Source organism: Miniopterus natalensis, chromosome 1, assembly GCF_054644295.1.
Source record: "Miniopterus natalensis isolate mMinNat1 chromosome 1, mMinNat1.hap1, whole genome shotgun sequence".
NCBI lineage: Eukaryota > Metazoa > Chordata > Mammalia > Chiroptera > Miniopteridae > Miniopterus > Miniopterus natalensis.
The window spans coordinates 187,066,442-187,354,265 of record NC_142081.1 but is presented as its reverse complement, the minus strand read 5'-3'; the positions used below and the strand labels follow the sequence as shown (position 1 = coordinate 187,354,265).

The 287,824-nt window shown below is 41.2% G+C and overlaps 2 protein-coding genes across 4 annotated transcripts; one reads left to right on the top strand and one right to left on the bottom strand.

Annotated features, from left to right (window-relative positions):
• Positions 1-74,758: 74,758 nt before the first annotated feature.
• STIM2 (stromal interaction molecule 2) lies at positions 74,759-210,559 on the top strand. Of its 3 annotated transcripts, none has more exons than XM_087827903.1 (13): positions 74,759-75,304; positions 136,633-136,763; positions 156,947-157,061; positions 184,620-184,731; positions 188,228-188,343; positions 191,253-191,430; positions 191,962-192,139; positions 196,358-196,525; positions 196,782-196,805; positions 197,213-197,313; positions 197,556-197,794; positions 203,648-203,921; positions 208,896-210,559. In XM_087827903.1, exons 1-13 carry the CDS (start codon positions 74,902-74,904, stop codon positions 209,371-209,373), a joined length of 2,517 nt encoding a protein of 838 aa, XP_087684029.1. In that variant the 5' UTR covers positions 74,759-74,901; the 3' UTR covers positions 209,374-210,559. The 3 variants fall into 3 exon arrangements, with proteins under 3 accessions (XP_087684029.1, XP_087684035.1, XP_087684037.1); XM_087827911.1 differs by lacking the exon at positions 74,759-75,304 and adding an exon at positions 105,024-105,122; XM_087827909.1 differs by lacking the exon at positions 196,782-196,805 and having other exon boundaries at positions 74,760-75,304.
• On the bottom strand, positions 100,336-101,307 carry LOC107541221 (C1GALT1-specific chaperone 1-like). Its single transcript, XM_016218219.2, has one exon. It carries the CDS (start codon positions 101,284-101,286, stop codon positions 100,336-100,338), a length of 951 nt encoding a protein of 316 aa, XP_016073705.1. The 5' UTR covers positions 101,287-101,307.
• Positions 210,560-287,824: the final 77,265 nt, after the last annotated feature.

Sequence of the window (287,824 nt, the reverse complement as noted above, 5' to 3'; positions counted from 1 at the left end):
TTTTAAATGACTATGGTTAATTCGTACAGACACCCCCATTGTTGGCCTCTTTTCTTAAGAGAATATTCTTAGGCCTTTTTGAAAGCAGCAGTCTAGGGGTCAAGCAGAAAAAAGACTAGACTGGATCGTTTGGTTCCAGCTACAAGTCCCTAGACAGTTGCTTTCTCTTATCTGCAACTGGGGGCAGGGAGGACAGGCAGCAGGAAATTATTTTATTTGCTGTTTACCTTACAGGGCTGAGTAAGAGCAAATGAGAAAATATATTTGAAAGGGATTTTTTTAAACTGCAAAGCACCAAGCAAGTATAATTCATTTTAGATATGGCATTTTGCGGTTAAGTGGTAGACGATTATATATGAAGACTGTCCACCCTCATTAGCTTTTGTGTGACTTTATTTGATATGCTGGGACTGTGTCTATAAAAACTGAATGTACCGTGCATAGCAGATCCTTGCGTTTGGTACCGGTGGCTCCAGCCGGTCGCTCTGGGTCTGAATCCCGAAGGCGAACCCGGACCCCCCAGGCAGTGCTGCTCTGCGCGGGCTGGAGTGCGGCGTCGAGGGCGGCGGGGCTGTCTTGCCCACTCCGTCTCCAGCTGCGCCTCCTCACACTACCTCTCTGGTCCCTGCCTCCTGCGTCCCCCGTCTCCCGCCACCTGACACCCCCTCTGCTCTGCCGGTGCTCACGGGACCGAGCGGCCTGGCTGCTTAGCGAACCACTCTGGCTACGCGTCGCGCTGATGGCGGGACAGACGAGGGACCCGTTGTGTTTGACTCTCCGGATTTCAGTTCACCCACTAGAGGAGTTTATGGAGCAGTCTTTTTGATCAGAATGTTGTGGTAACGCAGTGTTCCGGCTGGGTGAGCTGTCCAGCTTGTCCTAACTGCCTGGCAGCCCCTGCCGCTCAGCAGGGACGCTCCTTCACAGGCAAGCAGGGACCATTAACCTTGAACTCCCGCTCAGCCCTCCGCCCCTTCCTTCTAATCTCAGGAAACGTCTAATCCGTTCCTGCAGCTCTCTCTATACAGATTCAATGGGGTCACTTACGTGCTTAAAAGTTAAACAGCACTCACTCCTTGACGCTGAAGTCCAGGCTCTGTAGCAAAGCAGGGAAAGTTCTCTGCAGCTTGGTCTCCCAGTGCTGTGCTCCAGCCTCACCCAACTCCATGCAGGTCCCCAACCCGCTGTCCCTTCACTCTGTCTCTGCCAGGACCTCGCCTTCTCACGGCCCCACTAAAAAGTCTGTGTTGTGGTGCTGCCCCGGAGCTGTACATTAGAATTAATTATGCCCGTCTCTTTGTTCTCATCAAATGTTCATCCACTAAGGTGCTTAGAATATTGAGTGATAGCGTTTTGTATACATGTTCTGACATCACTTTACTCTCAAATCCATTTTCATTGACTAGTCCTCTGATGGAAGATGAAAGAAGCAATTTGTCCATGTGCATTTGTATCCCCTGACTCGTACTGAAAATTGTCAGGATCTATTTTTCTTACAACATCATTTCTCCTCAGAATCCAGTCTCCCTTCTTCCACAAAGGCTCTGTTTTTTATTTGTTAACTACCCCTCCCCCATGAACTTCAGGTGAAGCTGACTCCTACCCCCAGGACCTGTGGGTCCTGCTCACACCACTCACCTTAAGCCAACCTTCTAGCCACAGGGGTTGCTTCAGGGGTTGCTTCGGGATCAGTGCAAAACCTAAGGCCAATGAGGACCAGTGAAACTTTATTACAAGGCTTTGGTTTAATCTTTCAGGGCTGCTGGATATGAAAAAGGGAGGAGATAGGGTCTGGAGCTGCTGTGGCCTAGGAATGGAAAGACTGAAAGCTTTTCTGTTGACCTATTGATCCCCAGGTCACACTCCACCAGTCTACCCTGGACTGTTTCATCACATGCGCCAAAAGATTCTCATTGCAACAGAAAGCATCCTAACTGAAGGTATAGTCATTTGGCCATTCAGGTGATCCACTGTATCATGGATATCATTATTTCGGTAGGACCCCTGTCTATATACTTTAAACAAGAGGAATCCTTTCTAACTTTTAAAATCAAGACACACCCTGGTCTTACAAGCATGAATTCTATGTTTCAGACCTACTAAGCTACCTGAAGTATACCTCGAACACGTGGTGTCTCTTCTTTGGCCCTGCACCTATATAGCACCGTGTGCTTGGAATGCCTTCTCTTCCCTCTTAACCTAACTCTTACTTGTACCTCAAAACCCAACTCAGGTGTTGCATCATCAGGGAAGCCTGGTTCTCTTATGAATTCTCCTCATACCATAAATATACATAAGTTGTACCATAATCACATAGTAGCTTGTATTTCCTACTAGACTCTGACTCCTTAAAGGGAAAAACGGTTTCTTTCTCAGCTTTATATCTCTGGAACCTGGTGTAGTCCTTACCCCATAGTAGGCCTTAATAAATGCTTATTGAATGAATGAATGAAGTCATCTAATAGTATAATCCACTCATCGTACTGATGAGGAAACTGGCTCAGTTCAGAATAATAACTTGTCCAGTGTCACACAACTATTTTCCCCACTAAGTTGATTTTTGTAGTTGCCCGGGGATGTCCAAAAAGGAAAATTATTTTGAGATAAAAAAAAAATGTAAATGCTTCAGCTCACCCAACATTTTTCATTTATATCAACTTTATTAAGTTATAGTTTATGTAGAATGAAACATATGCATTTTAAGTATACAGTTCTCTAAGGTTTGACAAATTTTAACAGATATATGCCCTCATCACCACTATCACAATAAAGTATAGAACATTTCCATCACCTAAATCAGTTCCCTGCATACCCCTTCCCATTCAATCTCCCATATACACATTCACTCCAGGCAACCACTGATATGCTTCTGTCCCTAAAGGTTAGACTGGTCTTTTCTAGAGTTTCATGTAAATGGAATCATCTATATCAGGGATGGGGAACACCCGGCCCACAGTCCGCAAGGCAACCACAGGTGGGACTCAAAATTCAATAAACCTAGAGCTTTTCTCATAGCTAACTTTTAAGTTGATAATTTTGTATGACCCTTGAATGATGTTATAAATATTCAAATGGCACTTGGCAGAAAAAAGGTTCCCCACCCCTGATCTATATATATATATATATACTCTTGTATTTCTGGCTTCATTTGCTCAGCATAATGTTTTGAGATTCATCCATGTTGTATAATTAATAATCCACTTCTTTTTATCACTGAGTAATATTTTATTGTATGACTTTCACAATTTGTTTATGTATTCTTGTTAATAGACATCCATGTTGTCCTCATGTTTTGGTGTGTTATGGATACAGCTACTATAAACATTTGTGTATAAGCCTTTATGTGGACATATATCTTCATTTACTTGGGGTAAATACCTAGGAGTAAAATTGCTGGGTCATATGTAAGCATACGTTTACCTTTCTGAGAGACCTCCAAACTTTTTCTGAAGAAGTTAGTTCTACCATTTTACATCCCCACTAGCAGTGTATAACAACTCTAGTTGCTCCAACTCCTCACCAACACTTGTTCTTATCATGTTAGTCATTCTAATAGGTGATTGTAATTTTCATTTCCCTAGTTACTAATGATGTTGAGCATCTTTTCATATTATTTTCCATTTATACATATTCTTTTGTAAAGTATCCAAATCTTTTGCCCATCTTTAATCAATATCTTAAGTTATAAGAATTACTTATTCTGGATACTCTTATAGTTTATAAAATTTTCCCCCAGCCTATGGCTAGTCTCTTAATTTTCTTAAGTATTTTTAAAGAGCAAAAGTTTTTATTTTGTTGAGTTCAATTTAGCCATTTTTTTCTTTTATGATTCATATTGTGTGTCCTAAGAAATCTTTGCATAACTCAAAGTCACAGATTTTTTTCCTGTTTTCTTCTAGAAACTTTGTCATTTAGTTCTTACTTTTAGGCCTATGATTCTTTTATTTTTAGTTAATTTTTGTGTATGATACAAGTTGAGGATCATGTTTTTTGCATATAGATATACGACTGTTCCAACACCATTTATTGAAAAAACTATCCTTTCCCTTTTACACCAGCACCTCTGAATAAAATAAATCGATCATATTACAGGTGGGCTTATTTCTGGTCTCTCTTCTTTTTCATGGGTTTATGTCTATCCTGATTCCTGTACCACGCTCTTGATTTTTATAGCTTTAGAGTAAATCTGAAAATGAAATAGTGTAAGTCCTCTCATTTTCTTTACCTATGTCAAAGTATTTTGGCTATTCTAAGTTCTTTGCATTTCTAAATAACTTTTGCAATCAGATTTTCCATTTGTACTTAAAAAACAAACAAACCCAAAAATCTGCCGTGATGTTTATTGAGATAGCATTGAATTTAAAGATCACTTTGGGGACAATTGATACCTTAACAATATTTAGTCTTCCAATCCATGAACATGGTATCTCCATTTCTTTAGGTCTTTTTAAATTTCACTCAGCAATATTTTGTAGTTCTCCATGTACCAGACTTGCACATATTTTGTTAAAATTATTTCTAATTATTTTACATTTTTATGTTATAAATGGTATTTTTAATTTCAATTTTTAATGGTTTGTTAATATGTAGAAATACAATTGATTTTTAAATATTGATCTTGCATCTTGAGACCTTGCTAAACTTACTACATCTAGTACCCTTTTTTGTAGCTTCCCTAGGATTTTCTACATATGCAATGTCATCTATAAATAAAGACAAATTTACTTCTTTTTTTCAAATCTATATGCCTTTCATTTCTTTTTCCCTCTTTATTCACTGACTACAACCTGCAATGGAATATACAGAAGTGTTGCAGCTCACCTAATTTTAAATTAAATGTACTTCTTTTTTGAATAAGTACAAAAAATATTTTAAATATATAGCAGTTTAACAGTTTGCCCCATTTAGGGATAAACAGTGGGAGGAAAGGAAACAGACAAATGCAGAATGAGGTGTAGAGAGAGATTGATACACAAGATAAATTGTGTAAATTTTTTTGTTGCTGATTATCCAAATGGCTTCTTCAAATTATTCTTTTAATGTAAGCATTTGGCTGCAGGTATTACCAATGCCTTTGTCATGTTAATTGGGCAACTGTTTTTGTATTCTTCATTCGTAAAACTTTTTTTTTAGATATGTGCGGTGCATGTATATTTATTCAACAAACATCAAATGCTTGCTCTGAGCAAGGTCCTGTGCTGGGAATTCAGCATTTATATATATTTATGTGTTTGCTTTTTCAGTAACAAACGTGGTAAGAGACAGTACTGTTTATGGAAACAGAATACTGATACTTCCTTTTTGAAGTAATGATATCTGTCCAATGGTAAGAAAAATAATGGTCCCCCACCGATGTTCATGTCCCAGTCCCTCAATCCTGTGAATATGTTACCTTACATGACAAAAGGTACTTGCTGTAATTAACCTCCTCAGATACATAGGGTTTAGCATATCAACTATAACATGACGGTAAGTTCACATCAATTCTCTTACCTATAAAACAGGTGCTTCTACCTGTCCAGTTTCTCTCCTGTGGGTTTTTATAATGATCCAATAAGATAAAATGTGTAAAAGTATTTTGAAGATGAACTTCTACTGCTCTGGTGCCGAAAGGGAAAAGACCCCAGAAAGTTGGGCTTTTCATAAGGCAGTTAGGATGGAGGAATAGAGATGGTGGGGGAAACGTACCGCCAAGTCCTAATGTTTCTTCCCACGTAGAGGGAGCGCCCTGATGTAGTGCCCCTCACTCCCTCCTCCTGTGGAGAGGTGAGCTGTATTACTGATGAGGTTGGCATCAGAGTGGGGGCGCCTAAAGCCACCCCCTTTCTCTCATCTTTCTCTTGGGATCCAGCAGCTCACAGCAAACATGTTTTTACTGCTCCTCTATGCCCTGAGCTTGAGAAAGTCTGGACCCCATGGTGTGGGAGGTAACAAGGGGTGACAGACGGTAGCTGAGTGCATATGTTTGAGATTTGGTTTTGAAAAGCCCACCCTTGCTGCGAAACTAAGTCTTATTCCCCAGGATTAACTTTATCAGTAGGAAAGATGACATCTTCATCTGCTGAGGCTTTAATTTTCTCTCTCAAGAACTCAGGACTCAGGCTGGAAGAAGGGTCCTGTATATTGGACATCTGAATCTCATTCAACACGGCGAAGATGTTAAGGGTTGTAAGGAACAAACTATTGCAATCAGTCATGGAACATAAGATAGAAAAGGAGAAATGGAGGGTAAATGAGGGGTTGGTGATGGATATGAATGAAGAATGGGTGGATCGAAGGTCACAACAGAGAAGTAAAAGCACTTTTGAAGGAAGGCTACTTCTGCAAGGAATTTGGGAGGCTAGTGTTTGCAGTCAGAAAGAGACATTTGCATTTGGAAATTCGGTGCCATTTTGGTGGATGCCAAGGTCTAAGGCATGATGGGAAACTGAGGCAAAGTAGCAGGAAACATCGCTGAAAATAGGAGGAAGTCGAGAAACCAGAGTGCGTGGCGTTGGGTGAATCGTCAGCCTGCGCCTTGCAGTCACCAAGGAGGGTGGCAGGCTAGGGGTGAAGACTGAGCTGCTTAGAGAGCTGCTCAGTTTCACTGAGAGTGAGGAATGACCAAGCAGGTGACTAATCGGGGAGGAAAGTGGCACAACCAGATGGTGTGAGCCTGAAAGGAGCAGAGGGGCTTGCAGGAGGGCGGGGTGACACTCTGAAGCGGGCATTGAGGAAGGCGGGGACATCATCCATTTGAGAAACAGTGCCCAGCACACCCCCCTGCTGGGTGAGAGGAGGGGACCTGCAGGTGCTGATTGACCTCACTGGGGACCGGGAAGCCCAGAGGCAGGGGGACGGCTTACTGGGAGCGGAGGGGAGGGGGGTGGGAGCTAGGTCGGATTAGGGAAGGAGCTTCAGGTAATCCCTGAACGGGGAGCCTGGCATTCTGACGGGGGGCAAGCGGAGGTGCGGGCGGCTGCTCTCAGAGGCCACCGAGCCCCGGGCCTACTGCTTGTGGGGTCTGGACCGTTTCTCCCCGAGGTGGGGCGGCTGCCCCCTGGGCGGCCTCAGGTCAGTATGATCTCCTTGGAGGTCAGCTGCAGCTTCAGGCAGCCAGCGCTGTGCTTGTCTCTGCTCTAGCCCTGCACTAGTTTGGTGACTTAGCTATTTATTTATTATTTTTTTTCACATCTAGTTAATTTGGTTCTACACTCTCCTTTTGGCTTCTGCGTATTCATTGTTTTATTGTTTCAGCTTACTGCTCAGACAGAGAGTATTTTAATTACAGACCAAAAGGATCCCCCCTTAATAAATGGAATCATTGCAAAGTTTTCATGAAACAGAAAGCCAAAAATTATGTCCAATACGCCATTCAATGTGCACCCATGGCATGCACCCTGATGGACTGACCCATGGGGGCGGGGGGGGGATGTGATGTGAATGAATGAGAGCATTGGGATGTTAGTGGCAAGACACTGTGGGAAGAAATAGACAGGTCTTCTCCATCCTTTCTGTCACCCTCCATAGGACGGAGTCTGCCTTACCCTCAAAGCAGGGCATTCTGTTTTTGGTGTTAATGGGCTTCCTCTCCTGTTGTAGGACAAAAGTGGCTGAACGATTAAGTATTTCATGTGTGAGAGCCCAAAGGAAACGGAGAGGCCCGAATACATGTATGGAAAGAAAGAAAGATTTGGGTCTCTGGACAGGCGGATAGGATTCCATCCTGAGAGAGGTCCCAGCTCTCTCTGAGGCTGGATATTGTCCAGCTGGTGGCTAAGTGCAGAATGTTGTAAGGGGGCACTTTCCGAGGGGCAGGAACACCCCTGTACAGATGGCCAACCCAGGACTTCAGCCCTAGGACAGGGTCAGTGGCCTAATCCAGAGGGTAGGAGCAACACCCTCCCTGGCCTTCCAGACTTCTCTTACCAATGTAAACACTCAGGCACTGTGTGAGGCCCCCTCGCAGCATTGCCCTCAGGACTCTGCTCCTGAGGACCCACCTGACACCTAAACATTTGTACTCCTAACAGTTTCTAAATATAGGAAGTAAAACTGATAGAAGTGCAAGGAAAAACAGACAAATCTAAAATCATAGCAATTTCAGCACCCCTCTACCATTATTTATAGAACAAGTAGGCAGAAATATCAGTGAGAATATAAAGCAACATTAACCAACTTTATCTAATTATCTTTACACAGTACTCCAACAACAGCAAAACTCACACTCATTTCATGTGTATGCAGAACTTTTATAAATATAGAACATATTTTGGGCCATAAATCAAGTCTCGATCAATTTGGAAAGATTCGATCCATGTAAAAGTATGTTCTCTGATTACAATGGAATTATATTAAAAATCAATAACAAAGATGTCTGGAAAAATCTTGAACTATTTGGAAACTTAACGGACTGCAAAATAACCCACGGGTAAAGAATAAGTGAAAAGGGAAATTAGAAAGTATTTGAGCTGAATGAAACCACAGCATATTGAAGTTTTTGGAATACAGCTAACGTAGTTAGTGGGAAATTTATTCTATAAACGCCTATATTAGAAAAGGAGAAAGGTCTCAAGTCATTGATTTTAGCTTCTATTAAAAAAACTAGAAAATATGAGAAAATTAAACCAAAAGGAAGTAGAAGACGGGAAAGAATAAAGATCAGAGCAGAAGTCAATAAAATAGAAAACAAAAGAATAGAGAAAAATCAATAAAACAAAAGAGCTGGTTCTTTGACAATATTAGTAAAACTGATAAACCTCTATCCAGGCTGATCAGGAAAAAAATAAAAAAATAAAGATTATTAACATCAGAAATGAGAGAGATGCTATAAGTAATTATAGGAAATGTTACGAATAATTTCACGCCTAGAAATCTCCAACTTGGTTCTTTTTTAAAGTTGTTTTTGCTATTCTGGTATCTCTGCATCTTTTCATTTTGGAGTCTGACTCTGGGCCGAAAACCTGTGTGTGATTTTTTTTGCAGGCCGACCGTCCAGATCACAAAGCCCTGACCTGACCGTCATCGGGGGAAAGCTGCCCTCCCCACGCCCGACTTCGTGCCCAGCCAGGGCCCTGCGGCCTCTAAAGGAGCTGCAGTCACTGCTTGATTCTTGTGTGTGCCCTGACCAGGGGTCAACCCCAGAACCTTGGGGTATCAGGATGACACTCTCACCAGCTGAGCTACATGGCCAGGGCCCTGCTAATTATTTTGGATGCCCAATGCTTGTTTCCTAGTAGGTTCCTGAAGAAGGGCTCATGGGAGGAGCAATAATTCCCAAAGTCTGCATGTTGATTACAGCTTATATGCATCCTTCTTACTTGAAAGTAAAATTGGCTGGATATAAAATCCTTGGCTCATATTTTCTTTCCTTGAATATCTTAAATATGTTACTCTATTTTCTCCTGCCTAAAAAAATGAAAATGATATCTAATTGTCTTTTCCTTTTAAGTCACTTGCTGTTTTTGCCTATATTTGCTAAAGACTTTTCTTTTTCTTTAAAGGCAAGTAATTAACTAAAACATGTCTTGGTATTGGTTGTTTTATGCTGATCTTCTGAGGTTTGTGGTGTGCTCTTTCAACATGTAATTTCAAATCTTTTTTTAAATTTCAAGGACATTTTCTTGTAATGTAGTTTTTAATTTTAATTTTTCAATCACAGTTTACTTTCAGTATTATTTTGTATTGGTTTCAGGTGTACAGCATAGTAGTTAGACAATCATATAATTTACAAAGTGATCCCCCCCAATATTTCCAGTGCCCACCTGGCACCATACAATAGCTTTTGCAATATTATTGACTATATTCCCTATGCTGTACTTTAGGACCCATGACTATTTTGTAACTACCAATTTATATTTCCTAATCCCTCCACCTCTTTAAGCCAGCCCCCAACCCCCATCCCATCTGGCAACCACCAGTCTGTTCTTTCTGCCTATGAGTCTGTTTTAATTTTTATTCATTTATTTTGTTCTTTTAATTCCACATATAAATGAAATCATATGGTATTTGTCTTTCCCTGACTGATTTCACTTAGCAAAATACCTCTCTAGGTACATTCATGCTGTCACAAATGGTAAGATTTCATTCTTACCATTTTATAGCTGAATAATATTCTATTTTATATATGTACCACCATTTTTTATCCACTTGTCTACTCATGGACACTTGGGTTGCTTCCATATTTTAGCTATTGTAAATAATGCTGCAATAAACATAGGAGTGCATATATTCTTTCAAATTAGTGTTCTGGGTTTCTTCTGGATAAAAACCCAGAAATGGAATCACTGGGTCATAAGGCAATTTCACTTTTAATTTTTTGAGGAAACCTCCATACTGTTTTCCATAGAGCCTGCACCAATCTGCATTGCCACCAGCAGCACACAAGGGTTCCCTTTTCTGCACACCCTGGCCAGCACTTGTTTGTTGATTTATTGATGATAGCCATTTGATAGGTGTGAGGCGATATCTCATTATGGTTTTAATTTGCATTTCTCTGATGATTAGTGACACTGAGCATCTTCTCATATTGGCCTTCTGTATGTCCTCTTTGGAGAACATTCAGGTCCTTTGCCATTTTTAAATTGGGTTGTTTGTTTTTTTGGTGTTGAGTGGTATGAGTTCTTTATAAATTTTGGATATTAACCCCTATCATATGTATCATTGGTGAATATCTTTTCCCATTCAGTAGGTTGTCTTTTTGGTTTTTTGGTGGGTTTTTTTTGCTGTGCAAAAACTTTTTAGTTTGATGTAGTCTCATTTGTTTATTTTTTCTTTTGTTTCTCTTACCCAAGGAGATATATCAGAAAAAATGCTGCCAAGAGAGATGTCAGGGATTTTACTGCCTATGTTTTCTTTAAGGAGTTTAATGGTTTTGAGTCATACATTGAAGTCTTTAGTCCATTTTTAGTTTATTCTGTGTATGGTGTAAGAACACCTTCTAGTTTTGTTTTTTTGCATGTATCTGTCCAATTTTCCCAGCACAATTTATTGAATAGAGCTTCTTTACCCATTGTATGTTCTTGCCACCTTTGTCAAATATGAACTGACCAGACAGGCGTGGGTTTATTTGTGGGCTCTCTGCTCAGTTCCATTGATCTACGTGTCTGTTTTTATGCCAGGACCATGCTGTTTCAATTACTATAGGCTTATAGTATAGTTTGATATTGAGTAGCATGATACTTCCAGCTTTGTTGTTCTTTCTCAGTATTGTTTGTAATATAGTTTTTAGTTTGTTTTATTTCCTTGTTTTGGTTTTATTCTATAGGAAACCCTGGAATGGTGGGTCACCTTATATCGTCACACGGTTCTCCTAGATAGACCTTCTTGTCCCTATTTTTCAGTTAAGGAAACTGATGATCAGAAAGATTATGTAATTTGCCCTGGCTGGTGTGGCTCAGTTGGTTGAGCATCGGCCCAGGCACCAAGAGGTCACCTGTTCATCTTCCCGGTCAGGGCACATGCCCGGGCTGTGGGCTCCATCCCCAGTAGGAGCCATGCAGGGAGAGAGCCATTCGATGGTTTTCTCTCATTGATGTTCCTCTCTCCCCCTCCTTTCCTCTCTCTCAAATCAATAAAAACATATTAAAAAGGGGAGGGAGGGAGGGAGGGAGGGAGGGAGGGAGGGAGGGAGGGAGGGAGGGAGGGAGGGAGGGGAAAGAAAGAAAAAGAAAAAGAAGGAAGGAAGGAAGGAAGGAAGGAAGGAAGGAAGGAAGGAAGGAAGGAAGGAAGGAAGGAAGGAAGGAAGGAAGGAAGGAAGGAAGGAAGGAAGGAAGGAAGGAAGGGAATTGTATAATTTGTTCAAGCTTCCACAGCTGGTAGGGGACGACTAGAACTCCGGTCTGCTTAGCTCTGAATCTGCGCTCTTTCTCCCATACTACTCTGCTGCTTGGGTCCAGGCAACGCACAACTGGATTTTTTTTCTTTTGTTTATTTCACTGCATTTCTCTCCAGGTGGCCACTCTGATGTGTCTTCAAATCTTGCTTCTCAAAGTAAGGTCCTTGGACTAGCAGCTTTGGCATCCCCTGGGGCTCATCAGAACTGCAGAAGCTCTGTTTCTTCAGGACTATTGAATGAAAATATGAATTTTTACAAGATCCCCTGGTGATTCCTGTGCCCAGGAAAATTTGGAAAGCACTTGTCTAGGAGAAAAATCTGAAGGTACTTTAGGTATCGGCTCTCAAATTTTACAGCATGTTCGAATCACCCTGGAATCATTTCACAGTCCTGATACCTGGGCCACAACCCCTATCAGTGAAGTCAGAATCTCTGGAAATGGAGCCCAGCATCAGTATATTTTCAAGCTTCCTAAAAGTACAGCCAAGCTGGGAACCAGTGACTGAGGCACTGGCTCAGTCCTTAATGGGTCCAGGAATCTCCTGGGAGCATCTTAAATTGCAGATGTTGATTCAGTGCATCTGGGGTGGGGCCTGAGGCTCTGTGTGTCTGCCAGGTTCCCAGGTGACAGATGCTGCTGGTCTGAGGAGATTCTGAAGTAAAATGAAATTACTTGGAACAGTTTTATACCAATAAGAACAAACAGTAGAGAATCGAGACGCTTCGGAAGCACAGGGTGCCGCAGGCTCTCCCCGGCCTTCCAGTCGCTTCTCACGGCGTCGGCCGGGCGGCACCTCGCCGAGCAGGCCTCTGGCTCCGGCCGCGGGGCCAGGCCCGGGCGCGCCCTCCCTGTGGCTGCCTGTGCCTGCAGCGCTGTCTGTCTACCTTCCTTCCCTAGTCCATCCTGCTCTCCCGTGTCCCCGCGGTCCCTGGGGCACTGCTCCGTCCCCCGTGGCCTTGCTCAGGCCCTGGCGCTGAGGAACTTGGCCAGGAGCGTCGGGCGCGGGGGTGAGTGTCAGGCCTGACGGGACCTGACTTGTTTCCCGTCCTGGCTGCCTTGGTGACATGCAAGATTTGGTCTGACAACTGTAGCTTGACAGGACTTAACACGCACTGTTCTCACTCGAGCTTCTAATTTACATAATTTTCTCCCTTGGCAAGAGCCAAGCCACTGTCATCAGCAGGTTGTGTGGGCCTTGCCCGTGTGAGGCGGCTTGTGTTGGGCTCAGCTGGTGCCCAGAGGTCTGACTCAACCCCTGGGCCTGCGGCTGAGCGGGGACGGTTGTTTGTGAGGCAGAGGCTGGGCGAGGGCTTCCCTCTGGACGCGTGGAGGCCGAGGAATCCCCCCGACGCCTTCCCGGCCCTGTTTCTGACGCGGTGACACTAAGGCAGAATTCCAGGGAGCCAAAGTTAACCTCTACAACAGAGCAAACGAATTTACCTTTCTCTAGGTTGGACAGAAAGGAGAGAACCACGGGAAGGGAAGGGGAAGGGGAAGGGGAAGGGGAGGGGAGGGGAGGGGAGGGGAGGGGAGGGGAGGGGAGGGGAGGGGAGGGGAGGGGAGGGGAGGGGAGGGGAGGGGAGGGGAGGGGAGGGGAGGGGAGGGAAGGGAAGGGGAGGGGAGGGAAGGGAAGGGAAGGGAAGGGAAGGGAAGGGAAGGGAAGGGAAGGGAAGGGAAGGGAAGGGAAGGAAGACCTTAGGACTTCTCGTGCAAAGGCAGCCTGGAGGGGCCTCTTTAAATCTTAGCTCTGCCTTGGGATCACCCGGGTTTTTATTCGGGACTGGTGCACTGACATTTTCCCAAGCAGTACTTACAAGGCGTTTTACCACGTGCCAGGTAAAGCTAGTCATCAGAACACAACCTGTTCACCCTAAGGAATAACACCCCTTTTCTTCCCCTCCCCAGATTCTTAAGTCTCTTTAATTTCCTGCCAGTTACTAGGGATTCAGAGAAAGCCACTCTGGGACCTCAAAGAGTTAATGTAGCTTAAAATCTTCACAGGGTCCTCCTCTCTGCTGGGAGCATAATTCATCTTCCCCAAAGGATAGATAGCCAAGGGGACGCTTCCTTCCCCAGCTGGGTAGTCCAACAATCTCCCCGATACTCTTGTCCCAGGTAGTAAGTGGACAAGTTCTCTTGGGATCAGCGTCTGGTCTCCCAGGACTAGATTAAGTAGATTTTAAATTCCTCTCTTCACTCCCCCAAGCCTGATAACACCCCGCTGGGGGTACTATTTAAACGCAGGCATTTGAGGACTGAAACAGGAGAAATTTCCTGGCCCATAAGTGAGTAATTGGCCTAGAAAAACCTCACCTGGGGGAGTAACTATTTAACCAACCGAGCAGAGGAGGGAGCCACTGCGGCGGGGAGTCCCCACAGCAGAGGCAGCCACCGTGTGGAACTTGGCCACCTTGGCAGAGTGTGGCCACTCGGGCCCTCTGGCAGCCACGAGCGCCCCAGACATTAGAGGACCACCTTACGGCTGTAAGATCCAGGACTTGAACCGTCTGCCTCGAAAAGCCCCAGAGTTGAGGTCCTGCTCTCACCCACTGGTCGCCAGGAAGCAGCCTTGACCTCCACCGGGAACGTGTTAGAAGTACACGCTCTCAGGCACCATCCCGGGCCCACTGAGTCCAGATCTCTGGTGGTGGGTCCAACACTCTGTGTCTACACAAGTTTTCCAGGAGGTTCTGGTGCAAGCTCATGAAAAACAGCATCGTTGGTTCAGCCCCTTTCAATCAGGCTGAATCGGGAGCAACCAGAGGTAAGGGGGCGGGTCACAGAGTGGGGCTTTCAAGGCCAAGGGCCCAGCTCTGATCATTAGCTCTGAACCGCCTAGTCATGTTTTGCATGTATGTTTCCCCATGCTGATTTTCATCCAAAGAGTTTCAGAGATTAAATTGAGTCTTTTCTAGAAAGAACTGATCATGTGAGGCTTGATTTGGTTTTTCTGCGTATGTATTTCGGGATATGGTAAAGTTAGCAAAACGAATCAAAATGATTAGAGCATTTCCTTCTTTTCTTTTACTTAAGGCAGAATTTTTTTTAAATCCTCACCCAAGGATATGTTTTTATTGGTTTTAGAGAGAAAGAAAAGGAGAGAGAGAGAGAGATCGGTTGCCTCCTGTACATGACCCCAGCCAGGAATTGAACCAGCCACCTTTGGTATATGAGAAGATGCTCCAACCAACCGAGCCATGCGGGCAGGGCAAGGCAGAATATTTTTTACCCTTCATTGCATGCTATTGTTTTTTTTCTTACGTATAAAATAGTATATGTTTATAGCAGGAATTTTAGAAAAATACAGAGAAATATGAAGAGGAAGAAAACACCCATAGCCTATGGCTCAGAGATAATCACTGTCAATGCTTCAGTCTATTTCTTTGTGGTTTTGTTTTCTGCTCACAGGTATAATTATTACTATGTGTACATATATAAAAACTTTTTAACAGGATCATACTGTATTATGATCACCCTTCAGAGAAGAGATGGACACCCCCCCACACACACACACACAATTTAGTTCAGCTGCTGTCAAAACTGATGATGCCACACACATACCAAGAGGGCAGGAAAGGGGTGATTACTGGCATTATGAGGCTTCCTGGGGAGTGCGAGGCAGGCTTCCAAGGAGGTCCATAAATGTCTAGAAAGAGCCAGGGAAGGAGACTGGCTTGGGGTTTGCCTGTGGTTAGAAAGTGGGCCTGGGTGAGGGCCCCTGCACGCGGACCAGGCCTCACCTGCTGTGAACTTCCCAGAGGTGCCAAGAAGGAGGCACCTGAGCTTTCTCATCAGCTTGTCCAGATGTGGGGCGGAAAGGGAAAGGGGAGCAGCCACACATCAAAACTGGAGTGAGACTCTTTCTTACTTGCACAGTTTTACATCTTTGTCTTAAATTTTGCGTAGAATATTCTATGTTTAAGGGTGACCACAGGCTTTAATGTCAAATTTCTATTCACATCGGCATCTTGTGGCAATGCCAGCTTTCCCTGTAACTGATCACTGATTTATTTACATTCCAGAAGGATGTGTGGATTAAAAAGAAATTTTTTTTTTTTCCCCTTATGGCACAAAAAAGTCAGGGATGGATAAAATGTAGCATATATTCCAAAAGCAACGCATCTGTAGGTTCTCCCTGGAGATGAACACAGCTGGCTCAGGGAAGAGAATAGAGACAGTTTTCCTGTTTGTGAGCATATTTGCATTTTTTATGACCACACATGACTCTTAATAGCCTGCAGAACATGACTGCAGAATGTGAGTCACATATCTAATCTCCCCTTAAATATTGTAAATAACAGAGGTACTTGTAATCTTACAGTTGGAGCCCACATCTTGTGATAACAAAAGACAACTCAAGTCAGACTCAACCAGGGATCTTAGCTCACCAAGGGGCTAGTTTTTCCATCTGTAATAAAGAATGTTCTAACATCTTCAATGACTGAAGATAATCCTCTGTCGTCATCTTGTGCATCCAGGCTATAAAAATATATGCAGTGCTTTGAAGAAAGGTTCTGGTCCACTGAGGTCAAGCGAAGGCCAGACCGTGGAAAACTGGCCTTGTTATAATAAGAAATGAAGCCTGCTTGTGTTTTGTTTTGGTATTTTGAATAAAGGATCTCACTACAGTTTCCAACTTGAAGACTTAATTAAGGGCATGAGGAGTGATTGATTTTGGATGCTGATCACTGAAGATGACTTGCCATGTGCTAGAGAAACACCTTCTATTGAAATGTATGAGGGGGCGGGGAGGGAGGAGATCCGGGTGCAGAATGAAGGCCTCCTGAAAAACATTGGGACCAGGAAGATCAGAACATATTGGAGTATCTTATTCTGACATTTCAAAAAGGCACTTAAAAAAAAAGTCATTTGGTAGAAACATCAGCCAATCCTATTTTTCCCCTTTAATGCAAAAGAACTTGTCATCCCTCAGAAATTAAGTGGGTATGCTTTTTGAACTGAACTGTAAAGATTGGCAATATAATGTCAAAATAATAGCTAGATGGGCAGGGTGACTAAAAAGAAGGAACGCTCTTCCCAGTTTTTAATTTAGACACATCGGCACTCCACATACCTGCTCTGAGAGGTATGGCTCACCTGCCAAGGCACAAATGTGCCTGGAGCATGCCCTCCGGTGGCTGCCATCTCCGGGAAGCTCCCCCCAGCCTCTGTGCCTGGGAACCAGGTCAGAGCGGAGCACACACTCCTCCCCTGTGTGTCCCGGCTGCTAACCTCACTGAGCTGTTTAGCTGTTCAACAGCTTTGGTTTCAAATGCCTCTCCTGTTTCCCACCCTCAACAAGAACTCCTTCATCATCCTTACCAGGTACAGAAAGCAACCTGAATAAGCTTGTTCCCCCTAAGCTAGGGGTCGGGAGACTAACCTTCTCCCCTCTCCTCTGCCCAGGAGGAGACAAAGGCTGTGGGTGACTGACAGCCACAGAGCAAAGATCTCTAACAATCCCATGGGCCCTGTAGCCCTTAGTGGTTCCCCCAGTAAAGAATCTTGGGGGCTGTGTCTTTGCTAGCATCTTTAATCTGATAAAAGGAAGCCAGGGAGAGATTAAAGACCTTTGTTTAAGCCTCTTATCTCTCAGATCCAAAGCCATCTTGTGACTGCCCAAGGCACTTGGCAGGAACCCTGGAGCCCAGCCTGGAATCCTAGGCTGGGGCTGGCTTCATCATCACTTTATCGCTACAGGCCATGGGCAGATGCCTGGGCTAGTGAACAACTAGGCAAGCTACCCAGATACCACCTAAAACACAACAGAAATGATTGTTTATGAGCATTCCCAAAGTTTGTTTTTTGATATACCCAGAAGACATTCCCAAGGGCCCTCTGTCTGCCTCTGTTCCTGCTGCACACACCTCCTGAGGCCTCCAGCCGCTGTGGAGCAAGAACTCGCTGTGGTTGTGCAACTCCTGACCCAGAGCAGGAGTTTTCATGGTGACCCTAATCTAAAGTGGGCCCCATGAACCTTTTGAAGATGTAAAAGATCTTGACCCTAGACCAAAACAACATCTTTGCGTATCCTCATATCTCTAGTATGGTGAATTCCTGTTCTCACACTAAGCAACTTTGGGAACTTGATGGGAGAAGCAGTTCTCCGCCTTCAGGAACACTGGCTGATTGTTTGCAGAGAACTAAAAACTGCCTTGACATAAATTCTGGCTAAACACTAGCTTGTGCTACTCTCTAATATTGAAGGGTATCAACCAAAAAGAATTATCATAATTACAATCTATGAAACACTTGGGTCACGCACCGGGCTGGACACTGTGCCTATATTCTCCCCAGTTTTCCCAGCACCGTAAGGCAGTTTTCATCACCCCCATTTCACATTTGTTAAAACTGAGGTTCAGAGTGGCGAGGGAACGTGCCCAAGGTCACCCAGCCTGTGAGAGGCAAGTTCGCATCTGCGCCTGCCTGTCTTTTACTACCCACACTCCCTCGGTATTATTTTGACACTGCACTGGAGATCTTTAAAAACTCCTTTCAAAAAGTTTCTATCTCAAGGATGACAAGTCCTTTTGCTAAAGAGGGAAAATAATTCTCCTAAATAGCTTTTTTAAAGAGCTCTTACAATACAATAGACCTTGCTGAACATGCACGCTGGGACTGCAGAGACTCACATGGCCCCAGGGAACTCCAAGAGCACCTACCTCACTGAATTGTTTTGGCTGGATTCCAACAGTGCATGTGGAGCCTTAACACAGTGTCCGTCACACAGTTAGCCCTGAAGAGTGTGAACTATCACCGTGATGATGATCGTGACGACTTGGCTATGCTCTCAAGGAGTTCACAGGCTAGTCACTCAAGGAGTTCACAGGTTCCTGGAGGAAGCATTCAAGTAAGCAGGTGATCAGAATGCAGCAAGGTAAGAATAATGCACGAAGTGTGACCAGGACTGGAGAGAGGAGATCTCAACCAAGAAGGGGGGCAGGGGGGCAGGCGGGGACCACAGCATCCAGTCACCATGGAGATGCGCAGTGCGCATGTGGATGGACAACTGTAGAGTGAGCTACTGTAGAGTGAGCTGGCCTGTTCATCCGTCTGTGTCAGTAGGAACCGAAACAGGTCCAGACGACGGCTGCTTGGGTCATTTCCTGTTCTATGTGATACAAAGGGCCAGGATGTCCAGGGGCTTTTTAAAGTACCACTTTGGATGCTTGAAGAGTATTTAGGATTTACATTCCAGTCATCAGATATCCCAGTGTCATATAGAGGGACAAGCAGGGTGGAAAGAAAAGAATTACGGCTGCTTAGGAAACGAAACACTGCATGTCCTGTGATTACAATCTCAAGGCTAAAGTTCCATGCTCACTGCAAGATTTTCTTGACAGCGGTGTGTACCTATCAAAAGCTTTTGAAAGAGTTATAAAACGGGTTCTTTTGGGTTCCAGGAGACTCTGTCTGAGGACTCTGAAAAAAGGCCCTTCATCTGTCGACCTTTCTTGAAAGACCTTCCCTGGCACTGGTCACCTGAAGACACAGCATCTATTATCTTCCCAGCCTGCCCATAAAGACAGGGTAAGCCTTCGTGGTTTTGAAGCCAATTGGGTAGGAATTGCTGTTTTGTCTTTTACTAGCTGCATGACCTCAGGAGATTTAATTAACCCCTTCAACCCAATTTTCTCACCTATAAAATACCAGTAGTATTTGCCTTGTAAGCTTGTTGAAGGAATTAAATGTGTTAACATTGTGAAACACCTGGCATGTGGTAGGCTCACAATAAAGAGCAATTATGCTTATTTAAATTAGTGATGGTCTAGAGAAGTTTCCAGGTGGAAGCAGACCTGGAGACGGGATGGGCCTGAGGCAGATGGAAGGGAGGAAGAGGGCAACCTGAGAGAAGAGCGGGATGGGAGCATGTACCTAGAAAAGCTGGAGGCACACTCGGGGTCCTTAAGGGAGGCTAGCTGGAGCCCGAGGTCCGAGGTCTGTGGGGCTGGAAAGGCAAGCTGGAGCCTGACTTGAGGATTTGAAATGCTAAGGAGTTGTGGCTTTTCCGTGGAGGTCAGCAGGGAATACTAAAGGTTCTGAAAGCAGCAGAGAGTTTCCCTGGGGGCCCCTTCCTTCCTCAGCCCGACCTTGACAACATCCGGATTTCCTTTGAACTTGGAGGCTCTCCTTTTTTGCAGTATTTATAGCTCTCCTTACCTCTGACAATAGCCTCTGGACTTCCTGCGCCCAGGACAGCTGCGGGCCTCTCCCAGCCAGCGGCCCCTCCGTCTCCAGGGCAGCAGCCGAGGGGCCGGGCTGTGCACACAAACTCTCCCGACAGTTAGGAAGCACGTGATTTTTACAGATTAGCTGGCACGAAGGGAAACAAGGCCCCTTAAACCTCCTTAGTCAAATATAAGCTGCCTCTGAATCAGAACAGGGATCTGCCGTGACTCATGCCTTCATGAGGCCCGTGGAAAAGGCCATCTGCCAGCAGATCTGGGGTGGGTTCCAGGCAACGGAGGCCTTTGGCCCGTGGGGAGGCCTTTGGCCGTGCAGGCCTCAGGGGGGCTGACCCAGGAACCTGGGTGGTGCTACAGGTGTCCTTCCAGAGGAGGCAGCAGAGTCAAGGGGAGCAGTTCTTTCTTCACTGCCCTTCGGGAGCGCGAGTTTTAGAGCTGAGAGGCACCTAGCGTGCAGCTGATCTCCACTAGTAGTTCAGGGATACCAGGAAATCTGTAAACTCCTGTAAAATTAGGTGGTACGTGCATTTTGTGGGGAGAGGACCCATAGTTTTAATTAGATACTTTTGGTTCTAAGCCCCTCTACGTGTCTCCATCACACAAACCCCCTCATTTTGCCCAAAGACCATGATTGAGTGACCTGCCTGAAGCCACTGCACCAATGGTGGCAGAGAAGACAGTAGAGGCAGAGTCGCCAGGGCCCTTTCCGCTGCCCTGGCCCCATGAAAGCGCCTAAAGTAAGGACACAGGCCCCTAGACAGAACTTAAATGTGCCCAGAAGGACTACTTCGAAAGTCTTTTTGCCACTAGCCCCTCTCCTCCCTTCAGTTAACCCCTCCCCCATAGCCCCAGCCACCTGTCAGGCTGGCTTCCTATTAAGAGGACATGCTCTCGGTGACAGGCCTTGGCAATGGGAGGATTATGAGACTGGCTCCCTAATTTTCACACACCCAAGGACGGGGGGCGGGGTGCAGCTGAGTTTCTGGCCCTCTTGGCTGTACTCAGGGGAAACAACAGATTTAGAGCAAGCAGGAAATTGGGAGCATTCTGGGGGCCTGGGAGTCATTGCTGCTTTTTTTTTTTTCATTTACTTGGATGATCAGTTGTCACTTTGACCTAGCTTAGCGTCACAGTTGTAGAGATAAGGACACAGTACTCTGGAGGCTGAGCTTGGGTTTGAATCCTGCTCCATCTCTTATTACTGATACAACTTTTTGGCAAGTTTCTTCACCTTCTGGACCTTGGTTTTCCGGTGTGTAAAATAGCATACTCGTACCCACGTTGGGCAAAGACAGATATGTGCCAGCTGTTCACATACCCTGTGCTATCTCCCCAGCCCGGCCTCCCTCGCTCTCGGGCTTGCTGGGGACTGAATTCTCTAGCAAGTGGAATGAGAGGGGAAGTGGTATGCAGACATTCCAGGCCTGGCCAAAAAAAGGTCCCTGGTGATCCTCTGCATTCTCACTTATCCCACAGCCGGCTGAGGGTGCAGAAGGGACCCTGAAGTCCTGGGGAATGATGGAGCCACACAAAAGGGGGGAGCCTGGGCTCCTGAGTCACCATGGGGAAGGCCGCCTACCAAACACCTGCACGGAACTATTGCCAGGATGGGTTTCCAGCAATTAGCATACTTCATAAGGTCGTTGTAAGAATTAGATGAATTAACATATGCAAAGCTCCTAAAACAAGGCCTAGAATGTACATATAAATGAGCTATATGCATGATTGCTATTATCATGATGGATGGATAGATGGAAAGATAAATAGGTATTGAGAGGGGAAGAGAGACTGTATTACCTTTAACAATTACAAAGGTAATTGGCCACAGAAGGTCCCCCACCCCCACCAGCTTCACTGAGCTAAAATTGACATACAGCAGTGTATAAGTTTAAGGTGTATAGCATAATGATTTGGCTTACGTGTATTGTGACACAATTACCACAATAAATTTAGTTAACAGCCATCATCTCATATAGGTAGAAAAAAAGAAAAAATTGTGTGCTTTTTTTTTCTTATGATGAGCACTCTCGGAATCTACTCTCTTAACTTTCAAATATGTCAAACAGCAATGTTAACCATAATCATCACGCTGTATGTTATATCCCTGGTACTTGTTTACTTTATACTGGAAGTTTGTGTTTTTTGACCACCTTCATTGAATTGTCCCTCCCCCTCAACCCCACCTCTGGTAACCACAAATCTGATTTCTTTTTCTGTGAGTTTTGTGTTTTGTTTTGTTTCAGATTCTCCATATGATTGAGATCATACAGTATGTGTCTTTCTCTGTCTGCATTATTTCACTTAGGCCAGAGTCTTGTTCCTTAGATTATTGCCAAGATAATATTAAATACACACTCTTACTATACAGCTGTAGAGTTTGCATTTGGGGGCAAAAGATGGCATTGCAGAAAATTGTGCTGAGGCGTTTATTAGTACATTCCTACAATTCTTGAAAAACAAAAGACTACCCTTTTCCTTAGAGACAAGTCTGGATGAGACAAACATTTTTTTCAACCAAATATGGTGTTTATGCAAAAATAATCTTTTTACTTTTCTACTCAAATAATTATTAAAATCATTTGCTTATATGAGGAATAGGAAGAAAGGGAGAAAGAAGGAAGGAAGGGAGAGGAAGGGAAGGAGGGAGGGAGAGAGGGGAAAAAAGTCATAATTGACCCTGCCCCAGAGGTAGTTCCCTCTTCAGATGTTATTTCTCTTTCTGTCCCAGTTACAAAGGCTTAAACCCCAAAGTCATTGCAGTTCTTTTCTTGACTATTAAAATGTCCTCCTACTGGCCAACCGGCCCCCAGTTTCCTCCCCATGCCTCCCTGCCCAGCCCCAAGTCCATCCAGCACACTTTCTCCAGGACAATTGTCCCAAACCCTCTTTTGTCACCTGTTTCTCCCTTGCCCCTAACCCTGCATTGCTCTGGGCTGCTTCCTGCAGAGAACCTCAGACTTCTCTGCAGAAGAGTCATCGTGACAGAGGAGAACAAACTGGTATCATTCCTTCTTTAATCACTGATTCATTTCGCTCAAAAAACATTCTTGACTCCCTGCTGTGAGCCAGGGGAAACAACAGTGAGCAAAAGCAGACAAAAAAGGCTGCCCTCATGGAGCTTACTGTAGAGTTAGTAAGAGAGAGACTAAATGAATAAATTAATAAATTAATAAATGGAAAAAGTTAAATCATGGTGCATTAAATGGTGATAAGCCTAAGGAAAAAAGTCAGGGGTGAACAGATCATAGGTACCAGGAGTGGAGTAGAAGAATGTCATTTTAAATAAGGTAATTAAGGACTCACTGAAAAGTGACATTGAAGCCAAGAGCTAAGGAGGTGAGGGGGGGAAATATGTGCAAAGCTGAGGAAGAGCCTTGCAGAAGGAAGGAATTTGGGCCAAGGGCAGGCCTGTTGTGTTTGAGGGGCAGCCAGGAATGGAGCATGGCTGGGTGGAATGAGGAAGGCTAGAGCAAGTGAGGGCTTGAGGACCATCTGATGGAGCTTGGCTTTTACCCTGAGCGAACAGGGAAGATTCCAAACAGAGGAACGACGTGATCTGATTTATTGAAATGATTGCTCTAGCTGCTAGGTAGACAATCGCCTGGAGTGGGCAAAGACTGAAGCCAGGAGACTAGTAAGGAGCCTAAGATAGTAGTATGAGCAAGAGATGATGGATGATGGCAACTTAGACCAGGGTGGTACCGGTGGAAAATCTGGACATAGAGCCAAGACGTTTTCTGATTGACTGGATGTGGGGTACAAGGGTAAAAGAGGAATCAATGATGACTCCATAGTATGAAGCCTAAAAGCATAAAAGGTAGAATTGTCATTCAGTGAGATGGGAGAGGAGCAGGATGGTTGTGGGAAGATGAGGAGTTTCCTTTTTAGGTGTGTTGAGTCTGAGATGCATATTAGGTATCCAAGTGGGGATGACAAGCATGCAGCTGGAATTCAGGGGAAAGGTCCAGGCCAGAGATGTGAATTTGGCAGTTGTCAGCATATGAATAGCATATAAAGTCATGAAACAGAATGGGATCACCCCATCGGACACATGGAGAGGGCTGACACTAAAGGGCTGAGACCTGGGCATTCCCTGCCCCATACCGAGTGGTCTGGGAAATGAAAAGAACCAGCAGAGGAGGCTGAAAAGGAGTGGCCCCTGGGAGAGACAGGACCCTGCAGAATGTAGGTCTTCGGAGCCAAGTGGAGGGAGTTTCCAGGAGAGGCTGACGCACTCCATTCGATTCTGGAGCAGTCAAATCAGCGGAGGGCAGATGGCTGACCGTTGGATCTAGCAACGTGGAAGCTGCTAGGGACTTGACCAGAGCAAAGTGGGAGCAAGAGACGGATAGGGGTGGGAAAAGGAGAGACCGTAAATTTAGACACGACTCCATGAATGAGTTTTGCTATCAGGGGAGTTGATGAAAGGGGCCACAGGTGGAGAATATGGAGTCAGGAGGGGGTTTTCCTTAAAATGGGAGAATTACTTCATAAGTGTATGTCACCAGAAAATTGAGGGTGCGCTGGACAAAGCAACCTGCCATAAGCATGACATTTCTTTGAAATCATAGAAATTCATATCAATTTTTCTTTTTATTCTGAAGAGTATCTCTTTTTCATTTACAAGTGATCTACCCTCCCTAAATCTCTCAGTAAAATTAACCCCATCCCCCAAATGTTATTTTTGTCCTATTGCCCTGCAAATACTACAAAGGATATGTATCCATGTTCCATTCAGAGAAACCAGAAGACTTGGGAACCAAATAATGTGGAAGTTGCCTGCTAAAGAGCCCAAGGGAGTGAGTGTTTCTAAGAAGGAGGGGGTTGGGAACAGTGAGGGCTGCAGCTGAGAAAGCCAGAGATGCGTGGCCTGAAGTGTGCACAATGACTCTGTCAGGGGTAACTTGACCCTACTCTGCCCAAGGACATGCAGGAACCTGCATTCATGTGGCAAAGACCATGAAGTGGTCTGTGTCTATCAGGATTCCTCTTATGGTGTGTGTCAGAAGCCCAGTTCAACACACTAAACCAAAGTGGGAATTTACTCACATAACTAGAATGTTCAGAGGGGCTGACTCAGCTCTAAACATGGTGACCAAGGGTTCAACTGATGTCGTTAAGAATCCATTTCTTTATCTCTGTGCTGACTTCATTCTCGGACAGGCTGTTTCTTTCAAGTGCCAACAGACTGCCTCTAGCTCCTCCGTACTCCCTTGCTTCATAGCACCTGAAATCTCAGAGAGTGTCTTTTCTCGATAATTCTAGCAAACTTTGGGAAGAGCTTTGATTGGCCCATGTTGGGTCACCTGCCCATTCCTGGACCAGTGACTGTGGCCAGGAAGATGCAGAACTCTGATTAGCTAGGCCTAAGTCATATGCCTCCACCTTGAGTTTGGAGCTTGGATCTTGTTGACTGAAGTTGAAAAAGAGATTGTTCCAGAAGGAGAGTTATGTTCTGTTGCCAAAAAGAAGAGGGATGCATATTACAGGAGCAACAAATACTGATGTCCCTTTTACACTACTAATTTCAATTTACGTTTTAAAAAAAATCCTATTTGAGCTTAGCTATTCATATTTTGGGGGCTTTTTTGTTAATTCTTTGAGACTTGAAATTAAGTTTTTAGAAAGTAAAAAAATGAGCCAAATAAAACTGGGAAGATCAAATTAATGAAGACAAAATCAACAAAACAATAAAAGGGTAAATAAATCCAAAACTGAATTACTTAAAAAGGCTAGTAAACAGATTGCATGAGCTTTATTAAAGATAAAGAAAAGAGAACAAAACATGTAGGTTTATAAATAAAAGAAGAGACACAACTACATATACAGAAGAGATTAAAAGTCAAAAATGGATGCACAATTGAAAACGAAATGTATATTTTTTTAAACAAAATGCAAAATATAAAAATTAATCACAAGATAACTAGAAAAATCAAATAAACACTAATTATCATAGAAGAGATGGAAAAGGTAACTCTGAAGCCACCATTGAAATAGATACTAGTACTAGATGGTGTCACAGTTGAGTTTTAAGTTTTAAAAAATGGATAATTAGTGTAAACCAAGGCTATGACGGTAATCATCTTGCAATATATAAATGTATCAAATCAACACATTGTATACCTTAAGCTTACATAATGTTTTATGTTAATTAAATCTCAGTAAAAAAAATTATAAAAAAGAATAATTAAATGTTACTTAATTCCAGGCCATAAAAAATGTAAAAAGTTCTATAATTCAGTACTAAAAAGAAAATCAACCAACTTGGCATGCAAAATATTTTTAAAAATCAGCCAATAGAATCCAGCAATGAATCAAAAGAATAACTTCATGATCAAGTGGAATTTGTTTTTATAATAATTCGGTTCACAGAAAAGCAATTCCAGGTGGCCAACACATGTATGAAAAGAGGCTCAGACTCATGTACAATCAGGGAGATACAAAATGAGACATAAATTTACACTGGCCAGATGGAAAAATGAGAGAGCGATAAGCCCTGTTGCTAAAGGAGATGCGAGGACTTTAGTAAATTTCTGGTTAGAATTATGCAGTAATGAAATCTTTCTGGAAAGCAGTATGGCAACATTTGTTATGAATAAAAATACATACATTTTTGACTCTGAAATCCCACTCTCAGGAATCTATCCCTTAAGAATAAAAACCTAAGGACATATTTACACAGAAGTACACTAAATTGTAAACAGTGGTAAACAAGCAAACAAAACTGGAAAAAAAGTGAATATCCTCTATATGAGAATATTTAAATAAGTTATAGTACTACTACACCATAAAGTCATATGTGGCCCTTGAAAAGAATAAATTGGAGCTCAACTGGGTAGATTAAGGGGGATTCAGTCCATTAGGCATTGGAGGGAAAAAGTCAATACAGAAAAATATAAAAATAACAAAACAATGGTAAGCATCTTATGGATGTATCTGTATGGATGTACATGTACATTGATGTTTATAGGTGATTATAGGGACATGGAGGAAAAATAGTGAAAGGACAGTGTCATAGTCTGCTCCAGGTGCTGTAACCAAATACCACAGACTGGGTGCCTTAACCAACAGACATTTACTTCTCACAGTTCTGGAGGCTGAAGTCCAAGACCCAGGTGTCTGCAGATTTGGTTCTGGGTGAGGGCTCTCTTTTGGGCTTGTAGATGGCCACCTTCTATCCTCACACAGCCAAGAAGGGAAGTTCTGATGTCTCTTCCTCTTCTTATATGGATACTAATTCCATCATGGAGGCTCCACCCCATTCCCTCATCTAGTCCTAATTTTCTCCCAGTGGTTCTACCTCCTAATCCATTACATACAGAGTTAGGACTTCAGCATATGAGTTTGGCAGACATATCATCCAGGCCATAGCAGGTAAGTACTAAGTTGTCGACACAGGTTACTGGGGTGCTAAAGAACAACTGAAAAAGAAAAAGGGAAAATATAAGAAAACAATTCACAAGATTTGTCTGTTAAAAAGAGATTTTTATGAACAGATTCCAGGGCATCTGACAGATAGCTGTTGCATGGAAGATTTCTCCGTTTTCAAAATGGAGCAATGCAGGCTCAGGGAGGATTATTCCGAGCCAGGACCCCACAGCAAGGCAATTACATAAATACCACCCAAGCCTCCCGACTTTCCCATGGCTCCAATCGGAACCATTCCCAGATAATTATAACTAAGTCATCAGCATGAAATCGATGAACGCAAACAGAGAAATGAGGAAGGCTTGGCTTCACAGTGAGTGTTTGGAACGGGCCCTGTGACTAAAGAGAGTTATCCCAAGTCACTAAAAAGAGTTATCCTGAGTCACCTCGAGGGGTGGGGTGAAGGTGACCGCTTGCCTCTGTTTCTAAATGACAGTGTGGCTGGAGCCACGTGAATCAGCGTCATGGTCTCGCTCCCAGTTGTCTCCAGCCCATTTGTAGCGAAGAGTGCATTTGGAGGGATTAACAGGGAGTGGGAGTGGGTGAACAGATGCTGCAGATTAGAGAGGAAATCTGTTCCTGGGTGGCTCTTGGCAAACTGGTGGGGGTTCTGGCAGAAGGGAGGAGAGAGAAGGCGTTTGAGGAAAGGTGGAGAGGAAAAGGTCTCTTTCATTTTTTACTTTGCCTTGTGAATAAGGATCTTTACTGCTTGCGTGTCTTGGTAAACTGCAGTTCCCTTATAAGTAAAGGGAAGGGAGGAGTTGAGGTAGGACAGATGGAATCTCCTGAGTTCAATGGCTTGAAATGAATTCAAATGGAATTCAACGGGCAGTGTCAATTTCTCATTCAGTCGCTCTGTCTCTGAGGGCCCAGGAATGTAACTCCTAAAGAACAAAACAAACAGGAAACAAGCGAGCAGCTGCACTTTTCTGTGTTATTAAAAAGTTCAGCCCTGGCCCGTTTGGCTCAGTGGTTAGAATGTGAGCCTGCGGGACTGAAGGGTCCCGGGTTCCATCCTGGTCAAGGGCAACTACCTCAGGTGCAAACTCATCCCAGCCCTGATAGGGGCCTGTGTGGGAGGCATCCAATTGATATGTCTCTGTCACATCGATGTTTCTCTCTCTCTCCCCTTTCACTCTCTCTGAAAAGCAATGGAAAACATAACCTTGGGTGAGGATTACAAAAATAAAAAGTTCACAACCTGTGCTCTCTGACAGAAGATCGTGGGCAATAACCCTGGCATCTGGAAGCCGGTCTGGGACATGACTCCCTCTCAAGGTTTTTACCTGGGGGGAGCTGGCAGATCTCAGCTAAATTAAAGCTTGTGAAAGAGCTGGGAAGCAACCTTATTTCTCTAAAAGTGGCTCTGGCTCTGACAGCCTCTGAGGACCAGGCAGCACAGAGGCCAAGTGAGGTGAGCCCTGGCTTGTGGGGCCTTCCTCGCTGTGCCCTTGACTGCAGCCATCTGCTATTCTATTGCCAGCAGCTCCCTTCACCAGCACTCGAGGTGTGTGCAACAAAGGGCACTCTTAAATAAACGGGAAGCTGCAGACACAGTCCAGAGGGCAAGATTTATTTTTATTTGGAAAGGTTAAAGAGGAAAAATTTAAATCCTATTTAAATATTTACTCAAAGAGGAAATGGACAGACAGCTGAGATATTCTAACCCCCACTCAGGACAAGAAGCTGAGGATTGCTTTTCAGAGGTAAGCTGTGGGCAGTCCTTAGAGAAACTGCAGGTCCGAGGAAAGAAAGGGGACTGAAGATTCAGGAGATTTGTGAAATCAGTTTGTGGTTTGAGATCACATGGCCCAGCACCTCAGCCCACACAGGCGTGGTTGGACTTGCTCTGAGACTTTGGGCAAATTACTTAGATGTTCTATGTTACAGATGGGAGGGAAAGCATCCATCTCACAGAATTCTTATGAGATTAAAAAAACAAGGAATGTAAAGGGATTGCACATAGGAATTGCTTAATGAAAGTAAGCTATTACTATTTAAGTCTACACCGGGCCTATTTTAACTACAGATTCCTGGACCCTCTTATATTTAGACTCAATGAATGTGAGCAAAGGCCCAGGATTCTGTATTTTGAACATGGCCTCTGGGGTTTTCTACTGGGCAGTCAGGTTTGGGAACCAGACACAAGTGAGCCCCCACACAAGTGGCCCAAGCCCTGCAGTGGATTCCAGCAGGATTCACAAACCCGGGGTCCTCATTCAGATGCAGTCCTGTGGCTTCAAAGCTGAATGAACGTCTAACTGACATGCAGTATTAAACTTAGTACTTTTTCCACCCTCCCGCCCATCTCCCTGTGGCCTGTCATTCCCCGGGGTCCTCAGGCTTCAAGCTAGTGATTGTCCCTCCCTTTCCCCTTCACGTCCATCAGCAGGGCCTGGCAGCGGCCTTTCCTCCCGGCTCCACGCTTACCTGAGCAGGCTCCCAGCTTCCTCTCTGGCCCCGCACTGTTGACCGTTCTCTGTTCCCTGCCAGAGAGGCCTTTAGAAAGATTAAACAGGCCACAGAGCACCGTGCTCCCATCCTCGCCTCCTCGTCGGTGCCTTCCTGGGCCTCAGGCACAGCGGCCTTCCTTCTCCTCCTTGCACATGCCAAGCTTGGGATGGACTCAGGGCCTTGGCATGGCTCTTCCCTCTGCCTGGAACACTTGTCCTGCCCCCAGCCTTCCTGTAGCTGCTGCTCTCTCCCCATCCAAGTCTCTACTTGCGTGCCATCTCCTCAGAGAGATGTGCCCTGACTTCTTCAGCCACAGGAATCTGCTCTGTGACCTTTGGCAGATTACCCGGCTTCTCTGGAATTCAGATCTCTCGTCTGTACACGGGGATAACAGTACCTACCTCTTAGGTTCACTATGAAGGTTATGTGAGTTTAAATGCACATTAACAGTTTTTTAAACTTTCATTTTTTTCCAATTCTATTGAGATATCGACAAATTGTATTAGTTTAAGGTGTACAACATAAACATCTGATATATGTATATATTGCAAAATGGTCGCCCCAGTAAGTTAACATTCATCACCTCACAGCTACACATTTTTTTTCTTGTGATGAGAACTTTTAAGATCGGCTCTCTTAGCAACTTTCAAATACGCCGTATTGCTAACTCTGGTCGCTGTGCTGTGCATTACACCCCCGGAACTTATGTAGCTTATAACTGGAAGTTTGTACCTTGCGACAACCTTCTCCTGTTTCCAGACCGCAACTGCCCCCAGCACCTCTGGCAACTACCAAGCTGTTCTCTGTATCTACGAGTTCAGTCATTGTTTTAGGTTTTACATATAAATGAGATCATTCCGTATTTGTCCTTCTCTGGCTGATTTATTTCATTTAGCTAATGGCTTCAGGTTCCATTCATGTTTTCACAAAGAGCAGGGTTTTCTTCTTTTTTTATGGCTGAGTAATATCCCATTGAATTTATGCCACATTTTCGTTACCCATTCATCCACTGATAGAAAATATACATTGTTTAAAATAGTGGCAGGCACTTAGTAAGTGCTCAATAAATGTAAAGTATTAGCTCCTATTTATCTCACAGAATTACAAAAATTTGCTTATGTGCCTACCTCTTTATGCTCAGGCCAACTGGCAGGGTATCTGGCATAAAGAAAACACTATACTAGGTTGAATAGTTTTCCCCCAAATTCATGTCCACACAGAACCTCAGAATGTGACCTTATTTGGAATTAGAGTCTCTGCAGGTGCAGCTGGTTAAGGTGAGGTCATACTGGATTAGGGCAGGCTCTACATCCAATGGCAGGTGTCCTTATAAAAGACCATGTGAATCTACATACAGACACAGACACACACAGACACAGACACAGACACAGATACAGACACACACAGACACAGATACAGACACAGACACAGAAGGAAGAAAGCCATGTAGTGACAGAGGCAGGAATTGGACTGATGCAACTAAAGCCAAGGAACACCAGAGACTACTGGCAAATGCCTGAAGCTAGGAAGACGCAAGGAAGGATAGTCCCCCAGGGCCTTCAGAGGGCATGTGGCCCTGCTGACACCTTGATTTTGGACTTCTATCTTTCACAACTGTGAGACAAGAAATTTCTATTGTTTCAGGCCACCCAGTTTGTGGTACTTTGTGATGGCAGCCCTAGGAAGCTAACACAACACCCAGTAACTGGTGAGTGAGGGAGAGAGGGAGTGACCAGTTGAGACACCTCCTTCCCCCTGGACTCTGACTCCCACGAGAAGGCAAAGGCTCCCTTCTCCTTTTCCCTGTAACATCACCAAGGGTGTTGGCAGACAGGGTTGCCCCAGGAGACACAGCGGGGAGCCAGAGTCTTCCGGGTTCTTGACTTAACCACCTGCCTCAGCCAAGGTCAGCCCAACACAAACTGAGCTGCAACCTGCCATGGAGACAATGGCCTCTGTCCGGGGGAAGAAGGCCTTTCACAACAAAGCCATTTAAACCCATCCATTGGTTCCAAGATACTGACCAAGTGCCTGCCATGGGCCAGGTGCTGGGCCTGGCTTTGAGCTTCCACAACCACTGCTCTGCCCTCCCTTGGGAAACCTCTCACTTCCTCTCTGCATCTTGGCTATTTATATATGTGGATCTGCCTCATTTTCCCTAGGGGGTCATTTGGCAAAGATAAAAATGGCTCGGAGAAACCACAGACCAAAATACGTTTTGTTTTTTTACGAGAACCGCCCACCCTTCAATGTGCCACTTGCTTGGAAAGTTCATTCTTTTCCACCCACTGGGGACATTATCAGTTCTCCCAGGACACAAAGCACCTAATCCCTGTGGATTTCTCTTCTGGGTCCTGGATTTCTGGCCCTTTCAGGTCAACCATTGTCTCTAGGACAGGTCACAGGTTGAAGACAGAAATCATCACAGCTGATCTCACAGTTTACTTACTGTGCACCAGGCACCAGGAGTCTGGTTTCATGTTCCTCACATCCCTAAGGGGAAGGACTACCAAGAACCCTACTTTGGTGAGGGGGAAACTGAGGCACGGGGAGGTTACACAGTGAACAAGGGATAGTGTTGTGAGTGATGATGGGGGGGGGATCTGGCCCCAGAGCCCAGGCGCTCAGCCACTGCCCACAGCGCTGCCAAGGGACACGTCTTTGCAAGGGGCCTATCACGTCCTCATTGAGGACCCAAAGGGCGATTCCCTGGAGCGTGCTCAGCTTGTTTGTTGCGCTTCTAGAAATAACTAGTATCGGTTTTCTTAGCAATCACCCGCTAGAAGCCTCTACTGAAGCACAGAAGAACATGGAACTGGGAGCCAGCAAGACCTAGACGCCCTTCCTGGCTGGGCCTGCTAGATGTGTAGCCTTTTCAGCAAGTTGCCCGGCCTCCCTGGGTGTCGCCTTCTTTAAAGTGGCAACAGTTGCGAGTTGTCTGGTACGTACGAGGCCTTCGGCAGGTTTAGTTCTGGCAACCTCCTTCCGCCGAGGTTTTACATGAAACTCCGCTGCTGGTGAAAACAGGGTCACGAGAAAAGCATTTTGGGGACCCACACGTAGGAAGACGAGCTGTAGTGGTTAAGACTTAGTGGAGCAAAATCTAAGGGCCGCCCCCAGGTGCCCGCGGTCTCCTCCGCAACACGGCGGCTCAGCTCCGTCCTGCTCGGGGACAGGCCCGGGCTGGGGGCCGCGAGCCCCACTTGTCCTCGCCAGGCCCAGGAGGGCCAGGGCCCAGGGACAAGGGCCTTCTCCGGGTCTCGTTTCCCCACCTGCAGCCGGCCACCAGGGCTGCACGTGGCCTGCTCGGCTGCTGCAGAGCCGCGCGCACGGGAACCAGGTGCCCCCGCGCCCACCGCGGGCGCTGCCCACGGGCCTCGGCCCAGCTCTGCTCATGTTCCCTCGGGCCGGGGGGGAGCCGGCTTTCTTCCAGGCGAACCAGTCTCTTTCCCAACCCCTCGTGGGCTTGTGCTGACTCCCCCTCCCTCTCCCCCTCCCCTCCCCCCTCCCCTCCCCCCTCCCCTCCCCCCTCCCCTCCCCCCTCCCTCTCCCCCTCCCCTCCCCCCTCCCTCTCCCCCTCCCCTCCCCCCCCTCTCCCCCTCCCCTCCCCTCCCTCTCCCCCTCCCCTCCCCTCCCTCTCCCCCTCCCCTCCCTCTCCCCCTCCCCTCTCCCCCCTCCCCTCCCCTCCCCTCCCCCTCCCCTCCCCTCCCCCTCCCCTCCCCCTCCCCCTCCCCTCCCCCTCCCCCTGCCTTCCCCCTCCCCCTGCCTTCCCCCTCCCCCTCCCCCTGCCTTCCCCCTCCCCCCCCCAGCCAACCCGCCCTTTTCCCGGCTTTGCCAGGCCAGACTGTAGGTCGCCGTTTTGGCCCCTCCTGTGCGTACCCCAAGTTTTGCTGCACCGTCTGGGTTCTACTGCGCATATGCTTACGCCCCCCCTTGGCTTCTCCTGCGCATGCGCCTAGCGAGGGCCTTGTCCCGCTGCTGCTGCTGCGCCCGCGGTAGCGCGGCGGGTGGACCCGGAGCCGGCGCTTCCCGCCTGCGGGGCAGCTTAAGGCCCCTCGGCCGAGGGTGCAGCTGTCTGCTGGGGCCTGTGGTGCCGCCCGGCCCAGTGAGTCAGGCTCCCCCCCTTAACTAACCGGCCGCCTGCACAGGGAGGGCGCTCATAACCGGGGCGCAAAGGGGCTGACCCCGTTCCTGAGGGCGCCGCCCTGTCACCGGGAGACTTCCCAAAGGCCCTGCCGCTTAGTACCGGCTTCACATCGGGGGCTCGGACGTCAGCACAGGAATGTCTAGAGCTCCTCATTTAAATGGGATCGTTATTAAACTAAGAGATTTGAAGCTAAAAGGGACCTTCAGGAATCCAGAGGTTTGGTTACTAAGCGCCACTGAACTATTGGATGTATGGTGACACTCAGGATACGGTCGCTGCTGAGCACCGAGGACATTCTTTCCTGGGAAGATCTAGTGTGCTGGAGGGAACGATGGACTTTGGGAGAAAAGAAGGTAATATGTGGACTCCTGGCTCAATAGTCCACGGTATCTACGCCTGCTCCCCCAGCACACCCAGTTATTTTGAGGCAAAGGCAGGATGGGGCCAATGAAGGGTAATTGTGATTATAAGGCTTGTTGGATAGAGCCGTGACTGCAGTGGAATCATGAGCGTCCTGGCTGCACAGATCCTGACCTGAGCAGTGCGTGAAAAGCTACCCTCAGGCCCTGGTGCTGAGACCGCTGGCGCCTGCTCCGGGCACTTGCCTTGCCCGCTGCCTTGCCTGCCCACACCTCGGTCGCTGGCCCCTTCTTCCAACTCTCTTCGCTTACCCCTGGAGTGGGCCATCTCTCTCCTACCCTGACTCCGTCACCCGGCATGTTTTTCCAATTATTCTGTCTGAATCACCAGATGTAGCGGATGGTCATGTCTCCCCCCCATCCCGTGTCACGTGCTGGCCCTTGTCCAAGCACCTGCATATCTTCCCCGGCTGACAGCTCCCATGGCCCCACACAGGGCAGACCAGGGAGCTGAGGAGTCCAAACCCCTCGAGCAGCCCTTGAGCCAAGACCCAGAGGAGCTGGCCGAAACACCCAGCCTCCTTCCCCCTCAGGGGGAATGACTTCACAGGCTGTTCTACAGTCTTCCAGAATCCCTGCAGTGGCCGCCTGCCTTACCCTGACGCGCTTCCCCACTCCCCTAACGGTCCTGGGGATCTCCTCCCAATTAGCCTGCTTTCGTTTGAATCTTGATCTCAGAATCTGCTTCTGTAGAAACTCAAGATAGCAGGTAATCATATCTTGACCTGGGGCATCACTGTCTCATCTACACAGGTCACTCAGAGCCACCGTGAGCTAAACAAATTCCATCCCAAGGTTGATAAGACCATGATCGGGCTGCTGATCGCTGTCCAGATTCACCTTTCCCCAATGCTTTCTCTCCACACCCTGCTGCTTGACATCCATACACCAGTTATACTCAGTTATTTGCAGTTCTTGGAACATATTCCAATCGTCAAGCCTCTGGCCCCCGTGCCATGATGTCCTCTTTGCTAGGACCCTCCTTCCCCACCATTCATTCATTCACTTCCCGCTTGACTTGGAGGGTTCAGCCTTCCCCACAGGCACACGCGCCAGCTGGGTGACACATCCCTCTTACGTGCTTCCAGGCCACTCCGTTCTGATATTGCCTCTTTTCTCCAGCTAGACCAAGTGAGTTCCATGAGACAAGAAACCTATCCTATCTTAAAACTCCAAACCTAGCACCATACCTGCCCAGAGTGGGTTTTGAATACATGCTTGATGACTTAATGAAAATAAAACCCAACAGCATAGTACATAAGCAAAAATTTTAATTTTAAGTAAATAAGAGAATTCCTCTAATAGAAGGTGAAACACAGTGAGAATCACAAGGAGCGTCCATGCCACTCTGCGGCTGCCAAAGTGGAGAGAAGGCAGCGACGACTTCCTTGTAAAAGACGTGAGCCTTGGCTTTGAAGGTCGTGAAGGGCAGTGGGAGCTGGGCAGTAGAAATGAAGGGGCTGAGGAGCGGGTGGAAATGTTCCAGAGAGATCCCTGAGGCAGCCTGGGGAGTGAGGCGCGACCTGGGCCAGCTGAGCGCAGGGTGCCCGGGGAAGCGTTGGGCGGCGAGGAAGGCATGGGCGGGGGTGTTTCCTCTGACCACTTAGAGCGTCCCAAGGCTGTGACTTCGCTCATTGTTTCATTCACTGACCCTCCCCCCGCACTGCCATCTTTCCTTCCTTCCTCAGCTTCCTCTGTTAGTGGGTGAGGCTTCCTGTTAAGTTGTTCTGAGAACTGTGGTTTTCAGAGCTTTAGAGACCAGGAATGAACGCCTGCCAGCAAAATTACCACTAACATTCCCCACTGAGTTCTAAGAAACCTGTCCTCTCTCCACTAACCTGGGCCTTCCAGACAGCGCCAGCCCCAGGGGGATAGAGACTGGGTGGCAACCACTTAACTTTCAGAGGCTGTGTCCTTGACCTGGCTTTCAACGCCTCTCAGGAAAAGTAGTGCATCCCCTTGCTTTTTGTCAGCAAAGCCAAACGGTGACGACCAGGATGCTTGCTATTTAGAGTTGAATCCTGCTGTGAATCATTTCCAGGACAGAGACACTTCTGCAAAGTCAATGGCCATGCTCTTTTATTTAATTAATGTTTTTAATTAAATGATATATGGTAATTTTCTATTTTTCTAGGATCCAGAAAAAATACATATATATGACTAAATAGTAAAAGAAAGACTCTACGGTCAGCATTCATAATAATGACTATAAAATGCCACCAAATTTTAAGGTGCCTTCTGAAAACTGAACTACCCAATAATTTCTTATTCTCAATTCAAAAATTTATTTGGTAGCAAAAAATGACCTGAACTAACGAGAAGTTATATTTATTTATCGCATACCTTTTGCTGTGGATATGACTGTGTTTTAATACAGGGTGCTGCCTTAGATACTGCTGCATAGAAACAATATAGTTTATGCACACTGTTATCTTTCTAGAATACAAAATATTCTGAATTACAGAGCACATTTTACCCAAAGGGCTTCAGACAAGGGATTATGGACCTGAGTCCCTATAAGGTATGTTCAGCTCTATCTTAGGGTTAGGTGTTTTTTTAGGGTATTCCAACTTTGTGAGTTTGGAGTGCCGGCTGTTATTTTCTTCTTATTGCCTGTCTCTTTCCCATCCCCTCCTGATCCATACTTCACTGCCCCGCTCTCTGCCAGGGAAGCCTCTCACGTGGATGGCCTCGTTCTGGCTGACCCACCACCGTGATGGCCAGCAGCAGGGACTGGCTGGAGAACTGAGGACCAGGGGACAGGGAGGTTGGGCTGTTTCTTTTCTTCCATCCTTCAGCGCCTGTCATGGGCACTACCTGCCTCCCTCCCCGTGTCAGCACCTGCTTGGCAGCCCTGTCAGCTGGGGACCGGTGTGTCTTCTCCTTCCTCCTTCAGCTCTTGGGGCGGTGGCAGTTCCCCATGATTGCAGCAGGTGGGTGCACCAGCTTCGTGTTTGTTCTCTGTTCCCTGCCCACACTTTGTAGCAGCCCCTTTATTAGAGTCTCTCCACTTGAACCATCTGGAGCGAACACTTTCCTGCTCCCCACCGACCAATGCATTGACCAGTCAGAGTCCCTGTAGAGCCGGGTAAAAGGCACGAATCTTAAATGGGAAGGTCAGTGTTGGAGGATTGGCTACCTCTAGGCAAGTCACTTCACTTTTCTGAACCTCAGATTTTCTCTTTGTAAAATGAGATGGATGATGCCTGTTTCAGAGTGTGTTGTGATAGCAAAACACATCGATGTGTGTGAAAAGTCTAGGAAATGCTAAAGAAATGCAAAGGAATGTAAGATCTCTTAGGAAAGTAGAATAGTCAATTATTCCAAATCTCCTAACCCCTCAACTCTTTTTGATAAAAGAGTGTTTGCTTTGCGCCTTGGTCTGTGAGGACTGCTATAACAAAAATATCTTAGACTGTGTGGCTTCAACAACAAACATTTATTTCTCACAATTCTGGAGGCTGGGAAATCAAAGATCACATCTCCGGTACATCCTGTATCTGGTGAGAAGCTGCTTCCTGGTTTGCAGATGGCCACTTTCCCCTCCTATCCCATCAGGGTAGAGAGCAGAGAGAGATCCTGTGTCTCCTCCTCTGGTTTTTGGGTTTTTTAAAATCTTTATTGTTGAGGGTATTACAGATGCCCCCCCGTTTCCCCCCAGTGTCCCCCTCCACCCATTTCCCACCCCACCCCGGGCCTTCACCACACTATTGTCAGTGCCCATAGATTTTGCATATGCCCCAACCTCGTGACCTCATCTAACCATGAGCACCTCCAAAAGGCCCCGCCACCTACTGCTACCCATTGGGGGTTAGGGTTCAACATATGGATTTGAGCAGGGGGCACACAGTCATTCAGCCCACAACACTTTTTAAAGCAAAGTGTACTCTGCCCTGTGCTGAGACCAGAGGTGACTAGGAAAAGGAAAGCCCACCGTCCGCCCCCTCTCCTTCCTAGATGTCCCTTCCCTTTCTGTCTTTTTGCTGCCTGAGCCTAATGTGTCATCCACCTTCAGTGAGGGACTGGGGCAGAAACTTCTGTGCTTCAGTCTTCCACTAATCAATCTACATTTTCTTTTCCATCTCCTGCCACTCTGTAATCATTTGGGGCTTCATTTTCATGTTCTTCCAAATCGTCAACACTTTATCTGGCTTTTGGCTGCTTTATTTGTTTTAAAGTCACGTGCTTCCCTAGAGCGAAAAGTAATCATTTTTAGTGAAAACCTTATCACTCACTAAAATTCTCTTCACACCCTCATACCAACAGAAATCTCCTATGTATAGTTTTTATCAATAAGAAATTGTTGCTTTGGCTTTAGAAAAATTTAGATTGATATTTTCTTGTGTGTGTGCATGGCCAAAATTTACCAGAAAGATATTTAACTCTCTGCTTTAATCCTATAGCCGTGGCCTAAAAATCTGATCTTTTCCTGGAGCTGGTATTCCAGCCCTCTATGGGTGTTCCCCAGAAGAGGGAACAGTCAACAAGATTAAGTTACTTTGAGTTCTTAATTGATTTTCCAGAACTTCCTCTTCCTATCACAAAACATAGCCTTCTGAGCAACACATTCAGTGTAGCCTAATCCTGCCCAGAGCTTTAGTGAACTAGATATATTCTGGGAATAAAAGGGATTTCACATATAAATGACTAGTTGATACTTTTGCCCTCTCAATAACTCTTATTATTTATCTTTATCAAACCCAGCGCCAAAACAGGGTCTGTCTTCATGTTACACACTTTGAGAGTTGTTCAAATTCTTCTGATCCCCGGAGCTTTGTTGCACCAAATATTTACCAGAAGTAAAAGGACATTCTTACAGGACTTGGGAATACTTTGATATGCAAAGACTTTGGTCAGGCTAATTATGGTCATTGTATTTAATCACTATGACCTGGTAGGAATTTTTCCTTCTTTTTGATAATTTAGTTATACTTTTTAAAAAAAAGCAGAGTTAGCCTGGCTGGGTGGGCTCAGCGGTTGAGCATCCACCCAGGACCTGGGTGATCGGGGTGCGATTCCCGGTCAGGGCACATGCCCGGGTTGCGGGCTTGATCCCCAGTCGGGGGCATGCAGCAGGCAGCCGATCCATGACTCTCTCATCATTGACGTTTCTCTCTCTCTCCCTCTCCTTTCCTCTCTATGAAATCAATAAAGATATATTTAAAAAAATAATAAGTAAATAAATAAATAAATAAGCAGAGTTAATCTTTTTAAAGTAACACATAGCATGGCACCTCTGTAGTGTGTGTGGGAACCTAATGGGGAAGCCCTGCACGTGACTAGGTTCTGGGCAGGAACACGCGGGCTTGCTGTACCCCCACCCCCACAGTGGCTGCACCCCTCAGGGCCTATGGAGCGGATGAATAGGTCAGTGCTCCCTCCACGTGACTGAAACAGAACTGCAGTCCAGTTCCCCAGGGCTCTCCCCGCAGGCCTTTAATAGAGGTCAGCAAACAACTTCTGTAAGGACCAGGGAGTCAACATGTTACGCTTCATGGGCCGTGGTCTCTTTTGCAATGTCTCCACTCTGACACTGTAGTTAGAAAGCAGTCATAAACAATAGGTAAACAGCAGGCATGGCTGTGTTCCAACAAAGTGTTTACAAAAATCGGTGTTGGGCTGGGTTTGACCCAGGGGCTTGTGGCTTGCTGCCCCCGCTTTACCTTGTTACAGAGCAATCGCCACATTATACTATAAGTATCTCTAACCTGTCTGTCTCCTCCATGAACCCATGCACTTCTAATGAAGATTCTCCACTGTCCAACATTTTCAGAAATAAAGTCCAATCATTGGCAACCACCTTAAAAATAACTGCTTCAGGTAAGAGTCATCAATGGATACTAAAGTGGGAGAGTCCAGTGAGAAACAAGATATTTACAAAGTCTCCAAATATCTCCCCACAATATACTTATTCATTGCGAAGCGGAAAATAGTAACTTTACAGTGGGGAAACCTGGCAGAAAGCCTCTTAGTCAAGTGATCAAAGATAATATATCTGGCCATGGGATAAAGCAACACCAGGTGCCTTTCTTCTGCGGGATTCCTGCCAAAAACAAGTAACCTAAATGCAATCATGTGAGAACATCAAATGAACCCAGGTTGAGGGACAGTCTATGTAATATTTGGCCTGTACTCATCACAAATATCAATGTCACAAAAGACAAAGACCAAGGAACTGGTCCAGATAAAAGAAACATGTCAAGTTTCTACAGTGCATGACCTAGGAGTTTCTTTTTGCAAAGGACATTACTGGGAAGACTGACAAAATCTGAAAAAAGTTCTGAATATTTTGTATCAAAGGTCATTTCCAGATTTTCATCATTGTATAGTGGTCATGCCCTTGTTTTTAGTCCATACACGTTAAAGTATTTATAGGTAAATGGGCATCACAGCTGCAACGAAGGTGACTGATCATCTTGGTTTGCCTGGGACTGAAGATGTTCCCAGATGCAGAACTATTCATGTTAAAATCAGGAAAATCCCAGGGAAACTGGGAGGCGTCACTTATCCATGCTGCAACTGACTCTACAAATTTCAGGACAAAAATGTGTGTGTGTGTGTGTGTGTCTTTGTACGTGAAACAAATGTGATAAATGTTAACATTTAGGGGGATACAAGTGACAAATCTTTGTACTGTTCTTGCAACTTTTCTATGTCTGAAATGATAGCAAAATAAAAAATTGAAAGGAAAAAAATCCAACGCAGTTTGAAGAAACGTGCTCCAGAGCAGATGCAATGGTGTTCCCTGTGTCATGGCAATAAGCACCGTGGCTCAGGGGAGACTCACTGCTGTGAGTCTCTGCACTGTGGGGCGTTGCTCAGAGAGCAGTCGCCTTGACTTTTAGCCACAGCCCTGAGTCTCCCAGCTGGAAGATGGGAAGCCTTCTTAGAAGACCAGATTTTCAGATCCAAGAGTGTGAGCCAGTCAGAAAATGACTGAGCGTCAGTGATCTCATCACCGATTCTGTGTCGGGCCCAGTGTTACACACTTTCCCTCAGGTAAGCTCTTTCCATCCTCACAGCCAGAAGACTGGGAAGACTGTTCATAACTTTGTCTTACAGACGAGAGAAAAAAGTGAGCCACAAAAGAGTTAAATACTTGACCAAGGTTACAAAGTGGCCACAGAGGGATCCAAAACCAGGTCCAAATAATGGTGTCCATACTACTGTGGAAAGGGAGAGATTGTTTAAATGTATGAGATATCTCTACATATACTACTGACTTGGAAGTTTATCAGTGATATTGTTGAGTCAGATTAGCCCAGCTACAATCAGTCTGCATTGTATGAATCTCTTTGTGCATATGAGTATGTGTTTAATCTGTGTGCGTGTGTGTGTGTGTGTGTGTGTAAAAACTATATGTACACACAACTTTGTGTTAATGGAAAGGCTGGGACAATAGGCCTCTCAAACTTAAGAGTCCATAAGAGACACCTTGTGGACTTGTTAAAATGTATATTAATACCACACTCTGCTCCCACTGAAGAACTCGTCTGGGAGGGAACCCATGAGTCTTCATCTCCAACAAGCACTCAGAATCCGGAGGCCTTAAATCAAGCCATCTCCAAAGGTTTCACCTCCAGAGTAGGAATTTCTACTTTTCATTTTTCAAAAATTTTGTATTGTACGCATATTTTTAAACAGGCATGTACCATTTTTTATACTATTAACATTTCTTTTTAGCCCCTGCCCTGATACCAGACCCCTTACCCCACACCCACAGCCGCCTGGCAGCTACTGGACTCCAGACCAGCAGCCCGCAGCCGCAGTGAGACCCGCGGCCCAGGGGAAGCAGAGGGCTGCAAGACCATCCTGTAAAAGTGCGTCCTTCCTGATGTCAGGCTCAAGATAAAGCCGGTGCTTATCTCATATGTAGAAAAACCACCTGAGCTTCTGGAAACGATGTCTGTGGCATCCCCAAGGAAATGGATGCCAAGGAGACCAACACTCAACAAAGCAGGTTGTGACTTCCCAGGGCAGCTGCTGGAAGGAAGGAAAAAACGAATCCCCAGCAACTAACTGGTTCCTCAAACAAAAGAGTAGCTAGGTGTGTGTTTTTTCTTTAGTGTTTGTGAACAGCTTGCTCTCTCACCTTGACTTCTGTTTCCTCTCCCAGGACAGTGACCCATGGGGGCTCTGGGTACCAGAGATGGTGCATGGAGATCAAGGTGGCTGGGACTGAATCTTGGCAGCTGGGAATACTGACAGGTGTACTGGTGCTTCTGGGGTCCCAAAACACCCATTCTTGCTCTGTTTTGCTTCTGTTTCCTCTGAATAGAGTGGGAATAGTGGAGAGAGGGAAGAAGCATCCACACACACAAAGAAAGTATGAATTTAAAATCTAAATGGATCCAGCATCTTCTCGTTTGTCATCATTTCCGTCGCGCACACACTGATCCAGCTGCCAGTGTCTCGCCTACATGGCTGCGATAGCCATAGATGTGGCCATAGCAATAGCAAAAGCTATGATCACCCTGCTTCCGCTCTTTGTCACTTTCAGTCTGTGCTCAATATTGGCTGCCACAGTCATCTTGTTAATATATGAATTGGGTCACGTAACACTGTTGCCTCCGGTGGCTTCCTATCTCACTCAGAATAAAGTCCAAACCACTTACAGTGGCTCCTGAGGCCCTGCCCAGTCTGCTTCTCAGTCACCTCTCTGACCTTATCAAATATCAGTCTCAGCGTTGATGACTCTTCTAGAACTGTGCTGGCCTCTTGCTCTCTCTCAAACTACCCAAACATTTCATGCCTCTGGGCATCTGTCCTTGCCCTTCCCTCGGAATGCTTTTCCCTCAGATACCTGCCTGACTTCCTTCCTCGCCAATTTTAGTTCTTTGTTCAAATAACCCCTTCTCGGTGAGGCCTTCTCTTGCCACTGTGTCTAAAACTGCAACCTTCAATACACCCTCTCTGCTTTGCTTTTCTCCTTGGCACTTACTACCACCTAACTTATTAGACATTTAACTTACTTGGTGATAATCTTTGGTCCCATTAGACTGAAAGCTCCAGTCATGCAGGGATTTACTTGGCAGTGCCCAGGACATCTCCTGGAAATAGAGTAGGCACATAAATATCCGTTGACCAGCTACGACATGAACAGGCCTCACTCTGCTCAGCATTCTGCGGGCCCCAAGCCCTGTGCTGCGTTTTGGGTAGGGATGCGGTCCTAATGTGAGGCTTGGGGAGGGAGGACCTTTGGACCCTAAGCAGGATGTGAATAAACGCTGAGCAGTTTCCAGACTGAAAGGACTTTGAGTCCCAGCCACCGTTTCTCTTGAAGCTCCTACTTTACATCTTAGCGATATATTTAAATGCACCAACCTTGCACTTTAACCCTAATTTTGGCTGAAAAAAGACTATTATACTTTTGCTTTTGAAATCATTTGGCCGTGAGTGACACCGTTAACCTGCAATTGACTCTGTCAGGAGTCATCACTTGGGAGTTCTTTTGAAATGAAATCAAATCCAACCCTAAAATGATTTTCAATGTCATTCATAAAATTTTTATGAATAATCCACTTGACAGTTGATGAAGTTTGGGATAATTCTGTGCTTTGCGGGTCTTCATGGGAGTCCTTGTTAATTCAGGTCTTGTAATACCCCGTGTGTATGTTAGAGCTGGTCATTGTGTGTCTGGAGACTCAGCCATGTGTATGGACCCTTGGGTTCTCATAGGACTTAGGTCTTGGACCTAGAAACTCCAACGGATGAAACGGTCATGGCAGGAATCAGAGATCTGAAAAACGATGTCTCCCTTTACTGCCAGATAATGCGGGTCCTTGACACATGGTTGGTGCCCTGTGAGTGTGGAGGGGAGCCAGGAAGCTACGGCGGGGCTCGCCGTGGTCGTGCTGGATGTCCCTGTCCTGCTATGCTATCATGAACAGCCAGCCGGGTCCCCATGCTTCACGTGTGGCAGACCTCCAGTGGCCAGGCGGGCCACTTCCATCCACGCCCCCCCCCCCCTCCATCCTGATGGGAAAAACAAGTTTCACTGACATTTTATGACACTTTTGCAGAATTCTGTTGACTCATGTGAGACAAGATGGGAGGTTTTTCTGCAGCAGCTGCCACATGGGAAAACAGATGACTTAGTCACATCATATGCCAAACCCTGCTCTTGTCTGTGCGGAGCGTTTGCAACCGTGTGACCTTCAGAGCTGTCCCTCATTTGCAATGACATTCGCCTTGATGACTTTTCTCCCTCTTAAGCTGTCAGTTGCTGAGGCTTTCCTGTCTGTCTCTGGCAGAGGCACATTTATTTATCACAGAGGAGGCTGGCTCTGAAAGGAGTCGTGCAAACTTCCTTCTGCAGATAAAAAGAAAGCATCTCGTTCCTAGCCTGTGCCATCTCCTGCAAACCTCTCTTAACCCAAAGCTTGTGACTGTCCTTGTTCACAGATGTCATCCAAAGCAGGCATGGATCGTGTTGTTTGTTTTTCTTGCTAACCCTGCATGACTTTGAACCCGCTCTGTAAATAAGAGAGACAGGGGCCCAAACGCTCTCCGCTTCCTGCTTTCCTCCCAGTGTGCTGGCATTGCAAAGCCCCATGTGTTTCATGAAAATATGTGTTTTTTAAAAACAACTGTTTTCAGGTTAGTACAACCCGAGAGAAGAGAGGCCGGCGTGGCTGAGGAGGACCGTTTGCAGGATGCTGTCATGGTCCCCACTCTTGCTGACAGCAGGCACGTTGGAAACCTCTTAAGTGGAGATGTTGTTGGGGACCTGTCATGCACGTACGGTTCTTCCTTTAGCCGTGTGAGTTATTAGCAATATTCTGCAACTAAGCCAGGATATAGTTTTAATAAATACTCCTCCTTGAAAAATTAACAACTAACTAGAGGTTCAAGCATGTCAGATTCCTGAAGAGTTGTGGGCATTTGCTATGGCCTCTCCAGCACAGGTTCTTCCTTCTGATTCTCCTTGGGAATACACCTTCTTCCATGTACACCGGTGGTCTAGGTATGGTTGACTTCTCCCTAAGCTCTGAAAACGGCTATAATTGGCTCCAGCCAAGCAACGCATCCCAGGCCTCAGGCCACACAGATTGATCAGGGGCGAACTCGTGATTCAATTTGGGTCAATGATTCATAATGATAAATACTTACATTAAGAAAAAAAGAAAGACCTCAAATAAATAACCTAACTTGACATTTCAAGGGACTAGAAAAAGAATGAACTGAGCCCAAAGTTAGTAGAAGGAAGGAAATAACAAGAATTAGAATGGAAATTATAAATGAAATAGAGACTAAAAAGACAATAGAAAGATCAATGAAACTGAAAGCTAGAGTTTTTGAAAAGATCAAACAGACAAACCTTTAGCTAGACTTAACAAGAAAAAAAAAGAGAGGACAATCACAGGACTTGAGGGGAAAATACAGAAAGAGATTCTCTGTCCCTGGATCACTCCTGGTGTGGTGTGAGGATGTGAGGTGTGGGACTTCCAGAGCAACCTGCGACCCTGGGGAGAGCTCAGAGATGCCAGGAGCCTTTGCGTGGAATCTAGAGATGAAACCGTCATTGGAGAAACTGCAGAAGCCAGATACTTTGGTGGCTTAGACTCACCTGAAGCCAGCCCTACCTCTGGACTTTCCAGTTATATAAGGCAATAAGTTCTCTTTGTTGTTTAAGACAGGTCTGATTGAATTCTCTGTCACTCGCGACCACAAGAGACCTAAATTACTCAAGGCCGCTAATGCTAGTCCTAGCCATGCGTAGCCAGCATGTAAAGAAACTGAAATCTGTAGTGAATGTGTCTTTGTTTCTTTGTTCTGGTTTTTACCTCACCAGCATTTTCTTTCTTTCTTTCTTTCTTTTTTTTTTTTACGTGGAACCCCATTGTCTCCTAAGGACCTGACCTTCCCCCACCTACTTCATGCCGTCCTAGCCGACCCCAGCTCCTGTCTCCGGCAGTGGACATGTGACCCAGGCATCACCAGTTAGGGCGGTCTATTCAAGGGGCGATTTGACTGGGTCAGGAATGAGAACACATCCCAAGATGGCCAATGAAAATAAGATCCAGGACTTTTCTTTTAAGTCTTATTGAAAGGGCAATCAGAGGGTTTGTTGAGGGACAAGTGTATAAACATCTTCATAGACATGATGTCACCACACGGAGGGAACATTTCTGAAAATGAAGCAATAGGAAAGAGAGACAAGAGATAAAAAGATGAGAGAAGGACCACGTCCTAATGACATTGTCTGAGGCCTGGATGCAGCCATGCCTGAAGTACGTAAAACAGTATCTTCCTTCCTGTTAAGACAGTTTGATCTGGGTTTTCTGTTACTTGAGGTCTAGAATCTTGATTAATACAGACCTGAAAAATTTTTTATACTAAAATAAATATTTCTTTCTATTCATAATAATAGTCTTATTTTCCCCTAGTACAGAAGTAATACATGCTTAATGCTGAAAGTCTGGAAAACACAAAGAAAATAAAGCAAAATTTACTTTTAGTATTACCACTCTGAGATTATGACTGCTAACCTCTGGTGGATATTCTTTGAGTCTTTTTTTTTTTTTAATCTTTATTAATATGCATTTTTGTGGACTTCTACAACATAATTCCCAAATTATGTAGGGGCACTCCACTTAATTCTTTCTTTTTAACAGGTAAAGTAATTTCCTTTGTTTCTCTCTCTCTTGTACACACTATTATTTGCTATTTACTATATATTATTATTTACTATTTACTGTCGTGAACATCTGTGTTGATAAATCTTTGCACACATCCATGGCCATTTCCTTAGAATAGATTCACATGGCCGTAAACATAGTAAGTTCGTTAGGTTGTCTTCAAATTTTTATTATAAATAAAGATTAAATGAACATGTTTATGCATTCCTTTGTATAGAATAAGCTCCTGGAAGTGTGGAATTGCTGGGTAGAGGGTACATGCTTTTTTTTATTTTATTTTTTAAAAGTATATGTTGATTTCAGAGAGGGAAAAGGAGAGGGAGAGAGAGAGAGAAACATCAATGATGAGTCATTGATCGAGCCCACAACCCGGGCATGCGCCCTGGCCGGGAGTCGAACCCCGATCGCCTGGATCCTGGGTCGACGCTCAACCGCTGAGCCACGGCCGGGCCCACGCGCCTCTTGCCAGAAGGCGGCTGAGAGTGCGGCTCCGCTACCCCTCTGTACTCACACACGCTGGCCCTTACTGTTACCTCCATTATAATCAAGAGGAGCATTTTCTTCAGATGTTGGTTGGATGTTGGTGTTGCCGTTTTCTTGACTTGCCGCTTCACATCCAGAAATATGGAATTCTTTTCCTTTTCTTTCAGGAGTACCTGGATAATCATTATCAGTCATTTCAGTGATGTTTCCCCCCCAAAACATTTTCTGTATGTACAAAAACTCCAGGCCCTAGTGGGTGCATTTTGAGTGGAAACGCCCGTTGTTAGTTGCTCTGCATTGTTGCTGAAAATTTTCTGTCTCGCTTACCCGCCTTGCTCTCAGTACAGTGCCTGGAGAGGTGCTAGTGCGTCGTGTGCGAGTTAAGTCAACCTGTTTGGAGACAGACCTCCTGGGTTCAAAGTCCAGCTCTGTCACTTCGAAGTTATGTAACATGGACAAATTGCTGAAAATCCCTATTCCTCATTTTCCTTATGTGTAAAATGGGGATAACAGTACCTACTTCATAAGGTTGTTATTATAACATTAAGATAAGATGAGTAAAGCACTTGTAACTGGGCCTAAATAAAGATTAACTCCTAGTAATAGAACATAATAGCCGTTTTGAATGTTCACTGCGATGCGATGACATAAACATCCTGTTTGGGCGTCACCAACTCTCCAAATCAGTTTCTTCTGTTATGTTCACTTTTGTGAATGAAGAAACGGAGATGCAGAGGGGTTAAGTAACTTAACCAAAGTCTCATTAATATATGGGACTGGGACTCAAGCCCACCTATATTGCCCTCTCAGAGAATATAGAGGAGAAATTGTTTGCATTTTGTAAAGTTTTTTCTTAGACCACAATTTTGTTCCAAGAGGAACATTTTGTTCCCATTGCAGGTAGAACTTCACATTCTGCCTGCCACTAATTCTAGTATTAGAACATTTTGCCCAGCAACCTAATACATATTTAGCAGAGGCAATAATCATGAAAAGCAGGATATTAAAAACAGTTTAAAGTTTATATTCATTAGTGCCCTTACTGTCTGCTTAGAGTAGGTAAACATTATTTCAAAGAAAAAAATGAACAGCATTGCTACTAACCATGTTTTAAATCTCTAAACAAAGAGACCATCCTTATTAAGATAGTAGGGCTGCTACAATCATAAACGCTTCTTATTTCCCTTTTATAATATACCTTTAAAAATGCTCAGTTGGAGAGTCATTGATGGTTGACGTCCACATGTATTTTGCTAGGTTGGGTTCAGCTAGATAGTCAATAACCCAACAACAAAATCCAGCAAAGCTTGTCATGATGACATTTCAAGGTTTATAACCCTGCTGGTAGGCAGAAAAGGGGGGGCTCTTTTACTTAATAACAATCAGTGCCCCAGTGTTGGGCAGATGTTTATAATGGCTCTGGGTGTGGGAGGTGACGTAGATCGAGAGGTCCAAGCAGCAAAAGTGGAGGGTAAGTGTTATTAGCAATAAAAGATAAGCCCTTCCAGAGAAATAATCATAGTTATGAAATAGGAATGAACCTCCCAGTCATGTAATTCAACCCCCTACTGAGATGCTGGGTGAGGCAAGCCTCTCTGCTAAAGTGGTTACATAATATTTTTTTTCCTTAGGAGGTTTCACAACCTCTTTCATAAACTGTTAATGTGCTTATTCAATTGTATCAGGGGGAAACCTAAGTAATTTTTAACTTCAACCAGGGTAGCTTGACCTTCCCGTGGAAACTCTCGAGAACCAGCGCAGACTGCTATCCACACCTTTCTTTCACTCCTCATCAAAACTTCATCACAATAAATGACACATAAAAGACTGAACACCCTTTATTTTCACTTTCACTTGATTAAAATTCTCAGCTTCCAACGTATTACTGTTCAAATGGTCTCTCATCTTAGTCACCAAATCCATCATTTGGGTCAAAAACATTAGGCTGGCACCCACCTACCCCACCCTAAGTCCAAGCAAATGTTTTAGAGGATGGGACCATTTTGTTGGGCCCTGAGGAGAACAGAGGTCGCCCAGCAAGCAAATCCGTATCTGAAGATTCTTATTAGGAAAGAACTTTGAAACGATTCCTTCAAAATCCGATTTGTCAGATGCTTTGCCAGCTGTGGGGATAAAGGGTAGAGACAGAAACTGCCCAAGGCTGGCTATCATTAGGCGTGTGGTCCCCAGGAGGATCATCAGGTACTCTGAGCCTCAGTTTCCTCTTCTACAAAATGGGCTTGGCGGAGGATCAACAGGCTATGTGTGTGAACGCAAGGGGTGCCCGTTGTGATTACTGCTCCCCTGTACACTTGATGTACATCAACGAGGTAATTAATTTCCCCCTCCTAGGCTGTAGCCTCCCTGTCTTACGGAGGCCGCCTAACCTGTGAACTCTACCTTAACCTAAAGTAAATTCTTCTGGCAGTTTTTACAGAAATTCATTATGGGAGCGGAGGGAAAAAGAAAGTACTGAAACATCTTTGGCTGTTCCGTAATAAGCTTGGAGCTGTTGGTATTGTGCTGAGAGATTATCAAATGGAAACTAGCTGGTCATTCTAAATCATCTTTTGATTAGTCTTTGCTCGGATGCTAAACACTTGAGGAAATGACATTTGAGAAACTTCTGTTATAAACACTCCTTCCCAAGTCCACACATGCCCAAGTAGAGTGCACCATGGTCAAGCAGTTAAGAGCATGAACGCTGTAGCCTGACCACCTTCAGATCCCACTTTCCTCACTTATTAGCTGTGTGAACTTGGGTGAGTTACTTGACCTCTCTGTGCTTTCAGTTTCTTCACTGGTAAACAGGGATAATAAAAGTACCTGAAAGGCTCATAGGGAGAGTTAGCTAAATTAACAAATTTAAAGGATTTAGAATGGTGCCTGGAATATTTTAAGTGCTGTGTTTAGTATTAGCCTTTAGAACAGTGTTTGGCAATTAGAAGGCACTGCGTAAATGTTAGCTTTTACATCCTGTGATGCAGGAAAGTAGGAAGAGAGATTAAGACAAACCCATTTCATTTATACCCCTTAGTCATTGTATCTACAAACTTTATCAAACCAATTATCTTTCTTGAAAGCTATGAACTTTGCCTGGGCATCCACAGACACCCAGGACTCCATATTGAAGGAAACATGAAGCTCAAATAACAGGTAATTAGAAGGAGCTCACTTTGAAAAATATGTTTGCTTTTTAATGGAGCTTTAAATGAGCTCATGGGAAGTTTATTATTAAATGCTTGCCTGTACCGAGTGCCTTAATGGGAAAAACCTTATTGCAATTCAATCCTTTTAATAATACCCAGGCCATGTCCCTCTTGGGACTCTGTTCCCCGCTGTGGGAGTCAAAGGTTCTTTGAATGTCCCAAGGCATTTCAAAGCAATCACAAAAACCACATTGTAGAGGTAGGAGGGAATTTAGAAACCATCTCCTCCTAAGCCGTCTATTTATAGCCGAAGAAACAATCCCAAAGGGGTTAAGGGATTTGTTCAAGGCCACTCAGCAACGGCAGAGCTAACATCAACACCCACTGTCTTTACCTCCTGGCCCAGTCCCTTTCTATTAACCCATCTCCAATCTCACAGGAAGAGGGAGGGGAAGCTGCTACATAGAGGGGAAATTCTCCATTTCCCTCCCATCTCTCACAGAGAAAAAAAGATAGACTGGTCACATACCTGTAGAAACAACTATGATTTCTCAGAGAAAGCACCTAGGCTAAGCAATGCATCACCAAGTGTTCAAGGAGAAAGTTTATTAGAGGCAGGTAAGATTGTTTTGTTGGTTTATTTTTACTTGATCAGGACTAAAACCTGTTGCTATGTTGAGTCCAGGCAGTTGTGATGCCCCTGGACAAAGAGCATAGCTGTCTGCCTAGGTGGGGTTTTGCACTCCCAGAATTATTCTAGCAAACCATGTCGCCTGACCAGGGCCAGTCCGGAGTTTTCCCATATGCAGGGGAAGGGGTGTGTGTGGAATTATAGCTTATCTTTTGGCAATTCCTTCTGCACCTCTTCCACACCCATAAAACAGTACAGGGGCCATCTGGGAGTGGGACTCCAGGAACAGGGCCTCTGTGATTTTAGCCATTTCACCCCACGGGGGCCGTGGTCCACAAAAGGGATTTCTGTAAGAAGCTGGCTCTACCGCAGGAGTACTTAGTCTCACACTGAATTTGGCAGGAAAATTACATAACTATTCACTCAACTTGGCAGGTACCTTTCACCCTTGAACAACACCGATTTAAACTTAAATGTGTCTTTTTTCAATAAATACTGTAAATGTATTTGCTCTTCCTTATGATTTTCTTAATATTTCCTTTTCTCTAACTTACTTTATTGTAATACAATATCTAATACATAGTAACAGTATATAATACACATACAAAATATGTGTTGATTGTTTATATTATCAGTGAGGTTTCCTGTCAATAGTAGGATCTTAGTAGTTAAGTTTCCATGGAGTCAAAAGTAATACATGCCCAGGCCGGTGTGGCTCAGCGGTTGAGCATCGACCTAGGATCCAGGAGACCGAGGTTCTATTCCCAGTCAGGGCACATGCCCAGATTGCGGGCTCGATCCCCAGTAGGGGGCTTGCAGGAGGCAGCCGATCAATGACTCTCTCATCATTGATGTTTCTCTCTCTTTCTCCCTCTTCCTTCCTCTCTCCAAAATCAATATAAACATATTAAAAAAAAAAGTTATACATGGACTTCTGGCTGCACGAGGTCAGTCAGTGCTCCCAACCCCCATGTTGCTCAAGGCTTAACTGTACTTGCAAATCAGCCGTGTGTTCTGTCTATGGGTAAACAAAGCTTCTATGCAAATGATAAATGCTCGGGTTTGGCCAGGACTCCTTGGGTCAGCATGCCAGTGGCGACTTCACCAGCGTGTTCCTGGCTTCCTACTTTCAGTGGCTGAGTTCTCTTTTAGTTACATTAGGTACTTTAAGGGTATGTGACACCCTACCTCTGCAGAGCAGATGTTTCTGCAAAAATGACTTCTACTACACACTCATGGGTAGACAAAACTGAAAGAGACAGGAGATAGGTCATTGCAATTATGTGTGTGTTGGGGGGGGGGGGACTGTCAGAGCTGTGCAGTGTTTGCATACTTCTGGGACACTTATTGCTTCTGAACTCTACAGTTGTCTTCTGTTAATGGGGATACCCTAACCACCATATTGCAACTTCTGCAATTCAGAGGCTCACAAAGGTATTTGTTTGCACCTAAGGTCACATAGAACCAGGACCCAACTCAGATATCTGCAGCCTAAAATCCCTTTAAGACTTTAGTTTTATAAAACAAAGTGATTGCCTATGAGGTATGATTTTTCACGATACTAGGACTGCCCTGACACCCTTCACACCCCCCTCCACAAACTGGATTGTGCCTAGAGTTCTGCCTGCGGAGACTCACAATTTGGTAGAGGAATAATTTACCTGAACTGTACAGGTGGGCTTCAGACCTCTGGGAACTCTTGAACATATACATAGAGTTTGAGTGTATTTGCCCATTTTTAGCCCCGAAGAGAGAATCTTTAGATCTTTGCTGGTAGCAAAAATGTTAGTAATCCACCAAAGTTTAAGAATAATTGCTTTTCTGGTCAGTTGTTTTAAGTTATTTACTACTGAAGGTGCATGAAAACACATAGACACATGTCCGTAAATTTGATGTATCACAAAGAGGGCCAGCTGGAAACTTTGCCTGAGATATTTTCTAGGAAAGAAATCCCCATGAATTTTACTAACATTTTCCCTGTTTTTAACACAAAATAAAATATCTGTATTAGTGAGAAAGATTATCACAACGTAGATGCTACCTTTCCATTCTTAACTTCAAAAGTAAGGCCTGATGGATTCACTGACTATGGAAAATTTTATTTTCTTAGAGCTGGGATGGTCAAACTTCTTTTGTAAAGGGTCCAATAGTAAGAAATTCCACCTTTCAGGCCACATGGTTTCTGATACTTCACAACTCTGCTGTGTGGAAAGTAGCCATAGACAGTGTAAATAAATGGGAGTGGTAGTGTTTCAATAAAACTTTATTTACCAAAAAAACAGGTAGTGGGCCAGATTTGGCCCATGGCAGCAGTTTGCTGATCCCTTAAAGGTTTAAAGTCGCTATTGAATGAAAATAATAAGGCTCACATATTTGCCAGGTTTATGTTGTATACCAGCATGAAACTACTTTGCAAAAACAAAATGCCTGATCATGTTCTTCTGCTGGTTGTTGCGTTGGATTGAAAGTAATTCCAACAAGTATTTCTATATGCTAGGCAAGCATATAGGGTGATGTTAAACACCCAACAGTTAACATCTAGAGCTCCACATGTCAGATTTTGCCAGGGCATAAACAAAAATACAACTGGGTTCTTTAAACTGTGATTTGTCTTTCCAAGCAACTCAAGGAAATCTGATTTTTGGCAAATAACGATGGTAAAATAATCCTTTTACCCTAAGGCCTCACTCTGGGTGGGAAATCCCTCCCTTGTCCTCCACAGGTAGACAAGTGTGTTTTCTAGAAACCTGATATCTTTTAGAATCACAGGCTTCTGGGATTGCAAACACCAGCAGGCAGTGCCCGCCAGGCTTCAGGCTGCTGCTTGTCCACTTAGGGAGAAAAGAAATCCTTGCGATGCTCGGGAAGTCTGTGGCTCCTTTCATTTCCAAGGCCAAATGGTAGCAACTCTGGTCCTCTTTCTACTTTCCACATTTGAAATATCAGTCATTGTATCTTCCTGTTTAATATTTAGTGTTGCATGCTGTCTGGTTAGGAACTTTCATTTCTGTACAGGAACAGAAAGTGAGGTTTGAATAAATGAACTAAGAGGAAAAAGGAAAGGGCTGGGACTGACACCAAATGAGCCAGAGGGAAGTCCATCAAAAGGCAGAAAGTCTATCTGAACTGAAATCACTCCTCTGGGTCAAAACATAGCCCCTCAAAATTAGTGAGTGCTGAGTTACCTGCAGGAAAAAGGAAATGTAAGTAAGCTCTGCCCACTGTTCTGGGGAGCTTAAATCATAGTTGCAGACATGCAGACTGACAAGCAAGGAAAGACTTTACATTGCCAGGTGACAGATTTAAATGACAGGAGTAATCAGACTTCACAGATGCCAAGATAGGGGGTGGCAGAACAGAGTAATCGGGTGCAATGCAGAGGTATTCAGGCATAATTTACAAGTAGTAAAATCACCCTTAGTGTATAGTTCTACGAGTTCTGACAAACACATACAGTTGTAAAAGCATATTTCCATCATCACAAAAAATTTCCTTATGCCCCTATGCTCTCTGGCCACTCCCAGTCCTTGGCAACCTCTGATTTGGTTTCTGTTTCTATAGTTTTGCCTTTTTCAGAGTGTCAGATAAATAGAATCAGAGAGTCAGTGGCAGAAACGGTGAGATTTTAATCTGAAACAAAGAGGAGTTTTATAGAGACAGATGGGGCAGCTTGTGCTATAAAAACAGCCATGAATAGTGGAACTTGTGCAGGGATGTTATTTACACACAAACTTCCTAAAATGAATACCTGGTCATGTCGCATCCCTACAGTAAACCTTCATTGGTTTTCCTTTGCCCTCGGATATAGCTTGCGTGGCCCTGCGTGATATAACACCAACTGCCCCTCAGCCCTTTCTCTCCTCATTCCCCTCTTTCCTAGTTCCCACTTAGAAATCTGAGGGCTGGCTGCTCTGCTCTGGTTCTTCCAGGGGAAGTGCTCTCTCTCTCACTGCTGGGCCTTTGAACACGGCTTTTTTCTATCAATGGCATTTGACCCTGGCCCCTGCCTCTTTGGCTTCAGACCTTGGCTTTCTCTGGGAGCACTTCCTGACCCTTCCCGTTTGGTTTAAACATCATTCCTGTGGTTTCCAACACGTGTACTTCCCCATCTTAGTGCTTATCAAACTACATTGTAATCGCATGTTTAATTGTGTCTCCCCAACTAGACTTTTAAAAATTAAATTTATTCGGGTGACATTAGTTGATAAAATTATGCAGGTTTCAAGTGTAGATTTCTATGACACATGATCTGTATATTGCATTGTGTGCCCACCACCCAAAGTCAGATCGTCTTCCATGACCAGGCATTTGGCCCCCTTGAGCCTTTACGACCCCCTATCCCCCCTTCCCTCTGTTTTCTGTGTCTATGAGTTTCAGTTTTATGTCCCACATATGAGTGGAATCATATGGTTTTTAGCTTCTTCTGACTTTAAAGTCCATGAAGCTCTAAGGAAACAGAAGCCAAGTCTGTCTTACTCATAGTAAGCATCTAGCACAGTGTTTGGCACAAAGTGGTTTCTCAATGGTTATACTTTAAACTGGGTCAAAGAGACAAACCAAATTCAGACAAAAGTCAGAAGAGGGAGGAGATTCTTCTAGCTGAGGGTGGGAGAGGGGCAGGGCAGAGTAGGGAATCAAGAAACACGTCAGGAAACACATGGTGTTTAAATGGGGCCCTTGTCCAGTTATTCCCGTTATCTCACAGTCCCATCTGTCCTGTATTCAGCTTTGTGTGGGGCAGGGCTCGGTGTCTGAAGACTACATCTCCCAGGCTCCCTTGCCAGCAGGGCCCAGAGGGAAATCCAAAGGCAGAAGAAAGAAAGAAATCCTACCTCCTGCCAGGTTTGAGGAGAATAAAGATTGAAGAAAAATCCCAGGAGTTTGCAGATATCAGTTTCAATGCTGTAGTGGGGACAGAATATGGACTTCTGGTGGCTAAAGAGTGGTTGAAAAATAAAGAAGAGTGAAAACAGCCTATTTTACCATCCTCTTGGCCCCTTTAGCATCCCTTTCCTCTGCCCACCACAAGCCCTTCCCTCCCACACCCTCAGCTGCTCGCTCCTGAGCTCCCCATACCACCTTTATCCAAGCCTAGGATGGGCCAGTTGTTGGGATTATGCACACAGAGCTAGCTCGCCAACTTGCAAGTTGGGACTTCATGTAGATACCATCAGCTTACTGTGGAAGCCAAAGTTATTGATTAGCATCAAAGAATAGTGTCTGAAGTTGTAGATTAATGGTGCTTAAAGTTATGCTCAGGGATTTTTCTTAAAGATGTCTAGCAATTTATTAAATAAAGGCTAGTTGCCTTCTGTAACTACATTAAACAAACTCGAAAGAATTATATAATCCTGCCCCTCCCCATCCCTTGTAAATAAGTGTAGCTTGTCTTATGGAAGTGACATCCACTCAAAGTCACAAAATCACATGAACACACACCGTAAGTGTTCAGAGCTGTATCTCTCACAGGACCCTGGTGAACTATGCAGACCGCGCTCTAAACAGTTGGCGAGAGTAGGCCACAGAGAGAGTGAGCAGGCTTCCTGTGCTTTGATAGACTAGTGAAAGCCAACGTTAAAATCTGATTACTTTGCAAGGATTCCAAAACTTGACCTACATTGTGTCACAGAGATTCATGAACAGATCAGAGCCTCTTTAGTAAGGCCAGGCCAGAGGCGTTCAGTCCTCACGATTCTGGTGGGTTCCACTTTGAAGAGAGGGCATACTCGACCAGGTTAGGCATGCTCAGTCGTTAGAGGCAGAGCCTGCTAAATCCAAACCTATTCATGCTCATGATGAAATACCAGACTTCTAAATTACATTGTTTATGAACCAAGAAACCTGCAAAACATCCAAACAACAGCGCAAGGGGTAGAAACAGATGTCACCATTATTTTTGAATTAATTTATTCAGCAAAGGGGGAATATTGCTTGTTTTACACAACAGCTTAGTATTCGAGTAGTTTACCTGTTATTAACAAACAGAAAAACTATTAGGCTGTCAAAAGTTTCCTAGATTTTTAGAGTAGTGCCTAAACTGTGTAACTCTGCGTTGTTCTAACATATAAACAAAACAGATTTTTCCTGCAATTTGCCATGAAAACTATGTTGTCATAGGATAAAATCGCTTAAAATAAATGAAATAAAATAATAAGTAAACAAATAAAATGAATAATATAAAATAAAATAAAATAGGATAAAGTAGCTTTCAAAAATCACCCAGAAACCTTTGAACAGCCTAAATTAATTTTTTTCAAATCACCAATACTGGCAGCAATAAATACTCATGATTGGTATCTTTGAGGATGGCAAATCCCAGTTAATTTCCACTTCTGGTCTTGAATTGGTTTTCCTCCTCTAGTGTAACATTTCTACAGAGATCTTGCTTCATGTCATGTTGCTTTACTGCTATATTTAGTTATAGAGAGCGTGTGGGAAGCAGGATGCGAGGAACAGGGATAGCTGGGTGGGTTCAAACTACTTTTGCATCACCCTCCTTTGTGTGAAAAAAAAAAAGCTTGAAATATTAGTCTCTCCCCTCGCTGTCTCAACTTCATCACCTCCCATTCACTGCGCGGCCCACCGCCATCTGGCGTCCACCCCATCGCTCCATTCAGACTGTTCCTACTCCCATCTCACCAATGCTCTCCTGCTTGCCAAATCCAATGGCCTATTTTTGCGGCCCCTCTCACTTGACCTTTCTGCAGCGTTGGACACGCAGTGCAGACCCGAGTATCTGAACTCAGGCCTCCGCAGTCATCTCCGTGGGCGAAGCCGGTCCGGTGTACCTGCCCGTGTAGACGCTGAGTGAGTCACAGGAGGCCTGTTGAACAGTGGGCATGGGCCCTGCTAGGGGAGCAGCTACTGCTTGTCTCTGGTTTTTACTTTGGCCATAGAGGAATATAGACGCGGCGATGTTGAATCTTTCGACTTTTTTTCTCTAAAGAAAAGCTTGGTTTTTATGAGAACGCTTTCAATTTTTAAATGTTGGCTCCAATTTTTTAAGTGCTTGTGGGACGAGTAAACATAGCTGCAGACCTCCCAGGAGAAGCCTTAACTCTAGATGACCCTCCGCTTGCCTCTGCTTCTGGGTCTCTCTCTCCTGACTGTTCATGTCTGCCTGGTTTTCACTCTCTTTTTTCCCTTCCCCACCTACCTCTCTCATGTTGGGGTTCCCTAGTCTCCCCCTTTTCCTCTTCTGGTTTCTCATCCTCGTGGGCGATGTCATAGGTACAGGGCTGGCTCCATGGTTTGTAACCGGGCACAGGGCCCCATACTCAGGAGGGCTCCATGCTTGAGGCTTAGTGCCATGCACCTGAATTTCTTATAATATCTTTGAATTTTTGTTTTAGAGTGAAGTCTGATGGGCAATGGGAGCATGTCCTGGGGGCTTGGCATCTCATTTTAAGAGCAGCTCCTTCTCTGCTGCCTTCCTGGGGAAGGTGCTTATCTCTGGATTCCTGACCCTTGCATCTTGAGTCCTGCCTGCTTTCCTTCTGAACCCCGTCCCCCAAACTGCTGCTGCCCTCCATCCTGGCAGGGATCTGAGCACAGGTTCCAGGAGGGGTGGGGTCACAACCAGCAGCATGTCGGGGCAGGGCCTGGCAGTGGTGGCTGTCCTTCCCCCAGGCTGGCAGTGCTGCATCTCATTCTCGGGGCAGGTTGGCCGAGGCCAGCCTCTCGCCACTCTTGATCCAAATACCTAGTGCATCCTGGCGCAGAGGTTGAAATACCCTTGGAGTCGCCCATCTGCTGTGGGTTGGGACAGCTGGCCCGTGGAAAGGAGAGATGCTTGTCTTGACTTCCCAGCTCCCTGCGGAGTGTGAGTCATGGATGGGGGGGAGGGCTGAATGAAGAGGAAACATGCAGCCATCAAGGCCAAGTGCATGCAGACCTTGCCAGTCCCAGGCTTGGAACTGACCCTACAAGTACCCCAGAGCCTCTTGGCCTACACTGTGCCCGGGGACCCTTTTTTCTCTCTTTCTGACTTCCCTAGGCTGGCTTGTATTCATTTCTTCTGACCAGGGTCAGGCCATGAACTATGAATTGCATAATTTCAGAGATTCCACATGCAAGTTAAATGTTCTGATATTTACAATTTGAACTGGCATCGAACAATATAAAGATAAATGGTAACACTCATGCAATTATTTAACATTTTTATTTATTTTGAGCAACATTAAACAGCAAATAAAAGCCACCATGACATGTTGAGAAACTATGGAAGAAAGGAACATGCTTTGTATTTCAGGAACTTGGCGCATTTAATAACTTTAATGGCACCTTTTCCTGCTCCTTGAACAAGGAGGCCCGGGTTTCTGTTTTTCACCCGTCCTATTTTTCACAAATTGTGTGTCTAGTCCTGCCCGGTTCTTTGTTTGCTGATGGCTCCACCCCTTCGCCTTCAGGTTGGGCCCTGCTCCTCCTCTCAGACCCGTATTTCTGCAGGATACTACGCAGGTACCCCTGGAGGTGCTGCGGGGAACTCAGCCTCAACATGTCTTCATGTCCCAAGTCTGCTTCCCTTTATATTTCCTTTTCCTCTTGGCAAATAAAGGACAGGATGTATTTTTTATCTCTCTATTTTTATGTCTAGCATAGTGTGTTGGAGACTCTCAGTGAATAATTAAGTGGTACAGGAGAAAGAAGACAGAATTTTGGGGTACCAGGAAAAAAGCAGACTCTCGTTGAGGATAAAACTATTTTCTAGAGCTCCCTGTGCCCAGGGGGACAGGAAGTGGCGGCAGACGCCACACCTGGATGGCCAGAGGCTCATTTCAAGTGCAGACTTGTGAAGAAAAAGGAGGGGCAGGAGCAAGGGAAAAGTCTTTACTACTGGCAGGACCGTGACATGGTGGAAATTAATGAGTTTGAAATAATTTCTGTATTAAATTTTCTGGGCAGTGTTAAGATGACACTTTCTATTTTAAATTCTTCTTTCTTTGTTATTATTTTTTTTAACCCTCACCTGAGAACATGCTTAGAGAAAGGAAGAGAGGGAGAAACATCGATGTGACAAACATCAATGGGGTGTCTTCCATACCTGCCCCAACCGGGGATTGAACCCACAAACAAGGTATGTGTCCTGGTTGGGAATGGGTGCACGGGGTGACACTCAGTTAACCGAGTCGCTCCAGCTGGGCACACACTTTGTATTTTAAAAAATGTTTTGACGTATATAACAAAGCTGTAAGTTCATACAGAAGCTGTAAATAATGTATATAACTTGATGGGTTTGGAGATAAGTGTACACCCATGAAATCATTGTCATGATCTACGCCATAAACTTACCCATCACCTCCAAAAGTTTTCTCCTGCCCTCTTATTATTATAATTATTACTGGATATGGACACTTAACATTAGATCTGCCTTCCCAGCAAATTTTAAGTATGCAATATAGCATTGATAACCACGGGCACTATGCTGTGCAGGAGGTCTCTAGGACTTACCCGTCTTGTATAACCGAACTTACACACCTTTAATACCTCCCTGTTTCCCCCTGCCCCCAGCCCCAGCAACCACCATTTTACTCTCTGCTTCTAAGAGTTTGACTATTCTGTATTCATCATATAAGTGGTATCATGGCACTTTTTAAAGCTTCATGCTTATTTAGTTAAAGTCCACTCTGGGGGAAAAATATCAATGCCATGTCCAAGTAAATTCATTCATGTCTCCCCAAGCTTTTTAGTCATCCCATACGTTTGATTAAGACTCCTTTGTATCCACTGCATGTTTTTCCTGGTGTCTAACAAACAACCCACCCTCCATCTAGGTATCAGATGTTGGGATGAAATATCTAAAGGACTCGGAGAAAGGCAACATGGTGTCGAAGCATTCTGCTGGAAAGATAGTGATAAAATATACTGACACCAGGGACCACTAATACATACACTATATTACATTTTTATCAACATTGAATGTAAAATCTGGGATAAGGTCTATTGTTAGCCTAAACATTAAGCATTAGCAATAGCAAGAATAGGAGTTCTTTAAAGTTAAAAGCAGAACCATAAAATCTTAACTAAAGTCGTACAGGCATGATTTGCAGCTGCCTTAAAAATGCAGCAGGCTGTTTCGGGTAGGTTAGTATTTTCCTTTAATCTAAGAAGAGAGGCTATTGACCTCCTTCATGCAGAATAGCAGGCATTAGTATGTTTTGGGCTGGAGGCTTGGTAAAGCAGAGAAATCATTAGCAATTCCTAAATTAAGCCTTCATGGCTTGATTCCATTGTTTCAGAAAGTCCAGAGCAAAACACCTGGGTGATTGTTACAAATGCCAGTATCCCAATTATGCCCCATCCCAAAATGCCCATTACAGAATGCCCCACCTTAGACTTACTAAGTTAGAATCTAGGGAGGAAGAAGTGAGGATATTGCATCTCCCCCTCCCCTCCCCCTCCCCTCCCCCTCCCCTCCCCCTCCCCTCCCCCTCCCCTCCCCTCCCCCCTCTCCCCTCCCCTCCCCCCTCCCCCTCCCCTCCCCTCCCCTCTCCTTTCCATCACCATTTGGCCCCTCTGCCCTCTTCCACCTCCGCCACCCCCAATCACCATGCTGTTGTCCATGTCCCTAAGCTCGCTGGCTCTGTTTTGCTCAGTCCGCCACCCCTCCCCCCAAGCTGTCTGCCTGCTCTCTGTCTGTGAGTCTGTCTCTATTTTGCTTGGTTGTTCAGCGGTTCATTCATTAAATTCCACATATGAGTGAAATCATATGGTACTTGTCTTCCTCTGGCTGACTTATTGAGGAAACTGCATTTTAAACAAGCCTTCTACCCTATCTCAAGTGATTACTAGGCCCTCTAGATTTTAGGAAAACTCAATTTCCAACATAAATACAAGAATTTTAGATTGTCAAATAAAATAACTTCATTTCTCTTTAACAATTTGGGAAAATGAGGAGTTTTCCAGCTAAGTTCGTTTTCCAGAAGAATTAAATTTCAATTTACCCCCATAAGCCCCGAAACTTTTAAATGTTTTAAACATTTTAATGAAAATCCTTCTAAACCATGTTATAGAATGTGTGCCACCTTCTGAAACAGAATATATTGCACAAACTGAGCAGTTATTGGTGACTCAGAATCATTATTACAAATATCCATTATTATAACAGTTGCTTACAAAGTTTATGAAGTCTGTAAAACTGTCTGATTGCACACTAAACGCTCCAGCCAGCTGTGTTTTTATGATGCTGCAGTTCTTTTCTGTATTTTGTTTAAATAATTTTCCTGTTTTCAATCCTTGCTGTCCGGTCAGTTTTATTTATGGTACCATTACTTTTTCTACTTTCCACTTTTCAATAAACTTTGGGCAAGCATGAGGAACTCTTCATGAGTAAAGTGTTTGTGTGGGTGGAAGGATCAGTTGAGATGTTTACAGGTTGTAATAAAAAGCCACAGCTCAGGTTGGCTTGAACAGTAAGGGAATTCATTATCTCACCTAAAAATCTCTGTTTCACATCGTTGAAATCAAACTGTACACACAAGTTTTACCTTCTTTTTTCCACTTATTATATTAAATAATTTCCTATACTGTTATAAATTTTCTTATATATAACATTTCACCATATTAATTAACTCAACAAATATTTGTTGGGTGTTTTTTTTTTTCTTTTTTTTTTCCTTCTTCTTTTTTTTTCCCCTCTTTTTTTTCTCTTGTTGGGTATTTTCTATGTGCCAAGCACAGGAAGGTAGTGAGAGGACACGGAGGGCAGGAGCAGACATGGTTCCCCATGTCTGGGAGCTCCCAGGTTAGGAGTGTGCCATTGTTTATTTGACCATGGTTTTCTTTCTAGAGAGTTGTCTTGCAATTATAAATAACATTCTGACAAACATTTTACTTAAATTTTGGTTTATTTCCACAAGAGTAATTTCTGAAAGTGGAATTACTGTGTCATTTTAGGGCTTTTATTATATATACATTTTGAGATTTGTTTGCATACAAATAAACACCATTTTAACTATTTTACTATTTAACGAGTAACTATTTTACTATTAGTTATATGTAATTATTAGTTATTAAAAAGTTAATGATATTTTACTAGTGTTAATAAAACAGTATTTACTACTGTTAATAATTATTTTACTATTTAAATTTAAACGCAGATAAAATTTACCATTTTGACTGTTTTTAAGTGTAGAATTCAGTGGTGTTAGATACATTCACAGTGTTGTACAACCATCACCATTAATCATCCCCAGAGCTTTGTATCATCCAAAATTAAAACTGTACCCATGAAACAATCACTTCCCACTCCCCACTCCCCAGACCCTGGCAACTACCATTCTACCTTCTTTCTCTATGACTTTGGCTATTCTAGGTACCACATATAAGTGGCAGTCTACAATATTTTTCCTCTTGTGTTTGGCTTATTTCACTTAACATGTTTTCAAGGCTCATCCACATTGTAGAAAGTATCAGATTTCATTCCTTTTAAAGGCTAAATAATATTCCAGTGTAAGTATATCTTTATTCCTTCATTGAAGGATGGACATTTGGATTGTTTCCACCTATTGTCAATATCTCATTTTATTTTTAAATTGCTTTCTAAAATGGATTGTGCCTAGTTAGGGCTACTTTCACAGTTTAGTTTTCATAATTATATTTTTAAACTTTGTTAATAGGAGAAATAAATCTTACCATTGTTTAAATTGATAGTTTTTATTTATTAATCAAGCAGACCATTTCTCACTGTTTATATTTATACTTTTGTAAAATCTATTCCTGGTTTTCATCTTTCATATATTAGAATTTTAAGACTTTTCTTATTGTAAGAGCTTTGTAATATAAAATATTTTCTCATTGTCAAATTTGCTGCACATATGTTTCCCAGTTTATGTTAGCCTTTTCATTTTGGTTAGGCCTCTTTTTGGTAAAGAGAACATTTTCATCTTAATAGAGTGAAATTTATCAGTTAGTACATTTGTAAATTATATAATTTAAGCTTAGAAAATTCTTTCCCATCAAGAACATATTTCTTCACTGATTTTTTTTTGCATTCAACACTTTATCCATATGGAGTTGGATAGGTGGTGTAAGAGGATCGACATTTATTGAGATTTTCCACATAGCTAAGTAATTTCTACAGACACTTTTTGTTGCCAGTCTTCACCTTTCTGCTACATCTGACATTGCTAACCACTCCTTTTGAAAGTATGTCTACCTTTTACTTGCTCACTCTCACCTTGTTCGTATTTATTTTACTTTTTAAATTCATCTTTTAAATTTATCTTTATTGTTGAAAGTATTACAGATGCCCCCTCCCCCCTTTACCTACTCACTCTCGCCCTGTTCTTCTACGTTCTTGTTACTTGTTTCCAGGCTCCTTCTATTGTCCTTCTTTCTCTAACTGCTCCTAAGATTGATTTCAACCCTTTATTCTTCTCATGTTGTCCATACTTTCTGAATGATCTGCTGCCTGGACACAATTCCACCTTCCCCCATGTGTGAACAACATCCCCTTTCGTTTTAATCTTCTGCAGGAACTCCTATCCGGGTCTCAGATTATGTGTTTAGTCATTGATTCCATCAGTATCCACCAAGTAGTAGTTGAACACCTACTCTATCAGGCACTTTTCCTGGCTCAGGAGATAAAACGTCTGTCCTCATAGAACTTACAGTCTTGTGGGTGAGACTGACAATACTGTAAGTACCTACAATATGTAGTATTTAGGTAGTCATAAAGACTATGGAGAAAATTGAGGCAGGGAAGGAAGTCAAACCGAGTCTGTGGATAGGTGTGAGGGTTGTAATGTTAACCTGCGTGGTCAGGGAAGGTCCCACTGAGAAGGGGACATCTGTGCAGAGAGCTCACGGAGATGGAGTAGGAAGCAACCATTGCGGGTATTTGTTGAAAGAACGTTCTTGGCAAAAGGAAAAGCAAAAGCCAAAGCCTGGGGCAGCATTCCAGACAGAAGAAAACGCAAATGCAAAAGCCTGCGGCTGGAGGGGTGAGGAGGTTTCTGCAGGTGGAATGAAGAGAGCAATAGGAACTGAGGTCAGAGAGGTGATGGAGATCACGCAGGGCCCTGTCGGCCATTTCATGGCTTTTCCTCCAAGGACGACAGCCTGTTTGAGGGTTTTACTGAGAAATAACACGATCTCTGGCAGATATATCAAGAATACGCTGTGGGGGGCATGGGAAAAACAGGGAAGCCAGTTAAGAGACAATTGCAATAACCCGGGCAAGAGTTAATGGTGCTTGGACCGGAGTGGTAGCCGTAGAAGTGGTGAGAAACGGTAGAGTCGACAGGATCTGCTGAGTGATTAGATGTGAGAGTGAGAGGAAGGGTCTCGGTCATTGAAGACAGTGTATAGAGCGTGAGCAGAGCGGACTTTTTGGACACCTTTGACAGTCCAGTATGGAGTCACTGTCAACCATGCCAGTTAAGTGCTACGTCAAGACTGAAGTAACGCAGCATAATGGGAATGCCCTTAGGAGAGCCCCAAACGCTCAGAACCACAAGTCTGGGCACTTGGATAAGGACTCCATCTGGACACCGATATGAGTGGGACCTTCACCCCTGCTTGGCTCCTGACCACTCAGCGCCTGAGCCTGGCTGCACCAGGGGTCGCGTCCGGAGCCCTGCCAGACCCACAGGATGCTGCTGACGCTGCAGCCACCTGACGCTGTAAGTGTGCTGGGTGCCCCTAAAGCCTGGAAAGTGACTTAGGATTTAAAGTTGACATGATATGGACTTAAAGTCAACCCAACAAGAGCACCTTAATTTTTCTGTGTGGTAATAAGGCTTTTATTTGCAATGGGCTTTTTTCTTTTTTTTTTAACCATATATGTATTATTAATTACAATGAATGCCAGTCATTGTGCTACTTGTTAGGCATCAGAGGTTAAAAAGACTGATTTTCTGCTCCCCCGAAACTTTCCATCTAGTGACGGAGACATATAAATAAAGATTTATAGTAAAAATATGACAATAGGGATATAAATAGAATGCTACATCACCACAGTCCACCTCTCCACCTGTGGACATGCAAGTGACCCAGATTTGGCACTGGATGCTGGCTCTGCTCGCTTCTGTCGCTTACACTCCCCCTCTGTGTGTATAACCTGTGGGTGACTCTATGGCTTATTGGGGGGGGTCTCCCCTAATAAACCTGGCACTGTGGAAAGACGTAAACGTGTCTGGGGACTCTATTCAGGGATGCTCCCTTGCTCATGACAGATGGCAATGGTAGAGAGAAGTTGTTTTGGGGAAAAATAATGGAACTCAGTTTTTAAACATGCGTATTTGAGACGCTAATGAGATATCCAAGTGGAGATGTCAAACTGAGTCTGAAGTTCACAAGATAGATCTGAGCTGGAGAAATGAATTTGGAAGTCATTAAAATATGATGGCACTTAAAGCCAGGAGATTGGATGAAATTATCAAAGAACAGATATAGCTGAGAGGAGCAGTGAGCTCGGAGCACTCTGCCATGTATAGAAATGCTTGCTGTATTTTTGCACCTGTACGTACCAAGGCTTTTCAAACTAACCACATCCCACATCCAGAGCTGCCTCTCTTGTTCTATTCTCCACCTCTATATACAGAACCACCATTTTGACAGGACAGAGAAATAAAAGCCAGGACGAAAGAGTAAGTGGTTATATAGGTTTAAGTTCCTATATGAGAATTAAAATCTTGCACCAAATTCAGCTTTGAGCTTCCTGGCAGCCAAAGAATGAATACCACTTATAAAATTCTCAGAAACTTGGTTGCCATTGTTACTTTTTCCTTTTACTTTACAATAATAAGCCACTAGCTTTTCCAAAGATTATCTCCCACCCATATCTGCTCCTGTGGGTGTACATTACTCTGGCTTTCTCCCATCTGTCCAACCACATTGCTTGTGAAGTAAAAGTTAGCTCTTAGGTTTAAATCTTTCCAACATAATGCAGTATTCTAAGAACTTCCCAAGTAGTTCAACATTAAAACGCTCACACACTCAGAGGTACACACACGCATCATGAGTTTGAGGCCTCACGATGCCAAGATCTACTATTCACCAATATATACGGCTGATGTTGCACAAAATATGATTGTTTTCCAAAGGGTGTGTATTTACTCATCTGTAAGAAAGATTTTATTTATTTAAATAAATGTTCTGTTTCTATTACTTCCAATTAGAATGTCTTCCCCTTTCTCTTTGTCTACTAAGCCTTTAATTTGGTAACACCTTCTTGTCCTTCAAAGCCATTTCAACTGTTAGATCCTTAAGTCTTCCCTAGCACCAGGTGGACTGTGGTGATGTAGCATTCTATTTATATCCCTATTGTCATGTTTTTACTGTAAATCCTTATTTATATGTCTCCATCCCTAGATGGAAAGTTTCTGGGGAGCAGAAAATCAGTCTTTTTAACCTCTGATGCCTAACAAGTAGCACAGTGACTGGCATTCATTATAATTAATGATACATATATGGTAAAAAAAATAAAATAATGCCCATTGCAAATAAAAGAGCCTTATTACCATACAGAAAAATTAAGATGCTCTTGTTGGATTGACTTTAAGTCCATATCATGTCAACTTTAAATCCTAAATCACTTTCCAGGTTTTAGGGGCACCCAACACACTTATAGCATCAACTTTTGGTTGGCTTTGAGGGAAGTGACATTTTCATTATTTTTATAGCCAACTCATGTCCGGTATCATGTTAATGAAAGGTTCTTTTAGGGATTGTACTTAGATTGCTATTTTTTGTTAAAGCATATTTTCTGTCACCTCATAATTTGATTGCATAGTATGTGCAGGTACTGTATCAGATACTGTATTTATTTAAGCTTCAAGGCAACCTTGAAATTTAGGCATGGTCATGGGTTGAACTGTGTCCTCTCCCAAATTCATATTGAAATCCTAACCCTCAATACCTCAGAAGGCGACCTTATTTAGAGAGAGGGTCTTCACAGATGTCATCAAGTTAAAGTGAGGTCATTAGGGTGGGCTCTAATCCAAAATGACTAGTGTCTTATAAAATGGGCAAATTTAGAGATAGACATGCATAGTGGGAAGACAATGTGAAGAGACATGGGGAAAAGATGTCCATCTGCAAGCCAAGGAGAGAGGCCTGGAAGAGATCCTTTTCCCAGAGTGCTCAGAAGAAACCAGCCCTGCTGGCAACTTGGTTTTGGACTTCTAGCTTCCAGAACTGCATGGCAGTACATTTCTCTTGTTTAAGTCACCCAGACTATGTGGTACTTTGTTATAGCAGCCCTAGAGAACTAATGTGGTCATCTATTAATTTTCTCAATGACAAACCGAGTAGACTGATCCCAGGTTGATTGGTTCCAAAGACTTCCTTTTATTGTGAAATAGACTCCTTGACATTTCAAACTTTGGGTGAGGGGTGCAAGAGTGTAAGCTTAAGTTACTGAATTTCCCTTAATAAACACACTTGAGATCATTTGACCATTAATTTAACTAATCCTTCTTTGCAATAATACTTCTATGGGTAGTGAAGTCTATAAATTTGTGCCTTGCTGTGGTAAGTCCTATTTCTTTGATTTGTTCCTGTTTAGTGAATGAAGAACCAGACAGGAAGCGTACTTTTGGGGAATGTGTGAAATCTCATGGCTTTAAATTCAATCCACATGCTGATGACTCATAAATTTAAATCTCCAGCCTGGGCTTTTCCTCTGAACTCGAGACCTATAGATCCAGCTGCTCACTGATGTTTCCACGTAGATGCCTAATAGTATCTCGAATTAAGCCTATCTAAAACTGAGCTTCTAATCTTGTCCCCATTCTCTCCCACCCCTGACCTGCTCCTCTCAACAAGCTCCCCTATCTTGGTTGATGACAACTCCATTCTTCTAGTTGCTTAAGGCAAAATTTTCAGTATTCTCCTTAACTTTCTTCTCACACATTATGTTGGGTTGGTCCATAAAGCCTGTTGATTCTACTTTCAAAATTTACCAAAGATTCCACTTTTTACCATTACTTCTGCCAGTATTATGGCCCAAACTGCCATCATCTCTTATCTGTATTATTGCAGGAGCTTCCTAATTCTTGTCCCTGCTCCTGCCATGAAGCAACTAGAATGATCCTATAAAAAATATGTCATATCACACAACAGTATTCAAAACCTTCCATTGATTTATAAACTCATGGGAAAAGCTGAAGTTCTTACTATGACCTGTAAGACCCTGCATTTTCTGGCCCTTATGACTTCTCTTACATTTTATTCTTTCCATTGGTCTATTCTAGCCATGCTTACCTCCTTGCTATTCCTGGCACAAGCCACACACACCATTTCCCCAAATCTCTCTGCACGCTGAGATCCTCTCTCCCCAGGTATCCGTATGATTATCTCACTTTGTCCAATTCTTTACTCAATTTGTTAGTCACCTCCCTTCTCTTTGCCTTTGTTTCCCCTTTAGCAATCTAGCACGACTTATTTATCTCAAAGATTGTAATTCCATTATGTGTCTTTTCCTTCTTCCCCTCTTTTTTTTGACCATGTAGTAAATTTTGGCCCCAAAGCACTAGTTTGTCTTAGAGAACATTAACCTCTCCTCTTCTTCCTCCTGGATTTGCAATAATGCTATGAGAATATGCTCCTTTATTTCCGGGCTCTCTGTTTTCCTTCCTTTCTTTTCCTTCCGACAAAAGGCTTGTTTCCAAGCTCTCCTTTATTCATTCCATTCCCCCAACTGCAAACACATTCTGGAACACCTTTGTGTAAATATTATAACAGTCAGACAAATGCCTCATTTCACCAGTTCCTGGCAGCTGCATTATGTGAAGTATGAGGTCATTCATAAGCTCACTTGATATTAATTTTTTGAGGCAAGAACTTCAACCAAACTGTTTTCTTAGAATGATTTAACCACATTAAGTGACAAAGCATGAATAAGTGAATGAAATAAATATCTACCTTTGTACTGCTGTTGTGTGACTGTGAGGATTATCAGTCTTGGACATAGGAATCATCTTACTCATCTTGGATCCTAGCACCTAATATTGTACCTGACCCTTAGAATGCATTTAGTATTTGAAAGCACAAAGGGCTTCTCTTAGTTGCCTTTTATATCTTGGTTCTCCTATGTCTCTGCCCTTACTATTATGTTGAACCTAGTTTATGTATCTTTCTGAGTTTGCCTGGCCATAGTTTTTGGTCTGATGCTACTGCTACCATTCAGGAACATTACTACACTTTAATAGCACCTTTCCAGATTGCAGAAGGGATGTTTCATCTTTATTGGAGGGAGGTTTGTTGAGCTCTGTGGCTGCCCTGGTGGCAGTGGCCAAGATGTGATGCTCCGGTTGTTCCAGGCCCCTCGTGTTGCTTTTGGGCATGACTTAATGCCTTGGACCCCCAGCCTTTTTTTTTCTGGGGCTTCTTCGTTCCTGCAGAAGTGGTAGACACTGCTGGAAGCTGCAGGCTGCAGGTGGACAGTTGGGAAGGGCTATTGGCTCCCTTTCACTTGCTGGCTCAGCTCGTGCATGCATAATGCCACTGCTGTTGAGGGATCTGGCTTCCCTGGCAGCTGCGGAGAAAGGCAGGTGGCATGACTCAGAAGTATGAGGGGGTTTATGTCTTCCAGCATATAACCTTTCACTGATGGGAGCCAGGGTCTCCATTGTTCCCCTTTTCTCTGCTCCCAAATGCCATGATCTCCCAAGTCCTTTATGGAGGCATCATGTGAGACTGAGCAGCCAGCGCTCTCTGCTGCAAGGGGGGGCCGGCTCAGTAGTTCTGAAGAGGGCAAGGGGGGGTTCAAATAGACGGTGACGGAAGGAGACTCGACTTTGGGTGGGAAACACACGATGCAATATACAGATGATGTATTGAAACTGTAAATATGTTTATAAGTTACGCATGAATATCCCTACTTTTGTTTTCCCCACAAACTTACTCTTTTTACAGAAACTGTCAGGCTCTCCTACTACTTTATCAGGTATTATGTGATCGATAATATTAATGGAACGTCTCAAATTAAGCAGTAACATAGGAAACAGCCTCTTTAACGGAAGTGACCCCGCGCGCCCCGACTCCCTGGGCTTTGGTGGGCAGAGTTGACTTACTTTTGCTCTGTGTGCCTTTTAAAAAAAACCACTATGTTATGAAGTTAAAAATTCTTAATGAGTTTCTGATTTCCTACTCTGGGTGTAGGGCACTTCTAAAAGGCGTCCTAAACTCACCGAAAGCCGTGGAGACGCGCCGCTGGCTGCAGGGAGAGTCCTGCCCGTGAGTTACTCCCGCGGCGTCTCTTCTCTTTTCCCTAGCGCTTTAGTTCATGCTACAGTTTGAGGGCCCTGTTTACATGCTGAGGCCCGTCATGTCAGTGGATTTTGGGGCCGATAACGTCTCCCTGGAGATGCTTCCGGAGCTCTCTGAGCCTCCGCTCCCTCGCAAGCTAGTGTGGGAGTCAGCGGAGAACATCACGGGCTGGTCTCGCGCTCCGCGGGCCTCCGCGAGGCGCACCGGCCGCGGCGCGCAGATGGTGACACGGGGTCCCGGATGCCGCTCCCTGGGCCCCGACATGCCGGGGGCACGGAGTGGAAGCCGCGACGCTCTACCCGCGGCCCGCCCTCCGGGTCAAAGGCGGGTCAGAGGAGCTCCGTGGGCGCGCGTGCGGGCGGGATTTAGGAAGAGGCTGCTCTCGGTTTACCGCGGCTGGAATTCCCCGCCGCTCTGGCGGCGACCCAGCCCGGCTCACGCCCACCCGCAGCCCGCCCACAGCCCGCCCGCGCTGTGACGTCACCGCGCGGCTGCCGGGCGCCCCGACGTGCCGCCCACGGACTAGGAAGCCGGAAGCTGGGCGAGCGGCGTCGCGCTGCGTCCCGGAACCGCGGGAGCCTGAGAGCCGGCGCACCTGCGGGCAGGCGGCGGGAGGCAGCGGGCATGCGCGAGGCTGCCGGGCCGCGCAGGCGCTCTGCCGGCCTCGCCCGCGGGCGAGGTCCGGTTCTGCCGGTTGGAGTGGGTGGGGTGTCTCGGGCTGTCCTAGCTGCGGGGGAGAAGGGAAAGGAGAAGGAGGTGGGGAAGGGAGCCCGACTCTTGGAGAAGGGCGGGTTTGCTTCTGGGGTGGGGAGGGCCCGGGTGGACGGATCCTGCTGCTGTGCGTCGGGGCTGGCGGCCCCCCACGGAGTTAGGGAATTATTTCTGGGAAGATGAAATGAAAGCACCACGCCAAGTGCGAGGAGTTTATTCTAAGCCGAGAGCACTGGCAATACACGCCCAGAGCAGTTATCCCCCAGGGACGACAAGGAGCCTGTGTGGCAGGCACCTGCCGTCATCCCCCTCTCCCGCCGCCACCAGCCACCCTGTGGGGCAGGCATGATTTCGTGGTCCCTAATTTCCCCTCCGGGAACCCAGGGCAGATTCATTTTTCACAGCTGAAAAGGGGTGGAGCCGCCATTTCCACCGGGTCTGTCTGATTCCAAAACTCAGAGCTGCCCACCAGACGCTTGCAGTCATGAACGGGCGCCGATCAGACCTCACAGACTTTGTGTAAATAAACGGCCAGCCGCGAACCTCGGGTGTTAGAGACGTCTATATAACCCGGGCCGTAGGAGACAGGCGGCCGCAAGGAAAAGGGGCTCAGGGTAGATTCTGAAGGGTATTTGGCATAAATGCAAAGGAGAGAAGGAAGCTTTGGGGCAGCAAGGGAAGGACATCAAAGGCTTGAACGCGGGAGAGGAGGCCCGAAGAGAAAGGGGAGCGACTTCCTTGAGGGGAACCTGCTCTGTTCCGCTCGCGAATAGATGCACCTGTGGTTCCAGAGGCGGGCTCGCCTTCCACGGCCGTGGGCGTCCCCTCTCATGCTCTGAAGTGTAGGCGCCATGCACAGGGCTGCCTCGCTCAGCCAGAGGCCTCACTCGGGCCGCTCACCGCACGGCCGGCGGCTCCTGTGCGGGCGACAAGGGTGAACCGAGGAGAAGGCGAAAGGTCTCTCAGGGCTTGCGGGCTCTCCCCTGCGCACAAACGCCGAACCCAAACCCAGTGCCCCTCAGTGCCAACATCCCCACTAGCTTTCAAAGAAAGAAAGAAAACCACCCCCCACATCATGGTTGTCTAAAGAAGGTTGGCCTCGGTGATTTGTTAATTTGTTCGTGGTCTTATATTGCTGTTATTGCTATGAGACAGCTTATCTGCCCAATTTAGAGACTGATTACTACCTCGTGTCAGCTTCTCATTGTTTAATGGGTGCAAATTTTATCTCCTAAGCAAGGCTGTGTTTTCCCAGACTCTGTTTTCTATCTGAAGTGTCTCTCTCATTCCTGGTGGACTCCTCACCACTTAGTACTCTGCCCGGCACGTGCCTAGGGACTCGGTCGTTACTGAACGAAACGAGACGCTGGAGACAGCATTCGCTCTTTTCCTGGTTCTGAGGCAGAACTGGGTCCTTTGGGTGGACACTCAGCAAACGTGTGACTTAACTGCCGTGCCCTTCGGCAGGGGAAACCTAATCTCCCTGTTGCCCTGCAAAGAATTGCCACCTGAACATCGTGTCCCCAACAAGTCTGTCAAGAAATAATTGTTGATAGGTTGGTTAGCCTCAAAGGAATTCTCGCTTCCTTTCCTCACTGTGCATCACACTTCCACGGAGGTGCTTCATTCGAGGTGGGGAAGCCAGGTCAAGGCCCACGGCAAGGGCTCCGCGGGGCGGCGTGGGGTGCGGGCGAGGCCAGGCGCGTCGGAGGCCGGAGCGGACGCCTTGCAGTGTTTGCACTCGGAGGTCCCGAATCCGGCCCATTAACCAGCCGTGCGCGCGCGCAAGCTATTTAACACGCCTGGGCCTTAATTTCCATTTGTGAGTGGGCTTGATAACGAGGATACCACCGCCTAACCTCATGATGTGTAAATTTGTAAAGCGCTTAGAGCAGAGCCTAGCAGCTCCCCGGCCAGCGTTTCGAGTGTTGACCTGCGAATAAAACGCGAGGCGAGGCTAAGCCCCCGGAGCGCCGCCGGCCTCCTGAAGCCCCGCCTATGCTCGGGCTCTGCGCGGGAGGCTGTGTTTCCACTGACGCCGTTTCCAACGGCCAGCTTTCAGGACCCCGCAATGATTTCTGCCGCGGCTACCACTTGCCCAGACGATCTGGAATATCCGCGCCCTCCCGGCCGGCCCCTGCTCCCCAACACGCGCGGCGGGGGCCGGGGGCGGGGGCCGGAGGCCCGCGCGTCTTCCTCCCCGCCCCTGTTTTCGAGGCTCAGCCGCGTCGTCAGAAACCTCCTCGCCGCTCCCGGGTCCTCCCCGGAACGCCCCCGGGGGCGGGGCGGGGCGGGGCCGCCGCGCAGGCGCCGTGTGGCAGCGCCGCGCCTGCGCGGAGCAGGGGCTGAGGGAGGCGGGGGATCGGTATGCGAGCGAGAGTGTGAGGGGAGGCGGCGTCGGGCGGACCGCGGTACTACGACAGGCGCGGGCCGGAGGGGGCGGGGGGATGCGCCGCGGCGGCGGCGGCAGCGGCGGCGGCACGGGCGCTGGGCTGGTGTTCGGCGGCGCCAGAGCAGCGGATCCCGGTCTCGCTGCCGCAGCAGCGCGGGTGTCGCGCGCGGCCGAAGGCGTCTTACCTCTCTGCCCCTCACTTTTTAAAAAATTTTAAATAACCGGAACCCATGAATGCAGCCGGGACCCGGGCTCCGAAGGCCGCCGGTGCCGAGGGGACCAGGCTGGCGTCCGGCGGGAGCTCGAGTCTGAGGCGGCGGGGGCGGCCCGAGGAGTCGCAGGCGGCGGCGCCTCGCGGAGGGAGCGAGTGGCCCGCGGCCCGGGCGCCGCCGCGATGCCTCCCCGCTCCTCCTCCTCTCCCTCATCCCGCCACGACGCCCGGCCCGGCCTCGGGCTGGCTGCGGCGGCGGCGCTGGGCTGCGCTGCTGGTGCTCGGGCTGCTGGTGGCCGGCGCGGCGGACGGATGCGAGCTGGTGCCCAGGAACCTCCGCGGGAGGCGGGCGTCGGGCTCCGGCGCGGCAGCCGCCTCCTCTCCCGCCTCGGCGGCGGGCGACAGCCCGGCGCTCATGACAGGTGAGGGCCGGGGGGCGGCGGGTGGGGCTCGGCCGGTCGCTGCGGGGACCCCCATCCCCGGGGGGGGGGCCTGGCGCCCGCTATTCGACGGCCCGGGCAAGTGCGCGAAGCCGAGGCGGACGCCCAGACCCCAGTGTCCTGGCCGCTGCGTCGCGGTCCCCTGCACTTCGACGCCTTCCCTTTACCCCCGACACCCCGCTTTCGACAGAGCCTCTCCGGGGCACTCGCCTCGCCTCGCCGCCCCGCGGCCGGGCTCCCCGGGGTTCCCCGCCGAGCCCTGCGGCGCTTCCCTTCCGTGCTGCAGGAGAGCCAGCAGGGTCTGCAGAGTGCTGGGCTGTTTTTTTTTTTTTAAGCTGCTAGGAAAAGTCAGCAGCGGCACTGCGGTATCGAGTCAGCCTCTGGTGCTGCTTGTGCAAAGGCAGCTGGCAGCGAGTTTTCAGGTTCAAAGCCCCGCTGAGCACAATGCCGCGGGGGGGCGGGGGGGTTGCTGAAGGATTCTTTGAGAGTCATAATACCTAGTGGCATTAGTGGTTCCGTATTAGTATGAGGAAGCCTCTAAGTCTAATGCGTGCTTTCTGAGCGGTGGGAGGAAGGCCGTTTTAAAAGCTGGAAAAGTATTTGCTGGTGGGAGCATCACTGGGTGAGAAAGGGTGCAGAGTGCTCAGCAGGTAACCAGAAATGTACCAAAAATTTACCAAGTGCAGGATATCCAGCGCTTGTATCTGAGCAGCACAGTTCTGATAGACTGCCCCAGCGCCTTCCAAATGTAGAACGTTCTCGAAATTATTGAAAACTTGCAAACGTGTTTGGTAAGTTTAGGTAGAAAATGGAATCTTTCTCAGCCTTCCAGTGTCACGTACAACTGATACGTTGTGGATTAAGCAATGATGTAAGGATCTTAAAATGATTTCTTTTGGAAAAGCAGTGTAGCTGGTGTTTGCTTTTTTTTGTACTTTTTAAAAGAGTAATCTTTAGGTTTTGTACATTAATTGCAAGACTAGGAAGGAAAAAGTAAAGCAGAACAAGATGACACATCGTTAATTTAACTCAAGTGGTAGTGGGGCAGGCATCTGAGAGCTGCTAACAGCTGCTCTGAGAAGTGCTCAGGAGCTGGGTTCTTGAGAGCAGAGCAGAGCAGCTATGCTCTGGATTCTGTGACAGGATGTTTACTATTCTAGAGAGGAGGGCGTGGGTAAACTTCGGAAGCTCTTTGGAAGTTGTAATGTATAGGACATAACGATCAGAATATTTAACTTGCTCTGCCCTGAAAACATATCAAGCCCTTTCAAATGGAACTTGAAACAAACCTATCACTGGGGAATTTAGATAAAAATGATTACAGAATGGTTGGTATGAGGCGCATGATGTAGTTTGAGTGAGAGGATAGGTTTGATAGTCTTATGCTTGAGTAGTCTTTGTTCTCTAAATAAAAATGTGGCAAAATAAAAATGTGATGAAAAATAGTGACTGTTAGGAAAGTGGCAGGATAAAAGTATAATGCCTCATGCAGGATGGGAGGGAGCAGAAATATTTGCGCTTCTAGGAGTTAAAGTAGTATGGTTCTTGGTTTCTTGAGTAGAAAAGATTAAAAAGAAAGACAATTGACTGTTTCATCAACATGTAGTTGGTAGAAGGGCACGTGATTCAGAAAATTTAGTCTTTATTAACCACTAACAGTATATTGTATACTATGTAGATTATGTCAAAAAATTACTTCAGATGGAATTTTATCATAATAAACTGCTTATAATCCTTCCTTTTGAAAATTTAAGTTTCTGAGATATCTGTGGCATTGTGAAAAAGGAAGGCTGATTCTTACTGGATAAAAAGTTTGATATGTCACACAAAGTGAGTTTGTGCTGCAGTGCTTTAAAATAGGTTTACTAAAATAATATTAACCCTGGAATTTAATTTTAATGTTCTTATTCTTTCCCTTTGGTAGAATATAGATTTTTAGCAAGTTAAGCATGTGCATTTAAAGTTTAAGGTAATCAAACTACACAATGCACAAGTTAAATTGTGCTCATTTTAATAAGTTGATGCACATACAGCCGTTAGAACTGCTATCTGGGAAAAAGTAGGTTGAAAGTCTGCAATAAATTAAAAGCATATTAAACATTTCTTTAAACTGTATGGCTTATATAGAGTTCCTTCCTATTTGGATTGTATGAATAGTGCTTTCTTTTATGGTTTCCATTGGTAAATGTTGTGCTAAAGCCTGAATATAATTATTGCTGTTACACACTTCAGGAAGTAGACCCATAGACTGAACTTAAAAAATACTGTTATGTTCTAGGCAGTGTTAGTGGATAGAAATGGAGTAGAGTGCATCAAAATCCTTGAAAGAATTCTGAGAAAATTGTTCTCTCTGGTTCCATATTAAAGTTGTTACTTAGCGGTGATTATTCTGAATAGCTCTGAAAGTGACAGCCAAAATCACTTTATCTTCTCTCTTCCTCTGCAGATTGGTCTATTTAATACTGACCTTTAGATCTGCATTAGTTTGCGTCTTACTAATGAAATCTAGAAAACATTCTTTTCCACTGAAGTTTTGCCTCTCAAGAGTTTTACTTTAGACCTTTAGTGTATTTTAAGTATAAGTTGCCTTTAAATAATTTATTGCATACTTAGTTTTGAGCAAGCAAGTGTTCTTGTGGAGAGACTATGACAACTCATCAAAATAAACAGACCGCTTTCATAAGGAATGTTTATATTTCCTTTTCTTTTTTTATATTACCTTTTCAGGATTCATTGTGCAAATATTTTGATAAGGCGAAACCAATATTTATAATACTGTGTAGTAAGGGCTTAAATTATATGTATTAGGGCTCTTTCTTTGAAAGTAATCGAAATTTAAGGCAGATTAGGGATTGATGACTGAGAGCTTGTTGATTGTGATGTAAAGCAGTGCTTTAATAATTTAAGAGATTACTATATATTTTTCCTTTTTTTTGCCTAACAGATTTAGAATCAGTGATTTGATCCCAGTCTGGAGTGATTGATCTAGTCAGATATGGTCCCTGAGAAATAGTTTATGAAAGGGCAGTATGTACACACACACATACACACACACACAAAAATACATAAATATATCACATATATAGGGCACAATTCTTTATTATTGCAAAATAGGCAGAATAATTTAAATTAAAATTTTTTCTTAATGTGGAGTTACTTGTTTCATAATTTTTTAAAAACATAACTTTGGAAATATTTGTGTCTATTTTTTTTTAATGAACGAATGCAACCTTCTTTAGTACCTATATAACGGTATAATTTCACTAATTTTAAAAACATGTCTTTTGGCCTTGCCAACATGGCTAAGTGGTTGAGTGTCCAACTATGGACCAGGAGGGTACAGTTCAATTCCATCATCAGGGCACATGCCCGGGTTGCGGGCTCCATCCTCAGTAGAGGGCGTGCAGGAGGCAGCCGATCAGTGATTCTCTCATTATTGATGTTTCTTTCTCTCCCTCTCCTCTCCATTCCTCTCTCTGAAATAATAAAAAAAATTATAACATTTCTTTTGAAAGTGTTAAAATTTCAATGAAAATTTAAAATAATCCTTAGTTTGAGAGAAATTCAGAAGACCCATTTTACTCACTAGCATTAAACACATCTGTGTTGTGGGTTTTTCATAAATTTAAATGAAAATATCTCACATGAACATGATTGTCACTGGAAAAATTTTAAGCATCACTTTTAATTATCTCATCTTGCGTCCCTAACATTTACTCAGCAGATGTCATTTTTTTTTTTATTAATAGTTTTTTAGTGTAGTTTATATATGTTGCTTTGAGGAATATTTTAGGATGCATACATATGTTAATGTTTATAATGTGACAATATTAAAACTCAGTGCAGTTCATACAGTACTAGTAAAACTGCTTTTCTTCCTTTAGTGAAGTTACTCTTTAAAAAAAAAATAATCCTCACCTGAGGATATTTTTTTATTGGTTTGAGAGAGAGAGAAACATCTGTTGGTTGCCTCCCATATGAGCCCTGACTGGGGGTCAAACCCGAAACCTGGATATGTGTCCTGACTGGGAATTGAACCTGCAACCTTTTGGTGTACGGGATGAGCCACCCAGCCAAGGCTGAAGTTCCTCTTTCTGAATTTAGCTCATATTTCCTGAAGCTGTCTTTTGATGGCTAGTTTATTGCTGTACCCTCTTTTTCCTTCCCTGTAGTTATGATAACTGCAGTTCCTTTCTCTATCAGTCTTTGGCCATTGCTGTAGGCTATTTTTTTGTTGTTTTTGTTTTGCTTCTGCTAATTACAGGATTAAAGAATCTACTCATCCATTTAGATCTAGCCTATTGTGAACATTTAAGAATTAGTAGGAATCTTGTTGGTCTGGAAGCATTGTATCCCTTGGTACTCTTCTTGAGAATACCATGGCAGAGCTGATTGGTCTCTGCTGGAAGTCCCCTGGCACAGGAATAACTTAGAGGTCCAGTTGGAAAAGTGGGTTCAGGATTTAGTGTAACTTTAACAATAGGAGGATCCACACAGGAATTCTTTAATTTGCTAAAGTCTTGGTTTGTATCTTGCTAATGTTTTTAGATTAACTTAGACTTATAAGTGACCATATCAAGCATTTTGGATATTGGCCTGCTCACGATGATAATGCAGTGTGGAACACTTTCAAGGTGATGCTTCGGGGTCTATATGGTAGCTAGAGTATAAACTGGTTAAGCTAATGTTAAAATTAATAGCTAGTAATATGATAAGTGAGCCTTTTTTGATATTCACTAGAATTTGGACCTTATTAAGATCCGTCTAGGAGATTAATTCTGAATTGATCAGATTTCATCAACCAAGAAATTATTAAGCACATTCAGAATACTACATGGAAAAGAATACAAAAATGAGTAAGACCTGGGTCTGCCTATTGGAAATAATAAGTGTATTTATTAAACTATTACTGGCTGTCAGTGTTGTGCTAAGTGCTTTATATATATCACTGCTTTTGATTCTGAGATTAAACCTGATTAGCTGCTATCTTCATAAAAGAGACAAGGAAACCAATACAGGATGATTCTTAAGTAACTTGCCCAAGGTCATACTTGGTTAATAGCAGAGTCAGATGTTGACCTGAATTTCTCTGACTCCAAAGCTTTGGCTCTTAACTGGTATGTTGTATGCATCCTTATACACACAACTAAACATAATGAGACAGACTGATTAGTACCATAATGGACTGCAGAATTTTTGGGAAAGGAAGGCTGTTAGGGAATACTACTTGCAGGAGGGCAGGGTTTGAGCTGGACCATGATGTATAGATATGGCTTCCTGTGGAGAGGAGTGAAAGGGTTTTCTAGGAGGAGGCATATGCAAGGGTAAGGAGTAAATTAGAAGATTTTATTTTATTTTATTTTATTATTTTATTTTATTTTACTATTTTATTTATTTTATTATTTTATTTTATTTTATTATTTTATTTTTTTATTTTATTTTAGTTAAGCACAGGGTGTATATAGAGTAGTGGGGAATGAAAGGAAAAAGAAGATTCAGGCCAAATTATCGAGGGCTTTAATATTCCCTAATTTATTCCCTATGTATTGAAATGTCAGCACATCCAAAACTGGATACTCCGCCATGTGCTGGGGAGTATGGAAAGCCATAGGAATATTATGATGCATTTTGTTGACATAGACATTTTACTAGATTATTTGGGAAACAAACATTAAATATTTCATTGATAATAATTTAAAATATTTAACATTGACTTAATTACCAGTACTAAACATGGATATGTAATGGAGAATATAATTTTTAAGGTAAAACAAAAGGCTTGAAAGGTATTTTGAAATTTCAGTGTGTTTTGTTAATAAACTTGAGTTCTAAATCTATTATCCTGTCGGGTTGAGAAGTATGGTGGTTTTGGAACATGGGAGTGTCACAACCTCTGTGTTTGAGAAAGGTCTGGGCAGATGGAATTGAGATAATAGAGATTTAAAAAAAGAGGCCAGTTAGGGGGCTGTAAAGAGCAGAGATAAATTATGCATTAGCTATGAAAATATTTAGAGGAAACTTTATAAAATTTTATTGTTAGAGTTGAAAGGAATTAGAGGTTTAAGAAACAAAAATTACCTTTTAATTTTAAACACCTGGAGTTTGTAAAATGACTTAAATTGGTATAAGTCCTTGAAAATATGCAAGAAGAAACTGTTTTGTCTTTCTTCAAATTTGCCTATTTAATATAAAAATTATTTTTGATTGGACTTCATGTAATGATTTACAAAGTTGTTTATATAGAGCTTTGTAGTATTCCATCTTTAAAAAATGTGTTTATTCCTTAAAAAAGGATAGCAAGTCCTCATTTAACTAACATTATAATGCATCAGAGTTGAATTCTCCCCCTCTTTGAATAATGATGTGTCAGAGTGCTGGCATATTATTTGTTTCAAAATTAACTTTTGAGTTTACTGTGTGAATTTCAGGCTTGATCTGTAGATGATCTAACTGGTTTGTTCCTTTCCTTATCCTTCTAGATCTTTATTTTAGTAGGTATTAGATAGTTAATCTTTCTTGACACTTTCTAATCCTACCTTCTGTAACTATTCTCCTTGTCTGGTTTCATTGTTGCTGCTTTTAAGGGTGGTTCTCGCCTCAGTCTGGTGTTCCTCTAGGCTCGCTGAACATTTCCTCCTCAGAGAACTTCATTACTAGGAAAGTTCTAACTTGGGGATAGGGAACCCCAAGCCAATGATTGATTTGACTTTTGGCTTTATTTCACTTGGCCCTTGAGGTGGTACTGTAGAGCCATCATGGCTGCACACCTGAAAGTGATTTCCTTTCTTCTAGGCTTCCTCAGCTGAACTGTCTAAAGTGAAACAGCTTTAGGATTAAGGCTAAAGCTAGATTTAGAATGTTTGATAGTGGCTTATTCAGTGTTTTCTTAAGATGTTGGTAACACCCCGCCTCCCCTGCACCCCCCATTTCCCCCGGACTAGGGAACCACAGTACGAGAACAGTTTACTTGGACTGACATTCATCTCAGAACCCAGGTGCCTGCACCTGTCCCAGTGTTTCTTGCAGTGAATTTGTCTTTATGTGTGCTTATGGATCGTGGCCTCTGTGTAACTTACTCTTTTTCCTCTAGTAGTTTTCACTTTCTTTCTCTGCCTCTTTGATCTTCCTCAGCTTGCCCTTATAGGGAATTGTAAAACTTCAAAATGACTTGACTGACTTAAGTACTGGATTTTTAATTTAAAAGTACTTGAAGTGAATATTGTATTTATGTGATTAAAAAATATTAAGCTACCTCATCACAAATCCCTAGAGTAATGGAAGTGATTCATGGTAGTTTCTTAAATGATTCTCAGTAAGTGAAAAAGGTTTTTTAAACCTTTATTTGAAAAATTTACCTGCTATCCAACACAGTACATTTCACAGACCTGTTATTGTACTCATGTTTTCTTTGCACTGTACTGTTTTTCTTTTAAAAAATATATGATGTTGAGTAATATATAATTTTAATCCCTCTTCTTTTTTTTTCTTATTCTCCAGCAGTAAACCTCTGACTTTTCCATTAATGACAAGTATGCCATTTTCCTCTGTTTCCCTACTGTGTGTCACCTTCAGCAGTTCTTTCTACTTTGTCACACACGTTCAGACTGTGTTAATCCTTGATATTTCTTTCTTCTGTATTTCTGGGTACCAAATTTAAAAAAATTTACTTTAAGTTACTCTTTGCTCTTTTTTGAATTTGCTTTTTAAAATATACCGTTTGATGTGCATCCAGTGTTTGGTTCTAGGTTTGTCAAAATGGATCCTAAAAGAGAACTATAGAGAATAATTTAAAATAGGATAATCTAAAAGTGAAAAAGTCAGATTTTGGTGAATCTTTGTGTGTTCATGCATATAATTTTAAGTATTATTAAGTGACTGTTTTGTGCCAGAAGTGATGTAAGGAATTGAGCATATAAAGATGCTGAAATGACCATTTTTATCATTGTAAGAACAATATAAACTTGAAAATTACCCGAGAGTGGACTGCATAATCTAAAGAAAAGTATAAGTATTACTATATTTGCTTTTTCAAAGGCGACACTTTAGTGGCTTACTAGTAGCATTACTGTATTTATTAAAAATTTAGGCCCTGGTCGGGTGGCTCAGTTGGTTGGAGCGGGTTGGATTCCTGGTCAGAGCCCATGCCTAGATTGCGGGTTCAGTTCCTAGTTGCTGCGCGTACGGGAGGCAGCCAATGGATGTTTCTCTCTCACATCATGCTTCTCTTTCTCCCCCTTCCTCTCTCTAAAAATCAATGAAAAAACATATCCTCAGGCCCTGGCTGGTATGGTTAAGTGGTTAGAGCATCGGCTGGAGCACCGAAGGGTCACAGGTTCGATTCCAGGTCAAGGGCATGTACCTCGCTTGCGGGTTCCCTCCCTGGTTGGGTGCCTGCCGGAGGCAGCCTTTCGAGATGTTTCTCTCTCTCTTCCCCACCCCTCCCTTCCACTCTCTCTCTGAAAAAAAAAAGCACTGGGAAAAAATATCCTTAGGTGAGGATTAACAAAAATAAACCAAACCAAACCAAACCAAAACATAACATATCCTTGGGTGAGGGTTAAAAAACATACATATTTATTAGAATATTTATTAGGAGTTTTTTGTTATATATTTGCAATATTAAAAATAAGCCTCTCCCTTCTTTAGAACAAAGTATGATATAAATGTAGTGGTTTTTTGGTTTTTTTTTGGTACCCTCGTTTGCATCACTTTTATTCTTCATTAACAAACAAAACAAACAAAAAAACCCAAGTAAACAAGAAACTTTAGTAACTGTTATGTGCCAGTCACTAAGTTAGGTCTTTGGAATTTCAAGATCAATGAGATACTGACCCTGCTTTGTGTTCCAAGAGGGGATACACCCACTTAACAGGTGATGATCCGTAGGGTTGCGGGCATTGGGTGTGTGCTGTATTTAACAGAATTACAGAGATGGAGTTCTGAACTTCGATGTGAAGAGGTGGGTTATTAATGAAGGGTTTTTCCCAGAGTAGCGGTATTCACTGAAATGTGTAAGAGTTCGTCTGATAGGGAAAAGTACAGCGGTATGAGAGGAGGAAGCTGAGTGGGGAGTGGCATTTCTCAAAGACATTGGCATTTGAGGATGCTAGATGGAGACTGTGGACTACCAAATAAGGCAGAGTCAATGGTCAGCCCACTCGTGGGGCACCAACGTTCATATTTGCATGTGGGATTCAAATTTATGCCAGGTGTTTGTATATTTTATCTCATTTAACCCTTGCAGAATCCTTGTGAGGGTACCATCATGCCCATAATAGGTTACTGCATATAATGGAGAGTTAGGGTTTCTCTCAAATGGTTTATATTTTTAAAAATTCTCCAGTGCCAAGGATATAATAAAGCACAGGGTGTAATTGGAGTTGAATTAGGAAATGAACTGGATAAGTAGCAGAATTACACATTCTAATGTTAAACCCTAGATTTTTATCGTCTAAGGAACCTCATGAGTTCTTTCTTTTATTGTTGGTACATCACAAATTTTTCTTTTTAAAAAGTTTTTCTATTAAATATTCTGAAATCTTAGAAAATAAACAGTGATTTAAATTATATAATTCCTGCCCGGCCGTGTGTGGCTCAGCTGTTGAGCGTCGACCTAGGATCCCAGCGATCAGGGTTCGATTCCTGGTCAGGGCACATGCCCGGGTTTCGGGCTCGATCCCCAGTCGGGGCAGTACAGGAGGCAGCCGATCAATGATTCTCATCATTGATGTCTCTCTCTCTCTCTCTCTCTCTCTCCCTCTCCTTTCCTCTCTCTGAAATCAATAAAGATATATTTAAAAAAAAAAAAAAAATTATATAATTCCTGGGGCTTAAGACAAATGACGTTTTAAAAAATGATATCAATAAGTGGGGAATTACTATTTGTGCTTTTTTAAATGAATGTTCCTTAAGGATGGGATGTAATTTTAAGAAGCATAACGTTTTGTATCTTGAACTTTTTCTGGGCCCTAAGTCTGTTTCCACTTAGGCTTATAGAGTGATTTTTTTCAAAATGTGAAATCACTCAATATTTGAACATTCAGTATATACCAGGCATATTACAATTACTGAGGACACGATGAACAGGAGTGATGAGGTCCTTGTTCCCATGCAGCTTGCATTTCAGTTGGGAAGATGTTTTTAAAAAGTACTTCAATTTGTGAGAAATGCTATCAAGGAACGAAAGAGACATAAGAATGGACATAGTGTGGATGGTGTGGGGACGCCTACTAAAGAAGGTAGGCTTGTTAGGGGAAGGCTTCTGAAAAGTTTACACTTGAGATGACATCTGAGGGAAAATAAGGAGCCACGCTGGGGCAGAGTTAGGGACTGTCATTCCACATGGGGCACTCACTGTAGGTGGACAGAAAGACCTCAGGGAAGAAAGAATTTGAATTATTTGAAGAAGTGAAAGAGTGTCATTTTGACTGAACATCTTGAGGGAAGGGAAGAGTAGCATGTGATCTGGTTGTACAAGAGGAAAGGGCCAGATGGTACAAAGCCTTATAGACCTTGTTTGGGGTTTTATTTAGTGGGTGATAGGAAGCAGTTGAAGTGTTTTTAAGGAGGGGGTGAAGTGATATGATTTACTTTTTTTTTTTTTAAAAAACATAAAAATTTACCATCTTAAGTGGTACAGTTCAGTTGCGTTAAGTATAGTCACATTGTTGTGAAATAGATATCCAGAACTTTTTCATCTTGTAAAACTGAAGCTCTGTGCCATCAGAAAGCTCCTCCCAGCCCCTGGTAACCACGGTTTTACTTCCTGTTTCTATGAAGTTGACTACTTAAGATACCTCATACAGTATTTGTTTTATTGTGACTAGCTTATTTCACTTAGCATAATGTCCTCAAAGTTCATTCTTGTTGTATCATGTGACAGGATTTTCTTCCGTAAAGCTGAGTAATATTCCACTGTATGTATACCACGTTTTTTATATTTAGTCATCTGTGGATGGACACTTGGGTTGCTTTTACCTCTTGGCGGTCGTGAGTAGTGCTGCTGTGAACACAGGTGTGCAGATACCTCTTTGAGACTCTGCTCTCAGTTCTTTTGCATGTATGCTCAGTGTTAGGATTGCTGGATCATAAGGTAGTTCTATTTTTTAATTTTTCGAGGAACCTCCATACTATTTTCCATGGTGGTTGTACCTTTTTACAATTCCACCAACAGAGCACAAGGATTCCAATTGCTCCATGATTTTCATTTTAAAGATTTCTTTGGTGGCTGTTTGGGAATGAATTATTGGGAGCAAGAGTGACTACAGAGAGTTTGCCTAGTAAAGTAGTTACTAGGAGTCCAGTTGAGAGTTAATAATGGTTTGGACTAGGATTGAAGAAGAGGAAGGGTTAACAAGATATTTTAGAATTAGAATTCATTTGGCTTGCTGATGGATTAGGAAACAGGAGTGAAAGAAAGGGAGAAATCAAGGACAGTTCTTAGATTGGGGACTTCAAGGTTCCTCAGGATCTCCATGATGCTAATGCGTAGGAAAGTCTAAACCCAGATGCCCTCAGCATACTTCTTCTCTGTCTCATAGGTCAGGCCTGGGTTGTTGGACAAGGGAAATGTTTAGAACAGTCAGGTTTCATTCTCCCAGGGCTGGGGCCCATTTTTTGAGTACATTGCTGCCCCATATTTGAAGAAAATGGACGTTCTCTTTGGAAGGAAGAAGGGAGGGAATTACACAATTAAGTTAGCGTCGTTGAGCCTCGGGCAAGTATCTTGACCTCTTTTGCCTCATTTGTAAGATGGGAGTATGACAACTTCACAGGATTGTTGTGAAGATTAAATAAAAGAATGTGTTTGCAGTGCTTATGCAAGGAATAAACTCGCAATAAATGTCATTTTCTTTACCTGACTCCCCCTCCCCCCAACCATCTTTTTCTTTTCTTTTTTTTTATACTTTGTATTTCTTTTTTTGAGGGGATAAATGATGATGGAAAAAAATACTTTGTATTTCTTTTAATGGTGCCACTGTTTTTCTTTTTTTTTTTTTTAAAATATATCTTTATTGATTTCAGAGAGAGGAAAGGAGAGGGAGACAGACAGAAACATCACTGATGAGAGTCATTGATCGGCTGCAGCCCACAACCCGGGCATGTGCCCTGACCGGGAATCGAACCCTGATTGCCTGGATCCTAGGTCGACGCTCAACCGCTGAGCCACGCCCGGCCAGGCTGCCACTGTTTTTCTTACCAACCAAATTCTTGGGGTTACATTTTACCTTTTCACCATTCTTTCCATTCTTACTGCTACCGCATTAGTTCTGAACTAAATCATTTGTGCTAGACGAGGCAATTCACCTTGCAGTCTCCTATATATTACTTTCAATACTAAAACTTTTATTATTTTTAATTAATACCAAGTTAAGTTTAAACTTGCTATGTAGCTCAATGCTGACACAAACTCCTGCTGATGTTTTGCATTTCCTAAGTATGCTCCAGCAACATTAGGTTACTCTTTGTTCTTTGAAGGCACCTTATATCCTCTAGTCCTTTGCTTGAATGTTTCCTTCATACTCAAGTGTTCTCTCCATCTCTCAAGGTCCATTTCAAATGTTTATTCATTCAGTTGGTAAATATTTATTGAGACTATTCTGTGTTCAGTGTACTGTTGTACAAGTTGGAGATACAATGGTGGGTAAAAATTGACATGATTCGTGCTCTTCTCTGTTTCTTTTGTTATAAAGTCTTGACACAGTCACATTCAATAAGACTGGCTTCTTCTGCCTTGGAACTTTCTTAACAAATTGTTTATACCCTTCTTATTGCAATTCTAACCGGTTGCATCTTTCTACTTACGTTGTACCACAGTGGTTCTTTCTTTTTAGCCATTTATGGTGATCTATTGTAGCTTTCTTATAAAAGCTGTACCTTACATCTGTATAGTGATTAATGGTTTACAAATATTGCTCTGATACAGTGTGTCCAACACTTTAAAATATATGGGTGACTTTGTCTGAAATATAGTATGAATTAATCATTGGCATCTGTTTTTATCTAAGATGTCTTTGATGGTACTGAAAAATTATATGTGTTAAATACTTTTGGGAAGAACTATAGCACATCTTTATTTGTGATTGCTGATTTCTAGAGGAAAACTGCTACAGGATAAATTTTCAGTTTCATACATAAACTGAACAGTTATGTGTTATGATTAGTTACTATATTATTCAGTTGGCTTAAATCATGAACTCTTTTTTTTTAATTTTTATAAAATTTATTTGAGCCAAATAGAAGATATACCTGGAAGCAAGATCTCAACAGACTGAGATAAATGCTTCAGAGAATAACAGTTTACAGTTTCTTTTATGCATTTGAGATTAAGGAGGGAATGTAAAGAAGAATACACGAAGGTGGTAGGAAGCAACTCAGGGTTGGGATTACACATAGTTAAGATTTTGGGCTCTCTTGGAGGCAGTTATTTATTTCAAAGGTGTGTTAACCTTGATGCACAGAAATAATGGACAGGGCTTGCTTAAGGCAAAGATAAATCTTTTGCTAAAAAGTTATATGCCTCAGGTATGACTACTCACCATGACCTGCCCCGTTAGGAATTTATGATCAGATTACCCTGTGAGGTTACTTTCTATAGAACCCTCCCCACCTTTTTTGTCCACAGATTTATTAGTCATAAATCAGTTTGGAGGATTATTCATGACCAGCCTTTTGATCTGGTAGTGTGGTCTCACAGTGCTAGGAAGGCTCATTCCTAGGAAGTCTCAGTCTTGACGTCATCTTGTTGACCACTGTGGATGGGGCAATACTGTAACCATGGGATCCAAGTTGAGGCTGAATTTTCCCCAAACTTGGAAGGGCAGGTAAATGCAAAGTATTAGTTCTTAGGGCCTTCATTGTGAAAAAACACTCTGGAATATTTCTGTCCTGTCAAATATCATGATCTGAGTTTGCGTTCTGTCTGATTTCTCTGTATTGGGCATCTAGTATAACATTTCCCTAAACCATAAAAAGGGCATTAAAAGTTGTCTTATACATCTCCTTTAGCTTAGCACTAGTGGAAAATATCTCCTTTCAGTAATGTCAATCATAAATTCCTTCATCTAATTAAAGGCCAGCTTAAATGCATTATGATGCATGAAGGAATGTAAAAACCCAAAAAATGAGGTGCTAGGGAGCCAGGAAGAACTAAACTGCCATCTTAGGTTTCTCATAGCCTTGACCATTTAATTTTCAACCATTTTTTACCCATACAATGTAACCTAGAAGTTTTTCTATATATATTGAAGTTTTTAACCTTTAAAACCTCAATGTCTAATGAAAATTAAGAAGAAATCAATTATTCTTTAGCTTGGATATTTTTCATAGATATAAAAGTCAGTTATTGGACTTAGATTTGTGAAACCTAGGTGAAATAAAGACATGTTCATTTTACTTGAACCAACAAACTGAAGCTAGCTTTTATTTATGAAGAATTAACCTTAGATCATGTTAAATTGAAAAGCATTTGAGCTAGTTTCTATTTTTTTTTGAGAAGTTTAGAATACCCATTTTTTACAAGTGCTTGCTATTAAATTAACAATACCATCTGGAGGTAGAAAATTATCTCATATTTACTCTCTATATATGTACATACACAAACAAATCTTTTAGCCATTAGAAAAATACACTAGTTTATAAAAGAACAGTTGGGTCCAATTTTGTCCTGGAGGCATTTACAATTTATATTTGTCCTTGACAAGTCAAATTCCAAATGACCTTCCCCCTTTTAAAATAAGGACAGCCATTTTTAATATCGCAAAGAATTGACACCTAACAACAACATAGGTGGAGCTGTTTATTTAAATCCTCTTTTTGAAACTTTGAGAGAGCAATTAAATATACTTTTCATTCATTTTGCCTAATTTTATAGCTGGCTTTTTTCTAATTATGCATGCAAAAATTAATTTAGAAGTATCAAAGGATCCTCATCTCAGCCATCTTAGTTATAAATGGGAGGCGGACTGTTGTAGGCCTTGTTGGCTTCAGAGGCAGCCCATGTTAATTTTGAGGTGGGTAGAGTCTGAACAAACTTCTAGTGAAAACCAGCCCTTATGTGCATGTCTGTAGACTCGTGGAATGCTGTGGATATCTCTTTAAGACTGATTTATGCCCTAGAGGAAATTTTTTCTCAGGCAACCCCACAAAGATTCTTAGTCACCTAAGAATATTCGAGCAAGGGCCAGCAAGAGCTTACCTGGCACTGCTGGAACCTTGTCGCTTTCCAAGGCACGGGCCCCTCTCAGTCAACCTGTTCCAGGGTGCTGCGCCCTTCTCCCTGAGGGTCCTGCCAGCTTCTCCGGCATTGGCTGTTGTTTTTGCACTGGGTTGACTTCTAGAGCCCATCTCTTCCACTCTTGGGGATCTAGACAACTATCGTCACCCTGTTGGACAGTTATCATCACCTTATTGGCTCTTCGGGTTGGGAAAGCAAGTGTTCTTTCTTTTTCAGAGCTAAAGAGGGTTCATTCAGACTCTCATTTAACCAGCAAAGATTTTGTTCAGACTCTGAGTAGGCAATCTGATTAAAAAGCTGAAATTAAAAGTAGCAGCCCATTTTCTCCCCCTTTCCTGGGGTTTTCTTAACCTTATCCACCTCGAGGACTTTGTAAGAAGAGCTCAGTTAAAGTCATGGCCTGCTTATTTAAAGCAAGGAGGCCTGAGATTCTGAGGGAAACACCCAGTTTCATCAAGTGTGAAGAGGGGAGCCGGTGGGACACGATGAACCCTTGCTTGTACCTTGCACCTGGTTCAGTCTGCAGGCTGGTTCTGCGTAGATTTCTTTAGAATCCTGCCTACTGCGCCAGGTAAATGTCCGTGTAAGAAATGTCCAAACGTGTAGAGAATTTTATGAGTTCATTTTAGCCAAACTGCCAACACATGCTGGGGAGCAAGATCTCAAGTGCTCCTGAACTTTTCTTTAATTGATAAATTCACGTTTTTTAAAAGAGCTTAGAGAAATCAGAATGGTATGATTATTAAAAAGGCTGGAATTTATTTAACTTGTAATCTCCAAGACTTTGAAAACATTTAAAAATGCTGGCTATTGTGAAATTAGTAGTAAAGTCAGTAAGTATTAGGCATGGCCTGGTATATTACATTGTGGTATTTAGTTGGGGAATAAATTTATTCAACAAATGTTTGAATGCCTACTGCTTGACACTTTTTCGATGCTGAACAAGTATTAGAAAATAAACAAATGAAGTTCCTATTGTTGTGATTTTACTTTTAATGCTCTGGTCATTTGTCGGGCATTTACAGTTTAATTATATACAGAATGTGGTCTTGGAACAAATTGGCAACTTCCTCATTTTATGATTGCCACTGATCCCAGTATTCACTAGTTCCTAGACTCCTTTGTAATTGAAGCTGATTTATTAATCATTTTACTCATTTATAATATCAGTTACAGAAGTCATGATAAATTTCTTTGAGTCATATACAAAGCATATATAAATACATGTATTCTAAGATTACCTTTGATGTAATATAATTGACCTAGAATTAAAACCCAAATCAATTGACTCCTAATTCTCATTTTTGCCATATGCTTTATTATATGTCTTTATGGGATTTCTTTTGAAATGTCATAGAAACCTGCAAATATGTTGGTCTTCTGAATTTAGTCAAATGTGAAAATCTATGATAAATTGTTTAAACTTGTTTATAAGATTATCAATTAGTTTTTATAGTGTACTGTAAATTTACATTTTGAAGACTTAAAAATTTTTCTGAATATTAAACTGTACATAGTTAGGACTGTTTTTTACTTTCATATTCTAGATTAGTAAAGGAGTAAAAAATCATTATGATATTCTAGGGCCTCTAATTTATAATGAAACAACGTGAGAATAGAACTTTGCTTAAGAATTCAAAGATAATAAGATAAATAAGTATTTTTTGCCTTCAGTTTTTCACAACTTTTGGATAAACAACAGCTGTTTTTGATTGAATGCACATTCCAGAGCAAAGCATGGTATGTTTATAGATAATTTCTTTCCAATGATTGTGAAGATTTACCCTAGCAGAATTCAAAGTCAAAGGACTACTAAGATCTTATGGGAAAGAAATAGTCTGTGAAGTGAGGATCAATAGCCCATGGAAATCTTTATTAATATCTAGATTTGCTAAAAGAAAATACCATAATAAAAAATCATTTATATGTTTTGAATTAGTAATTCAGAAAACTTTTTCATTTTTTATCCTTTTATTATAAGGAAGCGTCTAGAATTTCCTTTTGTAGATTGTGAAATGCTTGAAAAACCATTTTATATTGTAGTAAATAGTATGTACACTAAGAAGCATATTAGTATGCTACTCAGTATTTAGTCAATCAGGAATTTAGATATCCTTTTTTGTTATTTGGAATTGTTGATTGATACCTCTTAGGGTCCACAGTGGTTTCAGACATGTTGTTTAACTTGGATGAATAAAATGGCAAAAGCTTTGGGTAAATTTATTTAACAAGTCTTTGAATATCTGCACTACTATGGCTCAGACATCTTCTGCAAGTCACAGGGTATTGGTAAAATTTGAATTCTTGTAAGGACCTTGTATCAGGAGACATGAGGATGTTGAATATTGTAACTTGGTTCTGTTCCCATCACTTAGATGGGTCTTTGGATCTTAGCACTTTTCCAGCTTTCAGACACAGGGGAATACTTAAGAAGCTAGGTAGACTTTACCTAGATTTCCTTTAACTCAAGATTGCATTTTAAAAGTCTCAAGTCTGGCTCTTCTCTGCTTTATTCTTGTCAATTTCTAGGTCCCTCTTTTTTTCCAGTTATCCCTGACACAAATTTTCATTTGAAATGATAAACCATAAATAAATTTGTAATACAATTTTTACAAAGTAGAATTTTCCTACAGGATTTACTAAATTCATATACAATATTTGTTTTTACAACTCACAACTTTATTTAATGTACTTGCCAAAAATTAACATTTGTTTTGTCTAAGTAATGTAGTCTGATGTCTACATTTGTTTGGTAGCTGTTGGAAGGAAACTGTAATCTGTGTTTATTGGGCTATACTTTACAGTTCATGTTTTTTAAACCTTTCACCTTTTCTTTTATCCATTTCCTCTAGTTCATTTTTATGTGGGTAAATAGTATGTCACTGTATTTTTATAGATAATGGAAAATATTTTTACAATACCTGCTAAATACATACTTTTCAGTAGTTAATTATTTAAAGCTTTATCTTTTGTCTAAACCTTTTGCTTTAACTTGCTTTATTTAAGGTAAGGATACCTTTACAATTATAAGACTTTTCTGACCTCCTTGACTCTTTGGTTTATTCACTTTAATTAATTTTGGAAAATCTCAACCATTATCTTTTCAGATAATTCTTTTATTTTTCTCTGTTCTCCCTTTGGGACTCCAATTAAGTGTATATTAGGCTATTTGACATAGTCCCACAATTGTGTGCTCCTTTCTGGTTTCTTTTTAAAAAACAAAACAAAAACTTTTTTCTTTTTTTTTGGTTTCAGTTTGAATAATTCCTATTGATCTATTTTAAGTTCACTGATAATAAGGGATTCTTCAGCTTTGAAATAGTCATTAAAAAATTTTTTTTATTGCCATTTGCCTCTCACAGTTTCCATATCTCTGCTGAAATTCTCTATCTGTTCATACATATTGTTTGGATCCTTTAACATACTAATGTTTTCCTCTAGATCTTTTAACATATTAATCATAGTTATTTTAGCATCCCTGGTCTGATAGTTCCAACATTTGGGTCATCTCTGTGTTTTTTTCCTTTGTGTGCTTTATATCTTGACAGTGAGGTTTTTGTTTGTTTGTTTTTTTGCTTTTTAAAATGTGTCTCATAATTTTTTATTGAATGATAGAACAGTTGAAGCTGAAGTAAATATTGTCTATGCTTAGAAATGGGTACGCTTCTTCTGTCAGACTGTTTGTATGGTAGGTTGAGTGAATTTTGTCTCTAGTATGACTCTGTTGTTACCATTGTCACTTCTAGTGCACCACAGACTTTAACTTTCCCAGTAGTGGATTGCTGTTACTTTGTGTGGCCTGAGTAGTATTCCTGCTCCATTGTCAACTGTAAGCAGCATGCATATACTGTAGAGGGGCTCTGTGTGTGTGTACTAGGTTTGTGTTGGGAGCAGGGGGATTCTTTGTTCTTCTGATCTACTCTCAGTCCTAGGTTGGGCTTATGAGCCTGTGCCTTCAAAGTCCAGGTTTCTCTGTCTTTTTTTCCCTTCCCCCAGTGGCAGTGAAACTCTGCCTTGTATCTGAGGGAAGAATGAGGTCAGAGAGAGTTTTCTGTCCTTTGCCCAGTGGTAGCGCACTGCTTTGTCTCTGTCCTCAAGTAGTGGGTTTTTACTTCTGCCTATCCTCTAGGAGTAGGGGTTCTTTGCCTGGGCCCTGGGGGTGGGAGGTTTTCCTAACCTGTTCCAGAGGTAGATTACTGCTTCTCATGGTCTTTGCTTATGTCTCAGACTCTGACTAATCCTGGTTTTTGGCATATGTCTCTTTTTGCCATTGTTTTCCTTCCAAGTTTTAGATTGTTTTCTTTTTTTCCTGGCTCACTTGTATTCCTTGTGTTGCTTTTGACTTATTAAAGATAAGTCCTTGCTGCCTAGACCCCTATGGTCTACCTAAATTCCTTAGTCTTATGTTCCCTTTGCTTTTCGTTCAGGTTGACTCATCAACCTTACTTAAAAGTAAGGTGCTTACTGAAGTCAGTAAGCTTTTCAGTTATTTTTGTGATTCAGAAATTACTAATTATTCTAGTTAATCTACTTGACTATGTATAATACTAGACCCTCTAGACCTTGGGTCATTGTATAATTTGTACCAAAAAGTCTCTAATGAGGATTCTATAGTTCTCCTTAGTTGATTTCACAATCTAACGGTTATTACAATTTTTAATTTTCATTACTCACCTCTGGTGAAGAGTGCATGGTTTTGTAGAGGTTGAATCAGATGACCTGGTTTTAAATTCCTGCTCTACCATTTCTTTTATGTGCCTGTCTATTTATCCACAAAACATTTATTGACAGCCTTCCTTATTCTGGAGGCAGAGTCATTATGCCTTCCGGCAGCTTTAAGTTATTGATCATAGTCACTTTATTATTGTTTTTCATAGGTTCACGTTGGATCCTCCTAACAAGTCTGTGAGAGCAATAGGTATTTTGTAGTAGTTAATTGAGGAATTATTTTAGGAAACTGAAGCCCTGCATAGTCACATATCATGCCCTTTCTATCATAGATAGTAAGAGAAGTAAACCTTCCACGAACATTAATAATGTCCCATCTGATGGATACTTCGTAATATATTTAATTTGAAACACACTAAGTTTTAGTTCTGTAAATAATGATTCAGCCAGACTCCTAGGAGCTGTACTTGATTGTTCTGGGTCCTCATCTCCCATATCCTGACCATCTTTTAGTAAATACATATATTTTGAGTTTATCTACTTTTCTTTATTTCCATTGCCATCACACTAGTCGAGGTTGCCCTTATCTCTCACTGGGATCCTGTAGTAGCTTCCTAACTTCTTGTTATTGCTCTTGACCTTCTATAGTCTGTTCTCTCTGAAGCTTGTAAAAATGCACATAAGATCATTACCTTCCCTGTTCTGTGGCTTCCCTTTGTAATTACAATAAAATAGAAACTTTTTACCCTGGTCTGCAAATCCCTACATGGTCTGGCTCCTGTCTACCCCTCTAGATTTCTCTCTTTTTACCACCCCTCCTCCCCACCAACTTCCTTTCTGCTGCTAAAATATGCCAAAGTCTCTGTTTCTGAGTCTTTGCACTTGAGGTTTCCTATGTCTTGACTGTTTGTCTCTTCCTCATCAGCTTTTTGCATGGCTGACTTTAGTTTTTGGTTTTGTATCGTTCTCAGAAGTACTTTTTTTGGTGACCACATGTGAAAGCACTCTTCCTACTTCCTCTCCTAATAAACACACAAAGCACTTATAACACTGATGTACACTTATAAGTAGAAATTATATTTTATATATATTTACTAACTTGCTATCTGTACTTACCCATAGAAATGTAAGCCTTTTAAAGAATTGTACCCTTGTCTGGTTTGCTCATATATTACCTAGATAGTGTCGAGTACGTCATAGGTAATAAAACTTTTAGGATAAAGAATGTCTTAATTAATACATTTTGTGCATAAACCTTTTTTATATTTTGATGACCCCCAACCTCCCTGAGGTAGAAAGCCAAAGTAGAATTAAGCTAAGGAAAACATTTAATGTATTTTGAACCATATATGCTAATTTAAATAGTTCATAAATGATTCCCTGCCCTCCCCCCCATTTTAATATCTTATTATACTTAAAATGGGTGCTGTGCTACCTCAGTTTTCATTCTTTTATATAAATAGTCTTTTTATTATTAACTTGGAGAATACAGACAAGTATAGCAAAGAGAATAAAACAAATTTCACCCCTCAGAACCACTTTGGTATTGTTCTCTTTTACATATAGTGTTATGTTATAAAGTTGCAAACATCTTAGATATAATTTTGCATATTGTGTTTTTAATTTTTTAAATTTAATTTATTTAAAAAATTTCTTCATTGATTTCAGAGAGAGGAAGGGAGAGGGAGAGAGAGAGATAGAAACATCAGTGATGAGAGAGTCGTCACTGATTGGCTGCCTCCTGCAAGCCCATGACTGGGAATCGAGCCCGCAACCTGGGCATGTGCCCTGACTGGGAATCGAACTGCAGATATTCTGGATCCTAGGTCGATGCTCAACTGCTGAGCCATGCCTGGTTGGGCACATCTTGTGTTTTTAAAATCTAACATTCTGCACTCTTTCTTAACTGTTAAATGGAATAGAAGATGTGAATTATTTATTTGTTTTTGTAGGAGTTCAGAACGAATTACCCCAAGACGTGCCTCTGTGGTATACAGATTGTTTTGAGCTAAAGGCAACCAAGACCCTGTGAGCTCAAGAGAAACTTCTGCCCCTCTTAACTACCTAGAAGAATTTGAATTAGAGGCCTTGACAATAATTATAGATTACCAGAGATGTATAGGGCAGGGCAGACTTCTCATTTCTAAACGTGCTCTTATCATCCTACAGTGACCTTCTTTCCCTCTGAGGCCCCACAGAGATCCTTAGCTCAGAATGTCAGATATACCTCATTTTCCCTTTTTGTCTTGGAGCGTCTCATGAGGTTTCTGACTATTATATATGTGGGATTCCCATGGGTACATCAATATTAAATTTGGTTATTTTCTCTTGTTAATGTGTCTCATGTCTTTTTGGTTATTAGACCAGCTGAAAGAACCTTGAGGGTAGAGAAGAGTTTTTTCCTCCCACACATTCTTATAGTTGGATAGATTCCTATTGTTGAATAGGCTGTTTTCAGTTAAAAATATTGTTATAAACGCTTATGTGTATAAATCTTTGCTGCACCTTCCCAAGAGCGTACTATTAGATTAAAATATATGAATATTTTAAGATTTTCAGCTATTGTAAATAATGCTGCAATAAATATTACTTTTATTAATATACATTGCTGCCAGAGTGCTTTCTGGAAGGGTTGTATTTTTATTTTATTTTAATTTAATTTAATTATTTTATTTTAATTAATTGATTTAATTTTATTATTTTATATTTTATTTATTTTATTTTATTTTTATTGTTGACATTATTACAGATGTCCCCCATTTTACCCTCCTTTGCCCACCTCCATCCAGACCCTGCCTTTCCCCCCTCACCTCACTGTTGTCTGTGGCCATGGACTGTGCATGGACATAGACAACAAACATGTGTATGTTCTTTGGCTATTCTCTTCACCTTCTTTCATCCTGGCTACCCATCCACCTCCCCTCTAACATCTGTCAGTCTGTAACATGTATCCATGGCTCTGGTTCTATTTTGTTCATCAGTGTATTTTGTTTATTAGATTCCACATGTAAGTGAGATCATATGGTATTTGCCTTTCTCTGACTGGCTTTTTTCACTTAACATAATACTCTCCTGGTCTACCCACACTGTCATAAAAGGTAAGAGTTTGGAAGGATTGTGGTTTTGAGTGCCCATTGGTGTTTTTATTGAAAAAAGAATCTTTGCTATTTTGGGTGAAATGTCATGTTTCATTTCTTTAATTATTAGAGTTTGAATATTTTTCCTTTTGTTTATTGTTAAACACATTGTCCATATGATCAAGGGTTGGAGTGGTCCTGACAACAGGTCTCTTAAACAGATGATATGATGAAGACTGATTCTTTCCTGACATTCCTTTGTGGTTAGTCTTGTGAAAATGTGGTATTGAAAGGGTTTAGCTTTCCAGTAGTTTAATTGTGCTTCCATTTTCTCTAATTTTGTTAAAGTTTCAGCTGTTGGTAGTTTTTTTTTTTTCTTTTTCCTTCTTTAAATTCTGGTTTAATCCAGAAACCTAGTTTCTTGAATTTTTTTTTTTTTTTTTTTGCATTTATTGATATATTTATTACAACTATACCATGATACACTAATGTAACCGAATGTGATATAGTAGAAATTTAATATATTGGTGTTGGGGGCAAGGTGACACTTATAAACTGGGTGTTATAAGTGAGATACTGTTTATCTTTGGACTCACAGTGAACATGATTTGATTTGTAGTAATTGCATCTGAGACCACATATTAGGTTGCTTGATAAAGGGGTTTATTAATTTTCAAAATAACCCTTCATTTTAACCAAAAGCCCCAATGAGGAAAATCAGATAAATTAAAACAAAAGGTTTTTAAACACTACTCTGATGACCAATAATTTGAAGTCCAAGGTCCTCTTGAGGTAATTTCTTTCTGGTTTGCAAAAGCTGTGGGAGATCATTAACATCATGAGCCCAGCTACAGGAAATACTGATCTCTAAAATGTCATGGTCTCAAACCCTGTGGGGCCTTATGGATCTAACTTAATACAACATGTGCAGGCTCAATTATAGGACAAGTTAGCTCCAAGTATTTTATACATTTATAAGCACAGGAGCTGTTGTATTCACCACTGGATAAAGCTTCTGGGTAGGCACTGAAATTAGGTAAATTGGTATAGTAATCCAAGGTGAATGGTGAGGTTAAGGCTTCCACACCAAAACCAGGTGGAATATGGTACAACCATGAACATGGGGAAAAATTTCAGAATTTGAACAGGTAAACAAAACTAGGAAAGACTCAACTCAGGTAAGTGAAACCGTCTGATTTCCAAAAGAAGTTTTTCAAAGGAGACTTCCACAAAACTCATTTGCCCAGCAAGAGTAAATAAATCTCAACTTATATAGTTTTATCCAAGTCACAGCTGAGAGCTTGATTAACTGGGGAACAACACAGTTAAATGACATTACATTCTTCATAGTCACTACTCCAATTTCAATATCTGCATAGAGAAGTACAGAGAGTTACATTGAAATTGTGTATGCTGAGGAATGCCACTAGATTAGCTCCCAGGAAAATTATTAAGCTCTATAATTGTCACATTTTCTCTCAAGGATAGATTTCAACTTCCACTGTTACATTGGTTGGGAACATTTCCTTTGTTGGCTGTGTATTTTAAGAAAGCAAAATCATTGGCACTTGCGGAGGCTTAGAACATAAACCAACATTAAAAGTAATGGAAACACAGCTAAAAGTTTTATCTTAATAACAAATTCACAACTAGAGATTCATTTGCATATCTTAGAAAGCTAAAAAGACATGTTACATTTTTTAACCAATCAGCAAAAATATGTGCCACAGATTTTAATGTTCATAATTTAGTTTATCACATAAACATGTTTATAAATATGTTTGATTTGCAAAATTATTACATCTTTCCAGCATGTTTGAAATTTTCATATGTGTTTTAAGGAAAACCCCCACCCTATTTAAAAATGTACTACTAAATTTTAATCTGTGATTAAACCAGTGTCACCAAACTGAAAAAGAGAGAAAAACAAAACAAAATGAAACATACTGCTGTGTTGGATATGTAGTTGTTACCACAAATAACGACAACACATGTCTTATACAGTGATCATATACATGCTCTTGTTTTATTTCTCAGTCATTGTCAGAACCATTTGGAGGTAAGAAAACCAATGCATCATTGAAAATATGCCCAAATGGCCTAAGACGGTATACTCCATACATCATTGCATGCATCTGATTAGGAGTCAGTCCATTAAAAGTAACGGCCATATCTGAACAACCTCCTCCTACTACCAGGTTGGGTTGATTAGCCGTTGCCTCCTTAATTAAAAGCCCAACAGATTTGGTATTAAATAGATCTTTTCCTTCAGAATCTTCTGCATTTTCTGCAAACACTCTAGCATATTTCAGGCAGACTGCTAGCTGCTTATCTTCAGATATCTTCCAAATCATCCCTCCCTGTTCAGGACACTTTTCAGGGACAGAGAGAAGTCTGTTAAGTCTTTTCATTGATTTGATACTTAAGACAATTCCTCTTTCCATATTCACATAATCAAGGTCTCCAGATTTTACAGTGTCACCTAGATAGAATGGTTGTGATGGATCCTTTTTTAACAAAAAATACTTTAAGTTTTCAATAATAGCAAACGTTGAGGGGCGTGCAAGGAAGAACCAGTTGTAATGGTCTCTGTATTTATCAAAGGCATAAGCTTTTCTCATCATCAACCACATGTCATTTGTTTCCATGTTAATTGACTCAAATACTTTAACTTTTTCAGAACTGAAGAACTCTGCTTTGTCACAGTGTTTGGTCCAAGTCTCCTTCACTGCAGCCCAAACACTCACATCTTTGGGTTTTACAAGGATGACGCAATATACCCAAAAGCTCTTACTGAGCTCCATGTGTTCATGCTCTGAAATTTTCAAGATACCTTCTTTATTAGGAGCTTGTAGGTGATGATGCTTATGGTGGTACATTCTATTTCCATAACCAATCCTAATGTGTCCTAGCATAGTGATCAAGGTACAGAAAATGCTTCCCAGCATCATACCTTTCAAAAATGAACTGCTTTCAGAAAGCATTTTTCCAGAGTGGCTTTTGAGATGAACCTTTTTAGGTAAAGATAGTTGGGGTGGAGTATGGGAAGAGGAGGAGGGGGAAATGGAGACAAGTGAGCGGGAGGTCATGGTCACCTCAGACCCCATTGAAGGACCAAGAAGGGCCTCCAGGAAGGCTGCTCTCAGTCTCTCCCGGCCCACCACCTACTCCCACCACTGCACCTGCCCGGGTACCCCGTGTAGAGCATGCTGGGAGTGGGCCAGGGCCCAGGCCATTCCCAAAAGAGAGTGGGGATGGGCCCCTCTGGGGGTCACTCCGGACATAGGCCGATGCCCAGGGACTCACCCGCATCTAGAAAGTCTCAGGGGTGGGCCGAATTTCTTAATTAACAACTCAGATGTCTGAAGAGTAAGTTACCATGAGTATTACAAATGTTAGCTGCCTTTCTTCTCTATTTTTTTTTTGAAATATGTCTATTGATTTCAGAGAGGAAGAGAGAGGGGGAGGGAGAGAGATAGAAACATCAATGATGAGAGAGTCATTCACCGGCCGCCTCCTATAGGCCCCCTACTGGGGATGGAGCCCTCCGCCTGAGCATGTGCTCTGACCAGGAATCGAACCTCCATCTCCTCGATCATAGGTTGGTACTCAGCCGCTGAGCCAAGCTGGCCAGGCAGCTGCCTTTATTTTCTATTGCAAGTTCCTTTTGAATATTGACCCTTTTCTCTAAACAGTGAGGTCCATGATACCTAATTGCATAGTCTGAAGTTTGTCTTCATCTTCTTTTATGGCTTGAACTATATAATAGGTAAATTCAGGGACTGTTTCTGTTTTCTTTTTTAGATTCCATGTATAAGTGAAATCATCTGGCATTTGTCTTCCTTTGTCTGACTATTTCACTTAGCACAGTACCCTCTAGGTTCATCCATGTTGTTGCAGATGGCAAGAATCTTTTTTTGTGTGTGTTTGGCTGAGTTATTGTTTATCCGCTCATCTATGGATGGGCACTTAGGTTGCTTCCATATCTTGGCTATTGTAAATAATGCTGCAGTAAACATATGGTTGTATATATCTTTTTGAGTTAGTGTTTTGGGTTTCTTTGGATAAATAGCTGGGAGTGTAATTGTGGGGTCCTCCTTTGTCTCTTGTTATAGTTAAAAAGCTACCCCCCTGCTTTTTTTAAGTGACTGTATCTGTGGTATATATAAAGAGTTGTGAGAGAATAAGGTAAAGGAGATAAATGAAATAAAATGGGGCTCTGAAGTAAAGTGAACTTACGCGATTTTAGTCAGAGTGAACATTAATATACCTATGTAATAGGGTTCTTGTCAACAGTAAATAAGACCAGTATAGGAAAAATGTGTAGCACGATCTTTGCCACATAGTAACTCTTACAGAGTGTTAGCTTTAGTGTTTTAAATTCCCACAGTTTCTTCCTATGATGGTACAGTGCTGTAACTGGTTTTTTATTTAATTTTTAAAGATATTTGTAATAAATGATTCAAAAAGTACTAGAACAGGACAGGAATCTGATTTATTGCTACTATAGCCACTACTTAGGGAAATTCAAATATAAAGAAAGCTAATAGTTAATGATCCTGCTTTATATAAAGAGAGCTGTGTAAGTTTTTTTAAGAAGGGCCTCTTTGTTGCCTTTCAGTGCCTACCTATCAATTGGCTATGGTAGAAACACCCTGTTTATTTAGCGTTTTGGGGAGATTAAGTATCCCACATGAATGAAGAGCCAGCATTTATTGAGTACTTATGTGTCAGGTGCTGTTCTAAATGCTTTATACAGAATAACTCATTTGGTCCTTACAACAATGCTTATGAGTAGATCTCTATTTTATAGGAGAGGTAATGGAGGCCCTGAGAGGTTAAGTACAAGTTCACACAGCTGGCAAGTGGTAGAGATGGGATTCTACCAATAGGACTCACAACCTTAACCAGTATTCTTTTGACTCTTGAATAATTGCAGGTCAACACCTTTGGATTATAAATGTTTTATTGCAAACATTTTTGAAGCAGATTATTTCTAAAATTTGTCACTTATTTCCCTTCCTTGTACTGAGTGTGGTTTGACAGGCACAATGTTACTGTTAGTGCACATGCAAAAAGCACAGGTATTCTTCAGGACTATGGATTTGTGTAGAGCTTTTCAGCCTTATCTTTCATAGCTTTGAACTCCTGTAATAATTATTTCTTCATAAACTTTTTATTTATAACTGTGTGTAGAAAAAGGGCACAAAATCAGTCTATAGCTCACCTCTTTTTCACAAAGTTAATATTTTCATATTACCAGCTCCCAGATCAAGAAACACATTGCCTTCCTCCCTGAAGTCCCTTATGCGCTCTGATAATCACTGCTGGCCTCTGCCCAGCATTAATCACCGTCCCTGTACTTCAATATCATAGAAAAGCTTTCTTTCCTGTTTTTGAATGTAATATAAATATGGAATCATCAACATGATTATATCCAGGTTTTTAAAAAAAATTTGTTTGTTAAGGCTGGAAGATAGGTATCAAAGCTTGAGTTGTCATAACTCTTGGTAGTGCGAAGGATCCTCCTTTACACTCAGTAAAATGTATAGAGTTTTAGTGTGATATTTGTGACATCGTTTTTATTTCTGAGGATTTGTATTTTTTTCAGGTTTATCTGCGTTTTGCCAAGGTGAAGTCAGAAAGCGCTTTCAGATAAATAAAGTGTTTACTGTGCTTATCAGACTTTAAGGAGTTTAAGAGCAGAGAAACTTAAAATATGAAAAAAAGCTAAATTTAGTATCTCAGGTTATAGATAGGTATACATATATGCAGTTTATATATACATATCCAATGTTGATTTATCCTGAGTACTGAGAAATCCTATGGTGGTTTATTGAAAAATTCATACTAGATACTAGATCTAGATACTAGATCTTTAGAAGCTGACTACCACGGACCAGTTCCTCTTATTTGACAGATAAGGAAGTTGAGACTCTGGAACCTCATAATTTGTGGTAAAGTGGAAAAAAAGAAAAATAAGATAGGTGGGACATTCACTTTCTTTTTATATTCATTGTAAAACCAAACCAGTGAGAATGGAAGGAGAAGTAGGGAAGTGTATCAGGTTTTTCTGCTTACAGCTTTTACTGTTTACCAGCATATTCACATAATTGAGAAGGTTGGTTGACATTTTAATTTAAGGGTAGTATTAATTCAATGTATATTTATTGAGCACTTATAGACATGTTCTGCACTGGAGCAATGAGTAAAAGAAAACAGAACAATGAGCTTACCTTTAAGTAGGTAAGAAGGACAGTCAACAAGTACACAAGTAAAAATATCATATGTTAGGAAGTAATAAATGCTATGGAGGAAAATTCAATAGAGGCACCAGAGAATGTCAGGACAGAGCGTATGTGTTTCCTGTTTTGTACACAGTGGTTGAAGAAAGCATAGGTGACAGCTGAGAAGAGGGAAAAGGGGAGGGACAGAGTGATTTGGATACTCCTTAGGTGGAGGGAACAGCAAGTACATCATGGGCGCTGATATGGAACAGGCTTGGATTTTGGAGAAACTTCCAAGGACACCACTGGGCTGGTGATGGAGTAAGCAGTGGAGAGAGGAGTAGGAGATTAAGTCAGAGAGTAGCCAAAGCCAAAATTTATAGTGCAGGGTTTTGTAGATTTTTTTTTTTTATTAAAAATATATCTTTATTGATTTCAGAGAGAGGAAGGAAGAGGGAAAGGGAGATAGAAACATCAATGATGAGAGAGAGTCATTGATCGGCTGCCTTCTGCACATCCCCCACCGGGGATTGAGCCCGCCACCTGGTCATGTGCCCTGACTGGAAATCGAACCGTGATCTCCTGTATCACAGGTCAGTGCTCAACAGCTGAGCCATGCCAGCCGGGCAGGGTTTTGTAGATTGATGTGAGTACATTTTTCTGAGTGAAATGGGAGCCAGTGCAGGGTTTTCAGAAGAGTTGCGACATGCTCTGACTTGTGTTTTAAAAGGATCACTTTAGTTATTTCATTGAGATCAGACTGTAGAAGGGCTAGTCTCAGGGAGCAGGGAGACTAGAGAGGAGACTTCTGTCCATGGGAGAGGGTGATGGAGCTCCAGGGCTAGCTGTGGAGGTGTGGGAGGTGGTGTGGTACAGGTGGTTCTGTGTGCAGAAAGCTTTTCTGTTCTGTTGTCCTGAAGATCAAGTTCAGTGTAATAGAAGCATTGTGATGTAAACACACAAAATTTTATGCTTTGTTATATAATTTAAGTAGTTAAGACATTGGAACAAACTTCTTATAGTTTTCAAGTGCTAGATATTATGAGGTAGCATAAACACCAAACCATTGCCTGTTTCCATTTCTCCAGCCCCTTTAAAACATAGGGTTTCTTTAAGTTCATTTTCTTACTTTTTTGATCATTGTTGTTTTCATTTCTCATAACTTTCCTTAGTGTCTCATTTTTAGCCTTTCTCTTATGTGCTGATGTAATTACAAATAAATACCTGATCTTTTCTGGTTTTCCATACTTTCACTTGTTTTCCTTTTGTAGTTTATTAGGTTTTTGACCTTTCTTTCCTGATTTTGTAAATCTCTCAGATTCTCTGAAACATATTGCTGTCTCTGTCACCTACCTTCAAGTTTTACTTCGCTTGATTATCTAACTAGAGCTTATTTCATTTTGAAAGGCAGAGAGTGTCTAGCAGGTAAACGTACTTAGTAAATGCTTGATTTCTTTTGCTTTATTCACTTTGGGTTAATTTCTCTTTTTATTAATAACTTTGTTTATTCACTTATTTGTTGTAAACTATATTCCTTATTTCATGTACACATTTAAAAATTCATACATATATCTCCCAGTTATTAGTCTGTGATATTTCACTGAATTTTCTTTTAGTTGGTACTCCCTTTGCTTTTTTTTCTTTCTGTTTCATCTGGTCCCTTTGGAAGAAACTGCAGAGATACAAATGTGGCCTTATCTGGACTTGTGATAAGTATATAAACATCAAATAATGAAGCCTTTAGGAACTACTTGTGAGATGAGCAGAAGGAGGTAACTTGGATTTAATAAATGAGACTGGCAAAGATGGTAAAAGTAATTTCTACTTCGGTTGAGGTTTTTACTCTTGCTAGTCTAAAATCAGAGCATGCCATTATACAATTATAGACTTTGAATTGGAAGAGATGGACAAACCTTAATGATCAAATTTTCTACTAATTATAGGAATCCCTATAGTGCATCCTTCATTCATTAGTTTCTCAAATGCATTCAGTGACTGGGAGCTCACTGGTTCTTAAGAAGTCTTTTTCATTAGGAGACAGCTCTGGTTTATGAAAACTTCTTTGTTATACTGAGCTGAAATCATTCAGTACCTTCTATGGGTTCTAGATCTATTCTTAGAAGCAAAGAATGACTGCCTTGTCTCTTAATATTTTGAAGGACCTTGTATCTGTCAGGATTCTCTAGAGAAATAGAACAGAAGACAAAAAAATATATAAATAAATTATATTTTAATTAATATTTAAAATTTAAATATTAAAATTAATATAATTGAGATTAATTTTAATGAAATGACACAGATGATTGCAGGGACTGCTAAGTCTAAAATCTATAGGGCAGGAGTTGAGGTTTCAGCCTTTGAGGCAGAATTTTTCTTTCTCAGGGAAACCTCAGTTTTGCTTTTAAGGCCTCCCAGCTGATTGGATCAGGCCCACCCACATTATGGAGAATAATCCTCTTTCCTTAAAGTCAACTGATTGTAGATGCTAACTGTGTCTACAAAATACTTTCATCGCAACACCTAGATTAGTGTTTGGTTGAATAACTAGATACTGTAGTCTAGTCAAGCTGACACATAAAACTAACCACATTTTATCCTGTGTCAACTTTTATCTCCTAAAAACCATATTTAATCTGTGAATAAAGACGATAACAAAGTCATACTTTACCCTAACATGATAACAACTCTCCTGTGTATAACTGAGAACATGCTAAACCTTTTTTCTCAGGAGAGGATGCAAAGTTCATGTTCATTCTTCTCGATATCCTGTAACTTAAATACTGTGATGTAAAGTTAACTATTATTAATATATCTTATGTTAGATTTTCCTTCTTTGCTCATTGATGCAGTGGCCAGGTGGTAGGTTTGGCAGAAACATTGGATGTAACAAGGCAGATCAGTATCTAGAATGTCTATTCCACCGAGAACCAAACTTTTCCCTTTCCATGATGGAAGCAGTTCAGTGTATTCAACCTCCCACCAGGTAACTGGCTAATCACCATGGAGAATAGTGCCTTTTTGGGGACTCAGTGCTGATCTCTGCTGCTGGCAGATTGAGCACTAAGCAGCTGCTACAACCACGTCAGCCATTGTGAGTAGAAGTTCATGTTGCTGAGCCCATGCATGACCTTCTTCTCTCCTATAACCATTCTGTTCATGAGCCCATTGGGCAATGATAGGAGTAGCTGGGTAGGGAGGCACACCTTGGAGATACAGATTTGGTTGCAGACCACCACAATAGAGCAGATATTGCAATAAAGTAAGTCACATGATATTTTTTGTTTCCTGGTGCATATAAAAGTTGTGTTTATCTTATACTGTATGTTTAGTATGCAATAGCATTATGTCTAAAAAACAATGTACTACCTTAATTTAAAAATACTTTATTGCTAAAAAATGCTAACCATCATCTCAGCCTTTAGCATGTTGTAATTTTTTTGCTAGGGGAGGGTCTTGCCTGTATGTTGATCAGGGTGGTGGTTGCTGATGGTTGGGGTGGCTGTGGCAGTTTCTTAAAATAAGACAACACATGAGGTTTGCTGCATTGATTGACTCTTCCTTTCATGAACAGTTTTTCTGTAGCATGCAATGCTGTTTGATAGCATTTTACCCCCAGAAATTCTTTCAAAATTGAAGTCAGTCTTCTCAACTAAGTGTATGTAATATTCTAAATACTTTGTTGTCATTTTAACAATCTTCACAGCACTTTCAACAAGATTAGATTCCATCTCAAGAAACCATTTTCTTTGCTCATCCATAAGAAGCAACCCCTCATCCATTAGTTTTATCATAAGATTGCAGCAATTCAGTCACATCGTGAGATACTTAATTCTAGTGCTCTTGCTGTTTCCACCACATCTGCTGTTACTTCCTCCTGAAGTCTTGAACCCCTCAGAGTCATCCATGAGGGTTGGAATCAACTTCTTCAAAACACCTGTTAATGCTGACATTATGACTTCTTCCGTGAATTACAAATGTTCTGAATGGCATCTAGAATGGTGAATTCTTTCCAGAAGGTTTTCAATTTGTTTTGCCCAGATCCATCAGAGGAATCACCAGCTATGGCAGTTACATCCTTACAAAAAGTATTTCTTAAATAATAATACTTGAAAGTTGAAATTACTCCTTCATCCATGGATCGCTGCAGAATGGATACTGTGTTAGCAGGCATGAAAACAACAATAATGTTATTATACATCTCTATCAGCTCTGGGGGGACTGAGTGCGTTGCTAATGAGTAGTAATATTTTCATTTTTCTGAGCGGTAGGTCTCAATAGTGGGCTTAAAACATTAAGTAAAGTATGTTGTAAAACAGATATGCTGTCATCTAGGCTTTGTTACATTTATAGAGCACAGGCAGAGTAGATAAATTCTAAGAGGCCTAGGATTTTTGGAATGATACATGAGCATTGGCTTCAACTTAAAGTCACCAGCTGCATTAGCTGCTAATAAGAGAGTCAGCCTATCCTTTGAAGCTTTGAAGCCAGGCACTGAGTTTTCCTCTCTAGCTGTGAAAGTCCTAGATGGTATTTTCTTCCAGTACAAGACTCTTATGTCTACACTGAAAATCTTTTGTTTAGAGTAGCCATCTTCATTAATTATCTTAGCTACATCTTCTGGATAACTTGCTGAAGCTTTTATATCAGCACTTGCTGCTTTCCTTGCACTTTTATGTTATGGAGGTGGTTTCTTTCCTTAAATCTCATAAACCAGCTTCTGCTAGCTTCAGACTCTCCTGCAGCTTTCTCACTTCTCTCACCTGTCATAGAATTGAAGAGAGTTTGAGCCTTTCTCTGGATTAGGCTTTGGCTTAAGGGAATGTTGTGGCTGGTTTGGTCTTCTATCCAGACCACTACAATTTTCTCCATATCAGCAATCAGTTTGTTTGGCTTTCTTATCATTTGTGGGTTTACTAGAGTGGCACTTTACTTTCCTTCAAGAACTTTTCCTTTGCATTCACAACATGGCTAACTGGTGAAAGAGGCCTAGCTTTTGGCCTATCTTGGTTTTCAACATGCCTTCCTCACTAAGCTCAATCATTTCTTGCTTTTGATTTAAAGTGAGAGACGTACGATTCCTCCTTTCTCTTAAACACTTAGGGGCCATTGTAGGTTTATTAATTGGCCTTTTAAATAAATTTTAATATTGTTGTGTCTCAAGGAATAAGGAAGCCCAAGGAGAGGGAGATAGGACCAGCCGGTCGGTGGAGTAGTTAAAACACATACAACATGTATCAATTTAGTTTGTAGTCTTATATGGGCCAGTTCGTGGCACCTCCAAACAGTTACAGTAGTAATATCAAAGGTCACTGATCACAGTTACCATAACAAATGTCATAATAATGAAAAAGTTTGAAGTCTTGTGAAAATTACCAAAATGTGACAGAGAAACTAAGTGAGCAAATGCTTTTGGAAAAATGCTCAATGACTTGTTCAATGCAGGGTTGAAAAGGCAGTATTTGTGAAGCACCATAAAGTGAAGTGCAATAAAATGAGGCATGCCTGTATACAGAACGGTTCATTCTATCAACTCGATTACTAAACTCCTCCTCTGAGGTGACCCTTTGGTAAGCATTCATATGGAACACAGATATTTTTATGTTCTTTGCCCATTCAGAGAGATCTATTCATATATCTCTTCTCCAGATCACTTTGTCAACAGTTTCCTAATCATGTCCTTGCAAGTTCCTGACCATCAAGATAAACCTTTGGCTGCATCCTATGAATTGGTAACTTGGTAGCTAATACTTAAGCATCAGTCTCTGCTGAGTCCCAGTAACAAGCCAAAATGTGTTTCTTAAAGGGAGAATAGCTGTCTGCAGATGATTTCAGGGCTTTACTCCAAAATCCTAAGAGCCTTTACTGTGATTAATCTGCATGGGTCTACCAGAGGCTCCAAACAGCATCTCCATCTATTCTGATACTTCAGGCACCATTGGATCTTCTGGATCATATGGCCCAAGTTACAGAACAGCTTAAAGGCCTGACTTGTTGCAGAGGCTTGTTTTCTTCTGGGCCAACTCAAGACTACTAGCTTTTTGAGTCACCTGGTGTGATGGATAAATTTTATGTGTCAGCTTGGTTGCGCTATGGTGCCCAGTTGTTTGGTCAAACACTAGTGTAGGTGTTGCTATCAAGGTAATTTGTAGACGTGATTAACAGTTGCAGCCAGTTGACTCTCTGAGTCAAGGAGATTATCCTTGATAATGTAGGTGGGCCTCATTCAATCTCTTGAAGGCCTTAAGAGCAAAAACTGAGGTTTCCCCAGAAAACAAGGAATTCTGCGTCAAGACTCTAGCCTAGAAATCTAGTTGTTACTCTACTGCTTTGGGAACCAGTGTGGGGATTTTGCCAGTTGCTGAGTATGTCTGTTCCAATTGTGAATTCTGCAACTGGGGAAATAACCACAGGATGGATTCAGGGGGACCCACTGGACCCATTGTGAGATGGACCGGAGTTAAAACTCCATTGATTACCCGACCTCCATAATTCCCTACTCTGACAGGTGGACCACAGTAAATTTTGGATCTCTTGGAATTAGTGTCATTTCAGAGCCAATGGCCAAAAATCCTTGAAAAGTCTGATTACAGTTGATCCTTGAACAACAAGGGCTTGAACTGCACAGGTCTCCTTGTATATGGATTTTTTTCAATAAATGTAGTTGGCCCTAGGTTTTGCTTTCACAGATCCAACTAATTGCTGATTGAAAACAGTACTTTTGATCTGAGGTTAGAAATCCTTGGATATGGAAGGCTAACTGTAGACACTCTTCTACAGCATTTTATACAAGGGACTTGCACCTGCAGATTTTGGTATTCATGGGGGTCCTGGAACCAATTTCTCTTGGATACTGAGGGCCAACTGTAGTTAAGTTTTTGGGAGTCAAAAGTTATATGCGGACTTATGACTGCAGGGGGTGTCGGTGTCCCTGACCTCTGTGTTGTTCAAGCATCAACTATATTTTCTTCTCCCATTGCATAGTCATGCTGGTGAAAGGCTGTAGATCCATTTGGGGAGGGCTAGCAGAGAATAGCAGTGTGAATTTTGGCTGTGTATCAGGGCCCTTACTCAGGGAGAGCCATCATCCCCTTTATTGCAAGGTGTTTTTAGTCTGTAAACTGGCTCAGGTTTGGGAATTTATGGAGGGGACTTAACTTTGTCTCAGTAATGCAAGTTAGTCTTCTGTTCACTTGGTCTAGAACTCTTGCCTGTTTAGATCAAATAAGAATTTAATGGACAGCCCATCTATTTATCTTCCAGAGGCACCATGATTAACTAGCAAATGCCAGAGGTCTCTGTGAGTCATATTGCTCGGATTACTGTTTTCACTCTACTGTCCATTATGCTGACCATGTCCAACTTGTATTTGGTGATTAAATACTGCCACTTGCCCTCTGTCTCACCAGGATCCACTTATTCCCATTGCATTTAAGGATCGAAGTTGAGTGGTAGCGATTATCTCATTGTAATTTCTGACCTGCAGGGAAGTGCAATCACACAGTTCTTCAGTGATGCTGAGGCTCACCTCACACAATTATTTTTCAAAGTCCTGGTGAAATGTATGTCCTCTGGACCCTCCTGGGGTGGGCGAACAAGTTTTACATGATAAAACCATTTTAACATTTCAATTCTTCAAGCTTTTGGATGCCTTCCTCTACAATATACCAAGTCAATTCTGGCATTTCAGCTTCATTTAGTGTAGTCCACCTTTTGGTGCATGCTTCAGCCAGCCAACGAAACTGCTAGAGGCCTTTCCAGCCCCTTGAGCTACAACATTGAATCTAGATTTTCTGCTTAGTGGTCTCATATCAACAAATTTGGCCTTATCCAACTTTGTGTTTTGTCCGTTTTATCCCACATCCTTAGTATCAAATCCTACACATTCCCCAGGTTTCTGTACAAATTGGAAAAATTATGCTGTATTTCTGGATTGTAGTGCATCTCCGGAGGCAAGGGGTGTCACAATTTGTACCTCACTTTTTGGGGCCTGCTGGGACTTGAGTCTAGTTACAGGTCTAGAAGCAAAGAATTGGTGTAGGTCCTGAGGAGAATCAGTTGTGTCTGGCAAAGCAACTACTTCAGGGAGGCCATTGCAGATTCTTCATGCAAAGCAGACTTCACCCCAGTTGAGGGTAGAAGGTCTGCTTCTAGCAAAGAACACCCAGTGTAATTCAGGAGTTAATGTCCCCAGCTTCACTAAGAGATTTGCCCACTTGTTCTGATTTCAATGTTCAGGGCCCCATTTCTTTCTAATGAACGCCCTTACTTTAACAGACAATATTGTGTGAGGTTGGGAGTTCAGTTTGTGTTGTAATTCAGCCACTCACAGGATGACACTTTTTGGTGTTCAGAAACCTCATCTCTGAGTCATCAGTAGATAAGGGTTTCTCTTAGAGCAGACAAGGCTCTTAGGTCATTTATGTGGCATTTGAGTTGAGCATATTAATCCCTGAGTTTATCCTCTTGTTTCCCAACTTAATCCAGCACAATTAGTCACCAGCAAATCTCAATAGTTGAATAGTGGCTAGTTTGACAAATGTTCTAAGATATCAATTGCGTGTTCGCCCAGAGCCTTGCTTTTTATAAGTATTTGATTAGGAGTACCCAGTGGTTATATTTTGTATATCTCTATTGCTGTATCATGCCATGGGCTACCAGTGCTTTCTTTACCTCTTTACTGGAAATGAAGTCATTAGTGCTTTTAAATCTAATCAGAGTAGAGAACCAATTTCAGAAACCACTTCAGGAAACTCATCCTTAAAATTCTTTGCCTTTAGAACTACACTTGGTACCTAAATCAGTATCAGTCAGGACTCTTTAGTGAAACAAACAAGTATATATGTGCATACACACACACACACACACGCACAAGTGCACACACACAAATAAAAGATACCTTTTAAGAAATTGCCTCACGAAATTGTGAGGTCTAGAAAGCTTGACATTTGTAGGGCACACTGACATGTCACCTTGACCACCATCAGATCAAGAAATAGAACTTTACCAACAACCCAGAAACTCCTTTCCTCCATGTTCCCTTTCTTAATGATAACTTACTGCTGAAGGTACCCTTACTTTTGTGATAATTATTTCCTTCCTTTTCTTTTTACTTTTACCATTTGTGTATGTATACCTGTTATTTAATTTTGTCTTGAACTATATATTAATAGAATCATTGTATATACTTTTTATCTCTTGCTCAGGAAAAGTGTGTTTTGTTCATTTTGTTGAAGGTAGCTGCAGTTCATTAATTTTATTACTACATTTCAGTTTTGAATACTTTACAGTTTAATCAGTTTTTCTAATGAACATTTTATTTGTTTCTGGTGTTGGCTTTTTATGAAAAATGCTTCTGTGTATTGCACATCTTTGTGAGTTTCTCAAGGGTATGTAACCAAGGAGGTTGCTGGGTCAGATGACATCAACTTTACTTAGTAATGCCTAATTATTTGGCAAAGGAGATGTATCAGTTTACTTTCCCAGCATCACCAACATTGGTATTATACGCTTAAAATATTTCTGTGGTGGGCATATAATGGTATCTTCTTATGAGTTTAATTTGCTCATTATTATTAAAATTGAGCATCATTTCATGTTATTGGTTATTTGGATTCCTTCTTTTGGAGATTGTCTATTCAGGTCTTCTGTTTTTCTCTTGGGTTGGTCCTTTCTTTTCCTTGTAGTGTTTTTGAATTCTTTGTATTTCTATATTTTGGTACAAAGTATTTTCAAAATTCTTTGTATTTCTGTCTTTTAGTTACTAAGTATTCTTTGCAGTTCCTTATATTTCTGTCCTTTGGTTACAATTGCAATATCTCTTTTCAATTTGTGGTATGTCTTTTTATTTACTTTATGATGTGTTAGTGAACAAAAGTTCTTCATGTGAGTATTGTTAGATTTACTAGACCTCACTGTTAAGTGCTTTTTGTGTCTTAGTTAAATTCTTCCCTACCTTGATAATACTACATTGTCGTCTCAAAGCTGTAGTTTGTATTTCAAATTTAGGCTTTTAATTTGCTAGGAATTGATTTTTGTATGTTTTGTGAGAATCAAGTTTGATTTTCTTTTTTTTTCTATATGTGGATGTTCAGCTAATTCTAGAACCATTTATTTAACAAGTTTGAATTTTTCCCATCAATTTGCATTGTTAATTCTGTCATATAGCAAGTGTCTGTATGTGTGTGGATCTGTTTCTGAGATTTGTTTTCCTCCCCACTGATTTATTTGTCTGCTGCTTTGACAGTACTCATCATGTTTTTAAGTTACTGTCATCCTATCTGTCTTAATATTTGTTATAGCAAGTTTTCTTACTTTGTTCTTTTTTTAAGACTCTCTGGCTATTTTTCTGCCCTTTGCATATTCATATAGATTTTACAATCAGCTTGTCAAACTCTAGGGGAAAAAAGCTTTTATAAATTTGAATGGAATTGCATTGAGTCTTTCAAATTGACTTGGAGACAGTTTATATCTTTATAACATTAAATTTTCCAATATAAAAATTTGGTATTTATCTTCACTTGTTTAAGTATATTTTCATGGCTCTCATACAGTTTTATAATTTTTTTTCTTAGAGGTCTTTCACATGTTATATTTATTCCTAGGTACTTTATGTTTTGATCCTCCCCTTCATTTTAAAAATACTATTCAAGTTGTTTTAGTTTTTAAATATTTTTTTATTGATTTTTTTTTTTTTCCCAGAGAGAGAGGAAGGGGGCAGAGAGAGAGAAACATCAATGAGGGGAGAAACATCAACATCTATTGGCTGCCTCCAGCATGCCCCCTACTGGAGATTGAGCCTGAAACCTGGGTACTTGCCCTGACTGGGAATCAGACTGGCGACCTGTTGGTGCATGGGGTGACGCTCAACCACTGAGCACACTGGCTGGGCTGTTTTTATTTTTAAAATGGGATTGTCAGTTCCCGTTTTTTAGGATAACAGGTTTTATCATGAGATTTTTTTTTTGTACTTCAAGAAGCATGAACTTGTAAATAGTCCTTTTCTTTCCTGAGATTTTTTTAGTATGGTTAGGAAAAGGCAACAGTTTAACTTTAAGTTGGGTTTTGAAAAACCACTAGGGATCAGAAATACAAATAATAGAATTTGGCTCTAACCAAATTTCATTGGCCTTAAGTTACCATCTTGCTCTGTTATTTATGAGGCCAAATAGAGAGTTGCAATCCCAAACCGTGGAACTCTTCTAATAGTTTATTCTTATCAAACTTTCAGCCAGAACATGAGGGCTTAAGGTTCAGACATATTTTGAGTTAGTTTGAAAAAGTAAGTGAACCTGTTTTTGGCTTTGCCGACTACCCCAAGTCATTCTCTTTGTAATCATTTTTGATGAATAATCATTGAACTTAGTGTATTAGTTATCTATATTGCTACATAATAAATTACCACAAACTCGGACACGTAATTATATTTATTACTCAGATACATTTATTATCTTAGAGTTTCTGTTGGTCAAGTCTTGGCATGGCTTATCTGGGTTCTCTGTTCAGAATCTCGACAAGACTAAAGTCAGTGTATTGGTTGGGCTGGATTTTTATCTGGAGGTTGGAGTTGTCTTCCAGGCTCATTCAGATTGTTAGCAGAATTCAGTTCATTGTGGTTGTATTACTGAGGTCCTTGATCTCTTGATGACTTTTGGCCAATTGTTGCTCTCTCCACAACATGGCAGTTTGCTCCTCCTAGGCCAGTGGGTGAATCTGTCTTCTACTTTGTGCTTCTTTGAGCTCTTTTAAGGGCTCACTGGGTGAAATTATGCCCACCCGGGACAGACTTTTTCTTGAAGTGAACTCAAGAGTCAACTGATTAGGGACCTTAAGCACATCTGCACAATCCTTTCTGCCATGTAATGTAACATAATCATGGTAGTGATATCTCATCATATTCACAGGTCCTCACATTCAAGAAAAGTGGATCATACAGGATGTATACATATACCAGGGAACAGAAGTCTTGGGAGCCATCTTAGAATTCTGCCTACCCCACTCTGATCCATGTATGCAAATTTCAGTTTCTCATACCAAATGATGCCTTGGTTCTTTTTTACACCTGTTTTGCAAAACTTTTACAGAACAAGATCATGTGTACTCATCCTAATATTGAGTCATCCAATCTAAAAATTGGAAATTTCCCCCAATGGTGACATCTTATATGAATATAGCACATGATCAAAATCAGGAAATTGATATTAGCATATTATGATAAAGTAGACTACAGACTTTACTGCAGTTTCACCAGTTTTTGTATGCATTAATTTTGAAAGTTTCATATGTCTTTATGTGTAATTCTATGTATAGGTTCGTATAACCACTGCATTCAAAACATAGAATTGTTGTTATCACAAAGGAATTCCCTGCTCTCCTGTATAGTAACACCCTACTCCTTAATCCCTGGCAACTGCTGTTCTGTTCTTCACTTCTGTACCTTTGCACTATGAGGATATATATAAATGTAATCCTAGATTATGTAACTTTCTGCGATTTCCCCTTTTCATTTAGTATAATATCCTTAAGACCTATTCAGATTGTGGAGTGTAACTATAATTTATTCCTTTTTATTGCTGAGTTGTATTTATTTGTATGGATGTACCACAGTTGTTCAGCTGTTCACTTATTGAATGACATTTGGGTTGTTTCCAGTTTGGGACTATTACAAAAAAATTCCTATAAACACTTATGTTCAGGATTTTGTGTGAACATGTTTACTTTTCTCTAGAGTAAATGTCCAGGAATGAGATTCTTGGGCCATATGGTAAGTGTATGTTTAACTTTTTAAGAAACTGCCAGACTGATTTCCAGAGTGGCTGTGCCGTTTTACATTCTTATCAGTGAAGTATGTGAAAAACAGTTTCTCTGCATCCTTGTCAGCATTGGTTTCTATTGGTATTTTTTTACTTTGATCATTATAATAGATGTGTGGTGGTATCACATTGTGATTTTAATTTGCATTTCTTTCATGACTAACAATGCTAAGCATCATTTCATGTGTTTGTCATCTCTAGATCTTCTGTTCATGGCTTTGACCATCTTCTAATTGGACTTTGTTTTTAATGGTGGACATTTTCAGATAAATACAAAAGTTAAGACAGTAATATAATGAACTCTTGTTATCGAATTTCAACAGTTACCACATTTTGCCCTTTTGTTTCTTTTCAGTATTTCAGAACAATCAGGTACTTAGATATCATGACATTTCACTTATAAATGCTTCATTTATATCTCAAGGACTTTTGAAAACTATAACCACCATGATATTATTATACTTAATTTAACAATAATTCCTTAATATCTAATACTAATACCTAATAATAGCATATACTTTATACATTATAATAATGGCATATATTTGTAATTAGTATATAGGTGTTAGATATCTGATATGTAATACTTAGTCCATATTTGCATTTTTCTTTTTCAAAGATGTATTTTAAAAGTGGTCTGAAACAGAATTCAAATCAGCTCATTTAATTATGTACTCTTTTTAACAGCACTACCTCCTTTCCTCAGGCATTTGATTTGTTGGAGAAATTGGGTCATTTGCCTTCTAGACTAATTTGGATTTGACTGATTTCTTTCCCCTATTATTTAACTTGTTCTATACCGTATTTCCTTTAAACTAATAGTAAGACTTAGTGGCTTGGTTAAATCTGATACAGATTTTTACATGAGTACTTCACAGGGATATTGTATACTCCCTGTTGCATCACATCCTGAGGCACAGAGTGCTTGGTTGTTCCAGTTTTTGGCTACTAAGATCCATCAGTTGGTTGAGGTAGTTTTAGCTTCATTCTTACTTAAAGACATTTTCCTTAATCTGTTACCTGTGGTTATGGCTCTCATTGATGATTGTTGCCTGGATCCAGTATTGCATTTGGGGCTGCAGAATGGTGGTTTTCCAGTTGCGTTATTCCTGCTTTTATTTGTTGGACTGTCAAGAACATCTATCAACCTTTTGGTTATCATGAATTACATTCATACAGGAAAGGCAGGAAAAATGCTCAGGTCCCCACATCCCCTTTATTGATCAGCATCCAGAGTAATGAGTTGGCGCTTGAGCAATCTACAGGAGACACCAATGAGGTGCACCCCCATTATTTTCTTTGTAAATCATTCTGAGTTTGTGGATTTTAAAGAAAGGTATATTATGCTTTCCAATAACATTTCCTTTAAAATTACACTTTCTACCTGTAGGTATTTAGAAATATAATTGATTTTTGCACATTGGCCTATTAAATCCAGCAACCTTACTAAATTCTTGTTTTATTTACATTTATTTTTAGATTTTATCTTCTGCAGATGGCAGTTTTGTATTTTGCCTTTCAAGTCTTTATACCTTTCATTTCTTTTTCTTTCTTTACTCTAGTAGTATAGAACTCTAGTACTATTTGAGTAGAAATGGGGTAATACAACCCTCCTCTTGTTCCTTACCTCAGAGGCAATGCTTTTAATATTTCACTATTAGGAATGTAGTTTGCTATAGTTTATCAGATTGAGGATGTTTCCTTATATTTCTATGCATTTCATCATGATTACTGTCTAATTTTATGGAATGCTATTCTGCATTTTCCCCCCAGGATCATATGAGTTTTCTCTCTTTAATCTGTTAATATGAATTACATGAATTGCTTTTCTAATGTTGAAACAATCTCCCATTACTGTAATAAACTCAACTTTGTCATGATATGTTGTTATCCTTTTTGTAGTTTGTTGAATTTAATTTGCTAATATTTTCAGATTTTTACATTTATGTTCATGAGTGAGGCTGGCTTTATTATAATTTTCATTTTTAGTACTGTTTTCTTGGTTTTGGAACTAGTGTTAAGCTATCTTTATAAAACAAGTTGAGGAAGTTTCTTGTTCCTGTTCTCTGTATTAAGAGTGGAATTCCTTCTTTCTTGATTATTGCTAGAACTCACTAATAAATCAACCTTGGGCTTGGAATTTTCTTTGTGGGAAAAATTCCCAGCTGGTTTGTATTTTAGTTCCTTGAAGAATGTAAGGTAAAAGTAGTATAGTATCTTCCTGTAGTGACAAGCTAGTAGTTATAAGTGAAAAATTCAGTTGCTGATTAATAGTTTTTACTGAATGGTTTGAGTAAAGCTCGCTTGTCTTTATTTTTTGAGCTATATCCAGCATACTTTTTGTCTGTAAATACAAATTATATTGAATACACTTACAAATTTTACTGAATACAGTTACATTTTTAAAAATAGGTTATCTGTCATATAATGTGGGGCAAAAGTAGGTTTTCAGCTGTGAGTACAGGAAACAGAGTTTATTCTTGTATTATTATTTATTAATTATTGTATTATTTTCCATATGAAAAACTGTAAACTTACTTTTGCCTCACCCTGTATTGCTTTAATACAGTTGTTTAAATTTATGTTTTAAGCTTCTTAAGGTTGTAAGATTTCCTAATAATGAATATATAAGAAGTGTTTAGAGGACTTTGAGTTAGGTATCCAAGTTAAACTTCTGGCTCTGCCAGTTACTATCTTGGGTATATCTCTTACTTTCTGGGTCTCAGATTTGTCATTTGTAAAAAGACTATCTACTTCACATAGTTTTCATGATGATAAACTGAGAAGTGCTTTATAAACCATAAATTATATAAATGAAATGCTTTAAAGATAATGAGTTGAAAGGAACCTTTGGGATCTGTTTGCATCCCTTCATTTCACAGGAAATAGAAGCTACTAGTGTATTGTATGTACAGAACTGACTGCACAACCCAGGCTTCCTGCTTCCCAAATCATTGGGCTTTTTCTGTTTAGCCTTTGTTCAAATTAAATACTAGGTACTTGAGAGAAACTTTGACTCCTTTAGGAGCATAGCTGAGTGTATCTTTCCCAAGAGGTTAGGTAGAAAAGTACATGTGACATTAGGGAAAAAAAGGAATTTTAAGACTTTAGTTTCTTAAGTTACCAGTAATTAAAACTGCTGTCATAGTAGTTATTGAATTTCCCCCCCCAGAATTTAGACAAAGAGAGACTTGTTAAACTTTTCAGGGATTAAAATTCATCTAATTCAGTAAGAAGTAAGGCCCTGTGTGGTTACTGCATAACTTTGTACTTGAAATTGATTGAAATTTTACTTTCAAAACCATTGCTGCAGTATAATTTTAATAAAATCTTACCTTACATTTAACATGAAAACTCTTAAACTAATAGTGTTTATAAAAGGTAGTTCCTTGAAATCTGTCTGTTTATTACTTTCTCTAAGTCTAATTTTTTGTAAATATAGAAAAAATAGTTTCAAGTTTTTAAGTTGATACTACTAATGGAAAGGTTTGTTATCATTTGAGCTTTGAAGATTCAATATATCATATAGTATTTGTGGTGTCTTATCCCCAGGAGGGAACTCCTTTCTTCTCTCTCACTGCTGCTGCATCCTGGAGATCCTAGACTGCACCCCACTCCTTTACTCCAGCATGGACTCCTCACCCCCTTCCCCTCCATAGGGTACAGCACTTATTTCAGTTGTTAATCCTTACCTCCAGTTCTGTTGTCTGCTCTCATGTAAGAATTTCCTCTTAATGTCCTTTCTTACCCTTCCTCTCCTAGGAAGTTTGTTTCCTGTGAAATGATGAGACACATAGGGACACATTAAAGGAAGGAACCCAGGTTTGCTGAGGCAATTTAAAAATCCCAAACATCTTTGTAGAAAATATGTATCCCATATTTTAGATGAGTTTATAAAGTTTACTTAAGTCATTATAATACCACTTATGTATATATTTAGAGATAATATCTTCAAATGCTAGATTTGTGAATAATTACCTTGAATAAAATGTTTCTAAGAATTGAGGCTGTTTTTATTTAGTTTAAATACTAATTTCTATGAGGATTCAATAAGGATTTATATAAAGTGAATTATAATTTTGTTGACTTAAACTTAAAGGTCAGATTTAATGTTAGTTTAATTGTTATATAGGCTTGTGACATTTTTCCTCTGAAAAACAGGATGTTTTCTTTCTTTTTAAAATTTTTAAAAAATTTTCTTGATTCCAAAGAGGGAGGAAGGGGGGAGGCAGAGAGGCGGGGAGAGAGATAGAGAGAAAGAGAGAGAAAAACATTGATAAGGAAGAGATACATTGATCAGTTCCCTCCTGTACATGCCCTGCCCGGGGATTGAACCTGCAACCTAGGTATATACCCTGACCGGGAATCAAACCCAAGACCCTTCATTGCATGGGACGACTCTCCAACCAACTGAGCCACACCGACCAAGGCAGGATGTTTTCTTTCTTTCTTTTTTTTAAAATTTAAATATATCTTTATTGATTTAAGAGAGAGGAAAGGCAAGGGGGAGAGAGAGATAGAAACATCAATGATGAGAGAGTCATTGATCGAGCCTGCAACCCGGGCATGTGCCCTGACAGGGAATCGAACCCCGATCGCCTGGATCCTAGGTGGATGCTCAACTGCTGAGCCACGTCCTGCTGGGCAGGATGTTTTCTTTCTTTCTTTTTTTAAAATCCTCACCCAAGGACATATTCACTGATTTTTAGAGAGAAGGGAAGAGAAAGAGAGAGAGCGACATTGATCAGCTGCCTCCCACATGCACCCCGACTGGGGACTGGGATGGGGATTGAACCGGCAACCTAGGTATGTGCCCTGACCGAGAATCAAACCCTTTACCTTTCAGTGCACAAGGACGGTGCTCCAACCAACTGAGCCACACTGGCCAGGGCCAGGGTGTTTTCTTTAAATATTTAAAACTCATTACAATGCTACTCAACTTATAATAGGGTTATGTCTAATAAACTCATTGTAGGTTGAAAATATTGCAAGTCAAAAATGCATTTAACATGCCTAACCTACCAAACTTCATAGCTTAGCCTAGCCTACCATGAACATGATCAGAACACTTAAATTAACCTACAGTTGGGCAGTTATCTTGAATTTCACCTCCAGAGTTATTACCTTCCTCCTCCCACCAGAAGCAGGAGAAACAGGTGTTTTGTAGACAGGATGGATGTGAAAACACAGTATCCAAAAAATGCTTGAAAACAGTACAATGTAGCACAGGGGTGGGGAACCTCCGGCCCGCAGGCCGTATACAGCCTGTGAAATCATTTAGTCTGTCCCTGCCAAGGCAACCACAGGCAGGACTTGGAATTCAATAAATATAGGGACTTTTTTCATAGCTAATTTTGAAGTTGATAATTTTGTGTCACCCACAAATAATGTTACAAATATCCAAATGGCCCTTGGCAGAAAAACAGTTCCCCACCCCTGCTGTAGAGTATCAGTTGTTTACCCTGTGATCGTGTGGTTGACTGGGCGCTGAGGTTTGCTGCCCCTGCCCAGCATCATAGTGCATATTGCTGGCCTGGGAAAAGATCAGAATTTGAAGTACAGGTTCTATTGAATGCATATTGCTTTTGCATCATCATAAAGTCAAAAAATTGGAAGTCAAACCGCCAATTAAGTCAGGGATCATCTGTGCACGTATTCTCATCACAAAGGTGGAACTTGTACCTCCACAGAGGAAAGTTTTTGTTCCTTTATATAATAAATGTTAGTTTATTGTTGTTTTTAGGTTCTGTGGGTGTTATTAGTTGCACTGTAGTTCTATAGGTTTTATAGAAATAGGTATTTTTTGCTTACATTTTTTCATTGCTATTCATAAGAACACATGAGGGTATTTCATTACTAATTTTGCAGCTGAGGAAACTAAGAACCAAAGATGGTAAGAGGTTGTTGACGATTACATGGTTAATAAATAATGGAATTGAGATTTGAGCTCAGGCCTGACTCCAAAGTTGGTGGTGGTGTGATTATTTAGGGAGAATGTGCGTTGATAGGTAAGCAGTTATTTGCAGTTATAATAGTTATACACAGAGGACCTTAAGAGTGTAGAATAGGAAATGTCTAAGGAAGGTCAGGAAGGCTGTGTAGAGGAGAGTCACTGGTGAAGTGATTCTTCAGGGATCAGAATGTGCCTTGAATTTTTACTGTGCAGTTTGGGGGTTGGGAGGTACTGAAGGATTTCAGCAGGAGCAATGCTGTGATCAGCTTTATACTCTAGAAAGATATGGTGGCCATAAAACGGGACATATTTGTAGTGTGGTGGTACTCATGATAGGGAGACCATATCATTACAGGAAAGCTGTGCGAGAAGTGATGAGGTTGTTTTTGATGACAGTGGAGGTAAGGAGAGGAGGGAATTGGATTTGAGCTTTTAACAATTAGACAGTATACAGATGTTCTAACTTATTCCCCCTCCCTGTCAAAAGTACTAAGATCTAAAAGTTTGTGTTTAGAAGATGGACTCAGTTCTGATCACCTTCAGATTGCTGATCTGGAAAGAACTTGCTCTTAATTGTTAAGAGTATAGCCACATTTAGGATAGGAATTATGTTGTTTAGTTACAAAGCCATTGAACTTTAGATGGAAGTGAATTTTATACCTGGATTATGGTAGTAATGTAAGTTAGACTTTTCAGTAACACAGTCACATCATTTCAGGAAGCAAAGCTAATATTACTTAAAATGATCAGCACTGTTTTATGAATATCTTCTTTCATTCCATTCTGGATCATTCTAAATAATTTCTTAGAAATTTCTGATTCAGTTCTGCAGGCAGGAAGAATGCAGTAATTGTCAGTCTTTTTGACAATGTGTCCTCCTAGGCAAATTTCTGCCTATTTGATGCCACCCTGCATCCTGTCTTTTCCTCATATCCTGAGCTGGACGGGAGCTGTTGCAGTGTTCCAATCTGTCATGTGGTAGGTGGAGTTTTTTGGATTGTCTGTAAGAACAGTCTTCCTCTTGTTAATGAGTTCAAAAGAGTTTATAATGTGTTTAGTTTTAGTATCTAATCAATCAGAAATTTTGTTTGTATATCTAGATGTATCTTTCTCTAAAATGGCAAAATCCAAAGGAAAATGATAGTTATCTTTATGTTTGAGAGAATTGAGGATGTTTGCAAGGGAATGATTTTAATGAGTGGCTGTGGATTTTGAAGGTAGAGCCCACAGATTTCCCAGGTTGGATGGGCTGTGTGAGAGAAGTAAAGAACAACCTTAGAGTTTCTCTCCCTGAGCAGTTGTAAGAATGGAGTTACTGACAGCTTAAATGTTTGGTACTTTATCACATTCCATGGTTTGGTAATATTTTGTTGATTGTATCGGCTGGGTAGCTCAGTTGGTTAGAGCATCATCCCAGTGTGCCAAGGTTGTGGGTTTGATCCCTGATGAGGGCACATAAAAGAAGCAACCAAAGAATGCATAAATAAATGGAACAACAAATTGATGTTTTTTCCTCTCCCTCTCCCTCTCTCAAATCAATAAATTAAAAGTGAGGAGTATAATTAGAAAGTTTCTAATAATTAAGCTAGGCAAATATAAGTGGAAATCAGCTTAATCCATGACCACTCATTAAATTTCTATATTGATGCACTCATTTAGTAAATAGTTATTGAGTGCTTGCTATGTTCTGGGTGGTCTAGGTGATGGGAGTATAGCACTGAACAAAACACATGGTTAAAACAATAACTTACATTGGTTTTAGTTCAAATTGAGAAATGATATTTTGGAAAACGTATGAAATAAAAGGAATTTTTGTATTTTAATCAATGAAAATTTATATTTGTATTAAACTGCTAAATAACTAGTTCAGTTGAATGAATATATATATATATATATATATATATACATATATATGAATATATATATGGAGCCAGTTTTGTATCTTTAATGCTCTTCCTCCAGGAACTTACATTATCACACAGTTATTTTTTAAGTCATAATTATTTAAAATAACTTAAAGTATTCATGGCTTATTCCAAAAAATAAAGTTTAAGGCTTAATGAGTTGGAATTTATTTTATATTTATGGACTATATGAGAAAAATCTTTTTCTTTACTGGACGTGATACCTTGTTTGGACCAGAAATGATATTCTGCCAGTTAATTTCCTAAGTTTAAATCCATCCTAAATGAAAAAGTTATACTGTTTTTAAGAATATACAGATAACATTACACATATTTTTGGGTAATTCTTTTGGTTAAGTCATGAGTGTCATGAGTTTTGGACAATGGCAGTTGTTTGAATCAGCTTATGTACTTTCCAAAGGAGAATTCTTTGAATCTGAAGGAAATATTAATTTGTGTGTGTATATTTTGATGTTAATGAAATAGTTTCATTACTTTTATTGTTATCTTCAGTAAAATCTGGTGATTAGAGAGAGAGAACCCCTAAAAGCTGATGATGACACATCATTACTACTGAAGAGTTGAAGCAAATACTGTCAGAAATGCCATTACTCTGAGGAATATCTGGTTTACCATACTTGTTATAAACAGTATTTGCTACATGAGAGGAATCTTCAGTAACCTCTGTGTAACTCTGAACTCCCTTCACTTTTACTTATATATTTTAAAGCAGAAATAGGTGCTAGAATGATATGGTATCAAAAATCATGTGACAAGGATAGAAAAGACTGTTAGAGAATGAAGTTAATGATCTTCAGAGTTAGGTGTCAGTTCTTTCATAAACTATTAAATGGATGTTTTGCCTGATTCTGCTTTTTTATTGTTAAATTTATTGGGGTGACAATGGTTAATATGAACATACAGGTTTCAGGTGTGAGTTTCTCTGTTACAAGGTCTATATATTGCTCTGTGTTCCCACCACCCAGCTATATCTTTTCCCATCACTATATATTAAGATCCCCTTTTTAAAAAAAAATATTTTTATTGATTTTAGAGAGGAAGGGAGAGGGATAGAGAGATAGAAACATTGATGAGAGAGAAACCTCAGTGGGCTGCCTCCTGCACGCTCCCCCTACTGGGGATCGAGCCTACAACTTGGGCATGTGCCCTGACCTGAAATCGAACCAGTGACCTCTTGTTTCATGGGTTGATGCTCAACTACTGAGTCACACCGGCCCAACTGATTCTGTTTTTTGCTTGAAGGCCTTTTGAAGGTTGCTAATAAGCACTGGCATCTTCAATTTCTCCTTGCTGCTTTTGGATATATTAAAGAGGCTATTTTTAAAAATTCTAGGAAGATACTGTCTTAAAAATTCAGAGACACCATTATATTTTCTCCTTTGATGTTCTAATTATCAATAAGGATTTCAATAAACTTTGTAACTACATTACTTTGGAGTCCTGTGTGTTGGAAGCTGAGTTTTCAAAACTCTAATAGAGGATTTTATGAGACTTTCCCCTCCCAAAACAAAATCAAGCCAAAGCAAACCAGTGCCTATTTTTAGACGTTATTTCTATAGGAAAAACAATTGGTTGAGTGTTTCTTTCTACATTGTATAGGTGTTCCCCAACTTAGAAGTATTTGATTTACAAATGTCTTAAACATCAGGTCTGTGGTTGTGACCTCATTCCTCCGCTGTGGCCATCATCACATTGCATATGTACCTGGCTCTCCCCCTTTCCATTGAGTGAAGCATAGCTTTGTGCAATTTTCTTCTGTTGTTATGTAATGAACAGTACATGGAACGAGAATCATCCCTTTTTGTTGCTGAGACCAAATTGGTGGGGCAGTGAACTCTGCTTCCCAGTTGGAAACATGAATTTGTTTTCACTTAGAACCTTTAAGAACTTCCTAAAATAATTGTCTGAACAAATAAACCCATAGAAAAACTTATATCTAAATGAGCTTTTTGTTTTTCAAAATAGTAATCTTTGGAGATCATATATTTGCATTAAGTACTGCTTTTAATGAACTGACTTTTAGAATTCCTGGTTTGGAATTTGCTTTCAGAATATTTTTCTTCTTTTTTTTAAAAAATTGATTTTAGAGAGGGAGGAAGGGGGGGAAGAGAGAGAGAGAAACATTGATTCGTTGCCTCACATACGTGCACGGATTGTGGATCTCACCCGACACCTTGGCATGTGCCCTGATGCCCAGACTTGGAAATCACATCCATGACCTTCTAGTGCATGGGACAATGCTTCAACCCACTGAGCCATACCAGCCAGGGCTTGGGTATGTTTTAAACCAGAAAGTCTTTCTTTTGACAGATTGTGGGATATAGGGGAAAATAAAGTCCTTTGCAGTTAGGCAAACCTGGGTTGACTTTCAACCAAATGATTAAGCAGTTACTTTAACCCTGGGCGAATTACTGCCTATGAGAATCATGCTTTATTCATCCTGAGCAGCAGCAGCATGACTGCAACCCTACAGGATTGTTGGGAGACATTTAGATAATGAAGTAAAGCACCTGGTATGTAGTAGTTACCCAATAACACTGTCTTCTCTCTTTATCTCTTCTCTTTGTATATTAGGGTGTATTTAGTTTGGAATCAGCCAAAAGATATTTAGAGTTAAGTTTAATTAAAAACATGATATTCTTAATATCTGTTAAAGCAGTAATATAATGGAAAGGCTAGACTTAGATTTCAGGAGACTTAGCATTGAATTCCTACTATGCCATTTATTAGCTAATTTCCTACAGGCTCTTTACCTTTTTGGATAATTATAATAGATTATCTTTTGAGTGTTGCTTATTGAGCTCCAAATATGTGCTGCATACTGTGTTAGGCAATAAATACATAATTTAATTCTACAACACTCTTGTAAGGTTGCTATTAAATAATTTTCGTGAGGTTGTACAATAAGTGGCAGAATGAGAATGAATTAAAAGTTATTTTCTTCCCAGTATAGACTGTTCAGACTTTCTTATCAGTAAAATTGGGGTACTAATTTTATTTTATGTAATTGTTGTTAAGTTCTTGCACTGATAGAAAAGTGAAACAGTGTCATGGTCTTGGATCAGTGCCTGGCAGTAATAACAACTTTCTCTTTATTTCCCAAGTGTTGATATAGGTAGAATATTAATGATCTTTGTTCATTATAGCTTTTGTTTTGGTTGTAGTTTGTTTTTATTGTAGTAATGTATATAACAGAATTTACTTTTTCAACCATTTTAAGTGTACAATTCATTGGCATTAAATACATTCACATTGTTATAGTTGTAACTTTGAATTACTATATTATTCCCTCCAAAAAACATAAATAAAAATAAGCAAAGCTATTCCACTATTCTGTTCACATAATGTTGCTAATCAAAATGTTAGTGGCATGAGATATTGTCTCAGAAGAGGCTGGGATTCTTAGAATCCTGATTCCTGATTATTTTGGTCATATTCCTCTTTGTCGTATATGCCTATAAGATCTTTGCAGAGAAGTTGGGAATCGCTTCTGTGATTTTTTGTGTGTGCACGCCCAAATTCTTCTCTTTTATTTAGAATACTTTTGTTAAGTTTTTATAGCATCCTGAGAAAATAGGAGTCAATAAATAAGTGTATTCATGCACCTATTTACTTTTTTTTGTACCTAGTCAACAATATTTTTCCACATACGACAGATGCAACAATATTATAAACATAATAAACATTGATATCTAGGAGTTTATAGTATGAAACACAATGGAAAAGAACTTGGCAGCTGTCAGTAAATATAGAGATAAATACAGGCACATAAGTACTCCATCTGTTTACATTCATTGAAGGAACATATTGATTAACCATGAATTTATAAATGTAGATACTTTTTGGATAGAGGATTGTGTTGGTAAATGAATTGGATATCACGGTAGTTTTGAGGCACAGGCATTATCTTGTCTTCTATCCTGAAAGAGGCTCTTTGAGAAGATCAGCAGGAACTTTTTCAAGTGGCAAGGACATGATGCTTTGTATGGGTGGGGGAGTAAGTAGGAGTGAAATATTTTGAAGATGGTAAATTGAAAAATGTCCCAGGAAAATGGGAAGGGACCTCAGCAACTGAGTTTGTGTTGGATAGTCTATTTAAAACATTTGGAAAGTATAGTTGAACTGCAATTTTTAGGGAAAATTTTAGCTATGAACAGGGGAAATGTCTTTCTTTTCACAAGAGTTCAGACTAATAGTCTTTTAATACAGAGTGATTACAGAGATTTATAACTTAAAAAAGGCTATCAGTCAGAAGTGGTTTCAAAGTAAAGGCCTTAATTTTTTGTTCAGTATAATACCTAAGCCATAAATAGATAACTCTGCAGTGGTTTCTCAGCCTTTTATTGGTAAGGTCTATCTCCTTTAATTGTTGAACTTTTCAAAAGTTTGAGTAAATATTAGAGATTCTAGACTTCTCTAAGACATGCACTTTATACCATCCAGGTATAGCATTGTACATACTAGTTACAACTTTCCCTTTCTCATTTGTTGTTTTGGCATGTAATATGCTCTCAATAAATGTTAGCATATTTTGAATATCTGCTATATACCAGATAATGTAATAGCTAATGGGTTGAAATTCACTTCTTTCTAAAAATGTATGCAGTAGCTTTTATTATTTATTTATTAGATTTTTTGGAGAAATAGTCATTCATCCTACTATACACTAACTAGGTGTTGGTCTTATGCTAGACACTGGGAATATAAGGGAATAAAACAGACTCTGCCTTAAAGAGGATATCATAAGAGAACTTTTTTAGTTGAATCAGATTGTTGGTTATTGAAAACTGACACCAAAGAATTATCTCTGAAGATTTTAGAGAAAATTTACTTTCAAAGTATTCAGATAAATGCTTGACTATTAATGGAAGTAATAAATACAAATTATATTTATTTAAAAAATTTCTCAGTGGTAGTAATTAAGAAAATCCTAATCATGAGACTCCTAAATAGTTGTCAGTGTGCAAGCCAAGTTCTTTGCAGTATATGGTGCTCCTCGTTGTCAGTGGCCTCGTTAGTGGTTTGTATTAAGTCAGCTGGCTCCCCTTCTTACTTGCTCTTTTCTGCCTGAAATTGGCTGACCTCAAAGGTGTTATAGGGGGGAAGCTAGCTCTAAAGACTGGATATACTTCTTTAGCTTCATTATTTCTTAAGCCGTTATTTTCTTACGTTTCTGAACATTATTTCCTACACATATTAATTGACTGTGATGACAAAATACAGAATATGGCATAAATATTTATTCCTCTAGTGAAGGCTTAATGGAATCACATTTGACATGTTTTCTAACTCTATGTCGTTTGTTCTGGGTCAGCGAAATGGAAGGGAAAGGTACCTTTATTTTACCTACAGTTTTAGGCCTAAAATGTCAGTCATATTTGTCTCCTTTTGTTACTTTCAGTTGTCACTTCAGTTTGACCTTTTTTCCTATCCTTACTGCCATGGTTACAGCTTATGTTGTGTTACTCTATCTGTATGGTTGGAATAGTCGTTTTTGGGGAACAAACATGTAATAGAAGGCTGTAGTTTCTTCTCTAGATTAAAATGAAATTGACCATATGGGAAAATATTTTTTGAACTGAAAGTACTACACAAAATAGATGTTGGAATTTCTCTTTGTTACTTATGTTATAGTCCTACTTAAAAATCATTAGTGGCTTCTTTTAGACTCCTTCTGAGGTTTATTGTGCTTCCCTGACCGATAGCCCCAGGACATCTTTCCAGATTCACATCCTACTACTCTGCCACCTGTTACCTACTAAGGTTTTCTTCCTCCCTTGAGGAGTGCTAGTGGTATAGCAGAGGACAGTTCTTTGTTGAGTCGGACTGGCCTTATAGTCACTTAACATCTTTGGCCTCCCCACCCCTCCCCTAAATGCCAGAAGCACCAGCGGGAGGAGAGGTGAGCAGGAGGTAGAAGGGAGAAGCACTGAGTAGCCCTCTCAATTGAGAACCAGTAGACTAGCCAGACTATTCTTTGTGGATCCCAGAGCTCATCTTATTTTTAGTTTGTTCTGTTTTCTCTTTTTCTAACCTCACTAATTAAAATCAAATTTCTCTTCCCTAATGCCACCCAAAATGCAATCACTTGCATATAAAAACCAGGCATGATTACTTATTAGATCTGGTAATGTACAGTAATAATATACATATACTACGTAATAGTAGTAATAATATATAGTAATCAATAAAACAGGTTTGGTCCTTGCCCTCATGAAGTTTTGTCTTTACTGCTAGAGCATAAGAGACTTGAGGAAGACTGTCTTAAATATTTTAAAGTTCCCCTCAATTATTTTTGCCTAACATGTATATTTTGTTCAATAAATACTTAAACTAATATTTGACAATGAATAAGTAGACTTTATACTTTTAAGCTCTAGGAGGCCATTGAATAGTTTTAATCAGAGGAATTAGATTTCTATTAACTACTTAGATTTAACTTTGGTGTCATAAAAAAGTGAGGAGTTTTATTGTCAGTTTTACATCTTACTTTTCTAATTAGCCAAGTAATTTCACACCCAAGTGTAAATATCACGTCCTTGTTTAAGCTTTTCTTGCTGTGTGTGTAGACAGGGCCACTCCCTCAGTTTTGCCACCATTATATATTTATTACATATCTTTCAGTATACACCTATCATATTTAACTTTGTTTTTATTTTTTGTATACCTAGTTTCTAACCTAGAGTGTGGCATTTATATATTTGCTAGGTAAATAACTTGTATTTAGAAGTTAATTTATTTGGCTTCTTATATTTACATATATTTAAACCGTTCAACAAATATGTCAGTCTATGTGGGAATGATATACTTATTATAAAGGTTTGTTCAAGGCAGTGTGAATTGAAGACACGTTATTATCAAAAGGAAAAGTAATGTGGCAAGTATAGATTTGTATTCTAGATTGTGAATATCATTTCTGAAGTGTCTAGTGATCCCCTTCCCTGGGACACATTTATATGATTCTTGGTTCTCTCAGCTCCTCAGCCAGGTCCTGGTAATATCTACGATAGCAAGACTTTATTCTTCTCCGACACTGGTGACACCCATTTGTGTTTATTATACTGACACTTGATCATGAATTGGAGTTTCAAAGACTTGGAATCTCAGTACTGTCATTTTTAGGGTTGAGATCTTAAGCCTGTTATGCGTGAGTCTCATTTTCTCATCTGAATAATGGAGGTAATACGTGCCTCACACTGGGATGTAGGGATTAAATTATGTACATAAAATGGCATTGGCTTCTATAGTAGGTGCTTATTAGGTGAAATCACTTTCATTCATTTGCCTATTTCTGCATAATCAGACTGAGCATCTGCCTTTGAGTAGAGGAAAACAAGGTGGAATTTAACATTGGTGTTGATTGCTGACTTGGATTAAGTCTTATTCTGTTTAGCTGATTCCTTTTTTCTCAGTGTAAAGCGCTGGCTTTGATACAGAGAAAAGACGGGAATGCTCAGAGTATAATGTTGAAAAGATGTATCACACTATGTTGCATTTAACAGAAGGTGAGGGCACCAGGGGAGGAAATTTGTCTTAGTTGTGATATTGGGTGCCCCACACCAACCATAGGGCCTGGCACATTACAGGTACTCCATATCATGTTTAAATGAAATCTGTTTAGAGGAGAAACATGTTATGGTATAGAATACATGATGTGCACTAGTGTATTGTGGGTAGCTAAGGTAGATGTCTAGGAGATCTTGGCATAGGAGAATGATTTTGGTATTTTAGCCATTGTGTTTGTAACCATTATACCTGATTATAATTGTACCTGTGCCTATTCATTATAGGCACAGATCTTTTATAATGGTTCATGTATTTTTAAAAGAAATTTAAGTCAACACCTTGAGTTCAAATGAGCACTTGTGTTTAAGATAGAAGGGAAACAACTGAGAAAAAAATGTAAAAGACTTTAGAACAGGTATTAGAGTTCAGAATTTTCACCTATTCTAAGTTAGATTTCTAAGCCTTAAGTCATTGTATCAAAAGGAAATAAAATTTTATGTGGAGAAATGAATTACTCTGGCCATATCCTCAACTCCTGTCTTTTCTTTCCTTCTGCTGCTTTAACTTGGCAAAACACCAAACCCTAGAGCAATCTTTATCATTTACCTCCTCCATCCCTTGGAGGCATGGACAGTTGAGTGCTTCCGGGATTACTGTACACAGTCTGACAGCTATGCCTCCAAGTCTTGCCTCCAGCCTGTCTGTTTTGCACTGTCATCGCAGTGGTATTCCTAGAATGAATCTGATTGTGTTAACCCTCTCCTTCAAATCCTTTATGGGCTTCCTACAGTCTGGGGAATTAAAAATCAGAATTCCTTAGACTGGAAAATCACTTTTAGAGATGTGGCCTCTTCTTATCAATGTCCTACTTGATCTCTTGACTTTTCCACATTTTCTCTGTATTCCAGATATATTAACCAGTTGCATTTCTCTGAATGTTCATGTTGTTTTCATGCCACTGAACATATGATGTTTCTTTTTTCTAGGCATGCTTTTCTCTCCTTCCCAGTGCATCAAGTACAGGTCATTTAAAACTCCCTAAGGTTACCTATAGAAAACTTCTGACTTTCCTTTCTCAGTCTGGAATAGATAATACCCTACAACTAATGTTCTCAGTGGCGCCTAACCCAGTATGTTGTCCACATGCCTTTCTCACTAGACTGTGAACTTTTTTGAGTACCGAGTACTCTTATTATTACTTTAGTTTTTAATGCTTGTTGTTTGTTTGAACAGTATAGAAGTCTAGAACTCTAGTTAATGTATGATAGTTAATTTACCAGAGGCCCCAAATGTGCCCAACTAAGACCTGGGTATTATGAACATTTGAGAAAAAGAAGAATATGGCGCCAGCCCTATTCATAAGCTTAATTGTGTGGATAAAATGATTCATAAAGTACATAGAGATTAATAAAGTACATTAAATGAGAATTTAGGTAGAGTGGTTTGAGAATAAAGATATAATTGAAAATTTCAAACCCCGTGGCATTTTATATCTGCTCTTTACTGTTTTTCTCCTTAATACCACTACTAACATGCTCTACTACTTGTTTATCTTGTTATGTTCATCTGAGCCACTAGAATGTAAGCTTTATGAGGACTTTCTATCTGTTGTTCACTGTGGTATTTCCAGTGCTTACCTTGTCTGACCCAAGGTAGTGTGCAATGCATATTTCTTGAATGGATGGAATGGGGTTCAGAGAAGGAACTGATCACTAGGAGATGGTATTTATGAAATACTTTATGGAGAAGTTACATCGTTGAAAGATAATGTTTTACTAAATAAATAAGTTAATTTAATTAAAAATTACTAATTTTATTTTTATAAGAATTTTTTTCAAGTCATATGTTCCTCCTAATTTTCTCTTAAAGTTTTATAAGGTTTGTATAGCCCTCACTTCTTTTAGAGAGTTTGGCAGCAAGCCTATTTAACCATAGTGAGTGATGCTGACCCTTCACTTACATACTTGTTGCAATAACACTTTAACTTCATATGTTTATTAGCAAAATAAAATGTGTTTGAAAAATAGGTCTGCTGGAAGCAATAACACATTGTATAAAAATCTTCTTTACACAATATGTTGTTATGAAACCTGAGAGCTTATATTTTACTTTGCATCCACTCAAAATGGCTACAAATGAGTTCAAATTTATAGGCATATCAGGGTCCTGGTTGTTTTATGAATTAGGGATCATAATTGACCATTTGCCTATAAGTTTTTACATTTTAGCAAACCTCGATCAGAGTTTTAAATATATACACATATGCATATGTCACATAATTTATAATCCCATTTTCCATTTCCATGGAGTTTCCTTTTCTGTTTCTTCCCATTATAGGACTAACAAAATTAAAATTAGATTTGGAATTAAAACTATTAATAATGTTCACTCACTGAAAAGGGCTGTAACTGGAACATGTATGTAATACTGGTTTGCATTATTTTTTAGAAAATAAAATTATTAGTTGGTCTCTAGTACTGGCTTCTTTTCTTGCATTTTTTCCCTAAGCACAGAATTAGATATTCTTAGGCTCTTATAGCTGAAATAGATCTTATAAGTAAGCATCTAGTCTACTCACTTTATTTTATTTTTTTTAAAACTTTTAACCATTTATTTTCCATAGGTGCTACTTGAATGAAATTTATTCTACTTTTTATTTCAAAATTACAAACACATTATTCTTATATCAGTGCAATATTTTATATAAGTCTTAAAAGCAGTTAGTACTGCATTGCACAAAACATCAGTCTTCATCTTGAGGGGTGATAGTTTTAATGCATTGTTTTCCTACAAGCCACCATCCAGCTACAGTGTCTCAGCTTAACTTCTATGTGAAATGTACACAAAGTGATTTTGTGTATTGTTTTTATTTCTTCTTAAACAGTTTCTTTTATTTGCCTGTACTCGCTTTATTTTAGAAGCTAAATCCTCTATTATGCTAATAATCATTTTAAATTTTAATGTCATACTATTTCTAGAAATTTATATGGTTCTGATGACATTTTAAAAGGATATTATTTTAGTGAACTGGTGGAAGTAAGTTGCTGAAGTTTGTCAGTCCACCAGTCAGCCAGATTGGTTGTGAAGTTTTGACAGTGCTTTTCCATTTTGGTTTACTAGTTGAGTCCACAGGAGCTGATTTTTATCAATCTGATTTTAAGCCATGAAAAACCCTATATTCTCTCAAAATTGTTAGTTTTTGACAACCTGAATGTGAGGATTCACACATTTTCCATTGGAAGAGGTTTAACCAGTAGATGTATATTAAAGAAAACAATGAGGAACAAGATTTTTAAAAATTCAGTTATTTTTTTATTTTTTATTTTTTGGCTTTTTCTTGTTGATCTAAGAAGTTACGTATTTTAAAATGTCATATGGGTTAACACTGGAATTCTCTTAAGTAGGAAAATGAAAAGTTTTTAAGGATCATGCAAATATTCCACATTTCCTTTTCTTGTGTTCTTTGTGATCTTTCCCTAGTACTTATGTTTTAATTAAGCTGGATTATACAGAAAATAGCACTTTGTATGGTGTGATTCTGTGCTGTTTTTTTTTTTTGAAAGGAGGAATTCATCTGTTGTTTTTTGTGTGTGTAGAATAATTGGTAAATACAATGGGTTTCATACGAAGAAAATGATTAAAGATGTGGAAGACTGTAGACAGCCCGAAGTCACTCCTGGTATAACTTCTGTTCGTTGTTGCCTACATCAGTTAGGTTGAATTATTTATTTTTAGTCAAGTTTATATATTACACTTTTGATTTGAAGAATACTCTGCTAGACTTTTAAAAGCCTTTTAGTTTGACTTAGTCTGAAATTTAATTTGTTGGGTTTTAAAAAAATTATACCCTCTAACTATAGCCTGCGTATTGGTATGGCAAGTTAGTAATTGTTCTTTGTTCTATTTTCAGATCCCTGCCTATCACTGAGTCCACCGTGCTTCACAGAAGAAGATAGATTTAGCCTGGAAGCTCTTCAAACCATACATAAACAAATGGATGATGACAAAGACGGTGGAATTGAGGTAGATGAAAGTGATGAGGTAGGTGGAAAACCTTTTTCCCTGCTCTTCTCATAACACAGTGAAGTTTTAGTCTTAAATTCTTTCATTATTCCTCATATGACTCAACTCCTTCAACATCTTTTGTTTTTCTCTTTACATTTTAATTTTACCCTATGTATTTACATGTTTTTTCTTTTTCCTTTTTTTAATGTGTATATGGAGTCCTCCCAGTTTTATAAGAACCTTTAGTCTCATGTTCCTGAATTTCTCAAACTTTTATCTTATTGTCTCTATCGGTTATCTGTTGCTGCTTTACAGACCACCAAAAATTTAATGGCTTAAAACGACAACAGTTTATTATTTCTTCTGATTTTCTGGGTTGACTGGGCTTAGCTGGGCACTGTTCCCCTGGGTGTGGGCTGAGGTCCCTATGGCAGTTCCACACAGTTGGGAGTCTGCTGGGGCTGGAAGACTTAAGATGACCTCTTATACTTCAGAGTCTCTCTCCATGTGACCTGTTATCATTCAGGACGCTAGCTCAAGCTTGCTTAGAGTATGGTAGCTGGCTCCCAGGTGGCAGTGCTGCAAAAAAACAAGTTCCCATGTAGAAGTGCTTATCACGCCTCTGCTTGCTAGTAGTGCCTGTTAATACCAAATTGGCTAAAGCAAATTTTGGCTAAGTTCAGAGTTCATGTGGGAGAGGATTATACAAGGGCCTGAATACCAGGAGATGTGATTTATTGGGGGTCATCTATATAATAATCTCTACTCACTGTACAAATAAATAATGCTTTATTTCTTAAGCATTCTCATCTACCCCCGTCATCTGGTGTCCCTCTTAGTTTCTCCATAAAAGTTGTTTTCTTTTTTCCACTGTGGTCTCATTTTAACCAAATCCCTTGGTTATTTTTCAGTCCTCTTTAACCTTTGTTATATTTGTCACTGTTGAAATGCTTTTCTTTTGATTTATATGATACTAAATCACATTATTTTCTATACTATTATCTAATGTTATATAACAGTGATATCCTCTAACCATATTGTTATTTAATCACATTGCTAGTTAACAGTAACATTCTCTAACTATCAGTTCTTGACCTGGTGTATAAAACATTGACCTTGAGAATGCTTATTCATTTTTAGGTTACTCCCAATTCCTCCATCTCTAAGCCAGTTCAGATTCTTGTACATATATTACTTTCTGCCTGAACATCTTTCGAGGGCTCTTACTTTTGCTTTCAGCTTAGTTTGTCTAAAACAAAATCCAATCGCTCTTTGAAATCCCTCACTGTTGAATGACACGGCTGGACCTACTTCTCAGTTCTTATTCTTCTAAATCAGGAATTGGCGGAATTTTTCTCTAAAGGACCAAGTTACAGATTGAAATGTGTACTCTCCAAAAACATATTTTGAAGTCCTAACCCCCATTATCTCAGAATGTGACCTTAATTTGGAAATAGGGCCATTTTGGACATACTGGAGTAGCGTGGGCCCTTAATCTAGTGATTGATGTCCTTATAAGAGAGGAGAACATCATGTGGAGACTAGACCAGGGAGAAGATGACCATATGACGGTGGAGGCAGAGATTAGAGTTATGCAACTACAAGTCAAGGAATGACAAGGATTGCTAGTGACACCACAAGCTAAGAGAAAGGCATGGAACAGATTCTTTCCCTAGGGCCTTCAAGAGAGCATGGTCTCACTGACACTTTAATTTCAGACTTACAGCCTCTAGAACTGTGAGAAATTAATTTCTGTTGTTTTAAGCCATTTAGTTATGGTACTTTGACACAGTAGCCCTAGGAAACTAATATAGACCAGATACTAAATATTTTATATTTTTGTGGGTTATATCATCTCTGTTGTAACTACTTAACTCTCCCATTGTAGTACCAAGCAGCCATAGACAGTACGTGATCTAAAGGGCATGTCTGTGTTCCAATAAAACTTTATTTGTAAAAATAAACAGCAAGCTGTAGTTTGCCAACCCCTGCTATAAACAAAATCTTGTGTTCTTAAAATTTATTTTCTTTCTTTCTCACTTATCTGTTCTAGTTATTTGCTTGTTCTATTTTAATCTAGGTCAGCAATTTTCAACTGGTGTGCCATGACACACTGGTGTGCAGCAAGAATTTTTAAAACATGCTATACCTGACCAGTATTTAGTCAGGGACACTTACCTCTTTTCCCTTGGGTTTTCAGATAAAAAATGGATAATTGCTAACACAACAGTAGCAGTCCAGTGTGAATGAATCAAAATCATATCTTTTTTTTTCTTCAAATCGGCAAAATATATGTTATATTTTTTGGTGTGCCACAGAATGTTAGTAATTAGTTTATATATGCCATGAGATAAAAAAGGTTGAAAATTGCTCATCTTAGTATTTATTATCTGGTGCCTAGATTATAACCTCTAAGTTTTTCCTCTCTAATCCATCATGAACATCACTTTGAGAGTGTGTTTCTCTAGCTAGGAAACTTAACAGTGATTTCTTAGTGTTTATTAGATCAGATATTAGCTATTCAGTCTTATACTTAATGTCTCTATATTAGTTATCTGTTGCTGTGTAACAAATTTCTCCCAAATGTAGTGGTTTACAACATTATACATTTATCACCTCATGGCTTCTGTGGGTCAGAAACACAGATACAGCTTACCTGGTTCATCTGGCTCTGAGTCTCCCATAAGGCTGCAATTAAGGTGTCAGCTGGTATTGCAGTTACTATGGAAAACAGTATAGAGGTTCCTCACAAAATTAAAACTGTAACTACCATATTACCCAGCAATCCCATTTCTGGGATTTATCTGAAGAAAACCAGAACACTAATTTGAAAAGATACATGCATCTGTATGTTTACTATAGCATTATTTACAATAGCCAAGATATGAAAGCAAGCTAAGTACCCATTGATAGACAATTGGATAAAAATGTGGTACATATGTACAATGGAATATTGCTTGCCATAAAGAAAATAAATCTTACTATTTTTGACAACATGTATGGATCTGGAGAGTATTATGCTAAGTGAAATAAGTCATACAGAGAAAGGCATTAAATACCATATGATTTCACATACATGTGGATTCTTAAAAACAAAATAAATGAACAAAATAGAAATAAACTCATAGATACAGAGAACAAACTGATGATTGCTAGATGGGAGGGGGGTTGTAAGGGTGGATGAAACAGGTGAAGGGGTTAGGAAGGATAAATTGGCAGTTACAAAATAGTCACAGGAAGGTAAAGTACACCATGGGGAACATAGCCAATAATATTGTAATAACTGTGTATATGGTGCCAGATGGGGACTAGACTTTTGAGGGGGGATCGCTTCATAGGTTATATAAATTTGTAACCACTATGCTGTACACCTTAAACTAATAAAATATTGAATGCCAACTCTAATTGAAAAATAAAAATTTTAAAAAATTAAAAATTGTATCTCATTCCTGCTCCATTAATTTTGAATTTACCTTACCAAGAGTTTCATATTAAATACTGTTACAGCCTGGAAGGGGGCAGAAGAGTAGGAGTGTGAATCAGGACCTGCATCTGCACTCCGTCAGCTCTCGCCTGGCTGTACTGCCAGTCCCGCGCCTCTCCTCCCCCTCCTTTTCTGAGCCTTTTCGGGATCACAGGATGGCACTGCATTTATGTAATTTTTTTTTTTTTTTTTGAGAGTTTAGCACATTTCAAATATTGTCTCATCTTCTAAAAGATCTCTGAGTTGGGGTGGGTACAGAACCCATTTATTGCCGTTTCACAAATGAATTAAAATTGTACCTTTACTGTAACATTAAATCTTTGCCTTGTGTTGTTGTCACTGTAGATAGAGTGATCACCTAATTCATCATCCAAATTGGAACACTATTGAGCACAAAAGAGGGGGCTACAGTCACACCAGGCCGACAGGCACATGTGAGGACGGTCCCGGGCAGATGGGACTTTGTACTTACCTTTATCTGGGTCCTGCTCCCTCACTCAGTTGTTATTAAATTGGTCAAAGCGTTGTGCTAAGGTTTGTGCTATTAGTAAAACTTAGACCTACTTCAGTTTAGTTTGTTACCTTGTCTTTAAAATTTTAATCCTCACCCAAGGGTGTTTTTTCCATTGCTCTGCAGAGGGAATGAAGGGGATGGGGGGAGGGGGGAGAGGGAGAAACATCGATGTGAGAGAGACACATTGATGTGAGAGAGACACATCGATGTGAGAGAGACATGTTGATTGGTGGCCCCCCAGACTTTCATGTCTGAAGACTTACTTAATAGTCTGAATTTTCCTGTGGACCTATTCAGTGGTTGGCCTGCCAGAATTTCCCCCGGACTTAGTGCTGTAGTCACTAACCACACGGTCTTCAGAAGACTGTTTTGCTTTAGGAAAGCTGTTTTTGTGGTCTTAAGCCAAGGTCAGGCACTGTGCTGTATCAGGGAGGTGTAAAGTAAATGGTTTTATTTTTTCATAGGGTTTTTTTTTTTTAATCCTCATTAGAGGATATGTTTATTGGTTTTAGAGAGAGGAAGGGGGGGCAGGAGGAGAAACATCAGTCGGCTGTCTGCTATATATGCCCCTACCCAGGGACCTAACCTGCCACCTAGGTGTGTGCCCTGACTGGGAATTGAACCCACAACCTCTTTGGTATAGGGGATGATGCTCCAACTAACCAAGCCACCTCGCCAAGGCAAGGTAAATTGTTTTTAGCCTTAGGTAACTTCACTGTATGTCGATTATAACATCATGGTTTATAAAGCATATATGCTGTCTCACATTATCTTTGACTATGTTTTTTGTGGGTTTTTGTTGTTGTTTTTTGAGATAGGCAGGACAGGTGGAAACCCTATTCTATAGGTAAGGAGACTGAGGTTTAGAGAGATTATGTTCTTAGGTCACATAGTGTGTGTAAGGAGAACTGAGCTAGAGCCCAACTTTCCCAGCTCCGGTTTACTCTACAGAACATGTTTAGACACAGCTCCTAGGTGTTTTTTTGGTGTTTTTTCCCCCCTTAACTTGTTTTCAGTTTTGAGCCCTGGACACTAATAGAATCTCCCTGAATACATTCTTGAAACAGTGTTTCTAATAATGACCTCAATTTTACTTGGAAACCTTTGGCAGCTCTTTCACTAGGACCTCATACCTATTTGTTCCCTTTATTTGGTTTGAATCAGACTGACTTATATCTTGAGTGTTATTATTTTTTTAAGGGAAAGCAAAGTTTATTGAGGGAGAGGAGAGACAAAAGCTCCCACCAAGGAGAGGGGTCCCAAACAGGTAGCCCTTGAATGTTATCTTAAACTTGGATGGAGACTTTACCTTACCTCACCCTAAAGATGACTGTTTTCCCTTGTGCTTTATTTAGGCTTTTTATCCTGCCCTTTTGAGTCAAGGCTGGCTTGATATTGCTCATGACCTAGTATTGGTACAGCCAAAGGTTGATTATTCCCCCCAACCACCCTCCAGCCTTTTTACAGTGTTATTAAGTCTGGAGGGCTGGAATTATAGGGCTCAATTGATAAAGAGCACTTTTTTTAAACTGAAGGAATATTTTATCTTGATCCTGAAAATGTTTAAAATAATTATAAAAATATTTAGAGCCTTTTATTTTAATCACTCATCCTTGCCAGCTCACCTTTAAAAATTTTTTATTTTATTCTTTTATATTTTTTAAAATTAAATTTATTGTGGTCACATTGGTTAATAGGATTATATAGGTTTCAAGTGAACATTTCTTCCTTTTTGTTTCATATGTTTTATTATTGATTTTAGAGAGAGAGGGAGAGGGAGAGAGAAACATCGATATGGGAGAGAAACATTGATCTGTTGCCTCCTCCATGCACCCTGACTGGGGATCAAACCTGCAATCTGGGTATGTGTCCTGACCGGGAATAGAACTGGTGTCCTTTCAGTGCATGGGGCGATGCTCAAGCCACTGAGCCACGCCAGCCAGTGCTCCAGTGTACATTCCTATGATACACGGTCTCTATTGCGTTGTGTGCCCAGCCAACTGACTTTTTTTTAAAAAGAAAGTTATATCTCATAAGTAAATTAAAATTTCTTTCAGATCTTAACCAAGGAGATACAGTAATTTTTAAGGAATTTTAAAAACTATTTTTTTGTTTTATTCTTATTTTCTTTTTATTTTATTGTCCCTGGTACCCTTAGGGGTTTGAAAATATGCCTGCATTCTTGACTTGGGGCATTGTTGACCATTCAGTTAAAAACAAAACTACATTTAATATTTTAAGTTCCTATTTATATATACAGCACTATACTAAATATGGGGCACAATGAAAAAAAACGATCATAGACCTCCATGAATTTACCATCTAGTGGGGCATATAATGTCATAGATGTATAATACAGGACATACGGCAAAAGAGACTAGGAGCACACATGAATCATGGAAGAGCGCTTGTGTTTCCGAAGATAAAGTGCACATATGTTTTTCAGAGCATCCAGAAAAACTTGGGTGGGAGGCGCCCTTGAGGTGGACCTTTGGAGGTGGGTCTGGTTTTCACAGGTGTAGGTGATAGGTAGGACATTCCAAGATGAAGGTAGGTCAGGGCAGGGAAAAAGCATTAAAGCAGAATGTAGGGTACTAATTTATATAGTAGTGAGAACTCTTGTCTTGAGTATGGTGTTGTGGGGGATGGGGTTGAAATGTGCTTGTTTGGTTTTCCTTCTTCCTGCTCCTTGCCACCTCTCCGATTTCTTCATTGTTCTTGCATTTCTTGCACCCTTAACTGTATGTATTCCATACGATTTATTTTTTAAGACTCAACTTTTAAAAAAGCAGTTTTAGGTTTACAACAAAATTGAGAGAGAGAAACAGAGATTTCCCATATACCCTGTACTCCAACGCGTGCATAGTCTCTCTCATTATCAGCTTCACTCAGCAGATTGGTACTTTTTTTGTTAACCAAGGATGAACCTGCACTGATACATCATCATCACCCAAAGTCCATAGTTTACTTTAGGGTTCATTTTTGGTGTTGTAGATTCTGTAGGTTTGTGCAAATTTATAATGACATATCATTATATGATTATAATATGAAGTATTTATACTGCCCTAAAAATCCCGTTATTTCGGATATTTCTTCTGTTCTTTTATCTTGCTTCTCCTGGGATTCCCATTACACATACGTTATACCATTTGTTGCTATCTCACAGTCCTTGGGTATTTTGTTGTCCTTTTTTCCATTTTTGTTCTCTTTGCTTTTTAGTTTTTGAGGTTTCTGTTGGTATATCCTCTAGCTCTGGAATTTTTTCTTTAGCTGTGTTTAGTCTGTTAATAAGCCCATTTAAGGCATTTTTCATTTCTGTTACAATGTTTTTGATCTCTAGCATTTCTTTCTGGTTCCTTAAGATTTCCATCCCTCTGCTTACATTGCCCATCTGTTCTTATATACCGCCTACTTTATCCATTAAAGCCCATAGCATCTTAATTATAGTTGTTTTAAATTCCTCGTCTGATAATTCCAACATCCCTGCTGTGCCTGGTCTGATATTTGCTCTCTTTCTTCAGGTTGTATTTTTTGCCTTTTGGTATGCCATGTAATTTTTTTCTTGATAATTGGACATGATGTATGGGGTAAAAGAAACTGCTCTAAATAAGTCTCTAGTAATATGGTGGTGAGGTGTGGTGGGAGAGGAAGTGTTCTACAGCCCTATGATTAGGTCTCAGTCTTTTAGTGAGCCTCTGTCTCTGGACTGTAAACTTCACCATTGTTTCCCAGTTTTGTTTTTTTTTTTTTCTTCCACCGTAGGTGAGACGGGATACCTAGAGTGGACTAGAGTTGGGTATTTCCCTTCTCCCACTGGAAGATAGAGCCTAGTGGAGTTGAGTATTTCCCCTGGTCAGTTAGGCTCTGATAATATCCCTGCAGCTTAGGCTCTAGGTAACTGGTTTCCCTTGAGGGCACATCTTGTTTAGAGGAACAGAGTGCTCTGGAGTATTTTAAAATGGTTCTTTTTCCCCTCCCCGCTACTAGAAATAGGAGGGGATCCCCCCCCCCCATACTTACTGTGGGAATCTGGTCAAGTTCGTGGAGGAAATTTTTACAATATCATGGGTTTCCTTGTGGGGTAGGAAGAAACTTTCCTCTACCCACCTAAGTTCTTTAGGCTGGTCTAATATAATAATTAAATCCACATGAGACAGAGCAACAAGAGAAGATAACTGAGTTTAATTACATACATACGCATGAGAACCCTACGTACATGAGAGAGTGAGACACCGCATACGAACGAAAGGTTCAGAGACAGGAAGGGAAAATGAGGTGCGCAGGGCGTTCTGAGCTAAAGAAGAGGTAAGGCCCCGTGGGGCTCCAGAGGGTCTTCGCAGGCTGATAGAGAGCAGATAGATACTTGGTGATTGGTAGTTTGCCCTGCCATCTGGACAGGTAAATAGCATTGATCTCTGATAATCTCCTCCTATGGGCAAGGCCTCAAATTCAGACTCTTCTAGGTAGGTGAGGAAGGGGGCACAGAAATTTCTCTCGTGCCTGCAGGGTCTCTATTGTCTTTAGCTCAGAATAATTTGCATACCACAGAGGCACATCTTGGAGTGACTCCTTCCGAACCTCTACACCCTCCTTGTGACTGGATATCCCTGGAGTTTTAAATTCTCAGACTTTTAATTCTCTGCACTGAATCTCCAGCAATTTGTCAATTATAGTTCAGATTTTCCTACTCCTTTCAAATGGATCCAAGAAGTTTTTTACTTTTCAGTCAGTTCAGGTTTTTGCCTGTTAGAATGAAGTGACACCTTCCAAGCTCCTTACATGCGTAACCAGAAACCAGAAGTCTCCATAAGATTTTTGATTTTTGTTCCTCTTTTTTCCTTTCAACTAGGAAGCTTTATTCAGGCTCATGGCTTTAATTATCACGTTTGTGTATGTTTAATTTGGACTTTTGTCCTGAATTTCATTCTCACATTTTGTCTGCTAGGATCTTGAACTCTTTCCTAAATTCTAAAAAACTACATTGATGTCTCTACCTGTTTTCCTGTTTAGAAAGTCTCATGCTGAACCAGTCACTCACTGACTTTCTTAAAAACCCATTTCCTGTCTCTTCTTAACTACATTGCTGTTTTTATTGATGGTATCACTATTTTACTTATAACTCAGGCTCAGTGCTGCTTCTTGTTCCCCTCTCTGAGTTGTTGAGCTTTATTCATGTGATTTGATTTCCAAGTGGTCTTCCCAGTTGCTAGTCTTTTCTTCCTTTAAAATCCATTTTGACCATTATTACCTAACTAATTCAGAACAGAGTATTTTGTTATTTTCTTTCCCTCCTCAAAAACTTATATTGGATCTTCAGAGTCCAGTGGTCTCAACCTTTAGTGTGTATCAGAATCACCGGGAGGACTTGTCAAAACAAAGATGACGGGGCCCACCTGGAGCTCTGATTCAGTAGGCCTTGGGAGAGGCTGAGGAATTTGCCCTTGTTGAAGGAGGTCATACAACCAGGGGGGACTCATCCTCCTGTGTTGGTGTCGGTAAACTGTGTTCTCTCCTGTTTCTGTGTGTTCATCGTGCTCCTTGCAGAGGTGAATTCTTCCATTTGTGTGCTCGATCTTATCTCCCCTAACACTCTAGGACAGTCATTTAGCTTTTTCTTCTCTTCAACAACCTTATTTTTGATTTCTAGTGGGTCTTTCCCATCTGATGCAAATCTGCCATTATTTTTCCACATTATAAATGCAGCAAAATAAAAACTTCTCTGACTCCGCTTCTCCCTTTAGTTATTTCCCAGTTCCTTTATCCCTTCCTTACAACAAGACCCTTGAAAGGACTTTGTATACCATTTCCCTGCCTCATTCTTTCTTGAACTCACTCAAGCTTTTGTCTCTATTACTTCACCAAAACTGTTCTTATGCTCACCGGAGATGTCCAGTGGTCAGTTATCAGTCTTCATATCACTTCCTGGCATCATGATATAGTTAAACACGCTTTCCTTTTTAACGTACTTTTTTCATTTGGCTTCTGGGAGACGTTTTCCTTCTGTATTGGTTGCTTCCTTTCAGTTTCCTTGCGGATTTCCTCCTCACCTCCCTGACCTCCCAGCACTGAGTGCTCCAGAACTTAGTTCTTACACCTCTTTGCCTGCTTACCCCCTTGGTGATCTCTCCTAATTTCAAGGCTTTTAAATACCCTCTATTCATTGTAGTCTGGATTCATATGTCCAGTTGCATCAGTATCTCCATTTGGGTATCTGATAGTAATCTTAGGTTTAAAATGTTCAAAATTGAGTCCTGATTTTCTACTTGACCCAATTTCTCTTTCTCTGTTATCTTCATTTCTGACAGTGGAGTTACCGTTTAAACAGCTGCATTATAACACTCTGTAAATGGGCCAAAAAAATTGACGTTATCTTTGACATTTTGTGATTTTATCCACCATTGTTGATTATTGCCAAGATTATTAATCTACTAGAGGGTGCAAATGCCAATATTTTAATTCTGTGCTTTTTCTGGTTAGTTGGAATACATCTTTAAAGAGAAATTTTAATATATCAATTATTTGGTTTTCTATTTATACAGGAAAGACAGGACAAACGGATGATTTTTTCCCCTTTATTTATAGCTTTCCAAAAATAATTAGGTAGACCCTGGCTGGGTGGCTCAGTTGGTTGGAGCGTTTTCCCATGCACTAAAAGGTTGTTGGTTCGATTCCTGGTCAGAGCACATACCTCCGTTCTATTCCCAGACTGGGCATGTACGGGAGGCAACTGATTAATGTTTGTCTCTCACATCAATGTTTCTCTCTCTCTCAAAGAATAATAATAATTAGGTAGTTCCCAAAGATCCTCCAAAGGAGAGAAAAGAATGTGTGTCGCTGTGGGTGGCAGTATATGGATATGTGTGTATTACTATGTACTCATGGATTTAAATATTATGACTTATTTTCTTGTTTAAATTGTCCCATATTTGGCCAGCAGAAGCTTATTTTAGCTTGCGCCTGGATCTTTTTGACCCAGCCTTAGTAGTCTTTGATAGTTTCTTGCTTTCTACTGTGATAAGATGTTCAGGCTCAGCTTGTACATTTCTGGCTCCAGAATTCCACTTTCTTCAGCCATTTTCCTAAGAAGCATTGATTAGTTTTACTGGAGGAAAACAATAGCTGACAGACCACAATCAAGGTGCTAGTAGTGCTGTTAGTCATTGTTTCCTTGTCTTTTCTGTGGATAGAGCTAGGAAGTATTTTGTTCTGTGTGTGTGTGTTTTTTTTTTTTAAAGATGATGATATACACTCTGAATTCAGCATGATACTAATGATATAAATTTAGTACTACAGGTTTTTTATTTAACTTCACTGATTTTACCCCTGTATCTTCCTACAATCACATGGAAACTCTTGGTGCTTAACAATGCCAGCATTATTACTCATTAGATTTATCCCACAGTATGTGCACAACAGTCTCAGGATACACATTACTAACATTAACATCAATGATATGGTTACTGAAAACAGTTTAACCCCTCCCTCCTTTTTTTTGAATGAGTTCTTTTTGTTGTTGTTGTTCATAGGGTATATTCCACTAGGGATATATAGTTCAAGTCAATGGAGATAGTTCCTAACGGTGTGATTACATTTCTAACTAGATAGTACAGTTAGGTTCATTTGTTAATTTAACTTGTGACTTTTAGTGATTACATTTAAAATTAATTTTGTTTTATAATTATAAAAGTATTTCTATGGTTCCAGAGTCCTATCTGTAAAACAAAAGCATACGCAAAAAGTATACCTTTTTTCTCTGTCCCATATATCATATTTCCTGTATCCCTTTAAAGGTAACTTTTCCCCTCCTAATTTTATGGTTTACCTGTCCTTTAATTTTTTAAATATAAGCAGATACTTACATAATTTTATTCTCTTAAAAAATCAAACTTGCTTATTTCAAGTGACAGTATACTTTTTAAAACAAATCCTCACCTGAGGATGTTTCTTCCATTGATTCTACAGAGAAGAGGAAAGGAGAAGGGGAGGGGAGAGAGAGAGAAACATCCATGTGAGAGAGAAACATCAATTGGCTGCCTTCCGTATGTGCCCCAACCGGGAATTGAACCCTTAACTCTTCAGTGTGGGGCGTGATGCTCTGCACTGAAGCCAGACCAGCCAGGACAGTAACAATATACTTTTAATTTTACTTATTTTATTAATTTCTGGGTTCCTTGTGCAGGAAAGTGTATTTTTTAAGGGTAGGGGCTTTGTTTGCTTTATTTTGCTATATTCTCACCACTTAGAACAGGGTTAGAATGTGTTGTTAAAATGTGTGTCATTAGTAAATACTCTAGTTGAGTGACAGGATGCTGAAGATAGCATCCAGAATTTTATTTTTACTTCCGCGTCAGAATCTTGCCCAGTAACTAGTGAAAATAGTTTCTTTACAGAAGTAACAAAATATTCTTTTAAAGTTAATAATCACTGAATGTCTGTTTTTTCATTGATTACCCAAATAATATTTCCTCAAACTTTTTGTTAACTCTACGCATCTGTGTGCGTCTGTGTACTGACTTGTGCGTAATGGCTCAGCATAGCTTTTTCAACCTAACAGTGCATAGAGAATGTTTAAATTAAAGAGGCCTGAACTATTGGGGCAAGGGGTATTTGGGAACTCTCTACTTTTCTGCTAAGCTTTGCTGTGAACCTAAAACTGTTCTAAAAAATAATGTCTTAAAAAATCATGTGCTATTATAGTACTCTTAGTACTGGGACTCATGGCAAATTTACAAAGTTGCAGTGATGTCAATTAGATTTGTGCCAGAAGCCATATATAAAATCATTGTATTTGTATGTGATGTCATTGCAAAAATCATCATCGATTTTCTTTTATTAGTATTAAGGTTAAAACAAGTAAGTACACTCAGTAGAATGAGTATACCAGGAATAGAACCATGCACGTGTATGATTAGGTAAGCCATGCAACAATACTGATATCTTATTATGTTTAAAATATATAAAGGTAGCATTGCAGATCATTGGGAATATTAAAGTTATTTCAGTAAGCAATGATTGGATAATTACGATATAGAGAAAAATAAAATTAGATTCTAACTTTTCACCTTATGTAAAAAATAAACCAGAATGATTAAGAAATAGAATAATAAAAGTGAAACCACACAGAAGTTACTAGAAAATACAGATGAATACTTACTAGAAGTTATTTGAACCTCTGGTAAGAACCTGTCAGTTTCCTTAATGTAGCCTAATTATGCACTGGGTCTTTAAGATGGGCAAGGGTAAATGTATGTCAGATGGAAGAAACTGCTCAATTTATAGCTCTGACTTTTATCTCCAGATATTTTTTCTTCTCTCCATACGAAGGTCTCTTACTATTTGCTGCTGTAATTACAGGCATGCTTCTGTGTGTGTGTGCGCACACGTGTGTGTGTGCGTGTGCACTGTTTTTCTTTTAATGCTGATGTGGAAATATTTCTTTCCTTGAGTCTCTACAAATCAGAAAGAAAGAACAATTTTTTATAAAAGGATATACAGACATAATAAGATGTTGGATAATCTGATTTATAAAGTCTATTTATTTATTTGCTTTTGTGAATCCTTATATTTATAATTTCCTATTTGTCTCTTTTTTTTGTTTTCCTGTGTCAGAAGCCATCTTTGCTTATTGCCAGCCATTAAATGAGTCTAGACTCTGGAGACTATACCTAATTAATGGGGGCCAGTAAGCTAAAGGAGTTTTGATATTTGAGAATGGTACAGTAGGGCCTCCTTATCCACAGTGTCTCTTTCCATGGTTTCAGTTACAGGCTACCATGATCCAAAAATATTAAATGGAAAATTCCACAAATAATTCATAAGTTTTAAATTTTGCACCATTCTGAGTAGTTAAACTCTCTCGCTGTCCCACTCCATCCCAGGACATGAATCATCCTTTTATCTAATATATCCATTCTGTATAGGCTACCTGCCCATTGTCACTTGGTAGCCATTTCTGTTACTAGATCAGTTATCAGAAAGAGAGAGAGAGAGAGGGACCACATTTACATGTGCCTAATTTATAAATTAAACCTTATCACAGATATGTATGTATATACAGAGTTCAGTACTACCTGCGGTTCCAGGCATCCACTGGGATCTTGGAATATATCCCTCATGATAAGGGGAACTGCTGTATATTTTAGGATGATTTTGGGTTTTTTTGGCTTCAAGTAATAGAATACCTGAATTAAAAGTAGCTTAAACAGTAGCAGCTTGCTATTTGAAATTATATTATCATAAGTTAATTCAGAGGTTCAGTAATGTGAAGGGCTCTGCATTAGCTTTTCTTTTGCTGATTTTCTAATTACTGTTGGAAAGGATGCAGTAGCTCTAAGCATTGCATATGCTCCCGTGATGACATGAAAGGTGGAGGAGAATGGAGAGATGTTGCTCTCCCTTTTTCTGTCTCTCCCTTTGTTTTACCATAGAGAAAACAGGGCTTGTTTCCCACATGTAAATTAAGTATATAGTAGATATTTCATAAAAGCAATACAAATGGTTAATAAACACATACGAGAATTTTAATCTCAATAAGACTCTTGGAATGCCATATTTAGTTCTGTATTTTTCCTGGGAATGATTGAACAGTGCCTTGGTGAATCCAGGTAACCCCTTCTTGCATTAGGTTAGAAGTTAAGAGAGTACCTTAAAATATGTCCAGTCATTTCAAATATGTTCAGATCATTTCAAATGATCTAGAGTGTACAAGTCAAGGCAAAAATTTAACTCATCATTTAAAATAAATAAGTGATTTACATGAAATAGTGTACATTGTTGAGTGTTTACTATATACCAAGTGCTCTTCTTTACACTTCATGTGAAATAAATAATCCTCACAACCCTTTGATTTAGGACTTTTATTACCATTTTGCTGACTAGAAAACTGAAGGACAGAGAGTAAAGTAACTTACCTAGGTCATAACAGTAAATAGTAGATTTGGGCTATATATATATGTAATTTGGAGACTAAGCCTGTGCGTTCAACCACTATGCAACCTGTTTGATATAACAATTTTGGATTGAAGAGAGAAACATGGACAATTCATACTTTGTTAGCATGCTATCACCTTTAAGAGTTTGGGAATCAGTGCATTTTTACAGAACATCCATGTTAGAATGGTGGTGAAGAACTGGAACTTTGGAATTCTTTAGAATTTTCTTCCAGTATTAGGCCTATTAAATAGCTGTATAAACTAGAATAAATTGCAAGCTCACCCTTAGTCTTAGCTTTTTCATCTTTCAAAGTGAGATAACAGTAGTATCTTTCTTGTTATGCATCATTTCTTCTGAGATATTATGCTGAGTAATTTAATATTGTTTTCAAGACAGGAAGACCCTGCAGGTTTTTCAAGGAACCCATCTCCTTCAATGACTCACTCACATATCAGACCTTGGACACTGTGTTGTTTTGATGACAGGTGTCCTTTGGGAAAGTCTCTGCTTACATTGTCAGTGAAAAAGCTGTATTTTTCTATTTCTGTGTTATGTGTTTTGTTTCAGAATATCTGAAATGGTACTTTAAGAATATTGGGTAATCTTAACTTTAGAAATGTTTGATATTTCCTCAAATGTGTATTAAGCCTACCAATATAGTCAGGGTGAGACTCATTTATTCAGGCTTTAAATTTCAACAGCAGTAACAACTTTGATATATAAAAACCAATCAAAATAATTTGATTTAATGTAATTTTATTGTCTAACACTTCTATGCACTATGCGTTTTTAAGTTAATCTTCATAACCATATGTGGTAGACAGTTTTATTTTTCTCATTGTACAGAGGAGAAATATGAGGCTAAAGAGGATTTAAGTAATGGTCAGGTTTTAAATATAGTCTATCAGACTGCAGAATCTGAGTGCCTAACTGGAATAATAAATCACCTGTCCTAGGTATTGAGGTCTTAAAATTGTTTATTGAAAAATAAAAGGAGAAACAAATTTATCATTGTCATGTCGTGGAAATCAGGACAAGAACTGTGTAGCGCAGGCCTCCTGAGGCACTGAAACTGGAAGGTCATCAAGAACTGAGGCAGTTCCTGGTGCCATTTCTTTCTCTCTCCTCATCTCTTTTCACTTTTGTTATTTTCTCTGAATATTGACTTCCTCTGTTCTTCTTATCACCTGACCCATTTTGACTGCTCATAAAATGGTACCTTCAATACCAGTATCTTTATCATCTTAAAATTCTGGAGCCATGGCCAAGTGACTCTTTTCATGGTCTGAATTATAGTTTCCTGAGATAGAATCCTGTCATCCTGGTCAGGCTCTAGATTGTTTTCTGTTGCGTCAAGTGTCTGTCCTTTGATCAGATAGCTGTGACAGTCGGTGATACATTTAGGGAGGGTTGACTGGATGATTTCAGGGATTTACACTAATGCTGGTAGGTAGGTTCTCAGGGAAAGAGGTATAGGCTGAATAGAGCCCCAAAATATGCAGGTCCTCGAGTCATGTCATTTTATTCAACCTCATTTTGTTATAATGTTATGAGATGCCATAGGAATCTAACTCTTGTTTATATCAATTAGCCTGTGGTAAAATTGGTTTCATTATACATCGTTTTGTTTAAAGTCACAGATCCTATTGACGATATTAAGTGAGGACCTACTGTACTAACATGTATCAGATAATATTAAAGCAGTGTCATAAAAATAATAGCACAAATACAAAATACCAGTACAATAACATAACAAAAATAAAATAGAAACAACAAAAAATAAATGTAAAATAAAAATAACAGTACAAATACAAAGTACAAAATAATAATAGGTACAAGAAACTGAAACTGGTTGATTATTTAAAAGCTACCTTCATGACCCTGGGTATGTAATTCCTATAAGGATATTAGAAGAATTTATTTCAAAGAATCACCTGTGTGAATGTTTTTGTAAAGTATATTCAGTAGCCATTATTTACTGAGCATTCTTTTATTTGTATTGTCAAACCAGGTTTTCCTGTAGTAGGTTTGCAGAATTGGATATGCTTACCAAGGAAGTCTACATTATTTGAAGATTTGCTTCATAGAATTTAAGGCTCTGTTTCCCAATTTCTTAGTTTACTGTTTCAATGAATAAGAAGTATTTGTAATTTGTCATGCATTTTCAGTTATTGGTGACTGTTTTAGAAATTTCTCTAGTAGCCTGTCTCATTTCTGAAATTTTCAGTTTTCTATGAAGCTTTTAAAAAGTCTGGTTAGAATGGTCTGCTCTTCTGTAGGATTCTGGGAAGAAGGTTTAATGGAAACTGATGATTCTAGTGTATTTGGTACAGTTAAACATTTTCCAACTTAGTGTCAAGGTAATTTTAATTATAGTGTTTTCTAGTCATATTTTATGATCAAAATGTTAAAGATACATATATGAGATATAGAATATACTTTTACATGGTTTATTATGAATTGTGTTATCTTGGGCTTATATTTTAAAACAAGTATATGGGGAGGGGCAAAAGTAGGTTTACAGCTGTGAGTACTTGAAACACAGTTTATTTAGATATCATTATTTATTAATCATTGTATTATTTTCCATATGAACAACTGTAAACATACTTTCACCCCACCCTGTATATTAATTTTTAAATGGTAATTCCAGGGAAAATGTAATTCATTGTGTTTTTAAGTTTTCACTCAACTTTCTTAGGAGCCAGATAATTCTTTTTTTTTTTTTTTAAATATATCTTTATTGATTTCAGAGAGAGGAAAGGAGAGGGAGAGAGAGATAGAAACATCAGTGATGAGAGAGTCATTGATCTGCTGCCTCCTGCACGCCCCCGACTGGGAATCGAGCCTGCCACCCAGGCATGTGCCCTGACCGGGAATTGATCCCCGATCGCCTGGATCCTAGGTCGACTCTCAACTGCTGAGCCACGCCCAGCCGGGCCAGATAATTCTTTTACATCAGATGAGTTATAGATACCATCATAAGCTTAAAAAAGTTTATGTTCTTTTATTTTGTTAAGTTCATACTTTGGCAGGTAGCTATACACTTATTCTGGGCTTCCTAGAGTTCAAGTAACTAGAATGCTGCATCTAGTCTGTATATGGAAATCAGCTTTATTTTCTGAAATATTTTGATCATGAAACCACAGAACTCTACTTCTGTGGTGAGAAGAGTTTCCTAGGTGGTGGTGGTGTTTTTCAATGTATCGTGTAAGTGAAACAGTTGCCATTTATTTTAACTTACTGGACTATTTCCAAAACAGCCTTCCTCCCTGTTCTGCCAGTTACGATTTTCAGTCTAGAATTTTTCTCTAGCTCTTGAACTCCGTCAAAGATGGGGCAGCCCTAGCCGGTTTTGCTCAGTGGCTAGAGCATTGACTCGTGGACTGAAAGGTCCTGGGTGCAATTCCGGCCAAGGGCATATGCCTCGGTTGCAGGCTCGTCCCCGGCCCTGGTCAGGGTGCATGCAGGAGGCACCCAATCGATGTGTCTCACATTGGTGTTTCTCTCTCTCCCTTCCATTCTCTCTGAAAAGCAATGAAAAAATATCTTCAGGTAAGGATTAAAAAAAATAAATTAAAAAAATCATAAGAAAAAAAATAGGGGTAGTTTTTGGGTATCTTAGTGGCAGTGACCAGTGACTTCTTCAGGTATATGTACTGGATTCCAAAGGCATCAGTCAGGAAGAGCAGGAGGGGTAGGCAGAAAAAGATGAATAGAAAATAGGAATAGAAATAGACAAGGAGGAGTTGGGGTAATGAAAATTAAAATTAAAATATTAATTTAAAATTTAAATTTGTATTTAAGATAATGTTTAAAAAGGGCATTTAGAAAAAAAGAATAAGGCATTATTTTGAACAACAGAATATATGTGCTAGAATAGACCTTTTAGGTTAGTGCTTTTCAGATTATCTGTGGTGAAGGAACAGATTTTTCATTTTAATTCATTATGCATAAGGCATGCATGGTGAGTACATTTATCACATGCTTGGGTTAGATGCTTTGAAAACATTGATTGCTATAAAGGTTTCTAAATGGCTGTTCTCGATTTCTGTCTATACTGTAGATTGGTATCAGTTTAATGACTGACCACAGTGTGCTGACCACGTGTGGAGTAGTGTTGTTGATCCTAAAAAGCTTCTTCATTTTTGCACCCAAGGTATTGAAGCTTGGAAAAGTGAAATGATTTGCTCAGTATTATACAACTATTAAAATTGTATTTTTTAGTTTCAGTAGAGAACAACTCTACTCAAAAGCAAAAGTTGGTCTTTTGTCTGAAGGTGATGCCCATTGTCAGTATGTAAAAGTCAGAAAAGTGTACCTCTGGGGATTTTTGCTTTCTGCATTGTGGATTTCTGCAGTAATCTTTCGTATGATCTCATATTTTTGGAATCTCAATAAAAATACCAAGAAAACCCAGAAATATTGCAGTGTAAAAAGCATAATAATTGGAAAAAACTTAGTTTCATATAATTAGATGAATGAGTTTATATGAGAAAAGTGTCAAGAGATGAGGCCTAACTGTTTGTAGGGACAGGACTGAGAGCGGCATGCAGGCCATAGAAAGGAGATTGCTTTTTATTTGGCAGACAGTGGGGAGCAATTAAAAATTTTTTTATAATGAGTAATATAAAACAGGTTGGTTTTTAGCAAAGAAAATTTTAGTGCTTTCTCTCTATACTATTAATGTAATCGTGTGAATAATAGCTTAAAAGGTAGGAGAATATAGAAATAGGATGCAGTAATTGAGATTAGTATTTAGTGTCTTTTAAAACACCCTGCCACTAAGTAGTTGGTAAAACTGTATAATATTGAGGCAGGATATTATGCTGTGGAGCACAACCAAATTGCTTGGGTTGGAATCTCATCTCAGCTTTTCATTATTTTTTCAATCTTGGGCAAAATCCTTAACTTCTTTGAGCCTTGGTTTTCTCATCTATAAATTGGGGATAGATAATAGAACTGAAGTTAAATGACTGTCTCTGTATGTGTGTGTGTATTTTATTATAGGTATATAGACATTTATTAAATAATGTAGAATTGTTCCTGGCAAATAATGAACATTAAGTATTTTTGCTGCTATTGCTGTTATCATGATTAGTAATAGAAGGCATTTCATTAAGTAAATTATATAAACATGCAAGAATAATGTGAGTATAAAATACCAAAGTTATACCAGTTATCTGATAATCACCACCCACTGGATTTCAAATTTTATTTTTTTCTCAGTTTATAGAGACTAAAATAGTGAATTTAAGTATATTTAACTTAGTGTTTTCTCTCTTACAGTTTATCAGAGAAGATATGAAATATAAAGATGCTACTAAAAAACACAGCCATTTGCACAGAGAAGATAAACACATAACTGTTGAGGATTTATGGAAACGATGGAAAACATCAGAAGGTAAGGCTGTTTTAGTGATCCAGATCCCTTCCCTGCTCTTCCGCCCGGCTTAGCCATTGTTAGCTCACTAATTGCATATGATTTTACAAAAAATCAAAATAACATTTCTGTGAGAATATTTATAATTTAGTAAATAATAATTTTATCATATAAACATATGGATTCCAAAGTTCTCTTTTTAGTTATAGTTTAGTTACAGTTTCTAAAGTGTTTATAAGTAAGGCACAGAACTTTTAAGCTTTTCCTTAAGTGAACCATTAATGAAGTATTCTAATATTTGCATGATAAAGTTGTGTAATTTATGTTTTATTTCTTTTTCTGCTCTTAAGTCCTCAAGCTTATTTGTGGACAGTAGTTGTTTAGGGCAGGAAAAGTGTATTACCTAAAACCTCAACTTGATCCCTAATACTAGAAAGCTGCTAAAATTTTATAAAAAGCCCATTAAGCTTATTATTATTTTTTTGAGTAACAGGGTCAACCAAAATGTCTAATGTTTTTGTTCTTTTACGAAACTCAGATAATGTTGTAGCATATGTTTTTCTCTTCACATTTGAATAATAAAATGAAATTAAAAGGATGCTGGGATAGATTACCAAGTAGGAATTTAAAGAAATAATAAAGTTTACTAAACTGTCAATGGTAATGTTTGGAAATGGGAAAAATACAGGAAACTATTCCACCAATGCTCAGTATTTTTATTAATGTAAAAGGTTTATAGCTAGCATGCATATATACACACACACACACACACACACACACACACACTTTTTGAAAGAGGCATGTGTTGCAGTATACTGGAAGAAGAAGAAGAAAGAAGGTAAAAAATACCACCAACTTAAATGAAGGATATACATAGACTTCAGAAATCTGTCTCTCCATCTTCCCCCCCTTATCACTTTCAAGTAATGTGAGCTTGAGTAAGAATAGGAACACATGAATATACATTTTATGGGGGAAAGTGCTAGAATAAGACTATCTACATGAAATATAGTAATATGCAGATATTACTAAAGGAATCGGAGATGCATTATTGCCACTAGTGTATTTTAGATTTTGTGTGTGTGTGATAAGTTGAATGGAACACACTAACCAATTTTTGAATGAAGGAAAAAAGATTTGACCACTTCTCATCAGTTGTTATGCTTCACCCTGGTACAGCCCCCATTTCTTGCCTGGGTAATTGCAGTAGCCACTTAATGGTCTCCCTGCATATACTTTTGCTCTGCTCTAGTCTATTCTTCATTTAGCAGAGTAACCTATTTAAAATACAAATCAAATCTATTCAATGCCCTATAGTGTCTCAGAGTAAAAGCCAAAATCTTTACAAAAACCTATAAGCCTCTACACGACCTGCCTTCCACTCCACCCTGTTAACTCCCATCTCTGTCCTGTCCATCGTCCTCACTCACTGAGCTCTCTTCTAGCTGGACTCCTTGCTATTCTGCAACTGCAGGAATGCAGAATAACTCCATTACCACTTTTATTAAAGTCTGTCAGGGCAATTCTCTCTGAGGCCCACCCTGACCACTTTTAAAATTGCAACCCTCCACCTCCCTACCCTGGGTTTGTTAGCACTCTTGTTTCCTGTTACTCAACTTCATGCTTTTTCCCCCCATATATTGTGTATTACCTTCTAATATATTAAAAAATTGACTTATTATATTTGTCTCCTTTCTCTCTCTCCCTGCCTCAAGAATGTAAGCCAGGGGGTCTTTGTCTATTTTGTTTATTAATGTATCCCAAATTCAAGGGAACTCTGTCCTTAAACCCCATTTTGGCTTCCTGCCCTAGTGAGTTTGGTGAGATCTTTTGTAATCTATGAGAATGTTTATTTTTCTTTTTTAAGCTAAATGCCTTTAGCTTAAAAAGCCTAAGTTTTCACCTTAATTTCCACCCTCTTAAGATTTCACCGTTATGATGATGAGAAAACTTCCCTCTAAGTCTCCGAAGAGTTGTCCTAAATGATCTATTCTCTTCTTCCTTTCCTCTGAAGCCCATCTCTTACATAACCTTTTTAGGGGATTAGGACGTGGGAGGAGTTGTCTTAGGGCTCCTACTAAAACAGCTTCATGAAAGGGGAGAGAGAGGAGTTCAGTAAAGTAAACCTCCACCAGAAGCTTTATAGTGACCTAAGTTATATGCTCAACCCATGGCACACTCTTTTTACATATTAAAGGGGTCATGTAAAGGCGGGGCATTGTTGCAAGATCACTGGTTTTTAAATTATAGCCCGACAAGCCCCAGGTTTCCTGGAGTATCTCAGGAATGGAGCGTGCCGAATGTGTAGGGTTCTGCTTTTATTTGGTATGTCTGATTTCTGTTTAAGAGTTCTTTTGGGAAACAAGAGATATGATTCTTGTGAAAAGTTTTGGAAAGTGCTGATATAGAGATTACACTGTACCTTTAACAATAATATGTAATTCAAGGTTATTTAGTTAAATATGAATGCAAATATAAATATACACATGTGTGCACACATATACATACATCCACCAACATACACAGTTACACTTTGCACATCATTGTTGTGTCTCTAATACTTAGAGCAGTGCCTTATTTACTTTGATATTTAGTAAATATTTGATGAATGAATGAATGAATGAATGAATGTGTAATGCTGAACATCAGTATTTAGGTTCATCAAACATCATTTAAGTTCAGGCATTTCTGCCAAAATGAAATACATGTACTCCTGAAAAACTTATGTCTTGCAAAATTACAAACTTAAAAATTACAGAGTTTATGGGAAATAATGGGGGTGAAGCAGACTACTCAAAACCTATGCAGCTTTGTAACCAGAGCACTAACAGTACTAATAAAAATACTAGCACAGATAAAGGTGTGTTAAATTTCTAATCAACAAATACTATAGTAGATATTGGACTTTATCTTAAAATATAAGTAAAGATACGTTAATGGAAGGAGGTTTTAGGTAGGGTTGAGGTTGCTAAATTGTGAAGACAAGGGCAAAGTGCCCGAAGATGAGAACTGAGTAGCAAACATTTCTAAGACAGAGACTGTGGCCAATTGAGCTCAGGGGAAGAAGGAGTGGTAAGGGGACATTAAGTTCATAGTTTGCTGTTTTGGCATTCTGTAAACTTTGTGTCCATTTGCTGCTACTTGGCAGTGTAAAATGATAACATTTGAGGAAAAGTCATATATGAAATGATGTGGCATATATTATACTGACATGATCCCTATTTACCAGTTACACATAAGCTAATTCATGTTACAGAAGTGCAAGTAGAATAGGTATATATCTATTATGTGGTAAGCAGGCATTGGAGCCTGGGTATTAGATGAGTTAAACAGTGTCTGGGATATAAGTGTAAATAGCTAAGTAGGAAAGACAAAGTACACAGATAATTACAATATATGGTGATATGTACAATAATAGAAGTAACTGTAGGATATAGAGATAACTCACTGAGAGGAGTAATTAACTCTCTGAAAATGGTGTTTGAGATAGGCTGTGCGGGTTGACCAGAAGTTCTGGAGGGGATAAAGAGGTAGACCACAAATGGTAGCCCCTCAGCGCTCCTTCTTCAGTTACCTGAAAACTTGCTGGAAGTGGAAATGGAGGCGGCAGGCTATAAGAAGTGTATGCATTTTCAAGCTCTACAATTTTAATTCCTGGCCCTTCTATTTATGAACATTAAGTCATTGGGCACGTTTTAAAATTCACATATAAAATGCAAGTCCTGTGTGATATGAATGAGTAATGTAGTAAAAGTGACTGGCATAATTCCTGGCAATACCTGGTAGGCAGTAAATGTTCACTTCTCTTTATAGTAAAGCTAAATAATCCAAAATGTTCAGCTGTATTTAAAGTTTTGTAAAGTTTTTGATTCAGCCCTCCTTATTAATAAAATGAACAGATCTATTAGGCTAAATACTTATCACTGTAGTATGTAATTTTCTTGAGGGTGAAATGTACCCAAGATCTTTATGGAATGTTGTCAACTGATGAAAATTAAAATTGTGTTATGCAGAAATTGATCCTGATTTCAATATGAAAATTTCAGTGTGACCAGAATGCACTTTTTTTGGTTTCTGTAGAGAATGTTTGGGCAGTTTGCACATAACAGCAGTCCAGTGCTAATAAAAGCAATTTTAAAAACTAGTATTAGTACCAGGTAGATTTTGATAAACTGAATATGTTGTTAGAATTGCTGAATACAATTAATTAGTAGCCAGATACCTAATGAAGGAAAATGTAGATAGGAAATTACTGGTTATATATAAGATTTAAGGATCATGGTGGATAAAAAACTGATTAATGTACTGTTTTTAAAAAGTTAACTCATTGGGTTAAATATTATAACATCATAACCATGAAGTAATCTTTCTACCCTGCTCAGCTTGGGTTTTAAATGTGACCTAAGGTCACATTTAAATTTGGGCTTTACAGATTGAATAGATATTTTAAAATTTTGCAGAAGGTTTACTTTTTTTTAATTAGAAATTTAAATGAACTGCAGTTGTCTGAGAGAAGAGAGAGGTAGGCACTTAATAATAGCTGTTCAATGTAAAGCCTAGCCAGAAAGAAATGACTAAGTATTCTGTTTAGGAAAACAAAAGTGTAAATGTTATATAATAGGAAATATAAAGGGGAAAAAATTCCTGACCATGGATGTTAAATCTCTATAAGTAAGGAGGATTTATAAACATTTTCTTTATATAAGTCCTTAATAGTCATAAGAATTTTCTTCTGAGTGTGACAGTGTAAGTGGGTCTTTAAATACTGATGAAATGTACCAGCCTTTTTAGACGTACGTTATTGGTTACAATGAGACTGGAATAAAAAAAAGTTAAAGGATCAGTACACATTTTGAGCATTATCAGAAGAGGAACTCAAACTGTAGGGCTTGCAGATAATAAGGTCAGATTCTCTTTGTGATACCAACAACGCAATATTTATTTGTGTATTTACAGTGTGCATAACCATCACTGTGGTAGGATAAAAGGAAGTATAAGATAAGGCCTTTCTTCTCGTGGAGCTTATATTATTACGATCACAGATGAAAGGCTAAATAACAATTAATTATTAGAGTCAGAGTCAGTATATGTGAGATAAAGAATAAATGACTATTTTAATATTTGCCTTTTGCTATTAATATGTAGTGCTTAACTTTTCTGTGTCATAGTTTCATCATCTGTTAAATGGAGATAAAAGTCATCTACCACATCCAATTGTTGAGGAGGAAATGAATTTGTACATGTAAAGTGCTTAGAACAGTGCCTAGCACATGGCTAGTACTCAGTGACTATCTCTTGTTACTACCGTTCTTGTAGGACAAATGCCAACATGGCACATGTTGGAAATGTTGGAGACTGACATTGCTGGAAGAGGCATCTGAGTTGGGGAATAGTGGACAATAGGGTCAGTCAGAGAGGGAGACCAGACTAGTGAGCCTTGATTCTTAACCCTGTTAAGCTGCTCCAAGAGTGGCAAGTAAGATTACACTCTTATAGTAACACTACCAGTTGATAGTGGTTGCCTGGAGCACTGTATTAAGGGAGCTTGATCTATGTCTGGTCTCAGTAGCAAAGAAGGATATATACTGTAGAAATTATTGGTTAATAGTACTTATTACACATGTGAGGGGTGATAGCATATTTTGGCATTTTTATTATCATTGCACTAAGTATTAGGAACTATTATAGCTTCTTGTTTTAGAAAGCTTGATAATATAGAAGAGTTATAGGAAAATTAATTCACTGTAGGTAGGAAGACTAGCTTTGAGTTTAATATAATGTAGATTGGAGTGGGAAGAATGAAAAATTATGAATTCTAAGAACTGTTGTAAAGGAGCACTTGAATCCACTTTTCCCCTTTTTCAGTGAATTCTATTCTTTTTCCTCCTTGTGATTTTGGACCCATCTGGCTTGAGATGAATCATTTAACTGATTCATATAGGGAACATTTTTTAGTAAATGCTTATTATGAGCAAGGCATTGTCTGAGGTACTAAAGATACACAGGTGAAGAATATGTTTTCTGTCCTGCACCTGTCTACAGTTTTATTGGTGAAAGGTCTCTTAACAAGTAATTAAAGGATGTGATATGATCAGTCGTTGAGATACGCTGTAAGCACTGTGTGCTAATAGAATAAGAAGTGTGTTGGTGTGTCTACAGAGGTCAGGTAAGGCCAGAGGAGCTAGTTGCATTAAAGGCAACCTGCTTTTCCTCTTTTGTTACCTCTTACCAGGAGGCAGTCTGCTGGATTAACAGCTTTCAGGATATTTGTGTTTTTGTGTTGTTTTTTTAAAATATATTTTTTTATTGATTTCAGAGAGAGGAAAGGAGAGGGAGATAGAAACATCAGTGATGAGAGTCATTGATTTGCTGCCTCCTGCACGCCCCTGACTGGGAATCAAGCCTACAACCCAGACATGTTCTCTGACCGGGAATCGAACCCTGACCTCCTGGTTCATAGGTCAATGCTCAACCACTGAGCCACGCTGGCTGGATAGCTTTCAGGATATTTATAATTAATATAGCACATTAAAAAAACACAAGGCTCTTAATATGCTTTAAATACTTGTGCTCTTTCATTAACTCAGGTTTTAACACTTTCCAACTTTTCTACAATATTGTTAGTTCTAGGAGAAGCTGTTGTTAGCTATCTATAAAGGTACTGGGTTTTTATCATCCATAGGAAGCAGTTTGTATAAGGGAAGGCATGTTCTTGAGGTAGTCTAGTTTCATAATGACAGTGTCATTATTTGCACCACTAACAAAAGTCTTTTATAGGCGCAGTTTCTTGTATGCTGAGAACAGGTGATTCAAGTATATTGCTCATTTACTCTATCAGCCAATATTTATTATTTTTAAAATATATCTTTATTGATTTCAGAGAGAGGAAGGGGGGGAGAGAAGAGAGAGAGAGAGATAGGAACATCATTGATGAGAGAGTCATTGATCATCTGGCTGCCTCCTGCACGTCCCCAACTTGGGACCGAGTCGGCACCCCTGACATGTGCCCTGACCGGGAATTGAACCGTGATCTCCTGGATCCTAGGTTGATGCTCAACTGCTGAGCCATGCCCGGCTGGGCTATCAACCAACATCTAAGTGCAGGTTTTCCCAGCTATCCGAAAGTCAGTGTTCCTATGAAAAATTTTATAAGCAGAAATGCAGTGAAACAAAGAAGCAATTACCATTAATTTATATGAAAAAGTTTTTGAAAGTTCCCAGACCCAGAAAATAACCTACCAAATCATACCAAATATGTGCATTAAACCTAAATAACACTAACAAAGAGTAAAAATAGAAATGATTTGATAAATATGCGCAATGCTTTGTACGCCCACCTAGTCACTCAAGCAATAGACTTTCCATTTTAGCTATTACTGGATGTCAACTAAAAGAGCTCGCTTTGCTACTAGCAGAACCAATAGTAACTTTCAAGATTTTTTCTCTGCGTGTAAGTAGTACCAGTGGTAGATGCATGCAAGTTCAGTGCATGCACAGTGTCTTTATTTTATTCACCATAATTGAAATGCCTAATTACAAGCCCAATTTATGCTACGTGTAATGCCCTTACGAGATCTTTTAGGGTGTCCTGATACCTTAGGACACATCTTGCTAATGGATACATGGAATAAATCAAGATAAAGCACAGAAGGGGCCATCTGTAATATTGTCAACAATAAAAATTTTAAAAAAAGATAGAGCACAGATGCTCATAGATACAGTTCAAAGCTAGGGTGGCCTGATGCTGAGATGTTGAGTGTAGTTCCTGGGGAAGGAGCTTGGTGGTGCCAGTCTCGCTGCTCCAGGTACTTCTATAACAGTTAGCTGCCAAGCAGCAAACACTATTTTTGTTTTTTGCCTTTTTTCATAAAAGTAAAAATCCTCTTTGTATTTCTTTTGGTTATTGAAAACAGGTGCTCTTCTAGGTCTTTCATAAAAGCAAAGTGGTGTGATGTGAACTTTTGAAAAACTGGGGATACCATGGGTTTTTTCCAAGAAGAGTAGCGTAGATGTTACTTGACTGATGTGCAGAGTACTTTATCAGTTCGCAAAATGCTGTTCTGTATTAATCAGAATTGATTTCTGTATTTTGTATAAAGTGTGTCCTTTATTTTTTTTTAATAAAACAGCTTTGTTTTTATTATAAAATTATCCAATTGAGTTCAGGGTGCTCACAATAAGTTTCTAATCTTTCTTAGTATCACCCTGCATTAGCATTTCAGTCACCGTTCCCTTCATTTCAGGTCTGCTCATTTAGGGCTAACCGGTTCTGGTTTTGACAGAGTAGTTCTTTTCTACTTCTCCTTGATTTCTGACACTCTTATTCTTCTACTTCAGGACACTTACTTTCGGAGAGGTGGGGTCATTGCGTATGACTGATGTGCTAGGATTAATTATGCCTTTTTAATCCATGGAAGATACTTGACTTTGAGACAGCTTGTCTTCCTTTTATAGATTTTTTCTTGGTTTTATTCTGAAATAGACCACCTCTCAGAATAGGATGCAGAGACCAGCCGCCTATCACATTTCTCTGTACTTCTGGTCTGGAAAATTTGAGTTTTTATGCTGTGGGAACACATGAAATAGGTATGTTATGAGCTGCACTTTCTCGAATAATGAATTTTCCAGTATGTAATTCATTATGTGATGAAGCTTTTCTTATAATTTAAGGAAGTACTACTCCAAAATTGTTTATGAATGTGACTTCTTATGGTTTTCTATACAACTGAATTATTCTGCGTTTCTCCTCTGCTATGTTCACAGACACAAGGGATACCTCAGGTTTAGAGTAAGTAACAGAGCCTTGTGCAGAGGGTAGAAATGGGGGCCTTCCACTTCTCACTGTGATGGACTATCTAGAAAACAGGAGGCTTCCTTGAACACCTTACTGTTCTTTCTTCCCTCTCCTCACCTGTTGGGAATCAATTCCATTTGGATATCTGGTAAATTTTGCTTTACCAGTCTTTGGTTTGGAAAGGGGTTGGGTAGCAGGGAATTTGGTTATAGTTCTGGATTTTAAAATTTATGTTACTGCAGAAGATTCATTATATTAAATTCTCCTTTGGGTGAAACAAATATTTTATTCCTTCTCTTTTGGATAAGGGATTTATTTGTTGATAATAGTACTCTCTTCAGAGATGGTCAATTTTACAAAATTCTTTTTTCTTTCAAACAAATCTTATTTACTTTGGTCTTTTCTATTACATTGAATATTACTTAACAATTTGGAAAAAACTGTAATAGAGATAATGCAAATTACAAATACAATGAAAGTAAAAATTTCAAAGATATTAGTTATTTCAGTTTGAATATGAACATGGCTTATTGGCTTATTTATAAAAATTCTAAACATTTCCATAATTCTGGAACACACACACACACATTATATAAAAGTATATCCCCATGCACATGTACATATGCATATATGTGCTGTATTACATATATAAATACATGACTCAGAGGGAATGAGTGGTTAAAAATAGGATGGATCATGTAGCATGTAATAACGTCTCATACTTTAAAATCTTTTCAGTCTGTGGATGGTTACTCTATTTAAATAGAGTACTAAATACAACTAAAGGTTATTGTCTATCTTTCTCATCTGGTTAAGGTGCTCTTCAGTAAGAGGTCCTTAATAAGCATTCTTCTGACATTTGGCCAGCCTTCTATTTCTCTTTGCATTAGTGTGAATTCTTTCAGGATGTTGAAAATGGTAGACTATTTAGATACTTTTGATTCATAGTATTTAAAGTGAGCTGCTTACTATTAGTTTAAAATTAAGAGTATAGATTTATTTGATATGAAATAGCAAATGTCTGTCTTTTTGAAGGAAATTAAGTTTTTACTTCCATCATCAGTTTTTTTCTTTACCATGTAATTAGTTTAAAAATTATAAAACAGATGTTTATCACTGTAAGCTTATGACTGACTGTATTTATTGAAAAAATTCCATGTGTAAGTTGACCCAGACAGCTCTAACCTGTGTTGTTCGACGGTCAACTGTATCTGAATCTTTATAAGTCACCTTTTCTCTCTCTCTCATTGGGGATAGAGAGAGGAGTGATGAAAAGTAGCTAGTAGTTCTGATACAGAGAAATGTGTTATATGGGGGAAAAGCCATTAGATTTGGCAAAAAGAAAAATCATTAACTTTCAGGAAGTCAGTTTAAATATTTGTTTGGGTTATTGAGTAACCTACACACACAAAATAAGTCTTAAGAAAAATTTAAGTGGAAGTAACCCAGATGTTCAACAGGTAAATGGATAAACAAAATGTGGTATAGACACATACAATGGAGTATTATTCAGCTTTAAAAAGGAAGGAAATTCTGACATATGTTACAACATGGATGAACCATGGAGACATTATGCTAAGTGAAATAAACCAATCACAAGAAGACAAATACAGTATGATTTCACTTATATGAAGTTCCTAGAGTAGTCAGAATCATATAGACAGAAAGTAAAATAGTGGTCACCAGAGGGGCTAGGGAGAGGGAAAAGGGGAGTTATTGTTTAATGGGTACAGAGTTTAGTTTTACAAGATGAAAATAGTTCTGGAGTTGGCTGGTGGTGATGGTTACACAATATGAATACTTAATACTACTGAACTGTACACTTAAAAATGGTTAAGATGGTCAGTTTTATGTTATATGTATTTTACCACTATAAGAAAATTATTTAAGCGAATGAATAGTAGGAAATAGAAACAGTGAGTAACCCTTCTATGTAAGGGATAGGCAAGAAAATGGAGGGCAATTGAATGGTAGTTACAAATGGGTAGTATGATCAAGTAAAGGGTTTACTTAAGAACTTGTAGATCTGACTATGCTTAAAGAAAAAGGGAAGTGCTATACTGACATTTTAAAAAGTTGAACATTTAAAAAAATTTAATCCAGCAAGTACGTTTTAAAAAATATATGACCCCTCGTCTTTTTTAAATAAATATTTTTTTATTGATTTTAGAGAGAGAGGAAGGGAGAGGGAGAGAGAAACATCGATGAGAGATCAGCTGCCTCTTGCAAGCCCCCTACTGGGGATTGAACCTGCAACCTGGGCATGTGCTCTGACCAGGAATCAAACCCACTGGGAATCGAACTGACCGGGAATCAAACCTGCAACCTCTTGGTGCATGGGATGATGCCCAACCAACTGAGCCACACTGGCCAGTGCTAATTCAACAAGTACTTTGTTCAAAAAGTACTATCACTATGTATAAGAGTTGTTAATTGGGATTATATCTTAGTACATCTTTCCATTTAATATCTGCATTTATTTTTTTTATGGATAATTGTGTTGGTTTATGGATTGAAAAGATATTAGGTTAATTAAAAATGAATTTAAGCTAAGATAGACCAAAAAATCTTGTTGATAGAATAATTTCTTTGTTAGCAGATGACACTGACTTACAGGCCTGTCATTAACCATTTTCAAATCCTTTGTAGCATTTGTTTCTTAAGAAGAATTCAAGCCAGTTCTTTGAAAACAATGTCTTCCACTTTTTGGGAGGGATGGAGGTGGGCCTGCAAAAGGGAAAAGGAGGGTGGGTAATAGAGACGGAGGCCCCAGAAACTCCCTACCTTGTAAGTTTACATATGTATTTGTTTGGTTCCTGAATTATATATTGTAAGAATATAGAATTCTAACGGCATTATTTTCCATGTTTTGCCCAGTATCAAATATTTTGTGGTAGAATTTTAATCATAGTGCTACAGCTCTACTACAGTGAATAATCATAGGTTTCTGTGTACTAGCTGCATACCCACTGATCCAGAGCCTGTCACCTTAGCAAAGGTAAGCACATCCCAGATTGCAGTGTGAGACAGTTGAAGACTGATCTGCTTTGGTAATTGTCTAAATTTCTCTTATCTGTTTTTAATGAGCATGCTCAATTGCATGAATCTGGCCATGACATTAGGCTGCATTCTCTTTAAGATGTGTAATTGGAAGCTTTTAAAAAAGGAAGGTTGAGTTTTAAGTTAGTGGATATATGTTTTAGGACTGTGCCTAGATTTCTTGAGTGATTTTCAGGAATGTCCCCCAAAAGTAATCACTCCAGTTTTTAATGGAACCTGCACTATATTAAAGTCTGAAGGCTGAATTTATCACAAAACTAAACGCTTAATAAATTCCTGTGCATAACTGATTGTTCAACATGCTTTGTTGAGTGGCTTGAAATGACAATAGACTATGTCTTTTTTTTTTTTTTTTTTTTTTTTAATTCAGAGCTTTATTTTAAAGTTTGAGCCATTTATCTGTTTTAGTAACTCTTTCTTTTAGTGACAGAACATAAAGAGACTCAGATTACCTCAAATAGTGGGAAATTTATTGTAAGGACACTTTCATCAATTATTTGATTAACTGCAAGTGTCGAAAGTCAGACTCACTTGCTCCATTCATTCTTTAAGTCAACAAAAATTTATTTAGTTCTCCCTCTAAGATAGGCATTATTCTGAGTTTTGGAGATAGAGCATTGAACAAAATAGATATCCTGCCCTCATGAAGTTAACACTCTCCTAGGGAGACAGATAGGGAACAGTTTGCATGCGTGTATGTAGCTTTATACACACTCACATGACTGCTGGCAAAGATAAGTGATATGATAAAAGTAAGCAGGGTAACACATAGTCAGTCAGTCACCAGGTAGGGTGAGGGCTACTTAATGTAGTCAAGGAAGAACTCCCCAAAGAAATGATATTTGGTTATAGATCTGAGTGATGCGCCTGAGCCAAGGAAATATCCGGGTGAAGTATATTCCAGGTTTAGGGATCAGCTAGGCTAAGATTCTAAGGCTAGCATGACCTCCAAGTATTTGGGGGACTGTAAGAAAGCTGGTATATCTCAAAGCTCATAAGGGTTTGGAGGGGTGGGGAATTGTAGGAGACAGATGGATCAGTGAGATATACAGGGGCTAGGCTGGATCTCATAGTATCTTACAGGCCTATTAAAAAGTTTGGGATTTTTTGTAAGTATAATGCAAGTCTAGCTCCATTTAGGAGTTTTGAGCAAAGTAGCGATGTGACTCGTCTTTTGAAAAGTTTACTGTAGATAGTGTACGGATGTCGGACTCTTGAGGAAGAGGGGCAAGAGTAGAGTTGGAAGGCCTGCTGAGGCTTATGTGGTGACCAGGTGAGAGGGAGAGCAGAGAAGTCTGATTTATGATGTAGTTTGAAGGAATAACTGATAGGATTTGCTCTTGGGTTGGATTCAGGAAGTTGGTGGGAGGAGGGGGAAGGAATTAAGGATGGTGCCTAGGTTTTATGTACCTGTGGTATTAAAATGTCTTGGAAATGGAAGTAATAAGGTAAAAAAAAATCTGAACAGTCTCATTTTGGGGATGAGGGTCAATAATGTTAAAAGGTTGAAAAATACTGCGCTCATGATGCAAAGGGGTGAAGGGCTTAGTGCTGAGAGGTCAAGAAGCAGAGGAGGAGCCAGAAAAGAAGACAGAAGAAATGATCAGTTAGATATGAAGTGTCCTGAGAACATATGAAGGGCATGTTTTAGTAAAGAGGGTACAGTCAGTGTCAACAGCTCAAGAAATTCAAATGAGAAGATGACAGAGACCTCACCATTGGATTGCAAAGTACAAGTAAAGATTGTTGGCAAAAGTAGTAGCACTGTAGTGGTGGAAGTGAAAGTCCGACTGAGGCGGATTAAAGAGGAAGTGAATCAGAAGACAGAGAGGAGAAGTGGAACTCTGCTACCTGAAGATGGATTTGATGTAAAGGAAGATTTTACAATGTGTTTATATATTGATGGAATGACCCAGTTGAGGAAAATTAAACTCTCTTAATTTGAAAACTATCCTTAATGGGATAGTGTAGGTGTGTAGTCAGGGGCTGAATCTACTCTGGTTATCTGTTTCTCTGTTTCTTTCTAGACTTTGATTTTATTTTTTTCTGCTGCATTTCCTAGAGAGTAGTACTGTGGCTGCTGGAAGTTTCAGGCTTATGTTTTCCCAAGCTCATGACTAAAGAGAAATAAGGAGTCTTTCCTGCCTGCTCTAGTTAGAAAAAATTCAGGAAGTAACTGGCTTAGGTTATGTGGCCATACCTAGACTTATCACTGTGACCTCCAGAATGGAGTCATATGATTTCTCCCCTGGCTGCCTCTCACTGGCAATCATGAGCCTTGTCTCAGAAGACAGAGGGAAGAAGGGGTACCTAGAAGAAAAACAGCCATAACAGATTGATGAGCCAGAGAAACTAGACTTTGAGAAGAGTAGCTAGAAGAAAAGCTTCAAAGGCTGTTCTGGATCCAGGGGTGGGCTTGTGGGGTCTGGCAACATGGGTCACATGATATAAAATGTAACTACTCCTTCAGAAAAATCTGATATGTTCTTGACATTTGCAGTCAAAAACTTCTGGACTGTAAATGGATTTTCTTATGGACTTTTTTTAGTCCTACTCTGAATTTTATGATAATTGAATATGTTATTTTCCAAATATAGATGTCTTATCAAATCCCATTTTGGTATTTTAATGAAATAAGTTAGTATATATCTCAACACTGGAAACTATATCAGTAAATTTTGCTCCACCTCGCCTCTTTCCAAAATCTTCCTGGCTATTATGGTTTTTCACTGCAATGGCACTTTTACTTTGACGGTGAAACCCTGACTGCATTTGCCTAGTATCACAAGGCATGTCTGTACTGTGTAAGAGGAGCGTAGATATTTTTAAAAGCATCATTAGAGGAGCAGAAAATTGAATTCAAGGTGGTAGAAACTAGACACAGTCTACTCTGAGTTAGTTTGGAAATCTTGTGAATGAAATAATTATTTACACATGACCGAAATGTCCCCTAAAGGCAAATAGTGTTCATCACACTTAAGTAATAAGAATACAAATTCTCTTCCCAGCTGCTGTGCCCCTTGGCTGTGTCTGAGAGCGTGGGAGGTGTGCAGTGCTGCCTTCGCGCTGTCCTGGAGTTCCTTTCCTTTGAGTTACTCATGAGTGTTTGCAAGTGAGGTCGTCTCAACAGGAAAAGAACACATATAACACTAGAGGACCAATGCGTATAAAGTGTATACAGGAATTAAGAAAGTTGGCTAGGAGGACATGCCTTTATGAAATTACAGAAAGTTTTATTGACTTTTAAGATACAGTTAATACCTTGCTGTTACCAATTCCAGGAAAGGCAGTACTTTTATGTGACCTAGGCTACCTTAAGATATGGTAGTTTTGTAGTTTATAGTGCTGTGTTTTTTTATATTTTTACTGAAAAATTTGGGTAGTATTTTTTCAATAATTAATGTGATATTACTATCAACGTCTTTGATTTTTATTTACTTTAATAGTAAACGAGGAGCAGAATTCTCTGAAATACCAAACTGCTACAATACGTCATAGCACTTGTGTAGACTGAAGGCATGTATAGACTACAAATGGCTGTAGTATTTGTCTTCTAGAATGTAAGAATTTGTTTATATTGCAGGTAAATTGGTTGGGCAGGATTTATTTATTTATTTAATTATTTTTTAAAATATATCTTTATTGATTTCAGAGAGAGGAAGGGAGAGGGAGAGAGAGAGATAGAAACATCAATGATGAGAGAGTCATTGATCGGCTGCAGCCCGCAACCCGGGCATGTGCCCTGACCCGGAATTGAACCCTGATCGCCTGGATCCTAGGTCGATTCTCAGCCGCTGAACCATGCCCGGCTGGGCGATTGGGCAGGATTTAGAGATCACTTTTATTGTTTTTGGTTTGTCAACACTTCTATTAAAATAAATAATCATTACTTACTAGAAAATAAAGTTGTTTGCATGGAAAACACATATAAGAAATGGCAATTTATAATTTAAGAAGAACTCTGAATTTAATTATTTGTTAATAACTTGTTGGTTTGTCTCCAACGCTGTTATACCAAAGCAAGCAGAATTACTTTCTTCCCCCTTGGCATAGCTAGGGCCTGAAAAAAAAAAGTTGAAACAAGAAAACACTTTTGGATCCGGGAAATAAGTCACTTGTAAGATAACAAAAAAATACAATAGAACAGAACTTGGAATTACCAAATAGACAGTTAGAAAAGGCAAAACAAATATGAAACAGGTTATTTCAACTCCAGCCCATAAAAGAGAAATAATAAAGTGTAAATGTTTTAGTATTTTAAACCAATTGAATCACCACATTTCTAAAAAAGACTGCCAACACTTTAGGTTATTACTGAATGCAACCAGAGCCAAGAGAATAATTGGTTTTCCTTTAAAGCCTAGTTCTCAAAAGGTATCAAATATTTTTATAGTAGTTTATTCTTTACTAGATAATTACCCTAAATCCTTACTAGAAGTTTTCCAGTCTTGGAATTTAATCTTACTTTTATTTTTTAACCTGGTACTATGTGAATTTTGAACAAGTAAACTTATTTTGGGTTCTGAGACTTCATAATCATGGAGGCTTCTCATCTTTTAGACACTGATATATTGAGAAACCTTTCGTAGAGAGACAATATCCCAAAGTATGCATGGAGCTTGACTAACTGCCTGGATTCAAGTCTCTACATAACACTAGATTTGTGACGTTGGGCAAGTACCTTCATCTCTCTGTCCTTAACTCCCCCATCTATAAAATGTAGCTAATAATAGTACCCACCTTTGAGGTCTATGTTAAGGGTTAAATGAGTTAATGAATATATAGAATTTAGAACAATACTTGATAGCTAATAAGGGCCTAGTGTTTGCTTTTTTTCCCCTATTGTTGAAAGATTACCTTACTTTTATGAAGAAAGGCACAAGCTAAAAGTAATAGAGAAGTTAACAATTATTAGAACTCTCTACTCACATAATTGAAAAAGAATTGCAAGATTTAAATTTTAATTTCTTAATTGAATTTCAAATTTAGTGAAAAGTTGCAAGACCGGAACGAATTACGCTCACACATACTTTGTCCAGAGACCCTCATTCCAGTCTTGCCATTTGCCCTAATAATGACCTTTATAGCCAACGGATCCAGGATTGTGCATCATACCCAGCTGTCCAGCTCTTTTTAAATCCAGAACAATTTCTTAGTATTTCCTGGACTTGCATGTCTTTTGTCACTAATTTTCAAAAGAGTCATTTTGTAGATTATAACTAAATTAGGATTTGTTTGATTTCATATGATTAGATCCAGGTCATGCATTTTGGGCTGGACTGTTGCAGAAGTGATTCTTTTCATTATATTCTTTTGAGTGGCACATGGTGTCAGTTTGTCCTATTTCTGGTGGTGTTACCTTTGATCACTTGATTAAGATACTATCTTCTACATTTCTGTAACTATAAAGACACTTTATCCCCACCTTTGTAATTAATTTTTTGTAAGTGAAGAGAAACTTGGAGACTTTGTAAAATCACATTCCTCATATCATTTTACCCACTAGTTTTAACATCCGTCGATATTTTTTGCCTGAATTTGTTATTCTGATGGTTGCCAGATTGCAATTTTTTAAATTTCATCATTCCTTCTATTTATTAATTTGCATTCTACTGTAAGGAACAGATTTAAACAGTGTATTATCAACACCTTGTCCTGTGAAGAGGTAGGGGATAATAGACATATCTTGAAAATAGAAGCTGGAGAAATAGTACATCTCAAATCTTATGATTATTCTGAAGATTGATCTGCATTTATTTATTTACATCAGTGTGTGCTCCTGGATTTCTGTTTTCCTATTTTATTCAGTGGGTCGTAATTTGCTGTTATCATTATTTTAAGGCTTAAATTATCCCAAATGTGGCTAGTGAGAGGCCTTTCAAACTGGCTTCTGTGTTCTTTTATATGTGTATCTTCATCATTTTTGAGCCCTTCCTTACTTTTAGCCAAAAGGATGTTCCAGGCTCATTTTGTTATTTATCATCCCTGGCCCTGGAAACAACTGTTTCTCTAAGGATTCCTGGTTACTTTTAGTTGAGATGATATTTAGAAACCAGTATTTGTGTACTAGGTTTGCTCATTGCTACTGGGGTGTTCTATCTCAGGCTCTCTCAGGGAACAAAGTTAAGAAACACCCCGATATTTATTTCTCTCTATATATTAAAAGTTATGAGTTCACATTGATACCAACACTCCTGAGTTAATTCTAGCTTAACCTCTTTCTGTCTTTCTAATTCCTTTCACTGAATGAAAACCTAACTCTATTATCTTCAATATATTTTCTTATTTGCTCAGTCCCTCTGCCTATAGCCAGTCTCCTGACCACATTGCACTGTTACTTCATTCAGGCGACTGCCTTGTAGGGACCTCTGCCTTCACAGAGTCATACCCCAGGGTCTCCATTATGCAGATTCTGGCCACTGCTAGTCTGTCTTCCCATCCTGATATGGAGCCTGGCAGTTGCTGCGCAATTAAAAGGTGTTTTTTTTTTAACTTTTTTGTTTTTATTTTTTAAATGTTTTGTTGATTTGAGAGAGAGAGGAATGGAGATGGAAAGAGAGAGAAAAACATTGATTGGCTGTCTTGTGCATGCCCACTACCAGGGATTGAGCTTGAAATCTGGGCGTGTTCCCTGATCAGGAGTTGACCTGGAGAACTCTTGGTGCCTGGGATGATGCTCAGCCAACTGAGCCACACTGGCCAGTGCGGACAATTGAAAGGGTTTGAAATGAATTTGAGAATTGGAAAAAACTTTGGAAAGTCTGAGTGAACACCATATAGTGTCATTGTGTTAATGAGTCTATTTTTATGCGTTAATTTTTATTACTGAAGCACATTATTCACATTTTCCCTTCCTCATATAACTCTAGCTATTGACAAAAGTCCCCTGTGAGTGGGGAGGCTATTTAATATTTTACTGCTTTAACCATTGTGTCAGTACTCACACAGTACTTGGGGATTGTGTGACAACGAGGTGTGAAAGCTCAATTTTTAACTGGCCTTTTATATCCTTTAGAAAATATTTATTAACTGGGCTTTGTGTTCATTTTTTGTTGAACTCCCTCTTAAAGTCAGTACTTTTTTTTTTTTTTTTTTTTTACATCGAGCGTTCTGCTAGTCTTGGCAGTAACTCCTTGACTCTGATGGTTTACATTTATTTTATTCATTGCCCAGTAGTAATTACCATGCGCTCAGTAAATATTTGCTGAATAAAAGAATCCCTGGTTTTACTTGCATAGAAAATCTTTTGAAGAAACTTTCAAATTCCAGGAGAAAAAAAATTGAGCATTTTTGACAATTTTAATAGCAGTAAATTAAAGGAAACATTTGTAAAGCTATGATTTAGAAGTAGAATTTTTGTTTTTAACATATTCTTTGAAAAACAGCATCCTCTCAGTTATGTGAAACTTAATTGTACTTCTGAAAGAGTTTATTTCTTTATCTAGAAATTCCACTAAAAAGAGCGAATGAAGGTGGCGTTTTTCTAGCAGCCTTGGCTAATATAGTTATTTTGCCACCATTCACTCATCCCAGCACTGAGGTCTGAAAAGGTAGCTGCCATTGCACACTTTAGTGCCTGCTGTGCTTTTGGCATTGTATAACCGGCAGGGGACATAGACATGAGTAAGTATTATTTGCCCTTAAAGAATTTACTTTTATTTGATGTGAAATGTTAGTTTTCTTCTCAGCTCGGTGTTGTTGGCTGCCGAGGGACAATGAAATGAGAGAATGAATAACCAGAGACAGCCTCTTTCCCTAAGGTGGTATCTTCAGTGACGGTAGAGTGACGTAATTAGAAAAACCGGGTTAAACATTTAGCTCCCTTATAGCCATTGAGCCCACTGATTTTGTTGAATCACTTATAAAGAAAGTATATTTCTTGACTTTCCTTAATTACAAAAATTTCTGATTCTATATTTATTTTATTATGATTATAAATTTACGTTTGTAGAATGCCTTTACCATTCCTAAGAGTCTTTTCCAAATACATTTTCTTAGCTAATCTTTAGAACAGTCATAGTTTTGAGACTCAATGTTTCTCTAATTTCTATTTTTAAGATATGTCTTTATTATCTCTTGTCATCTTCATGAAACTAGATGTTGATAGTACATTCTGTTTAATGATAATAAGATTGTAGTTTACAACAGAAAAAGTAGTAATGCCTTCCCTTGGTGACCAATGCACCACTGTTGGGAGGAGAATGCCCTGATAATTTTTAAGTTCTGAATGTTCAGACATTTACCAACATTTACCTAGTCTGCCTAAAAATTTCACATTCTTCTTGCATGGCAAAAGGTAAGGAGCTCATGAAAGAAAGTGTGTTTCCTCTTTGGCACTACTGCTAATATCTGGACTTCCCAAATTCAGACTGTGACTTTTAGGTGTCCAAATATAGCATGTTGCAGGAATTTAGTCCACAGTACAAAGACATGCTCCGCTGACCTGTGTGCAGACGAGGCGCTCGCATTCTGGCACTGTTCTAAAGATAAGCCTGTCTTGACTGTGCTGAGCAGCTGAGCAGTAAAGTCTCGCTTAGAAGTGACACCACACGTCTATAAACTGAGCTAAGATGAAATGTGGAAGGCTTAAACTTTCATCTCTTATATTTTAAAAGATTAATTTTAATGTTTATATTACATTTAAAGTTGCTTTTTATTGAAGTCCTGCTATACTGAACTTTAGTTTAATGGCATTTTCCTGTGATAAGTATGCCTGTCACTGTACAGAGAACTTCTGAGGCTTTTATATGGCTTAAAATTCTCAGTGGAAATGGAATTTAGAAAAGTGGTGGATACTGCTGTGTATTCATATTTTAGAATACAGTAGTATTTCATATTAACATGTCAGTAATTTTTTAAACTAAATAGTTTTTAGCTTTTATAACAGAGAAGCTTCAAAATATAGAACTTTTTTTCAATAACCATTTCATATGGCCAACTTTAAATATAGTTACTTTCATTAATAATGTTTATTCTTTCTCCTTCCTGACCCTCTTACCAAACCTTTGGTACTTATAAGATGTTTTCATGCTTTTTTGGAAAGTGGTATGTATTTAACTGTACTGTATTAAACTGTATTATATCAGAGGTTGATTTCTCTAAAATACATTATTTATGCCAGTGGCTTTCTTAACATTAATAACATCACAAATGGTTTTTTATCATAAATTTAGGATTATAGCAGTGTTTCAAAACTAGTAAGAGAGCTATTAAGAAATGAAATGCAGAATAAATGTAGTGATGTGTCTATTATATCCAAGGTCTGACATGGCTGATGGTGAGTTTGGCTGTATTTGGAAATTTTGTCAGCATATGGGGGAAGGACAGGAGAAGGAGCTTAATGGTTGAGTTGGGGCTTGAAATCAACAGACATAGTTTTGAATCCTATCTCTACTACTTACATGGTGTGTGAATTCAGACAAGTTACTCAATACTCTCTGAGCCTTGGCTTCCTGATCTGTACACCAAGATTATAATATTACTTTTAAAACCTACTTCATAGCGTTGTTGAAAGAGTTTAATGAGATAATTCATGAAAAGCATTTCACAGAGTTGCTGGAAAGTGTCAGGTACTCACAGAATATTAGCCACTGCTATTATTAACATTTCTACATGCACACTAATACTTTATAATAATTAGAAATCCCCCCCCCCCCCCCAGTATGTAGGTGATTTCACAAATCAACTTTGAAGGTGTTTTAGGACAGCATGTACTTATATTAAATATAACAGATGAAAACTTATATGGTGCTACTTCACTAAGCTGCTTTGTATTTTTAGGCCTGTAACTTAATATAAGTATATGGCTAAGTGCACTGGGTGCATTGGTTTTATAAGATTGCCTTTTATAGATGAAAGGAGCAAGTAAATATGGATATTTTAATCTTTTGACGTTTATCTTTCATACTGATTTGTGCTTAAGGCAGGGATGGACTGGAAGCACACACAAATTCTTATCTCATTCTGCTGTCAAACACACAGCTATAAAGTATTACCTTCTGACCTCCATTATGTTATATAGGTCCTAGTGATCCTGTTAGGGAGTCAGGGATTTTCCAGTGCTGCTGCTTTGAAATGAGATGTCATGAAAACAGTATTGTTTGTCTATCACACAACTGTGGGAGAACAAGTAGACAGTTCAAAACAAAACAGGTGCTTGTCTGTAAGGAGGAAAAAAGTCAGTTATACAGTCAACTAATACTTAAATGACAACTCTATGCTGAGCTGCATGGTGCCTGTTATGGAAGTTTACAATATATAACATAGTAGGGACATAAGATGTCATGAAGCAAGTAGTTACAATGTAAGGTAGCACTTAGGATAATACCTGTTTGGTAGAATAAGCAAGTACTATACAGATTAAGGGGAAGGAGAGAGCACTTTACTTTTTCCTACTTACAGCTGGAGGGTGTACCTGTGTATGACTTGTGTATATGCCTTAGAAGGCTGCTTCAGCTGGTGGCCGCAGGAATACTAGTTTCCCTATCTCGGTGGCTGGCTAGTCTAGCTCTTACTGTCTCTTCATTCCCCCCATTCTTGCTGATCCAACTGCTTTTTAAAAGCATTCTCCACTTAGGCCCAGTTATCATTTTTTATCTTTGCTAAGCATCCAAAATAATTATATGATAGTGGAACTGACAGTAGCAAGTAGGAAGGGGAGAAAGGGAAACTATTTTGGTGCAGAATCAAGAGCATCATTTCCTATGGTAGGAAGAGCCCTGTTGATAGCAGCAAGGGAGAGGGACAATGAAGAGGAGACGCCTCATCTTGCCTCTGTTCCTGTGAAACCCATAAACGTGCCCCCACCAACCCATCCACCATCCTCACACTCTTTCATCTCCTGGAGCTTTTGTTCTGTTCACCACCTGTCCCCACTCTCCCCTGCGCCCATCACCTCCTTTGCCCCTGACCCCTTCTCCAGCTCTGAATCCCCTGGCTGTTTGAAATCTTGCCTTTCAGTCTGTTAGAACCCCTTTTAAGTCATAGGAGTCACCCCTATGATGAAGAACTGGCATAGCTCCACTGAGCCATTGTGTTACTACCTTCAGGCCTTCAGTAGGCCACAGTGTGTACTTGATGTGTCTAGTGGAATCCTGCATCCATTAATTCACTGACTTGTGACAGATAACTCATATATAATGTTGACTCTTGTGTTAGTATTAGTATTATATGTCTGAAAGATTTGTTTCTAAGAGAAATTGTGTTTCAAGTTTTAGAGTTAACCAGTGAGCTATTATTCCAAATCATGAGCCACCTGTATTGGCAGTGAACTTGGAACCAGAAGATTAGAGTTCAGATGCTAGCTGTCCCAGTTGCTAGACACGTGTGATCACATGTGTGATTCCTTGGCCTCTCTTGACCAAGGGTCTCTGTATACATTGTACAAGTAACAGCTATCTCTCTAATGTAGTTGGTGGGGGATTAAATGAAAATATATGTGAAAGTGTATAATAAAAATGTAAAGTCCTATATCAAGTGAATGTGGCATTATGGTGTTAATAATAATCACTGTATTAGGTAGAAGAACAAGTTCCTGCCCTCTAGGAATTCATCATCCAGGAGGTGAGACAGGCATGGACAATTATATTAGGGTATATGAAGTCCGGTGGCAGATGCACGTACAGGTGATCATGGAAAGGGATGGGTAGGGATGGGGTTCCTGGTCCAAGTCTTACAGGCTAAGGAAGAGCAAGCCTGGTGAAGAAGAAGGAAGGAGTAGGGAAAATCATGCCATGTTGAAGGTGTGGCATGGAGGAGTATGGTGCATTCAGGAAGCCGAAAATAAGGCAGCAAGTATGGCTGGAGCATAAACTTCTACTTGTAGGGCCTAATTTGATTATCAGGACCACTTACCTAACTAAAGAGGCAATGTTACTGCACAGTGGTTAACAGCTCTAGAAACAGACTTGGTCTAAACCTGGTTGGGTCATTTACTAATCAGTTATACCTAGTTAAGAAATTATACCTTCATAAACTTTTAGTATCAATATGATGATAAAAGTATCTACTTCAAAGGGTTGCTGCAGTAGTTATTCCAGATAACGTTTGCAAATCTCCTGGTGTTTAATCAATACTTTATAAATGTTAGCAGCAGTTTCTACTGCTGTCCTGAAAGTCCTTTTTTCCTTTCAGTACTCTAACCTACTGTTCTAGGGTAACAGTTTAGCAATATTTTAAATACCAATTCTCGTTCATTATAATGGAATCATAGGAACAGAATTTGAATGAATTTTAAAGATGGCCTAGCTCGTTTTCATTAGTTTGTGTGTTAAGAAACTGAGTCATACATAGTTAAATAACCTGGCTGTGATGTCACAGTGAATCAGCACAGCTGGGACTAGATTCAGGTCTCTTTCCAGAGCTCTTTCTGTTGGCCTCAGAATCAATTGCCCCAAATCACTTAGAGACACCAGCCTATAGCATTGGCACAATTCATTGCAGAAACAATATCTTAAAAGTGTAGAAGTTGGCATTTCAGTAGCTTTGCAGATAGGAAAATATATCTTTTATGGGAATATCATATCTTTCTCTGCCTATCCTCTGGTGGAAGTGCTGTTTAGCAGCAGTACCTGTGAAAGGGCAATGAGAGGCAGATAATAAGGAACCAGATAATTCTTAAATGAATAACTCCTAATACTGTCAAAAATAAAATAAAATAAAAAAGAACTCTTATACAGACAAATGTCCACTTCTGTTTATTAGGGTCTCCTCACTAAACTGTGCAAATAGATTTTGATAATACTTGTCAATTATACATGTTCTACTTCACTTATTCAAGAGGATAGATAAATAATTTGTTGAACACTCTTTGTGTACCAAGTGCTAGGGATAGAATGGTGAGCAAGAAGCTTGAAATAATAATCATAAATATAATTAGTTAAATGCTATGTATAAAAAGTACAGAGTGATTTATGATCATATAGCAATGTTTGGGAAGGCTCCCCTGAAAGTTTTAACTGAGATATGAAGACTCTGTAAAGTAAATAGGTATGAGTCATAGGAATGGAGAAAAGGGTCTCATACTGATAAAACAGCATATGCCAAGGCCCTGAGGAAGGCCATAGAATGATCTGTCCTAAGAACTGAAAAACAGCTAGTGTGTTTGGGGCAGAAAAGGCTAAGATGGGATGCAAGTCCTGGTCATGAGACAAGAAGTGAAGGTGTTTACTAGGCATCCCAAAGGAACCAACTGGCACAAGAAGTGAACCTCTCCCGAAGTAAACTGTGATCAGTATTAGAATTTTGTTGTTTTAAAGAGTCATTGTAAAGAAGATTACTTTAGAACCACTATAATACTCAATTTACTAGGTAGAGTAATACTAGGATTGGGGCACTTTTAACTACATACTATTTTTCATTTGATTTTTCTGTCTTTCTCTCTGGGCTCATTGGAACTGAAGGAATATTTTGATGTCCTGGTGTGTTTAGGGTAGGGCCTTTTGTTGTTGATTAATTGAACAGCCTAGAAATGACAGAGAGAATTTTATCCTATTTTCTGGCTGAGGTTTTTGTGTGGGTTTGTGATGCCACTGCCCTGCTGGTTTTTTGGCAGTCAAAACAGGACAGTTCTTAATGCAGTTCTTCTTGAAAAGGAAGAAACTTAAGAGTAAAAAGGCTACTTTGTATTAAATTTAGTGGAAGGTACCCAGGGCATGTATCTTTGGCTGATATTGTAAGTTATTTGGCTAAATGGATATAGTAGCCTCAGGCACATATCCAGGCTTATGGCAGGAATACATGAAAAAATAGTAAAAGCTTTGTCTCTATATAAAATTATCAACTACCATATGTAATTTTTAAATGAATTTTTGTTAACTGTTTATTGATTTATTTAAGCTTTTCTTTAAATAATGAAAAAGACAGATTCATTTTTACACAGATAGATTCCCAGATCTGCTTTTATTGCTCACTTGCTTTCTTCACTTTCCTTTGACCATTTCTGTGGCATATAAACACTTTGTTTTCCAAAATCCTCAAATTAAATGCAGATAATATGGAGCTCTTCATTTTTCAAGTGTATTTGCATCCTTTGGATAAACTATCATTGTCCTTTATACTCTTCAAACAGAAATGTCTGAGTTGCTTCCCATGTTTAACTGCTTGTTTATATGTCTACTATTTATTAATATTATTGCTCTCGGAGTAGCATAGAGTCAGGTCTTTTGGGTTCAAATTTAATCTTGCTACTGTCTTTTGGTCCCACTAACTTTTCAGTTTCTCATCTCCAAAATGGAGATAATCATGTTAGTGCCTAGTAAAATTTTTTTTAAAGGCTGAAAGGAAACAGTGCTTATAGAAAGCTTAATTCAAAATCAGTGTCCTGGAGAAGACGTTGGCTATCATGATTTTGGGTCCCTCCCCTAGAATCCACTAATAGCCATCCTCATTCTCCTAGGAGCCCTTATTCAGCCTAACCTGTATGCTGATGACCCCCAGTTTATACCTCCATTCCTACCTCACTTTTTCCTACGCTTCAGGCTTGTCTATCTTACTGCTACTGTTTATCTTCACTTAAATATCTAATACATACTTTAAGCATAACATGTCTAAAAACAGAACTTTGATCTCTGCCACCTGCCGCTACTTGCCTCCCCAGTCTGTTCCCACCATTCTTTCCTATCTCAGTTAATGGCACCACCCTCTGTACTTTTTTCCCCCTCTAGCTATCAACCCCCACCCATTTTATCAGTACATCTAGCAGTATTATCCCAGAATATGTCTGAATCTGACCACGTGTCACCATATTCTCTAAGAGCACTGTAGTCCAAGGCAATAACCTCTTTTGCTTGGACAGATATATAAGGAATGGTCTCCTTATTTCTCTCTGTTTTCAGTCTTGTCTCCTATAATGCATTCTCCACATTTTGAAGACTGATATCTTAAAAACAGATTTCTTTACCCCTACCATCTTCTTATTGAAATTGGAAAAATGTCCAGAATTTTTAAAAATCCTCTCTGATCTGGAGTCTCTGACTACTTTCTTCCTATCTCTCAGCCACAGCTAAGTGCATGCCTATCTTAAGCCTTTACATTAGCTTTTCCTTCTGTTTGGAATATTTTTCACTTAGATCATTACATTGTTGGTTCCTTGTAATTTTTAGGTCTCAGTCTAGATAACAGCTCTTCAGAGAGGTTTGTCCTGGCATCTTTCCTTCCTTAATAGCTGATCAGTATCTGAAATCTGCCCCACCCTTTCTTCTTTCTTTCATAAATTGCCCCTCCCCACTCCCAAGATAATTTGTTCCATGAGGGCAAAGACTTTATTCATCTAGTTATTACCATATTCCCAGTGCTTAGAAAAGAACCCAGTACGCAGAAGGCTTACTGTTTTATGTGGGAAGAATGATGAATAAATATATTCTGGTAAGCTTTCTATATTCAGAGAAATAATAGATTGTTTCATCCTGCACAAACTTTGCATAGATACTTATTTTAGAATTAACCATGCTAATATTTTGTTTCTTTTATATATTTTCTCTGTTCTAGATTGTAAGCCCTTAAGGGTAGGAGGTATGTCTTCATTGTTTTTAGCTCTCATAGAATGCTAAAAACCATTTTAGTACTTAGCTTTGATTGGATTGGATTGAAAAGTTCAATCTAACATCTTTATTTCTTCTGAAGTTATAGTAGTTATATATTTGTTTATGTGTATATATAGATATAATTTATATAAATTCTGAAAGCAGGTGTGTATAAAATATACCTTCCCCTTTTATCTTGTGTAGTTCATAATTGGACCCTTGAGGACACACTTCAGTGGTTGATAGAATTTGTTGAACTACCCCAATATGAGAAGAATTTTAGAGACAATAATGTCAAAGGAACAACACTTCCCAGGTGAGTCTTTATTATCCAAATGTATTTTTCCACTAATGAGGAATTATATGCTACATGTTACTTTTCATTGCCAAATATGCAAATTACTTTTATAGCTAAGAGCTCAAAGAATATATTATAGATACATTCATTTTTAAATTTTTTTAAGGTATGAGTTTTTGCAAGTTTAATCAATTTTTCTTGTCTAAACAATAATACCCTTTAAAAAACTTATACCCCAGAAAAGTAATTTTGAGAATGAGGTGGGCCAGCTATATCTTTTTTAGGTAACATCAGAAGGCCAGCCTCTGACCACCTGATAGGTAAAGAACAACAGTCTTACTCATCTGGCACAGATCCGCCTTTATGAAAAGTTCGGTGTGAATGGGTTACTTTGCAGAGCCTTCTTCACTGGCATTCTTTTAATCACAACAATAACCACTTAGTATTAGTGACCATAAATTAAACCTTAAAAAATGAAGTTTAACAAACAAAATGTAAATAATAGCAGCCATTTTTAAGTGCATATTACATAGAGGTACTCTATATTATCTCATTTAAGCTTCATGGTTAACATGAAGTATGTGTTGTTATCCCCATTTTACAGATTAAAAAAACCAAGTCAGAGAGAAGTTAAATACTTTGCCCAAGGCAGTGTTTGAACACAGATAGGTCTGATTCCAGAGTTTAGGGTGCTAATTTATCCTTTATATGTCTCGAATTAATTGTTGCTAGTTTTCTGAATTATATTTTCTAAATCTTCATTAGTTAACTTAATCTTTAAACATTTAAATTTAAATGTTAAAATTTGCAATAATTCTACCAGAATTTGACCCTTACAAGATTGCTTATGTTTCATTCCTCCCTGGATTGTTTCTTACACCAAAAAAGACTCTTATCCCTTTTTTCTATCTAATTGTTATACGTGATGAAATACACACATTGTATTTCTAATCAATTTGCTTGCATAGCCTATTTAAGTAAGTAGCTTTTGTTGGTTGGAAGTTTGTATTTTGGATCAAGTTGAAAGTTTTCATATTTCCCTTAAATGTATTCTGAACATCCTGAACATCAGCATTTCTCATTTTACTGTGTACATGACTATAGTGATGAAATACTGGGATAAGAGTCAGTTCAATAAGTGCGCATTGAGAATCTTTGTGTTCATGGTGCAACTAGATACTGGAAAGAAGACAAAAATTAAATAATATATAGTTTTTGCTTTTAAATAACACAAATTCCTAAGTTAAAACCAACAGGATAGTAGAGCATTAAAATGGGGTTAGAGTTTTCCAAGTTACCAAGTTATATATGTTAGTCTGGTTATGAGGAACCAATGGCATTTTTCTTATGTTGTCTTTTGGGAAGTTTCTTTATATAATAATAATATGAAATAATAACAATATGAAATAAAATAGCCTGCTCTGTGTTTTGTCAGTAAATGTTATAGCCACTTTTTTCTTTTGATTAAATAAAGGATATCAGAAATACCTCAAATTCTGGTAGAATTTTTGAGATAACACACTTAATCAAGATCAGTTTTTAAAAATAGTGAACATATTTCTCCAGAAGAAAAGTTATGTAATTAGAAGCTTTCAGGTCAGCCCACTGGAGTCTTTTTGAGGCGAGGAGAAAGGGAAACTGGAATGCCCTTCATCAAGCCCCTCTTATGGGAATGCAGTTAGATAAGGGACATATCAGTCAACCTAAACAACCATGTAAGCTACAGAGTTTTTTGTAGGGTAATTGTAAATATAAGAGCTATTTGTAAGAAGGTATAAGAAAACATATTACATATTCCAGATGTGCATATGCCAAAAAAATTCATTATTGTTTCTTTTCTGTGACATTAGAATATTGTTACCTCTGAAATAGATAGCCAGAATTATGTTAGCTCTAATGGTTATCTAAGCCTTTTACTGCGTTTCCTGTACTCTGTAATTCTTGTTTCCGAGCTCACACTAAGGCTTTCCTCACCTGACACACGCCGCCTCATTCCCTTCAGGCCTGTGTGAGCTCCTGACATCCTCGCCCACGCAGGTAGAATCGCTTCCACGGCTGGGCTCATGTGGAACTGTGCATAAAATTCTGTTACATAGTTTCCTTTTTACTCCATCTCATTGTCTTTCTTACATTTATCTATTGATAGTGTTGCTATAGATTCATTCATGCATCCATCCATGCATTCATTCATCTATTATACAAACATGTATCAAGCATCTACTTTTGCCAAGCACCATGCAGGGTTTGGGCATACAGAGCTAAGACAGTTTTTGCCTTCAAAGACTTTGATAAGTGTCATATTAAAGGAGTAATGGGAGCATACATGTGTGTAAGGTACCTGTGGAGATGAAGGAAGGCATTTTGTAAAGGGAAAGTTAAGAGTTCTTTACTCTCTAAAGTTTTATAGAGAACTCATAGGAGTTTCTGTAACTTCATACTCAGAGGTTCTGATGTCTTCCTAAATAAAATTAGTGGTTCAGGTACAGTTGTTGGAATCATACATATTTGGTTTTGAATTTCTGCCTTACTGCTTACTAATTATGTAACCTTGAGCAAGTTACTCAACCTCTCACTACTTTAGTTTCCTCATCTATAAAATGGGAATTTTTATTTACATCTATCTATCTGTCTACCTACCTACCTACCTACCTACCTACCATCTATCTATATATCTATATATATATAAATATATAGTAGTTTTTGAATTTTAATTAAGCCTTGACACAGGTCCCAGCACATAGTACATGCTTGTTTTTATTATTGTTATTAATTGTTATTATTAAACTTTGTGTTATAAGATCTTTATCGGCATCATACTTGGTTATTAAGAAATTTTAATTGACTACTGGGCTGCTTGGATTTGAAGTCCAAATTGAAGTGATTTTATTTCCTTATTTTACCTGTGCCTTTGACCCCCTACATACTTTTTTTCATAGCTAATAAAATGGTTCAGTACGTCTTATTATATAAATCCTTCAGTTTACTTTCCCAACCAATGATGACTTCTTACTTCCCACTTACGACTTTAGTGGACTTTAATTTTGAAGCAGCTTAAACATTAGACTGTAAAGGTACAGACTCCTTGGATACTTTTAAAGAAAAACAGCTATCTAAGTTGAGAACTATTTTTTAAAGTCTTCTATTGATGTTAAGTAAATTACTTATAATTTTCTCGTTCTTTGTGGAATGACAGTAAGATGTTAGGTAATTAATGATTATAAAATACTTTGAATTTGATACGTTTTAAAATCATATTAAGTTACAGCACAAAATAACCTCAGAAAACAAAAATATCAGTCTAACAACTAAATTATTAACATACAGGAGTGTTTGTACAGCTAAAATTGCACTGAAAAGGTTTTTGATACATGTCATAAAGTATTAAATCACACTTGGATAAGCTCTTACAGTAATGATCACTAATATGTAAAGTATTAAATATGCTGCTCAAATATTTAAATTTATATACTGGAAATATTTTCATTTAATGTATATGTATTTTTTAAATGAACAGGATAGCAGTACATGAACCTTCATTTATGATCTCTCAGTTGAAAATCAGCGACCGGAGTCACAGACAGAAACTTCAGCTCAAGGCACTGGATGTGGTTTTGTTTGGACCTTTAACACGTTAGTATTCACTGTCATAGAACACGATGCAAAAGAGTGATGAGGTCATCTGTTTGTTATCTAAAGAAGTAAAAAGTAAGCAGGGCAGTAGACCACTAAGAAGAACCATCTGTTAGGTATAAAGGAAATTTAGTACCGTCTTAAAAGATGTATGTAGGGTGAGACTTTTTGTCATTGAAATGTAGTGTGTGAAATTTTCAAAGCTGGTTACTGATGTAAAAAGTTGTAAAAACTATCTTAGTTGATAATTTCGAATTAAATTTCTAGATTTAAAACTTTGGATCTTTATAGCAGTTTTAGTTGATGTTATTATAGCTGAATATTCACGGAAGAATCCCTTTAAAAAATGGTGCAATCTAAGCATCTTGATGCATGAAGTAATAGAACATAACTTGATTTCATTAATTTCCTAGAAAATAATTTTTTATATAGATCAAAAGCAAAGACCCACTTACAAAGTAACAGACTATCCTGGCAGAAGCACAAGGTGGAGAGTTGTCCCTTAGATTGCTTTGAAGAGGAACAGTGAAGAAATTGCTGTCATATTCATAAAGCAAATAAACCAGCATCTCTTTAATTTGACAGGACTCCTGTTTCCCAGAAGGAAAATTTAATATGCTTATTTCATTTAATTTCAAATTTCAGAAAGCTCTTGGGAAAAGCATTTGAAGAGTTCGCATTTTAGAGGAATTATGTTTTATTTTTCAGAAGCCAAAAACGATTAACAAAATTAATACAAGAAAAATGACTTCCACAAGTTACAAATTAGGAAACTAACTTTTTTTTTTTTTTACCTCCATTCTTGGAGTTAGGAGACTTGCCGGTTCCTATGATACTATCTTGGGGTAGCTCTGCTAAAAAAGAGTTACTGGAGTGGTTGGATGGATTCCATGACTTTACTGGTGGTTCTTTTTTGGCTCCGGCTAAAAGAGCAGCTGGTGAAACAGCTGGAACTTCCCTTTGTGACGGTCGGTGGAAATGCACTGTTGGTGGAAATTACAAACCCTACGAAATAGAACACTACTGAAATGCCAGGCATTCCATGGAGATGATGCCCCTTCTAACCGTCTCCTTGTCTACATTTCCTACTGAATCTCTTGTGGGTTGTCTTCTTTGTGATTCTTTCTAATTATTTCGTGTGAATGACTGGTGAAAATAGGAATTTAACTATAGAATTTGTCTCTATATACAACTTGGCCAGGAATATTTATATTTTATTATTCCAGGAACAAACCACCCTCTAAGCCAAAACAGTATTATATTATTATTTGAAAAGGAACAAAATGAGTCTCAGAGAATGTTGAAAATAAATGTTTTAATAAACAAACTAATTAAGTTACATCTTTTAAATATGTTTGTCTTAAAATTTTTATTTGAGTGAGTGAACCCTGTATTTGCAACACCCATGTTAGATCTGTACAAAACTGGCATTGTCAAATGAGCAGAGATACATTTTAAAGGAGTTTTCACTGAAATCTTTTCCAGTTTGTGGTACATATTGTAGTTCGGGACTTGCCCATGCATTTATTGTTATTTCTGGTGATTATACTTCAGCCTGAACAGGGTTCATAATTGATCTAGAGCCTGAGCGGAACCTCTCAGTCTGAGGCAGAAATAGAACAAAATTCTTTTGAGACTTTAGCCTTGTGTAGTGCATCTCTTTCACTGGAGGTGAGGGCATGCACCCTGGAAACACATAACCCTGAGGGTCTCTGGCATAGAGCATGCTTTTATCACACTGTGTAAACATATACGGACCCTAGACTTATAAGCATAGGGACTTGTTATTTCATCTCATCAGACATGCAAAATGTCTTCCTGCTGGAGGCCTGGGCAGTTAGGCAGTTTTTCCAGATATCTCTTTGGAGCAAATAATGTATTTTATTGTGTTATCATTGTGTCTCCAGAGAATCCCCTGAAAATTAGTGAGTATTGACTATCCTAATAAAGTTCCTAATAAACTAGGAAATTATTTGACTAGTGATTTCTGTGTTTTGTATCACTGAAGGCAGTGGCCCTAGCTCCTTACTCCTTACTTAGAAGCAGTGCTGGGGGTTGCTGTTTTGCCTGGTTTGGTAGGGAAGGCCGTCCTATTCTTTCTTTCTAGTAACCCATATATCTCTGGCAAATAGCCATTTAAAACAATATCATTATGGTCATTTAACCCATAGTTTCTTAACCTTGGTGTTATTCACATTTTAGGTTGGATAATTCCTAGGTAGTTTTTTATAGAAGCTGGGTGAGTGGGGACAAGATTATCTTGTGCATTGTGGGATGTTTCACAACATCCCTGACCTCTACCTACTAGATAGACACCAGTAACAACTCTCCCCAATTCCTTTGACTCTCTTTCCAGTTGTGACAAAAAAAATTGTCAAATGTTTGCTGGGGAAAATATCACCTTTGGTTGAGAATCACTGATTAGCCTCAATTAGTTACATGGCTATATGCTTGGGGAAGATGCTTTTTGGTGAGTAATTAGCATACCAGTTTGTTTATCAAAGCATCACAGCTGCCTAACTTGCTGAAGGAAGGAGCTGGAATGTAATGATGATGCTCTTTATGACTCCTTCACGCAGAGGACCATTCTCAGTCCATGATGGGAGGTGCTGGTGCTTTTCCAGGGTTCCCTGGACTTTTGTTACTACCTCCAAAACCAGCAGGGGCATGATGCCTCCGTGTTGGTTTATCTCTGTCTCCTATAAGTCTGGTGTATCAGGTAGTTAGAATGAGCACATTGATTATTTGAAGAAAGGATTTTTAAAAAGCTAGAGCTTTTATATAGGAGGGATATCTTGACCTTTTTTTGGTTGGTTTTATTTTTAGATGCCTACTAGTTAAAGAAAGGGTCTCTGGGTATTGAGATTCTGTTGCACTCAGAGATCAATGTAACCGCCCTCCTCCCCTAGGCCCTCCTCACAACTGGATGAAGGATTTTATTCTCACAGTCTCCATAGTAATTGGTGTTGGAGGGTGCTGGTTTGCTTACACACAGAATAGGACATCGAAAGAACATGTCGCAAAAATGATGAAAGACTTAGAGAGCCTACAGACTGCAGAGCAAAGTCTGATGGACTTACAAGAGAGGTAAGTAAAACAAGCTGTAAGTCTTGTTATTTATGTAGGAAAACACAGTTTATGAAAATTTAATATGGACACGTGCATACACACATATTTGGGTTGACACACACATTAGGAATGTGTGTACACTTCATATATATGCAAAAGTATTATATTTTTATAATTACAGATTTCTTACGAAGGTATGCACTAGGGAATAAATGGCTAGAGACCAGTGCAAATCAATCATAAACAGGTGGAATTACATGTGGAGTTAAATTATATTTTTGACATGATTTAAATAAATATGTACTTCTTAAGAGTCTCTTTGCTGAAGACTATTGCCCTGCTATCCCTATATTTTTTATCTCAAGATAAGCAAAATAGCTGTATATAGTAGGCTTCCTGATGTTTTATTATCCAGACTTAAGGTTAATAGAAAATTCTGTGAATTTTGATTGAAACATATCCTATTTCTTGATACATACTTATTTTTCATTTAATACAATGAACCTTTGGAAACTTTTATGAGGAATTACATTTTTATTGTTCTGCAAGGCTTGAAAAGGCACAGGAAGAAAACAGAAATGTTGCTGTAGAAAAGCAAAATCTAGAGCGCAAAATGATGGATGAAATCAATTATGCAAAGGAGGAGGCTTGTCGGCTGAAAGAGCTAAGGGAGGGAGCTGAAAGTGAATTGAGTAGACGTCAGTATGCAGAGCAGGAATTGGAACAGGTATTTACGTTTTTAAAAAAATCTTTGTTAGAATATTTGTATTGCCATTCTGAGTTTTTTGCTTTTGTTAAATCTCGTACTTTTAGTTTCATTGTATACTCTTTAATCAAAGAATCATTTGTTCATATTGTTTGCATTGATCAAAGTCCTTATAGCAAAATAACAAAGTAGTAACTAAAAGAGAAAGTTACCATCATGTTCTCATTCATGAAATTTTATCTCATGCCATGTTAATTGTCTTGAGTTAACTTAAGGTGCTTATTTAAATGAACATCTGCAATGTTTCAGTTTTCAACTGTAACCTAGTAAAGGATATCTAATATTAAACTTCTCTACGAAGGTAAAGAATCTCTATTAAGCACCCATTTGGGTCCTGTTAAGTGGCTTTAGAGTATAATCTGTTAAAAATTCTGCGGTTGTCTAAAGGATAACCTTTCCAGTATTTGCTTCCACTATGGTTTGCTTGAGATGGGATATAGGCATTCAGTCATTGACAGTCCTTTGGGTGGTAGTTCTGGAAGAATTTAGTTATAGGCAGATGTATTAGGTTTTTTATTCCTGCTATAAAAAATTAACACAAACCTAGTGGCTTTAAAACAACACATATTTATTGTCTTACATTTCTCAAAGTCAGAGTTTAAAATAGGTCTGCAGGGCTGCATTCCTTCTGGAGGCCCTAGGGGAGGATCTGTCTCCTTGCTTTTTCCAACTTCTGGGGGCTGCCTACATTTCTTGGCTCATAGCACCTTCCTTCATCTTCAAAGCACGTCACTGCAACCTCTGCGTCCATGGTCTCATCTCCTTTTGACTCTGACCCTTTCATTATTGTTAAAGAAACTGAGAAACAAAATGAGGATGAGAAAACTTTCTCAGGATTAGAGAGTGACTCAGTTGTAAGAACCTAGGTGTTCTACCTCCCACTTTATTTTCTGCATTGTTGCCTTCTCAGTCAAGTGCTAAATAAGAAATACAAGTTATGCGATGAATGAATTTCAATTTCAACTGCTGAGAAAATGTTCAGTGTGCAATTACTATTTCCATTGAGTTTGACATTTTTGACTGAATGCAGCCATCTCTTTTTATTAACTGTTAACTATTCTTTCCTTCGTAACCCAGACATCTGTTTTTTGGACCTTTTCCCTGTAAGGAGTTTGTTCTCTTAAGTTGCCTCCTAGACATATTTTGCAGTCAGGCCCTATTTACCTGAAAACGCCTTCTGTAGAGAATGTAGTAAAGAACAGGGAGTTAACAACAACAACAAAAGGCCTAGATAAAATTATAGTGTTCAAGAATTAGATATTTTGCCTTTTACTTCTGTGAGAACTCCCTGCCTGTTCCCATCGAGACTTCTAATTCTTGGTTTGTTCCCAGAACTAAATTAAAAGCTTGTTAGCTGTTTTTCTGAACTTTGCAGATAAGAAAGTGCAAATCAGAAAGCAGTAGTGGGAATTCTCTGCAAAGATAAACTGATAGCATTATTTTATAGGTGACTGCCTAGAATGCCCAAGAATCACCAACATTCTCATCTGAGGTTTTTGTCATAGAGACCTTGCATTCAGTAGACCCTAAGATTACCATGATATTACGTTCCAGTACAAACCTAATAATCCTAATGAGATACTGAGTCAGTAAGAAGTAGTTTAAAGGAAAGAAATGGATATTTAAAAAGAACTCTGTTCAACATGATTATAGAAATAAGAAACACAATGTTTATATGTGTTTTTACGCATATATTACAAATGGTTTGTTCCTAAATTTTAATCTTTACAATACATAGAAATTATCCTCATTTATAGATGAGATATGTAAAGAGGTTAAATAACTTGCCTTAGGTCATACAGCTATGGAGTGGCAAAAGCAAGATACTGCATGTCATATGCCAAAGCCCATGTTTTCCCTTACTGCTGTTAAAAAAGCCTTATTTATAGGAAGTAAGTTTAACCAGGAAATTAGTTTAAGTATAATGTCACACATTCACAGTTACACATAGTTTGAAGCATTACTGTATTCTTTCTGGGGGATAATCAACTTCTCAAAATTAGAAGGCAGGAAAATCTGGTACAGTTTTATATAGTGCTATTTTCCCTAAAACAACGTTTGGGTGAATAATAGGACCACTTTATATTTTGTGTAAATTCTTTTCATGTAAGTTATTTTGTTCTTAAAGCCTGAAGAAGCCTAATTCAGGACAAGTCATAGTACCCTATTCTACATGACACAGTAAGCCTCAGAAAGTAAAGAACTTGCTGAAGGTCACAGAGGTAATAACTAATAAGGTTGCATCTAGAAGCTAGGTATTCAGATGTTTAGGCTGTTTCTTTGTGTTACCATGTTTTTACTTATTGTTGTTTTACACTAAAAAGTATATAAATCATAATTATCATATTTTTAAACAATTTAATAATTCATCATTTGTGAAAGCTATTAATTACTCAATTTTCAATCCATTCCCCTATAGATAACAATATAATTCAAACTAAGGGTTGGAATTTAGGTCAAATGATAAACTTACGAATAATAGGAAAAAAAATAGTTAAAATAGTTGCTATTATTAGAAGGTAAGGATTTTTAAAATTTTGGGACATTATTTGACAGTCAATCAAAACATTGTTACACCTCATTTTATGCTAGAAATATGTCAGTTCTGTGTTAAATGTGTTCATTAAATTCCTTTAGGAGAAATAAATTTGTAGATATAACATTAAGGAAAGTATTAATGATTAAAGAAAAAAACTTGAGTAAATTTGTTCAGATTCTCTGTATAATTCGGTGGCAATGAAAATTACACAGTAATTTCAGCTTTAAAATCTTGTAAGAAGGGCCTGCAGCTCTACACTTTGTGGTATTATATAGACCTGCACGTCACAGGACCTGAGCTCAAATTCTCTCTTCCTGAGAGATTAGCAGGGACGCCACACAGCTTAGCCAAACTTCTTATTAAACACAGTATTGTCTCAAGCACATTGCACAGTGAATTGGGTCAGGCAAATGTTGCTTAGGATTTGTTTTCAGTGAGTAAGTGCTATCTTATCCTTGCTTTTAATATTTGTTTATTTGTCTACTTAGTGAATTTTTTTGTGAAATTTTTTAAAATTTTGGATTTAAAAAAATAATTTTTTACATTTTTTTTTTCTTATAGTATCTGACAGCTATTCTGTTTCTTTATTAAAAGTTGTGTATTGTAATCTTCTTAGTTTAATCTGGCACATGATAAAGTTTATTTAAATACTCTGGGTTTTCAGATCAAACATTTCCCTGCATGTTGGTTTAGGAATAGAGTTTTAGTTACGTTACTTAGCCTGAGGAAAATTAATTGGCAGTTATGGTGTTCCAGAGGCAGGATCCTCCATAGCCCACCCCTCTGAAGGCCTTGAGCGTGCGTATGTAATTCCATAGATTCCATCATGTGTCTATATATCTCTAGCTTGAACTCTTGATAGTTTAAGTGAATCATTCCTAGAATGGGTTGTCTCTTCCTTCTGTGCCCTTTTCTTAGTGACGCTTTCCTTAGGGGTATTTTCCTTAGCATTTAATACCACCTCACACACTTGGCATTGACTCCCCTCAAGGGCAGCTGAAAGAAAGACATGGACACTGAAGGCTATGCAGTTTCTCATGGAAAAATCAACTGGACTGTCACTCAGAATCTATTTTCTCAAAGTTTACAATTTATCTACTTCCTGGTATATTAGAAACAATGAACTTAATAGAAGTGGTAAAAGTGAGTGTGTAGTCAAGGAGCTACAGTAGGACTTTTTGGGAACAGTAGAAGGGGTAGTAGAACAGATATTCACCTATTTTGGACACTTAACACGTATCTTCATAAACAGATGCATTGAGAGGAGTGTGATCAATTTTAGTTTTTATATGCCCTGGATTTTTTCTCTCTTAGTGAGCCTGGTTATAAAAATATAAAAACTAATTATTGCAGCTTAAGATATATGTACGTCCCCTCTATCCTCAGGCTTTACAACTTTGCTTAGTGAATTTAAGATGCACTTAAAACTTCAGCTTTAGTTTTAATGTCAGAAATACATGTTTTAGACTTTGTGATTTAAAAAGATGTTTACAAAGAGTATAATAAAAGTGACTTTTTCTCTTATTTGGGTACTAAAATATCTTAATTTCTTTAAAAAAATTTAATTTAAATATCTTCAGAAAATAAATTTCTCTTTTCTTCCTTCCTCTCCCTCCCCTCCCTCTCGTCTTCCCACCCAGGTTCGAATGGCTTTAAAAAAGGCTGAAAAAGAGTTTGAACTCCGAAGCAGCTGGTCTGTTCCAGATGCACTTCAGAAATGGCTTCAGTTAACACATGAAGTAGAAGTACAGTACTACAATATTAAAAGACAAAACGCTGAAATGCAATTAGCTATTGCTAAGGATGAGGTACTCTATTATATTTCAAAACTTATTAAATTTCTGGGAGGATTAACCAGTTGGAATACAAAGATATGAATACATTTTTATTGCAGATTCCTTTCTTGAACTGGAACTTACTGCGTAAATTGACTCTCATAATTATAGGCTGTAAAGTAAAATTATTTAAGAGAGGTATATGCCTTTCAGAATTACCTTAGTGTGATTATAAATCATCCCTATTATCATTGTCATAAATGTTTTATACAGAGCTTTTCTCCTCTAGGTTGCTGCTTCATATCTGATTCAGGTTAGTAGTTACTAGAAATTAATGTCCAACTTTATTAAATTGTGTGAAATAAGATTAAGTCTTAATCTGATTTGTAGCAATAAAAACAACTCAGTTCACTCACTAACACCTCTATTGCAGTAGGATATTATGTTATTTGGTTAGTTTTAATAGAAAATTCAGGTTTTCCTGAACCACAGAAATAAGAGAAAATTCTCCAGAACTAAGTTTTGAATCATATTGTTTAGGTTGGGAAGCATGTTTGTTTTTTCCCTCATCTGTTTTCTTTTTTGGAAAATAGCACTGTATATTGACTAATAATTTTTCACTGATTTAATGATTAACATTTTCAAAACAAAATAAATCTCTTTAGTGTATGTGTGTTTTTTCCCAAACCTAGCCTTATTTTTCTCTCCTTTGGTTTCTAGGCAGAGAAAATTAAAAAGAAGAGAAGCACAGTCTTCGGGACTCTGCATGTTGCACACAGCTCCTCCCTAGATGAGGTAGACCACAAAATTCTGGAAGCAAAGTAAGACAGTTATTTTAGCTATTTGTTTATTTTCGCTATGTTGAAATATGTAATTTATAGACAATTTATATTTTAATTTGTTATTTAATCATGTATAATCACATAATTTATACTAATTCCAAAAGTGTGTAATTTCTTTTTGAAATTAGTTAGTTGCCATAGTCTGTTCATGTAGTTGCCTTTTCAGTGCCATATTAAAGACTCTCTGAAATAACAAATAATTCCTATGTTGGCTTTTCCAGGAAAGCTCTCTCTGAGTTGACAACTTGTTTACGAGAACGACTTTTTCGCTGGCAACAGATTGAGAAGATTTGTGGCTTTCAGATAGCCCATAACTCGGGGCTCCCCAGCCTGACCTCTTCCCTTTATTCTGACCACAGTTGGGTGGTGATGCCCAGAGTCTCCATTCCACCCTATCCCATTGCTGGAGGAGTTGACGACTTAGATGAAGATACACCCCCAATAGTGTCACAGTTTCCTGGTAAGTGGCGAGTTCAAAATAGAGTTGGTGCAGTTTTTAAAGTAACTTTATACCATGCCGTTTATGGAGCATTTACTTGGAAGTCTATGATAAAAATTTTGAACATTCTTTATTTTTTCTTTTTGTTGTTAATTTGTGTTTACTGTTTCAGAATACTGTATGAGGGTGTATGTGTGTGTAATACATCAGACATACTAAATCATTTGTATGAATGTAGTGGTGAGCTTTGAGGGGAAACATTCTCGCAGATGGCATCTTAATCTATAGTAGAAAGTAAAAATTAGGGGACGATCTTGTAAACCTGAGTTCCAATCATAGCTCTGCCACTAACTAATCAACTGTATGATTTTGAGCCAGTCTGTGATTTATTTAAAATTGAGTTGACATTCCCAGCAGGCATGATTTTTAATATTTTGTTTTGCTTTTCCACTTTTGTCCTTTTATTGAAAGCACTGAATCAGTTTACCTTCATCCAAAATTAAATTGTGTTTATCTTTAGAAAATCTTGTATATTATTTTTGTTGCTAGAAAGCAGAGTTCCTCCCAAAGGTAGTTTTGACATAGACAATTCCTTTGTTATACTCTAGTCTTTGAGAAATTTTACATGGCAAACAATACATTTTGCTAGGAAAGTAAAATTTAAATATTTTAGGTTGTATTAATAAATTTCAGAATTTATTAATAAATATTTGGACTTTTTGCAAAGTTACAGAGAGTTTGAATTTAAAATGGTGCATTTTGTGTATTAGAAATCATTTGAAAAAAGCTTTATTTTTATTGCCTGCCTCATTCATTTTCCCAACCTTTCTGACCTTTCTGAAGCAGTTATAGAACAGGAGTCCGAGGAATGGAGAGCAGAGGTTATCACTGATGGGTTGAAGACTTACATGAGGATTTTATCTTTGAGATAAATCATGACAATGAGCATTTTCCAGTTTGAGTCTTTCTGTTTACTTCTTTCCTGAAGTTGTGACTTAGAAAGGGTGCTAATTTTTAAAACAACCTTATGAAAGAAAACTAAATTTGCAAATAAACAGTCAGTGATTTTGTGTTTATGCTCATTTCTGTGGTTTTAATTCTCTGGCTTAATGGGAGGCAGATAATGCAAATAGATTGGGGAGGCACTGAACTTACAAGAGGAGGGAGGAGAAGAAAGATTGTAAATGGCGCAAATACTGATAGCGTGCGGCCTCACTCATTTCACTGGCCCCTTGCTGCAAGATAGTGTGGTTGCAAAGTTTTATCTAGATCTCGGCCAGCTTTGCTGTTTGAATATTGTGTTTATTTGAATTATATGCCCTAAGCTTGCCAAATATAACACTGATTCATAGGTATATGGTGTTGTTTGAAAAACATAGCTTTTTAAAGTTTTAGTTCTTCCTTAGAATAGGTAACTATGCAATATCAGAAGTGTGCATGAAGATATATTCCCTCAATTAACTAGATATTTTTTGTTGCTTTTTGTTTTTTAAAGTACTTTTTTGAGGGAAAAGATATTTATATGTGCATTAAAACACAACATTAAATATGAATAGTTATCTTCAGTTTTCAGTGATTGTGATATAGAAATTTGAACTTTTAAATATGAAAAAAGTACAGAAGTTGATTTTAAATTTAATATAATGTTTTAGAAATGCTGTGATCAAATTTATTATCTCTGAAAAATAACTCATGCCAAAGATTATACTTTGAGGGCTCTGCCTCCACCCAGTGGCACAACAGTGATACTCCACTCTGCCTACTTATAAAAGCATCATTTCTGGACCCATTAAATAAGAAACTCTTGGCAGTAGGATGAGGGTCTAGGGTATGATGAAGGCTCTTCATTATATACCCTCCTGAGCAGTTTTAAATTTGTACCATACGTATGTAAATTGTGTAAGTATGAATAATGACAAGGAAAAAAATACCTGTTATATTTGGCAAGCTTAGGGCATATAATTCAAATAAACACAATATTCAAACAGCAAAGCTGTCTGAGATCTAGATAAAGGGGGTGTTAAGAGCAAAGTAATATTGTAAAATTATACATACATAGCATAATAGTGTCTGTATTTAATTATTTGTAAGGAAAAAAGAGAAGATACTATCAAAGGTTAGCCCTGTGTGGATAGAACAGATGATAGTTTGTTTTCCTATTGGTACTTTTATAGTACTGCTGAATGTTCACAGTGGGAATGGAGTAGCAATTCATTTAACATATCTTATTATAAAGTCTTTCAGATATTCCTAAATATAATATGCTCCCCTACCACAAAGGTAAACAGATTTTAACACTTTGTGTTATTCATCTCTTTTTATTGAAATAAACCATTGTAGCTACAGCTAAACCAGATCACACACCCCCTTCCTACTCTTCTAAAGTTGTTTATCATTCTAGAGCCTGTTGTATTTGTATTACATGCAGGCATATCCATAAACAGTAGATAAAATTGTTATTTAAAAATTTACAGAAATATTATCAAACTGTACACATTGTTTTTCAACTCTTTTTTGTTCAAAACTATGTTTTAGAAGTTTTCCATGTTTATGTATAGATTAATTAAATTCACTGTAACTGTTCAGTATGAGTTAACCACAGTGCATCTATCTATTTATTTATTATAATAATAAACTATAGTTTATCCCTTTTTCTACTGGGATAGGTTCTTTCTACTTTTTTGCTCTTATAAAATAATACTACAGTGAGCATCTTTGTCTTCATCTCTATGTGCATACCTTTGAGAGTTTCTCTTGGTGGACACCTGGAAATGGATTGCTGAGTTGTTGGGAAGGCACCCCTTACTGGTCATTGCAAGTTGCTCTCAAAGTGGTTTTATTAGTTTACACACCCACCATATATGAGTACCTGTCTTCTTAAATCTTTACTGATACTTGGAATGGTCTGATTTGTTTTGAAATTTGAATGGGTGTTATCTAAAACCTTACTGTTATTAAAATTTTTATTTCCTTGATGACTACTGAGATTGAGTACCATATAATTTATTAGACATTTGTTTTTTAAACATATGCTTTCACTGAGGAATGTAGCCCATCTAGGCCCAAACTTTTATCAGAACGTTCATTTTCAGTTCCTATTCCTTACTCATGTGCGCTCAAGATGTCTTTTATATGCCCAAATTAAAAGCAAACCCTTAAGTTATTGAGACCGAAGAACCTCCGCAACAATTCCACCATCACTCACAGGCCTAGTAGTTCTCTCTTTTATTCTCTCTGTTTTGGCATCTGACAATTTTTTTCTTCTTCCTTGCCAACTCAGGTGTGCATTTAGAACAATTGTTGTATTTTATTCATCATATTGAAGTCTTTGAGGGTAAAGTGCATTGTTGCCCGGCTGGGCATGGCTCAGTGGTTGAGCATCGACCTATGATCCAGGAGATGGCAGTTTGATTCCCAGTCAGGGCACATGCTCAGGTTGCAGGTTTGATCCCCCAGGGGGGCGTGCAGGAGGCAGCCGATCAGTGGCTCATCATTGATGTTTCTGTTGCTCTCTCTCCCTCTCCCTTCCTCTCTCTGAAATCAATAAAGATATATTTTAAATAAATAAATAAATAAATAAATAAATAAATAAATAAATAAATAAATAAATAAATAAATAAATGGCATTGTTAAGGGTTGGGAAATGCTGGTCAGGTAATCTTTGACGGCCATGTTGCTAGAACCAGAAGTCCATATATTACTTACTATGTTTGGTTGTTGGCAGGGGGAATCCCTTATTACAAAATAAAATTTTATCTTCTCTGCCATAAGAAAATACAGTTTGCAAAAGAGGGTGATTTGTATAAATACAATTTGCTATGTTTCTGTTTGTAATTACTGATAATAGAATGAAAATTATCTCAGAAATAAATTTATATATAGTGAACTTTAATGTTTATTTAACTTCTCTTATAAAGCACAAGTGGGGTGGATGTTTACCTTCACTGGGAATTAATAATGGCCTGAACGTGTTGTAAAACATATTCACATTATGTGAAGAATAGCTTGTTGCAAGGTCAAAGTGCACTGCTTTTTAATACTGTGAGTTTTATGGTGTTATAACTGTATGCAGCCCTGTCTAGTCCTCTTAGGGCAACAAGGAAGAAAGGCCCTCAACTCCAGGTGTATATAACTCTAATACAGGGATTCATACACTGTTTTCAGACAAAAGACATGGCAACATATATAAGCAGAAAATTTTTGGAAAAGATTATATAGTTGTAAGTGGGACAAGGCGGAACTTTGAAGAAGTCTAGCGGGCGGGGGACAGGTAAAGGAGGAGGTGAGAATGTGGTTAGAGAGGTCAGAGAAGAGACAAGCAATAACCCTGTCAGGTGCCCTGGTCAGAAGTCACAGGAGGGCTCGGAGAGTCACTGGATCAAACAAGGAAGTAGACCATGTTAAGAATAGTGGCAGTGAAATTGTATGTAGGCATTTCACGATTTCTCTGAGGAATGAGTGAAGATGAAGTGGTGGAGAAGGCAAATAATTCTTTTTAAAATGTTTTTTTAAATAACTCTTTTTTAGTGTAGGATGAAATAAGCCTTTTCATAAAAGGGAAGAGATCTGTGTCCACTGAAACGCAGTCCAAGGGTGGAGGGGGTTTTTGTTTCTATTGTTTTTTATCTGTTTCTAGGTTTGATTTTCAGCATTGATTTTTAAATGCTGATGAGTAATAGAAAGGATGAAAATAAATGCAATGGAAGGGATAACCAACAGAGTAAGGTCCTCGTGCGTGGGGTGGAGAATGGGACGGATGAGTGGGAGGAACAGCATGTGTGAACTAGAGGGGTAGAAACGTGCTCAGAATCTGAATTGCCTGATGTCTTGATTTGTAATTTAAAAATGGAGCATTCTGAATGATGGCAAGACAACGCGTGAGAGGGGTTGGTGGAGTAGAATAGAGGTAAATGTCTCGTGAGAGGAGATGAGATTGCTCAAGCTGATGAAAGGCTGGGTGGATTGGTAAGGGAATGACCAGGAAGTGACTACTGATGTGGAGGTAGAGTATTCCCATGGCTTACTACAGTGAGCTTCAGGAGCAGCACTTTTTATACAAGGGTGTAGGGGTAAGGGTTTACAGACAAGGTTGGTTAGTGAGGAGGCCGCCGACCTGATGTTCGGATGTATGTGAGGTCTACAAGAATGAATAGCTACAGTTTGAGAAGGTTGTTCTTAGGAGAGCTATGCTTCAGTTACAGCAAAGAAATGGAATGGCCTTTCAGTAAAGATAGTAGCATGTAAGGGGAGTTTGTATGCATGAGCCTAGACTGAGACTGGTAGCAGAAACAAGATGATCTAAGACTTGTAGCTAGTTCCACAATAATCAGTGTTCAAGAAACAGGTTTTGGTCTGACCTCTGGGTAAGTAGCTGTGAGAGTATGAATGCAGTATTACAATGATCTTTGACTTAAAACTTCCTGAAGTTAAAACAAATTGCACTGTCTCAAGATATCCGTTGAAAATCCAACCTATTTTTTACTGATAATTTTCTTGCAACAAAGCACTGTTTCTTATAAATGTGCTATATTGATTTTTAAATGTAAGGATTTGTTGTCTTGGGTAAATTTTTAGATCTTTTTGGGTAGCAGTGTCAAATTTTATATTTAAGCCTCATTTGTTTATGTTCATTTCTCTTTATTTTTAGACCTGTTTTAATTTTTGTTACATTTTATTTTTTATTTCTTAACTTGCCTGAGGAGGAGTAGAGGTGATGGAGAATGGTAAAATGGTTCAGTTGCTTACTTACTTCAGTAAAGGTAGATTAAATGGTTACATATAGTAACATCGGTTCTCTTTTGTGTGTAGTTATAGTGTGTGTAAAGGAATATTGGATATTATAAGCTTTTTTATTTATTTATGCTTGCTTTTTAGGGACCATGGCTAAACCTGCTGGATCATTAGCCAGAAGCAGTAGCTTGTGTCGCTCTCGCCGCAGCATCATGCCGTCCTCACCGCAGACCCAGCGGGCTCAGCTTCCTGCACATGCTCCTCACCCATCCCACCCTCGGCATGCCCACCATCCCCAGCACACACAGCACTCGTTGGCTTCCCCTGATCCAGATATCCTCTCAGTGTCCAGTTGTCCTGCTCTCTATAGAAGTGAAGAGGAGGAGGAGGCCATTTACTTTTCTGCTGAAAAGCAATGGTATTGGCAACAAATAAACTACAGTATCTGTTGGGCTGAGTGTGTGGGAGGTGGGGGTGGGGTGGGTAGAAGTGGTGTGTCTTACTAGTTTTCTGTTGCTTCATAAGAACTTACCACAAACTTAGTGGTTTCAAACAACACCCAATTTTTAGCTCTCAGTTCTGTATGCCAGAGTCCAAGCTCGGCTGTGGCTGGGTTTTCTGCCCAGGGTCTGTCTGACAAGGCTAAAATCAAGGTATTGGCTGAGCATTGCTCTCATGCAGTTTTGGGGCCCCTTTAAAGCTTCAGTGGAAGAATTCAGTTCCTTGGGGTAATAGCACTGAGGTCTAGGTTCCCGTGCTGGCTCTCAGCCAGGGCTGCTCTCAGTTCCCAGAGGCTACCTGCTTTTCCTTGTATGTGGCCTCCGTCTTCAAAGCCAGCACAGAGAATTTCCCTTCTGACAAATCCTTCTTTTGTTTTGAATCTCTGAATTCTATCTCTGATCTCTGGACCCAAATTTAAAAGGCTCACCTTGGTAATAATCTGTGTTAAGGTAGATGGTTTGTGGCCTTCATTACATCTGCAAAATTCCTTCTATGGAAGTGTTTGAATAGCTAACTGGAAGATGCCTGTGTACAGGGCTAGGAATCTGGGGACTGTCTTAGATTCTGCCCACTACAGACAGAGGTAGATATTTTGAGATACAGACTTTAGAAGAGGCCATAGTACCCAGTTGACTCAAGTCTCCAAACATAGACTTGTCTTACAAACAGTTTTATATGTAAAATATAAAGGCATGAGCTTAAATATATTTGAGCACAAAGAAACATTAAGTATGGCTGAGTTTTTAAAATATTTGTTGTTTCTTAATGATTTATTGTTATGTGCTAGCACATGGTGGTAGTAAACAAGAAGTAACAGATGCTAGAGGTTTAAGAAAATGTGGGGAACTTAAAGGAAGAATTTATATTCATAACAGTTTTTTTCTACAAAATGGCATAGTGGCAGGGTGTGCTAGTCCAGCTTAGGGACCCCAGTGCTCCATAAGACCTGTGCTATGGAGGATCTCTTTCTAAACCACTGTCCTCCTCTGAAGCAGTATTGTTAGACAGAAAAACCTGTGTTAGTTTCTGCTTTGCCACTTAATAGCCGTGTGGCCCCAAAGTCTTACTGTCCTCGTCTGAGCAACAAAACCAGATGAAATGCATTGCATGCTCTCCATGATCCCATGTAGCTGTCATGGGATTCTTTAGTTGATGCCATCATCAAATAATTATTTTCATACATAATTGTTTCATTTACTAATGAAAGTAAATTTTATGATTAGCAAGTGAGCATTATAGCATATTCCTAAGGAAATAGTCCAGGTTTTGTATTCTCCTTGCAATTGGAGAATTAGCTACTTTGTGTAAGCTTTGCAATATAACTTTAGTCACCAGCAGAATGGCTTTACTGACAAAACTCATTTTGTATGGCTTATGGAAATTAGTAGGAAAATTCAGAGCTGTGCTTTCCAGTAGAATTTTTTGAGTTGATGGAAGTTTTCAGGTCTCATTTCCAATAGCAACATCAAAAATTCACAGCTAACTAAGAAATATGAGCAGAATTTGGAGTCAGAAAACTTTTTCTCCTCCCTATTTTCAGTCTCTTAAGTTGAACCACCAGAACCCTTACAAAATAATAACACTTATTATTTACTGATTTTTTTAATGACCTATGCATTATGCTATATATGCTCATTTAAACCTCACCTTGAGTTGTCTCGTTACACATGCATTAAACTTATATGTGGGGGAAAAGAAATAGAAAAATGACATAAATGGTACACGTAATTAAGTTCAACATTCAAAAGAATATATGCTCTAGAAAAGATGGAAGATATTAAGGTGTACTCTACCCACTCTCCAGATCTGAATAGTTAAGCGGAAGATGCAGCACTTTAGATTATTTGTTTTGGAATTAGAATATTAGAACTAGAATTATTGTTAGGGAGTAATCAAATTCTCTTGCTTTCACAGGAACATTCAGACCTGTTTAAAGTAAGTGATTTGCCCAAGATTGTACAGATGATTAATGGCAGGACCAGGACAGTGTTCCTCATTACTTAGACCTTCGGGACCAGTTTTTGAAATATTTTTAACCTACCTTAGAATTTCACACAGAGTAGCTAAACCATGTAGCAAAATAGAAAGTCAATAAAATAGCCCGGCCGGGTGTGGCGTAGCAGTTGAGCATCGACCTAGGATCCAGGAGATCATGGTTTGATTCCTGGTCAGGTGACGTGCCCAGGTTGCGGGCTCGATTCCCAGTTGAGGGCATGCAGGAGGCAGCGGATCAATGACAACTCTCTCATCATTGATGTTTCTCCCTCTCTCTGTCTCTCCCTCTCCCTTCCTCTCTCTGAAATCAATAAAGATATATATTTTTAAAAATTAATAAAATAGTAACGAAATCAGCTTTTGGCTCAGAACTCTGAACAGCTTCAGGGAACAATGAATGATATGTTATTCAGTTAATGGACATGTACTCCAAAGGAAGCCTTACAGAAAAGTCCCTACCGGTAGATTTTTGAGTCATTTTTTCCTATCCGAACTGCCTCTCTCCCTCTGTTAGCACTGCCCATTATCAGATTGTAGAAGTGTTGGAAAATTATGCAGTACGTGTAGCTGTATTATATGAAAGCATTTTTAAGTCTTTATTTGCCCAAGGGATTTTGTACCATCTTGAGAGCTTGTAATGTAATAAAGACAATCTTCACATACCTGTGTGAGTAAATACATAGAAATGACTAAAAACATTCAGAAATCTAATATATATCTAAAATATAGATGTTAATATGCATATCAAAGTAATAAATATGTATATCAACATGAGTAATTATAGTAACCATAGGTCATCCAAGGTGAGAGCTCATTCAGTTTCATTCATTCTATAAATATGAATTTAGTCTGCTGTGTGCCATGCACTTACTAATAACTTGAGCTGCCAAGACAAGTGAGACAAGGTCCTGTCCTAGTTCTAGCTGGTAGATTATGAAAATATGTATTCTTGCATTTCTATTCTGTCTTCAGCTCCCTTCCTTCTTCCACCTTATTTCTTTTGCCTGTTATTTTTACCTTGACTTGTACTTTCAAATTTCTTAATCATTTTTTTCATAGAGTGAACAAACAATATTTGTGCCAGGCATGGTATGTACAAAACCAAATAAGACATGACCCCTATTCTTTTTTTTTTTTTAATCCTCCCCTGAGGATATTTTTTCCATTGATTTTTAGAGAGAGTGGAAGGGAGGGAAGAGGGTAGGGGAGAGAGAGAAAAAGGAACAATGTGAGAGAGACACATTGATTGGTTGCCTCTCGCATGCACCCCAACTGGGACCAGGGATCGAACCTGAAACCCAGGTATGTGCTTTTGACTGGGAATCAGACCCGAGACCCTTTGGTGCTTGGGCCGATGCTCTAACCACTGAGATGCACCAGCAGGGCAACACAATCCCCATCCTTCAAGACTGACCCTTCCCTCTTCCCTCCCCTCCCCCCTCCCCCCTCCCCCTCTTCCATTCATTTATTACATATTTATCGAGTACCCACTGTAAGCTTGCCACTACTCCAGTGCAGAGAATACAGAAGTAATAAGACTCCGTGTCCTCATTAAGTTTCCTTTCTTCTGGGGAAACTGACTATGAACAAGTTAATATAAAGCATCATTTTAGGTAGTGTTAAGTTCTGGGATGCTAAACAAAGACAGGTAAAAGGAAAAGGAATGCTGTTTAGGTAGGGCGGTTAGTGGTGGCCTCAGCAACCTGACATGGAGAAGGAAGCCATGCAGAGATGTGGGGGAAGAAAATGAGGCACAGGAAAGAGCAGGTGCTAAAGCCCTTTGGGGTTCGCAGGATTGGCACATGGGAGGAACAAGGAGGAGGCTCTGGTGGCATGAGGGGGAGGGGTGTAGAAGGTGCAGCTGCAGGGCCTGCCATGGACATGATCACACAGGGCTTTGTGACTTTGGCAAGCACTTCGGATTTTAGCATGAGCTGAGAGGAAGCATTGGGAAATTCTGAGCACAGGATTGGTGGGTCTGACTGAGTCTTTAAAAACCACTTTGAAGGCTGTGTAGAGAAGTAACTAAGAGGTAGGATCAAGGACGGTAGCAGGGAGACCAGTGAGGAAGCTATTGCAATGACTGAGGCGACTCCTGGTGGTTCAGGAAGAGGGATGGCAGCAGTGGGGGAGCAAGGAGTGAGATTTGAGGTGTGTTTTGAAGGAATGGCTGATAGCACTTCCTATATGTTGGCTTTGGGGTTATGAACTTTATTTTTCCACTCCTCTGTATTCCTCTTCTCTCTTCGCTGTGGAGAAAGGGGGGAAATTGTAGAGGAATAAGCCTGTGAGAATTTACTGAATATATACTTTCTAAAAAAATAGCATTATATCATTGCCTTCCCCCTCCCATTCACTTGCCCACCCTATTGTACCTCAATTTTCTTTCCCTTTTTTAAACTTGGGAGAATTTATGCTTTCCCTTGGTATATTTATTTCTTTCTTCCTCAGGAAACTATATTTCATTAATTTAATGACTAAAAAAATTAAAGGAACAAGCAGTGACTAAAATTAATCTTTTCAAATATATAGTGTTGACTGATTTAGGAAGAAAAATACTCAGTATTAAAACAATACAAAAGTAGCTGAAATAATAAGAAAAATCTGCAAAATTTAAGCATTTTCATTTCTCTAACAAAGCAAGTATAATTTAAGTTATAATGTTTCTTAGATTGGTAGATTGCATTATTATAATTTATGTTAAAAATTAAACATTAAGTTTTGAAAAGTTATTTTAACTAGTAATGTTCTAATTTTGTTGAAAGTGTATAAATTTTATCATTTTCCCCATTTACATTATGATAGATAAAATGATGGAAGTTGTTTTAGTTAGAATGTTTGCTGTAACTCTTAACGTATTGATTTAAAATTTTACCTTTGCCTCTATCTCATTTAGGGAGGTTCCAGACACAGCTTCAGAATGTGACTCATTAAATTCTTCCATTGGAAGGAAACAGTCTCCTCCTTTAAGCCTTGAGATATACCAAACACTGTCTCCTCGAAAGATATCAAAAGATGAGCTTTCTCTAGAGGATTCATCCAGAGGAGATTCACCCATAACTGCAGAGCTCTCCCGGGGTTCTCCTGATTGTGTAGGTCTGACAGAAACTAAGAGCATGATCTTCAGTCCTGCAAGCAAAGTGTACAATGGCATCTTGGAGAAATCCTGTAGCATGAACCAGCTTTCTAGTGGCATCCCGGTGCCTAAAGCTCGCCACCCATCCTGTTCCTCAGGTGGCAACAACAGTAAACCAGTGCAAGAAGCCCCAAATGTTGCCAGGATAAGCAGCATCCCACATGACCTCTGTCATAATGGAGAGAAGAGCAAAAAGCCATCAAAAATTAAAAACCTTTTTAAGAAGAAATCCAAGTGAACTGGCTGACTTGATGGAATTCCATTCAAGTAGCATCTTTAAACTTTTATCTCTACCCTCTACTCCCCTTTTTTTGTTTTAATTTTAGGAATGTAACTCCATTGGGGCTTTCCAGACTGGATGCCATAGTGGAATGTCCTTAAGGGCAACTGTCTACTGTCTGCTTATTTAAATGACTATATAATCAATCGTCAAGCCAGTCATTACTGAAAAATTAAGAGATGAGACAGTTTACAGTCATTCTGCCTATTTATTTCTGCTTTGTTCTTAGTAATGTATATACAACATTTGTTGAAAGCCACTATGGACTTACAAGCTTTAATGGACTAGTAAGCCAGCATGGGCTTGCAAAAATTTCTTGTTTACCAGAGCATCTTCTTATCTTTCCACAGAGCTATTGACATCCTGGACGAAATAACTTACAAGAAGTAAAACTAATTGCACTACTGTTTTCCAGACTGGAAAAAAAAAATCTCTGCAAGTGAAACTGTATAAAGTTTATAAAATGACTGTGGATAGGGGACTGTTTTCACTTTTAGATCAAGTGGGTTTTTAAGTAGAACCTAGCGTTTCTAATTGACTTGATTTCTGGAAATGAAAACCCATGCTTTTATTATGGGAAGCTTCTTTAAATGCATTTAATATTACAAAGTTTCAAGTCCTGCTGTAAAGATCATGTTGTTTTGTTTTTCCCAGGGCTTTCACTGTGATTTACTGCATTGCAGGCTGTATGATAAAATATAAATAATTTAAATAGAGAAGGCTCTTTATTCCTTAGGAAAGTAGAAGAGTTAAAACTTGATCGGAGGACTTAAAACATTCAAAAGCTTAAACCGAGGTTGGGGATGTGGGGATTCAGACACTTGTTTACAGACTTTGAATAACTGCAAAGGATTTATGGTTTGTGAAAAATTTGTACTGTGGAGAAGATAATAAATTGGAGACATTATTGTTTGGGACTGTGCTGATTTTTGTTAATAACACTCCCCTAAAAACACTACATGTTTTCTGGAGAGCTATGTAAGCTATCTTGTTGCTTATGCAATATAAGAAATCACGATGTTTTGGAAGTAAGTTGTCAACAAATTTCTTTCTATTTTATATTGTTTGTCATATTTTTATGTAGTTTGAAATGTTAAAATGTTCTAATACCAAGATTAACAAATATAAATTTATGGTGCATTTAGATTGTGTTGTATTAATTTGTAAAGTTTGGGGTTCATTAAACTGATAGGTTATTATAAGGGTAGTTTTTACTGTGAAGATTGTCACATAGAGCAACAAAGTACATTGTCATCTGGGGAGTTTCTGCTTAAAACACTTCTTTTAAAAATTCAGTCATAAATGACCTAGGTAATACAATGTGGATGGATGTTTGGGTGAGCAACTGATACATACTAGCTAGAATGGTTTTTCAGCATTATGACTAAAATACAAAATGTTCAACCCAGTCCTGTTTAGATGGAAATGCTGATTGATAAACAAGAAGTTTATTTGAGATTTGCTCCAAAGAAATAAGAATATGAACAGTTTCCTGAAGTCTCCTATAAAGCGTGATTGTTCATTCTTTTTGATGCTATTGTTAAAAACCATGAAGGTCTTGATTAATACTTCTATACATGGATATTTATATTTTTAATTGGGCTGTAAGGGTAAAAAATTGATTGACTGGAATGAACATAGTGTTTTGGACTAATTATAAGGTAAGATCACCTGAACAGGCAAGAGTTGAGGAGCATAGTCTCTGAAGCTGTTTATGAAGAGGACAGTTCTGCATAAAGAGTTAAAAAGCATTCTGGGAAATTTCTTCAGAAAGAAGGGAATACCTTATCTTTTTTCTCCTTCTTATAACCAGACAGACGTTCTTCCCTTTGAAAGCTGCAGAAGGGATGAGATAACTATAGTTTGCTGGATAGAAAAGGTAAGAGCCGCTGGAGATGGAGTGAAGCTGGGAGGAGTGGCTGCAAGTGCTCCCAGCAAGGCCCGCTGCTGCTTGTTGAAGGTTAGAGGGGAATTCTCGATCAGGGCACCTGGATGGTAGGACTTGGGGTGGGGTGAGGGCGAGGCTGGCTTAAGGACAGCGTGCGCCGTCATACATCAGGGAATGTGGTGTTTGTGCTAAATTTCACACATTTATAAACAAGTTCAACCAAGAGATACTACTTTGTGTTTCTTGTAATATTTAATATGGATTAGTACAAAGCTTTCTATTTGTAAATTCAACAGGAAGTAATTGTTTTGGAAAGAAAATTTTGTATTACATCATTTACACATGAAAAATTAGGCATTAATATACATTTTTAAAATGATCCATTTGTTACCTTATTTTAACCTTATAAAACCATGGTGTTTTCCTGATTTTTAAAGCAGTATCTTCCTTACTATAAAAAACAATTCATGATAGAAAGTACAAAGAAGAACCTTGGCCTGTGTGACTTGGTTGGATGTTTTCCCATGCACCAAGACATTGCCAGTTCAATTCTTGGTCAGGGCACATGCCTAGGTTTCGGGCATGATCCCTAATAGGGGAAGTGCAGGAGGCAGCCAATTCAGTGTTTAGCTCTCACATTGATGTTTCTCTCCCTCTCCCTTTCTCTCTCTAAAAATCAATTTTAAAAAAAGTATAATGAAGAAAATCAACAGTAAACAAGTAAAATTTTGCCCAAATAATTGTTTTTACTATTTTGGTATATTTTCTGCTATATCATTTTTTATATATTGACACTATATATATATTTATATATATATATATATATATATATATATATATATAATTTCATATACTTTTTCATTTAATATAAGCAGTTCTCCAGTATCATTCTTTATGAACATTTTGATGATTATAATATGCCATTATATGGATTAACCATAACCTCTTTAACCATTTTTTTATTATTAATCATTAGGCTGTTTCCAAATTTTTGATATGTGGACTAATAGCATTTAACCTTTATTGAGCACTCCATGTGCTGTGCACTGCTCTGTACACATTCTCATTTAATCTTCACACCAACCTTGTAAGGTAGGTACCTTTTTTCCTTTGATTTTTAAAGTCACCATTTTACTGATGACAAAACAGCCTAGAAAATTAATAATTTACTGAAGGGCCACGTAGCTAGTAAGTGGTAGAACCATGTTGTTAACTTCCAAGTTATATCACATAAATTCTAATCAACATTGTGAATCCTTAGAATATATATATTTAGGAGTGTATATATATTTAGGAGTGTTAGGTAGGTTATGTTTATAAGTATGTATGTATCGATGTATACACATGCAGAGCGTCACATACATACCTTGAGCGTAACTATTTTTAAGGTTCCTTATCCACAGAGCCATGTTTATATTTCACCCAACACTTGAGTACATGAGCACCCTTTTGCTTCACACTGTTATTTCTGAGTTACCATTTGGTTAAAACTTTGCTAATTTAATAGGTAAGTAATGTCTGGTATGGTTGGGAATTTTTCATGTTACGTTTTTTTTTCATTTCAGTTAATTGTTTATTTGTATCTTTTGCCCATTAAGTTCTTAGAATCCTACTCTTTTTCTGAGTCTTTTACACAGTCTTTCAAATGTAGCTATTCTTGTATTCTTTATTTACCAACTAAAACAGTGATTTTTTTAAAAATTATGTTTTTGTTTTTTTTTATTTTTTTTTGAAAAATCAAAGAAAACCTAGATTTAATAAGTTATTGATCTCCTAATTTTCGGCTTTGAATGAGAGAGTAGATTTCCCCAAAAAAATTACAGGTAAGAGACTCTGCAGAATGCACTTAATTTATTCAACAAACATTTTACTAGCTTATTATGTACCAACCATCATGAGAAGCCCTGGAGGTATAGAAACCAATGCGACAGACTGATGCCCTAAGGAACTCGATATCTAATAGAAGACAGAGCAAAAATCCTTGTGATAAGGGTAGTGATAGAAATGTAAACCAAATGTTGGGAGGTGGGAGCTAATGGGGGAGAGGGATTGTATAGCTCAAAAGTGTTTATTAAATTAAGGATAATTTAAAGGTACTTATTTGCTGAAGATGTAGAGAGATTTGCTATGGCTGAAACATATAACCGGGAGCAAGTTAGTTTTAGGGCTTCTACTAACTAGTAGTCTAGTTATAACAAATGAGCTTGTGGTTCCTGAGTTCCAGCAAAACACTTTGTAATAGCTGCGAGGGTGCTCATTTGAGGTAAGTTGTTTACCAGAGAGAAGCACAGCATTTGAGCAATCCCACATAAGCCCTGATAGTACTGATAAAAGACTGTTCCCTACCCCACATCCCCAGCCCTAAGACAGAACAGCCTCTGTTAAGGGAGACACTCCTTCAGATGTAGCCTCATCCTGACTTGAGTGAATTGGTATCAAGTGGGCTTCTGGCCAAGGTTTGGAACTTGAGCTCCGTCCTGTGATTAGGATTACCTGAAGCTGTCTACAGGTCTTCGAAGTGGCCCAAGGGGTCCTCTCTATGGTGTGTGCTGTAGCCCAGAAAGGACATGGTGGGGGGGGCTCAGTCCAGATCTTGCTATCTTACCAGTGTGCAGGGATTATACAGAAAGCCCAGGATCCTTTCACCAGTTAAAGAGTTCTGACTGCCAGGTTCTCCATTATTCTCAGTGTTTACCGCATATGTTTCAGTGTCTTCGTTTGCTTCCACAAATGAGAGAGCAGTGAGCTCAAGGTAAGGCAGGCAGTTGACTTCCACCTGGTGAGAGCAGCTCTGCAAGTGTGTCCCAGGGAATCAGCATTGCTCAGCCATTTAGATGGCCAGTCCCTGAAGCAAGGGCAGCACCTCTGCTTCCCCTCCCCACCTTTCCCCCAGTTTGCCCTGGCAAGTTCTAGTTCCCTGCAGAAGTGGGATTCAAGAAATCTTAGCTGGGTCGAAACTTCTTCCTCTTGCTTGATTGCCACATTTTAATTTCAAATAGCAGCCAGGCCCATGGTGCGGTTTTCTTAAGAATATCTTGTGTTTATTTCTTAAGGGCCACACCTTTCATTGAAGCATCAGTTGTAGAATGTCCACGTGGGCTAATTTTCCATGTGTGGGAATGCGGACTGCTGAAAATCTGCAGACCCATGGTTCCAGGGCGGTGGTGGCACTTGAAGGGATTCTAGGTAGATCGAAGGATAACACCACTTAGGAAGTAGAAACGATTTCTAGAATAAGAATGCAGCTTTTATGTTTTGTTTTTGAAATACCAGCCATTCAAGTTTGATTCTTTTCCGTGAAAAAGCTTTCTATTAACACAGGATGTGCATCTGTAGCCCAAAAGTACAGTGACTAGAAATTAAAAGAAAGGGGGGTTGGGGGGTAATAAAATGAAGCCTGGGTGCAACAGGAACTACTATACCAGAGGTTTGCCTTTGACCCATGAAGTAAAGGTAAGAAAACAAACCCGAAAATAGGACAGGGCATAGGTCCTTGGGAAAGGAGGGAAGGTACAGAGGGAAGAAGTGGCTTTATTGTCAAATCACCCCGTCTGGCCCATTTAATCCCTGAGTATCCGAGCTAATGTTTCTGGTCTCGCCTTCTTCAACTCTCATTTTATTACCTTCATCAAGCAAACTGAACCCAGGCTCACCCTCTTTCATCCTCATTGGTGAGCTTTCTTAGCCACATGATGGATTTCCTCTGATTAACATCTTTCTATGCCTCTCCATTCCCTGTAGGATAAAATATGAACTTAATAGCAACTAACAGAAGACTGATAGTCTGGGCCCTGCTCGCTCCTTCAGCCTCGTGGCTCGTCATTTTGATGTAACCTAACCATCTACACAGAACTTCGTGCAGTTTCCTGAATGAACCAGGCTGCTGCTTTTTCTTGGGATGCCCTCTCAGTTCTTGGGCCACTAACCCGAAACCTTTAACTCAGCTCAGGCATCTCCAGGAACACTTCCATACACATGCCCCCAGAGTGAATGTCCAGAACCTTGTGTATATTACACACTTGTCACATCATATTACAACAATCTGTTTTCCCAATAAACAACTACTTAAGTGCGTATCTAGCTGTCAACCCCTGAGGACTGACACTGCAGGCACTGAATACACCCCATGCCTCATGAATGTGTAAATGAATAGCACAGTATTGCTGCCTTCACTTTCAGGTTATTAAGGGCATTCACAAGTTTAATGGTTAGAAAACAGTTCAAGACTGTGGAGCAATACAAATGAGCATTGCATGCTGTCTTTTGATTGTCTTACATGGAGATTCTGGGGAAGGCGAGATCAAGGTGGCATGGGGTCATACGTTTTCTTTGTGAAACATATTCTCAGAGCTGGACTCTGATGAGTGTGATCTGAATACTAGTAGGAGAAACGTTCTTTGCTCTATGGAGTTGTGTGTTCTGTACTGCCATTCAGCCTCTCCAATCCTGGTGCTCTATCCCTCTCCTGAGCTCAGCGTTTAATGGCTATTTGGCGATTAATATGATTTCTATATTATAAGATCTTACTCTTTCAATAATTACATAGTGAGAACCGATAATGTGCTGAGTGCGGGGCATACAACAACAAAGATAAACGTGACCTACCTTGATGAACAATTCTGTAAATAATTAAATCGCCATGCTGGTTGTTAGTGCTATGAAGAAAAAGTTCACCAGCTATACGATTATTTAACTTGAAGGTCAGGAAGGGCCTTCCTGAGGATGCGACATCTGCGCTTAACCTTGCGGAATAAGGAGGAAACATCAGGAGGTGAACAGGTTTCTGAGTGGCCCTGGTGACAGTAACAGCGAGTGTAGAGAAGGCTGCAGGAGGGAAAGATGGATGTGTTCAGGAAAATGAATAAAGGTTCGTAGGACTGGATTGTAGTGAGGGAGCAAGATTGTGCAGTGTCTTGCAGGCAATATTTAAAATTTTAGACTGGATCCTGAGATCAATGGGAAGTCATTAAAAGGGTTAGGCATTGGAAAAATGATTCCCTTATTTATTTTACATCTCTTGTTTCTAGACAACTTGAGGGGTAAACACATTGTGGCTTATATATCCTTAAACTCCCCCTTAGCCCCGTCACTAAATTAGACACGCAGTAAATATTTAGCAATTTGCTTTCCAAATGGAGGAAGACAAGTATAAGGCTGAGAATTAGTAGGGTCGTTGAGGAGACACATAAGGACCCTAGAGAGAGAGTGGGGAGCAGTGGTAAGTAAAGCTAGCAGTGTGGTGGCCACCTTCAGTTAGAGGCTTTGTATTAGTCAGCTGGGGCTCAAACACCACAGACTGTGGCTTGAACAACAAATACCTCCCAGTTTTGGAGGGTGGAAGTTGAGGTCAAGATGCCCGAATGGTCCAGTGCCTGTGACTGTCTTCTTCCTGGCTTGCAGACAGCTGCCTTCTTTCTGTGTCCTCACATGGAGCATGTCTGTACGTGTGTGTGTGTGTGCATGGACGCATGTGTGCAAAGAGAGTGCTCCTGTGCTATAAAATTAGGACCACACTTTGTGATTGTATTTACTCTACCACCTTGGAGGCCCTATCTCCAAATACAGTCACATTGGGGGTTAAAGCTTCACAATGAACTTTGGGTGACACACTTCAACCTGTAACAGGTTTCACACTGTGAAGCTGCCAGAGCAGCAGTGGTTTTCACCAAGATGAATCAGTTGCACTAGGGGCTTCTCAAAATGGATATTTAGGTGACCTTTCTTGGGAGTTTCTGTTTGTTTAATTCTAGCCTTGGGACTCAGAATCTATATTTTTCAAAAGTCTCCTGAGATGATTCTGATTGTATCAGGGATTACTTAATTATATCTGCATTTCATTGCTAGCCTGTAAACCATGGGACTTCTCTCTTCTCTCCATTTGGAAAATATTTCACCCCCTCTTCCTACTTCCTCTGGGATTTTTTTTTCCTGATTAGAGAACTTTGAGAGAACCCAACATTTTCTAGGCCTGCACAGGGGAAGCAGATGGCCTTTCACTCTGTCCTCTGTATTATTTGTCCTGCCACAACTAATGGATTGTTAAACAAACCACCATCTTCCATACAGTTGGCTGGGCGGGTGCCAAGCACGCCTAACTTTCCCACAAGTGGATTGCAAGGCCTGGATTTGAAGGAGAGGAATGTGGGAGACATAGTTTGGACCTCGAGGATTTTAATACCATTGCATTTGGCTGTCAAGTCCCAGATAACAAAACTAAGCAGTGGCTCAAAAAAATCAGTTCATTTTTCCTCATATGACTGGATGTCCGAAGGAAGGCAGTTCAGGGCTCTGTGGTGCCACCAGAGACCAGGCTTCTGCACTGTCCACTTATCCACCCTGAGTTGCCAGATGGCCCGAGATAACTATGCCACCTCTGGTATCACATTCACATGCCAGGCAGGAAGAGGGGCAGAAGCGAAACGGCGTGTGCCAGTGGACGCCGCTGCAGCCTCCTTTTTTAGCTCATCAGCTAGGATGATGCCACATAGCCATCCTCAGCTAGAGGCTGGGAAATGAATGCTTTAGCATTTATTTGTTTGTTTATTTTTAGTATGCTGCTGTCCTCAGTTCTGATAAGAAAGAAGGGGGGTGGATTTTGAGTGAAGAATTAGGAACATCTGCCATAGGAACGAGCTGAATTCTCATTTCTAGCTTTACCTGGGAACTGTTCACTGTGTGTGTGTGTGTAGGGGGTGTCATTGGGTACTTGCTTGACCTTGAGATAAATTTTAAATTATTTTGAGTTTCTACCATGTGCCAGGAGCCATTCTAGATGCTGGGAATACAGCAGTTTAAAAAACAAAAGCCCCACCCTGGTGGGGTTTCCATTCTAGTAGGGGACACAGTAAACAAACGTAGGATGTAACATGTTAGTTGAAGGGAACAGGAAGTGCCCAAGTAGTGGTGGGTGAGGTGGTGGGTTTCCACTTTCAGTTAGTGCTCGGGAAAGACGAGTGTGAAGCCGATGGCATTTGAGTGATGACATGAAGGAGTGAGGGGCAGAGTCATGCAATTACCTGGACAAGAGCACTCGAGGCAGAGCAGGCAGAGCAACAGGTACAAAACCCTGGGTTCTTGTTTATTTCCTGTGTGTGTGTTGTGGATTCTCAATATTTTTATCTTAATTTCTTCATATGGACATTGGTACATATAATGTGCTACTTGTAAAAGAGCAACTCTAGGGGTACCTGGTGCTTCCTCCCCCTTTGGAAAAAACAAAACAAGGTGCCAGGATGTACATCTTGAGTAATTGTTAGGTGCCTTTTCCCACTTCCCTGCCTCTTCTGAATCCTGTTTTCTTATTGTTGTCTTCTTTTGGGGTCTACTATGAACATGGACTTTGGAGTCTTGATAGCTCTGAGTATGAGCCCTGACATTTCCTACCTGTGATACAGGGCAAATAATTTATCCTTTCAGAGCCTGTTTGCCCATCTAAGTCGAGATGTTAATGCCTCCTGTTATTGTCGTATTAAATGAGATGCTGTGTATGAGGCACTTATCGCAGCGCTGAGGACCTGTCAAGTTTCTCCTCTTCACTGTCTTTTTAAAATATATATATAATTTATTGATTTCAGAGAGAGAGAGAGGAAGTTGAGAGGGGGAGAGAGAGAGACATCAATGATGAGAGTCATTGATGGGCTGCCTCCTGCACTCACCCTCTGGGGATCGAGCCCGCAACCCGGGCTTGTGCCCTGACTTGGAATCAAACCGAGATCATCTTCTAGACCATAGGTTGTTGCTCAACTGCTGGGCTACGCTGGCCCGTCTCACTGTGTCTTTAATAACCTCTTTCCCATGGCTTTTGTTTGTTTGCTTTACATTGTGGAACAGGCTCAAATCTGTATTATCTTAAAAGAAAATGGAAACAAAAATCTTTAACTCTCTCTAGCTTTCATAGCTTATGCAAGAACCTAGGAAAGTAGTCTGTAATTTCATTCTCTCTCCCCCCTCCCCACGGTGTCCCCAAAATGTATACACACTTAACAGCCGAGAGCTCAATTTTGAAAATGAAATGCGTTTTAATCAACACTGCCTTTATAATTATTCAAAGTGTGTGCATACATTTTTTGGGACATCCTATATATATTTAAATGAGTCTGTGCCAAAGATTTATTAAACTCATTAACAAAGGACTCAGCAGAATGGTGATGCTGCTTCAAAGAAAATTTAAAAGATCAGGTATATAAAGCCATGGAAAGGATGCCGGACCAAGGTTGCTAAATTATATATACAATCAACCACGACTTCGGGGTTATAATGTTTCCATTTGCATCTTTCCAGGGACAAATTTCATTTTCAATCCTATTGAACAAGAACAGTTTACACTTCTGTTTTCTACAAGTTGAGCTTCTACCCTTAAAGAGTTGAAAAATATACTAAATAGTAAATAGCAAGTCAAATAAAGGCGCCTACTTCTAGAGCAGTGATTTTTAACCTTTTTCATCTCATGGCACACACGAACTAATGACTAAAATTTTTTTTTGCTGATCTGACTGAAAAATAGGTATAATTTTGATTCATTCTCACCAGATAGCTACTGTGTTGGCTGTTGTCATTTTTATATTTGAAAATCTAAGGGAAAAGAGGTCAGTGCCCCTGACTAGATAGCCTGGTACTGCATGTTTTAAAAATTCCTGCGGCACACCAGTGTGCCAGGGTGCACCAGTTGAAAAACGCTGCCCTAGAGAATCAGAATAAGAGCAGGCCTGCTAGACAGTGCTCAACCCCACCCACACTGAAACAACAGGCAGATCCCTTTGCCTTTTCTCAGGTTTTGGACACTTTTTCTAATGGCCATCCTCTGTGACCATAAATAATTCCTGAATGTTATTTTATTGTTTTAATTAAGTAATTAATGATTAATGACTAATTATTTTTTGTTAATCCTCTCCTGAGGATGTTTTTTCCATTGATATTTTAGAGACTGGAAGGGAGAGAGGGAGGGGGAGAGAGAGAAAGGAAGAGAGAGAGAGAGAGAGAGAGAAACATCCGTGTGAGAGGGAAACGTAATTGATTGGGATCAAAATTGCAATCCAGGTATGTGCCCTGACCGGGAATCGAACCCACAAATTTTTGATGCACAGGACGACACTCCAACCAACTGAGCCACTGTGGCCAGGCTGAAGGTTACTCTTAATCACAAAAGTTAGACTTATTTTGTTCTGATTCGTTAACATCCATGCAGAAATGTCGCTTAAATATGTAAATTTCCTTGTGTGCTCAGCAAATCCAGTACCATGTAGTGTTAAGCAACTACAAAGGTCTAAAATTAACCTCTGCCTGGAGAGCTTACATGGAATCCAGTGTTGTCTTTTTGATAAGCCAGAGTTTTCAGTGCTCTTATTTGCATTCATGTTTTGAGATTAAAAAACCAAACCCAAGAAATTCATTTCTACCAGTTTTGCCCAGAGTACCTATCTGTGAATGTGGATGAATTTCTCTCACTGCGAAGTTCCCCAAATCATCTAAGGTACTTGGTCTTCCAGGAAATGATTCCTCCACCTAAAATTTCTGGACCCCCAAAACCATAGAGTAGGTGCCGGAACAGTCTCCTGGGAGGGCTCTATGAGCCCCAGATCCACATACAAAACAACCCCTGTTCCCCAATGGGAGGCATATCATTCCTGATCGAATGAGATTTATTCTGATACTTTAAGCATACCTTTGGTCACACAATTGAATTCTAACCATATTCTGCTTTAGGAAAAGCAAAAAACAACTCAGTGACCCCTTGAAAAACTACCTTCCATTTAAAAACAAAGAGTCTTAGTAAAAAGGCACTTGTCTGTAAATGTGAGGGGTACGTGAAAACAAAACACTATTTAATATTTAATTTAAAAAGCATGGTCTAAGACAGAGATCAGCAAACTTTTTCTATAAAGGACCAGGTAGTAATTATTTTAGTTTTGTGGACGGACCATGGGTCTCTCTTGCAAGATCTGTGCTCCAATCTGCCACGGTGGCATGAAAGGAGCCATAGAGAACATGCAGACAGTGGGCTGGGTGTGACCTGTGGTGAGCGGGAATTGGCCCATGGACATCAGTTTGCTAATCCGTTTAAAATAAAGGTTAGAATAGAGCAAAAAGGAGGAGAAAGGGTTTCATCATATGCCCAGAAGAAAACAACATTAAAAATAATACCAATATACAAGTAGATAAATAATATCCCGATAACATAGCCACAGCAATACTCACCTTATCAGTTCATTCAGCCCCATGTAACATACCTGTTGCACTGGTGGTTGGGCCTGTAGTCCGCTTTTACAGAACAGCTGCTTCAGGACTAACAGAGTCCTGGACATCCTGGCTCATTCCCCTGCGGCATCTGCGTGTCTGCAGGGTGTCAGCTTGAAGTCTGCACCCATGAGTCTAGTCCTTAAAGTGTCAACAGGTAAGCACACCTTGTCTTTTCATTGAGGCTCTGAGGGTGCCTGTTTTTGCTAAACACCTACTGCTTAGCCTGTGACTTACGGCAAAGTCTTCAGGTAAGTGTGAGAGGCAAGCTGGAAGCTGGTGACCAGACTGAATAGTGGCGGTACTTCCTTTTTCTTCTCTCAGGAATCAACATTATCAGAACGGAGAGCAAAACCACCCGTAAGGATGACGTAATGAATAACTTTTTATATGATTTGGATCAATATTTTTTCCTGAGGGTAAGAATATGTTACAGACAGAGAGGACACTGACAACAACTGGGACCTTCCTGAAATGTACAACCTCGTGGGGAAGGCTGAGCTGCTCCTTCACTTGACAGCCTTTCCATGTAGCTCTCAGGTACCTGTAACCTTTAGTTCTTCCCCGTGACTCAGTCCTCTGCCCGTGTGTCTTATCAGTGTGTGTGTTCTCTGGGAGATGTTACCTCTCTTGATTTAATATCAAGGGTCACATACTAACAATTTTCAGAATTCTCGCCCATCAGCATTTATCCCTCTATACCCTCTTCGACCTCCCACCGGCCCACTTTCTCTCTGGTAATCACCAGGCTGTGGTCTGTGTCTTGTATTATTTATTAAGTCTTGTATTATTTATTAAGTATTGTGTTATTAAGTATTGTATAAACCTACTTTTGCCCTACCCTGTATGTGGATAAACAAAAGATGATTTTTAAACTTAAAGTGCATGACACTTGAAGGCAAAGCTAACATTGCATTTTGGAATGTATAACATGTAGAATAAAACATATGACACTAATGGCACGGAGCAGAACTGGAACTATACTCTTGAAAGCATCTTAGGTGTCACATGAAGTGGCCCAGTATTAAGTCTGTGTAGTATGTGACAAGTGAGGGTGAATATTGTTGAGCAGTCACTGTGAAGACTAAGATACTGCCGAAACCTCCGGGAAGGTAGTAAAGAGTATACTTGAAATTTGATTAATCCAAAAGAAAGTAAGCAAGGAGAAATGGAGGAACAAACAAGAAATACAGGAAAAATAGAAAATGAATAGCAAGATGACAGAATAAAACACAGTTATATTAATTACTTAAAGTAAACTGACTAGACGCTTCATTTAAGAGGCAGAGACTGGCTGGCTGGATAAAAATGTAGGACTCAACAATGCGCTATCAGCAGTGCACTGTAAATGTACGTGTAGATGTGCTTTTAATGTCAAAAAGGAGAGGAAACGATATACCCATGAGGTAGCAAGCATAAGAAAGCTCCTGGGCTATATCAGTTTCACACAAAGTCGACTTCAAGACAAAGATGTATAAATCAGGACATTTCATAATGATGACCTAATTCACCAGGAAGGCACAGGAATCCTGTATGCACATGATGCTAGAGTTTTAAAATACACGGCACAAAAACTCACAGAATTAAAGCAATAACTAGACAAATCCACAGTTACAATAGATCTTAACACCTTGTTTTTATAAATTGAAGTGGGAAGACAAAAAAAAAAAAAAGCGAGGAAAGAGAAGATTACCGTGGAGAGGAAGTATATCCCCTCCACCTACACTGACCGCTTGTGCCCCAGGCAGCTGCTTCCTCCTGGTCTCTCTCAGGCATGTTTCTGAAACGTTCTTTACCTCTCTGTTTATCAAAAGCATGTGGAATCAATGAAATAAATTATGAAACGTATGTCACAGTGCTCTTTGTTCTGCGACAGTATAAAACTGAGATGATTTCATCAAGAGGAAAACACAACATTCAGGACCTCAGTACAAGCCAGCTGGAGAGTGCCAATCCGTCGCAAGAGCCCAGCTTGCCTGGTGTTTTGCTTGGCACCTGCAGAAGGGTATTCGCTCAGTAGAGACACGTGTGGAGCTTGGCCCCACTTTGTGTACCATTTTAACTCTCCTTTGGTCAGATATAAGTGTTGCTACCCCAGCTTTTTCCCCTTTGCATGAAATATCTTTTTCCATCTTTCTGTTTACTTTCAGTCTGTGTGTATCTTTTGTTCCGAGGTAGGTCTCTTGTGACCGCATGTATTTGGGTCATGTTTTCTTATCCATTCAGCTGCCCTATGTCTCTTGATTAGAGCATTTAAGCCACTTACATTTAAAGTGATTATTGGTAGATATGTATTTGTTGCCATTTTATACTTTTAACTATGTTCCTCTGTTGTTGTTCTTCTTCCCCTCCCCCCTCTCCCACTCCTCCTTGCCCTCCTCCCCTCCTCCTCCTCCTCAAGTAGGCCCTTCACCATTTCTTGTAGTGCTGGTTTGGTGGTAATAAACTCCTTTATCTTTTTCTTGTCTGGGAAGCTCTTCATTTCTCCTTCAATTTTAAATGATAGCCTTTCAGGGTAAAGCAGTCTTTGTTGTAGGTCCTTGCTTTTCATCACTTTGAATACTTCATGCCACTCCCTTCTGGCCTCAAATGTTTCTGTACATAAATCAGCTGACAGTCTTATGGGAGCTCCCTTGTAGGTAACGAATTGTCTTTTTTTCCTGCTTTTAAGATTCTCTCTTTGCCATTTTAATCTTGTTTGGGACTCTCTGCGCTTACTGAACTTGTGTGTCTTTTTCCTTCACCAAGTTAGGGAAGTTTTCGGTCATCATCTCTTCAGATAGGCTCTTGATCCCTTGCTCTCTTCCTTCTCCTTCTGGTACCACTACGATGTGGATGTTGTTATGCTTTATGTTGTACCAAAGGTCCCTTAAACTATCCTGATTTAAAATTTTTGTTTTTGTTTTTGCTGCTCTGATTGGGCATTTTTCTGTTTTGTCTTCCAAATTGCTGATTTGATCCTCTGTTACATCCAACTTACTGTTTATTCCTTCTAGTGTATTCTTCATATATGACTGTTTCTTTTTTGTGGTTTCTATGTCCTTTTTTGTGTTGTTGTTCTCACTACATTCCAGATACTTCTCACTATCTTCTTTGAGCATTCTTATAACCATTTTTCTGACCTCTATATCTGATAAGTTGCATACCTCCGTTTCATTCGGCTCTTCTTTTCTGGAGATTTCTCCTATTTTTGTTTTGTTTTGTTTTTCATTTGGGGCATGTTTCTTTGTCTCCCCATTTTGGCTGCCTTTTTGTGTTCTATGTACTAGGTAGATCTGCTATGACACCCAGTCTTGGTAGAGTGGCCTATATAATAGGTGTCATGTGGGTTCCAATGGTGCAGCCTTTTTGCTCACCTGCTCTGGGTGCTTCAGGAATGTCCCTTGTGTGAGTTATATGAGCCCTGCTGTTGTAATTGAGTCTTGATTGCTATTGGCCCATTCGTGTATGGGATCGATCCTCAGGCTGGCTGACTGGGAGGCTCAACCCCAATCATGGTTGCAGGCTGCTGTGCAGGGGCTGACCACACGATGCAGGGTCTGGTGCCTGCTAAGATCTCCCTGTGAATATCCTCTTGTGAAGCTTATTGGATCCTTCTCTGTTGTCTGAAGCTGGTCACTGGGTGTGTTGGTTCTGGGCCTCTGGGAGGGACTCTGGTGCAGGCCAATGTCAGACACTGTCTGTGACCGGCCTTGAGCAACCTGTTTGGAGCTACAAAGCAATTCAGCTTATGGCTCCCTCAGCTGTACTTGGGTGTACATGGGAAGGACCAAGCTATGCACCAAGGCTGGCTATTACCAGCACTGGGCCTGGGGACAGGTCAGCAAAAGCCCCAAGGGACCCCAAGAGCTGCCTCTACCTACCTCGACCTGCCAGCTGCCTGTTAGGCTCAGTCACTGAAAGAGCCTCTGGCAGTACTCGAGTTGCGTGAGATAGGTTCTCAGTGTGAGTCACCAGGTAGGACCGAATGGTGTTCACCAGTTGATACAGGTTCAAACTCGGTGCCAATGGTCTGAGGCCACTCATCAAAAGTCCCAGAGTATACCAAGTGTAGCTGCCCCCCACTGTGTGCTTGCATACCTTTGTAGTGGGGCAGGGTCCCTGGGAGTCATCAGGGTGAGGCCAGCAGAGTTTATGAGGCCCAAACAGACCAAGATTTGGCTGTGTGAAGGGAGGGCTCTGCACTGCTTGGGTGTTCGAGAAAAAATGGCCCCTTTTAGAGCCACACAACTCAGTCTGTCCTAGATACTGCTGGGAGGAGCCCGAGCTCAGGAGGGTGGGGGTAGCAGATCTCCCATGATGGCGAAACACCAGTCAGGTTCACAGGAAAGTGATGGGGTTGGCCCCCACCCCAGAGCCACACCACTGAGTCACTGACACCCCTTGAGTCTGCCAAGATTTCTATACCTCAGCCCAGGCAGCTGACTCCTCAGCAGGTGTAAGCTGCACAGGGTAGGGTGAGAGGGAATTCAGAGGGTAGAGTTAATGCTTTCTTCCAGGCTGATGCCTATGAAGGGGAGTGCTCCACACAAGAAAAATGATATCTGCAGTATGGGGGAGTAACTCAGCACAGGGATCCTGACGGCTGTCCCTTCAATGGTCTCCCCAGAGCCACAAACCCCAGACTCTCCTCACACAACTCTAGTCTGGTCCACCCTTCCTCTGTAGGAGCCCAGGGTGAGTGACTGAACAAAATGTTGTGCGTTGGCTCTTTAAGAGGGCACCTGTGTCTCTAGTGGACTCCTATCTCTCCTGGATGGACAGAATCCCAGCTGATTTTCACAGCCAGATGTTATGTGGGCACCTCTTCCTGGCTCTGGTGCTCTGGGCTGGTGAGTCCAGCTTGAGGTTGCGGCCCCACACTTCTCTGGGGAACCCCCCTGCAGCTGAAGTTCTGGAAGGGAGTGGGGCCAGCCCTTTTCACATCTCCACACTTCCACCAGTCTCGATGTGGCTCCTTCTGTAAATCCTTCAGCTAGTCTTCAGTTGGTTATTCTATAATTTGATCATTTCTATAATTCAGACGATTGTTCTATAATTTAGTTGTAATTCCAGTTTGGTCCTGGGAGAAGGTGAATGCACCTTCCACCTCCTCCGCCACCCTCTTTGATCTCCATAGTTAGGATTTTTAAATTTTTCATTGCAATTCTTCGAAAACAATATCAGAACAAAAGCCCTGTTTTCTTCTTTGGCCCATGTTTTCTCTGCTTTTGACCTTTTTTCCTAAGCTGTCTTCTCCTTCCTTTCTTTCCCAGCATGTCTTCCATCACCTGGTTCGCAGTTCTTGGGGCATATTTCTCAGATGTAACCATGGTTAGGAGAAAGGACTGGCCTAACACACTAGTAACTCAGTGATGTGGATACTTTTACATGTGTGATGTGGGGAAATGGCTTGTTGCATTTGCATCTAGAAGGCTGCATATTTCATTCAGTCTTCTACTGCAGAAGTCCATGAATGGCAGAGTTGGACAGCTCAGGCCAATGCTGTGTTAGATTCTTGTTTTTCTGCTTGGCTATGCTTGCATTTCTGGGTATGGCACAAATTCTCACTTTATAGATTTCCAAGGTGGCAACAAACTCCTAACTTCTCTGTTTCTTTCTTGTTTGGTCAGTTGTCATCAGTAATATGTATTTTTTTCCATTCCAAGTGTCACAAACTGAGTGCCCTTTGATCCAAAGTTGACCCTCAGACATGTTGTATTCAGACTGAACAGTTAGATTTTTTTAAAAGTTGACAAATTTGAGATTTCACATTACAATCACAAATTTTCAGCTTTCATTAAACAAACAAAAACAAAAACTCCAGGTATCACTGAGCTTGGGCTTGGTCATTCGTTAAGGTTCCAGATGGTCAGCACCCTTTGCCCCCTCTTTCAACCTCTCAAATACCCTAGGGTTTATGGAAGTGAAACAAATTTTGGAAAGCTCTGATGTAAGCCATGTTAGAATAATAGGGATCTCATTATTTATAAATCTGAGTCTCCTTTTCCTGTCATTATCAGATATAAATAAAAACAGAGGCTATAGTTTCTTATTATTTCCTCTAGATGGCAGCATTGTACCAGTATCTCAGATATTCCCCATCCCAGCCACCTTCAAAATGTTAATTATGTAATTTTCCAGTGGGAGTAATTTTTGCTTCTAAATTTATTACAGCACTTTTTCAATAATGTAAAATTTATCAGTAAATAGGTAGTATCCATAAGATGCAATATTTAAAAGAACAAAACAACACCCCCCCCGCACATCCCTTTTCAGAGCTTCCTGAGTTGATTAGTAGAAACAGAACATATTGCAACGTATAATTGTCACGATTATGTGGGCTGTTCATTTAGAGTGTGTGTGTGCACATGCATTCAGCTGCCACATCTGCAGTGCATGTTGGAAAAATAGCCCTTCTCTGTGCATTTTGAAACATCAAATGTTTCTCGTTTGGAGCAATTCCTTTATTTTATTTTGTGGATAATGAATGTTACCCACAATTATGGGAGGCAAGGGAGCAGAAAATAGTCTGTACTACAAGGGGGAGGTTCTTAGAGATATACATGCACATAAGCAGACAAATGTGAGCTGTGTGTCAGCCTCATCCATAAACAAGGCATGTGCTGGGAAAGGGAAGTTGTGTGTGTTAATTAGATTAATGGCTTGAGAACAAATCCATTTCAGAGCAGCTAATTAAATATTTCATTTTGAGTTGTTTTGTGTAATTTGCTTTGGTATGCGACAGACGAATATTAAATATTCCATTTTATCTTCAAGCACAGCCCACTAATATTTCATTGGTTTAATTCTTTGGTTTTGGTACTTTGGGTTTTGAAAGTGCTGTCTTTTTAGTTCTGTTAGTCCACTTGACAGCTGAGTGTGAAACAGGGACCCTGCTGTTTGCTTTAGTACAAGCTTGGCCAAGTACATGCCCGACAAACCTAGATAGGATTTAAGCCTTCTTGTTGCCATCACCTTGATGACATCCTAAAGGTTAGGGTTGGAAGAACTCCATGTGGTTCTCTCTCACCCAGTGTTCAGTGTCATTTCCCTGACAGACTGGTCCTCCCATCCCTGCAGGAGCTCCCTCGGGTGCTGTTGCATTAACACTGGCCCTACCAAGGGACAGAGGTAGCTGTGGGGACACTTCTCCTCCCAGTGAGTCATGGGGGGAGGTGCAGGCAGATAGGTGAGCAGGGTGCTGCTTATTGAGCCCTGGAGGCCACCGTGAAGAGTTTGTGACCTTCTCGATAGCCTTCCAGACAGTCACTATGATTTCATTGGAAATGGCATGTGGGATGGAACCTATCCATCTTCCGGAGCTTATCCAGACCACTGAACACATCATCAGGGTCCTCCGTGACCTGGCTCTGCGATTATGAGAGAGACAGCTTGACCTCTACTGTCCAGACCTGCCAGACCCCGAATTAAATGCCTTAAATCTTAGATACAAGTATAGCTTTTACCATTGTTTCACTACTGGCGTGCCCCCTTCTTCCACATCCTGCATGGAGTCTGGCTTTTGGACCAAGCTTGGTCTCCATGTAAGATGTCCAGGAAAAAGGTCATCGGTGGCTGTGGCTCTCAGGCATCTCTCCGTTAGCATGAGCTGGATCCGACCCTGTGTGATCAGAGAAGCAGCCTGACCTCCTCAAGCACAGCCCCCACCCCCGCTGGACCAGGAACCAGTCCTGACCTGTGCTCTCCCAGACCCTCCCGCGCCTTCCTGCCTCCTCTCCCTGTCCCTCCTGCACCCTGCAGGACCTAAGTCGAGAGCACACGCCTTTCATCAAGCCTTCCTCGACATACCTGTCTCCACAACAGAATTTCTGCTCCTTCTGAGTGCCTCCTGGTCCTTGATCCACCCCATTAGAAAGAAATTTGAAGGATTCCCCAGACAACCAAGGAGCCTATCTTTTTGTCCAGGTTTTTGGCAGCTCTAAGCCCTGGGTAAGTGGAATCTGAATTAGAGCGTATAAATATCCACCTTCTCTGGAGCACTTAAAATTCTGACAACCTTTCTAGTTGCGAGAAACATTTTAAGACAAGTCACCTTTTATCCAGAGCATGTATTTTCAACACTGCAGCCGTTGGCTAATGGGATCTCGTTACAGGAAGGAGATGTACGTGGCCTCCTCGGGACCGTCTCGTCTCGCCGCAGGTCTGGGAGTCCTTGCTAAGCCCAGCTCACCGTGTAGCTGCCAGAATCTGCAAAGGCTGAGTGGCTTGAGGGAACCGAAGGGAAGGACGAGTGGGGCTGGAGGGCTGGTCCGGTGGAGAGATGTCTTGACTTCAGACTTAGAGGTTCTTAAAGGGAAAAGAGGTTATTTTTAAAAATTGATTTGAGAGAAACGCTGACCTGTTGTTCCACTTATTTATGCCTCATTGGTTGCTGCTTCCTGTATGTGCCCTGACCGGGATCGAACCCCGGGCCTTGGTGTATTGGGAGGGCGCTCTAAGTGGTGGAGTGGCCCCACCAGGGTGGAGAGGTGATTTTTGAGAAGATGGAAAGGACAGGGAGCTCCTGGGGGAGGGAATGGCATGTGTAACGTCGTGGAAATAGGAAATAGCTCACTACACCTTTTGCTTCAAGGCTCAGCTAAACTGCCATCTTCAGAAAGCTTTCGCTGGTCGTCCCCCCGCAGAGACCATCACCTTGTTGCCCATCGAATTCCCGCAGCACAGGAACGGAAGGCCCTGGAGACAAGTTCCATCTTTTTTGCTCCCGCCCAGGCCCCAGGACCGCAGCCTGCGCTGTGCTCGGAGACACGTCCTGCAGCGAGAGCCCAGGGTGAGCGTGGTAAACATGGCCCTGCTGCCGGCTTCTTCCTGAGCCTACACCCAAAGGGGGAGAAATCTTCCCTCCCAGGATGTCCAAGGTGCAAACATGATTGTGTTTCTCTCTCAGGGGAAAACAGAAGGGAAGTCTGCTTCCACAGGACTCTGCCTTTTCAGCATGTGAAGTTTAGTTTTGCTGCAAAATGGCGTTTTTAATATTTGATAAGCTTTTGAGAACTCCGCACAGTTGCAGCTCTGAGTTCTTGGGCTGAGTTCAAAGGCTTGTACAAATGTTTATAAAGGAGAGTTGTATTAAAGAGCCTGGTTTCCCTGATTTGCACTTTAAGTTCATTTACACATAAATCTTCCGAAGGCTTCCTCCCCTCAGCTCCACATTCTCCTGACTCAAACGCTGGCCTTTATGTGGACCAGAAACCTGGCCAGTCTGCATTCCTCCGGGAGCCTCAGCAAGAAGGCCACCCTCATTACTGAACAAAATTTACAACTGTCTCCCAGTTGGGCGGTTGATTTGAGTGAAAACTGTGACATTTGTCCTACTATGTTGTAATAGGCAACAGAAGGCAAGGGGAGTTTGGGGGACTCTGGGGACCTGGACACCGGGCATGTTAACCGGAGGTGCAACCACGACCATCCCTCACTACGGGAACCACAGAGGTCGGCCCGCCTGACGCTGGGTTTGCTCACATGCGTCCCATGATGCCTTTAATGCAGAATGTGCGGGAGGTCCAGATTTACTGGGGGGAAAACCAGAGTTTTTCATTTGCAAATGTTTCTATGAAGAAAATATTTTCTGATGAGTGTGTGTGTAGCCCAATCATCTTTCCAACTTGAACACCCTTTCTGCCCATTATGTGCATTACTCAGGGGAGTAATGCCTGTCATCTGTGTGGCCCTGTCTCCGTGGCCAGCTGTGAATACAGCTCTGTGGATGATTCCTTGCTTTCTCTGCTTCTCTTTTTAAAACTGGAGGGGAGTCACTTCCCCTGGTGTGGCGACCTTCCGGCTGGTCCTGCTTGCTCTCTGGTTTTCCTGATTCCTGCTCTATGAGGGGATGTGCTGGGCTCCCGCTGGCTTGGAATTCTGACAGTCTTCTGTCCCCAGGGCCATTACTGCTGTTAACTAAGCCAGATGACACTGCTGGGAGGAGGGGCCGTGAATAATCGCCTCTTTTTGATTTGCCTGAGGTGTATGTGGCTCAAAACAAAATGCAGGTGAAGATTCATTTCTTTCTTTCTGAGCACAGACTGTAGAAATGTTGTTGTGCTGAGCAGGGCTCAAGGCAGGAGACGGGAACACGCGCCTGGCGTGGTCCCGCTGGTCCCAGGGAGGCGATGACTCCCTCAGGGCTGGCTAGTCCTTCCCTTGGTGCAGGTGTGGCTCAGGTGCCTGGGGGGGATACAGGTGAGGTTTTAGGCTGTTTTGGTAGTTTTGGTAAAGCTAGAATTTTTATTTGCTTCTTGTAGTATCTTTTTTAAAAAAAACCCAAAACCCTTTTTCCCCCGAAAGGTCAGAAAAAATAGAGCTGTCTGGATCCGAGCTGTCTGTGCATGAAGCCTTTATCCACTCATTGCTACTTCGCAGGATGCCGCCAAACTTGGCCCTTTATGTGGCATTTATTTCATTAATTTACATAGAAACTGACATTGGCAGTCACTCAAGGACCTACCCAAAGCAAGGGAATCCTTCCCCAAGCTCACAAGTTTAGTCTCATTTGGGTTCTTTTGTATCACATTTATTTCCCCTTTTAATAACAGCTTTTAAAAATAACTGTTTTTAATAACAGTTCCAAACGCTGCAAATCTTTCTTCCATTAATTGACCCTGGAAGTCACCGTGCATAAGCGCTGAGGGGCTCTGAGGTTTTTGTGTCACCAGAGTGTCGGCTCTCGTTTGCCGGCGGCTGAGCTCAGGAGGCTGGCCCGGCTCTCCCTCTTCTCTGGGTGTGTCCCTCACAGTTCTGGGGTTTCAGTGGGCTGCGTGGCTCTTCTGAGGCCACAGGTTCTTCCTTCCCACTCCGCTTGGTTCAGTTCGTGTATGTGGCAAGAGAGCCTTTTGAAAACAATCGGAAAGGAGGCCTGCGGCTCTGCCTGCGAATGGGTCGCCCCCCCAGGGAAGGGGCCCCAGTTTGCTGAGCGCTGGTGTGAGTGGCTGGGGTAGGACAGCGAGTCTGCGCTCACCTCCTGGTCTGAGGGGACAGTGAACCGACGAGACCCTGGAAAAATCGAGAGGCAGGCGCGCCCCACTGCCTTGCAGCCCCCCTCTCACTCAGGGCCCACGCGGCTTCCTCTCACCAGGCCCGAGCAAGGGATGGGTCTGCAGAAAGTGTGCGAGCAGCGCAAGCGGAAGCAAGTCGTCAGGGCCACGTAATGGGAGATGGAAACTGCGCCCAGACCCCAAAGGAAGAGGGAAGCTCGCCCCACAAACTGTGATGACAAAATCTCCCCTCTTCACCTGAAAGCTTCAGGCTTCCCTGAGCCCGCTGGAACCCTGCCCAGGCTCCGTGCCCTGAGGTGCTCCAAGGATGAGCTGGGGAGCTGGGAATGTGGCCAGTGAGTCTGACATCGCTGTGACCTTGGGCAGAAGCTTAATGTCACTTTGTCTCCCGTTGCCCACTTCACACATCTGTCAGACACTAATAACCCACGCTCATCTCGCGTGGGGCTGGAGGCTAATTAATAAGTGACTGTAGATACTCGGCGCTCCAGGGAGAGCTGCTTTCACGGCCTCTGGCTGCCGATGAAGCAGCGATGGCTTCAGGGAGCCCTTCGGATCCGTGGTGGTCTCTTCAGGTTGAGGGACCATGTGGCGCCTTATTTCCCCGTCGACCCTCCTATAAAACGGGGCCTTCTCCCCCACAGCGATGTCTGCTCCATCGATGCGCTTCATTTCCTAGATCACGAAAGCAGGTCTCCTCCCGGGTTCCGGCTGGGAGTTGACAGGGCGGCAGAGTGTGTTTTCCAAGCACAATTCTCAGAGCACCAGGCCCACCTGACGCGCAAAACCCAAAGGGCGTTGTGAGGACATCACACAGGCTCTTCCTCTTGCGGATGAACATTCCCTTTCATGTGTTAACGTCCTGCAGGGGGTTTTGAAGAACATGTTGACCTTTCTTTACGCTGCTCTTTCCCCAGTGATTTGATAAATTTTGCAGATGTTTAGGAAATTTGCGCATCCTGCTCTGTGTAGGTATCCCCCATTGGAACCTGACTTCATTTGCTCCTCTCAGCAGCAGGTGGGTTGATTTTAAATAAATAAATATATATATATTTCAGAGAGAGGAAGGGAGGGGGGAGAGAGTCATTGATCTGCTGCCTTCTGCACGCCCCCTGCTGGGGATCGAGCCTGAAAACTGGGCATGTGACCTGACTGGGAATCGAACCGCAATCTCCTGGATCCTAGGTCGATGCTCAACCACTGAGCCACACTGGGTGGGCGGACAGGTGGGTTGATTTTTCACCCCTTTACATCGGGGCAGGCCTTGTGATTTGCTTTGGCCAGGCCAATAGAATGTGGCCAAAATTGCGTTGTACCAGCTCTGCGCCCAGGCAGCAAGAGGCGTTGCAACTTCTATTCATACTCTTGGAACCCTACCAGCCTCCACAGGCACGAGCCTGGGCTGATCTACCGGAAGAGGAGAGCAACGTGTCCGCTTGTCCCCTGTCCAGGCCAACAACCAGCCACCCCCACCCCCGGCAGAGCCATGTGTCTTCTCAGAAGGACGCTGACCAACAGCCCTGGAGAGAGCAGCTGCACGCAGCCCAAGTTGTTGACCAGGGAATCCTGAGCCAAATATACGGGGGTGGTTTTAAACTACAGCGATAGATCAATAACACAACGATGGCATCCACTAAAAGTTCGTTTAATGGTCCTCGGTTTGTAAATTGGGATTACAGATTGGGGAGGCATAGGCTGTTCAGCATTTTGGCCAGATCGGCTGTGGTCAGCTCAGCGTCATTGCTGCCTCTCTGTCCATGCTCCTCTGTACTCTGGGAAGAAGTGGGGACTTGCGTGCCACACAGTTCTTGTCCTTGTATAGTTCTGGCTTTTATTCCACCAATCGGAGCACTGGAGTGAGGTGTGGAAGGTGGAAGAGAAGGCAGAGCTATTGTCCTTCGGGTGACTGTGGACAGAAGCGCGGGCAGATGCTGGCATGAGGCTTGTAGCAGCTTCTGAGCAAACCCTGTGCAATCACCCCCTTGGCGGCTGCAGGTAGCTCCTCCAGAGCCCCGGCCCTGCCCGGGTTGATGAACTCAAGCAGCTGCTTTGCTGACCTTTGCTTCCCCAGAGACATGTAAAGCTCCGGTGGGGAGATTTCCAATTACACCAGAAATTAGAATGTGATGACTTATAATAAGAGAATTTCCAGGGTACAGCCTGTGTCTATGACCGATGGCCCTGCAGAACCAGACTCCAGGAGGAAGCTTCACTTTGCTGTTTCTTTTAAAATGTTTACTGTTTTATTATAGAAGGTACAATTCAGAACAAGGAACGGGAGGAGGGGCACTCCTTAGCTCAGTGACCTCGGGAAGTTCCTGGGCCTTTTGCCTCATTTTACTTACATGTAACATGGGAATAACAATTCTTACCCCAGAGTTGTTGTGAGGAATAGATGAGGTCCACCCGTGCGGTGTTGGTGACACGTAGTGGCTCTCTAAATGGCACTTGTCTATTCACGCAAGATGGTGTCCAAATGCTCAGTGACTGGAATCTAAATTGAGTGGCACTCTTTCAAATGTCCCTCTCGTCTGCCTTCCCTCCGTGTCAAGTCTGACCCATCCGTGCGTCTCAAGAACTTAGTAAGTTGCCGAGTGTCTCCGTTTGGCCCCTCCTCCCTGCTCTCTGCATCTTATGCATGGCTTGCTCCTGTTGCAAAGATTGTTTTCTAATAAGCAAATACGTTTTACTCAGGTGAATTTGAACACAATTGCTCTGGTATTTCCCAGGGACTGGCCTTTGAAATCAACAAACAAATCGAAACGTCTCATTTCCCTGTAAGGATCTCTGTAGGATTGTATCAGAACTCGAAGGCAGGGAGGGCGGGGAGGGGTGAAAAACACAATCATTTTTATTTGTGTGGTAGAAGTTGCTGTGCTGAGAGAGCCCCACAAGGAATCAAGACTGTATTAAAAGCAAAAAATCAAAAAACTTTATCTGGTGTCTTGCTGTTCTTGTTGTTTGCTTACTTGTGGGGAAGCAGGGGGTTAGTTATGCTTCTTGAACTTAAAAAAAGTTTTTTTTAACCCTCACCCGAGGATATGTTTTTTTATTGATTTTGCGGAGAGAGGAAAGGAGAGAAAGAGGAACACTGACTGGTTGCCTACCGTATGCACCCTGACCAGGGATAGAACCCGAAACCTAGGCGTGGGTGTCCTGACCGGGAATCAAACCTGCAACCTTTTGGCATATGAACTGATGCTCTGACCATCTTGAACATTTTTATGAAGGAAACTTCCAGGACAACCAAGAGAAAACCCATCTCCCCAGAGGTCTTGATGTGTGGTCCAATCCCAGACCAAAAACGTGCATTTACTTGATCCCAACTATACATAAATTATTTCCTATGTGCAATATATTTATGTTTATTTTAATGTGGAAGTTATATTTCTCCTAAGTCTCTATAGATTACTAATGCTCTCAGAAGATGTGTGTACTAGGCTTATTCCTTGAATGATCATACCATAGAGAGAATGGACTCAGGACTCAGATACGGGTTTGTATACTGTCTGTTTTATGGCTGTGTGACTTGGGGAAAATGAATTAATTTCTCTGAGCTGGTCATCCCATCTGAAAAATAATTCTGTGGCAGGGTTGTTGTGAGGATGAAAATTAAGTGAAATAATGTAAGTGATAATATGTATACAGGAAACAGTAGCTGTTGTTTTTATTGTTACCTAAGACCACTTAACTTGAATCTTCGTCAAGGCTGAGACCTCCAAGTGAACAGCGTGAAACTTTCACTGTTGTGAGACTGAGGAAGGAGCCTGGAAATAGCCAGAGAGAGGGAAATGTGTGTGTGTAAGGAAGGGACTCCATCTGAGCTGACTTTGATTTTCTTTAGCTGGTGTCTTCCAGTGATCTGTTCCCCAAAGACTTGCTTGCTAACCTCTCAATATTTACTCAAACAGTCATGTGCTTACAACCATGGAATATTTACGGCACATGCTCTGGCAATCCCTATTCATTTGGTTCCATCTTATTTGTTTGATTTCTTTGCTTAAGCAGATGGATTTCAGACATCCCAATGCTTTGTCCAGTAAATATGGTCGGATGAAATGAGAAGATTTTTCTTTCTGGTTCTTGTTTTGTTTTTGTCACGAAGCACTCATTGCCTCCAGGGGAGGAGTGGAGTAAAGGGGAACATGAAGACATGTCTGAATGGTTTTCCAACAACTTTCTGAATGCAGTTGCAGAGATAGTGGTAGACACAATTGTCTGGTAGCTAGGCTTTCTACTACAAGAGCTTTGCTTTTTGGTTTTATTTTTGACAAAAGGCATTTTGAGGCCAAAGTTTGTCATAGGCCTTAGAGTGATGTGGTGGTTGTAAGGCCACGTCCTTAAGTGGAATATGGTTCATTAGATCAAATAGAATAGAATGTGGCAGAAGTGATGAGATGTCACTCCAAGGACAGAGCATAAGAAGGCTGTGGCTTTCATCTTGGGAGCTGCCTCTCACCCCCTCTTGGGTTGCTCACTCTGGGGGAAGCCAGCTGCCATGCCACGAGGCAGCCCTGTGGAGAGGCCATGTGGGTGGGCTTGGAAGCAGATCCTCTCCCTGCTGAGCCTTGAGATGACTGCAGCTCAGCCAGTGACAGGTTGGCTACAATCTTGGGAGAAACTGTGAGGCACAGACACCCATAGAAATTGTGAAATTGGAGATGTTTGATTGACTGGGCTGTGAAATTTGGGATAATTTCTTATGCAGCAATAGCTAACTAATACACATGGCCAAAGTGTGGTTATAAAATCAGTTTTCTTGCCCAAAGAGGGGATATGATCTGAAGGCATCAGAGGACAAGCAGAGAGAATGTCACCAGGGTTAAGACAAGGATGAATCTCCATCTTCGGACATGAACAAAGGCCTGCCTTCCTAGGGGGGTAGATAAAAACTCAGGTAATTTGGGGGTTTGTGCAAAGCGGAGAGGACTGAACCTTTCTCCCCGAGCAGGCAGCAAACTTGCCAAAGAAGAAAAGAGTATCTATTGCATTGAAATAACAGTAGTGGAGAAAACAGCCAGTGTGTCTAGGCCAGAGGTTGGCAGTCTTTCTATAAGGAGTCAAACTAAGTATTTTTGCTTGTGGGCCATCCATCCTCTGTCACAGCTACTTAACTCTCCATTGGGGAGTGAAAGCAGCTGCAGACAAAATGTAAATGAATGGGCCTGACTGTTCTCCCAGAAAAGTTAATCTATAAAACCAGGCAGGGGCCAGATTTGGCCCCTGGGCCAGGGTTGCTGACGCCTGGCCTAGGCTAAGAGGCTGAGTTAAAGCCCCGAGGCCCCAGCAGACCCAGGAGAAGTGAGGAGAGGCTGAGGCAGGTGCCCGGGCCCGGCCGTGCTTCTCGGTGAGCAGGAAGAGGCTCAGAAGGAGCTGTGCGGGCTGGGGGCTGAGTGGGCTTCCAACAGCCCAGCTACACCCCTGGGGAGGACTGAAGACCAAAGGCCACCGATTTCACACCTCCACGGGGCCATGGGAGGACTGCGCGAGACGGCGGGCCGGGAATTTCTCCCCTGGTTTTAATCCCTCCCGTGGTTCAGAGATGAACAGTGTGTGTGTGTATGTGTGTGTGGCGTTTGCAGGGAGAGTATCCTGAATTAACTGAGTTCAAACCCCAATGTCACTGAGTTTCCTTAAATTGGCAATTTTTCTCTCCATCAGTGGTAAATAAAGTCCTGAGAACTAAGTTTGTATTCGTTATGGAGAAGTGAAAAAGATGCATTTTGCACACCTGAGCACTGTGACTATGTAAAATTTGTGTTTGCTATATGCATACAAATAGTTATAAGAAATAATATAAATAGTTATAAGAAATAATATCAGGAATATCCAGATTTTGGAGTTGGGGAAAGCCAAAAGGTCACAGCGCCTGAGTAGAAATATCATTTCCTGCAGCTCTTGGCTGATTCTAAAACTGGGCCAGCTGCATGGTTTGCAGGGTGCAGTGCAAAATGAAAATGCAGGCCCTTTAAAAAGAAAAGAATGAAGCAGGAGAAAAGGTGCCATGAAAGGTGGTAAAGTGAAAAGCTTTTTTCTTTCTTCCCTGGTCTCTTTTTCAACTTGTCGTGGTGTTTTATATTGGCTCTTAACATTGTTCTAAGGAAGTTAAAATTAAATTTTAATTATTAGCGCATTCGTCTTTACATTGTGCAGTGCCACTTTTAAATGCAAATATAAGAGGATTTAACTCCTAGAATCAACGAAATCACAATTCATATTCCGTAGCTTGCATATGCATGTGCATCTTGCTGAGTAGAAATGCTGCACAAAACGAACTCAGCTGCTTTCACTTTCACGTCCTGATAGCTGTGCACTGGGCCAGCGCTCTGCCCTGGCCTGCTGAGGAGTCGGGGATGGAAGGGAAGGGACTCGCAGTTGCCTGTCTTTCCCTCTGTGTCACTGTGCTCAGCATTAGTGTTGACTGGCAAAGGGAAAGAATGTGAAGAAGGCAGGATACGATAGGGTTCTGACTGACTTTGCCGGGGCTGCTGTGACAAAGGACCACAAACTGAGTGGTGGCGCGAACAGCAGAAGTGAATCACCTCACAGTTCTGGAGGCTAGACCCCCGAGATCAAGGTGTTGACGGGGCCGTCACCCTCTGAAGGCACAAGGGACGGGAGGATCTTCCAAGCCTCTCTTCTGGCTTCTGGTAGTTTCTTGGCTTCTAACAGCATCACTCCAATCTTCGCATGTTGTTCTTCCTGTGTGCGTGTCGGTGTCTAAATTTCCCCTTTTTATATAGACACCAGTTATATTGGCGTAGGGCCCACCCTACTCTAGTGTGGCCTCATGTTAACTAATTGCATCTCCAAAGACCCTATTTCCAAAAGGCCACATTGCGAGGGACTGGGGGTTAGGATGGCAACATAGGAATTTTGGGGAGAGAGTATATACACTCATCTCATAACCCTGGTTGTTCATGCTTCTTAGAACTCTCTCTGTATTTTAATTGAATTCTGGTTTGAACAGAAAGCACAACCTCTCAGGGCTGTCCCTGTCCCTGTTACTCAGTCACAGACCTGATTCTTGCTAAAGTCTCCAGATCGTGGGACCACTGACATTCTGTGCCTCGGGGAACTATGAACACTGTTGGCGACCGTGGCAGCCAGGAGCTGTGCAGATCTCCTCTGCTCACGTGCATGCTCCATTGTCCCACTGGACTTCACTTACAAAACTCAAGTTCAAAGATAAACTTATTAAGAATTTCACGATGACGACAGTTGAGCATTACGACAAGCACAGGGCTCCTCCGAGCCTGGGGCCTGTGCCTCTGTATGGGTTGCACGTCTGCAAAGCCAGCTCTTCCCCAACCGTGGCCAGATCTCTTAGCTGAGCTTTGTTCCCTGCTCCCCAGGTCCCTAGGAACTTGATGGTGATTGAATCCAACCACTAAAGACCTGGAGTCCAGGGAGGGCTAAGCGCCTGTTCCAAGATTCCCAAAGGGAACAGGCAGGACTGGATTCCAGAATCCTGGTGCCTTGCTTGCTGTTATCCATCAACTTTCCACCTGCTTCTCCATTTGCTAAGCTACCCCATTTGCTAAGAGTTAGCTCAGTGTGAATGCCCTCAGCACAGAGTTCTTCAGGGGTCACTTATCACAGGACGTTGCAGGACACGCCTTAGATGTGTGTGCGCAGAGGACTGGCCTGCTTTGCCTTCCTGGGTGGCAACAGAGACAGGTGATGAAAGGCAGTTCGGGGCAACAGGCAATGAGCAAGGCTGAGACGTTGGAAGGATCTGACTATTCCTGTCCACGACTCAGTGAACAGCTTTGAGTTTGGGGTGGGGTGGGGGGAGTGAAGCCAGAATGTGGCCTTATACTTAGATCTGGCCTAAGCAAAATGCTCCAGTGATGGAATTGGTTTTCAGGGTTCACCTGACATTTCCTGGCCTCCCTCTGTCTCAGTTAACTTTTTCTATGTAACAAACCACCCCAAAACATTGTGGTTCAAAATGACAGTCGTCCAGTTAGCACAAAGTTATGAAGGGAGTTTGAATTGGGCTCAGCAGGACTGTTCTTCTGGTCTGGCCCATCTTGCTCTGGCATTTGTATGGTCTGTGGCTGGGGCTTGCTGGCTTATGAAGGATTAGAGAAGCTTTTGACTGGGGCTTCCTCAGGTGGTCCCTCTTTTTCCAGCCTACTTGCTGGCCTTGTTCTCCTGGTAACAGCAGGGTTACAAGTATAGCAAAAAAGGAAGCTGTCAGACCTGTGGATTGGAACTTGCATAGTGTCCCTTCTGCCACATTCTGTTGATCAAAGCAGGTCACAGGCCAGCTCAGATTCAAGGGGAGGAGAGGTAGATTGCACTTCTTTGGGGGAGGTGCTGCAAAAGACTGTGGCAATTTTGCAGTCTACCACATTACCTCCCAACACCTCCCAGCACCTCATGCCTTCCCTCCAGGCCTGCTAAAATTCTTCTATCCTTGGTCTCGCTGATTTTTTTTTTTACTTTTTATTTTTTTAATCTCATCCCCTGTCATTCCAGGGCTCTTTATTCAGGATGCTTGATGGGAAAGGGCCAGGGTGTTTCAGAATAATTTCTGCCAGATTTTAGAGAGTAGAAGTAGGAGCGCTCAGGGGTTACTTTGAGACCTCCTTTGTCATAGTTCTGGGCTCTTTGGAAAACCAGGCCTAAAGTCAAGTCAGTCTTAAACATTCATGATGCTGAGAATGACCCAGGAACTTGTTGAAAATGTAGATTCCCGGATATTATGGAGCCATACTAATTCTGAATTTTCTGAGAGGAGCCTCATTCAGAGTCTGTGTGTTTTCAACATTCCAGAGTAGTCCTGTTAACACAGCCTTATCTCAAAAGCATAAGAAACATCTAGGCAGGAGGCAGGGAAGGTGTTTGACTCTTAGGCCCTGACAGATAGACAACGTCTTGTTTATTTCTCTGTCCCCACACTGCCTGGCATCTGTATGGTATTTGAGCATCTTATCATGTTTAGCTGAATTGAGTGGAGCCACGGTTCTCACTTGTGGCTTGTGTTTTGGCAGCATCACTTTCCTGAGAACAGAGTAGGAATTCAAAGTCCTCCTCTGCCCCATCCGAAGACCCCCCTGAACCAGAGATTCTGGGGGTGGGGTCACAGTCTGCTTCAAGGAGCCCCGCAGGTGGCTCTGGCTGCTGCTCAGTGTGAGAGCCTCGGCGTCAGAGGTGCACCTGTGAGCATGGCATCTGCTCATGTGAGCGATGAAGGCCCACCCAGGCCTGACCTCTTGCCCTTGGGCAGGCTCTTCCTGCAGCTCCTGAGCTTCTCCAGCGAGCCCACCCTTGGCCCTTCCTCGCCTGTGCTCACACACTCAGACTTCGTTGTAATTCTATCTTCTGCATTCTGGACAGAGCTCTGAGCCCGCTTGTCAGGCAAGGTCTTCGTGCTGATAACAAATGATGGTTCCTGCTGGGCGAATAGAGCTTTTAAGTTGGTGTCAAGATTTTACCTCCTTTCTTGAGCAGCTTTAAAAACCTGGTGCCTGAGATAGAGTCCTGAGGCTTTAGGAATTAAAAAGGGATTGACATGAAGGGGTCACCACTCCTACAGTTTCAGATGCACACTTAATTATTAAAGTGGGTAGACACTGTGCATACACACACACACAGCCCAGGTATCAACTTCCTTGAAGCCAACAGGAGCATGGTAAGTCCTTGTCAGCCACACTGGCCTCTGGAGTTTCAATTCCCTGGGTCAGAAGGCCCCTGGGAGAGGAGGGAGACTTCGAAAGAGAGGACACTGGTGTGGCATCAGGGGCCTGATGTCCTAGCCCCAGACACAGCACAAAACTCTTGAACAGCTCCTTACCTCTAAATGGGACCTATACTGAGATTTTACCTCCCCCTACAACATTTTTGAAGGTGCTTATAAATGCATGTAAAACAGCAGTTAGAAACGCATAAACAGAAATTAGGAATTCCGTAGGGGAATTGAATACACATTCGTGGTAGGCACCTGGAATGCACAGATCTGAGCATTAAATTAGATTCTGAGAGCCAGGCAGCCTGGGGGGCCTGGAAGGGGCAGCGGGGAAAGTCCTCTCCGGCCCTATGGGTAGAAGGGGAAGTGGGTGGCGCGGGTGGGGGAAGGTTGGGCTTGGAGAGCCCCGAGAGGAGGCAGCAGAGGCTAAGTCAGGGCTCCCCCTCTCCAGCCCTGGTGCGCCGGCTGTTCCTCTGGCGTCCGCGGGGTCCTGAAGCCTGTGCCCTGCGGTTTGCCCGGCTTTGGTGTGGCTCATGCTCTGTGGGGGCGTGTGGCAGCTAAGCAGACCCCTCCTCCCTTCCAGGTGAGGTCAGGCACCCGCTGAGGTTGCCCTGGGAATGCAGTGCTGCTACCGGCATGCCGCCTTCAGATGAGCTTCAAGTGGAAAGTGGATCTCGCAGCTTGAGGAAGCAGGACACATCCCACCCTTTGCTGAATGTGCAGATTAAGCGGCGAGAGACGCTGTTAGCGGGTTAACCAGTGGAGCAAGCAGTCAGCGTTGCGCAGACTGGCCGGGAAGGGCGGCTGGGAGCCGGCTGCCTCCGCCCTGGATGCTGTGCTAACAGGCAGCTGCGAAGGGAAAGAGCAAGGCGGGGACCTCCCTGTCAGCTCTCCAGGCAGGGCAGTGTGGCACCCGCACAGGCGGGTGGTCCTGGCAGAGGACAGAGGGCCAGACCACTCCATGCACATCTGGCTGGCACCGCAGCTCACTGGGAAATGGAACTATTCAATTAATTTTTTTTTTAAAGAGCAAAGTTTTTAAAAAATAAATATATATATATTTAATTTATTTCAGAGAGAGGAAGGGGGAGAGAGATAAAAACATTGATGAGCCCAAGCTGGCATGGCTCAGCGGTTGAGCGTCCACCTAGGATCCAGACGATCAGGGTTTGATTCCCGGTCAGGGCACATGCCCGGGTTGCGGGCTCGATCCCCAGTCGGGGGCGTGTGGGAGGCAGCCGATCAATGACTCTCATCATTGATGTTTCTCTCTCTCTCCCTTCCTTTCTCTAAAATCAATAAAGATATATATTTAAACAACAACAACAAAAAACATGGGCGAGAGAGAAACATCAGTCGGCTGCCTCTTACACGCCCCATCCTGGGGATCGAGCCCCAAACCCCAGCACGTGCCCTGACCTCCTGGTGCGTGGCACGATGCTCAGCCAACTGAGCCACACGGGCCTGCAATGTTTGATTTATTTATTGCCAATTGGTTATTAATATGGGGAAATATACAATGACATCCTTAGCATCATGTGGGTTAAAACCCTAATTGTAGAAAGACTGAAATATGAAAGTTTAAAAACGTTTACAAGAAAATAGAACATCTTGATGGAGAAAGGATTTCATAAACATTCCAAACCTGTAAACCACAGCAGGAAAAAACATTTTTGATGCATGTTAAAACAAAAAAATTTTTGTTCTTCAAAAGACACCTTCGAGCACATGAAAAGGTAACCTGCAGTTAGGAAGAAATGAAGTAGTAATACCTAGAACACATAGAGGGCTCCTTCAGTTCCACGAGAAGAACATGGTAGTCGAAATGCGCAAAATGCTTAAGATGTAATTTACTGGAATGGAAACATCAGTTGCCAGTAAACACCGGAAAAGATGCTTAAGCTCATTATTAAGGAGGAAAATGCAAGTTAAAACTAAAATTAGATGCCGTTTCATGCCCGTATTTAGCAAACACTAAAACATCTGCCAGTACAAGTTTTGGTTAGGATGTGGAGTAATGGGACCTCTGGTTCACTGCTGCTGGAAACGAACGTTGGCACAACCACGTTGGAGGGAAATTTGGCAACATCCAGTAAAGTTGAAGCTACACATACACTGTTACTCAAAATTATACTTCTAGATACATACCATAAACACATATATGCGTATATAGAGATACATGCATATATAAACATACATATATACACCTATATAAGCTCATACACACATATGCCAGAGGACATGAGAAATAATTATAGAAGTATTCTTTATAATAGCAAAATCCTGGAAACTTCCCAACGTTCATCCAGAAGAGAGATAAATTGTGTTATATCTATAATGGAATTCCACATAGAAATGAAGAGAAATAAACTAGAGCTGCATGAATCAATGTGGATTAATTCCACAAACAATATTGATCGAAAGAAAGCAATTTGCAAATGAATATTTGCAGTATGATATCTATGTGAAAGTTCAATAAAGCACCAATTCTACATATATATATATGAAAAAAAATGCAAATAAATGAAAACTACTCAAATCAGGACAGAAGCGTCTCCCGGGTAGGAAGAAGGGAGGGGAGGGATCGTGGAGGGTCCCAGACTGTGGGGAGGATGTTACGATGTTGGCAGCAAACCATTTCTTAAGCTGGGTGAGAGGTGTTATCCTTCATGCTGTTTTGTGTGTCTCAAACATCAGTAATAAAAAACAGCAGCACTGTTAGTTACTGGCCCAGCCGTGTGTCCTTCCTAAGCGCGAATCAGGGTTGCTCTAATCCAGGCAAGGCCAGGCTATTCCCCTTTGCCAGGCACGTCCCCTCCTCCCTTACAAAGGGGCTTGGGCACGCAACCTACTTTCAGACCTAAGAGGAAGCCAGCTGGGGAGCATGGCTCGGGAAAGCTTTTATTTCTGATGAAAGAATCCCTTTGACTCCTGCCTCTCCCTTTTTGGGACACTAGATGATGATGTGATGTCTGCCACTGTGACAGCCATCATCATGAGGTGACAGGCACCAGCGACGAAGGCCGGTGTCTGAGGACGGCAGAGGGAAGGATGTTCGGAGCCGACGTATCTGATGACATCACTGAGCCACGGAATGAACCCTGGAAACATCTAGAACCTACAGATTGTGAGTTAAGTATCCAGTAATTGTTTTAATGGTTCAAGCTACTGGCAGTCTTGATTTCTGTTCCTTGTGGAAAAATCTTGCTGATACAAAACTCAACAAACCATTTCCCTTTAGCCTTGCCTTTCTATGGAAACGCTGAGCGCATTTCTTCTTCAAACCCTACTCTTTCCTCCACGTGCAGGGCCCCTGCCCTCCTGGTGAACTCCTCAGCCCTGACAGCTCTTCTGAGAGGCCTCCTCTGTCACGGTGTCCCAGAGACCCCAAGGTGATAGCTCTTCCTTCGCTGTGGCCCAAACGTTCTCTGTCTGCATTGCAGCCCTGCCCACGTTCGGCAGCACTTGCCACTATGCGTGCCTTTAACGTGGGACCCTGGCGTCTTCATCTTTGCGTCTCGGTTGTTTGACACAGTTCCAGGCACCTATAGGGACCCAGCAGAAGCTGCGCAGAATGAATAGTACCTGCCTTGCGCCTGTGTCTAAGAAGGAACACACGTCGAGGCCTGCGGTGGGGAAAGGCAAGCTGGAGGCTTCCCTTCAATGAACACTGTGAAGTGATGGCTCTTACGCAATATTCCATTAGTCACATTCACATTTGCTAATGATTTTGTGTGTTCGATAGAATCGCACCGAAGCTCATCAGCCTATTTAAATCCTGGCTTCCGTTCATTTCCGCATCCTAATCGGGATTAAGTGACAATTGCTGAAGACTTGCTTTGTAGGAGATAAATGAATGAATGCACAGGTGATGCTGGGCCCTTCCAAAGTGATTGCTCTCCCAGGACTTGAACTACGAAAACGTGGGCCGCCTCTATCATTAGACAGAGACCCCTGTGTGCTGGGTAGTGCAGAGACACGGGCAAGGCAATATTTAATTTTAATGGGCTTAAACATTTGCTTCAGTGTACTTCTCTGTGTCAGTGATCATGAGAATAGAACGGGTTACATGAAATATTTTTCTATCTTCTGAAAGCTTTTCTTTTTCAAGTAGCTGGTGTGTGTGTGTGTGTGTAAGGGAGTCAGAGTAAAAGACAAGGAGCACCAGTCTGCAGATAACCTGGAGACAGCAGTGCATTGAAGGGGTGGCGTTAACTCTTCATGTAGCCCAAGTGCTGGGACTGGGAAGTGATATATATGTAGGGGAGGGCAGGCTTTGGTTGAGAGGAGATCCCATCTGCAACAGGAGTAGACTGAAACAGAGAGGTTGAAGCAGATTTTTGTTCTGCAGAGGGTCATTTAAAAACTTTATGTAAATGTAAGTGAGTGACAATGGTAGTGACGTTTTATCTAATATATGTTATCTACCTAGTGTGTGTATGCTCTGTGCTTTCCTTGCGTTATCTCATTTAAATTCATAACAATCACATAGGTTGGGACTATTATTATTTTCATTTTGCAGAAAACAGGCTTAGAAAATTTACTTAGGGATCACAGAGCCAGGAAGACTTGGAGGTTCACACTTTCCTGGGAATAGGGTATAATTATTGTTTAGCAGTTTGACTGATGTTGCCTCTCCCTTTGAGGTCTAGGAGGGAGGGGACTTGTATGAACAAGGAACCCAGGAGCCTTCAGGGCCTAAAGGGACCCAAGCCTCAACCTCCAAAACACAAAAGTTGACATTAGGGGTGGGTGATTGTAACCACGGCCTGGGGCAGTGAGGGCAGCAGAGTCCTTGAAAGATTTATCATCAATCAGACTGGAGATCAGGGACAAATGAACAGGCCTGGCCCCGGTCAGAAAGAAGGACTGGGCATGGTGGTTCTGGAGTGTGGCTGCTGGGACCTGGCCTAAGGTTTTTATGGCACTTAGAAGCATCTTCTGTCTTCTTACTGTGGATTGAAACAAATGAAAGAGGACCTTGGTCACTTGCTATCAGTGAGATTAAAAACTACCGTGTAGTCATCCCAGCAGCACCCCCTCATCCACTGTTTTGCTTTCTGCAATTTTAGTTACTTGTAATCAGCTGGTTCTGAAAATATTAAATAGAATATTCCACACTCTGAACCCCATCCTTCTGGGTTTTTATGGAGGTTTCATTACCCTTGAATCACAAGGTTGTTTCCCCTGACAGTCCCCAGCCTCAGTGTTTTCCAAAAGTAACCTCATCTTATGGATCTCATCTTAGAAAATTCCGAGGGTTTTGGAGCTCTGCCAGGAGTAGGGACCAAGGCCAAATACATATTTCATGTTATAAGTTACAATATCCCAGCTGCCAAATTCAGGATGCAGGGACCTGGGAGGCAGACATGGGCGCTCTCCCCCATTGGCCTATCATGTGGGAAAGGCCAGAGAGATCATGAACTTCCCGCAAGTAGTTTTCCTAAATCACTATGGGTTCCAGAGCTGCACGGGAATTAACAGTAAAGATCTCTGCCCTGGCAGGGTAGCTCAGTTGGTTAGAGTGTCATCCGATACACCAAGGTTGTGGGGTCAATTGGTCAGGGCACATAAGAATCAACCCATGAAAGCATCAGTAAACAGACCAAGTCGATGTTTATGTTTCCTCTCCCCTCTTCCCCTCTCTCCCCTCTCTCCCCTCTCTCCCCTCTCTCCCCTCTCTCCCCTCTCTCCCCTCTCTCCCCTCTTTCCCTTCTCTCCCCTCTCTCCCCTCTCTCCCCTCTTTCCCTTCTCTCCCCTCTCTCCCCTCTCTCCCCTCTCTCCCCTCTCCCCTCTCCCCCTCCCTCTCTCTCAAATCAATGAAAAAAGAAAAGTCTCTCTCCTCTCCCTGTCAAGGAATGGCTAATTTTCAGCTTCATACACAAAAGAACACAGGTGTTTTGTGAAGAAAGCAGTGAGAAAATAACCTTATGGACTATTTCTGCAAATGGCCGGTGCCCTTTCTGGACCTCATTGCTGTTTGGAAATGATGAGCCTTTCCGGGTACCAGCAATTAGCAATTCCTTACCTGCTGCTCACTGAGCGCTTAAAATATCCCAGTTTCGGAGGGATTCTTGGGCTCTTTCACTAAGACCTTCCAATCTGTTTGGGTGAGTCTTTCCTTTCCCTTGGACTCTGTCCTCTGTTTACCCTGACCTTTTAAAATTGCCCTCCCCTGTTGGTTTTACTTACTGGTGTAGGAGAGAGGGGGCGATAGTAGCCCTAACCAGGGCCGTGGGAGGCCGGGGTCTCCGCAGGGCTTCCTCCTGGGCAGTGGTGAGACTTGCAGCTCCCTCTCCCCTGGAGGCTGGTTCTCAGTCAGGTGAGGCCACTGAGGTTGATTACTGAGTCTTTGTTTCCAGTCTGACATCCCTCACCCTCCTCTGCCAGTTGAAGCTTTTTATCTGCGGAAGTTCTTTCAAGAGGACATTTATTTGTTGTAATTTAATGTCGCTTCATTATGATAAGTGCCCCTAAGTAGTTCTTTTCTTATTATGGGGTTTTTTTTTTTTTTTTTTTTTTAAATGTGGCTCTCCCTACGGTGTAATCATATCTGCAGGAGCCTGGCTCTCTAGCATGTGCCGATGGAGACTGACTTCACTCTCAGCGCTTCTCACGGGGAACACGCTCAAGTCTGGGTGCGTTAGGGCTGAGCACAGGCAACCATCGAAGTCTACTCCCCTGCACTGACCGGCTGTCCACTCGCACGGCTGGCAGCCCGTGAGGAAGTGGTGGCCCCAGAGACAATAGGACACTTAGAGGAGCTGTAGGGGTACCTCCTGGGTTATCTGCTCAGCATTTTGCTTTAAGGACTGCAAAATTGGGTGACTTCTTACAGACATGTTTGCTCCCTGCCTGCAAAACAACTTCTTCCAAACAGGGTCACATTCACAGGTCCCAGATGTTAGGAAATGGACATATCCTTTTTTTGGGGGGGGGGGTGTCACCATCCAATCCATTGTGGATGGTGAGCAATTATTAGGAGTGTGGAGAGTTCTGCAAAGGGGACTTATAGTCTAGGTTGATCGAGAAAAGAGGTGCAACTTCCCCTCCTTTGAGGGGCCAGGGAAGGCTTGTCAGAGGAAGTAACATCATCTGAAACCTGAAGGATGTGCATGGGGGGAGGGGAAGGCAGAGCATCACAAAGGAAGAAAGACTGAGAATTAAAGGAGGGAGGCCCTGCCGGGAGGGAAGTAGAGGCTGGGACAGAGAAGGTGTTTGCGGAGGGCAGGGTTGGCAGAGGGTGGAGCTGTGGGCTGGAGGCAGGTGGGTTCTGGTCACACAGCCAGGTGACTGATCTTTCAGAAGAGCCCATGATTGACTCCGTTTGTATAGCCAGGTGTCCCCTTGCGCTTTAACTTGGAATAACGTGATGTGATTTGTATTTTAAAAAGATTTCCTTGGCTCCCCTCTTTTCCTCCCCAGCCTCCCTCTCTAATTTCCTGATGACGGTGGCCAACTGAACGGTGGGGGAGGGTGGGACGTCCCTGAGGACCCCAGGCCTTTTAAGAGAGGGGAGGTGCATGGGTTGGAAGGCACCGCTTCAAAAGCCCCCTGATTAGCCTCTCATTTGCTCAGTCCCTCCACCCCGGATGCCCAGCTGCCTTAAATTTGGTTTTGCAAATTGCAAATGAGTAAAATATTGCCTCAAGGCCTAAGATACCAAAGACAAGTTAACCTTGCCAAAAATAAGAGGCGTCTTTGCTGTTCAGACGTTCATTCTTTCCAGGCCCTTTCTTTTCCTAATGGACGTGTCTTTCTCTCCATGTCTCTTATCGGTTTTAACACGTCATTTAACACCCCCCCCACCCCGATTAGGGGGCTGGGCGCCTATATCACTGTCGGGGAAGGAGAGGAAAAATCGCAGAGTAGATGGCACGTTGCTGCCCTGGAAGCGGGCAGGAAAACCTGCAGGGCTCAGGGGAGCTCGGGCCAGTGAAACCCGCGGCTCGGGGGCGAGGGGCGCGGAGCCCGGGACGCCGGGCGCCGGGGGGACCCTTCCCGCGGGCCCGCGAGCAGCTCGCTTCGCACTGACGCAGATAACCCTGCCCGGCGCCGCCGCTGCACTTCGGAACCGTGGATTTTCATGGATAGCGCAAAATAGTGTGGAGCAAAGCCATTTCCGTAATATTAACAACGGGGTTACAGAATCAGGGCACTTAAAGGAGCCCCGCTGACTCCGCGAAAGCAGCGCGGGCTGGAACGAGGAGATGGACACCAAGCGGGAGGGAGCGCAGACCTTCCCGACCAGCTCATGGGCTGGGACACGCGGCCCTGGGCCGGGCCCCCAGAGAGGGGGCTTTGCGGCGGCTGGAGCGCGGGCAACTCGGGGTGCTCCCTGCGGGGGGAACTGTCCAGCGTGCTGAGGGCCTCGCCAGGGGCTTCGCTTTCCCTTCGCCTAACTACTGCGTTCGCCTTCTTTGCCCATGTCCCGGTTTAAGGTCCAATTCTGAGAACAACGTCTGCAAATGTTTTCTAAACAAATGGTTGAAATTGCAAATGAAGACCAATAAATGCCCCCTAAAGGAATGAATATACTTGTCAGCGAAATCGAGTCGGGTTGAGGGGAACCCTGTGGAGATCTCCCGGATTTTCTGCTGGGTAGAGGGAGCCAAGGGCTTGGGGACACAGTGGTAGGGGCACCAGAAGTGGCTCCCTCTGTGGACAGTAGAAAAAGCCTTGATCAGATCCAGGGGAGGGCGCAGAGAGGCGTTTCTGATGATGTTCACTGCAGTGCGTTTATAATGGTGAACCAGCCAGAACCTTAAGGCATACTCTGAGGCACCCAGAAATGGAAAATGGTGCAGATCTTGAAGATCATGTTGAAAGGATAGGAGAAGATGTTCGTGGTAGGTTAAGTAAAGAAGCAGATTGCAAACATACTTTAAAGGGAGTTGGGGGCTCCTGTCATGCCCATTTGTCCGGTTCCATTCAACCCACTCTTCTAGGGTCTTGGTGACTTCTTAGAATAGTGTATGAGCCACCCTGGCAAGAAGCCACCTGCTGCTCCTTCAGAAATAGCTCTTCTCAGGCTTTGGGGGGTGGGGGGTGGGGAAGAATTATAGGGCAAGGAGGGACTTGGAAGGGAATCGAAGGCTACCAGCAGTTAATGCATGTCATGCTTTTTAAAATATGGTAAAATATATATAACAGAAAATTTAGCATTTTAACTATGTTAGACAAGCTTGGTTGTATTCAGTATGGTATGTCCATAGATATTTTTAACTATTTTAGAGTGTTCAGTGGCCTTTATACATTCACGATGTGCAAGTATCACCTACACTCTTTCCTAGTTTAGGGGGTTCCTTATAAATTGAGAAACTTTTCTGCAATATATCCACCCAAGGAACTGGGACTGTGTTGAAGGCCTCTTAGTGCATGGTAGGGGTTGTTTGCTAGTCTGGGCTGGTCACCATACGTCAGCCAAGAGCTGGTTATTGCACTGTGAAGCCACCAGCTGCCCGCAGAGAGCCCTGTGTGGCAGGATCATGGGAAGCAGAACCAGATCAGCCTTCTTGGTTGTATCTGTCTCCTTCTGCCACTTTCCTGGGTTGTTACCTCAGCTGGATCACTCATGAACTGGTGGAGGAAGTCATGGAGAGGATGTCACCTCTGGTTGACCTGAGAGCTGGACCCGGGCAATAGGTGGCTCCTCACCCCCTCCCCTGCCCGTGTTCTGCCCACCATGCCCATAGTGGGAGCCACTTTCGAAGACACAAACTTGAGAGAGCAATGTGTCATGGAGACTAACTGGACTGAACATATGACCAAACCCAGGTAAGGTCTCTATATAAACTCTTAAGATTCAGGCAGGCGGGGATGGAGGTCTGCTCGTTTTTGTGGTCTCCCAAGACCAACTTCATATGTAAGTGCCCTTGCTTATTAAACCTGCCACCTACCAATCTGGAGTGTTCTGCCTCTTTTTTCAGTCTCTCCTTACCCTCCGCGCACGTGGGCCAATTCGGATCTCACCCGGGAAGCTCCTGAGCTGAGGTTTCGAACCAACATGGAGCAATCTGCTTCCCCCTCATCTGTGAATGGGGCTGATGATATCTTCCTGTGCTCGGTCAATGCATCTTTTTGAGTATCTCCTATAGGCTGGCCTTGAGCTAGGTGCTGTGCTCCCCCTGGACACCAGTGGGGAGAGGAAGTGCTAGTAAATGCCTCACTGAAATTCCTCATAAGGACCGGCCTTTGAGCAGAGACAGTGGGGAGCCCTCTGCTCGCCCAGAAGTCTCAGGGACAGAGGAATGGGGCGGGTGAGGGGACAATCCAAAAATTAAACGAGGAGCTTCGGTTTCCTAGAAATACTCCTTTTGGTGTCCTTCACAGAAGGCACATTTTACATTAGGGATGCTTTTTATTTTTATTTTTTAAAAGCCACCAGCAGGTCCTTGAATAACGTTTGAATTTGTTCAATGTTGTTTCATTGTAAAGTCGATGAGATGTGGTAGGAACTTAACTCTTGTTTCTATCAATTAGTCTGTTTAAAATCGGATTCTTTGGAGTCCTGTCGCTTCAGGTTTCAGAACCTACGGGTGAAGGTAGGCGAGGACCTCCTGCGCGCTCCTCCGAGGGCGCCCGGTCTGCGCTGTTGCGCCCAGGCGCCTGTGGGGGGCGCTGTGCGCACACTCTCCGGGGAGCGCTCCGCGGTCCTCCCGCGGCCTCGCTGCCACCGGCCCGCCTACTGCCGGGCTAACGGGAGCGCTGGGCTCCGCACCTTTAGCAGCCAGGGTGGGGTGCAGGAAGCGAAGGGTGATGAATACCCCTCTCTCCTAAATGCTTCTCAATAATGGAAAAGCAACCTCTGCCTTAAAACTGGCCATTCTTCTCTACGTGCCCCGCCCCACCCCCACCGACCCGGCAGACGAATGGCTAGGTCGGGTGGGCAGACGTCGCTTCATCATCCCCGATCGATTTGCCGGTGGCCGGCGCGGCGGCGCGTGCAGAGTCCCGGCGGCCCGGGCTGGGGCGCATCCATCAGGGAGCGGGGGAGGCGGCCCGAGACAGGATTCGCCTCGGCGGGGACATAATTCCCAGCTGCGACGTAATCTCCGCCCGGCTGGTTCATTTACACTCGAACCTGAGCTGTCAGGGGGAACAGCGCCGCCCAGAATGCTGCAGGGGGCCTGGACCCTCCGAGGGCGAGGGCGGGAGGGGAGCGAGGCGGCTCAGCCTGGGGCCTTGGCGCGCGGCTGGCGGCAGGGTCCTGGGGCCGCCGCGGGGCGCGGGGCGCGCGCCTCTGAGCTCGCTCAGACGGGCTTTCATCTTCCCCGCGGGGATGGTTGGATTTGTCTCGCTGACATTTTCACTGATTCTTACTCTGATGGGGAAGGCCACGCTTTTCATTTCAAGGGAAGTTCATGGGGTGAGTGCCGTTTTTTTGTTTTTTTTTTTAATTCATAGACTTTGTTTCTTAGAAGAGTTTTAGGAAAATAATTACTGAAAACTTGGGCAGGAAGTACACACAGTCCTCATAGATTCTGCCCCGCTCTCCATTTCCCCTACTGTCATTAGTTGGCACACATCTTACAATTGATCAATCAATATTGGCACATTGCTGTTAATTAAAGTGCACGTTAGGGTTTGCTGTATTGTATACGGCTCTACAGGTTTTGCCAAATGTGCAATATCCTTTGTCCATTACTACGTATCATAGGGATCGATCGAGTGCTTTCTCGCCATGGGGCAGTGCCCACCTGGGAGCACCCAGCGTCTCCTCCAAGCATCGCTGGCGCTCTGGCTGGAGCCCTCCTGGGCTGGGAGAGGGGGACACGAGTGCCAAGCTGTGAGAACACTTGTTCCTGTCTAATGGGGAAAGAAGAGCTAGTCTCAGACATAAACAGCGGTGTCACTAACCTTCCAGAGAAGTCACTAAGACAAGTTACCTCTGAAAAAGGTGAGGGAGCTTCTGGCACCTCCACCCCCCGGCTAGAGGTCCTGCCTGTCAACCTTTGGTGTCATGTTTTCTTGAGCTTTTGGGAGGGTATATGGATTCACCCGGGGCTGTTGGATGATGCCAAGCAGTCCCAGGGCATGGACAGGTGGCACTCTGGCACACAGTTTGTGACCGAGGAGCTGGCTTTCTCCTGCCCTGACTGGAACCACAGGTCCTGGGGGGACAGTGGTGGTCATCGCCAGTGGTGAGGGCTCAGCTTCCAGGTGGCCACTGGGCCTTGATGAGTCCTCTGGAGTGGTCCTTCTCTGCGTCCCTCACTGCTTTTCCTGGGTGGAGGCCTCTCTCTTTTCTTGCCCACATTCTCAGGACCAGCTACCAAGGCCCTCTGATTTCCTCCTGAACCTCAAAGCTCTCCCGGGGCCTTATCCCTGCAGCCTCCTCACTCCTTCACCCTTCTAGAAGCTCTATCCCCCGTTTTTATCCATTAGAACCCCAAGAAGGGGTAGAGCTGGTCGACTTTGGGAGTGGAGACATTGGATAGTCCTGTTTGAAACTGTCCTTTTCATACTGAGACTTCTGGATGTTTGGCTCAGGGGCCTCCAGTCAAACACCACAGCCCCTTGTCTATTGGAAGAAAAATAGGAAAGGGGTGTTTCCCATGCTTGGAGCACAGTAGAAAGGAGAGAGGATAGTGACTTGGAGAACATGTTACAACAAGCCAGCCAGAGGGGAGCAGGAGAGATGCCTACTCGGGGGTCAGAGGTGAGAGCCTGCAAGCTGCACCTGGAACTGCTTCCTGCGCGGTGGAATGTTCCCTATAGGCTCCCAGCATCACAGAGAGAGGAGAATCCCATGGAGGTACAGCAGGGGGGCTCAGGCTACATTAGATGGGTATTGAAATGTTAGCCCTGAACTCTGGAGAGCCTGAAATGCTCATTTTACTGATGAGGAAACTGAGGTTCAGGGATGTTAAGGAAACAACCAAAGACACATACTGCTAAGGCCGGGTGCTGCGATCTGAACCCGGGACCACTGACTTCCAAAGGCTCTGGCTATCCCACTGGGTTTGGATGACTCCTTGCTGCAGGCTCAGGTAAACAGAGGGATAGTTCCAACAGCTTTGCACTCCATAAACTGACTTATTTCATCCTTAAAATAACTAGAGCATTTATTATTATGATTACTATTATTACCCCCATTTTAAGGTGAGAAAACTGAGCTTCAGAGAAGTTAAGCAGCTTGCCCAAGTGAGTGAGTCTAGAGCCTTATACTGAGCTACGAGAGGGCTGGTTGGGGCTGAAGCTTAGTAATAAAAGTTGCTGTTGATTGAGCCCTGCTGCACACAGAGCTCTGTGCAGACACCTACAATGTTGAATTTAAGCCTCACCCCAGCTCTGCAAGGGAAGGCATATGTATTCCAGTTTGACGGATAAAGAAACTGAGTCTCAGAGAGGTCAAACAACTTATGCCTGGCCACGTAGATAGTAAGTAGCAGAGCTGGGGCTTGAACCCAGATCTGTCTGCATTTAAAGCTTGGGCTCTTTCTCATATGTTGGTGGTTTCCATACTTGGAAACACATCTGAATAACCTAAGGAGCATATTGATAAAATACTGATTCCTGAGCCTCACTTCAGAAGCTTGGGGCACCTGGGAATCTGCATTTTGTGGAAGTGTTCCTTTGAGATGTCACAGCCCCTCAGCTATCCCTGCCACTGCTGTCCCAGTAGGCATGCCCTGGTTGGGGTGCAGACCACACTGCCACATTTCAGGTGGTCCATTCCACTTTATGAAATAACCCTGGTAATTCAAGGTGACATGGAGATCTGAATCTCCTGGGAACTGCTCACTGGGGGCCAACCCATAATCTGAAGCCACTTGATTGACTCATCAGAAGCGTCCAGCAAACCTGCATGCCCATCCCCTCTGCATGGCCAGTGCCCCTGTCTTCCTAACTATAGGAGGACCCTACGGTGAGGGGACCCAGAGAAGGACCACTGCAGAGGACCTGTCAAGACCTAGTGGCTACCTGGAAGCTGAGTCCTCACCACTGGCAACGACCACTGCGCCCCTAAGACCTGTGGCTCCAGTCAGGGCAAGAGGGAGCCAGCTCCTCAGTCACTGACTGTGCAGCCAGAGTGACACCTGTCAAAATGCCCTGGGACTGCTTGGCATCATCCAATGGCCCTGGGTGAGTCCATACACCGCTCCCCATAGCCCAAGAAAATGTCACACCAAAGGTTGATGGACAGGGACCTTGGGACATGGGGGTGCTGGAAGCTTCCTCACCCATTTCATATCCCCACCCAGAAGGTGCCTTGGTGAGATCTGGAGTTGGATCAAAGGTCATCATCTCGGTCAGTGTTTCAACTCTGGCTGCGTATCAGGCTGCTCTGGGGGACTTTTGAAAGCAGACTAATTCCTGCGTCTGGAGAGGAAATGGGTATTTTAGGAAGTTTTACAGGTGATTCTGCTGAGGGGCCAGGTGGCAAACTGCCAGTTGGAGGAAGCCAATGTTTACTTGCCTCTCTGATGATTAGTTCCTTTGGGTTTTCCCCCTTTTATCCATTGCTGTAGATTTAAACACAATTTAATTGTAAACTTTATTTTCAGTACAGAGAGTTCCCATGTATCCCCGCACCAGCACCCAGCTTGCCCCTCCCTCCATCAAATGCTGTTTTCAATACACATTTGCATGGTTTGAAATAACCAAAGAGTGACTCTCAGATTTCCTCTCCGGGAAAGATGCTCCCTAAAATCGCTCATGCACAAACCTAGTGTTGGCAAAAGTTTTCCGGCACCTGCTTGAGTGCCTGTCTGAATCCCGGCTTCTCTGTGGCCACAGCGTCTGGCTCTGCTGGCTGCTCCCGATGCCTGGCTGCAAGCGGCTCGCAGGATTTCCCGTGTGAGCTCTGTGGGTAAACCTTCCGTCTCAGGGCCTAGTCTGCAAGGCCCTCCGCGTGAGTGAGCACACAGAAAAGGGCTTAGAAATAGATTTTTAAAGAATCATGTTCAAATCCCCTTGAAACAATCCCCTCTACCCCCAGTATTGCTCCCATTTCTTTCTAAAATTCTCTTCAATTCTCTGAAAATCTTATTCCCAGCTCATTTCTCAGCTTCTTACATATAAAAACATTTCACTAGGGGGCACTTCAACACTGAGTAAAACAACAACAACCCAGAAATGTGGTGACAATAGATCATTAACTTGGTAAACAGTCCTGCACCAAACAAAATATAAAAAATACATAAGGAATTAAATATGTATTTAGCTGAAACTGTGATTCAATTTCTGTAGATTGTTTTCTCGAGTCTGGACATGGGATGAAAGTGGAATTCTTGGGCTTATGGGCAATTCTGATTTGAGATTAGAATAATAATGATGCTAATGATAATAGTGGCTTCATCTGGTTTAAGACAGATACTTTCCTTACTGCCCTGCTGTAGTGCAACTGGGTGTTTGAAGCCTTTCCTTGAATTTATGTTTAAGAAACGTCGTCTTTCTCAGCATTAATGGAGAGCGGTAATGTGGTTGCTCGCAAGTCCTGACTGTAGGATTAACTGAGGGTTATCTCCGGAGGAGAGGAGACACTTTGCAGGTGCATCCAGGACCTGAGTTCCAGACCTAGCCTGTTTCTATCCAGTGGTATGACCTTGAGCAAGTCCCTGCTTCTCTTTAGGTATCAGCATCTTCATTTGTAAAAGAGCAATATTTACTGGGAGACGCTTAAGATCTCTTCCCAATCTGACATGTTGTAAGAATCTCCCATACTGTCGCCCTGGGGTTGGATTGTTCACTCTGATTTCTCCCGAACTTGGCAGGAATACTTACAGCAAAGTTAGCTCCCAGGAGAAAGACAGAGACAGAAGGATGAGTGTGAGCTGCTCTAGATGATACCAAGCTGGCCTGACTGCAAAACCTTTGCTCTTTTTGCCCTGTTTTGCTTGTTAGGGCCAGGTGTTATTTATCCTGCCATGGTGAACCTCATTCATTCATTCATTCATTCATTCATTCATTCATTCATTCATTCATTCATCTGCTTAGAAGGGAGAAGAAGGAGCTGGGTACATTACAGTGGTACAGTGGCAGACTCAGCTCCATGGAGTCATGGACTTTCTAGAGTGGTTGAAGTTAACTGCTCACAACATTGTCCATGCCACAGGCCAGACAGAGTGAAGCTGCTGGGGGAAAGCAGACCCCCAGAAGCCAAAGCGTGAGTACATAGGAGTGAAGTGCTCAGTAATTCCTACTTCTCCAGCCCCTTCCCTAAATCAGCTGGCCCACATTCTCTCCTGAAGGTCATTAACTGATGCCTCAAGACCAGGCTCATTCCAGGCAAAACCCCTAAAGAGCCAAAATCCACTCTGATTCCCTGAGTCCTCTCCTTGTGTCATCTCCATCTCCTTTAACCTTCTTTCCTTTCCCACCCCACTCCATCCCCACCCCAGTTCAGTTAAACATTCACCTGGGACTTATCTGGTGCCTGGTCCTGGCGGTACAGAGGTGGGCTCGAGATAAACAGATCTTTGCAATACTGTGGGATATGCCCAAGATGACAAAAGGTTGGAAATAGGACACTTGGATGGGGGCTGTGCAGGGGAGGGGATGGCAAGCAGTGGTTATGGAGATTCAGGGGCTGGATTCAGGCTCAGGGAAGAAGATGAGCCTGGAGACTGAAATAGCAAGGCAAGGGTAGGCAACTGTAAACGCCTTGGAATGACTGGACACAAAGTATGAAAGAGGCAGGGAGCGAGAGAGAGCTGGAGGGCTGGCGAAGGCCAGGTGACCAGGTCCCCCTGGCGTCCAGAGCTCACCCCGAGAGGTGTCTGTTCAGCCCACCATTTCTAACAGACCACCTCCTGAAGTCTCCTTGACTGTGCTTCCCACACACCTTGATTCCCGTTTATCTCCCTGGGACCCGGGCGGGCTGCCCTCTTCCCTCTGTTGTATTGACTCATGGGTTCCTTAGCTCCTTCAGATCATGGTGAACATCTGTGGAATGTCTGCTCTCTGCTGGGCCCTGCTCTAGCCACTGGGGCCCAGTGGTGAACAATCAGGCAGCAGTGAGGAGTGCTCATGCGTTCTGTGTTCTTAGGTACAAATCCCCCAAAGATTATGGTAAGCTGAAGAGGGACCTTTGGGGCACAGCCAGCCATCCTCCCCCTGGGAGCGGACCTCAGTGTGACGTGGCTGCCTCCTCCTCTCAGTCCCCTTGTCGCCTCCCTGAGGCTCATGGAGGTGCCTTTGTTATAGGTGACTTTGCTCAGACATTTCAGGACAGCTGTGCCCTGACGGCATCCTTACCAGGTGGGGTTTTGCTGGCAACTTCAGCGCCTTCCCCTCTGCGAGCTGCTTTAGGGCCAGCTGTGGACACTTCCGTCCTCACCATGGGGCTCCTTGGAGACACCGGCTGGGTCCTTGGGCCTATTCATTGCCTAGGGCAGCTGTACAAATTACCGCAAACAACAGAAATGTGTTTTCTCACATTTCTGGAGGCTAGAGATCTGAAATCAAGGTCTGGGCAGGGTCATCATTTGTCTGAAGGCTCCAAGGGAAGATTGTTCATTGCCTTTTCTAGCTTCTGGTGGCTTCCACAGTCTTAGGTGTTCTTTGACTGGTGGCAGCAATAATGACAACTCCTCTCTGTGTTCACATGGGATTCTTCCTGTGTGTCCATTTGTTTACAACTCTTTCTCTCCTTATAAGGACACCAGTCATTGAATTAAGGCCCATCCCAAGCCAGAGTGGCCATATCTTAACTTGAGTCCATTAGCAAAAACTCTATTTCCAAATAAGGTCACATTCACAAGCACTGGGAGTTAGGACTTCAACACATTTTTTTGGGGGTGGGGAGCATAATTCAGCCCAAACACGGGTGTGAGAAGCAAAGCTTCCTTGGGAAGGTCAGAGCCAGGCTCCCTTCTTAGTGCAACAAGAACTCCAGGTGTCACCCAGCATTTCTCAAGCTGCTAAGGCCTCTAAGTTCTCTCCAAGAGCTTTGTGGCTGATTTCAGGGACATTGACAGTGGCTACTGAAGTGTGGGCAGAAGTGAAAGTGAGTCTGCTGAATTCCAGAATGTGGATATGGGAGAGGGAGAGGGAGAGGGAGAGGGAGAGGGAGAGGGGAGAGGGGTGAGGGGTGAGAGGGGAGAGGGGAGAGGGAAGAGGGGAGAGAGGGAGAGAAGGAAAGGGAGAGAGAGGAGAGAGGGAGAGAGGGAGAGGGGGAGAGAGGAGAGGAGAGACAGAGATAGAAAGATAGAGAGAGAGAGACTCTGTGGTCCCCACTCCTATTCTGGGGGGATTCCTGCTATAGTTTTCTTGGCAGCTGAGGTGCCTGATGCAAGTGTAAGTATATTTCCCTTTGCTGGGTGTTCAGCTCTGTTCTCTGCACCCCTCCTTCCTCATCTCTCTGTTTACTTTCAAGCAGTGCCTCAGGATGGACAGTAACCAAGAGTCAAGTGGGAAGGTGCTAAGGTTTGATTGGAGGTGTGGGGACTGGCAGGTGCTTCCTGACCGCAGATCAGCGTGGGAGAAGCAGCGATGTCTCCGCGCTGACTTGGGCCCAAAAGCCAAACATAATAGCTGCTGAGTGCAGCCTCCGGGACATGCAGCCTCCCCGACGGGCAGCCTGCTGCCCAGGGGCCTAGGAGAGCGATGATTCAGATCCATGGGTGTGCTCCTTCTAGAAATGTCTAGGAAACGGCAGGGGTTGTATAAGTGGTCTAAAGCAAACCAAACTAAAAAACAAAACAAAACAAAAACCCAATTTTTGCTTCTCAGAGTTGAGTATTTATCAGATTTTTTCCCATAAAACAAGCTGTTTCTGGTGATGTGGTTATCTTTCGAGTGTCCTTTAAATAGGTTTCCAGTCATTATACATTCAGTTCTGAAAACATCAGCCTCTCTTAGCATCTCTCCTGAGCACGGAGAGCCAGTGGGATGTGAGGTGGGTGAAAGCCTGGCTCACTCGCATCGGCAGGGTGGGAAGCATCTTTCCCTAGGGCCTGGGCCGGCCTCAGAGCTGCGCCTTCCCTGCCCTGCCTGCGGGCCCCCGCCGGAGCACTTAGACGACGCGCTGAGATGTTAAGTACCGAGGGCTGCGGGACATTTTTGTTGCTGTGCTCGGCAAAGCCGCCTGCTTTTTACAAACACATTAAACATTAATACCTACAGAATGGGCAGTTTTATAGTGCGCAGGCACGAGTTTCCTGGACGTGGATTTATTTATTTTTTATTAATGTAACCTTAGCATGCCACATATTTCTCGCGGAGCTCCAGATCTGAAAGGCCTTGGCTGGACTCGATGAATACTTTATGATTCCATTTAGGACCAAGGGAACCAACAGACGCTCCCCATTTCCATTCCAGGGGAGTCTTATAAGTAATGCCTGGCGCACGCGCTCCGCTGCCTCTTGCCCGGCCTTGAGCTGCTCAGCGCGCGCGCGGCCTTTCAGCAGAAAGAGAAGTGTCCTCTCTCACAGTTTCAGTTGCCTCCCTTCAGAGACTCGGATTCCCCCTCCGGAACCGTAAATAGATCATCATGAGGAGTTGCTGTGCTCTCTCTCTCCTTTAGTGAGCCTCTCGCAGGAGCCGTGATCTCAGCTGTCACCTCCGAGCCATGCCTTCTAGGAGGGTGGCGACCCCAGTCCTGAATTTCCTGCTGCTCTCATTTCTGACAGTTGGCCAGTTTTCATCGCAGACTGGACTTTCCTAAAACGGGAGCCCTGTTTGGATTTCTTTTCTGTCCCAGGGTAGACAGTGCTCAGTCAGGGGGTCCGGAGAGCATGACCGTCCTTCACTGTCCCCTTTTGTCCCTCCTCCAGACTCCTTGGCAGCCTTTAATTTGGGTGTGCTCCCTCCCTTGTGGCCCAAATGCCTTCACCATCTCTTTCTTCCAACACACCCTTCATGTTACCAGATTACTTGTCCCCAAACTCTGTTCTCCGGGAACATGCCTTAAAGCTTTCAAAGGTCCCTATGACCTTGACTCAAGGTTCAGACTCTATAACCTGGAGCTCAGACGTCCACCATCTCAGTCCTTCCTAGGACTTTGGTTCTTCTCTTCTTCCTCCGCGAATCCCCTGCTCCAGCCACAGTGGTTTCCTCTCTGTCTCCAGGATCCTCTGGTTTTCCCACTTCTGTCTTTTCGCCGAATCGGTTCTTCCCGTCTTCCACACCTGGCTCTATCCATCTGCACATTGCTACCTGCTTTCTAAGTCCCCTGGGCATCATCCTGCCCTTCTCTGAAGAACCTTCTCTTCGTGGGCTTTCACCATGTGGGGAGGGCCGTGGCTCCCCTCACTGTGGAGGAAAGCAGGCTGCCTCGAAGAGGAATGAACCAGCACCCAGAGAGAAAGAGATACGTTAGGAAGATAATCCTGGTGACATTCAATCCCTAGGTGCCAACTGTCCTAAAACTGGCCCACATCCCTCTCCTTCCCACGATATGGTTTCTTGGGTTTACTCTGGAGTTGAGCTAATAAATCTCCGTTTTTGCCAAAACTGGTTTAAATTGAGATTCTGTCACTTGCATCCAAACTAATAAAAGAGTAATTAAAATTGGATACATAAGGTGCTTTGAAGTGAATGCTTCTTTGAAAATAACGGAAAAGGCAAGAGGAGTGATGACTTCAAACCATTATGACCTAGATTAAGTGAGAAGCTCTGTGAAGAGCTTGGCGTAGTGTCTGACACATAGCAGACCCCCATCAGTGTAATTTCCTCCCTCCCATCCCCTTATCTTTTCTTCCTGGAAGCCTATTTCAAGTTAGATGCTAGGAAGCAAAAGACATTATAAAGCAGGTCTTGTGTGCCCTTCAGATTACTAATCTTCTAAGTGGCAGGAAGCAGCCTGGGTGATCTAACGCTTCTCTGATGTCCTACTTTTTCATGGGCTCAAGATGAATGTGTCCCTAATATATAACCACAATTATACTGGGAAAATCCGAATCACAGAGGCATGTGAATGGGGAGCTCCGTTACCGGGAAATCACAGCTTTTAGGAGAATAGCTTCCAGATGGAATACCAATCTTGGGAAATACAGCATCTTCTTGAGTGCTCACTCTAATCAGAAATTGTTAGATTTAACATGCATGAACCACATAGGTACTTTATCCAAAGTTATTTGCTGATGAGTTTCTAGAATATAAAATGTGTTGTTTCTGTGTGGTTTGCCATTTGTTGATTTGTTAACACTGCGTGTTTTGAGTAAATCTTTGTCTTTGAACTAGATCTCCATCTTGCAGGATAGTTGCTAAGTTACAGACTATACAATGTAACTTTGCATTTGGGACATAAAAATTTAAACAGAAGGGGTTAATTGGTAAAGAAATCAAGAACACTTGTGTATGATAAAAAATAAGCTGGAAGACTGCACACACACACACACACACACACACGCACACACAGACGCAGCGCAGCCCTTGCTGCCAATTCTGAATGACAACTGTCATCAGAAATTCAAGGACTCTGATGTCTGCATTGAAATCCCAACAAGTGTCTGGGTTCAAGCTGTGCAGCAGCTCTAATTGCCATGCATGGCTTGCACATAACAAAACAGTTGTAACCTTTCTGCAAAGTGCAAAGTCAGGAAATGTTAATCCATAGGGAGGCCATGCCTAAACCAGGCTCCAACCTGATCGGTAATTCCCGGTCCTGTTCTCCGATTAAAAAAAAAAAGATTTCTCTCTCTACAGTAACTGGGCCTCTATTATGCTGTGTGTGCATTAGTAAAATTGATCTCCATAAGAGCTCTTCAAACTGAATTACTTAACAGCATCGTTTAGGGCTGCCACGCAGGGAGAGAAGGCAGCGGGACCAGGACGCGGGGAAGTTGCCAGCGCCGAGGCTGATTAAGGCGCCCACACTTTGCAAACATGCCTGGCCGTCGCTGAGTGGGAGCCTGCTGCACTTTACACCTGCAAAACAGGCCCTTCGAGCACAGGCTCTTGGCAAAAATTGCATTAAATCTACCCATTTGGAGGTGATGTGGATTTTATGGATTCCTTTCAATGCACTCCTCTGGTTCCTCAGGGTGATGGCACAATTCAGGCTGATTTTCTAGTGGATGTTCCCATCCAATTCTACAGTTTTCTTTTTAAATTTTGTTACTTTATAAAATTCATAACATGGAAGGCGGAAAAGAACGAAAGAAGACAGACCAAGTGCAGTCAGGTATTGCCAAGTCAGGTTCTATTTTGTTCAGAGTCTTGGGGTCTCAGGGGCCCTCTGCAGAGGCAAGGGGGTCCTGGGAAGAAAGACCTTCAAGCAAAGGTTGGGACCCACAGTGGCTGCTTATGTGGGTGCTCAGCATGGAAAACAGCAGGGGACAGCGTAGGGAGAAAACAGGGTGAGGGGGGATAAAGCATTTATTTGCTTGAGGCACCAAGTTTAAGAAGGCGCTAAAAAGCTCAGGAATCAAGATATGTAATATATTAATGCAATATTTTTAAAAAAATCCAAATTAAGGCAAAACAATCTATGTTGAACAAAATACCAAATTTTTAAAGAAAGACAGGATCTGACCTTGCACTTGAATGAGCTCACTCTTCCTTACCTGTGTCCCAGCCCTGGTCCCTAATACATACTTATGTGGCTTCTGCCACGGGCTGCCACCCCCAGCACCCCAGAGCAGGTCAGTTAGTCACCTCGGTGGGGTTTCCCACCTTCTGCGGTGGTAAGAATGTCATCGTTCATGGTTATATATCTATAGTGAGCTCATCTTCCCCTCCAGATACTGTGCTAAGTGCTCTATACCAGTAATGTATTTAATTCTAGCAGGTGAGGCGGGTGTTAGGGTCCACAGGTGTACAGCCTGAGGCTCAGAGAGCTTTGGTAGTTTGCACCCAGCATGCAGTCAGTGAAGAGTCAGGGTTCCAGGCCGGCCTGTCTGATTTTAAGCCCGTGGCCTCTACCGTTGCTCCACACTCCAGTTCTAGTGCGAGTTGAGCTTGAGTGGGGAGCACCTTTGGGACCACCAAGGTTGAATTAATTCTTCATGACCATTCTTTGGTCGACAGAGGGTTGTCTGTACTCTGCTCAGACCTTACCAGCAATGGAGAATTTTTTGCTTTCTGGGGCTGTATTCTAATTTTGGGCTGTTTATGCTTTTATTGAACCAAATCCACCATCTCATTACTTCCACATATTGTTTCCCTATTTGTCTTTTGGAATTGTTTATTTGCCTGTAATACCTTTCCTTGCCATTGTCTATGGTCTGAACTCCTAATCAACCCTCAAAACCTAGATCAAATATCCACCTATGTATGTATCTTTGTCAGATTCTCTAGAGCAGTAGTTAGTCCCCCATTTCTATCTTATGGCATTTTATGCTTGTTTATGTTCTCACCTTTACTACATTTTTTGGTATAGTTCCTTGTTTGCATATTTACCTCTTTACTAGATTGTGGTTTCCTTGCTATGTCTTATCAAACTCCCAGCTGATTGTCTGGCAAATACTAAACCTATTAAAAATGCTTTTGTAAAAATCAGTAGAGCTAAACAGATCAGCTCAGAGTTCTCATCACGAGAGCGCCCTCTTTATGCTAGGAGACGCCTGTGACACCTCTCCAAGCCATTATAAAGGAAGGAATTTGGGCTTTGGGGTCAAATAGAACCAGGTTGAATCTAGGTCCTGTGTCTTCTGCTGTCTAGATGAGTGACCATGGACCAATACTTTAAATCTTCCTTTCATTCCCTTCTCTCTTCCCCTTCCTTGTCCCACCCCCACTCCCCTTCTCTCTCTCTTGCCACCTTTGCTTCTTACCTGTCCAGAGGCAGCTGCTAGCAGGGCCATCTCCAAGCCCAGCACTGGCTAATTTCTGCAGACAACCCTCCCAAACCCTATCTCAAGGGTTATTGCTAAAGTCTGAGGGTGACTCTGCAAAAAGAAACCTTTGAGATGATAAGGTCCTGCTGTTTAATTCACCAGGGGCATCGAACTGGCCCTGCAAAATCCCTCCCAGAACCCATCATTGATCTTTGAATTTAATGATGCAAATTGCAGCAAACAGAAATTCTTCAACAGTGGGATCCACAGAGTGGAAATGTCTTCAGGATGATGGGAAAGCCAGCAGCAAATGACAGCCCCTGGGCATCAGGAGCTCTGGGGCCAGGCTTGCTTGGGGCCGCCGCTCGCTGGAGTGCAGGACCAGAGAGCAGGAACAGTTCCACGCACCAGCCCTTCCTAAGCGAGAGGATGTCCACCCCGGGGGACCTTCACCTCCTTAGACAACAGGAAGGTTGAATATAACATTTTTCTTTCCTTCCTTCCACCCCTGAGTTTCTATTACGTTAAGAAAGGACTTTCAGCACTGGCTACATTGAAAGGTTTTAGTAGATACTTGATTATACCTGTGATATGAAGCCTGGGGCAGAGCATTGAGGTAGATGCCAGGGAAACAAATGCACAACCAACATCAATGGATCTTTACTCCCCACCCCCACGTCTGCAGGCTTCAGCTGTGCGGAAGAAGCCGGCCCCCAGATCTGGGGGGGGGGGGGGACGACGCAGAGCTGCCCGCATCCTTTGTGGGGTTCTGAGCGTGAGCGCTTCCAAGGTACAGCATTTTGGGAATCCTGTATCTTCAGACGCGCGGCCCAGGTGACCCAGAGCATGACATTCACGTCTCTTGTTCTGCCATCTGCTGCTGCTTCTGAACCCGGGGGGACTTCCAGACGCCCTCCCCTTTCTGCCTCCCAGGCAGTGGCAACACGTAAAGGGCGATTCTGCAGATTGCAGCCTCCTGCTGCTCCCCCCCCCCCCCCAACACACCGAGGGCAGCGAGAAGCTGTGGCGGGGACGCCGGGAAGAAAGAGAAGGTGGCGCTCCAAAGGGGCCCGAGGGAACTTCTGGAAAACGAGACTCTTTGTGAACCTGTGTGTGCAGTGGAAATATGTTGCTTTGCTTGTCCAGAGTCACTGTGGCGGGTCCCTCCTCTCCCTCTGTTCCCCCCACCCCAGATCTGGGTGCCCGCTTCTTCTGCACGGCTGAAGCCTGCAGACGTGGGTGTGGGGAGCAGAGATCCAGGGAAGTTGGCTGTGGATTTGTTTCCCTCGGCCAGGACTCCCCGTAACTGGTTTTCCACCTCACACTCCCCTGAGAGGCTGGCACGGTGCGAGGTCCTCTCAGGCCTGTTGGTAAAAGAATGACTGGAGGGAGGGGCAGAGGGAGACTTGCCTGGTTTCCTGTCAGCTCTGGGCCTTGAGGACCGTTGTTCCTCACTTTGGATTTCTGCTCACCTGAGACCACCTGGGGGTACCGACCTCTAACACCCATGCCTGTCAGGCAAGTTCCTGAGCAATTAGAAATTGTACCGGAGAGTGCCCCTGTGACTAAATGCAGTAACTCATTTAATCCTCACAACTGCCCAGTGATGTAGGTGCTATTGTGTGTGTGTGTGTGTTTAAAATGTATTTATTGATTTCAGAGACAGGAGGAGACAGGGAGAGAGAGAAGCATCAATGATCAGAGAGGGTCATTGATCAGCTGCCTCCTGCACGCCCCCTGCTGGGGATCCGGCCTGCAACCTAGGCATGTGCCCTGACTGGGAATTGAACCATGACGTCTCGGTTCATGGGTGAGCATTCATCCAGTGAGCCACACCGGCAGGGTCAGGTGCTGTTCTTTTTCCCACTTTATAGCTGATGAAACAGGGTGCAGAGAGGTAAGTAACCTGCCCCAGACCTCTCAGCTCCTAAGTGCCGGAGTTGGGATCCGAACCCAGGCAGGCTGGCCCAGAGTCTACTCATGTACCAACAGTGACTGCAGGGCAGAGGAGAGCCCCCCAATTATGGTCCATACAGCTTCCAGGGTCTGCTCGAGCAGCCCCAGAGCCAAGTCCACGGTCAGCAGCGCATTGGACTTGGAGGAGGCCCTGAGAGAGGAAATACAGGCTGCACTAGATTTGATTGTGAATCTCAAGACCTCTAAGTTTGGGCTCTTTCCTCCATTATGAGTCCATCTAGCGCACCTGACCCTTTCAGAAGCACGTCTGTTGTGCTTTGTTTACTCAAATACCGTCTGGACGCACCCTCAGTGAGCACGGAGGGTGGATGGGACTGACCAGGGTGTCTTTGTCACAGCCCCCGACAGGCTTGATGGAGCAGAGGCCCAGCCCACTCCAGCTTTTATATTGCCTCTAGATCAGTCCCCTTCTCATACCTTTTTTTCTCCTGTCCACATTTAAGAGCAAGTAACAAAAACCTTCTGTGACATTGCGTAGCAGAGCTGCCGGTGCAGGTCACTTTTCGGAGGAGCGAGGGCTCGCTTGGTTTTGCGGTCAATTGGGAGCAATTTTCAGGAGTCCAGGCCCTTTCTGCACTTTTACTTTCTTTCCAGTGAAAATAACTTTATTATTTTCACTGATCATAAAGGTAGCAATCTGTCTCTTTTACCGGTTTAGAATTCAGACTGAGGTCAGATAGCTTTTTATATTTAATTAAAATGGCTTGGGCAGCAGCTTACTAGTACAGGAATGCATTGACCTTCTGTGGGCCTTTTCCCCCCAAGAAGTCCAGGGTCTTACTCGGTGCAAGCAGGCAGTCTGGTTACAGGTGATGGGCAGCCTCTTGAGGCCAGCCTACCGACTGTGGCCACCCAGGCTGAGGCCATAAACAGGGTGCTCTCTTATGCGGCTGGCAGGACTCCTGAGGGTGCTGGGGGATGGGGGTTATGGTGGTGTCTCCTGTGCTCAGAAATTTCTTAAGTTCCTGCCAAGGCAACCTGCCCACTATGAGAGTATCCACTAAAACTAGAGTTTCTCTATTGCTCACTTATCTGATTCCTACCAAGTCACAAACTGATGCCTGCTGTCAAATAGGAACACACATATGTGCATATCACACACATGCACACATGCAGACACATGCACCTTCCAGTAGCTTCCTTGTTATCCCCACAGCCCCACTTCCTAGTCCTGGGCTCCACCTCCTTGTTAGTCAGAGTGTGGTCATGTGCCCAGCAGCTCTGAGCTTGTTAGAAATGCAGACTCCTGGGCCTCACCCTAGGCCCACTGACTTGCAATCTGTATTTGAACATGATCTCCACTGATTCATACATGCTATCCTCTCCCTGCTGGGAAACCTTCCCTTTCCCACCGGTCAGGCCTCCTGGATGCCGCCTGCCTCACCTGGGCCAGCACCCAGGAGCTCAGATGTTGTTTCAGCTGTAATGTTGATTGGTGGGCTCCATCACTGCTCATGGTCCCAACTCTGAGGACCTTTGGAGGCTGGAGAGTGAGTCTTGTCTCCAGGTTCCAGATCCTCTTTGGTCTTCTGACCCATGGCAGCTGCTGGAAGTGGTTTGTCTTTAGAAGGCTGCCCTGTGGCTCATGCTCAGAGTATCTCTAGATGCTTCCACGATGCACTGAGCTTAAGGGAGGGAGCCCAGGCATCTGGAGTAAACCCTTCTGAATCCAGAGTCACTGGGCTTTGGCCCAGTCTTCTCTTTCCATTAGCACATCTGCCTATATGGAGACTATGGGCCCCACAATTATACAACAGAAATCAGGAGTTTGTGTCATTGAAAACCCTCACATGCTAGCTATATATTTGTCCCCAGAACCTGATTCTCCCTTGTTAAAGGGCCAGTGTACTTGGAAACACAGTCTTCTATTGCTGCAGGTGAATTAATTTCCGGAGCTTTTTGCTTTAGTGGGGAAATGTGGTCAGTTAATTTTAATAGAAATAAAACTACAGTGGCTTAACCAAGCTGAGGTTTCTTTTCCAGGGATGCTTCAGGGGCTCAAAGATGCCATCAGAACCAAGGCCCTTCTAGCTTCGTGCTCCACCAACCTTGGCATGTGGTTCCACCACTGGGCATGGTCTCTGTACCACAGGCCACATTAGGCAAAGAGCTGTGCCAGCTGAGCCTGTTACTGTCTGTATCAGGAAAGCAATAGCTTCCTGGGAAGCCACCCTTTGTTGACTTCCTTGTGTATCTCATTAACCCAAACTGGGTAGAGGGGATGTGTGGATGGGAGGGAGCCTGGATAGCTGTCTAGCAGTGTCTTCACAGCCGTAATTCAGGATGTTACCAGGTGGTGGTTTGCAGAATTGATCTGATGTAGGAGTGATTGGCAGTGTGGATAAATAATTCAAAGGCTGCTGTAATAGTCTGGGCAACAAGTGGGGAGCGTCTCCGTAAGGGTGGGCGAAGGCAGTGTGGATGAACTATAGGAAGCACCGTCTTCATGCCATATCCCAACCTAAGCCACTGTAGTCTTCCCTCATCTGGACCCTGTGGCTGCTTCCTGATAGGCCTTTGCTTCTACTAGTGCTCTCTATATAGCAGCCATAATGATCTTTAAAAACATGTACAAATCAGAACAAATGACTCTCTTGTTTTAAGCCTTTGAGTGCCTTCCCTTTGCACTTTAAAGTCCCCTATCTTTACTATAGCCAGGGGCGCCCTAGACCACCTGGTGTCCGAGGAGCTTCTCTGATTTCATCCCCTAGCAATTCCCCCTTTCCCTTTGCTTCAGCCCCAGGGCCTTTGCATGGGCTGTTCTCCCCTCTCTTGGCAAATCTCACTCTCTCCCCCCACATTGCTGCATGGCTGGAGCTTTCTCATTTTTCTAATATCACCTCCTTTGAGAAGTCTTCCTTGACCACCTATTTTAAGTTTTCCAGACACCCTATCAACCACCTCTCTCCTACTGGCATTTCTTCTGTTTGTAGCACATGAGCTACCTGAGAGTGAGACTCTTCTCCACCTTGTGCACCTGTGTTTCTGGTGCTGAGAACAGTGTGTGACACAGTAGGAGCCCTGTACATAGTTGTTACATGCGTGTGATGAAATGAGTAAAAGATTCAGTATTACCTCAGAGGCGGAAGCTGGTGTGCCTCCTTCAGTGTGAGATATGATGGGACTGAAACAAAGGGTCAGTGCCAGAAATGCGTCAAGGGGGCTTGGCCCCCTGGCTGAGAAGTCAAAGGTCAGGCAGAGCAAGCATTATGTCAGATGGGAAGATGGGAGCCTAGAGCAGGATCTGGAAAACAGAGGAGGCAACTGGAGACAGGAGCAAACTCTGGGTGGATCCCAGGAGCCTGACATTGCCTGGCTCTGGCTATGTCATGGGTAGGACAGTCTTGTTTGCCCAGCTATGAGTTGTTTTCAAAGCCCTGCCCATGTATCTCCAGCTTCCTCACATACTGACTGATTAGACTGTGAGGGGACTGGGGGATGAGATCAGGGATGACACTCAAGTTCTTAGCATGGTGACAATGGCTTGGGTGGCTCAATTGATTGCAGGGAGTCACAGAGTAGACTCTTGAACAACATGGGGGTTAGGGGCACTTAGCCTCCTGTGCAGACAACATTTGTGTGTAACTTTAGATACCCCAAACTTAATTACTAATAGCCTACTGTGGACCAGTAGCCTCACTGATAACGTAAAAAGTTGATTAATGTATTTTTTGTTATACATGTGTATTATATACTGTATTCTTACAGTAAAGTAAGCTAGAGGGGAGAGAATATTATTAAGAAAAGTGAAAGGAAGAGAAAATACAATATTAGAGTATTTATTGAAAATGCAGTTCACAGTATTTATTGAAAAAAATCTGTGTATGGGGGGGCTGCGCAGTTCAAACAAGTGTTATCCAAGGGTCAACTGCAGTTGGTTTAAGAGATAAGATGATGTGGTTTTTTAAAAATTTCTTTTTATTTTTCAATTACAGTTGACATTCAATATTATTCTGTATTCATTTCAGGTGTACAGCATAGTGTACAAAGTGATTCTTATCAAGTGATCCCCGGTATGTTAAGTACCACTTGGCCCCATACGTGGTGTTATGGGTGCCTTCTCTAGCCCCCTGCTCCTGGGAATGAGGGTAAGTGAGGGTGGGTGCCCACCTCTGCTGTGCACCCTGCTTTCTTTCCCTCTTCTCCAAATTATTCTTTCTTTTTGTGCTGTTTAGGTATCACTTTCCCCACGCCGTGTTCCTCCTGCCCGGCAACACTTTGCTTGGCCCCTCTGGTTTCCTCTGTGATAGATCTATGGGCCATATGTCTCTGGATTATATGGAAGTAAAATCAGGAATGAGCTTTTTCCAGTTGTGAATTCTGGTGGATGAAATCATTTCTGTAGGAAAAAATAAAGAGCGCTGATGTAGAAACGAAAACCAGCCCTCTGCCTGCTGCTGCAGGCTTCGTCTGGCATTAACGGGGGGGGGGGGGGGGGGGGGGGATTCATCAGGCTTTATGGGCCGCATTTAATTCACCTCTGAGGGCTCCAAGAAGCAAGTGGAGGGCACAAACTCTTGGTCTTTGTATACAGGTGGAGAAATCGAGGCCATGCTTGTTCTTGCCAGGAAGTCGGTGAAGCCAAGTCGAGCCCAACCCTCATGCTGAACTCATGCTCAGAAAGGAGACAGGGGCATCCTTAAGTTGCTGCCCAGCACCTCCCTGGGGCCCTGTGGGCCAGCTCTGAGGTTTGCCCACCCCCTTACCTTGCACCAGGACTCAGGCCAGCTGGCATGTGGAAATGACCCAGATCCTTAACTGTGGTGCCTGGCTGAGCCAGTTTTTAATAGAAGCAGCTGACCACAGAGAGTGTCCCCGGGGGAAACGCCTGTATAAGATGACAGTTCAAACTGAGCAACAATGAGGCAAAAAACCTGGAGAGTTCATGGGGTAGGAAGTTGGTGGCACAGAACCAAGATGATCTGTTGGCTGGTTTTCTCTGTAAGTTCTCGGAGCTCCTAGAATGAAGCATTCCTTTTTCCTGGCTTCGTGCTTTGCCTGCGCCTACCCGTGGCTAGGATGCTGTCTTTTTCCATCTGGCCCTTCATTCATTCTTCATGTCCGCTTGTGCTTTGTCTTCATGAAATCGTCTCTGAGTCCTGGTCGGAGGGGAATGCACAGTTCGTATCGCAGGGTTTGTATACTTGCTGTTCACTCCCCCTGGAAGCTTTTGTGGGAGTCTTTGTCTGGCGTGCTTTCTCGCTCCTATGTCTCAGCTCCAATGATCTACTCAGAGACGTTTTCTCTGATCACCCTGTTTATACTAGAAGCGGCACTGATCTCTCCCCTTGCTTCGTTTTTCTTTAGAGCCATTAATATTACTTGACTGCCTATCTATCTATGTATCTATGTATCTATCTATCTCATCTAACATCTATCATCTATACAATTTTTTTTTTGGTTTCTCTCCTCCATGAAAGTATAAGCTTCATGGGTAGAGTATAAGCTTGCTGGCCTTGACCACAGCTGATCTGCAGCACCTAACCTAGTGCCTGGCACATAGTTTGCACAATATTCAAATATTTGTCAATGAATGAATGAATGCTTGAACTCTGTGCGCCCATGACAGCCTCTTCACAGCCTCTTCTCACCTCTGTTGTAGCCATTTCATATGCTGTAGTTTTTTCTTTGTCTTCCCCTTGAGAGTGTAAGTTCCTTTGGACAAGTGAATACTCCTTTCCTTCCTTTAGCACAATTCCTTAGCCCCTTAGCTTAGAATTTGGCATGATGTTTGCTCATAAATTATATGGATTGGTAACCAACTGACTTGGTGAATGTCCTGGTGAGAGATAGGGATGGACCAAGGTCATGGCTGTGAGGACAGAGAGAAGGGGCCAGGTTCTGCAGCAGACTCTGTAGCAATTGGCAACACTCGCATAGGAGGGGAAGTGTTTGCAGAAGGGGTTGTGTTTGACTGTGATAGTCCATCCAAAGGGTAGTGTGGGGGGTGAAGTTAACGGAGATTTCAAACGCAGGAGAAGGTGCAGGTTGTTAGGGGAAGATGGGAGCTAACTTGATCTAAGTCATTTGCATTATATGACCTCAAATAAGAGACAGTCTCTCTGTGTTCCTTGTTTCCACCTATGAAATAATAATTTTCCCTCCCACCTCCTTCATGAGGATGTTATTTAAATAAATAAATAAAGAAATAATCTCATCAAACAAATGAGTGCCTATGATGTGCTGAACTTTCTGCCAAGACAGCCAATAGAAAGGATGCTTATGAGTTTGCATTTTCTGTGTTTATTCGAGTATCATGTCTGGTGTCTTTTCTCTGTATCTCATTTTATGAAGAGAAGTTGTCACTGTCAGGGTACCACTGAGCTTGTCATCTTATACAGAAACTAGTCCCAGGGTTTCTTCTAAGCCCCCATGGGGCTGGCAGGAATTTGGGCTCAGGTAGAGTCTGACTCAGTACATAAAACTGAAAATAGAACTCTTGCCTTCTCAGCAAGGGGAAATGTGCATGGTTCCTTTCCATCTCAACCAATCACTCTTCCGCAATAGTGAAACTTCTCTTTGGGGAACCTATTGACTGAGTCAATCTTTTTCTTCCCCTTAACATGTTTTTTAGCATAGGGTATATTTGAATTTAGAGGCCAAATGAGTGTCATAAGGTGACTGGCTTGGGTCAAATGCATTCCATGTTCCAATGTCATTAATCATTTTTAGTCAGAGTCCCTTTCACTCAGGTTTTCTTTGTCAGTGAAATGCTCCATTTAAATTTCCTTGGGAAAAGTCTACCATAGGAAATATAAAAGAGGAGAAGCTGTTTGGTAACCTTGGGGAATTTATTATTCCTGCAAAATAGTGTCAATAAATCCTAACTTATCAGTAATTACATTAAGTGTAAATGGATTAAACCCTCTAATTGAAAGGCAGATATTTGCAGAATGGATAAAAAGCTATGATCCAAGTATACGCTGTCTATAAGAGATATACTTTAGGCTCAAAGACACAAATAGGTTCAAAGTAAAAGGATGGAAAATATACACCATTTAAACAGTACTTAAAAGAGTGCTCAAGTAGCTATATTATCATACAAAATAGAGTTTTAGATAAAAAAATTGATATAGAAAGAAGAAAGGACATTTTATCATGAATGACAAAAAGATAAATTGATCAGGCAGACATAACAATTATAAACATATATCGATCTAACAACAGAGCCCCAAAATACATAAGCTAACACATAATGGAAGGAAGAAACAGACAATACACAACAATATTTGGAGGCTTTGACAACCCATTGTCAATAATAGATAGAACAACCAGACGTAGGATCGATAAGGAAATAGAAAACTTAAAAAACACTATAAATCAATCAAACCTAATAGACGTTTTAAAACATTGCAATCAACATCAGCAGAATATACATTTATCTCAGGGGCACATGGAAAAGTCTCTAGGATAGACTATGTGTTTGGCCACAAAACAAGCCTAAATAAATTTAAAAGGGTTGAAATCATATAAAATATGTTCTGTGACCACAATGGAACAAAATAAGAAATCCGTAACAGAAGGAAATTAGGGAGTTTATAAAAATATGGGAATTAAACAACAAGCTCATTAATAACCATGGGCCAAAGAAGAAATCGCTAGGGAAATTAGAGAATACTTTGAAATGAATGAAAATTAAAACACACATATTCAAGTTATGGGATGCAGTTAAATCAGTGCTTAGAAGAAACTTTATAGTTTTAACCATCTATATTAAAAATGAAGAAACATGTATATCAATATCCTAAACTTCTACCTTCAGAAAGTTGAAAACGAAGAGCAAACAAACCCAAAGGAGAGAGAAGGAAGGAAATAATGACAAGACAGAAATAAATGAAATAAAACAATGAAAGAATAGAGAAAACCTATGAAACAAAAAGTTGTTCTTTGAAAAGCTTAGTCAAATTGACAAACCTTAAGCTAAACTGACAAAGTGAAAAAAGAGAAAAGACTTAAATGAAAACAAAGAACAATAGAGAGGACATGATTACTGATTAACAGAAATTTTAAAACAGCTTTTAAAGGGATACTGTGAATGACTGCATGCCAACAGATTAGACAGTCTAAATGAACTGGACGAATTACTAATCTCTTCCCAGATTTTCTTGAATCAGTTTTGGTAGTTTGTGAATATGCTACAGACCACTGAGCTGCACACTTTAAAAGGGTGAACTTGAGTAACATGTGAATTCTATTTCAACAAAGCTGTTATTAAAAAAATCACAAGGCTTTTTTTTTTTTTTTTTTGCCTTCTTAACTGCCACAAAGAGTGAATGGGGATTTGGACATTTTACAGGGTATGGTAAGTGACTTTTGAGTATCTCTATTATGGGCCATTTTAATCTCTTTTTTGGGTGGAAAGTAGAGGGAAAGAATGGAGAAAGCTTTAGAGGATGGCACAGTCAGTCAATGTGTATCTCTATCTCTTGTTTATTTAATTATCTTTTGTCAGTGTCTCTCACTGATACCAAGTTTTCTTCCTACCGGCTTCTTTGTCTCAGGGAGTTGAAGAATGAAATTCATAGTCAATGGAAGAGCCAGGGAAAGAGTACAAAGGTCTGTTGTATAAGGAAAGCCAAGCTCTCAGGGTGCCAGAGGGTCCAGAAAAGGGTTGATGCCGAGGCTCACTAGCCTAGGGGTTTATCTCTCTTACACTTGTTTCTTATTGGCTCATTCTAAAAATCCGACCTTAGCAGTAGTCAGTCCCTTTTTGTTTTTAGTTTCCCTCTTCCAGGGGCCGGAGGTGGGGCAATCTTGTTTCTCTCATATCCTGATGGCCTGAAATGTTTCATCTTTGCGTGGTTCCTTTATCCTCAGGGTCCCCAACCCTACACTGCCTGGCCATTTCTAAGTCCTCAAAATGACCCTCAGAAATGGCTTGTGCCATTTTCTGTCAAATTTTGAAGAGTTACATTACTTTTTCATAATTTGATATTTTTTCTGAAATACACGATCAAAACTCTAAATACTTTTCAAAATGTTATACAGTTTTTATCTTATTAGCTTATATGACAATTTTCTAAATACAGAGAACACAAGAAATGGTTCCACGAACAGATTTGGGTCTTTAGTCTGAAGATTAATTTCTATATAGCTTACAAAAATCAGTGTAAGGGCATCACTTCACTGAGGGGGAATGATCCAGGTCATAAAATCTCTATTTCCATTCCTAGGCTCATCATAACGTATTAGAAACAGACCTTAACTCCCCAATTTTTCCACTCATATGTAGTACAAGTTGTTTCCCAGATTTTCTAGTTTCAATTTGAAATATTATGTTCATAAAACTCCGAGGAGCACAATTTCTTTGTAACTCCTTTCCTGTCATCCCTGCTGCTGTGCATAATTTATATAGCATCTCTGATATTCGCTGTGCTTTGTGTCACTGAGATTTCGTGTCAGGTCTTTGCCCCCAAGAGCTCAGAATTCAGAATCTAAAGCTCCGTGCGTTATGAACAATAAAGCAAGAAATGGCGGTGGTGGTGGGTGGAGGTTTCAAGGTCTCTAAATCTTCTCTAACAAGGTTCTCAAATCATCATTGGAATGGGCCTTTTTTGTACTTGGTAGCTGGAATTAAAAGTGGGACCTTAGGTTCACCCCAGTTCCTTTTCCCCTATAACTATGATAACTTGTCAAACTCCATTTCCTTAATTTTTATGAAAACTTACCAGGTGGCAGGTTATTTAATTCATAACAATGAATGTCTACTCCTGGGTACCATGATATGTGTTATTTTATGTAGCATAACTCATAAAATATGAGTTTTTATTTTAAGTTACTATGAGTTTTTATTTTAAGTTACTTTCTCAGTGTTAGAAATGTAATTGTGTAAGTCTTATTATTTCAGTGTGAATTAATAAAAAAATCCCTAGTCAAACATTTTTGAACAAACAAACAAAAGAAAGGGAATTTATTGACTTAAGTAACTGAAAATTTTAGGGGTTGTCACCTTCAACCTTGCTTGGATTCAGTCTCAAAGGATGTTACAAATGATTTTCAGGTCCTGCTATGTCTCCATCCTTCATATCTACTTCCCACGGTTAGTTTTTATGGTTGTTAGCTCCGGCTACTCCCTCTTAGTGGCAACCTGAGCTAATTGAGGCCAGGAGAAGAGAGGACAAGAGAGCATCTCTCTCTGTTTCTCTGTCTCTGTCTCTCTGTCTCTCTCTGTGTGTTCCCAGAAAACATCATTGTTTTAACTGGATTGCTTATCCGTCCTTGAGCCAGCAGGGTAGCTGAAGGATGCAATGCTTTCATTAGCCAGGCTAGATGTGGGGTTAATATAATCTAAACATCAAGTGAGAGTGAGAGGAGTATTTTGCTGAACAAAATTGGGCTGTTGTTTCTATATAAGAGTGAGGGATGCTGGATAGTCTACCACAATAGGTAGATGGCAATCATTTATTGATAGATAAATCTGGATCATTTAAATCTGGCCTATCACTGGGATTTACCTAACCCTCCTCAGAATCTGCAGAGAAGGCAAAGCAACGTATTAATCCCTATTACGTCGATGCTGACTAAGAGTGCTTGCTAATGCGGGACTATTCAGAACCTTTAGTATCAACAATCTTATTTTCAAGTCTAAATTAAATAAGAACATTACCCATCAATACATGCAGTATTCATGGCTCCCTTTCATCAATTGTCTAGGTCAGTGTCACCTGTGCAGCCAGTCTTTTGGGGCAGAATCTGCTTTGTGCAGCCGTATTTGGGACCTTGCTCGTGGCGTGTCCAACAATGCTCCCGAAGGAGGGCAGTCAGCAGAGGTCCCTGCTACAGTGGGCGACAGGACAAAACCTTTCTCCTAGTACGTCCCACCACTTCTGGCTGGTTTGCTGTAAGTTAAATGAGATTCCCCTTTATTCTTCCTTCAGACCAATTCCCTTTCAAAGTAAGATAAGAGGCTTGTTTCTGAGCTGAAGGCGTCATTGCAGGACGCTTCTGGGAGAGACCTAGCTTCCCTCCTGTGTGCAGTGTTCTCTGAGGTCCCAATTCCCTGTTCACGAGTTAAATCCCAGCTCCAGGTTAACCAGGCCTATTAATTTGTAGACAAAAATAACAGTTAAGTAGCAAGGAGGAAGCATGCCCTCAAGGGACTCTCTGAAAGCTGTACTGGAGTCTCTCTGGAACCACCTGCATCAATTTCAGCGCAGTTTCACCAGCACAGGAAGAATTTTCTGCAAACGTTTGTGTTTGTGCAGCTTGTTTACCTCAGTGGGAAATTGCAGCAGATCGCAATTTGAAGAGTATTTGCTCTTTTCCCCTAAATCATACTCAGTGGTAATTATTGGGACCCAGATTTTGTTGTTGTATGAAAATGGTGGGAAGTAAACTTGGACTGTATTCAGGCTCCTGAGACCTAGAAGAAATAGGAGAGGTATGATTTGCAGTGATTTCTGGAAGCAGAGAACAGATCTGAAAGAGTTCCATGGTGTGAGCCCCTTAAGAGAAAGTCTTTCCCTCTGGCTTTGGGAGGAGACTCTCCCTCTGGGCAGAGTGTCTTGTTAAGGATGAGCACCCTCCAGGGCTACACAATTCAGAACATCAAAGATTCTTTTATGTTTATTGGACTCTCTTACTAAGTCACAGTGGTCCATAGATGTTCCAGGAAGAATCTGTAGGAAAGGTTTGGCATAAAAATTTCCTTGGTCTCGGTCCTGCAATTGACAAGAATTCAGTGGCTCAGGATATGTTCTTTCTTGGTAATCCCAGGGGATCAAAATTTTATAGTACCTGCAGGAGGGTGTGTTGAATATATGCACCATGGTGCCAGAGCTATCGTATGTCTGGGATTAAAGCCACAGAATGCTAGATTAGGGGTGCATCTTGGGGGGCTTCTTCAGTATTTTTGTACCGTGGAAATTAAAAATAATTTTTAAATATTTTCTTTGCACATAGTACTGACATTGTAGGATGATATGTGGCCAGAGAAAGCCACCTGGATACCCCTAAGTAGCATAAGAGGTTGGCCACAGTTCGAGCTCATAAACTGAGTTTCTGTTTTTGAGTCTACTAAGAGAAGAATCTTCTTACCTATGTGGATTCACATTAACAAGGTGTGGCAGTAAAAGTACTGTTCACAAAATATTTCATTTGCTCTCCTACATTTTCATCAGCCTTGCAGTAAAGCAAGGCCACAGGACTGTTTTGGGTGGTGCGCTCTGACAGATGTTGCGTTTTGCTCTTCTGGGCTAAGACGTAGAGGAGTTGTTGTGAAATTCCTATGCACTCTCTTTTTGCTGCTGCAACTCAGGAGGCCTTGTGTTCCAATGGTACAGCCACAACATGGTGGGTTTTCAGCCTTTGAGTGAATCTGGAGAGCACTATCCCCTACCGACCCTTGATGAGCTTGCAGCCTGTTAAGACACGGGTTTTCAGGCTCTTTATCACTGCAGCATAATCCTGCCTAATATACCGAGTGCACGAGATTGCCGTGCGGAAATAGCATGCTCATTCTAGAATGTACAACGGTAAATGTAACTGGTCAAGGGCCAGACATCTCAGTCCTTAGGCCAGTGCATTCTTTTCCTTAAAGCAGGCCATGTATTAGTTTCCTATGGCTACTGCAACATTACCATAAAACTGATGGCTTAAAACAAGAGAAATTTTCTCTCTCACAGTTCTGAAAGCCAGAAGTCCAAAATCAAAGTGTTGGCAGGACTACATTCCCCCCGAAGGCTCTAGGGGAGATTTTCCTTGTCTCTTCCAGCTTCTGGTGGCTGCTGGCATTCCTTGTAGCATAACTACAATATCTGCCCCATCTTCATATGCTCTTCTTTTCTTGACTCAGTGCCTCAAATTTCTCTCTCCTTTCTGTTATAAAGCTACTGACACTAGTCATTGACCCTAAATCCCAGATGATTGCATCTTGAGATCCTTAATTTAATTACATCTGCAAAGATCCTATTTCCAAGCAAGGCCACATTCACGGGTACTGGGTATCAGGACTTGCACATATCTTTTTTGGGGGACAATTGAACCCACATGGAAATAAAAGAACAATCAAAAGGCTGCTGGTCAACATGGACTCTAAATTAAGACGTTAACATGAGTAATTCCATTTCCTTAAGTTCACTTTGCTTCTTTCTTCTCTGATCCCTCTTTATTAGTCTTAAAGTCATAACTCCAATCTTATTTTTAAAAAAAAATTCTTTGATGATTCTTCCCCAGAACCCCACGTACTAATAATGTGAAGAATCTGCCTTGCCTGGCTGGAGTGGCACAGCTGATTGAGCACCGTCCTGTGCACCTGAGGGCTGCCGGTTCGGTTCCTGATCGCGGGGCACATGCCTGGGTTGCGGGTTCGATCCCCAGTTGGGGCACGTACAGAAGGCAACCGATCAATGTTTGTCTGTCTGTCGGTCTGTCTCCCTCCCTCCCTTCCTTTCTCTAAGCATGTTCTCGGGGAAGGTTAAAAAACACACAGAAAGGATTGCCCAGCCAGCGTGGCTCAGAGGTTGAGCATCGACTTGTGATCCAGGCGATCACCGTTTGATTCTGGGTCAGGGCACATGACCAGGTTTCGGGCTCGATCCTCGGTAGGAGGCATGCGGGAGGCAGCTGATCAATGACTCCCTCTCATCATTGATGTTTCTGTCTCTCTCTCCCTGAAATCAATAAAAAAAAAGAAAAAGAATTTACCTTAATAATGAGGCAAGTTTTTTGACCTCATAGCTGCTTCCTCCGTCACTTTGTTCCTAGCCCATCTTCTATCATGTAGATTTAATAAGATTTTTTTTTTTTTACATCCTGAAAATTTTGAGATTCTTAGGAGAATCTTAATAAGACATTAACAAAGTACTACTATATGCTAGAAGCACTGGGTAATATATACTTTATTTATTTTTTCATATTTTCTGTTGTTTCCTGAGAGTTTTAATAATATGTAGGATAGCTTTTTGCCTTTTTCTCTCTACTGTTATTTTTTTCCTTATTTCTGACAGTTTTTTTTATGTAGTTGCTTCTGGCATAAAGACATAGCAATGTTTTCTCCTATTTCATACTATGTAGGAGTCAACAGTTAGGAGCAGAAGTCTGCACTAGATATAGGATTCTTGGCTTTTATTTTATATGCATCATAAGAATGCTTATCTTTTTTTTTTTTTTTTTTAATCAAGAAAACTCTAATCAGTTTGGATCTTGGACACATAAGTTTTATAGTCCAGAGAAGATTAATCTGTGGTGGACTCTATTTGGTTTTTCAATGCAATGAACTTCCTCAATTTTACTCAGAAGCTGGAGGGTTCGATGACCCAGACAGCTGCTTGGTATCAGCAGTTCCAACTGACTTTGTTAGAGAAACTGTCATGACAGCGTTTCCAACAGATCCATGCAGCAGAGAATGGATGTTCACATCATGTGAACAAATGAGAGTTTAATTAAAGAAGACCTACTTTTTGGCTGAAGGTGGAATAGGAGTGATGGAAAAGACCTAAAGCTACCTAGGAAAGTGGATTAATCATCAGCCTACAGACCTAGCATTAGACTCCTCCATGGTTGTAGCTGTTTTTCCCTACAGACTAAATAAATGTTTCTTGGACCAGCCAACTGGGAAAGAAAGGCCTTTTCTTATTTGCTGACTCTGGATTGATGTTACAGTTATTATGCAATTAAAGTTGGGGTTGCTAAACGTGGCTGTGGGTAGTGCCAGTGGATCTCCCACAGCAGTGGCAGACATTGCTAATTGATCTCTCTACTCTTTTCCTCTGAACCTGGACCAGCCCCAGGCTCCTCACGTCAGGGCCAGAGCCCCCCTCGCCAAGCTGTGGTAAATGAGTTAGAATATATTAAGACACCAGTGGGCAGATTTTTGTAAGAATTCCTTCATGTGTGTAGGTGGGGTGATAGGGGATGACTCAACACATTCTTTACAAAGTGCACAAAAAACAGGTAAAGTTTGAAGCAATAACCTTTGTTAGAACTCATTGAGTGCCAGTTACTGCCACCCTGAAATTTCTGAGGAAAGGATGTGTGGCTGAGATCTGGATTTGAGGAGGACCGTAGGTGGGAGTGGGGAACTAGGGAAAAAAAAGTTGGAATTTGTCCTTGGACTGGATCCCAGGGGCCAGGATGACCAGAGGCTCCTGGAGGTCACTCTCTGAGATGTGGGAAGGGAGCCAGCAAAGGCGCTTGTTGGGTTTTGCCAGTCCACACAGGCCTGGGGGACAGTTTATTGAGGATAGGGGTTTTGAAGCTCATTTTTCTTAGCTGTGATTTACTGGTGTGATTAAAATCACAGGCCTGTGCTTTGAAGACCCAACTATTTTTACACCATTTGCATTTCTGTAATTATTTCTTTTTTCTCTCTTAGATTTTAATAAAGGTCTTCATGAACATGTCAGGCTATCTCAGGAATGATGTGTTTGTTCATCCTCAGGTCACAGTGTGAAAAGGAGAGGCACAGAGGCCTCTTCTGTGGGAGGAGAGTCAGCGGGAGAAAACGAAGGGAAAAAAAGTCCTGCCTCGGATACTGAGAATGTTTGCCTCTCTTTCACCTTGTACCGGCTTCTGCTTTCAAGCATTACATGCCAAACACATATGGGGGAAGGTCAGATTCTGTGCGATTCAAATGTTCTTTCTGGGAGAACAAAGAAAAGCCACCGAGATGCTGGCTTCCTTCCTGGTGGGGCGGTCGCGGGAGGAATATAAGGGCCAACCCACCCAGGGCCCGATGGAAAACGGTAGGCGGGGAGGCGACCTTCCTCTGCCTGGGGAGAGGCCCAGTCTGAAGCCTGGGAAGCATGCGCCACCCCCGTGTTCCACGGCCTGGCAGATGCTGCTAATTAGCCCTGCTACCTCCTCACGAACCTTAGACCAGGCTCCAGAGCGCTCGAGGTAGCACTGAGCACAGCCACCATCAATGAGATTTGACAGGCAGGGGACACGTAATTACCGTGCCTGGAATAGACTGCCTCTCTCTCAGTTTCCAGGAGGCAGAAACCTAGTCTCGCCCTTGTTTGTGTCTGCTATAGCCCTTAGGTAAATTCTTGATCTGAGATGTTTCTCAGTGAATTGTTGTGAATGGCATTGGGTTGGGAGAGTGCTGAGGATGACTTCTTCCTTGCCTTAGTAGAGCCAGTCACAACCAGTTCACAGCTGTGAGAATGTCCCTCTGGACCCCGATGGTCTAGTTTTGGTTGATTTCTAATAGGAGGGACTCTACTGTTACATGTTATGTTTCTACTATCCTGAGGCTCATTGTTGAAGAGGAACTATGGAATACATTTATTTCTTTGCAAGAAATATTACTTGCAAATATTGGCATTTTGTTATTAACAAATGTTTTTCTACTTTATAGCCAATAGACTTGTCTACCTTCATACTTCTAAGTGCTCAGTAGAGGGTCAGTCACATATGTGGTGCTCAATAATATTAATTTATGTATTGGATCTCCATGTTTTTCAAAAGGCTCTCGAACTTGAAATACTGGTGGCAAATATCTTTTGTTTCCCTGAGGACAAAATGAAAGAAAAGTGAATTAACTGCAAAGAGCCACGCTTAGGTTAAATGAAGGCAGAATTCCTTTCTAGGGAGAGTGAATGAAAATTAGGAAAGGTTACTGAGTGGAGTTCAAATGTCTATTTCTTTGGGAAGGCTTTTAAATACACTTTAGCCTGAAGGCCAGAAAAGAGTAAACAACCTCTCTAAGTCCCTCCGATCCTGGGGACACAATCTTTCTGGGGAAGGAAGAAACCCTGGAGGGCAATGACTGTTATAGGCAATTATTTATATCACAGGGCATTGTTATCCCAGGACCAGTGGCTAAATGGGAGCAGGGTAAGGACTCTCAGGGGCATCGTGAAAAATGTAAGTAAAATCTAAAAGGTCAGAGAATTATATCCATTAAGCATGGTCTCCTGGAGACAAGTGAGTGTACTTACAACACTACTAATATTTTATCCAGAGTTAAGGACCCATTAGCATTGCCATTTGCAAGAGTAGGTTTGCCTAGATCCTGGTACACAAATGTGTTCTCCTTGGCTAATACTGTGTGTGGGGGCTTCTTGGGCTTTCACTTCCCTCTCTCATCCTCAGCCTCAATTGTTAGGATATAGTAGCAGCATGTCGAAGTACAGCCATTGACTTTTTTCTTAACTAATTGTGATTCCTTAAGTGAAAAATCTTACTTGTGTAGAGGATTGACTGAGAGAAGGATTTGTAATTTCAATTTATAAATCTCTCTTTTTAAATTTCCTGGTTCCTTGGTTGCCTGAATGATAAGTTAGTAAATATTTTAAAAAACATGTGGAATAGCCCTGGCCCGGTGGTTCAGTTGGTTGGAGCATTGTCCTGTACACCAAAAGGTTGTGGGTTCGACTCCTGGTCAGGCCACATACCTAGATTATGGGTTCAGTCCCTGGTCAGGGTGTGTACAGGAGGCAACCGATAGATGTTTCTCTCACATTGATGTTTCTCTCTCCCTTCCTCTCCCTAAAAATCAATCAAAACATTTCCTCGGGCTTTATGCATCCAGAAGAATCCCAATCCTGCGCCCTGTCCCCAGCCTCTCATGGACACCTGCAGCGCACGTGGTGAAGGCCCAGAAGCCCGCCTCCAGCCTCCTGTGCATTCCCTAAAGGCTCAGTATACCTACAAGGGATTTCTCTTATGTCCCCTGCTCTTCTCTGCAACTTTGGTGAGCTACCTCTGTGTTATTCAAAGAAGCTTATCTTTTTTCCACTCACCCTTTGCTCTCGTTTCATGTTTCTGTTGAATTCTATCGTTTGCATCTCACTTCTTGCTGCTGTTCCCTTTGCTTTGACTCGCATCAACCCCACGTGGATGAAGGCAGGACACTTTGACAGGAGGAGTTAAAAGGGTGAAGGAATTAAGGTAAGGGAAAAGGAATTAAGGGGTTGGGGGGGGGTCTGCGCTCCACTGGTATAGGGTATGACCAAATGGGGACATCCTGAAAAACAGGTACGAGACCCTATATTCTTTGCATTTTTAATCATGTAAGAGTTGTACTTAGATTTTCACTGTTGTCCCTCTCTAGTCTGAGAATTATGATTTTATTATTGAAATTTTTGAGTAAAGAGCTGCTTGGGCTCTGTGTGTGGTCACTCCTTGGGGGTGATCAAGATAGTAGTGGGTGGAAAGAATGGCGTGATCACGTCAACATCCTCACCAGCATCTTCCACCTGCTGCTGGGTGAGTGGGCCCACTTGGGGGGAATGTCTGGTTGGAAGAACAGCATTGCTCTGCCCCTCTCCTCCCCTCCTTGCTGCCCTGGATAAGCCTATACCAAGAGTCAATTTCTCAAGTTTTACCACCCGTAAGTTCTTGCAACAAAGAATTTCAAGAGAAAACCTTATAAAAGAACCACCCTCTAAGTAATTTAGAAAGAAAGTTCATCTGAGGATGTAACGATACTGTCACTTAGATACAAATTCACTGTGGATTTGAAAACATTAAATGTGGCTAGAAGGTAAAATTTAATCATGGGGTGAATTTCACAAGGGCATCTTCATGGGGCAGACATAAAAAGACCAAACCACAATGATGCATTACAACAAGACAGAAACAGGAGGCCACAAAGATTCCTCAAGGGCAACTTTTGTCTGCAGTTCCTTTCATGGACTTAAAGCTGAGGTGAGAAGAAAGGATCGTGTGTACGGCCGGTGGCTTCGTCACATCACAGTCCCACCGCCAGCCTTCAGTTCATTCATTCTCTGTGCCCACAGAAGCGATTGCTCCTGGAGTCCCTTTCCCCACAGAAGGGGCGCTGCAGCACCCAGCTGACGACTCGTAGAGCTCTCAGGGCTGAGCGAGGACATCCGTAGTCTTTCCCTTTGGGGCTTTTTGCCTGGTGGGCTGCTGTTTGCACATTTCCCTCCAACTACCAGAAAAATAACTCCTCCCCTCTGGGAAACCACAGCCCCTTTGTTCAGACATTTATCATAGTGTTTGACACTTTGCACTGTATTATCTGCCTCCCTGCTTTGCCTCTCCACAAATCTGCACTTTTTAGAGGAAGGGACTGTCTTGTTCGTGGAACACGCCCGGGGCCCAGCACAGTACTTGGCAGGCTGCCCTTGCTCAGTAAATATTGGCTGAAGGAATGAATAAATAAATTTGTGAATGAAAATATTCATATATGCAACATGTTGAACATAGTTTTGGGAATTAACCAAAATGCAAACCAGGACTTTGATTTCTACCCTTTTTGTAAGTTTGGATTTAAAAATCTCTTAAAGTAGTTCATCAATTGTATTAGGTAAGAATTTTGTTGGCCCTCTAGGAACAGAGAACCAACACTAAGGGCTTAAATAAGTTGGGGGTTAATTGTCTCTTGTCAAATAAAATCCGGAGTTGGGGAGCTCCTACCGGGTAGAGCAGCTTCATAACATTGCTGGGGACCCAGATTTTTTCTCTCTGCTCCAATCCATCCTTAGTGTGTGGCTTCCACTGTCAAGGTTACCACAGGATGCTGAAGATCCACTAGTACGTTGGCATCAAGTCCAGAATTCATATTGTCAACTTATTCTGCTCAGTTTTAGCTGGAGGACTTCAACGAATGGGTGAAGCAGAGTTTCAACCTGGGCCTCAGAAGTTATACAGAGTCAAGCCCAGATCCTCAGTAAAACACATCTCCTCTCCCAGGACTAGTAGAAGAGTGCTGACTTTCACTCTGAGGATGTAACGATACTGTCGGTGGGACTGTGATTGCCCAGAATCCTTCCTTAAGTGAGGACAAATTCTGCGGTGTAATTAATACTCCAGAACAGTCCTGAGGTTTCAAACTGAGGCTGGGACTTGACCTGAAATTGCACCATTGCTCAGCTCCTCTCTTTCTCAGATCTGGGGAACTGGACCTAAGATAATGTTAAAAAAAAGCTGAGGCAAGGTTCAAGGTCAAGCATGAGTGACCTGCATCCAAAGGCAGTCTCTATGCCTGGTGAAGGTACAGGCATTTGCCGAGGGGAGAAGGGCAGGGTTCTTTTTTCCTAAA

Coding starts and splice junctions, on each gene's coding strand:
- STIM2 (XM_087827903.1), top strand. CDS start 74,902: ATGAATGCAGCCGGGACCCGGGCTCCGAAGGCCGCCGGTGCCGAGGGG. Junction 75,305..136,632: donor CAGCCCGGCGCTCATGACAG/GTGAGGGCCGGG, acceptor TTCTATTTTCAG/ATCCCTGCCTATCACTGAGT. Junction 191,431..191,961: donor CTGATGGACTTACAAGAGAG/GTAAGTAAAACA, acceptor TTGTTCTGCAAG/GCTTGAAAAGGCACAGGAAG.
- LOC107541221 (XM_016218219.2), bottom strand. CDS start 101,286: ATGCTTTCTGAAAGCAGTTCATTTTTGAAAGGTATGATGCTGGGAAGC.